This window comes from Manacus candei, unplaced genomic scaffold (genome assembly GCF_025592945.1).
Source record: "Manacus candei isolate 608988 ecotype Guabito, Panama unplaced genomic scaffold, ASM2559294v1 h1tg000008l, whole genome shotgun sequence".
Lineage (NCBI taxonomy): Eukaryota > Metazoa > Chordata > Aves > Passeriformes > Pipridae > Manacus > Manacus candei.
In genome coordinates this window covers 2,729,017-2,985,860 of record NW_026138056.1, presented here as the reverse complement: position 1 = coordinate 2,985,860, position 256,844 = coordinate 2,729,017, and the positions used below count along the sequence as shown (strand labels likewise).

General features: G+C 35.0%; 1 protein-coding gene across 5 annotated transcripts; it reads right to left on the bottom strand.

The window, feature by feature from the left end:
• Positions 1 to 49,459: 49,459 nt before the first annotated feature.
• Positions 49,460 to 163,055, bottom strand: CDH19 (cadherin 19). Of its 5 annotated transcripts, none has more exons than XM_051773420.1 (12): positions 162,943 to 163,055; positions 88,913 to 89,139; positions 85,406 to 85,700; positions 79,463 to 79,582; positions 78,660 to 78,824; positions 77,505 to 77,689; positions 76,172 to 76,425; positions 73,623 to 73,759; positions 65,186 to 65,307; positions 56,974 to 57,091; positions 54,694 to 54,945; positions 49,460 to 50,855 (listed from the first exon to the last, which is right to left on the bottom strand). In XM_051773420.1, exons 2-12 carry the CDS (start codon positions 89,108 to 89,110, stop codon positions 50,365 to 50,367), a joined length of 2,337 nt encoding a protein of 778 aa, XP_051629380.1. In that variant the 5' UTR covers positions 89,111 to 89,139; positions 162,943 to 163,055; the 3' UTR covers positions 49,460 to 50,364. The 5 variants fall into 5 exon arrangements, 4 of the variants coding, with proteins under 4 accessions (XP_051629380.1, XP_051629371.1, XP_051629404.1 ...); XM_051773411.1 differs by lacking the exon at positions 162,943 to 163,055 and adding an exon at positions 114,637 to 114,812; XR_007900911.1 differs by lacking the exons at positions 49,460 to 50,855; positions 162,943 to 163,055 and adding exons at positions 55,814 to 55,978; positions 114,637 to 114,812 and having other exon boundaries at positions 54,834 to 54,945.
• Between the last annotated feature and the right edge of the window lie 93,789 nt (positions 163,056 to 256,844).

The window sequence follows — 256,844 nt, the reverse complement described above, 5'->3', positions numbered from 1 at the left end:
AGACTCCTCCTGAGTAGCCCATTGATTTTCTCATTGCAGATAAATTTCTCATTTATATATTTAATTCATTGTAGTTAAAAAAAAAAAAAAAAAAAAAAAAAGACCTGAATAGAAAGGGAAAGAGTTTAGTAAATCAATGCAGAAGCTTTTATTCCTTACATCTCTCTCTGTATTGCAGATTTATTAATTTTGGACTTGATTGTCTCGAATACCTTTTATTCTTATGACAATAAATCTGATCCTCAAAATAAAAAGCATACAACAGTCCCTAGTTTTAAAACCGTTCAATCCTGTAAAAATTACATTTTCTTTTTTTCTTTGGATCATATGATCTAAATTATTATTTATTTCCTTCCTAAATAATTCTTGGATTTGGAGGATTTTTTTTCTTTTAAAATACGAAAAAGTAGAGAATATTTAAAGCTACATTTGTGATAAAGTACTCATTGTAACAAGGAATTAGAAAAAAATTTAGAAAACTTTTTTGTATTTTTTAGGAAATAGACTCTAGTATTTTTTTACCATATGCTAGTTGATAACGTGAAATGACTCTGTGTTTATAAAATTAAGATGGCTAGTACCTTCCTTTATAGAGATTCTGCACCTGCCCAGGACATGGTACCCTTTTAATACAAACTGAATATCTGATGTCTTCTTGAAATGTCTCATTGCATTAATCTATTTCTGCTTCCTCATTGCATGTGGATTGTTCTTTTCTGCTTTGTGTTGTTATTATTTTTTTATTTTGTGCTTTTTTTTTTGACTCAGACTAGCAGAGAAGTAAAAAAACAATACACATCCTGAAATGAGCCTGAAAAAAACAGATTTTAACTACAGCTACATATATCTCTATCTATCTATACTTCTCTCTTTCCATATCTCTGTCTATCTCTATTCTCTAATCCATAATATGGCTGTAAGGCAACATCTTATACTCTGTCAAAATATAATGCTATTTCTTGATGATGAGATTATTCCAAGAGAAAGAGGAAGTCTGGAAATGGCCATGCAAATCTCTTAGTTTATTTTGTCACCAATTATGTTCTGCTTCTCACTATTTATTTCAGCAGCATGATTTTGACCACCATTTCACATCTGACCTCCACAATAAAGGTGTCTGGGAACACAAAACCACAAGTACTCAGTCACAGTGGAATGACTACTTGATACAGGATGCATGGTATAGACAGATATTCTGTTTAAATTATGTAATCTATTTTAGATATCAATGAACATGTTTTTTCAAGTTATTCAGTTTATTCTTATACCTTTTAAAAATAAATCTGTAATCACAGAATTACAAAATATGCTGAGTTGAAAGGGACTCATGAGGATCATCAAGTCCAGCTACTGGCCTTGCACAGGACCATCCCCAAGAGTCACACCATATATGCCTGAGAACATTGTCCAAACACTTCTTGAACTCTATCAGGCTTGGTGTTGTGACCACTTCCCTCGGGAGTTTGTTCCAGTATCCAATCACATTCTAGGTGAAGAACCTTTTTCTAATATCCAACCTAAACCTTTCAACAGAACTTCAGGTCATTCCCTCACAGTCTGTCACTGGTCAACACAGAGAAGTGCCTGACCCTCCTCTTCCTCTCACAAAGAAGTTACAGACTGCCATGAGGTCTCCCTTCAGTCTCCTCTTCTTCAGACTAAACAGACCAAGAACCTTCAGCTGCTCCTTGTATGGCTTCTGCTCAACACCCTTCACCATCCTCATTGCCCTCCTTTGGATACTTTCAAATAGCTTTATATCCTTCTTATATTGTGGTGCCCAAAACTTCACGTAATATTCAAGGTGAGGCTGCACCAGTGCAGAGGAAAGCAGGATAATCACCTCCCTCAACCAGCTGCTGATGCTTTGCCTGATGCCCCCAGGACACAGCTGGCCCTCCTGACTGCAGGACACTGCTGACTCATATTTAACTTGCCATCGACCAGGACCCCCAAGTCCCTTTCGATGGTACTGCTTTCCAACATCTCATTCCCTAGTCTGTAGGTACATCAAGGGTTGCTCCATCCCAGGTGCAGAATGCAGCACTTCCCCTTGCTGAACTTCACATGGTTGGTGAGTGCCCAGTCCTCTGATTTGTTGAGGTCTCTCTGCAGGGCCTCCCTGCCTTCGAGGGAGTCAACAGCTCCTCCCAGTTTTGTGTCATCTGCAAACTTGCTTAGTATCCCTTCCAGTCCTATGTCCAAGTCATTTATGAAGATGTTGAAGAGCTCAGGGCCTAAGATGGAGCAATGTGGAACCCCACTAGTGACAGGTCACCAGTCAAATGTTACCTGATTCATTATTACCCTCTGTGCTCAACCCATGAGCCAATTGCTCACCCACCCCGTGATGTGTTTATCAAGCTGTGTACTGGACATTTTGTCCAGAAGGATCTTGTGAGAGATAGTACTGAAAGCTTTACTGAAATTCAAAAAGATTACATCAACTGGCTTTCCTTGACCAACTAGGTGGATTACCTTGTCATAAAAGAAAATCAGATTTGATAAGCAGGACTTTCCCCTCATGATGCCATGCTGGCTGTGACCAATGACTGAGTTGTCTTTCAGGTATTTTTCAATGCCTTCCAGAATAATCTTCTCCATAACTTTACCATGCACTGCAGTGAGACTGACAGAGCTGTAGTTTCCACGGTCCTCTTTCTTTCCCTTCTTGAAAATCAGGACAAGGTTTGCCAGCTTCCAGTCAGCTGGGACCTCCCCAGATTCCCAAGACTGCTTAAAATAATCGAGAGAGATTTTGTGATGACATCAAGCAGCTCTTTGAGGATTCTCAGATGAATCCCATCAGGCCCCATAGATTTGTAGGGATCCAGCTGGAGCAGCTGGTCTTGCACAACGTCAGGATTAACTGGGAGTTGATCATTCTCACAGTCATGGTTCTCCAGCTCAGGACACTGCAACTCCTTTGGTCTGTCATCTGTGTTGAAAACTGAGGCAAAGAAAGCATTAAACACCTCTACCTTGTCTCTGTCCCTGTTTGTGAGGTGACCATCCTCATCCTGTAACAGGCCAATGATGTTTCTATACTGTCTATTGCACTGATGAACCCCAGCACCTGCAAAAACATTTTCCCAAAGGACCTTACTTACTGCTTCCCTGAGCAACCTGAGTTCTGCTCTTCTAGTGTCCAGAGTTGAGATTTTGCTGACACTTTTCCTCTTGTCGACAGAGATTTTAAACTCTATTGTTTCATGGTCACTGTGGTCAAGACGGCTGCCAATCTCAAGACAAGAGTATTTTGATATCTATCAAAAGATAACTATTTACTGGAGCTGCTATTATACAGTCCTCTCTTAGTACACCACACATGATAATGTACCTTGTACCAATAGTATCACACCCAACCTTTCCTGGCACTTTTACAGTTGTTTGTTGTTCTACCTGATCTCTCCCAGGACTGTTATCAGTAATGGTCTTGTCCAGAGTTGCAGCCTTGTACAAAGACGGGCTTTGCTGGCTTTTAGAGAGAGCAGGCTGAATTTGTTGTTTTGCAAACGAGACAAAGGATCTACTGGCACATACATTATCCGGAAAAAGGATAATACAGGAGATATATAGCCAAAAAACTGCGCAAAAGTGTGGTTTGTGATTTTTAGGATCCAAGTTGACCATGTGTGCTAAGATTTTGCAGAACACAAATGTGTTCAAACTCACTCTGTTTTTCAACAATATCCTCTATCACATTTCACTTTTGTCAGAATGGAGAAAAAATTCTATAATGGTAATATCTATTCTCACATTTTCCATAGGATATCTCACTTTATCCTATCTGTACTGTCTTTAAATAGTCATAAGACACTCATGACTGTCTAGTAAGACTTCTGTGTCCATTTTACTGTAACATTAAAGACTTTATGAAATTAGAATGGATCTGAGTAGAGCTGGAACCACAATTATCATTCAGTTTAGTTCAGTTTATAAATCATTAAGAAATATAAACAAAACCATAATTCAATAGTAATATATGTTGATATCAAAGATTTACAAATATTGATACAAAACTGTTGCTTAGATGATATTTTCATAACAGGTTGTTAAATAGCGGCTCTCATGAATAACTAACTTTATTTTTCAGCCAAAGGGTTTTTTTCCCTTCAGATTATTACTGAAAAGGCAAAATATTTTTAAATTAAATCCTTCACTTTAAAACTTTATATTTTACTTACAATTTTTGTGACAAAATTTGCATGGTAATCCAACTTGCTCATACTGATTACCAAAGGCTGGATTCAAACTCTGTTCGAATGTTGCTAGTAGCTTTTCAAGAATATTAAATTCTCCCTAATAGTTTGTGTTGTCAGAGGGTAGGAAATCTCAGTTACACAAAGGACAAAAATTTTTAGGGTATTATCTTCTAGGACCTCTTAGATCTTTCACTCTTTTTTGGGTAAAACCAACTACTTTTTTATCTTCACACATACAGTTTCAATAGGTATTCTTAAACTTCTAGCAAATTGTATAGCAAAACACTTAGCAGTTATAAAGTAGAACTCAACCAATCTTTAAAGACAATTCTCTGTATGTGCAGATCCCCAGATACGTATATCCCAGATTTCACCTTCTCACTGCTTAGTTCTTCCAGCATGCTGAGGCAAGGTGAGCGACAAGAACTAAAACAAGTCAGCGTAATCTGTGATTGAGAAAAAGAATACGAAAATTCAGTGTCAGTGATTCTTTTAGTTGTAATCTTAATAGAGTAAGTAATATGTTTAGCACATCCATTTGTCCCAATATCTTCACAAAAAAACTGGTTCATAAACAGAATGATAATATTTCTATTAATTCTCCTAATTAATGGAAATCAATAGTACGATTATAACAGCTTTTTCGACGAGACTTTGATGTGGAACTTGATGTGTTATATATCATAAGTCATATTATATTTTGAAGTGGAGCTTTAAGTGCTAAACTTTTCTGTGATGATAAAGCTAAATTCTTCAATGGAAAAAACAGTGAGTTAATGATCTCTGATTACAGAAAGTAGGGCTTGCCTCTCTAAGTCTATGAGTACTTGCCCAAGGGTAGCAATTCTCTGTCCCTGCTTCTTGCCTTTCCTAAAGCCCAACCAAAAGTGACCATTCCTATTGATCACAAAGGCGGAGTCTTCTGGGCAGGTCTTATAGGTATTCCCAAACAAGAAGGTCAAATTGTCCTGTTGTTTTGGCCTGCTTATACCGACTATTGATGGTTTTCATCATTGCTCTGAGTGTCCAAGCTTGCTGGGATTCACGAGTCAGAAATTCAGACCATCACATTGCCTGAGAAGGGCACAATCCCTTGTGGCTTCTGATAATTTTCACTGCTCATATTTGGAGTCTCTATGAGCTGAAATAGTTTGTTAGATTGTGAAGGTCATCCTGTCAGAAATTGCTTCTGATTTCAGAATTTCTGTGTTTCATTTCAAGTCTTTTCTCTTGTGCCTAAACTAACTTGCAATCATAGAGCTCTGGAAAATATTTTTTTTGGTGTTTCCTAAAAGGATCTTGATAACAAGAGAAAGGATGTTGTAAGAAATTGTTAGATTGTTCTAATCTCATTCCTTGTTAATGCCTTGTGAGAACAGATTCATTTTATGCTAGCTTTTACCCTCATTAGACTTTGCCAGCTGGGAAAGAGAACTGGGAAACAAGTACACTTTAGCCCTTAAGTTACATGAAAAAGGTTACAGCAAAGAGGTTTCATACTGTATGTCAAACAGCTGAAGATAAATGTATACCAAGATTCTTAGAAATCATATTCATAGTGTTTAAATCACTATGGGTACTATTTTCAGATGTTGACCTTTTCTAGCAAGAAAACATAACTCAGTACATCTGAGACATGCAAAAGTCCAAATGGAAAACCAAAAGAGAAAAATAAAATATTAAAAGTAAGAGTGGGTGAGAGATACGCAGACTCAAAAATATACATATAACTGCAAAAATATTTGTTTACAATTTCTATTTGACATTTTTAAGTGCATAATTTGCCTTACAAGTATGACAAAAAAACAGGACTCCATTTTTTTAATTAGAGATGCCAAGAACTAGTGACGTATTAAAATTATGAAATAATAATAATAATAAAAAAAGTTAATTATACTCCAGTATGGCCATTATAAGTTCATTTTATTTGAAAGTTAGAAAATATTAAGAAAAATCATATTTTGAAAATAAATAGCTTTTCTCTACTGATCAAGACTTCTAAGGTTGGATTCTGTGATAGACCTAGACTATTGAGTATACTTATTTGTAAGTGATTCGGTGTGAGTTGTAAAAAAAGTATCCAAAAATTATGCAACAAAGCTACTGCAAATAGCAAAAAAGAGCTTAACTAAAGCGCTTAATGTTTAACTAAAGCCTCCTCCATTACATATTCAAGCTTTCTATTTCCAGAGAAAGATTGTGTAAATTTTGGGTGAATATTTGATGCCAGAACAAGCAGTGGCAATAGACTTTTTATGGAGTTTCAAGAAGAGCAAGAATGGGGGCAATACTGGTGGTTGGAAAAGTAAAACAGTAGAGAAAGCTCCAGAAAGGGAAGAAGAGCAACAAGTCTGAGGGTTGATGCCATGAGGACAATGATACATAACAGGATGGCTGAAAAAAAGAAAGGAAAAAAATACAGTGAAGCAATAAAAAACCCTGATCATTGACTGATTTCATGAGTCAGCTCAGAGTACAGTTTCTAACTTAAATAATAAGGCAGACATAAGCAATCTTTTTAAAGATCTGAAGGAATGTTAGAAATAGACACATATCATTTAACTGCCTCTTTCCCTTTCCCAAGTATATGCATTTATACTGACACAACATAGCTGTGAGCTGGAAAAGCCTTGAATGCACAGAGTACATACACTCTCCTGCTTTGATATGTATTTGGTATTCCATATGAGTTCTGACTAAGGATCACACTGATGTAAAAGATGCTATGAAATTTCCGGGCTTGGTAATTCTGTAGCAAAGTTAAACATTCAATGTGTTCGTTTTGGATTGTTTTCCAGCTCAGAAATATTCTGTTAGCTAAGCTCAAGGAAAGAAAACTAATTTAAGAAAATCCTTAAAGTTCTACTCCAGAAAGCAGTGTTAAGCAGTTTTCAGAGGCAAACACAGTATTACAGAATCACAGAATGGCTGAGATTCGAAAAGACCTCTGGAGTTTATCTGATCCAACCTCCCTGCACAAATAGACATCTTGAGTTGATTACCTTGGACCATGTTCAATGGCCTTTGAATGTCTCCAAGGAAGGACACTCCACAAATTATTTGAGCAACGTTTGTCAGTGTTCAGTCACTCCCACAGGAAAAAAAAAATGTTTCCTGATGTTCAGGGGGAACCTCCTGTGTTTCAGTTTGTGTCTTTTGACTCTGGTCCTGTCACTGAAATCAATTTCACTTTGACTTCTTTGCAACTTTCTACATTATATGTTTAGATAAAGAAGTGAATTATGAAAGAGGGAGGATGAAAGTAGCTATCAAAACATGAAACTCTCCTCTTTAAGGGCATATGGTGAGACAATAGAATGAGTATCCCACTATAGTGTGAGTTTTTGCAGGGTGAGAAAACACTATGAACAAACATCTGCTCCAAAGGCAACAAAAGCATATTTACACTACAAGAAATGTTTATGTGCAAAGGATGGCAATTTATTCAAGTATGAACTGAAAATGCTGATGATTCACATTTCTTTTAGGAATCTTTCTATGACTTCAGATTTCCCTTTACTGAATTTTTATTTGAGCACATACAGAAAAGTTAGTTTAAAAAATTATATGTTTAAATATGCAAACAATTATTATTAAACTGTGCAACTGATATCATTATGAACATGTTATTATAAAATGAAACTCATATTCTAAAACAAATTGTCTACACTTATACAAAAAGATACTTAATCTGCCCAAGAGAACACAAAGTGAAAAGCTTTTCCAGAAAACTATCACTCTATTTTAACTCAGACCCTCTAGACTAAAATCTCCCAATGAAGTCAATCAGTCAGAACTGTTTTCATGAGAACTAAACGAACACTGAATATGACCCTCAGTTTTAGGTGCAATATACCTTTCAATTGTTACATCCCTTCTCGCATCCTGCTGTTGTCAGCATAAAACACAGGCACTGTAATGAAAACCACTGACCAAACCAATTTGTCTTTCATTTCTTGCACAGAAATTTGCATAAGTGATGGAAGTCCCTGAAACCAGCTGTTCTACCAGACTGCATCAAGGTTGTTTCCTACTGTAATACAAATGACAAATTAATGTAGCTGCTCAGATAAGAGCACTGAAATATACTTCTTTATCTAACCTCCCAGGGTGAAACTCTGAAACTAATGAAAAAAAAAATGACAGGGAGAACAAAAACTCTTTGCCTTTTCTTGGTATCTTTACTCACCTCCAATGAAGATGGGAACTCACTGCTTAAAAGTGGACTGGTTATCTCATGAATACCCTCCTTTGCTGCTTCTGATACACTGTAGTTTCACACCACAAGGTTGTGCCTCAGTTGTATGATTGAGCTCTATAATACCTTTCTGACAGAGCTTCAAAGTGATTGCATTTCTTTCCTGGGATTTAGCATTATCAATTTTCTATACATTTTCTGAGAGGTGTAATTTCCTGCCTGAGTATGTCTAGGGATTGTGTCCTAATTGAAGAACTTCCCAGATGGACAAAGCAAAAATTCAGACCTTAATAATCATATAAATTTCAGCTGCAGAACTGTATAGCAGTAAAGAGATACAAGGGTGTTATTTATGCAGACTTTGTCTAAACAAAAAATAGGTTGCTGTTGGTTGCTTGGTTGGTTGGTAAGATTGTCTTTTTCTAGACAGGCCCACCATCTCTTCATTGACCTCCTCACAGATTTGGGTGCTACATACAGTAGGAGTTATCCTCAATGGGAGCATACAGATGCAAAAGGATTCATCATTTTACAGAGCATGGCTCATATGTAATGGTTGATTTAAGTTGTCCTATTTTCCATGGAATACCAGAATTTCAAAAGCCAGATTTCTGTTGTTGAAACATAAACCAGAAATTGTGACCACAGAAGCAGGAATACATGGCAGAAGGTGACAGCTCTAATCCCGCTTTTTTCTGGAATTTTGAAATCTTGGTACTAACATACTATAAATAACTCACTGTAGTGTAAAGTTATTATTTATGCCTTGTGCTTAGAAAATGGCATATAGCCAATGGCCTTAACAACAAAATGTGAAAGGATGCCTTAAAAAAAACCCAAACCAACAGAAATGGGTGTGTTAATTATGTATGATATGTCTTATTTATATTCTCCATTTAATCCTTTTGATTCCCTACACCCCACCCTTGCCTTTCCAGTGCATACTGAAGAGACTGGCATGTGTTGTATACTGCAGATGGACATGCTGTGGCATACACAGATTCTCAGTGCTGTTTTGGCACACACATTTTCTGTTGAATTTGCTAGCTAGTAAGGACTCCAGCAGCAGCTGTTTCACAGAAAACATTGTTCACTGTCTCTGTGTTAAAAATAATTAGGCCAGGATGACTCAATGAAACCAAACAAATAAGCCAACTTTAAATTAAACTGGATGAATATTTTTTATATATATTTTCACACTTTCTTCCTTTAGTTTTAACTGGAAAATATGTTACTAAAAGGAAGAAATTCAGTTCTTATTCGGAATCCTCTACTAAGGCACTTATCCAAAAACTTATTTGCTTTGAAAGCTGGTATTGAAGACACGGTAGGTTTTGCCCATTTTAGGAGGGCAGCCTCAAGAAAACATTATCAGCAAACTCCACTGGTAGATGCAAAGAAGTTTTCTCATTGCTGCATCTTGTCCCTCCTGAGGAGTTTTTGATTTGTGGTTTTGTTTTTCAGGTGTTTACTTATTTGTTTTGTTTGCTTGGGTTTTTTTCTGTTGTAGGGTTGTTGTGGTTTTTTTCTTTAGTGTAGCTAGCTAGTCCTAAGGGATTCAGAGTGGTAGACCTTATATTCCTTTCTTGGACATAGCAGAAGTGCCAGTTTTAAATCTCAGACTATACTTTTTTCAGCATTGTTAATACTATCAAACAGATAACCATACACATACCTATAAAAAAATAAGTAGATATTCAAAGGGACTTTTGATTTATCCTATCATTTCTGGCCACCTAGCTGGCCAGTGTGACACAGAATAAAAAAGTTCCTTTTCTAAAGAGTGCTAAAACCTTTTGTTACTCCTAATGTTATTTGAAGGGTGGTGATATGGTTTGAAGCTGGCTCCCTGCCAAGTCTCCAAACCTTACCACCAGATTTCCCCCCCCCTCAAACCTCAGGGAGAAGAGGGAGAAAAAAAACCTAAGAAAACCCGAAACAAGAGAGAGACAACCAAAGTGAGATATATAAATATATTTACACTTATATACAATTAAAATAAGGGAAAGGGAAGGTGGAAGGGAAAAGGAACAAAACCAAAATATTATATATATATAAATATCCCAATTAGCAACCCAATATCTATCCACTAAAAGAGTTAGCAAAGAAATAGCTCACTACTCTCCTGGGACAACCGAGGGTTGCTCCGGAACGATCGCCGGCAACCTCTGTCTCCCAAGGTCGACAAGGCCTAACCAGGCCTCGCTCCCCAACACGGCAGACTCAACAGCAGGGAACCTGCACCTACCAAGCCGCCGGAAGGAAAGAGAACGAAGGCCTCTCCTCCTTTCTTCTTATAATCTGGTTTACACAAAAATCGTAGGGAATACTGGGTAAATCTGGACCCTTCCTTGGTTACAAACTGTTCACCAAGGAAGGCCTAGCCCAAACCACCACAGGTGGAAAGAACGAAATGTGGAGGGAACAGGAAGGAATTATCACAGAATCACAATCATTTAGGTAGGAAAAGACCTCCATGGTCAGTGAGTCCAACTTTTGACTGATCACCACCTTGACAACTAGACCATAGCACTATGAGCCATGTTCATTTGTTTCTTGAACACCTCTAGGGATGGTGACTCCACCACCTCCCTCCGTAAAGAAATTTTTCCTGTTGTCCAGCCTGAACCTCCCCTGGTGCAACTTCAGACGATGTCCTCTCATCCTGTCACTTGTTGCCTGTGAGTAGAGACCGACACCCACCTTGCTACAACCTCCTTTCAGGTAATTGTAGTGAGCAACTACATGATCTCTTCGCCTCATATTCCCTCCTTACATGTTCTAACAGCCATCTAGTTTTCTTTCAATAGATTGTAACATTGTTTTGGTGATAGACAAAAATGATATCTGTTGTTAAAATTCTCATCATTAAATGAAACATACCCTTGTGTGTTTAAACTTGTAATTCTTTCACATTTTAATTCTTCACTTGCAACATGTCAGGTTTTGACCCTCAGTTTGAGACTACTGTATTGACAATTGTCCTGAAGATTGGCAGTAATGCGGAGTCTTCCTGACAATAACTGATAATAAGAGATCATGTTCATGGCTCTTCCTTTAAACCTTGACTTTTTGTGATTTCCTAAAAAATGTACAAAATGAGATTGCTCTGGTCCTTGCTGAATAATGTTTCCTCATTATCCAAATGTATTTCAGTTTTAATTTCATACCTAATACCAATAGTTCAATAGCAAACAAAGAAAATGATAGTACAATTATCTTGAATTTATGGCTAAAGATAAGAATTCCAGCATTTCAGCATTTAAATAATTGCTATTAGTAGTTGTTATTTCTGTAGGTGCTCAGGGGTCTTTCTTTGACTTCTGCAGTTAACACTATTAAAGTTTATTGTCTGGAAAACTTACAGGGGAACAAGTATTTAGTGACAACTGATATTCTTTTTTGATCTCCCCAGAAAGGCTTATAGTTGCAGTTCTTTTTGAAAATTGACCTCCTGACCTCATCCTTATTTATGCACAGCATGTGCTGTTACCTCTGTAGAGATCTGCCAGGAGTCTTGTTCTTTATCACGTAAAATAGCAAATGAAAAATCCCACTGCATAGATTTGTCTTTGTGGAGTCTATTTGTACTTTAATTCTGTGGTACAGGTATCTCAGGATTTGACTTGATGTTTTTTTACTATGTTGAGGGTGCGTCGCTTCACATATATTTTACCCTGACGGAATATATATATATTCAATATGTTCCTTTTTTTTTACAGAAGTGAATAGGTAAGAATCAGATTATTGATTTGCATTAGAACTCTAATTTCTGAGCCATGTAAAGTGCCTGATGTATTTTAGTTCTCTACTTCACTTAGGAACACAAATTTATTCCTTTTTAGATGACTCTCCACTTAAATGATTTGCCAATATTTTGCCTTCTTGTTCATCCCTACCTTGTGTGAAATTCTAAACTGACATTAATATTAGCTAAATTTTTCTAATATTAGTGTCTGTTCATTTGCCACTGGTAATTGGGCTGCCTGTACATCAAATTACACAAAAGAAATTACATTGATCTGTGCTAACAAAATTACTTAATTCTCACCTAAATTAACACAGTCATTGAAAACACATTAGCACGAAGACTAAAAGGTGAAAATCGCTAGTTCAGTAGGACTTACTAAAGCAATAATTTGATCTGTAGGCCTAAACTTGACCTGACTGAATGACTGTAGATTTTGAAGAGGCAAGAGGAAGACACTTCATGCAGGCTGGGAAATGAGAGAAATAAAAATTAATTATCACTTGCAAAAATCAAACTAAACTCTGTAGTTAATAGCACATCTTTTCATTATACAGATCACTTTGTTTTATACTGTCATTATATACCAAAGCTTTGCCTTTTTTTCATTTTCCTTTCTTTTTGACAAAATGAAGAACAGCACCACAAATGTGGTAACTCACTCACACTTTGTCAATTTTCTCCCTAAAAATCTTTTTCTGGGTCTGGGTTGCACAGCAACATTTAAGGCACTACTGCAATTGTACTAGTCATCACAATTCCTACAGCCTATAGCTTTAACTATGTTACCTGGTGTATGACTAAACTACTAATGCAATTCCCTTCCTTAAGTATGTATTCAGAGTTTTAAGAAGGCTTTGTGAAGAAGATTTATACCCTATGACAAAGTACACCATCTTTTCCTAGGAGTTCTGTGAGTATAACTAAGCACAGAAGCACAAAAGACAAAGAAAAATACAGCTAGATGACCCCAAGTGTAGTATCGGCCACATCTCTCAAGACATAAATTACCCACATAACATAGCAGACTAGGGGAAATGAATAGGAGAAAAAATATATCAATAAATCAACAGAAGTTCAAATGACATTATGCTGCATGTCTGGCTGAAAGGAAATTCAGAGTGGTAGCTGACACACTATCTTTTATTCACTTTCATTTCCAGCTGGTGCCAAAGTGATCCTTAGTCGTTTTTATGTTTTTTAACAGGAAAGTAGTTCATCTTGTGGCAGAAGAATGATATAGTGAAAAGGTAAACAATATTAAGGATGGGAAGGTGGAGCATTTTTATTCTTACCTTTGCAAGAGACTTCCCATGTGACCTTGGACAAATGCCTTAAGTGTTCCATGTCACAGTGTGTCCATGAAAATTCTAATCTGTGATCTATGGATCTAGACTATGATAAATTAATATTGTCAAGTCTGACAATGTCATTCACAGGTATATTCACTTTCAATAAGAATACATTTACAGCTTTTCTAAGATTTATTTTTTTTTGTGCTTTTTAATTTGATAATCTCTAATCATAAATTTGTAATTTGTTAATTTGGGCTTAAAAATATATTTTTCTCAAAAATATGTTTTGATCAACCTGGGGAATATCTATCAAAATACAATTTTAATTTGTAAGGTTTTGGTAGTTGCTTGTCATGATGACCTGAGTAATCCTTGCTTGATTAATCTTTTGGGAAGTCGTATATACTTGTTCTGGTTTTAGACCGTATACAACCATTTTCTTATCTCTAATTTTGAAAAGAACACCTCAGATTTTGTATTTCTTGCTTTGGTAGAATTCCATGTTTCCAAACAGATATATTTTTAAGCTGTGAGAATATTATCACCCTTTTCCACTTGAAATTAAAGCGTTTGCTGCAACTTCTCAACTAAAAGCACAGACAATAGGTCTATATGTTATTTTATGTAACTCAAAGTGATACTATTAATTTTAATATAACTATGGCAATATTGCATTTCTGGAGATCTAGAAAAAAAAATCTAGTAATGTAATTCAAAATCCAGTAACATAATTCAAAATAGGTGCTCAAAATAGTCCAGAAAAAATCCTCAACATTTTCAATTGAAATAGTTTATTTCAGATGGAAAACAAACCAAAATGAAACAAAGAAAAGAAATCCTTGCTTTCAAGAATCAGACTTTTAAGTCATCTCTGCAGAAACGATTTTAAAGTGTCAGTGAATTACCCCCATAGACTATAGAAATTTTTCTCTAGCTTCCTAATGCCTACTGCTTAATAAAGAACTTCTGAGAACTTTGTTACATCTCTTGATGGATCTATCATACCTGTAGGGACATAAAAAGAGAATACAATGGTAACATCTAGTCAGGAAGCAGCTTAAAGTTACCAGTGTTCTGAACTTTGACTTCTAGGTTAGACACTTATCCTATTTATTCAATGATCTTTCTGAGAAACACTGCAGATACTCCAACTCTGGCAAAATGATATAGTCAAAATTTCCCTCTCACTAAGTGGCCTCGACATGTCAGTGTATCCTGAAGGGAATACACTGGCTCCCTGTCAAACATCAAATTGATTTTCAAATTGCTTTGATGGCTTATAAGGCAGTGCAGTTTGAGAAGTATGTATTTATCAGAATTGCTTTCTCTGCATGAGCCCAGTCTCTCTTTGAGATCATAAAAAGCAAGTAAATCGGCAATTCTGGGATGTGAAGAAGGGTAAAAACTCAGGAACATATATTTAGCTGTTTTGCAACTCAAATATGTAATTGATTCTCTGACCAGGGTCTATGATGTGTCTTGATCGTGTCATATTTATGTAGCATTTCAGACACCTGTAAATAAGAAGCAGTATTTCTTTGTCTCTACATCCATTTAATGATCTAGGCCAGGACACAGGAACTGACCTTGCAACACACTTTCAGGGGAAGGAATCTGGTATCAAGGGCGTCTCATAGATGAAAAAGAAAGGACAGGCTACTGTGTGTGTTGGAATGTCTGCTCTTAAAGTTGACCTACAAATATCCAGAGGACTTCATATAATGTCAGGAGGAAAGTTATGACCAGTGTACAAGACATACAGAATTCTTTACATATATGCTTAATGCTTTGTGTTTGCAGGTGCTGAGCCCAGAGTGAGAGATGACTCTGTTTTAAATAATCTCCTTTAGCACCTTTCAACTCAAAGGCTTAATGTCAAAGTCAATACATTTAAATCTTAAGCACATTTGAGTTAGGGATTGAGCAAATAAAAAGCCTTTCCTTCTTCAAAAAATACTCAGCAAAAGTCTCCTTTATCATAATATTGCAGTATCAGTGGAAAACGCCTTTGCCTTGACTCTACTGTGCTAGAATGTGTTGGTCATATAATAAATAATAACTGAATTTCTTAGTTTCTGAAAGAATTTACAGGATCTAAAGGCATTTTCCAAGTGTATTTCTCCCTTTTAATGGGAAAACAGTGTAAGCAGGAGAACTGCCAAACCTTCTATCAAATCATCCATTTGCTTTATGTTTTAAATACCAGGATGACCCCAACTTCTTTCTAAGGTGGCAATGAAATTCTGTAGCCAGCATTATCTTTCAGTCATCTCTATCTATTACTGGTCACTGATATTTAATATATTTTTAACAACAAAGTTTATGTCCATAAATTAAATAGATTTAGGAAATAAAATAATGAGACACTAATTATCCCTACTTTCCAACAGATATTTGTGAAATTGAAAGAGTGAGTTTTGATATGAAGAGCTGATGATGCCTGTTGCCTAAAGTAGTATGGAATGAGTTGGAGAAATGTGAAAAACAAAACCAGAAATTAAGTTTGGATATTTGTTTGAATTTTTTTCTCATATTAGTGACTATCTCTAGTCTTATTTCATTTGGTGCTGTTATTCAGGTTATTCAGAATGTACAAAATGAGGTATATTTATTCTGTCATTATTATACCTTGTCTTTTGTGTTTCTATAGAAAATATACCATCCTGTTTTATAATATGCAAAGACAAATTCATGAAATCAAAGTGCATTGACGGTAAAAATGATCTGGTTTGTATACCAGTGAAAGCTAAATAGTAAGAGCTGCATAAAATAGTTTTCATATGGGGAAAAATCAAGGCATTATAAAATTTAATCTAATTTAATCTAGTCTTTTTACCAGGTTACGTTCTGTCATATCCTCTGAATGTGACCCTCCCAAATTATCCAAAAAGTTTTCAGGCATACAATTTACCTGACTTTTGTTTCATAAAAATAAATGTTAAGGTCTCATTATGTATTTTTGTAATAGTCAACACAATAAATTGTTGGTCTCAGATGAAGGAGCTTAATTATTATAACAATATTTTTCAGCCTTTCAAAACAAAAACCTAGCTGGTAATGTAAAATTACTTTTAAATTGTAATATTTATTTTTAATAACAAATACAAATGCTTATACTGACATTTTCAATGTGACTATCAATTTCCTCTGAAATTATTTAAATGCTTTAAACTTTATAATGAGAGAGAGTGACTGCAATTTCAATTCAATTAGTCTGTATGCTTTCTCAAGAAGCTTCTTCGAGTTTAGTTAAAAAAAAATATTGAAGTATTTTCTTTCTGGTAAAGAACACAATTAAAAGTCAGAAAAGCGTTTCAAATTTATATAAATGGAAATAGGTATTTTTGACAAATATTCTAAAAGTTTAAATTTTTGTTTTCTTCTCTTAACTGAATTTGCTTACATGTAAAATTTTTAAAGTCGTGATTCATGTTCTTTGAGTATAACAAATATTTTGTCTTTCCCTTCAAAAAGACAAGGATTTGGCTTGTAGTAGGATCTTATACCTGTAGCATACACCAGCTTTACTTGATAAATACAGAATTCCCCATTTCTATATATGAATTTCACCCTGAATATGGCAGATATAGCCCATACATTTGTAACTAGAACTTCTTTATTTGGTCAAGACAATTTCAATCAGTTCCATCTGACACATATGGGATGTTATCATATAAGCACGTTAACTCAGACAACTTATTATGTAATGACGTGCACATTGATCGGGTGGGTACCCAGGTCAAGTATATGACAAAGTGTAAAAATAGTTATGTTCACTTCTAATGCTACAGAGCAATTAGTAATCATTATTAACAGACCGAGCCCAGAACTTCAAGTTCATTGTTTGATTTTGACAAGTCATGTAACTATAGTCTTGGAAAGGGCTTCAGTATTCTTTTAAAGAAGGTTTTCATGCTGAGTATTCATTAATTCAATTTCTTTAAATTATTATTTTTCTTCTTTTAAAAATATTCAATTAAATTTTCTGTTAATTAGGAACAAGCACTTTTTGTAACACACTAGAAAAGAACAACAAAGTGTTCTGAAGATGCTATTGCTGTACCTATGCAATTAGTTCCACTTAAAATAATTATGCTGTAACATTTCTATTTTATAAAAGCTTAAAGAGCTCTCAGCTGAGATTAGTCTCTTCTTTTGATAGAGAATGTACAAACATACAGATGGAGGAAATTATTCATACCCCATGGACATGAACCAGCCTTATAGACAGAAAAATAAATGCACAAAATAACAAAAGGACTTTCCTAAGTTCATAGAAAATATGTATTTAAGTGAGACCTGTAGCAATATTCGAAACTCCATCACACATTTTATGCCACACTGAGGGGAGACTTTGGGTAATAACAAGTAACTCCTCCTGGATTTTGGAGAAGCTAAAATGGACCTGTTCCTTGCTGGAGGATATGATCTGGGCTTTGATAAGGTTGTTAAGATTTATCTTGTGCGCTAGAAAAGCCATAAATCAATGGTTCAGCCAGGAATGGGAACCGGATTTATAGGCTCACTGTCCTTTCCTTCTAAACTACAGTGTGACATCCATGTAAGAAAGTGAAAAATAATATTTTTATTAGCATGGATTATATCCTGTGGGTTCAAAAGTTCATTTCTGCAATCTACTGAGCTATCCAATGATATCCTTTTCCCCCTTAATTAACGCTGATTTCTGGGTGGAAGGTACTTATTATTTTGCAAGAGTAACTAGGAAGTTAAATCCATAAACTATATGTGGCATTGTTCCAGTAGGACTATCCTGATTTCTATCTACCAAAATACAGTCTCATAAAAGTTCCTAACAATTAGTAAGTATTTCTTAAAATTAATAAAAACTTATCCAGTCTGAATATCTTAAAAAAAAATCTTAGCTAGATTTAATGTTCTTCTTAAAATATATTTTCCAAGCTGTTCCCTCACACATATCAAACAAAATTGAACCTTTTTAGATGAGGGAATTTTCTTCAAATGCAAAACTTTAATGAAGAATTAATTCTATTTTATCATATCTGATGACATATCTGTATTCAGTAGTACTGTAACCCATTTATATATTTGACTAGCAGATAGGGAACGTCTTAAAAGTGGGTCTTAGTCAGTGTAACATATACATCTACAGAAGGCCTGAAGAGAACAGGCTGCAAAGGCTCTGATTTCCAAAACACATGTAATTAATTCTAGAGATTTATATCTGCTTTTTCAGTGTTTGTATTGGTTTGTAGTTTTTTTAGTTGTTGGGTTATTGTTACAAAAAACTCTTTAATGAGTATCATAAAAATAGGTAATGAATAATATGTTATGGAAATGACACAAATGGATTCCCTGGAGAAAAACTAGGCAACTGGTAAACACAGGAAATTAACAGCAATCAGTCCCTAGCTGAAGAGTTGCTCTTTATGGGAAAGATTAACCCTCAGTCCCTTTGCTTGATTTCAGAATCACAGCACTGAAGATCTGCAGAGGGGTGAGGATGAGACAAAGAGAGTCCTACTCTTTAAGCATCTTATCCCCAGACTGTGGTGAAGAGGAAATACAACCAGTGAAATCTAGAGAGCTCTGGATGATGAAAACATTTCTCCAGCACAGGTAAAGGTGGAAGAACTGCCAGTGCCTCCTCATTCCTGTTGTCCATTCAACAGAATGGACAGAGGGCTAGTCCAACACAGATGTTTTACTGAACAGGTCAGTGAAAGCAGAAGATGGAGGATTGGAGTTAAGTCTTGTTTTAGCTGTTCTGATTATTCTTGAGTATTAAAAGATTATTTTTTTCTCTTATTGATTTTTAAAAGTTTTCTCAAAAACTTCCTTGTCTATCGAGTTAATTTTCTTAAAGCTCCGATAGAAAGTGCTTTTGAAAGAAACAAAAAGTTAGGAAGTATATATTTTTGCAATACATTTTGGTTAAAACACCTCACATTTTGCTTTATTTATTTATATTGTTTTACTTTCCTTTCTTGACCAGCTCTACATAACACACAATCTCACTTTTTTCCATTTTCTCAACTCTCTGACAAGTGTCAAAACACTTCTGTCCATCATTTCTTAATGACACAAAACAGCACAACTTATAGGTTTCATGTTATAATAGAAACACAAAATATGCCAATATAAAGATTGTCAGAAAAATATTATGCAGCTAGCACTGCAATTACAAGCAAGTTTGTTTTCATAAGCATGTTTTCCTAGCTTCAGAAGGGTTAAAATACTGGTGTGGTTGAGTTCATAAACTAAAGGTAGGAAATCGTTTCCAAGGAGCTGGTGGTAAATAAAACTTTCAAAATACCCAGGTTGTTAATAAATATGCCTTATTATTATTATTATCTCTTTGAGACACCATCTTTCCCAGTCTGAGACACAAAGTGATAAAAAATATAGCAAGAAGAATCACTGGCTTCCCTTTTGCATTCTGGTACATTTTGAGGGTTTTTTTATCATGACAAATGTGTTCCAAGGCTCAAGAATAGATACTCAGTGTGTGAGATGTGGTCCAGAAAAAGCTACAAATGGGACAACCAGAAAGACATTATAGAGACAGTGAAAAGACTTAATTTTACTGCACTCTATGTTCCATGAGCTTCTGAACCAATCCAGAACTAGGGAGTGTGGGGTGTTGTTTAATGCTCCAGAATCCCTCTTGCTTAACGGTTGTGTACTTTGTTCTGTTAGTCTGAAAGAGAGTAGACTCAATGAGCTATTCTACCATTTGAAAATGAATGTATACTACTGAGGGAGTGTTCCCATTATACTTACAAAATATGCAGCAAAAGATACAGGATGTAGCAATATAATTTTAATAATCATACGTATAACAATTTTAGATTGCAAAAACCCACTACACTGAAACTCAGAAAATGTTCCAAAAATAGTACTATATATTTATCTTCAGAGATATAATTATCTGTGCTCTTTGCTTTTTTACAATAGCTATTTAGTTAAATATTTCAATCAATTTTTATTTTACAAAGTAGAAGAAAATTAATTACACTATAATTTAACAAAAAATGTCTCCAGGCACTGTTTCTGTGCCTTTTCTCTTGAGAGAAATCTTTAAAGTCCGAAGAAATATTCATTGCCACAACTGTCCATAATTAAAATATAAAAATACCTTAAAATACCCCATTAGTAGAAAAAACAAGGAAACATTTAATTTCAGACATGGAACAGCATGGTTGAATAAGAGAAAATATGGTATAGGTTTTTAATTTATTCTCAGTAAATTTTACATGCTTTACAAAAGTGCTAAAATAGATTAGTAGTACATTAAATTATTCCTTGAAAATATTGAAAAATAAATATTCAAATTCTGTCTACTCTTTTAAAAACAAACCCACAAACTTATCACAAAACATTTTGTTCCTGGTGCTGACAATTATACTGAAAAAAAATCCAGAAAAATAATGTAGTTGCTGTTTCTCTGTTTAGTCAAAATTTTGTCATTAAAAAGTTTTCCCTTAAAAAACATTAGGGATGCTTACATAAGAAGGAGGAACATAGACAATTTTTGTGATAAAGGATTTATTCCTCAGAAAATACGTATTTGTATATGAATCATCCCTAACAATATAAGATTATTATTTTTTCCAGCCTTAACTGGACATCATCTGCTCATTAATTCAGATTAACAAATGGGAGTTCATGGCATTATGTTTGAGGGTGACATATCTAGGACATATTTGAAAATCATAGTATTACCAACAATGTAGGTATCTGTTGAGTGCTAAGAAGGTTAAACTTCCCTGTTTCAGGGATAGGTCATAAATCTGTCCAGACAAATAATGAAAAATAAGATTTTTTCTGGATATGTACACTTATTTTAGTTGTCTTTCTCCCATCACAAAATATGAAAATATTAATGACAAAAGGCAAAACATAGCTCTCTAGTTTCAAGTAATCTGGTAACAAAACTTCTTTTTATTTTATTTGGGCTGCTTTCTGTGACAAACATAATAGATGAAATTTATTGCATGATATATTTTATTACAAAGATTATATTAAAGCCACCTCAAGTACATCAAAATATAGCAAAAATACACTTTGTGTTTCCTGGCCTTAGTTTAGGTTTTAGGTGTATTCTGAAATCTTAAAACGTAGTTGCAATTTTCCTCACTGTAGCAACAGATATCTTTGTAGCCTACTACATCCACAGTCCTGGATAAACAGCCTTGGTTTCTGCTGCAATTTCTTGGGAAGTTCAATTGCCTTGAAATAGACGAAATAAAGGCCAGTCTCTTTATTCAAAGCATAATTTGCCGTGGACCAATATCTGTAAACAGAGAAAAATCCTAAAGTTGAAAACCAGGTTAGCTCAGGTTAAAAAGTAGATACCTGAGCAAAGCGGACATCCATAGGTCCGTGGGCCTGGCAGGATGTTCCCACAAAGGCTGATGGAGCTGGCTGATGTAATATCATGGTCCCTTTCAGTAAGATTTGACTGATCATGGTGAATGGGAGAGGTTCCTAATAAGTCAAGGCTCAAGGATATTATTTGAGTTTTAAGATGCCTAAAAAAAGCCTTATAAAATTGGCTTATTCAGTGTGCTTAATTTATACAGTTAACAGTATGTGAGTTCTTATTTATATTATTAGCGTTGGTGGGGTTTTTTACGCAAGTTTGTAGTTTAGATAGGTTGGAATGGGATATCTAATTTTAACTTGTTACTGAAGATCCTTAGATGCTGAAAGTCAGTATGGATTTCCTAAAGCCATGCAAATTTATACCAACTAAGACAATAGCCCAATGGCACTAAATCCCTGCTTTCTTGTGTTTTCACATCCTGCTGAGTGAAGAAGGTTAACTTGTCATTGCCTGGATCATTAACTTTTTGGAGAGAGATTTTTGAATGCTCTATACATAAATTTACATGGCAATATGAACTTCTTAACTCCGTAAGTAGACATTTCAGAATCTCCCAAGGATAGCATTTGGAAATCAGCATTTTGATTAGCAGATTTTTTTTCAGAATGTGCTTTCTAAATGGCACTGAAATACTAATCCTGAGGTACAGGGATGATGGATGCATGAGGTAAATAGAGAAGAAAAAGTCCTCTTTCTTTTCTTCATGAAAAGGTTCACATTCCCTGAAGACAAATTTGTTTAACATATGTGGAGCGACAATTTGAGAAGATGGCTAACAGGCTACAAATAGTTGCTATTTTTTAAGTCTTTTTTGAAAGACAAGTGTAATGAAGAAAAGAAGAAAGTCTTGCCATGTCTATTTTGTTTGTATTCAAATAATGTCATAGAAGCTCAACGTAACTGCATACAGTCATAAATTTTCCACAGGTATCTAGCATTTCACCTACTTAATCCTACTGTTATCTGCTGCCCTGTAAACTGTAACAGCATTATGCATCTGCAGCTACATGCACCAGCTTTTTGACAGCAATTAAAATTGGCGTGTAGAAGCATTCTGAGATGAAATCTTATAATTGACAGACTGAGACACTAGCCAAAGGGGTATTCATTTGGGTAATCCCTGGGCTGAAACACTGCTGGTCTGTCAGCCTCTGAAATTATTGGCAATCTCATAGACTGTATCTAGCAGCTGAGAGGAAGCTGTGCCAACTGGTGGCAGGCTTCAATAGGTTTAGAAAAGCCATCAGTGTAATTGTCATCTTTAACACTGAAAAGTGCTTAGATGCCATTGTGATAAGTGTGATAGAAACTGTGTAAATAAAAAAGAGCCAGCAGAATCTTGGAAAAGGCATTCTGCATTTACTATCCCCTGCTGGTTTGAACTGCCTGCAAACAGAAACTTTAAAACAACAGACAAATAATTCATCCCATCAAGTACAAACCATTATGAGAATGACCTCGGTGAATTGCTTTGATTCGGTGTGCTACACCACAACACAGGGAGGAGTTCAAGAGCTGGCAGTTCAGTGGATCAGACAGCTGCAGGATGGGACTCTCTCTCTGTTCCTGACACTGCAAGAGCCGAAAAGCACTGGGGGCAGATAAACACCTATTGAAGTGTTTTGTGCTATTGGTAGTTTGCTTTATTTGGGGGAGGACAAAAAAAATCTATCATATTCTCAAAGCTTTAGGTACCTCAGTACAAAGTCCTTTAAACTAGCACAGAAGTATTAAAGCTATTTAAGTCATACTGCATAGTATAAGGCTGATAAAGCTTTTATGTTTTTTTTACAACAACCAAACAATGAACCAGCCAGGCACCTCTGTGGTTTTTTCATTGTACCAGGATGGTTGCATGTTGATGGATGAAAAACAATTGCTTAACCATCACCAAAAACTCCATAAGTGCTAAGGTACAATGTTAGAAAAAGTATGGATAATATGAACTCATTTTATTGTTCAGTGTCATAGGACTAAATAGAATAAATACAAAAGAGAAATAGATGAAAGTTTTTCTATAGCAAAATATCTGGAAGAAGTTGTCCTTGTGTATAAACTATTTATTTAAAAACAGTCAAATTGGAAACAGAGGAAAGAGGATTAGTTCTGAGTTGTTGACAAAGTAATTGCTTTCCTGCTTTTTCTAAATGATATAACACATGCACACACACTTGTACGCACACAGAGGAACACTAGTATCTGTCATACAGAATTATGCATAATGCTTGTCAGCCTCTCTTGCCCTAGTGCTTTACATGCAGAGAGACAAACACAGTTGGGTTGCATGAGATGGCATTTTAGGAAAAATATTGTTACTTGTTGCTTGGTTTATAAAGTGGGGATTTTTTCAAGCTAAGAGATGATAAGATTTCATTTGCTGCATATAACATAATGATCAGCACAAATATGCCAAATGCAATCAAACTCAGATTTTTTTTTTTTATTACGCTAAAAATAAAACTTCAGGGGAATTTTAAAGGTATTCTCCTTAGTGCACATTTTAACCAAGGATTATGGACCCATATCAATAAAGATAATTAGGCACCTGCTATGTCACTCTTGGTCTGTAGGTACATAGTCCCCATTCACGAGCTGAATGTCTGTCGCAAAGCTAGTTTTGAAAAGCGTTTGAGTCTTCTGTATGATATTTCCTGAAGTACCTGTGGCTCTGCTTCCAGGCAAGCTTGACATTTGTATCTCAGGCTCAAGAAGGGATTTGTTCTTACAAGTGGGTTCACTTACACCTGCTGAATCTGGCTCTATCCAAACTGCAGAAGGAGCTAACACTTCCTTTCACAGACAGCTGTTCAAAGAGACATGGATTAATGGAAGAGGCCAGTGTTTAAGCTTCCTTCCACCCAACTGGAGAGAGAGCTACGCTAAATTTGCTACTCTGGCACCTCAAATAGCCTCTATCAAAGTGTGATTAACATCAAGGCAAAGGGACCCAACCAGGAGGAAGAAGAGTCCTCAGACTGAAATTTGGTTTTTCCATTAAGTAATAATAGAGATTCCTTGGAGTAGAATGAGAATGAGGCAAGGGTGATCCCCTTGCCTAGAGATGAGACTCCTCTGTCTCAGGAACTATGGAGTTGTGTTTGTTTGGACCTTACTCTGCCATACCAGTGTGCCTAGGTGATTCAGTCGGTGGCACAGCCTGACTACCTGGCTATGAGATGAGGCTGGCAAGTATAATCTTCACATGGAGTCAGGGAAGTCCAACCAGGATTTGAATCTAGAGTAGGTCCCCCCCAGGTGTTAAATCTGCACACGATCTTCACACCTCCATGTCTTTAAGTAGGCGAATATGCTGAAATCCTCTTCAGACCAGAAGATGGGATTTCCTGTCCTGATCGGCAAATTAGGAGAGCAAACAGGGACAGTGTGTGTTATTATTTAAGAAAAATACCCAAGAAAACCATGTTTTCTTATTCACTTCCCATACAGGAGAATGTCTTCATAAAAATATCTAATAAATTACTTAAAAATTGTCATTATTAAATTAAAAAAATAAAAATATACCTTTGAAAATATGCCTTTGAAAACATGAATTTCCTACTCTGTTAAAAGAAGGATGAATAATGAGCATTTGAAGCACAGGCATGATGACTTCAGCACAGGACATACACTGAACTGCTAGTAAGATTGTAGACAGCAACAGAGTCTTTTTAGATCTGTTTGACAAGTAAAGCAAAGCTTTTCTTTTGTACATAGTGTTCCGCCATGTATTTACACAATAAATGGAGATGAATCAAATTATTCTAATGCAACCTGAAGTAACTGTACTCTTTTGTTAGTTTCTCTAAGATTATAGTTACTTTATGCTTCATGCAAATAAGGCTAATGAGGTTCACTAGTTTAGTAACATCTTTTTCTAATTTCAGAGGTAATTGCCATCAACCACTCAGCATAGATTGGTCATTTGGTGTGTATTTGATGAAAATAAAATGTAGATGCTATTGAATATGCAAATGATTTTTGTTTGTATTCACTTCTGGGAGACACCTGAAATATTTAGGTTTTATTTGTACTGAACAAAGAAAATAGCTGGAGATTAAATTATCCACAGGAAAAGGATTTTATAGAAATAAACTGACAAATTGCACTGCACTACTCCTGGCCAGTTTTGGCTGCTTTAGTTCACTGCTGTTGGTCAAGTTAAACACCACTGTTTCGTCATGTAATGCATTCAGTGGAAAGCCAGAGAGCAAACATAATGTTGGAAATTTCTATTCAGCACTAGCAGGACAAGAATAATCAGCTATATGCTCAGGGGAAGACTAAAATGTGCTGTACGTAGTCTAGCCTGCACATACAAAACTTGAATGTTTTTGTGGCAAATAAAGATTCACTAATAAAAAATATAAAAGCTCCATTCATTTAAAAATATTCTGACCTTGCTATACTGTTTTTTATCTTCAAAGCCAGTTGCTATTAATTTAGATATTTCTCAACAGTGCAGACAAACGCCCATCTTCTCATGAAAATTCTGTAGAATTATTTGGACAATATTTTCTGCTAAAGTTCTGAAAAGCTCAAAAAGTGCCATAGAATATAACTTTTGGATGCATTTTATTATAATTATCTACCCTATTTTTTCCCCCTCTGTTAACTTTTACTAGACATTTTTCAATGGAGGATTGAGTGCTTTCTCTCATGTGATTTCTTAAGGAAGAAAATACTCAAATATAATTTAGTTAGCACAATGAAGTATGTGTCCTTTTGTGTTCTGAGCAATGGAATCATAGAATCATCATAAAGTTGCTTGGGTTGGAAGGGACCTTAAAAATCATCTAGTTCCAACCCCCCTGTTGTGGCCAAGAACACCTTCCACTACACCAGGTTGCTCAAAGTCCCATCTAACCTGGCCCTGAACACTACTAGGGATGGAGCATCCACAACTTCCCTGGGCAGCCTGTTTCAATGTCTCATTGCCCTCACAGTAAAGAATTTCATGTTACTACTTAGTTTAAACCAACCCTCTTTCAGTTTGAAGCTATTTCCTCTTGTCCTATTGCTGCATGCCCTTGTAAAAAGTCCCTCTCTTTTATAGGCCCATTTAAGTACTAGAAGGCTGCTATAAGCTTTTTCTTCTCCAGGTTGAACAACCCCAAGTCTCTGAGCCAGTCTTCATAGGAGAGGTATTCCAGCCTTCTGATCATTGTGGCCCTCCTCTGGACCCACTCCAAAAGGTGGAGTTTCACATCCTTATATGAGAAGCTCCAGAGCTGGATGCAGTATTCCAGACAGGGTCTCACCAGAGCATAGTAGAGCAGCAGAATCACCTCTCTTGTCCTGCTAGCCACACTGATTTTGATGCAGCCCAGTTGCACTTGGCTTTCTGGGTTGCAAGTCCAAGCTGTCTGATGTTGAGCTTCTCATCAACCAAGACCCACAAATGCTTCTCCTCAGGGCTGTTCTTGATCCATTCTTTCTCCAGCCTGTATTTGTACTTGAGAGTGTCCCAAATCAGGTGCAGGGCCTTGAACTTTCTTATACTTTGCTGAGCCTCATGGGGTTTGCACATGCCCACCTCTCAAGCTTATCAGGGTCCCTTTGGATGGCATCCTTTCACACACAACTCAGTATTGTCAGCAAACTTAGTGAAGGTGCACTCCACCCCACTGTCCATGTTGCTGACAAAGATGTTAAACAGCACAAATACCAATACCAACCCCTGGGGAATCATTCATCACTGGTCCCCACTTGGACACCAAACTGATTATTGCAACTCTTTGAATGCAACCATCTAGCCAATTCTTTATCCACCAAGTAGTCCATCCATCAAATCCATGTATCTCCAGTTTAGAAACAAAGAAGTTGTGCCAGACAGTGTCAAATGCTTTACACAAGTCCAGGTAGATGACACTTGTTGCTCTTTTTTCATCCACCAACACTATAACCCCATCACAGAAGACCTCTAAATTTGACAGCCATGATTTTCCCTAGGTGAAACTATGTTGGCTGTCACTTAATCACATTCTCATTTTTCATGAGTCCTATAGTTTTCAAGATGATCTTCTCCACAATCTTGCTGGACACTGAGGTGAGACTGACCAGTTTTTATTTTCCCAGGTCTTCTTTATTACCCTTTCTGAAATTGCAGCTTATGTTTCTCCTTTTCCTGTCACTGGGAACTTCACCATATTGCCGTGATTTCTCAAATATGGATAGAGGCTTAGTCACTTCATCCATCGGTTCTCTCAGAGCAAATCTGTCAGTCCCATGGATGCATCTTATCAGGTACCATAGTCCTGTGCACCTTCAGGTTCTTTCAGTGATCTCAAATCTGGTCTTCTTCCATTGTGGACAGTGATTCTTCATTCTCTTAATCCCCGCCTTTGCATTCTGTAATTTGCATTCTGAAGAACGCCTTTGCATTCTTCCCTTAGTAAACTCGCTTTCTTCACCAGCAAAAGAAAGGTATATCATAAACGGAGGAAATACCCTGGATTACAAAGGTCAATGATCTACTTTGAATTCTTAATAACCAAAACCTGTTTGTATCTATTTTCTCATATGCTGCAGCACAAATAGTATAAAGACAGTCTTAAAAAAGTTTATCAAACTGTGTCCAAGGAATGAAGAGGAGGAATGGTTTTGTACATTTTTTTCAGTTAGATACTTTTAAGCATTGACTATTAAGGATTTCTCTTTGTAAAATATACTTTTGAGTCAGTAAATGGTTGAATCAAATATGTGTTGAAGACCCAGACTTTTCTCAGGTGTACTTTTAGAGTGATTCTAAATCAAATTTTCTCCTTGCAAATCAAAAGCAAATCCTAAGGAAGAAAATTGTAATAATTATATAATCAGAAAATATGCAAAACAGTATAAGCAAGAAAAATAATGAGGCCTCTTACTGGAATTCAGTTTACTTCGTAAACCCTGTTGAGTTTCATGTTGGGTAGAAAGAGATGAGTAAAATATCCTAGAAGAATCAGATGACTTAACATGGTTTAGTATTTAATGAAGACAAAAATAAAACAAATAAACATGAAAAGAAAGTTGGAAGATCAGTTTTATGTGAGCATTAAACAACAACTTAAACTCAGAAAAGAAAGTATCATAAACAAGACCATCTGCATTAATAAGAACAGTGATAAGTCAAGATGACTATAGTATTTTGTAATTTGCTTTCAGGTCCTTTATTCCCTTTATATGTAAGAATCAAACCCTATAATCTTTGGTCAATAGACAAGAAAACAACAATTTTAAGGTATTTGACATGAAAGTGCTTCCTATGAAAACCAACACTGTTCTGAATGATAAGAAGTTACATGACCACATTTTATAATGTTGAGGCCATTCAGTGACTTATGTATGTTCCATGAAAAAAAAATTCTGTGCAGACAGAGAATACACTTATTATTGTTATTATTTTCCAAAGAAACTTATGAAAAGTTAATAAATTATATAAAATGCTTTGAATAAATCTCTGTTGAATGTTGATCCACGCTGGATCTGGTTGGTTTTTAAAATTTTTTTCAATACAGTGAGATTAGACATTTCTGATATTAATGGACCTTATTATGAGCATTTTTTTTTCTAAACTTTGTGGTAATTAGGGGCTATGGCAGTCACTTCAGGAAAACTGAAAATAAGTAATTGAAAGTAATTGATTTTGTTAAAATGCAAACTCAGGATGAAGTAAAGTAAATGAATATTATTTTTGTTAATCATAAAAGATTGTTGAATCTCTTGTGTTAGGCTTCATATGCACTGTAAAATTTTGTAGTTATTAAATCTGATTTCATCCATATCTCATGACTCCATATCAGCTGAGGGAATGCTTCTCTGTCATAGCTACATTTCTTTGCTATTAATTTGATTCTCACACACATGAAACATAGTTTGGACAACTTGTCCAACTATCAGTTTTCTGATGAATGAATGAGGAATTTGGAGTTTCATGGTGTGTGTCAAATAGGTTAGTGTAGTTACTGCTGTAGAAATTCAAGCAGGCAAATCATATGGAAAAAACTGTCTGCCTGATCTTTTTTAAGGGTAATGAACTATTGCACACACAGCCTAATTTTAACTGTTTTTTTGCTATCTGGTGTTTCAGGAAGACGGTATAATTCATCTTGTAGTTCTGATCACCTCCATTAACGTTGCTTTGCTTTGTGCATCTGCTTCGTTATTCTATGACCATTACCTTAATCACATAGGTTAGAATATGTCTTTCTTAAAATCAGTTACCTCAGATTTTATAGTGATGAAGACAGTAGTGACTTGTTGAGTTGAGTAAATACATTGTCCCGTATTTCAATCATTCAGGATGAAAGAGACTTCCATAAAAAGTTAAAAGATAGACCTGTTGAATTTCTAGAGTACTTTAAAGAAAAATGGTCAAAATACTTACTTTAGAGCTTTTCTAAATTTTGGAGTGCTCCTTTTTGACAGAAATAAATCATTTATTTGCTCAATTGGTATACTTATAATGAACATCTAATGGTCCTGAGAAAATCACAGAGTGTTTGTTGAGACTTTGGTAAGAACACTCTCTTTGGGAAGGGAGGCTGGGAGGGAAGGTGAGCGGAACAGACTGCTGAGCTGACTCCTACATTTCACAGGTACAGTACCAGTGTCTGAGATGTCTGCAGGAGAGTGCAGAGGGTTCTCAAGCAGCTTGTACCATAGGAGAAAGATACGTGCAGCTACTGTATCGAAAGACATTTTAAAACTTTAGAGAAAGTCTAGTTAACTTGTAAATTTTCATAGGATAGACATTTTATTGCAGCCAGCCTTGGGGATCTCTCATATGTTAGGGTTTCTTTTTGTCAGAGCTGTTCTGCTCTGAGGTACATATGAAAGGATAGTCATATTGCAAGATGAATATTTATGGGGAAGGTTGGCTTTGTTTCGAGTTCAGCTGGAAAGTTAATAACTTAAAATTAACAAACATTGCCTAAACTTTTTAGCACCAATGTCTTTTAGCTACAAGATATTGCCTCAGCATATCTGAACTGGATGGAAGATATATAGTCAAGGACCTTTAATTCATTAAAAGAGTACATGTTATTGTCTTAGATTTTTGCCATCACAATGTAGATTTTAATAAAGGCGTGCAATGCACCTAAGAGCTTAATTTGCATATATAGATATAGCATAAAAATGCAGAAACTTCAGCACAAGCACTTTAAATAATTTTTCAAAGGTTACCTTACAAGCCAGGAAGATCCAGAACCAAAGACCAAATCTGCTTAAAAACCTGTTTGTTTTGCAAGGGAAAATATTTTACTTCTAATGTTCTTTCCTGGTGAAGTAATATACTCCTCATTAATTTTAAATAAAATGTAAAAGTGTTATGTCCCTTCACACTGTGTTACAAAAGAAAACATTAATAAAATACAATCTACAAAGGAAACACAACATTAGAAGCAATACTTACGCTAAAGGGCCTTCCTTGAGCTTTAGTAAAATATTGAACAATATTAGATTAGTGCTCCTTTTTATCTGTTAGTTTCCTGTTCTTTTCTTCCCCCCCCCAGATTTTTTAAAACTCTGGATTCAAAGAGGTTGGAGACTTGGTCTCTTGAGTCTAACAAAGAGGTACAATTACATTAATGACACTAAATCTCTAGCCTTCTATTCAAAAACAATTTTAGTTTAGATTTTAAGTGTTCCTACCAATAAATCACATCTACGTGATTTTTCGGGTTTTATTCATTCATGCTGCAGGAAAAGAGTTTGAAATTAATTCCGTGTTTGCTTACTTATCTGATTGGCTTTTTGAGTCCTTTTTTTTGCTTACTTTTGCACCTTACTGCTTTCAGGGTGCTTTGTTGGAATACAATCATAATTGAATTGCTGTAAAGGACTTCACAGATATTTCAGAGTTCACAGAATATTTTGAGTTGGAAGGGACCCACAAGGATTATCAAGTCCAACTCCTACCAAAAAACCAAAAAGTTTAAATAATTAACTTCTGCCTAGCTTCATTCAGACCAAAAAAAAAAAAAAAAGAAGGAAGCTCAATGAAAATTAAATATAATGGAAAACTAGAAAAGATTGTGCAACTATGACCTGATACCTCATCTATGTTCTCCTTCTTCTTCTATAGATTTTTGAAATATTCTCATAGAGATCAATATTTTATTTCTGAAGTCCAGATCTAGTTTACCTTCAAAACTGTGCTGAAGGCTGAGTTTACATGTACCTATATTGGTTGGACAGAAATAAGAGACATTTTGTCTTGCTTTCCTGAAGACCATGTATGTAGATAAGTCAACATTTTGTTTTTTTTTTTTTAGCACTGTTAACATGTAAAGTCATTGAAGCAGATATGGTTGTTTGGATCACAATTTCTTTACTCCTAAATGGAAAAGGAACTCAGTCATGAGTGGCTCACTAGGAGTTATGATAGTGCATCTAAAAGCATATTTATAAAATGAAAATGTATCTCTGCAAATGTATCATAAAATTGGTTCTACAGAGAACACTCTTTAGTGTACGTTAATTGCGAGCAGAATGTTGAAAGTAATGCCAAATGCAGATTAAACCCCACAGCTCTGTAAATGTAATACATCTGTTTTTTCTCGGAAAAAAAATTGTGTGCTCAGGTTTAACATGGTAGATGCCAATTAGTTGATTCTGAAAATAAGAAGAAAAAGTTTTCTTAACTATTTTTTTTAAACTTCAAATATTACATAATCAGAATAAACATAATTATAAAATAGAGAGTAAAAAGGTAAAAATAAACTACTTGGAAGAGGAACATCAAAAAGAATCAGCTTACAATGTGTGTTATGAAAATATTTCTTACTGTCTCATGTAGTCTAGGAAATATGCTTGAGGTAAATATGAGCAATCAGAGAATTACAACATGAGGACTGGAGCAGAAGTAAAGTTGGGAAAAAAAGAGAAAAAATCAATTAAACTGTATTAGAAAAATATGAGAATATGAAAAAAAAAAGCACAATAATTTTAACACAAAAATGCTGAACATTCTGAAGAGAAAACCGGAAATTAAAGTTTAGTTTCATCAAGAGCTAACCTCACCTTTTAAAAGTCTCACCCAGAGGAGAAAATAAGTAGCAACTCAGAAAATATAAACAGGTGAAAGAAAATTATATAAAATATTCTCTTTGACTTTACTAGATTGTTTGCAATAGTGATTATTATGGTTTTATTGGGGAGCTGTGTTTCATTCCTTCTCAAATCTCAATTCCTTATAATGAATAAAAGAAGCAAAAGCAGCAGGCAGAAATCCTCCAGTCAAAGAGGTAAACATACTACTGAAAATGAACTAATGAAAGAAAACAAGAAGGCTTTTCACATTTTGTATAATTTATTCTTGTATAGCACAATGATGGTATAGAGAGCCAATTTTGAGTGGCACAGCCTCTGTCATTGATATTTGAAGCCATTTCAGACATTCACGAAGATCTGAGCAATAAGAACACTAAGCACTGACAACAAATCTGGCATTACTGAGTTCCTTGTTCATTTTTTATCTGTGATTTCTGTATTAGATTTCATCAGTCTCCGACTCAAAAGGTTTTTCTTATTGTTTTTCCCCACTAGCCACCAGATACATATATTCCACCACACACAAGAAATTCAAACTCTGATACATATATTCCACCAGACAAAAGAAATTCAAACTGTTTTTTCTAACTTTAAAAAAATTACAAGACCATGCAGTAAACATATGACTAGCAGTTTTGCCAACTATTATTCAAGCAGAACTCATAAATATGTTATTTTTAAAGTTGACTGATAACTTTGTTTAAGAAAATAACATATATACCTAAAAATCAATTAAAGTTACAAAAAAAAAATTAAGGGAAAAAGAGGAAACAATACTGGCAGTTTATTCCTCAAACAGTTAAAGTATTAGCCATTACAGGGTAATTTTAGTGATGTCAATCAAGATATCTTTAGAGTAAAAGCTGCTACTGCTTACAAGTGTCAGATGTTTTATTGTGAACCAGAAAAGCAAAAAACAAACAACAAACCAACAAATAACACCCACCACCCACTCACTCCCTGAAATAAAAACCCTCTCTCTGCCCTCATCATTTATGATTGTGGATAGACAGATAATGAAGCAGTCTGAAATAGACAATTTTAATAGAAGCCAGTATTTTATATGAAAAATAAACACTGACAAGCCTTCCATCAAATTAATTATCTGAAATTTGTAAATAAATTTCTGGAAATTTCCCAATTTCTCTGTAGATTAGTGATGTCACTACTTAGTTCTCATGTTTACAATTTGGTGCTAAGAATTTATTGCCAACCTGAATTTGGAAGCTAATCTATGAAATCAATGCCTTTTTAAGTGACTGGAAAGGAATTTCAATAAATAAGTTCAAGCTGATTGCTTCCTGTCTTTGAAATACCAAATAATTTTCCAAGATTTTGTTAAACTTGGAACATGATGCTTGTCCAATCTAGAAGCTACAGAAAAGCGTATTGTAAATGTACTGATTTCTTTTACATATTTTGCATTATTTTAACCTATTTTTGGATCAAATTGTACAATTATACAAAATTGATATAAGATTGATAAAGATGTTTCTTTTACCTAGATGTTTCAGAAAAAAAAAAAGGAGAAAAAACCTGTATTTTACAGAAAACTTTGAATTCGGGATCCAATTTAAAATAAACTTATTGTGTTACATACAAAGCAGTAAAATATTACTTAGCCTATTTTACAGGTTGCAAAATCAATCAGAATTGTCTCAAATTCACTAATACTCTAGAGGTTTGAATGTTGACTTGATTGAGCTTTTACTGTGAGACTGGGGTTCAAATACAGTAGAACATGGCACATAAACAAAAGGTAAAATCTTAGAACAACTAATTCTGAAACCATTTCCAGGCACAAAGGACAAGAAGGTGATTAAGAGTGGTCAGCAAGGATTCACAAAGGGGAAGCTGTGCTTGACCAGTCTGATAGCTTTCTACAACAAAATGACTGGGTAGATGAAGGGAGAGCAGTGGATATTGTGTGCCTTGTCTTATGGAAAGCTTTTGGCTGTGTTTCCTGTGAGATCCTCACAGAAAAACTGATGAAGTAGGGGCTGGATAAGCACAGACATGGATTGAAAACTGTCTGAGCACCTGAGCCCAGAGCATGGTGGTCAGTGGCCTAAAGTCTAGTTGGAGGCTCAGTAATTGGCAGTGTATCCCAGAGATCTATGCTGGGTCCAGTCCTCTTCAACAACTTCATTGATAATCTGGTTGATGGGACACAGTGTGCCCTCAGCAAGTTTGTGGACGCCACAAACCTGGGAGGAGTGGCTGATATGCCAAAGGGTTGTGCTGACATCCAGAGAGACCTCAACAGTCTAGAGAAAAAAGCTGACAAGGATCTCTTGGATTTCAGCACAGGAAAGTATAGGGAAATATGAAGGTCTGTGCCTGGATGGAACAACCTCCACAGTATATGCTCGGGAGTGGTGCTAGCAGCACCAGTATGTTTTGGGGACTAACCAGCTGGAAAGGTGATATTTCAGAAAAGGACCTTGTGAGTTACTGATAAACACTGACTTGAACATGGTGACGAAAAGACATAGTGGTATCCTGAGCTGTATTAGGCAAAGTATTGTCAGCAGGTCAAGGAAGGTGATCCTTCTCCTCTGCTCAGCACTGATGAGGCTGCACCTGGAGTGATCAGTGAAGTTCTGGGCTCCGTGGTTCAGGACAGACATGAACGTATTGAAAGGGTCCAGAAAAGGGCTACAAAAATAATGAAGAACTGGAACATCTCACGTATGAAGAGAGGCGAGAGAGATAGGACCGGTTAGTCTGGAGAAGTGAGGGCTTCAGGGGGTAATCCCATCAGTGTCAAAAAATAGCTGATGGGAGGATCCAAAAAAGATGGAACCAGGCTCTTTCCAGTAGTACCCAGTGACAGGACCAGAGACAATGGACACAAAGTGAAACACAGGAAACAATTTTTTAAATTGTGGAGATGACTGAGCACTGGCACAGATTGTCCATAGAGGTTGGGACATTGAAAAGCCCTCTAGACACAGCCCTGGGTAACCAGCCTCAGCTGTCCCTACTTGAGATGAGGGTTGTTGGACCAGATGACCTCCAGTAATCTCTTCTGACTGCAACAATTCTGTTATGCTGTGGAAGTATAACACTGAAAATCAGTTTTAAATATCTGTTTTGTGAAAGAGAATGCAAATGTTTTCAGCATTTCATGAAGATCATTAAAGGTGGCTTGTGGAGACCTGAGGGAGGGAATTTAGAATCCCCTACCTACACTAGATACAACAGTGCAGGTCAATGATAAATTATTTAAATCGCATAAGGAGTGGTCTACATAGTAAAAATTCTTCTGAAAAAAAGTCATTCAAAGAAATAGTAAAGTGAAAATTTATGAGTGAAATGTAAAAACAAGTGCTACAAAATCTTAAAGTCAGAGAAACTATTACTGAACTGAAAAAAACCAAGTTTCATTGCTTTGACAGTTGCTACAGAGAGATGGAGGTTAATATATAACAGAACAAAAATACTAATGAATTTTTAAAACAATACCAATTGAAATGATAAGCCAACAATTAAGCTTAGAATGTTTGGAAGACAAACACACCAAAACAGCTGTTATTAACGACTAAGACTGCCTTGTTTTTCTCTAGGTTCATGCTGGAGTACCGTCATACCTGACAAAGTCAAATCAATCATGCCATGTCATTGCTTCAAATGTTCATTAGGAAGACATATATATGCACATATATGAAGCTGATAAAATAGTTGTAAAATATCTCAGCCCAGAAACCTCTATTAAGAGGAACAGGAAAAAAAAGTCATATCAATGAACTGCATGAGTGAGTGTCATCAGCTGTGATAGCTAGTGATAAAAATCCTGCCATGTACTGAACAACCAGAATTTGTCATTCCTACTTGGTGCCAACTATCTGCCCTGGGATACCGGCCAAGCAACCTGATGGACTTAATAGACCCTTCATGTAAAATTTTGTAAAACAGGTTAAGGGGAAAGATGCCAACCACATGGGAGTTGCTTTCCTTCTGGCTGTCAATTTAACTTTTTGAGCACTAGGTTTGGGTATTTCAAATAAATCATCAAGCCTAACTTATTGTCAGTCATGCTAACCATTATGTAGGCAGTGAGGCTATTCTGAAAACCATACAGTCTTCAGACACCCTGAATTCAATAGGCTAAATTATCTCTGCTTTAATTCTTTGGCATTTCTTAGTGGACAAAACATTGTATGCAAAAAGGACAATTCTTACTCCCTTTGAGAAATACCTCTAAACGTGGTCCTGTAGCCCTAGAAAACACAATCAAGGCTTTTCTTATAGAACACAGATGTAGAAAATTATCCCTATCATGCAGAAAGTGGATTTCTTCTCAGCCACCCTCCCCACAAACAAGTATTACTAATATATGAAGCCTGTCTGGTTACAAGCTACTGCCACATGCCCCCTAGTGCTGTAGGAAATGAGCATTTGTGTTCCCTAGGGACCACACTGCTCAGACTGAGATGTTTTATATATACTCTGACCTCTTTACCAACGAGGAGGATGAGATGGGTGCTCCTTGCCTCTCCTAAGCTCTAGCTTCTTTAAGGGAAAGCTGACTGTTTCATCTACAGTATCTACAGTACCCTTTCTCTGGCCTCTGTCTCCTACAGAAACCACCTCAGTCCCTGAACAGCAGGACATGTATCGTGGTGGAGAAACAAAGGAAGCTCAGACCATAACGCTTTTTATTGTTTCCTTTTTTATTCCTTTATTCTTTTTCTTAGACATCTTTTTAAGAGATGATCTCTTTCTGTCTGATTTCTCAATTTGTGCAGTATTTCAAAGTTCTTCATTTATAGCAATAACATTTCTCCACTGGCTGGGATTGCTTATTCTTCATTCTTTTTATTTATAACAATAATAATGTCAAAAAACCCCAAACATCTGCTGAACTGCAGTAAATTATCTGGCTTTCCATGCTCTGTGCAGAGTAGAAATAGATGAAGTTTATTTCATAAAGCGAATGTTTGGAGGCTGTAGTATGCCCTACATGAATACTGCTCAAAGGCAGAATTTAACCTTTCTTGTCTCAACTACTCTCCCATAGTTTCCAGTAATCTTTGGCCCTGAATTTCTAGCAGTCTTATATAAGCAATTAATTAGAAAACATCACACCACTTGAAAAGACAAGTGATTTATAATGGAAGGTTACTTCTGCAATTTGCAGTGTTATTGGATGCTGTTAAAATAGTTAACCCTAAAAATACTGGTCTGTTGCCCTGAGAAGCTTCTCTTTTGACTTTGACCTCTAATAGTATAATAATTCTTAGAGAATAACTCAGGGCTAGACTAATATTGGAGCACCTCTCTGCAGAGAATTTCAGGCAGGTGTAGATATGTCAAGGCAACCACATGTAAGCCTGTTATGATTCCAGACCTGACTAGTAGAGCTGCATTTAGACCAAGTTAGCATAGTTTCTTTCTAATGAGGGTTTATTTGTGTACTTGAACAATAATATAGTTTCTATATCTACAGCTGGTTAGCATTTGGACAGCTCAGGGGATAGTGGGAATATTCACATGACACCCTCCAGGTACCTGTTTAATTAATATATGTAGACACATGAACAAGGGCGACAGGAGCAGTCCTGCTTCCGCCACACTTCTTTTGCTACTTTCCCAGTGGTGTCTTCTACAGCAGAACATATTACTTGACTCGCTGTGCTGCATTGGGTACCACTTTTCCTAGCATTTTTGGTGAACTCATCAAGCATTCCTGATCTCTTGCACAGAAGCCCTTATTGTCTATGTATGCAGTAAAGTAAATAATTTCCAGCTGTTGAAGTATGGGAATCAATATCCAGACCAACAATTTGTTTTTACAATTAGATTTACTATGGCTACTCTTTTAGAAATTGGAAATAAAAGCAATTTATGAGGAAGAGAGGTGTTGTACTTACAGTGGGACAAATGGGGAAAAAAAAAAGAGGATGGGACTTTAGATATCCTGTAATCAAATTGAATTGATGGTAATTTCTGAGACAAAATAACATAGCTACATGGAATTACACTGAAGTATATGTGCCTTAAATGCTCTACAATAAAATCACACCTATCTCTAGAAAAACATAACTGCAAAATATCAAATACTTTAACATATCATACACAGAGGAACAACAAAAAAAAAAAATAAAATCACAATCTGGTAACTAAAGAGCAGTCATCTTTTGCTCACACAGTGCCCCAGGCTGCTTTTGGGTGATGGCTAGTCAGCTTGGGATTCAAAGGTCAACCCTTAGAACACTCGAGGTGGATATGATTGTTCTTATTCCTCATACGACCCAGGTTCAAAAAAAGCCTTCAAGCCAATAATTTTCAAAAACCATTACAAGATTTCAGTTACTTTTAAGTCCCTGTTATTTACCATTTTTATCCTCTCCTCCAGCAGCTGAATTCATATAGGTAAGCCACAAACAATCCTGATTTGTTTAACAGTGAATGCTGCACTAACAGTTATGTGTCATTTGACAGAAGAATCACTTGGGAAGGAAAATAACTGAAATATTAAAGTTTGAAAGCCTTGTGTGAGTCTATTTTGAAATGAATCCTTTAAGAAAGAATAAGAATTATTTACAAAATTGGTTTATGAGAAGCTGAAAAAGAGAATGTAGAATAAAAACACTCCATGGGAGAATAGTGTATTTCTAACCAAAGTGTTCAACTGATAAATGACATAAACTTATTAAAACCTAGAATTAGAAATCCCATCCTGTTGCCACTGAAAAGTTAATCACAGTGTGAAGTTAATCCTGGATATCAGGATTTTCCCACCAATAAGCTCTGTAGTATATAAAGTAGACCCTACAGTAGCACATCTATGCTTTACGCGCTAAGACTTGAACCCATTTGAACCATCCTAAGTTAAAAAAAAAAAAGAAAAAGAAAAAGAAAGAAAATGAAAAAGAACCACAATAATCAGCATTTAAGTTAATATAGGAGCATGAAAGGATGTATATAATCATCTACTTAGTGGAAGCTGCTTGTGCAGTAATTCTCAGTAAGCACTAGCTCTTTAGGTCTCCTGTAAAGCAATAAAAATTCACTGCTTAAATAGATGAAAAACTATTTTCTGTAATCATCAGAAAAATAAATAAATAAATAAATATATAAAGCCAGCAGGCCTAACTATATTTCATTAGGATTGTTTCAATAACTTTGTAAAATAAATTCAGTTGATGGAAGCTTTCAACACCACAAATATAATACTGCAACAGTGAAGATGTATTAAAGTAGTGGTTCAAAAACCATGAGCTTAGTCCTGTCGCTTTACTCTGAATAACGTTAATATACAACTGTTGGGAAAACACTTTCAGAATTGTTTCAACAGTATAACACTGTATAAAACTACTCAGTGTTCAAGCATATGAATATAGTCTTAATGAGCCCATGTGTTTCTACAGACACTCAGCATTTCCAGTAGTGCAACTGTTTAGTGATTTTTTTCCCATCCACTAGCATAAGCAAACCTGCATGAAACATTACCACCAGTAAACATCTCCATATTAAAAAAAAAAAAAACAAACCATAAATTTCCCCACATTGACATTATTTTAAGGACTTTTTAAATATGATTTCTCACAGTATGGATGATTAATTGCTCCAGCTGAGAATCCTGCCTCAGTAAAAAGAAAAAAACACCTTCTAAGAAAATCAGTAGGCACCTGTTTATTTTCCACTTGTTTTGCATAAGATGGGGTTAAGTGTGCACTGGGACTTCAGCGTATTGGTTTCAGATGGTAGGAATTTAGAACATGTGTTGTAAATTGGATAATTAGCTTTTTTGATGAGGAAGCATGGACACTCAAAAAAGACATCTGAGACCAGAAGAAGGAAGTTTTTGAAAGAGATAATGTCAGATTGAGATGGACTGTTGCCTGGAATGCATTCAAAGATTAACCTAAAAACTGGAAGTGCAAATAACATTGAAGAAAATATTTGTTCTGTCAGAAAATTATATTTTTCTCTATTTATGCTGTTGCCACGTATGTACTTTTGAGAGCTCAAAGGATGAATCAGGGTATAGTGTCATTTTAAAGCAATCACAAAGGAAGGAAAGTTGATGTTTGTATCTCAGATTCATCTCTAGAGCTTACCTTTTAATGGTTTTTCAAGCTCTGAGTTTTTTCTGGTTTCTTTGTTTTTATGTTTTATTATCAAAAATGAATTATGACAATTTTCATACTTTGGTTTTGAGATGAATGACATTGGTTTTATTTCTTGTCCTCCCTCATCCTTCTCTAAGGTATAGGTTGTAGAGCTTCCCTTCAGCAACTGCTATGAGAGATGGTAGTAAGTGAGTAGGAATACAAAAACTCTTTTGGGTATGCCTAGGTTAAACCTAACTTATTTAAGGGTATGCCAACTTCTGAAAAATGACAGGGAATATTAAATTCCCAGGAAGTCAGAAGCAATAAAACATATGTGAATTTCCTAACTTTGATCAAACAAAGAAATAAATAGGAATTCTTGGTTTTAGGATGATGTTATTTATCTAAAAAAGCAGAATTTGTATGCTTTCTCTAGCTACATGTGCATAATATAGTTGTTTGCACCTCTTAAATCATCAAACAAACCAAACAGCCTAGACTTTGAGCTCATCTGTGAGCTAACAGCTTTCTAGATAAGCAGATGGTTATGCTACTTATTGTGTACCTTTCCTTTATCCCAGCCGTAATATTTCTGGATGTAACTATTACACTTGGCAAGAATTATTCCTAAAGTTAAACTGGCAAAATGTTGCTTTTTATTCTGAGTTATCTCAGCAAAAGAGATGACAGAAAGTATCCTACTAACACGTGAAAAACCACACTCAAACGACATATCTTTCAGTTTATGGTTGATGTTTGGACATCTGTTATTATGGCAGTTTTGGGAGGTTTTATGTCACTTGTACCTCTAGCTTCACTGTGTTCCTCTTGAGGGCATCCCTGCCCTTCAGCACATTGAATATTCTTCTCAATTTGGTGTTGTCCATGAACTTAATGAAGGTGCACTCCCTACTAGTGACCAGGAAACTGTTACTGAGCTTAATATTTTCTTCAACAACCTCCAAGGAACACCACTAGACTGAACAATGGTGAACTAACCAATTTCTCACCCATATTGTAGTCTACCCATACAACCATATTGATATTTTTCTACTTTAATTAGAGTACCTCCTAGATGGCCTGTGGGATCAGTCCTGTAACTGGCCCATCTGATTCCTATATCAAACAGCTGTCACCTGATGTGCCAGAAAATTTTGGGTTGCTGGCACCATACTGTGCTGTTCTCCAAGCAGATTTTAGGGTTGTTGAGATCCACTGTGAGATCCTTTTTTTCTTTCCCTTTTTTTGTGCAAACTGACATAAAGATTTCCTTCTTTCCTGAAATATTTCCTGTAGAGAAGTAACACCCATTCTGAGACATTGCTAAACTCTCAGACTTCAAATGTCAAATAATTATTTAAAATATAAAAAGATAATAATAATAAAATCCAAAAGAATATGAGATCAGAAAATTGCCACCCCACCATCACAAACTTAAGAGCTACAGTGAAATATCTCTAAGATGCCATTCTAAGAGAATAAGATAATGAAAAGCAGCTCTGATGTCCCATGTCTCTGCAATAGTAGGACTGCTGTTAGGTGTTTTTAAGGGTATTTTGTTTCCTACAAAGGAAAAATAAAGGTCTAAATTCTTCTTTTCTTACAGCTTAAGTTGTGGAACTCCTGGTATGTTTTATTCCTGATTGTCTTTCGAATTGCATTTTATAGTGACAGTTCTACCTTCTTGCATTTGGTTCCTTCCTGCTCTTTTCTCTTGTCTGTTTGTTTGTTTCTTTCTTTCTTTCTTTTAAAGGAGTACATAAAAGAAACAGCAAGAAAATGCTTAGAGCAATAAATGCACACTCGTAAGAATCCTACAAACCAATAAATCAATAAGGAAGAGAAACTTGGAAAGCTAAAATTGTTCTATATGATTTCTGGAGAAAACCAAAAAAATGTGTATTTTACAAAGAATGTTAGGGACAGTTAATTTATGTCCTGGACAGTGCAAGGGAAAATTAGAAAGGACGTACAGACTGGATTTAATTTTCAGTGTCTAGAAATATTTATTTCCATCTATGCTGGTAAATGGTAGTTCTAACTACCATTAGTTCTAACTCATTATATCAACTTTAATAACAGTCTGCAGATCTCTGCTTTATCCCTAAGAAATGAAGTCTCCAGAGACCTCTGCTACAACAGATATGTGGTGCATTAGATTGTTCCCACAATTACTTGCATTAAAAGTTCTTTCATGGGTAGCAGAAAAAGCAAACAGAAAAGCATCCACCAAGTAGATTCTTCTTTGGATTTATGATGCTCCAAAATTTTCCAGGTTTTTAGCAGAAGCAATCTCTTTGTGGATCTTTTTTAGATTTGTTCTCTAATCATCAGGTTCTCATTGTCTCTACCACTCTCCAGCAACAATGGAAAATAACTACTGACATCCTGTTGCAATATCTTGCAGACTGCTTGTGGGTTGTTAGTTGGTTGGGGTTTTTTTAGTGAATCTGAACCATCTGTCACATAGGACCAGTTAGTCAGCAGAAGACCAAAACACTTTTCTGGTGGACAAATCATCTGCAAATCAAAACATGTGGTGGACAATCAGGAATTTCATATTGCAAATATACACTGAAGAAATAGCAAGGATGAAAACATATTTTTGACAAATGATTACAAATTACACTTGTTCTAATATTGTTTACTTTTTCTCTGGTAATGCAGATCAAGAGAAGGGTAAGAGTTATTCTCTCCTCCTTTCAGAGGTAATTCCTCTTCTGGAAACACTTGAAATTTAAGGAAACAGTTATTTCTTAGTTTCTGATTGTGATTTCCCCTTGAAAATCCTGCAGAGATTGTAGACTTGTAGGTAGCAACTATGGAGATGTTACTGTTTGTAAGTGGTTTAGTGTCAGCATAATACCGGCCCCAGGACCTCTCAGCTATTCTCTGGATTTCTCTTGGCCCGAGTGGATACATTTTATGGCTTTTTTTGCCATAAAGGAAATTACATAGTTGTCAGGTAACTATTATCTAACTTGTTTTAGCTTTGCTTAGCTTTATATAAACATGTGGTGTAACTACATATATAGATGTATTTTTGTTTTTAATTATTTGGAAGAGTTATTGGCTGTAGAATGAATCTATGGTCTTAGAAAAAAATCCAACTTAGTATAAAAGCACAAAATGAGAAGAGACCTTGAAAATATTGGCCCAGGATGCTGCCACTGGAACAGGATGCTACAGCGTGCAAACAACTTACTAGTGCTTAACTTCTGATCACCAAAGGGATGCAGTATCAGGAGCTGGTTAAAACGAACTTTAGAAGAAAGAAGTATTCAGCCTATGTAGAACAAACCATTTAAATTATATTCAGACTTGTAGGCCAGAGAAGAAAGATTAAGGAATAAAGAATGTCAGCAAACATACAAAAAAGTCCCCAAGCAAATTTTTTTGTCACATGCAAAAAAGTTGTTCAAAGTGCCACACAAAACCAGAACTGACTAACTCAGGTGGATATAGAATTTTTATTTTTACTAACTTTATTAATCACCAAGAAAACACAAGAAGGCCTGCAAAAAATTGACTGTAGTCCAGGAGCTGGGTAGTGGGCTGAATATTTCAGGACCCACAACTTGTTTCTAGCTCAGGAGTTAACCAGCAACATGAACCATTTGACCTCTTTTGGCCTTGATTTCATGTCTTTTTCCTGTATTTTCTGAAATTCATGATATAAAAATAGCTATCTCCACAAGGAGCTGACTTGGAAACCTTTAGCTGTTAGTGGAATACTATAAAGCAATAATAATCATTCAAGACTGACAGGAGCTATTGCCAAAGAAAAATATTGACTTTTTAAAAAATAAATCCAAATGTATGTGAAGGTGGAAAGACAAAGTAGAATCCTTATAGCCCTATAAGATTGGTGAAAGCAGGTGAAGCTTTGGGGGTGATTAATCAGGAAGTTAGTGCCCTCAGTGACATGAAGGAAATTAGTATTAGTAGGAGGTCTTTGCTGTGGAAGATCTACCATGTCTAAGTCAGTCCCAAAAGGAAGGATGACTCTCATTTTGAAGCCCTGGAGAGTCCAGCCTGCCCTGAATTTCTGTGGTGTCTTAAGTAGCTGCAACACAGGATGGCAAGGAAGTTGAATAATTTACTCCAGTTTTTAGGTGGCTATAGTTGGGTGAGATGTACCACAGTGGATGCAAGGGCCTGTAGAAACTGATTAGGATGTTTTTGTTTTCAGTGATGGAAAAGCAGGGTAAGACTTTTGTGGCAATAAGATGCTTTGACAGGAAAAATCTGGATAATGTATTCCTATAGCCACTGTGATTGATCTTTAGGAATGCTCATAAAATATTTGTAAAGTAATTGTAATAATATTTTGAATTCATAAGTAAAATAAGTAGATAGGCATTTGCAACCATGAAATGAAGTTCACTGAATATAAATGAAATGTAGGCATGTTGGATTAGACCTCTGAAAGTATAGAATAAGATATTTAAAGATAAACTTCTTTTATCATCTGTTTTACATCTGTTGAACACCTTGTCTGACCTTGTCAAAGTATTCATACATATGAAATAAATAATGAATTAGTAACAAGATTTTTTCCTGTGAAAATGCTTTAATAATAATTAATATTGGAAGTACCTTTGGCTTACTTTGCTTTAAGTGAATGCGTAAATTTCAGAAACAATACTTGTGTGGGTGGTCAGAGTGATGAAAGAGAATGGGCTGTCAAATAATTAAACAGTTAGGTAGTCTAATACTAATTTAATTTCATGGTCAACATTTTATTTTTTCTATTGCATTGTACAACTTCGGTTCATATTTGATTTTTTTTTTTGTCTGGATTGAAGGTTGTTGTCATTTTATAGTTATTTTAGAAGCTAGAACATCCTTGTCCTGTTTAATTACTCTTCTGAATAAGTACCCAGTATAATAACGGATTTTTTTTAAGTACTGTTTCCAGAGTGGGTGATCTTTATTTCTGTCATTACATTTTATCCATTTTCTATTCTTTCTTCCAGGACATCCAGGTTCTTGCACATATCTCAGGTGTCCTCACTATTAAAAATGGGGAATATTTTTGACATTTGTAAGTCCAATTTACAGAATCAGTATATAAAAAATTCTTTTTTCACCTCTTAAGCTACTAAAATATTTGTCCAAGATACCCTTTGTAAACTCCCTTTTCATTGGAATTTCTGATGACAGAACCTAATTTACCCATAACAATGTCAGAAGGAATGCTTCATGTATCTGTGGGGAGGTTTGCATCCCTTTAAGATTTAATCCAACAACTTCTGTTGTATTGTTTTGCTCATATATATGTATGCAGATTTTATTGTCTCTCTACAAACAAAATCTACTTGAACCTCCATATGTGGAGTATTACCTAAATTGTAAACTTTAATATTATGAAAGGATTAGCTAAATCACAATTAAAATGTATGGGGAATCAAGAACTTTTGATATCCTCTTCCAGTTTCTGCTATTTGAGAGTTTTGTGAAAATTAATTTATTTATTAATATTTGTTCTTAATGCCATATATCTAACTGCCTTTACTGGCAGATATCCTGTTGAGTCTTATGTGTGTTTCTGACTAATGCTATTATCTATTTGCTGTGAGTAAAATGTTTCATACTGATCTAAGTAGTCTCTCTCTATGCATGTTTTATCCTTCTGTGCATTGCACTTATATGTCACTGTTCCTTGAAGTCTGTATATAAGGCTGGTATAGACCCTTAAATGAAGAATTTCTCTTTTTCCAAACAAATATGAAACCATTCAAATTACTGTTGTAAAATGTGTCTTTTTTTAATAAATATCCGTTTACTCTGTTTTTCTTTATAAAATAGAGGTTTACCAATTTTCTGGTGGAGAAATGCTACAGATCTTACTAATAAATACTGACTTGTTATACATATAACTTCTATTTGTTCATAGCCTGGATCAAGGATAAAATGTATTCTTTGCCAGAACATAAAATCACATAATCTTCTTCAACTTCTGCTCCTTAGAGAGCATATATTAGATCTGACTTTGAAACATAGAATGCGCACTGTCTTTTGAACAAATTTTGCTCTCATCTGATAGGGTTACCCCATACAACTAAGAATGAGTGTTACAGTAACCAGACTTCCAATGTAAATTTTGAAAGCAAAGCTATGAGTGTAATGAGAATACCTGTGAGAAAATGCAGTAGGAAAATTATGCGAATTAAAGACTAAGACTATCCTCAGTGGTATGGAGGATTTCTTCTCAGTGTTATGACAGTAAAACACCTGCATCAGGATATATATAATGAAAACCAAGTTGAAACTTTTTATTTTTGTCGAATTGATAAACAAAATATATTTTCCTCAGCAGAAAAATGAGTCTGAAGCTGCAATACGTTATCAAATGATTTTTGCTTTTTTTTAACTTCAAACATCTCAATGTTGAGTATTTATTAGTATATGCATAGTTTTAATTTCCTTGGGTTTTAAATATATAAAACCAATAAAACAACACTGATTCCGTTGGAGTGAGGCTGAAACAGAAAGCCAGAAAAATCTCTTCAAAGCATTAACACAGAAAAGCAGTGTGTATTATCATACTTCCTTTGACCAGTCAATAAGTCTTCCTTGTATTCCCTTGGGCGGATCATGAACAGCTGAATATTTATTTACCATCTGGTACCATACTTGCACTCTTCATGTCAGCCGTTGACATAGTGAATTCCAGCTACTAATTTTTTTAAAGATAAAGGTAGTGGAGGATTCTATTGGGAAAACCATTGCACAGTTTAATAGATTTCATCATCAAGAACTCTGACTTATAACTTATCTTTTATTAATTTCATGTTATTCATTATTGTGATGTCTTTATGTGATTAATTTTTGCTTCCTCAGAATGTTTACTTCCTTCAAAAAAAGAAGAAAATTCTACAAAACCTTTTTGTAGACATTGTTCAACTAAATGAAAAGAAGTATGAAATTACTAGGTCAATTCAGTGGTTCTTTTCTCACATGTGGAAATAAATTGACAGGTTTGACTTAGATTGAATACCATGAATCTAATATTATGTGGTCCAGTAACAGCTAGGAAAAATTTGTTTCAGAGCAAAACATGCCCTTTCTCTGTTATGCAAACACAATTTTAAGCTTTTATGGTTAAAGGTCATGTAAGATCCATTGTAGGCCATTATTCTCTTTCATATATAAATTACTGACAATGCCATGCATTGGTTGCAAAAATTGCGTGGTCGTGGTAAGCACCTGTTACAAAAATTATTTGTTGTTAAAGTACCTTATGGGAAAAAGGGAAAATTTTAAAGGCAAATATGGTTGAGTCTTCAAGGCTATTTCCCCACACAAATGGACAAAATCTCTGGATTGAGAAAGGATCAGACACTGTTATCCTTTTTATACTAAATACAACCTGAAAGCATGAGGAATTCTCTTAATTCCACTGGGACCATCTGTGGAATGAGGATTTGTTTAGAGTATAACACACATAAATCTATAGACCTAATCCTAAAACTGTAGTTTTCACTATTTCCAACAACCAGTGCATGTATAGTTGTTCTCTCTCTCTCTATTCCTCCTCATGGAGCAAATTACTAATATGTACAATCTTAAATAAAAGTTATTTTGCCACATCTGTTTGAGGGCCATTGGAGTAAAAGGTTAGAGTCATTAATACAGTATTTTTACTTGTGAAGCTTTTAAAGCTGTTTTGTAGCTGTTTATCCATATTGGCATCCCAGCATGAGACTGGAAAGAACCATTTTTTTTTATGAAGCAGGTGCTGCTTCATCCGCACCTGGTTGGATGGCCACTCTACCCCCCACTCCCCATTCCATATTTTTCTAGCTGTGAATATAATGAATAATGTTTCTGTCCTTACCAGACCTCACACTGGAAATCTCTCCTGATTTTCAAACTCCTCCACATGTTTTATTTTTATCTACCAGGAATTTAAACTGCAGTGGCACCTTTCCATTTAGCCTACATGCCTTGGTTTTCTTCAGTGATGAGCAACTGTAGGAAACATTGCAGAGCTTGTATGTTGCACGCCTTTGTTTGTTTGTTTGTTTGAGGTTTGTTCATTTGTTTTTTCCTTGTATAAACTTTCATGGCTCTCTGTAATTCGGTTGAACTTACCTAAAATCTTACTTAAAAACAACAAAAAACGGAAAGCAGAAAGAAATATGTTGCATAATTTTCTTTATCCTGATGCCAGCCTTTAGCTGATTGAATCAGTTGATTACATGATGTAATTTCTGTAAAATGAGTACCTGATGAATGAGAGGTAAATAAAAAACAGATGGGTTGCTTTCTCTAGACAGACCATTTTGAAAACTTTTGATGACCTCAGTTCCAAAATTGCTGCTGGGTAGTGGTAAAAATAAGAGTAAAGATATATTCTGTGACAGCTTTATATTCATTATGGAATGTTTGGAAAAAACACAGTGGGAATTTAATTTTGAAATCTTACTTGAGACTCGCAGAATAATTCAGGATCATTTTCAAAGTGGATTAACATTAAAGCACTTTTATTATCTTATTATCTAATGTCATACATAAAATTTTATAACCATCAGTTTAGCATTTTAAAGATTCTTAATATTGTTATAATAAAACTGACTACTGCAGCTAATTTTATATTCCATAATAAAAAAATAAATCTGTGCTGGTAAATCAGTTCATCCTTTAAACTCTTAATAAAAGGAAAAATGCCTCTATTTGGACAGCATTTTGTTCTAAGTACAGTAATATATAATATGTGGTCGATCGCAGTATTTAAGTTAAATATTGATTCTTTTTTCTATCTTATTTACTGAATTAAGTATTGGTTTACACATCTTCCAACAGTTTCATTAAAATCTAAAATGGCAGCAAATACTTGCTGATGTTGTAATAGGTCTTTATTTTTACACTGATAGGAAAAGACGTTTGTTTTAGTTTTATCATCTTAAGAACAATAAATAGATGACTCTGTGAACACTTCTGAAAACTGTATTAGAATATCTAGGGTCTACCTTTTCACACAAGTATATTTCTATAATGAAGCATTATACAAATATGCATGTTTAACTTTGGTTAATGAATGTATTCAACTGCAACAGCAAAAGTCTGTCTTAACTTTGGAAACAGTTTAAAGCTTATGGATGATAGAATGTTTGCAGCATCCATTTATGGCTTCTATTCCTCCTTTTGTACATGCAAGACCCAAGTTTTCAATATGCAGAAGAAGACCTAGATATCCAAAGCAGCACAGTTTGCATTCAAGCACTTAAATAACCACAAGGTTTTCAAACAGCAGGCTCCATCTCCTCACGTCATGACACACCTGGTGTGTTTTTTCAAGAGATTTCTACATCCAAGACTTTCTGTACTAAAACCCTTTGGCTCTTATTTGTCATGCTTAAATGGGCGGTGATCTCCTTTTTAAAAATCCACAGCAGTTTTTTGTTGCTGAGATTTGGGAAAATAAAAGAACCAACCAAAGGGTACCTAATCCCCCACACTTCTATGGGAGGTGTACATGCCTGCGAGCTGTTTAAAGTGAGGTCCCCAGTCTGCAAGGTAGTCATAACTCTGATCTGCATCTGACATGTTTGAACCTAACGAGCTGAGGGATCCTGCCAAGGACCCAGTCCCCTCAAATGCATAGGTCTGAAGTGAGTCATATGGAGGAACAGTAGGATCTGTATTTGCTTCTTCAAGCTTTTCTGAAATGAATTGCCTGAAGATTGCGCTGTCAGGGCCAACCTGCAGAGACTGTCTGTAGAGGCTGTGGATTTCGGATGTGACCTTCCTCCGAGGTTTGTGTGTTCGCATGACAGTCCGTGTCCTCAATGCTGAAATATCAAAGGCTTCTGTGTCCTCCTCACCACCTCCTTCATCATCATAGCTGACAATGTTCTCTCTGAATTCTTCCATCTTCTCTGAAAAGGGAGACTTCTTTTTCTGCTGCCTTATGGTTACAATTGCCAAAAAGAACACTGACCAAAAATAAAAAAGAAGAGAAGAGCAAAAGGAAAAATTAAATAGATAAAGAGAACCAGAGAATTTGAATATGCTTGTAAAGACTTAAATGGTAACTTTTCTTAATATCAGTTCTGTTGTAAAGCGAAGCTCCCTTAGTAAATTTATAGAGCTGTAATTTTTATGGATTTTATGGTTTTGAGATGAGCAATGGGTGTGTTGGGAAAATGGTTACAAAGGGACTTCTAAAATAGTTGAATGAAATGGAGCAGTTCTTTTCATAGATGCAAGTTTGGAACTGATGGAAACACTGGTTATGTTTTTTGAAAATGCTTTTTTATTACGTAATATATCCATTTCATATTCAGAATTTAAATTCTTAATCTCTCACTGTCTCTCTGATCAAAGCCCTGGGAAGATCAAATGAAAAATGAAACAGTGAGTAAGATATCCTCCTCATCTAGTTGAATCATTCAGTTTCACAGACTATGTAGAATGCAGTCTAACTATTTCTGTTATGCTGATTTGCAGACTCTCACTAAATTGTATCATTTTATTGTCAAGGTCTATGAATGAGATGATCTCATTTCTTTCATATGTGAAAGTTTCTTAAATTTTATTTTAAAGTATTATTTTTTAATCCTATCTAATTTGATTTTTAAATGAATGATCCCTTTGAATTAGTCTATGACTTTCAAGAGATTAATGATTTTAGTTTTTAACTGAAAGCAGTTGAAGTTCTATTTAATAAGTAAGTAGTTTGTGGACTGTATTTTTTCCTCAGGACATGAAATGATACAACTGCCAACAATTACAGGATTTTACTTAAGAATAGGATGAAACTGAAGTAGTACTTTATTTCTACCTATTTCCAGTAAACTATTTCATTTGGTTGGGAGATATCAACACCAAATTTGAAAGCACTGCAAACATGATTGTTGTGATATAATTACAAAACCTAGATGGCTTTAACTTTCCAAACCATTTGCATGGTGAACTCTTCTAATGGTACACATCATAAGGGAAAATTGTTTTTCAGAGATAAGTGGCAAACCTATAATGAATAGAACATTTTATTATTTCATTTTAATTAATCACAAACATAAATTCAAATATTTAATTAATTTAAAATATTTGTGTCTGTAAAGAGGGTGGTAATTTGTTCTTCTTTTGGCCTAATATATTTATCTATATCCCTGCTTTGATTTTGTGATATACATAGGCACCATGTGCTTATTCCACTTGAATAGAAGACCTCTCTCAAGCAATCAAGAAACCTCTGATGAACAATTCCACTGATGGCCTGGATAATGCAATGATACAGTTTGCCTGATCCTTAGTCCCTTAAGTGGATAACACAAAGTTCAGATATCCTGCAACAACCAAATAAAACTTGAAATGAACACTGACCTGCTTGTAAACTTAAACTGACTGAAAGGCCTAAGGCAGATCTAACCTGAGATTTAAATAAGGTAACTCTGGAAGAGCAAGCAAGCCTGTTCCTGTGTTCTCTGTTGGAAACTAGGAGATGGATGTAGGGGAACTAGTGCATCCCTGGACTTTGTTACAGAGTCAAGAAATGGCTGGTGTCTAGTTGAGAGTACTCCCATTTAGACATAAAAGTTATGAGGTTCCCTTCCATTGTTTTCACCCTTCCCCTATCTATTCAATGCCTAAATATGGATAAATAAAACCAAATGTATTTTTTGGTAGGCTGTTTTGCTTCTGTGGTTTCCTGTGTGTCACCAGATCTTGAGAGTTCAAAGCCATACGAAGGTGCTGAGTTATAGCTAACAAGTACATGTGTTGCTTCTTGACAACTCATTTTAGTGTGTGGACTAAATTATGGGCTTCTATTTCAGGAGAAATTTCAATGATTTTTCCCCAAGATATTCAGTCAGGAGGTGAAAGGTACAACAGGAAATTATTAGAGTTGGTTTCTATTCCATATGTTAAGGAAAATAAGCAATAACCTTGTTGACAGAATGCAGAATTAATTCCATTAACTTTATTTAACTTGTCTTTTCTGTCTTCTGTTGCTACTATAGCAGATCAAAACACATCAGTATAGAGCTGCAAGCCTTCATTTTCAGGCCTCAGCTTTGTTGCAGTTAATGATGATAAATATATTGCATGCTGTTATTTATAGACTAGTAGAGGTCAGATTACTTAATGAACATAGAAAAAACCTTCTTTACTTAGACATACTTTATATGTAAAAAAAAGTTTTTACTGTATAGTTGTGTGTATTTCTTTCAGTGATATAAAAAAATAAAATATTGATATTATTATATTTACTCTCATTAACAAACACAATGAGAGAATAATTTTTACTGAATGTTTTTGTTTCTTAAGGCAATGTTATTTCTGTTATTATTGCTTCTTTCTTTCTGGACATTACATTTGTGCAGCTAGATATTTTGCTGCAGTTTTCTTTTTTGATTCTAATTAATTTTTTTTTTAGAATATTATTGAAAATCAATTTATGCTTGGTTTGCACAGTTTATAAGCTTGTAACCCATCGATTGTTTTGTGGTATTTTTTGATATGGTCTTTTATGAAACATACTGTTATATGGCATATGCATATGCATATTACACAGGTAACAGAGACTTAAAGTCTTCCTGTGTTGGTTTATTCACATTAGCTTGAATTTGGTATTGATGTCCATGACCATTACTGACCAAGATCTAAGGTTAATCGTTTTGCCTTGGAAAAAAAACCTACCTGTCTCTACCTCTTATTTCCTAGTCTCAAAATCTACTACACCTTACCCTCAGTTACTCAAACAGGTTCAGAGTTTCAGGACGGATATTTAACCTTTAGCGAAAGATTAGTGCACCGTGCTTGCTGTTATAACGTGTCAGTGTCATCAAATCACTCACGGAACGCTGCAGGAATATCCTTTTGCTCAAAAAGACAAATGCACTGTTGAAGTGACAGGTGTGAGCTTCATCAGGTGAAGCGGGTCTTTGCCTGAGTGCTGTCACTCTGATATGTCTTGCAGCAGCCATAGCCTCATTCAGTGCAGGAACAGGTTGTCGGTCTGGTTTTGAGCATCATTTACCAGCTGTGAGGACCTTTTGCAGAGGTTCTAGCACAACTCTATATAACTATTGACGTCAGACTTTTTTGTCATGGTAGAACGAATTACTGCGTATGTGCATACCTATGCATAGGAAACCAAACCAAACCAAACCAAAAAACAACCATGTTTCTGCCATTACCTGTCCAATACATCTATCCAAACTTATTCACAAGCTCCCAAATGTAATGGAGGTTAAGTCAATGTCTCCTGATAGGAAAAAGAGATGTCCAGCATCTGGAGAAAATGTTGTCTGGAGATGTAACCTTATTAATTGACAGAGAAGCTCCCTGTTTGTGCCTGGATTTGCTTTCTGAGAATGTCATGCTCTTTTTCTTTTATTCTTTATTATTGATCTCAGCTCTTCATTTATCATTCCTAAGGCAGAATGAGTGCAGTGCTGCACCTCTTAATATATCCTTACACTAGCCAATTTTTTTGTGTAATGCTGTCTTCAGCTTTATTGGGGCTCCGTACAGACTTTAGGCTCTGAAATCTTTACTATTGGAATGCTTCAGGGGTAAGAATGTCCATGACACAACTACACCTAAATTTTAGGAAATAGTGTTAGAATTCAAATTTTACTGAAAAATGGAGAGGGGAAGGGAGAAATTATAGTTAAGAAAACAGAAAAGAAATTAAGCGTTTGCCTTATTTCAATTTTTCCCAACAGCCCAGTACTTACAGTCTTTCAGTCAACGGTCTGCTTTTGTCACTTAACTAACCCCTCTGTAAAAGGAAACAAAGTAATTTCTCTTATTTGTACTTACCTAGGAGTATTAGTATACAAGCCAAAACAGCAACTAAAGCTTCTGTGCTGAGACCCAAGGAATGCAAGAAAGCTCCGTATCGACAATAGAAGGTGTTTACTTCAGTGTCACAGTTGCAGACAGTGACAGTGAGAGTATTTGTGCTTGTCAGCCGTGGCGTCCCATTATCCTGAATTAAGATTGGCAAGTAGAAAAAAAACTGCTCTTGCCTCCTGAAGCCACTTTTGCTTGTGAAAATTCCGGCTGTGTTATCTAGAAGATAAATTATGATGATGACATGCATTTATGTTTTCTAACAACAACAATAATTATTCCAGTGGAATCTGACCTATTTAAAACCAATAGTACTGTGCAAAGATACATATTAAGAAACTTAAAAATGTAAAACTGGGCACTGATATTTGGTGAGCATTTTGTCAATCACGAATAAATTGCATTTATTTTTGACATGTACATTCCATGGGCAATAATAAAATTTGTCCTAGGAGCTCTGTTTTTAATGTTGGGAGCTAAAGAAATTTGCACTATTTTCAGTATCTGATGCCTGCTCAGATTAATTAATTGGTTCTGAAAATGGTTTCATGTAACCAGCTGATGCTAAGTCAGCAGTTAACAGATAAAATATAGACAGTTTACCAATCAAAGGGGTTAAACAAGCATGTCTAGCAGCACATTGTGAAAACAGGTGGCAAGTAAAAGAGACAAAAGTGAGAAAAAAGTCCACTAAAGTAGTCTTTTAATTCTTTTCCTAGCTCAAAAACTGGAGCTAGCTGGATCCATATTATCTAAAATAGCAAAAAAGTTTTAGAGGCTTTGACTTTGCTTTGTATTTAACTATTAGTATTTAGAAATATGTTCTGTACAAAACACAGTAAGCAGCTTAATTTCAGCTCCTACTGCATATCAATTAATTCAAATATGAAACATAGCTTGTACCAGAACAAAATACCCCTGTCTACATCTATATGTAACGAAAATAAAATAAAAAAAAAATTAAATATTTCCATGTCAGACTTTTTGTCCTGGCAGAGTGAATTACTGTGTGTTCATACGCATACACAGAAACCCCCCCCACAAACCAAAACAAAAAAACCCCCAAACACCATGTTTCCACCATTACCTGTCTAATACATCTATCCAAACAGTCTACTGAAGTTAGAGTCCCTCACATTTAAGTTGTTCTAGGTTTCTGTCATAGTTCAGAAAGCAACTCTGAGATAAAATGCTGCAGACATGTAGTCACTTTTGCTCTTCCTTAGGATTATCACAATTCACTCAGCTATTTCTGTGGAATGCAACAGAAAGGGACAGATTGAGAGCTGATTGCATCTTTTTTTTTTTTTTTCCCCATTAGTAGCTACCAAAAGCAACTGAATATGTTGCCTGGTGTGAGGGTCTGCTTGGGTTTTGAGTAGTGACCGAAGGTGGGAAAGGCTGAGTAAGAGGTTAATAGAGATGGGAAGTGAAAGACTTGTTGATACATTGACTAACTTTGAAGAAGATTGAGAGAAGTAGTTTGCTGTTTAACAGCCAGAACTTTCCAAAACTTATTTCCATTGATTTATTCCCTTAGCCAGAACATTCAAATAATTAACAAAGTCAATAAGAACAATGTGTACTTTAGCTGAGCCTGAAGAAGTCTTTTTTATAGTCTTAGCAGACTGACTCTAAATAGTCATCTTCTCTAAAATTCCATCAGATATTTCACCTATACTTTCACTGCAGACTGTTTTTGCTTGCTGTTTCTCAATATCACTCTTTTAATATGAGTCTCAACCAAATTAGTTCTGAATAACAATAAAATACATAAAGACATCATGTGGTGTCATCATGTGGTAAAAGCAACTTAAAGTATATTATAAAAAATAAGAATGTATTCCTTGTTATCTGTTTTTATAATTTTGTTGAAGTGATGAAGTAACACTTATTAATATCATTCTTTTCTTTCTGGTGATATTATTTCTCAGACAAATAATTTTAACAAGAAATCTGGAATTGCCCACCATATTCTACATTAAGAAAAAAGTTTCGAAGAGTACCACTGTATTTTTTCATCTCAATAGTTTTTCTTTCCTAGAAATAAAACTGTCTTTTGCTGTTTATGTTATCCATTTGAGAAGGAAAATAAACTCTTTGATAGTATCAAATTATTATTGTTGTCAAGACAAGTTCATATAATAACAATTTCTATTTAAGTGCAAAGTTTTACAAAATTGAGGACCACTAGAAGCATGCAGCTTCCATTAGGAAGGTCTTAAAGAGCTACATGAATGACACTACCTTGATTGTCTTTGACAGTAAAATGTGAATTGTTTGTGGCCTCTGGAGCCAACGAAAAGGAAAAATGGTGGCCTTCTGCTGAATCATCTTGATCCACTGCACTTACGGTTTTAATTAGCTGGAAAGACAGAAGAACAGAGTTGTTTAAGAATAGAAGAATTTTCTTGTCCTTTAAAACAATAAAAGGATATACCAGGCATGCGAAACTATTGATGCTGAAGATGTGATCTGTGAATCCGTATTGAGTGCCTGTTATGCAAGTATTCACCACATACCCAAATAGGCTTATTGAGACTTATATTCTGCAAATACTCTACTTTAATTTTTCATCTACTTGAGACAGGCAGGCATTAAAATATTGAGAAAATGTAAGAGATTTTCTAGATCAAATGATCAGGAGAAAGTGAAGTCTCTATAAATGAAACAAATAATCATATATGTAGTGGGTTGGGGTTTTTTCCCTCAAGGTAAAGAGTGTATCATTCTACATTTGAAGAAATCCTGCTATACAAAACCCATTTTCTTCCAATCCACAAACATATTGACACTATTCAATTGATGTACTGAAGCTTCAGTAAGTGAGACTTGTTGACAAGTTCATGTGCTGAATTGTTGATTCTGCATAATATAACTGATTATGGCAATTTTTGACTGCTTTTTCTCAAGAAAGCAAAATACTCTACATTTAGAAATATGTCAAACCAGATAATCATTGCAAGATAAAACTAAAAATAACAGCATTCAAAAGAATATCTTTCATGTCCGTAAATTAGCAACCACACAGTTAACATAATTAGCAATATTTCTTTTTAAAAAGAACTTATATTTATTACTTTTATCAGCAAATATTTAATGTTCAGCATATAATAGCAAGCACCCCTACTGATCAGGAGGAAAGCAAACTGATACAAGCCCACCAATTTTCAGAAAAAATTTGAAATTTTACTCTCTTTTATCAGTCGTATCAAGCCTTGTAGATATTTGTACACAAGAGACTTGAGACCTCGACTTTCCTCAAGCCAGAAAGCACCTGCAGGTTCTAAAAGCAAAGCAGTAAGTCAATGGGAATGACTACTGCATCTTTCCATCTGTGCCTTTGAAAACTCTCCTGATTAAACCTTTTTTTTAGTAAAAAATCTAAGACTTCAGCACACATTCTTTTTCTTTTCAAGCAAGCTAAGTTTGATGTAACCATCAAAGCAGAGAGCAAAAGGTGGCTTACACCCCAGAAGATCTGTATTCTTAACACTGTTCCCTTTTTATATGGGAAATTTATTTTAAATCTATATTTTCACACTATGGACAAGCGAGGATGGTTGAGATTTGTTTTTTTTATTTCCATTAATGAGAAGAGTAACTCTTCAGTGATATCATAGCGTACAAAGGATGAAGACTATTAAGGTATTTTTTTTTCTTTCTTCAGAACTAACAAAATCACTTAGGTGATGCAAATACAGATATAGACATGCAGGTCAAGAAATCACTGAGGAACAGTAACTGACCACTAACATTACCTTGGTTACCACAAGCATCATTTTTACAAGGAAATACAGTTCCCAGAATGTCCTCAATATGAACAGCAATGGAGTGCAAAAGTATATATATAGTCTAAACCATGAAGACTGAAACATTTTCATTATAATATTCTGCCATATGCCTCAAAAAACTAAAAAAAGACCATGCTGACCTTTCTTGACAATTTGCTGGTAACACGTTTATGGTCGCAGGTGAGAAAAATCTTGGTATGGTTTTACATCTGTCCTTATAATTCAGGGTCTATCAAGGTATACTAAATATGCAGAGTAATAGAGTAATCTGCAAAGACATCCTAGCCTCATCTAATTTGTTTTATTTTGGTTTGGTTTGATTTTAGTTTAGTTAATTGGTAGACTAGAATTACCTAACTACATAACAAAAAAGCCAAATTAGTGTGTGTGACGTTTATACTTCCAATATTCATTCTATTCAGCCAGGTATTAGCAATGTTTTTAGAAAGTACATTTTTAGGAACATATCATGTTTGAAAATCATAAAATTATTGCAGTTGTAAATTAGATACTGTTTTGTTATTTCATTATTGACTTCCAAATTTTACATACAGAATGTATATGGCCCTATAAATTTATAGGGCCTATATCTGATTTAATCCATTACATTCTGAGGAGTATGTGGCTAGCTTAAAAAAAAAAACAAGGCACCTTCCCTTGCTTTGATCTGTGCTGACTTGTTCTACACAAACCTGAGATTCTTATGGTTATTCTAGCCGTATTCATATGCCTTTAAGGGTTCACCTTAGCAGCAGGGGAAAATCTGGAACATAAGGACAGGGTAAATCCTTTTTGTTTACTTCTTGTTGTATCACTTCCATTAAGATTCAGCAAAACCCAGATTAGTCTATAAAATATTTAGAAAGCAATAGGTAACTCTGATTTTGCTGACTCCAAAGAAAAAAACACTCAGTGAGAAGGAAACTGCTCCTTTTTTTCCCTAGTTTTCTAGATCTTTGTACACCTAACAGAGGAAATTGTAGCCTTTTACTGGGGAAACTGGCATCATGAACTCAAAAACTGCAGCTATTGCTTGTGTGTCTAGGCTTACAAACCTCTTACATTTTAATGTGTAAACAAAGAAAATATAGTGAATAATATGTTGCTTCTGCAAGGTTATATCAGTTGTATTGACTAGGCTGAAATTTAATTGCTTTAAAATTTCTAATTTCAAGTCTCATTAATCTAGAAGCTTTAATAATCCAGTGGTCAATTTAAAATGGATATTTCTTTAAAGCAGGGATTAATTGATTCTTGTTGAAAAACTGATTTAAGTTCATGGTGAGTGTGCCTCATTTACAATTTCTTTGCAAACACACTAAGATCACATCTGGGAACAGCAGAGTCTCCTTCAATCTAAGGTCACAAAAAGATGTGGCCTACTGTACTCAACTTCCTCATCCAATCGAGTAGTGGGCACATTCATCAAATAATTATTATCATGAGAGAGTCTGAGATATAAGTAAGAGCTCTGATCTCCCATTGATCATTATTTTGTACAGAATAATTTTTCAGAAAACCGTTTTAGAAGATTGTTTGTCTTATAAAGAAAAAATTGTGGATTATGGAGTAGTTCACTGACAAATAATCTTGATGAAAATTCATTGAAAATTTATTTCCTCAACACCAAGGGGTCTCACTGAATTGAATTTACGGAGACTTCCTGAAGGAATGACAAATCTTCTCTGTTACAGCCCTTACTGCTTCTACAGGTTTTCTCTCAACCAAGTTCAACTTAAGGCATAGATTGTCCATCTGAACAACAATCAGTACTGTTAATTTTGATGCTAGGTACTCTGAATGTAGAATTTTGAGTCCTTTGTGTATTCTTCTACACTTAGCTCTAGTCTTACCAATCCCATTGAGGCACTGAAGTAAGCAGGAACATATTTGCCACCTCCCTCTACTTCATTTTTTTTTGTTTTATTTTCCAACAGCATCCTTCAATAGGAGCTCTGCTGTGGTTTACACTATGTAACAGATCTAACCACCTCTTTTTTGGGAGTCACGACCTGATTTTGTTCAAATTGGAAGAGATCTTAAAAGTAGTAACATTTTTATTATTGCTTAACAATGTTTGGTGACCATCAGATTTTAGTGCAGGTAAAAGATTAAAATGTTCATTACTATGGTCAACACTGCATGTTCCAGGTAGGCCTTCTACCTCAAGACCAATGTTCTCCTGTTGACTGTTTCTGTTTTGAAAAGCAAATTGGCACAGTATTGATCTGATTTCTCTGTCTCTACTGTAATGGTTTCTGCTCAGCTATAAATAAAATGTTATACTTACCCTCATAGAATTAACAATTACAAAGCTCATGCCATAACACTGAGGTGCTTTTTTATGTTTGCTTGCATATGCTGATAAACTTGTCCCAGTTGTTCCATTTGCTAAGAGGTAGTGTTGTTGAATCATGATCCATATAAAAGAGAAAAAGGAATTTTCCATGTGCCACTTTGCCTACTGTTTCAAAATGTCACAAGTTACATTTGGTGCATCTGCAGGTGCAGCTTAGAGTAAGAGTCTGCTACAATAGATGTTGCTTTCACAGCTTCTTCATGTTTTTACACTCTGAGGGATGCATTCATTGCTATTTTTTTAAACTTTTTATTTTCCTATCTTCACTGCTCAGATGCTTTTTGTAAATGATGAAGAGAGCATGCAGTCTGAAATAGTAAACATTGTCTTACTAACCTATCACTTTTATTTCTCTACTATCAAAAATAATTTTGCCTCACGATTTATTGGATTGGATCTGTTTTAGCAAACTGCATTTTTAACATTAATCATTTACTCCTAGAAGTTGTTTAAAGATTTCCTCTTTTTTCTTATGTCATTTCATTATGTAGAGAAGTAATATCAAATGAGTACTTTTCACTTTCACTGTAGCTGATTATTATTTTATTATGTGCTAAGTACTGAGTAAATAAATTTGGTTCTTTTCTCATCTCTAGCTCAAAGTGCTCTGCATACTTAGTCATTTCTCTGGATCTAATAAAAATTGCTAAGCAAGCTGCAATATCAAAGTCACTTCATACATGATCCCCAAATTACAGGAACTCAGAATTGCCAGAATAAATACGCATTAGAGATGACAGCATTAATTCAGAATGTAGGTATCCTGCATGATATGAAGAAAGACCAACATTCACAAAAGGGCTGAAATTACCATGCATATAAATAGGTACATTCTGGAAGGTCAGGTTTCTTACATTTAAGTTTTTTGCTATAGTCTACATCAAACTTTCAAACTGCATCTTCCAGCTGAGTTAATTTATTAATGCCTTGGGAATTAAGCTTTTAGGGTCAGATTCATTCTTGCTGAGATGTCTCCAGTGTTACCTTTGGGACAGATTTGGTCCATTGACTATTTGTATAGAATATTTCCTCTGAAGTTCAAAGGTTTATAGCTACTCTACACAGTCATAAATAGTAAATATAAAAAAATATTGATGAGCATATTGTGGTCATCATTTACCATGTTTACATACAGTTATGAATTTGTAAGGTCCAATAAAAAAGAAATCATAGGTTTGAATGCCTTATTAATGTTGTTCAATTTGATCTGATAATAGTTATAGTTGTAATAGGATAGAAGGCTGTTTTATCCTATAGATGTTCAATTTATGTTCAATAAATTGTTGTTCAATTTATTTGAACATGTTCAATTCCTGTTGAAATGTTCAATTCATTTTGAAATGTTCAATTCATTTTGAAATGTTCAATTTTAATCTTCAATTCATTTTGAAAATAATGTATTTAATATTGGGAGTGTAATGAAAGTGGTTTTTCAATGTGCAAAAGAAAACTTCAGTTGTGGTTAGTATACAGCTGACTTTTGTATTATGGAACAGTACGGAACTACAACATTAAACAGATAGTGGAAAATCCATTCAAAATGTCTAATAAACATGATAAATGGATTTAGTATGATGCCAAAAACCACCTATCTGTCTTCTTTACATCCATTTTTATTGTCAAGTTTAGATTATAGTCCCACAGACTGAAATATAATCTTTTTGTTTGAATCATTTTTGGAGGTTAAGCCAAACGTCTGTAACTCTTACAAAAACACCATACAGGGACTTGAAGATCAGCACTCAGTCAGTAAAGGCAGACAAAGAATTTTTATAGTTTTTCAGAAAATCCAAAATGTCAAAACAACCCCTCTTCTCTAGACTGAAGCTACTATTAACTGTGCCTGAGTTTGGATGATTAGGACAACAATTAGTTTTATTCATTATGTATTTCATACTCTTTATCACAAGCCAGCATACCCTTAGGCTATATAAAAATAACTTAATTGCCACATGACTCTACATATCTTTTACAGTAAATCAGACAGGCACCAAGATAAAGTCTAGATTGAATAAGACATTTCATTTTTTTGGCAGTGTCTTTCCCTTTGCCATGTCTTTCCTTCCTTTCCCCGAAACACTATAAACCTGGAGATGCAAATATGTTTGAAAGTAGACACAACTCAGCTCAGATCAGGGAAATAAATGAAATCCAAAACATCTCTGAGAACATCTCTCAGCATATTATTTCCAGCTAAATGGATAGACATGGCTGGTTTAGAAACTGAAATGTGATAGTGTAGCTATACAAGCTTTGATCTCAACTCAACGTGTAAGCAGATTCCTGAGCTATTTAGAATTGATTGCAGAAATATGGCTAAGATAAAAAGATATTTAATGTCCTGATTAAGTCCTTCGACTGCTTAAAATGATTCTTCTGAAATGTAAATTTTGTTGTTCAATGGACAACCAGGTCATCTATAAAATCAGTTTTGAACCTTTTGCCTTCTTGCAGGTGAAAATAAAGGATCTTTATTTTGTGAGTAAAAATTAAAAAAAAAAAAGATTAATAGCACTGAAGAAGTTACATGAGCTAACAATGTTGTATAAGCCATAAACACTGACTAAAATATCATAAACTCTGACTGTGATAATTATGCACTTCAGTAGCAATTTCCTGTTGTTCTTCCTAAGATCATTTGTTGATGAGAAAATTATTTAACATTACTGTCACAGTCTCCACAGGCTAAGCTAAAGATGCCTGTTCTTCTCAAAAGCCTATAGCAATGAAAAAAGAACCCCAAAATAAAAGTAACATTTTTCCTGTATGTAAAATGAGAAAAATAACATGTTCATCCCTCATTTATGTATTACAATGTCAAAGATGAATTATTCTATGCCCAAAGAGTTTATTATTATTGTTACCACTGCTATTTTTTACAGTGCCATTTTATCCAGTGATTCCCAAAACACTTAACGTATATAGTTAATTGATATTGAAAAGTAACTATTGATAGGTTAGCATACAGATACTATTTATCAATGAGCAAGTACAGAATATTAAAAACCTTGAGAAATAAAGCACCAGGGTTTTTATATTGTAGGCAAGTCCAAAACATGAATTACAAATATCCATATTTAATTCATGGTGTCTTGAAGTCAAAGAACATAAAGTGCAGTTGATTTAATGCCTGCACTTTGATCTGTCAATAAATTACCTAAAGAGCAAAAGAAATGGCTTGCTTCAAATACCTCTGAACCAGAGGTAGTCTTAGCAGACTGGGAAATTACGAAATGCAGAACAAACAAAGTAAATGTAAAAGGCTATAAAGAAATAACTTGAGCAACAGAAAAAGGTTTATTTAATTGCAGACTAATAGAGGTCAAAGTAAACCAAACTGTCGTGAAAAGAGAGGCTCTGTGATTCAGAAACCAAAATACAGCAAAATATTTGAATGGAATCATCAAAGATATCCCACGGGTCTTTTTTTTGTGTCCAAATAATGCTTTAGAGTCGTGGGAAAACATATAGATTTTTCTGTCTATAACTTTTATTGTTCCTTTTTTGTTGTCGTTGTTGCTTATTTTGTACCTTTTCTTAAAAAAAAAACAAACACAGAAACAAGAAAACCCAAACCAAAATAAAAAACCCACCAATCCCTCTCCCTCAGCTTTTTACATCCTTGTTTTTTTTTTTTTTACAGGAGGAAAATGGAAAGACAGCAAAATAGTTGTCTTTTGTGTGCCTGGGGATTACAGCAGCTGACTGATGTTACCACATTTACCTGTGGAAGAGTAGGAAATGCAAAAAAACCTCCAGGGAAGGATGCTTAATGCTACTTAATAGCTTAAGCTGCCAGCTGGGGAAGGTGTTGCAAAGGCCATGTTTTAAACATTTTCAAACTTTCACAGAACTAGACAGGATGTGAATTCAGTTCATAATAAATGATTTCTAATTGAAGGATGCAATGAATCTGATTTGAATCTGGTCTAAGCCTGGTTCTTCCAGACTATGTTGTGCTTTTGTTGAAATTACTATACCTAGGTTTTGCATCTAGGACATTAACATGAAACAAATCTGTGCCATATGTTTCTTTGCAGAAATTTGTGTCTGTGCTTCTCTTATTACATGTTTTTGGAGACAAACAAGGTATCCTGATTTTGTTTTAAAGGGGAAAAAATACACGTCAGTGTTCTAAAATTTAAATTTCAAACTATAGATATATCAACAGAACTAATTTTGGAAATAGACAAAATGCAGCCTGTACTCACAGAACTGAAATAATCAATATTAAACAGAATAATAACATCTCAGACCAAATCTTCATTGTAATGAGAAAACTGATGTCTAATTTCTACATGCTTACCTGTCCAGAAATGGTATTTTCACAAACAAATATTTCATAATATTTAGGGAATTCTGGTGCATTTTCATTAACATCAAGAACTTGGACATACACATTTGCTTCTGAAATTTTTTCAGGATTTCCTAGTGGATAAAAAAAAAATAAATCAAAAGTTATAAATAATCTACCACATATTTTAAGGTAATGTAAACATTAGAAAATTTTACCTGTATTCTGCAGAGAAGAAAATAATCACAAAGACCTACAGACACATTTTTATACTATTATAATAGTATACCATTATAAGACTCTTGAAATAAGACATTTCATGTAAAATTTTGGATTTGTTAATATTTTATTTACCATATCAGAAACTAATTTAAATGTAAAAAAATAAAACCTGATCTGGAAAAATTAAATGAGTTTTTTTTTCACACAGAACAATTTATTATACTAGCCATAAGTAAGGTCATGTATAAGAAGAATGTCAGGTCCTCTAAGGGTATCTGCTTAAGGACCGTTTTTCAGTGCAAAAGGAGTTAATAAGAAAAAGAGGAATCCATAAACAAGAACATGCAGGAATACAAATTTGAGGGACAAATGATAAAGGGGGGGGATGATGAGGTCCAAACCTGGTCAGATACACTAATTTTTGGCGGCACCTGAGAGTATGAGAATGTTTATTCCTGTGAAATTATCAGATCAATGACCTTGACAACTGATAAACCAATGGAGAAAAAGGGGAAAACAGAAACAAAACACACAAAGACACAGACCTGACAAAGTAAACATGAAGACAAAGACAAGAAACAAACCTTATGATAATTGATGGGCTACCGAGAAACCACAGGGCAACAATTCCAGGTAGATCAATTTGGACTTTGTAACTTACAAGACTGTACATCAGAAGGACCCCAGACTTGGGAGGATGGAGAAATCAGTGGAGCTGTAAGGACCCATGGGGAACATGCAGGGAGGAACAAAGAGGAGTCAGACAGAAAGGGGTATAAAAGGGGCTGGTCGTGTACAAAACAGGTCCAATCAGTGCATTTGTCTGGCTGAGTCCTGCACCTGATCACCAGTCTGTCCTATCATTTTACATTTTATCAAATCTTTTCTCACTCTCTCTCATTGCATATGTATGTGTGCTGCAGGGACTAAGTGCCAGCTACTGGTGAGACCTACATGTGTGTGAGTGAAAACTGGTGCCAGATACTGGAGTCAGATGGGGCCTTATGAAACCAGCTACTGGGGTGACTGTGGAGACAGGGGCAAAATATCTGTATCTTCCCCAGGCTTGGTGTGCATGGAGTGTATGTATGTTTTTGCTAGCAAACTTTAAGTTGGACTGAACAGTGAGTAGAGGTCCTTGGGTCCAGGACAGGTGCTCGAAGGTTCCATGCAGATATGCTCAGGGGGAAATTGCAAATGTGAGGTGCATGAGGGACAAGTGTGTGAGGTCTGTGGGTTTGCCAGCAAGTATCAACTGTGCACTAACTGGTGAGCTGGGGACCCATGAAGCAGATAAGAGGACTTAGGATACAGGAAGGGATGTTGGGCAAACAGAATTAGGTACAGAAGGGATCCATGAGTGTGTGTGTGCTTGTGAATCTGGAGAGGGTTGTGCGTGTGTGTGTGTCTGCACTAGCTGTGTTGTCAGTGTCAATCTGCATGACTGACCATGTCAGTGTCCTCATTGTGAGTTTCTGAGATGTGCTCAGCTGTGCTACTGGCTGAGCCCACAAAGAGGAAAGTGTCAGCCACAACCCTGAGCCTGGGCAGAGGCTTTGGGTCCCCAGGCACCGGGCTGGGCTCCAGTGGCCCAGTGGCAGGAGAGCCTTGAGCTGGAGTGACTGGAAGAGCTGGCTGCACTTTCTTACATCACTTAACAGCATGGCTACCACAATGATTGGCCTTTTAAGAAATTCTGTTACTCTTCCTCTTAAGTATTTTCAAATTTTGAAGCTTTGGGAGAAAAATTCATCAATATTTACATGTTTTAAAAATATTTTTGCCACTTCTAGACAGTGAAATTTCAGTGAGCACTGACACCAAACCCTAGCCAACACAGAAAACCCAAGACTTAATTTGGAATGACAGAGCTCTTCTATCCACTAGTGTCCAAACACATATTTGCAAAGTCTAATTTTGCTCAGACAATGATATCTAGATAGATATCTAAGGCATGGCTGCCAATATGTTTCTTAGGCTTAGCTTTTCATATTGGTCCAGGTATTACTGTTTTTCTGAGTGTTATTTACACCACAGGTTTAATTCCTAGGCATTTTGTACTCCCAGGAGACATACTGCTTCTGTTATACAAGTATACTTTATTACTGTGGCTTTATATATAAAAGAAATGTCAGTACAGCTTATTCCTGTATGAAAAGGAAAATAAACTCTGATAATATAAGGTACTTTTCCCCTGCCTTTACTGCATTTACACAAGATTATATTGCTATTACTACCTGAGAAAAGGAAAAGCCAGATGTAATATACTAGTATCATGGTACAAAAGTTGTGTGCAGACTAAGCTGAAAAAACTAATTTTTTATGTAATGAAGATATTTATAAATATGTCAGCTGAAAACAAGGGAAGGAATATTTGCAGGTAGAGCATTCTCATGGAGAAATCATCTGGCTCAAGGGTTGGACAAATGCACTGTTTTCTGGGGTAAAATGCTGGATGGCTGGGCGCAGAGAATGGTGGTGAATGAAGTTAAATCCAACTGATGGCTAGTCACAAGCGGTGTTCCCAGCAGTCCGTATTGGGGGCAGTCATGTTTGATACCTTTACCTATGATCTGAATGAGGGGAACATGTGCACCTTCCCTCACTTTACAGTTCACATCAAGTTGAGTGAGAGTGTTGTTCTCTTAAGGGTAGGAAGGCTCTGCAGAGAGACGTGGACAGGTTGTATTGATGGGTCAAGGCCAATTGTATGAGGTTCAACAGGGCCACGTGCCAGGTCCTGCACTTTGATCACAACAACCCCACAAAGCGCTACAGGTTGGGGGAAGAGTGGCTGGATAGCTGCCCAGAGGAAAAGAACCTGGGGGTGTTGGTACACAGCTGGCTGAACAGGAGCCAGCAGTGTGCCCACGTGGCCAAGAAGGTCAGTGGCATCCTGGCCAGTATCAGAAAGAGTGTGGCCAGCAGAACTAGGGCAGGGATTGCCCCCATGTGCTCGGCACTGGTGAGGCTGCACCTCAAGTACTGTGTTCAGTTCTGGGCCCCTCACTTCAAAAAGGTCATTGGGCTGCTGGAGTGTGTCCAGAGAAAGGCAATGGAGCCAGTAAGGGGGTTGGAGCACAAGTGTTATGAGAAGCGGCTGAGGGAGCTGGAGTTCTTTAGACTGGAAAAGTGGAGGCTCAGGAGAGACCTTATCACTCTCTACAGCTCCCTGAAAGGAGGTTGCAGGGATGTGTAGGTCCATCTCTTCTGACAGGTAACAAGTGATGAGAGAAAACAGCCTCTAGGTGTGCCAGGGGAAGTTTAGATTGGATATAAGGAAAATTTTATTAATGGAAAAGGTTGTCTAGCATTGGAACGGGATGTGCAGGGAAGCGGTTGGGTCACCATCCTTGGAGGTATTGAAAAGACATGTAGATCTGGCAGTATGGTTTAATCGTGGATTTAGCAGTGCTAGGTTTACGGTTGGACTCGATGACTTAAAGGTTCCTTCAACCCAAACTACTCTTTTTTCCTTGATTCTATATTGAGTATCTCTTAGAAGTCTTTTGCTTGTCAGCACATTGAATCATCACTTACATGGTGTAGCTCTAAGAAATGTCTGCCTTCCCCACAATGTAACTTATTATTCTAGTAGGCAAGAAATTTCTCTGCAATGGCAACATTCACATTAATATGGACATATTGTTGGTTAAGAACCATAATGAAAACATTTTTTCCAGTGAATAAAATAATCTTAAGATATTCCAGGAATACTGAATATCTATCAACCTAAATATGTCAATATCTCAATCTGCTCTATCTAAACCAGAAGCATGTCAATTGTGAGAATATTCATTATAGTTAAAATGTGTCTCAGGATTGGTCCTAGTGTCACTGTATCTGACCTGTTTGGGGGTCCTTAAGGCATTTTCTTAAATTAGTTAAATAAACCTTTAAGAGAAAAGCAAAACATACTCTTCTCTGCCTCTTTTCCAACTGACTCACTTCGGTTGATTCTTACATTACTTTTTTAATGTATAATTCACTAGTAGCTTGGAGCAAACATTTGTTTTCTTGGATCTTATGGAACCTATGCTGATAGCTCTGAGTCTCTTGCCAAAGGAAATGGCAACAAAAGCAACTACCACAGAGATAAAGGAGTAGATAGTCAGCAGTTTCACATTTCTATTTCTCCTGTGAAGTCATTAAAGCTGTGATAATTTCCCAAACATTATGATCTGTCAGAGTCATCTCAGAAATAATTCTTTGTGAGATGACATTTCTCTTATTGAATCGAACATCCATAATAATGCAATAGGAAATGAAATAATGCTCAGCTTGTCTTTTAGATAAACATAAAGAGTAGCCCACACCCCTTTCAGAAATCATACCAAACGTATGGGGTTACTTAAACTCTTTTACTGAAGTCAGAATTGGATGCGTAGGGCAGAGATATGACTGCATTGTCGTTCAAAGGAAAACTTTGTAACCTTTAATAGAAAGTAGGGAATACCTTTGATGGTTTCATTTGTATAGAAAGTCGAACAGGAAGGATCTAGCTAGCTTTGCCCATTCTTACCTTGCTTTTTTTGTAAGATTCATGGGTACTATATTGGCTTTAAAGCCTATATTTTGTATGTTCTGCTGGCACAAACATTTAGACCTGTTTTTGGAATCTCATCTGTTTTCTTTAAGCAAAAAATTTTTTTTCTTTTTTTTTCAATAGTCTTTTTTCTAATTCTTTAATATATTTGGTTTGTTGTGTCATGGTTGTTTTGGTGTTTGTTTTTTCGCCAGCATATGATTAAATAACAAAAAAAAAAGAATTTCTGTATGTATGGAGGTTTTTAACAGTGTGGAAGTTTTTAATATTTCTGAAATCACAGCTATTATGTTTTGGGAGGGAGCAACATATTACAAAGCCACTCTTGGAATCAGTATCTGGTGGATATTTAATGATGGTTTTGGTGAAGCAGATGTACTGCTTTGGTTACCACTAGGGAAGAAGGTAGGCAACACTTACTTTGCCTTTTATCCTTTGCATGGGAAAATAGTCAAAATTTGAATTCAGCAATTGTACTCATATTCTACATTAAGCTAAATATCTTTCAACAAGTAGAAAAATTCTTTGTCACAACCTCTATGAGAGAGACCAGAATTTGAAAGACAAGGTATAAGAGAACAGCATGTCAAGTGCAATAAGGTGAATCAGTGTGAAAATGAAGATAATGCTTTAATTGCTAGGGACCAAAATGACTAAGTTGAAAAGAAAAGCGGTGACCGTCCCTAGAGACAAAATAGGACTCAATGCTTGCAGAGGATTAAAGAAAGCTTAACACTGTCATCAGCCAGAAAAAATAAACTTGAAATAATAACAATAATACTAGCACTGTATAATGTTGGGGCCTGAAGGATTGGCCCTGAGCCAAAGCTGAACTATAAGATAAACTCTCCAACAAAACATTCTATTTAGCCTAGTACTGTATTTAGCGATATATCTGCTTATTAACCAAGATGCTATTTAATACTTAGTAATGCCTGAAGAATACACACTTATGCTTGTTAGCACAGTATATTATGAATAATTAGTAAGGCCTGTATGTGTTATAAATATACCTTTTCTTTGCTGCCAAGGTTGCGAAGAACAATAGGCCTCACATAGTAACATCTGGTTCATATTTGAGATATCAATATAGCTGTAAGTTCTATATTCAGTGACTAGTCAAGGCCATGGGGTACCTGATAGTACATGGGACAAATCGACTTCCTGGGTCTCCCTCTGGGCCTTAGCCAAGCTTCAGGGGAATACCAATGGAGGAAGAAAGCCAGATTGTTTTTCCACACCAATCGAGCAACGTAAGCTGATTTGTTCAACACTATATAAGCTGGACCCTCTCACAGCAAAGATGGAGGCTTCACTCTACCAGTGGACACACTGCATAGGATTTCCCAGTTACCAGCAGGGAGTTCTCCAGGCCTTCACTAGGATAAGGGACCTCCCCAGCTGAAGTGTGGTCTGGATGGTAGTAATGTATTATTTAGGGTAACTGATGGTGTATCTCTCTCTTAATCACCATAAGAATTTCTTCGTAGTAATGATTAGATGCCTTGCTAAGTGTATTGTTTCATAAGCCACTCATTTCTTTTGTAATTCTTTATTGTTTTGCTCTATGGTAAACTTATACACTTATTCTTTAAAGTTGGTGTCTATATTACTTGAATCCATCCTCAGTACTGGGGCGGGGGGGGAGGAGGAAAAACAGGTTGACAAAAAAAACACTGCTACTAACAATAAATGTTGTTATTATAATTGTATATTAAACAGGACTGACCTCAGTACTGAGCCTAGAGGAACAGCACTACTGGCCAATTGCCAACTGGATAATGGTGACTTAAGGATTTCTTGCTCTCAGATATGGTTAGAATACTATTGTTTATGCTTCAGCTTTGTACTAGGTGAAAGCTGATTACAACCAAGTAAAAACTGATCAAAGGAAACTTGATTTCTCTTGAAAATCAAGAAATATTTTAGGCATGAAGTGGAATAAGACTCAACAGGTTACAAGCTTTGACTGCTTGCATTTAAGTTCCAGTGATTTAGACCTACTTCTGGATACTGTTAAAACATGCTCTTTTAAAGGCACAAAGATAGGATGATCCACACCACAGGTCTGTAGTAACAGAGGAAAGCTTCTTTTACTAATCTCTGATCTCTGTCCATTCAATGGAGGCAAAAGTCTCATGTCCCGTATGAGTTTCAGGGCATTAACAGGCTCCTAGGGAGGTTGCTGTTGTAATCCAGTTTCAAAATGTGTTTCAGGTGCAATGAATAACTTGTTTGAGTGAACTCTAATGGCATTTTGATTTGGCTTCAGTGGAGCCACAATGTCATCCACCAAATGTCTCATGCCCAGAGTATGTGTTATGATTATATTACAAGGAATAAAATGCTGCTAGTTGATGGTATAAATCATTCCAGGTATGCCAGACCAAGGTGACCTAACTTCAGTGCTTTTGAACAGAGTGTTATAGACAGTGACCGTATCATCATTAAAGAAATAAAGAATGAGAATATGAACATAATGAGGTCTCCATTTCTCTACAACAACTTTCATTACTGTGAAAGACTCACTTTCTTTTGCTGCAGGAGACAGTTATTCATTTGAAACATTTAGTTCATTCCTGTTTTATTGTTTAACTAAACAGAAAAGTCCAGACCAAAGTCATCCTGCTGTGTTTCCATAGTGCTATTCAAGACAAGATAAAACTACACCAGAGACCAATTTTGACAACACCTGCCAGCTGCCTAACAACATGAGAAGAAAAATACATTTATGCTTAAAAACTCATGGAAAAGCTAAAAAGGCAGATAATACTATCAATTCCTAAATACAAATTAAAGACTTCAATTAAAATGGGCACTGACTATCCTATAGTACAGTTCCAACAGTAATGTTCTACATATATACAGAGAAGGCTGCCTTTTGGGAATAGTGCTGTTTATAAGTATGTGTTTAAAGTGGTCTTAGCAATAAATAGCATTTAACTGAGATTCAGGATTAAAAAAGGTGTTGAGTATTTGGCAAAACCTCTCTGATTTATTGATTGGACTCTAGTTCCATATAGTTTTTCTCCTTCCTGAGGATGGATGGGATTAATTTTTAAATAATATAGCATAATGTTTTGTTAAACTGTCTTATAACTAAATTTCTAGTGTTGCCCCAGATTCAGGACAACTAGGTCACCAAAAGCACAAACAGAGGTAATTTGTATTTGACTTTCAAACAAAATTGGCAGGTGAAATATATGTAAAAGTTGCTCCATAGATTTAATTGTTACTGAATAGAAGTCTAGCTGATTTAGGCATTACATTCACAATTAATTTGAGCCACAGGTTTCTGACTGGTGTTAAATTAGACCCTGGCTAATTTCACACTAGTCAAAAATGTGGTGTGAAATTAACCAGGGTCTAATTTAACCTAAGATCTTGCACTGCAGGAACAATTCATATGCTTCAGTGTAACTTGAAAGTGTTACACTCTCGATCCTATTACAATTTCTTTTTTTGGTAAGGTCATCTTTTATGAAAAAGCACAGGACCTTGGAGCTCAAATACATTCTGCTTCTATTTAACAAATCATTTTAATAATGCTCTTTAATGTAGCAAGCAACAGTAATATAATGAGAAAGAAGCATGTATTCTCTGCTTAAAAGAAGGCATATTCAGAGGATAATTACAGTTCACAGTATATAAAACACAGTGTTCCTTAAATTTCTTACTCACTTGTTTCTGTGGCTGTAACAGTTATGTTGTGCCAAGAAGCTATCTCTCGGTCCAGAGGTTTAGTTGTAATGATTGTTCCATTGTGTTCATTGATGCTGAACAGTCTCTTTAAAGGTACGCTTTGGACAATAGAGTACCTGCACCAAAAAAAAAAAATAGATTTCCTAATACCAAAATGTTTCATCAGAGGAAAGGACATAGAAAGCTATAGTGAGTTGAGAAAACAGAGCTGTGCATATATGCATATAAATGTGTGCTGCAACAACTCAGAAATCATGAAAAATGTACACTTATAAACATTTAAAACTCACTGCTGCCAAGATCAAAGCTCTTCTTTTTATAAAACTAAATATGTCTCAGATCTATATGAATGTGAACTGAATCTGAAATGCATTATTCATTCATACTTCTAAGTCAGGCTCACAGCAGGTGAATGACTTCGTTGAAAAGAAACAGCAAACGTGCCACTTGTGAAATGAATAACACAACAGCTAAGTGGAGGTATAATGGCAAATCTATTTTATCATTGCTGACAAGCTCTGATGTCAAGGGAACGGGAATTATAAAGACAGAAAACTATCTGTAATGATGTGTCTAGGCAGGGAACAAAATCCAAATGCAGGAGATGATTGCAAATGAGTCCTGTGTTCCTGAATGTTCCCTGAAAAGGCTCCAGATGCTATGACCATATGCGGACATGCACATGTGAATGTATATACATATATAGCACTCAAATGGTTAAAGTTTAACCACTGATCACAGACCAGAGATGGACAGAAAAAACACCAAAGATATTGGTGCAAAATAGGATATTTACTAATATTTTAAATGACCTACAAAGAAAAATACCATATGATGCAATTCCTAGTAGAGTCTATTCCATGGAAATAAAACCTGTTTGAATAGTTGCAAGGTTCTTTCCACTCTAATTTTGAATTCCCACGTGAAACTACTCCCTTTCATTGTACCTTCAACTGTGCTTGACAAAGTCTTTCTGTTTCCTGTTAACACTTGGGACTCCAGCTCAACTAATGTACCAGAAGTTGAATGAAACTCTAACTTGTTATTTATAGTTGTGTTTTCTGTTTTGAAAATCAGTAAAGGACAAATCAAGGAACCATCGCAACACTGTAAGTGAAAGTTCTTACAATTTGAGCTGCAGTTTTAGCATTTATAAACCTCTATTTTAGGTATTTGTAATTTTGATTGTTTTTTCTCTGGTTGGTTTTTTTTATTATTTGTTTTATTTGTTTTGGTTTTTTTATTTAAGTGAGTATTCCTCATACTCTACATCAAAGCTTGTTTAGGGTTTTCTAATATTTTTATTTTGTTTTGTTTGGGTTTTTTTTGGTAATCTGATTCCTGATAAACAATTGCCAAAAAATCTATGTTGGATATTTTTTATGTTTTATTACTGACATAGTAAGGTTTTGTTGCATAACTTTTTTAATTTGTTTGTTTGAAACCAGGGCTTCATCTTGTTTTCTATATTACAAGTAACTGCTGTCATTTATGGTAGCAATGGTTTTAAAATTATACTCTTATTTGCATGGCACTTAGCCCAGTAAACATACCTTTATATTAGGAGTGACATACTCCAAAGAAACTGAGTGAGGCAATATATGTATCACTGTTTTGGGACTATGCAGACATATTCACTTTGAGGCAAATTTCTTTAAAATATTTCTAAGAAGTTATAGATATGCATGAACATTTAATTGTTCCACAGGAGATGCTGCAGTCATCTAAATAAACTACCAAATGATCCCTTTTTAGGGGAGAATGAAAAATTGCATGTATATTTTTATTCTTTCTTATTTGATGTAACATATTACTAGCTTAATAAATAACAGTAAATGAATGTAAAATCATAAGAAATCATTACCTAAATCTCTGAAGCCATAACATAATATATATATATTCCTGCTATTAGAAATCTACATACCATAAATTATTTTATGTCTCAACCATTTTTCACTGTATCCTAACTTGTCTAAATTGCATAGTACATAGTGATGTCAGGCAATTCAGGAAGCTATTTTAATTGTAAACCGTATGTTAAAGCTTAATTACCTGTTTTCTCTTTTAGAGACAGAAAAAATTATTTATTATTAAAATTATTAAAAACAGGATCTGCTGTTGCTGGGTTGAGTGGCTAGGTATCAGCTGGCTGGCAGTGAGTAATTGGTTTGGGTCTTTTTTGCATTACTTGTTTTCTTGCGGTTTTGTTGTACGTTGTTTTTTTTCCCCTTTGTTACTTTCTTTTCCTTTTTTTTTTTAATTATTTTTAAACTATCTTCATCTGAACCCATGAGTTCTCACAATTTTACCCTTTCAGTTCTCCCTTGCATCCCAACAGGTGAGGGAGTGAGTGAGCAGCTGTATGGTCCTTAGTTGCTTAAGGGGGTTAAACCATAACATCTTGAGTAACATAGGCTGCCACAGTGAGAGCACAATTAACTGTGATTATGAACCAAGGTAAGGAGCAGAAATACACTTAGGAAATCCCAACTACATTTATATTTGAGACCTGTTCACATTTTAAGTACCTGACTGGACTGTCATCATCATCTGGATCTCTAGCGGTTACGACCCCCACCAATGAGCCCTTCATAGCCCCTTCATCAATCTCCATCACATAGTTCTCTGAGGTGAAAACTGGAGGTTCATCAGCATCTTCCACATTGATTTTGATAATGGTTTTGTCTTCAAATGGTCCTTCTTTCAAAAAACGCTCATCAATGTACTTGTTTACAACTTTTGCTTGAATACTATATCTCCTTTTGCTCTCATAATCCACTGTCTGTTAAGAATAAAAGAGAGATTTGAAATACTTCTTTCTTCATATTTGAATTAAATATAGTTCCATAAATGGTGTGAGATTAAAGACAAAATAGTGCTATCCTTCAACTGGGAATTTATGAAAAAAAAATAGTTATTTCTAAAAGTAGTTAATTCTAAGATTTCTTTTTTTATGTTAGAAACACTTTAAAATTAAACTGTTCTTGTTTGCTTTCGCATTTGGACTTTAATGCTACAGTCAGACAACACTGTAAAAAAAGTCATAGTTACATTACTATTTTAGAAAGTCTTTATCTATTGAAATTAAAAAAAAAAAAAGACTTACTAAATAAATAGCTTTCCGAACTGTAACAAATCCATATAGAAAAAGAAAGAAAGAAACAAACAAAAAAACCCCAAACTCTTAAACCAAAATGAAAGAAAACAAATCAACAAACAAACAAACAAACAAAACCACCACACTTATAGCTTTCAGTTCATCCAAGCCCTTGATTTCACTATATTATCGAACTCTATCTTCATTTCAGGTGATGTCCTAGATGCCCCAGAAATACTTCTGTGTGATTCCAAAAAAGATTACACAGTATCAAAGACTATTAAATATCTTAATTCATAAGCTGGTAATTTTTTGAGTGTGTTTAGTGTCTTTTTAAAGTTATGCCATAAGAAAACCTCCACTGTCTATCTAATATTGTAATAAATTCTGCCTTCACATAACAGAAGGTGTTGGAAACAAGTAATATTGTTTGCACTGATAAAAATTGATAAAAATTTTACAGATGATGCACAGAAGAGATAGAACATTTTCTCACAATGGGATACACTGTTGCACAGCTAGAGATGACATTAAGATACTCTGTCACGTTTGTATTCAGCAGTAATAGGAATGAGTCAAAAAGGTAAACAGAAGGAAAAGCATTTTTCTTTTTATCCCCCTAATATTCCAATCAAATAGCAAAGCCTAAAGAAAGAAAGAAAATAGTAGAATCCAAAGCAATAGCCCTTTTTTAAACATCCAGCTTGCTTGTGGAAATTTTCTCTAGTATTTAAATATTTTTTGGAAGGTTTCTGAGATCTCACCTTTTTTAATAAGATAATTCCTTCTTGAGTCTCATTGTTAGTAATGATGTCAAAAACATGTGAGCTCTCTCCTTCAATGGAGTAGTTCATGGCTGCATTCTCCCCAATGTCGCTGTCTTCTGCAAAGACTTTGCCTACAGTGGTGCCCACAGGAGCTTCTTCAGAGACACTCATATGGTAAAGTCCTAAAGAAATAAATACTGGCACAGTTTAGTGATCTACCATAGTTAATAGCTGCTGTAGCTATGATGGTGGGAGGCTCTCAGAAAGCTGGGGAGAGTTCCCAACTTTTGGTAGAATAAAGGATAAAATCTAACATTGTATAGATCATGGGTACAGGACATGGGTATATGGGTACAGTCTTTCCACTTATGGATCCTCCCCTCTCAGCCCTACTTTAGCAATAAATAGAGCAAAGGGCAAGAGGCAATTGTTTTAAAATGAAGGAGGGAAGATTTGAATTAGAGATAAGGAAGAGGTTTTTTACAATGAGAGTGGTGAAACACTGGCACAGGTTGTCCAGAGAGGTGGTGGATACCCTGTTCCTGGAAAAATTCCAGATCAGGTTGGATGAGGCTCTGAACATCTTTGACCATTGAAGGGAAGTTGGACTAGATGACCTTTAAAGATCCATTCCAATACAAACTATTCTATGATTCTATGAACCAACAGGGTGAAAATACAATGGAGGACAGCACTTCCCTGCTGCATTTCACTAGTTTTTCCTGACAGCCCAGTGAGCAGCTCTCACATCTGCTAGAAGCTCCCTGGACAGATAGGTTCACATCATTTACCAAAAAGTTTACAGTATCTGCCAAAAAAGAATGAAGAGAGGAGAAGAAGAGAGAAGGTGAGTGAAAATGGTGCTTAGGTAGGGCAAACTAAAGGGAAAGCAATTTAGTAAGTGATTTATCTCCAAAGTCTAGTGGTAAGTAAAAACAGCAGGCCTGAAATCTTTTGCGATGATAGATTTTTTTCCTCATGATTTTTGAGCTTTTGTGTGGGCTTTTTTTTTTTTATTTTACTTTTATTTAATCTATATGTTGAAGTCAAAGCACAGTTCTGTTCTAAAAAGATCTCCCAGCGAACCTAACAGAGCCACAGTGGATCGAAATTTCTTCACGACTTCAATTAGTGTAAGCAGCCTATACTCACGTTGCTGAAATTTAGGTGGATTGTCATTGACATCAGAGAGGTTGATGGTAACAGTGGCTGTCGCTGAAAATGCCCCTGGTTGCCCAACCATATCTTTGGCTTGGATGACGACCAAATACTGATCGTTTGTTTCTCTATCCATTTGGGAAGCCATTCTGATGACCCCTAAAAATGAAAAGTATAATGTAATAGCATATAACAGTCTCATATTTTTCTGAACATCTGACAGTATAATATGGATATAAAATGTATCACTGGACCTAGTTATCAATTTACATTCTAGACCATGCACAGTAAAACTACCCTAATACTGTGAATTAGTACTCATGGTTTCAAATACACTGTATGAGAGATCCATTGTGCATATTTAGACTTCTGGGGAGCAGAATACTCCATTTATTTCCTCTACCATACATAACCATGTCAGAAAGTAGGTTTTTGGGGGGATGTCCCATATCTGTGGTTCCTCCAACATAGAGATAGAAATGTCACATAACGACTCACAGAGCTGTTATGTGAGAAGTGTTCCTAGATTAATTGGTTGAATGAGGTACTCGTAATGCAGCTCTTTTCTTTAACAAGATATTTTGCTAACTAAAGTTTGGATTTCTTAGAGAGAAAGAATTTCAAATTCCTATGGGAAAGAAAAAAATTATTTTCTTTAGATCTAGGAACTATGCAAAAATGTAAGAGTGAAGGGTGGTATCATTTCAGTATCTTTGTACTGAAATGAAGAACATTTTTGCTTGCATCTATTTAATTAGTTCTTGAATGTTTTCAAGTTACAAGTTCATTTGTAGTACCTGTTTTTGGCTCCACAGAGAAATATGGCTGTCCCTGAATGAGACTGTAAAGCAGACGGGCACTATTCCCATAAGAAGGATCATCACCATCTGTAGCTGTTACCTGTATAACCGAAGTACCTCAAGGAAAAATAAAATAGATTATATTTATTCTCTCCTTGTATAAATTATCTCATAATTATAGAACATAAACTCTTTAAAACCTTTTAACATACCAGATGTATTAGCAAACAGTCCTAAAAATTTACAAAAGCAAATGTCACTTTCTAAAATTTATCTTTAAAAAGGGAAAATATGTCCCCAGCAACTATTCTTGTTGCATTTGAATTTAAAGATAAAAATAAATAACGTACGATTTTTTAGTACTACGTTATGTTGCTTAAAATACTACACATATCATGCCTTTTTCCCTAATTTCTGATATGTGAATGAATATGGTAAATTGTTTCTCCTCCTCTTCTATGTTCTTCAAAGTATTTTATGGAAGTTCCTCAAAGGAAAAGGAAAACACAGTTACTTTATCACCAGTAGGCCCACTGGTGATAAAGAAATTAATTGTTAGCAAGCAAAGCAGCCAAGAAGTATAACAAGGCTCAGATAAATTTTTTTATCGTTGACTCTTTAATGAGCCTGTCGCGGAGCAAAAAACGATGACAGAATTACCGGTACAAAAAACACAGCACAATTAAACTTCAGAGATTGATTTCATCTCTGATGGGAAGTTGTTTAAATCCTTGATAGAAGATTGACTGGCACTACCATTAATGACTGTCCTTTAAAAGAAAATATTCACAGTAACATAATTTTGTAAGGTAATAATTATTTTTGTCTTTTTTCCTCACCTAGGTTCTGCATTAGAATACAAATATCACTTCTCATGAGGAATAGTGGGAAATCAAGATACTTTCTAAAAATTTCTGGCATATGTTCACATGGTTGCACCTGCTTACCAATACAGCTTGCATAGTTTTGCTGGAGGAGAAAAGAAGAAGAAACAATGGAGTGCAAGGGAGCTAGACCAGAACCACATTTTTTACGACTAAGGCAAAGTTGATACTTGTCTCCTTTAGAGTGATCCTGTGTGCTTTCTCAAAGGAAGCAACAGCGTTATAGATGGTGTGTCTCCAGGCCTCCTGATTTGAGACCAGAGTACACCAGTTATGTTGATCAAGTTTGGACTTATATGTCCTTCAAAACATACCTACAGTATCGAATATCTGACATTCATGTGTGCTTTAGATGTGTGTATAGATGTCTAAATATATATACAGATCCTATTGCTCTGGAGAAATGTTAAATATAAAATTACAGATTCATATTTAGTCAGGACACATATATGCCTCAGAAATAACAGAATTCCATAATAAGACTGAAGGGTAAATCAAATCTTCAGCTACACAACTGTTAACTTTGTATCAGCTGTGATCTGTGGAAATTGCTGTCACTATTAGAGAAAACTCATCCTCTAAGACAATTTAACATAACTAGAATGCAATTGCTTTGAAAAAGAAATGGAGTGCTAGTTAGGAAGGGATCAAGAACTATGAGTAATCCAATGGATGTGGTCTGTCATGCATGCTATTTCCTACTAAATAAACTCAACTGGCCACAACTCTGTTTAGTAATGGACTTATTTACAGCACCATATTTAGTAAATCAGGAATAAAATCCAACATATATAGGAATGCAAAGTTATTATTACAACATTTGCGGATCTCACACATTTAGATTTATTTTCTGCACAGTTTCTAACTATCATTGAGAAAGCTTGAATCTAAATCAACATTTCCTGCTTCTCTAAGACCCAAGCATACTTTTCTGCTTGCCTGTTGACTTTTCCAGAGTATAGCAGAAGGCAGAAGCACGGAATTTATATAGTTGGGCTTAGTGAGATGAAAGGTGAACAGGCAAGAGACATCTAGTAAAGAGGGAGTTGACCTGGAGGAAAGAAATAACATATCCTGCACTCTCAGGAGGAAGATTGTTTCTAAAATGGGGTGACAGGAGACCATGTAAAGACCAGGCTATATTTTCTCACATTTTTTTAGAAAGGAGATTTTATGATCACTACATGAACCTCTAGGTTAACTACAGACTATATATAGTAAGCAGAAGAAAAATATTATGCCATGAAACTTGTATTTTTTTATACATTTAACAGTCAGGAAAAGAAAAACAACCACCAAAATGAACCAACCAACCAAAAAAGAAAAAAACCCCTAAACAAAATGCCCAACAAAACAAAACAAACAAACAAAAAAACAAAACCCAAAAAAAGCCCCACAGACAAAGAAACAACCAGAAACCAACCCAAACCATTTATTGAATGGAATAATGTTTACCATTATTATTTGAGAAACAGAAATTGCAACGTTAATATTCTGTACTCAAAAACTCTCAGAAGCCATTATTTGTAAGTACGCGGTTATGAGAAAATACAGTTACAAATCATATCTTAAACCAATCAATTAACATATAAATACACACACACAAAAAAAAACCCAAAAAAGAAACCCCCTAAACCCTTACTCCTAACATTGTAAGCATGACAAGACATAATTCACAATTGAACTTTTTTATTAGCTTTATTTAAGGCAAACTACTAATTTTTATCTCTTCAGGCTTGATTTTACCCTTCTTGGGCAAAACAGAGTAGTGCCATTTATATGCTGCAGCCAGGTATGCTATGGGGCCCTCACATGGCAAATAGTTATTCATTTTTCTAACTAGAGCTTGAAATCGGTAAGGACATTAAGTACTGATAGATTATTGCATCTGACTCTTAACCACTCCATCAGATATACTGCATTTGTACAAGTTTAACAGCTATATGGAAGACACTTTAAGTAAAATCGTACTGAGTGCCTGAGGGAAGAGCACAAACCTGTGTTCTCAGAAGAGAGTCCATTTGCTGACATGCATTTCATTTACTGTGACACTTGCCTTTAAAAATCTAATAAAATTTAGTACTGAAGATAAAAGAGAGCTAATAAAGGATTAAAATATATTCTAATTTGCTGGCACATTAGTATATATAGTGATATTTGTAACTAACTGCAGGCAAAATTATCTGTCTCTATCTTCTAATTTTGCTGTGGTTCTCTGAGGCAAGTGGCCAGCTTTGAATTATTCTCTCCTCTCTTTCTTAGTTCCAGACAAAATTTTCACTAGCAATGACCTGCTTTCCAAAATATTGACCACACTTCCTTAGAGTGTTTTCTGTGAGGAAATTACTAGATCTAGCATCAGTGAGTAGAGCCAATGCTAGAGTACTCTGAAACGGAGGAAAGGGTAAGGCTCTCTGTTGCACTGTATCACTTAAACTAATTCTGTTCTTCATCCCTTATTTTGCAAGAGTATGTTCTAGTTTACTGGGAGAACAGCACTGATAACAATGAACTGTTATGGTACCAGTGCTGCAAATTTTGGTTGATTACTCTTTCTGTCTGCTGGGAGGTTATAAATTTCCTTGTAAGGTTGGTTTAGGATGTGCACTGAAACAGGTTTTACCTCAGTAGTGCAGTCCCTACCTTTTGAGAAGCAGGGCAAGCGAGTCTATAGAAGTACTCATGTTGCGCAGCTCAGCTGTTTCACGTGTTGGAGCTGACCACTGTCAAGGTATATACTCCACTTACATTGTATATTCCAGATATATATATTTGTATTCCAGTAGTGTCTACATGGAAGAAACAGGTGAAAGAGTGATCTCTGAAATAGCTATGGTATTAGGGCTAAAGAGGTCAGGTATGGAAGAAGCAATGTAGAAAACATTTCAAAATCCATAGGATGACCTGGATTCGCATATCATACTCCGGATGGTTGCATATCTGTGAGTGCACTATTTCAGGCAGTCTGTGTCTGAGAGAGGAGGCACTCTGGGTTCTTCATTTTTCACCCATTCTGATAAATGGGAGACAGTGTTACTTCTGATTTTTTAACTTTTTTTTTTCATTTCATATATTTCTACATTTCACTAGAATATTTTTTATTTATAATATTACAAGAATATCACAAAGTAGATTAAGTTTTCTGCAGCTTAATTAATCTTATTCTGAAGTGATATAGTATTTTAGGAATTTAAATATATAATAGATGACACAGGAGAGTGGATAAAGACAGCTGAGCCTTTCACTTTTACATTATCTGTTTATAGCAAATTCAAGGGAGTAGAGAGTAAAACTTCTCATTTGTCAACTGCTTATTAATGGTTTCTGGAGAGAAACAGTCATATGGGAAAAGGTTACATTGTTGTTTTGTCCTTACGCACTGCCCTACCTGACTACTTTTCTTTTCTTTTTTTTTTCCCCATATAGCTCTCATTAAGACAGAAAGATAAAATAGAAGAAATTTATAAGTCAGTTGTTCATACACTTATGTGAATGGTTACAAGTCTCTGTGAGTATAAATGAAACCATACTAAATCACCAACTATTTAAAAAAAAAAAAAAAAAAACTACAACATTTTATAAGAGACTCTGTGACCTATAAACAATGCTTTCCCACAGGGGGAAAAAAAAAGGAGTCATCAAAGTCCTACAACCGTGCAATCCCAAATAATTCTAGACAATGAACTATAAGTATTTTTACTATGAGCACATAAAAATAAAAAGGTCGTTTACAAGACATCTGTCTTCTCATCTCCAAACTTGAGTAAATGAACAAGATACAAAGCCTAGAAGAACCCTCTGAACAAGAAACTGATTAGAAAAAGTTATTTGACCAAGAGCTCAGATGCAAACTAAGTCTGTAAGTCTGTCTGCACAGAAAAAAGTGGCAGTGAAAAAACAATCACAAGTGATTTCCCTGGCAGAAGTTGGTATAAGCAGTGTGACTAGCAAGTAAATTGATTAAATGGAGGTGTTTGCAGCTACTGGTAGTGATGCTGAGCTGCTGCTTCCTGGCAGAAATTAGGATACTAACCCTACTTTTGATTAAACACCAGGCATGAATATCTCTTTCTTGCAACTGCTATTCTGGCTGGTAAAAGAACATTAAGTTTACGGTTCACTGTGAAAGATTCACTGATTCTGCCCTAAAAGTCGAACAGGTAATACTTAATGAAACATAGTTTTTATTACCTTTTATGATCACTGATGCTATTACATTAATGACCTCATTAATTCATACTATTTAAAGTAGCACAATAATTTCTCTTCAATATCAATTGCAAATAAAAATAATCAAAAGAGGTAGGAGTATGAATTAAAGAGATTATTGGGATTCTTTCTGTAAGAATTAAAGAATCTAGTTTTCCTTTGATTTTGAAGAGAGTTGCTTGGAGATAGCATCTATAACATACTTGTTTATGTCTGCTGTATTTACATTTTGGGGGGCCTAAAGGCTTTAAATGTATGTGTACATATATTATGTATCCATATGTGTATGTACACAGATGTATATATACACTTATATTTGTCAGATGTTGACTTTGCTTTGTATTTGCTGAAATAAGTTTCCAGATACATGACAGATCCTAGTACCGGTCCATTTGATTATTTGGAAGGGGGAAAGAAGAGGTGTAGGGATTAAGTTGTTCCTCTTGACAGGAAAATTCATGTGCTTGGGAAAACGGAAGGTTGGTCCTTCATTGCACACAATCTAATCCAAACAAGAAGAAGTTGACTGATAGGAAAGATGCTTGGCAGTGTAAATAAGTAGGCAACATACAGAGAGTGAGGGTGGTCATCACATCTCCTTTGCAACTGGCTTCAGTACTCTACCTATTTTTACTTGTAATGTTATATTTTTAAACAAGTACAAAACAAATATTTAAAAACAAGGATGTTAAGTAGAAATATTTATAACCTTTTCCAAACCTGTAAAAGAGTTTGCTTTCATCTCACTGAGAAGTAGTCTGTAACATATGTTATTAAGATTTTGTATCCACACAACTATCTAGAAAAAAATCAAGAAATAAAGATTTTGGTTCACACCATATAATACCTTCAGGTGACATCTCTGGAACAGTAGCCACATAAGGCCCATCCAAGAACTGTGGTTCATGGTCATTGACATCTCTAACCTTGATAATAAATTCTGATTCAGGTTCAACGGGAAGTCGAGTACTCCTGTTTATTGCTTTTGCTTTTAGGCTGTAGAAAGGTTTTTTTTCTCGATCCAGCTTTTGTGTCACATAAATTTTGCCATTATATTCATCGATGACAAAAATGCTTCCAGCTCCCTCCCCAGTCAAAATGTATTCTAGGTTGCCATCCTGCTTGTCTAAATCTGATTTCAGCTGAAAGTACAAAACAGAAAAATAAGTCACACTTTAGGAGGAATAAGTTTTTGAACTATTCATTTGAGCCTTTGTTTTCATTCCACAGTGAACCCTGTCACTAATGAGCCTTCTTAGATACTAATATTTAAAAGAAGATATTGTCACATTTTCAGCCAGTCATTTTAATTTTAAAGTATATTAAAGTATTTAATTTTAAAGTATTTATATAACACACTTGAGTGCATGACAAACCTGAAAAGAGATGCTTCAGCTACTTTGAAATGAAGGAAATGAATGTAAGTACCCACTTTAGTTCATTGCTTTATCAGCTCCCATACAACTCTGCTGAAAACAAGGCAAAGACTGTTAAATATTATCTAAAATTTTTATTATTGCAAATGGCAAGTGTTCTTTGTAAGTTTTATGTATTTTTTTTCCTCTGTACTCAGCAATACTAAGTGCAAATGTGAGCAACAATGATGTTCTATTTCTGTTGAAATATTAGAGGTGAAAAGCCATTCTGCGGTGTAAGCCTATATTATTTATTCTGAAATAAATTGATAGACATTTTCCATTTCCATCCAGGATGATCTACATCCTCTGTTGTCTTGCTAAGCTGAACTTTATGATGATAATTCCTTTGATGAAGCTGAACCTTGGAGACAATTGTGGTCCAGCTACATTTGTTCATGTCCTGTTAATGTTAGTAATATATAATAGAAACTTTTAAATAGCAGTAACTTAATTTCTTAACATGTCAAGCATCCACAGTTGAATTTTATGGAACCAGTAATTTCTGTTATAACATTAATTCTCTATTTTTCTCTATTTATTTTGGTTTTAAAATAAAAAATGTCAAATTCTCTAAGAGACTGGATAATAATTGAAAAATGCAAAGCTAAAAAAAAATAAAATTATTCAACTTGCTTCTCTTACGAAGCAACAGGTTTAAAATGCAAATAATATGCCTAACCATTGACTTCAATTATCTCACTGTTTTGTTTCATGCTTATTGACACTACAGGTCAATGTAGGATATGAGGACACAGAATGGGAAAGAAGTAACTACAGGGTATAAAGGGTCTGTTCCGCTATTGGATCTACTCAAATATTTTCTAATGACTTCTGAAGTTGCAAAAATAATTTTAACCTTTCTTTGGAACAAAACAATGTGATGGGGACACTGCTCTGGGATATGAGGAACAGTTTTGAGTTCCTGCTCTGAGTTCTCTCAAAGTATTTAAGACATAAAATATGCAGAGTTAATTACCCTTGACAGTACAAAAGAGAATTTTCAAGTCTAGGGAGTTTAGAATAATTTAAAATATGAACAACTTGAAGTCAAATATTTTCAACATAAGTAGTTGTGTGCAAAATGTGATCTAGTCAAACTCATTTTAACACCATCGAAATTGTCATCTGGCTAAGGGACAACACACATTCTTTGTTGTCGATAAAACTTGGTTTCCTTGTAATGAACTGCAGGGCACAGGACAGGTGATGTATTTCTAGATCTTTACACTAACAGATTTCAGATGTGACCACAGAGTGCATAAAACTGGAAGCATACCTTGGACTGGCTGCTTAGACATAACCTGTGTTAAGCAACTTCACTCAGAATCATTTATCCACAAAAGATTTCATGACCTTGAACAAGTAAAATGAGACTCTCTTACAGATGACATTTGCTGAGAAAGCATACTAAAGTTTCTCAGTTTACTTGGCTTTTTTAGGCTAAGCACAACAAAATAAATGGTCCTCTTATTGTAAATTAGAACTGAGAACAAGAATTTTCGTACTTGCTCTCAAATATCTGTCATTGCAGTGCCAATGGAAACATTTATTTTTCTTAAGCTTGATAATAGAAAAGGAGTCATGAGTCTATGTTAAATAAAATTTGAATATTTAGCTCTGACTGTGAAAGGAATTTTATATGGAATAGCGACTTGAAAGCGAAGATTCTCTACCTGTGTATTTTCATTGATGTAGTTTCCTTCAGGGCCTTAATTACTAAAACTTCATGTGTTGATCATAGACTACCACTTAATTTGCTGAAAGCAGAGTATATTATACTCAATAAAAAGACACAAGTAAATATGTCTCACTAGACAATGGTAACACTGCAACAAACTAATGATAATCTTCAATAAAATTCCCAGTTTACCTGTGAGAAATAGAAAGGTGAGATCATGAAAATGCATGATATTTATGAAGTTTCTTTGCAGGAAACTATTTTTGAAGTATTGTAAGAATAATAACGGTCAAAAAAAATATACAGCCTATCTGAACTTGTTCTTTCAGAAGTGAGACATCACATTTCCATAGTAGTTACTTCGAAGGGGCTGGGAAAAAGTAATTAATGAATTTTGAACACTTCACCCTTTGGGCCCAATTAAATTTTAGTGCTAGTTAATTAGCAGTTAAACTTTTTTTGGTTCATTCATCTAGAAAGGACCTTAAAGAAAAGAAAACTAGATCTCAAGATTACAGTTATTTCTATCACACAAAAATAAATAATAATAATAAATATAATAATGATAAGCAGAAAGAGAAGAAAAGGGGCAGATAAAGCCTCATTAAGACAATTATCTTAAAGCACATTTTTAAAGGAGGGTGAAAAATAATTGCTTGTTGTGCTAAACCTGCGTTAATCTAATGAACCATGCAGATTCCTGTAGTTTCTCAGTGGTAAAAGGACTTAGTATTAATCTGCTTCATTAAAAATTAATGACGGGTAAATCAGCTGCTACTTAGTGTAATAGAAAATCATGCTAAATACTGTTTGTAAACTACACTGCGCTCAGTATGGCTGCTCTGATGCAATGCCAAAAATAGCACAAGCAAATTGCCAGATGTTGATAAATGAGTCCTTAACTTTCATTCAGAAGTAAAAAAAAAAGGAACTTTTCAGCTTTATACCTTCGTCTGCTGTGTATAGAACTAGTTTCAGTAACAGCTTGAATGTGAAATTTCCTTGACTGCAACTTAGGTGGAGGAAGGTCCTTGGTACTACCATGACTTCCAACTCTTGGAGTTCTCTGACCCTCAGTAGGGTCACAGGAAAGGAGAGATGTAGTAATGCCTAATTACAGCTTCCTGATCTCCAGTTTCTACCTTTCTTGCTATTTCCAGGTCACTGGAGATGTTTGATCTTCCAAGTCAAGGCAGAAGCTGCTAATCAGCATGCTAAAGCTAACCTTGTATTGTCCTTGAATCGTTACTTATCATACCTGTCCAATATAAAGAGGACCCAGTGAAACCTGTTCCTCAGTTGCAAAAAGTGGCTCCCATAGCCAGCCACGTTTCACTCTTCGAACTCCCGTGAAAGACAGATCTGGGTTTTGAGCACTGTGGTTCCGCATGCTGAGGGAGTAAGGCCAAAGTTGAACCAGCATCGCCATGAGAGGTATCAATGCAGAGAAATTCATGCTGAAACCTTCTTTCAATCAATTTTAATCTGTGAAAGAGGAAAAAAATTAAAAATAATTGACAAAGCATCACTTTTGTCTTTCCACTTTTATATATTTATTCTGTGCTAATATAAGAGCTGATTTGCGGTGTTAAAACCTCCTCCTCTCCCTAAAAGGAAAGAGTTGAAACAGAGTCTGTTTCTGTTTAAAATAGATATTCTGGCATGAAAGTCAAGTGCTCAACTTTCCCTTATGAATATCCTATACAGGGAGTTTGTATGCAAAAAAAAAAAGGAAAATCATCCTTCAATTAAATCATCTTTCAAATTAAGCTGGGTAATTGTATTGTGTAGCCCAGGAATAATTTGATTGGAATAATTGTATGCTTCTTGTTAGGCAGGGCTCGTTTTGAGCTGCAGTCACAGAACTGCCTGAAGGGTGAACATCTAGCCTTAGTGGTCTTGATGTCTGGCAGCTGAAACAGAGTGGTGCATATATTTGTTTAACCTCTTCTTACCCACTTTCCCAGCTCAACAAAATGCCTGCAAAAATACCAAAATTGGTAGGGCATCATGAAGAAGTAGCAAAAATCTACACCTCTCCTTCCTGGCTGATAGAAATTGTCTTAACTGATTTTACCACCTCTGACATTATTGGCTATAATTAAGCAGTCAAAGGGTAAATGGATCTTGAAAGATGTAGATTTCTGCAGCTAGTTTCATAGGCACAAAACATACTTTCAGAAAATGAAGACTTTTCACAAATTATAAGCTGTTACTGACTTTTCAGTGATTTTTGGCAGAATAAAGGAAACTCTGAATTTTAAGTATAATGCAGTACTCGGTTAAAAATAGCCATCTTACATGAGGAAAAAAGGAAAATTTTAAAAATACTTAACCATACACATTTCAAGTCTTAAAACCCTATTTGGCAATGGTATTAGACATTCTTTTAAAGGCGTTAGCCTTAAAGAATAATATTTTCTATGCAGGAACAGTCTGGTTTATGAATCGATCATACCTCAGTCACTGGAAAGAAATATTTGGATGTATTTTCCTTAGGGCTGAAAAATCCAGAAGTCTAGTTGTCCAGGATAAAATACAATGCATGTATTTTAAGCTAATGATTTAAATAATAATGTTATAAATACCAATCCTTATCCAAAGGGAAACATCATAATTGTTTAAAAAGACAGATAATACAGAAAACAATTTCATATGATGTTGGACAACAGCTTGTTAAAATATAATCTGCATATATATATCTCTATGTGGAGAGAGAGAGAGAGAAAAGATAAGGAAGTTCTAATAATAAAGTCATATAGAACCATAGATGCTAAAGTGTACCTTCCAATTTATTAATGTTTTTTGGTTTTGGACTGTAAAGCTGTAACAGTGCAAAATGAGACTTAAATAGAAGGAATGTGACTTGGGTATTCTCTAGTTTCAGTTTCCTGTGGAAAACTGCCTATTTTCCTATAGCTGAAAGAATAATATTTGTTACATGGAAAACAAGGCCAACAAGGTTCAACTTGGCTCTGAAATAAAGCTTGAGTGAGGCTTAAAAGGCCTAAAGACCTTGGAGAGGCTCTATGCAACGAGGGTACTTAGAGCTAAGCAGTAATCTTCACAGAAACTAACCTTGAAAATGAACATTCATTTTATTGCAGCACATACCAAAGGACAGACAAATCAAACAATGAAAACTGAACAGTCAAAGAGACCTTTCTGAGGAATCATAAAAAAAGTTACTTCAATATTCAGTATGAAGAGGCAGGTGTTCAGTCTGAGCCATAGAAAATACTTCTGGCTACCCCTTTGTTGTTGTTTTAGATGCTTCTTGTGACATTGCCCACATTGTTCAACAAGGTATTTCAGACTTGTGGGGCAGTATTTCACGCAGAGTGAATGTCAAACAGTCGTTATCAAATTCATCTGAAGACACCATGTATACACAGCAACATAGCAAGAGCACAAAATATGGTTACACAGGTCTGTTGTTGGCCACCTTTTTGCAATGTGCTCAGCAGTTAGAGATGAACAACATAAAGAATACAATTAGTATTTTGGTCTATTTTTGTGTCTCCTTTTTATTAATTTATATTAATAGCCCATGTTATATGAATTCAAGCATCATATCTTAGACAAAATGAGCATGAATAAACATTTTTAGATTTGGACATGTTGTACACTGTTAGTGTATAAAAAGACTTTGACTTGAAAGTAGAGACAGTAGGCAAATTTCTGTAAAAAATATAAAGCTATGTAATGGAAATGAGAGCTGTATGTATTTCTGTTATATCAAACATACTCAATTTGCCTTTACTTTCAGGACCTTTCAAAGCATGTTTACTTCCAACATCTTCCTACTCATTTGGCATTGAGACACTGCCTCCGGCCTCTGGCCAGCACATGTTGCCATTCTTTATAAATCCAATTGCTCCCTTGTGAAATAATCATCTTCTTTCTGTTCCACTGATTGTAGCTAACTCTCAAAATGGCTCTCATAAAATATCCAGCAATTAATTTCTTATTTCCTCCTCTATTTCTAGTCTTTTCTTAAAAATCTAAATTTCATTGTTACGCACTTAAAAAAAAAAAATGTTCACAGTGTTTAAGAAGATTCTATACTGAGACTACTGAGACTACTGCCAATCACTATGACTAGTGTTGTCTCATTATTCCCTTGTTCTTCCTTGTCTTTCCCTATCCATCAGTTGTCTCTTATTTTACACTCATTTGGTAAGGGCTTTGTAAATGAAATGTCCTTTTACTTTCTGTTTCAATTATAATATTCAATCAAAGGGAGGATTCGGAAAAGCACTGAGATTTTGGTTGTTATAGTGGTATGCACAAATAGACAGATTTTTTAGTAGAATAATCTCTAATTGAAAAAAAAAAGGAAAAATATATTTTCAGAGATGAGCAAATGATTTGTTAATAATGATTTCCCAAGGGAGAGAAATGGAAACCACTTTTCTGTTCCTAGTCTTCAGGGAGTATGTCTCCACTCCACACATGCAGTGGATTGCAATAATAAAGACTGATACTTAGAACACAGTAATGAGAGTATCAATTTCAGTTGTAACAACTTTTAAAGCAGTATCTTCTTTTCATACCCAATGAAAATAATGAGTTTCTTGTAGAGTTAAGATTTACTTTCTTGGCACAAAGTTGAAGAGTCCTTTGTTAGGTTTGTTCTGGAATCACCACCAAGTGACGTCCTTTCTCCGTTGGAAATATTACCTGTTACTGCCTAGCATTACAAGAAAAGTAGTAGGAAGAGATCTAAAAAATACTGCTGCTTGGATACAGGGATGTTAAATATTTTTTGATGGAGAAAACAAAAGACTAAAGGTGAAGACAAACAACAACTTTCTAAAGCACTAAAAACACCCCAAACAGCAGATTACAGTGAAGACGATGAAAAATTCTGTTCCAATTCTGTTAGCTGAAGAATAGGAAAACCAAACTTAATTTTGTACCAAACCCCTCATAATTTGATACAAGTAAAGCCTTTTAATTAGGAGGTGGCAAAACACTGAAATATGGTAACAAGGGATGTGGTAACATATTCCTTAACTAGAGACCATTAGGACTAACTTGTATATGTACTTGATCCTATTTACATCTGAATTTTGAAACAGTGACTCCTGAGAAAACAAGTCCCTCTGTCCTTGAAAGCATTCAGCAGAACTAAAAATGCCAGACTGAAAGATATTCCTTTTGTGGAATTTGTTGTTGTCTTTGCTTGTTTTAATAACATCAAGCAAACAACAAGTGGAAAAATTCATGTAAGCGAATCTAATTCATTAACATGCAGCTTTTGAAACATTTCTTATCTCAAGATGATGACGTTGTTTCAGTTACATGTTCTGTCTCATGCATCCATGTTATTATGATTGTAGTTAAACTTGTCTCCCTTGTATATTGCTATCTTTAATTTTCACTTAATAGGATAAAGAAGAAAGGGTATTTGTAACTAACCCCTACAAATTATCATGTTATAAAAAGCTTGAATGGTTAGAAACCTTCCAATTTCTCCACTACAGATTTGCTCATTTGTACTGCTACCAGTTATTTGTCCTGGTTGCATTTTATATGGCTGATTACTGATGATCCTAGAGTATTATGGTGCTATTGCTCTATTTTCTTTCCAGAAAACACTATATGTAGACTCATTTTCTTTGACAAGTTTAGGTTTTGCACAATATGGTAGACACCCAGGCTATATTACGCCTGGAATTCTCAAAAACTTAGTAATATATAGTAATATGTATATCAACTAATGTAATTAATACATATGTTTTGTGGGGAGGTTTGTTTGTTTATATTTGTTTTATAATCTGTACAGAACAATAATAAAATCTTCCAGAGTGTGCACTGTAATGGACCTAATCCTATTCTTGCTGCTTCTTACTGTTGCTGAATTTCACATAGATTAGGGTAATAATTTTTGCAGTGTTAAAACTCTGCATTTTTTTTTGTTGATTTTGTCTGTGATTTGAGTTTTTGCAATCAGTGTCAAGTTTTTTTTTTTAAGCAAGTTTTCCATTCTTTATGTATTTTAAGTATTTTATTTGGAAACACTAGAAAAAGGCATGCTAAACTCCTATGGAATAAATATGACATATCTAGCTCCAGCTGGAAGATACTATTGTAACAGTAATATTTGACCAACTTGATAAAAAGCAACAATTAGAAAAAGGAAAAAAATTAGCAAGAATTTATTTTGCTATTTGAACTTAATTTTTACTAAATGTAATCACAGTTGCTTATGCCATAGATAAGTATTTTGTGATCAACTGATTGATTAATTTTTTTTTTTAATGGAAAAATTGATACCAGTCCTGCTGTCATTCAGATCATCTTTACCACAAACCTGTCAGCTTATGCTTATCTGCCTGATTTCTTCTCTTTATGGTTTTTCTAGTGTTTAACATTATTTTAGGTTTAGCTATTATTTTTATTGAATCTAAATATTTTAATTTTGTCTATTTTGACTTTCTGGTCTTTCACACATTTTTCTTTCTTAAATTTTGACTGCTGCATCTAACAAGTATTCTGAATTTAATTATACTATGGTCATCAGAACTAACACCTAAATGTAATAATGTCTTCAATCGATTAATTACAGGTAACTCAAAAATTGTCTTGCTAGTCTTTTGCAGAACTAGCTATTTTAAAAGCTTCTACTTAACCTTGAGAAGTGTCTTCTGTAATGCACATCTTGATGTGACATTTGACCAAATTATGTTGACTGGTAGTGCATATTAACACAGTATGGCTGCATGTGTCTCCACTAGTCACCCAGAACTTCACTTACATGGAGATCAATTACTTAGATGTTATAAACGTGGATAAATTTCACTTCACTGTAAATGGTATATTATTTTCTTCATTTTGCAAATATACCATTGTGTCATTAGGAAGGTTTTCCAACTATTATACAAAATTACCAGAGTAATTATCTGTCAGTTACAAGTGGATAAAATAGCTTAGAGAAATGAATTTTTTAGTTGATTAGTGCCTTTAAGTCTATGGATTTTAATCAGTGTAGAGCAGATCAACTAGAAATCCTGTCACTCCTATTGTTTTATAGTGTTTTACTGATGTTATTTCTAGGTAGCATATTAACATGTTGTCTTGATCCCCGTATTTTACTACAATATCTGTGTCCCTGTAGAAGAAGCCCAGGTGCCATTTTGGATGACAAAACCCTGACTCTTCAAAGCGTGACAAGCGGTAGACAGAACACTGTCCAGACTAGAGATTCAAAACATGTTTTGCACTATCAAATAGTAATATTTATTTTTTGAAATCCTATGTCTCCAAATAAAAACATACAGCAATTCTTGGGAAAGGTAGGAGATTTTTTTAAAATAAAGAGAAAAGGATCTAAGGTGAAGGATAAGATTTCCTGCAGTTAGTAAAGAAAACAAGTAGTACATCTGTTCCCTGTTCAGCCTACAACCCAAAGGAGGTAGTATAGAAGATATGGTAGCATATTGTGTGTTCTACAACCTCATTCCACAATCATTGGTAGTTCTGATTTCCTTAGTGGAACTATATTAATCACCAATACACATGAGTAAACCAATACTGAGAAATAAACCTTTTTATGAATTGAAGTTAGTGACTGTTGATGCTATTGTATTACATTTGAACTTTAGCATATAACACTGGCTGCACAATGTCTGTGTCCTGATGGCTGTGAGGATACAAGATGAAGTAACCAGTCTCCTACCTTTTGCAACCCTACTCCACCAGTATTTTTAGAACTGAGGGATTGGTTGCTGATCTTCAAGTTTGTTGGAGATACATGTAACAAGGACCAGCTCAATATTTCTGTATATGGTTCAGCATTCTTATGTTTGATTTCCCTTAGGGGACTGCTGCCATTGATGTAACTCTGTAAACAAAGACTCTTATGATTATGGAAACATGAAATCATTATTTCACTCACTGTTATCAATCATATTACATAGACATGAAAGTGCAGCCTCAAAAATTTCAGTCATGCCCAAGGCAGAAGGAGACCTAAGTCTTCTCATTGTAATTTCTTTGCTACTTCAGACAGAACCTGAAAAAGACATCCGAACTCGCCTAAACAGTCTCTGGGTACAAAGAGAAAGTCATACCATTCCCAGCATCAACACAGAGTGTGTGTAAGGATAAACTTCTGGTGGGTAGGACTCTGTCAGAGAGCTTTTGCTTTGCAGAGGTGACCTTTGGAAATGCTGGCTAAGGTAAATACTGTGTAGGGATTGAGCCAAAGGCAAGCCGGTATTTTGTAAACTTCCTCTATGAGTATTTGTGTTACTGTTTTTCAGATAATATTAAAATTAAATCTGAAACATCAGAAATTAATAAAGAAAAATTGAGGTGTTTTTTGTGGGTTTTTTTTGAGTCTACTGAAATCCCTCAAAGGGACCAGCAGGTATCACCAAGAATGTCACACAGATGCAGTAGATTTCCCCAGGGACAATTAAACCTTGGAATTGTTCCCTGATTGGTGTGGTGTCTTCTCTTCTTCTGGAAGCATATCTTTTCCACATGTTATTAGCTAAAGTATGAAGTTATTTGGTGAATAGTTTCATAGACTAGACACAGATATTCCTACTTTACTTTCTTGTAGGGAAGAAAAATGAAGGAGAAATATCTATGTCTCTTATCTAAACACTGGTAAATTAATGATTATATTTCATCCTTTTATACAGGCTTTTGGCCATACAGCTGTTTCCTATGTCAGTCCAGATGCTTCCTAGCTAATGAAAAATTGAAATGCTTACCTTAGGACTTAACTTTATGAAAAATTATGTTCATTTTTTGCAGACATTTAATAGCTTCAGGAATTATGTTCTGATGTAAAAATTGATTTGGTAAACAGATGCTGAGATGCTAAAAGATTCAGCTATGCCAGTAGGTGTGGTAAACTGCACTCTCTACACTAAAAATAAGCAAACATTTAGTTTTAATTGTAGGTTTCCTCAACTGAGACTATTATTTATTTTTAAGATAGTTTGCACTACAGAAAATTATGACTAAACCCTTGTATTTTAGGTTAAATATTTTGATGATTAAAAGACTAACACATGTACACAGTAAAAACAGAAATTCTTGCCTTCTGGCATTTGCTTTTTATTATAGGAAAGTAGCAAATCCAATTACAAGGTGTTTGATTCACTGGGCAAATCCTACTGGAACATTTTCGGCTCTGCAGGATACCACTCAGTACTGAAGAACCACTTGTCAGCATAACGATGTAGAGGACCACATTCTGTGCTTCACACTCGAATCTGTTTGCCAAATGATTTTCAGGATGACACTTCATGAAATGCTACAAAACTCTTTTCAAGATTTAGGTCCCTTTTATTGCATTCATTCTTAATTATTCTTTGCATACATTCAAACTAATAGTGCAACAAATTTACCTTTGCCATGGTTTTGGGGGAGATTTAATTCCTCCAAACATGAGATAAAAGGAAGCTTCAACATTTCATTTAAGAGGATGCTCTTTGCTAGAATTTGACCTATTGTTAAACTACTGGGTTTGGTTTTAGAATTAATTTTCCACATAAGATCAGATAAATCAGAAAACACCTTAAATGAAAGCATGCAATCTATGTCAATGGGAAACATTAACATTAAATCAAGTGTTAATGTTTATCTTTGATGAATCTTATATTTGTAAAGTAAATAAATATTCAAGAAAGCAGTACCTTAAAAGCAGTTAAAGAAATCCTATCTTCACTTAAAAAAAAAAAAAAAAGGAAGGAAAGTTTTTTTCTTTTTTTTTTTTTAATTTTCATTAACTCCATTCGTTCTCTGTTTAGTCATAAAGCACAATAAGGTAAATAAAGCAGGGAACAATTAATTTTAACAGTAATAACAGTTTTCATTATAAACTAGAAAATCTGTTCTGATAAATAATCCAGTTATCCAGTTTAAAGGTATAATTTAAATTCACAGACAGAAAAAGTCTCTTGCATACATGCATGCACTATGGGCATCACCATAGTGGAAGTTAGTTGGAAAAGTGCAATGGAATAACCTCAGTTTCAGTTCTCCTTAGGTCTCAGTTATCAGACGCTTGTTTCTCCCTTACTCCTGATTTTAATATTTCACTGTTCTTCTATGCTACCAGGAACATATCTTTTCTTCACTCATTCTATCAATTTTGTTAAAGGTTGATATCCTTTTTCAATCTCTCATATATAAAAAATTTATCAATAAAATATGGTTCTTATTTGATTCCATTAAACTTTGTAAGCACTTCTCAGGCACTAAGGTGTCCAGAACAGCATAGGAACAGAGCATTAGGTCATCCAGGAAACATAAAGGGTGTTGTATAATCAATTTCATGTCAAAGATTTTCAAAAAGGGTTTCTTTTCTTTTTTGTTGAGTTTTGAGGTGTGGAGTAAAATTTTCCATGCATAGTCCAACAAATCCCATCAGGTTTGCAAATTCTGCATTTTTTAATAGAATCATTTTTTAAAAGAGTCATAAATGAAGCAAATTCTAAAATAGGATGCTTTTTCTAGCTATTGGTACTGCATTCTCTAAACCTTCTTGACTTAAAACTATTTTTAAAGGATAGGTGTTACTTTAGACCTTTCTGATATTTCTGTATTATAACATAACATAAAATAATATTATCAGGCTAAAAAAATTAAGACAAAATTACATAGTATCTGGGACTTAGGTCTTGACACTCTTCATGATCAAGTTGTCTTTTGATGTTTCAGAGTATAATTTTTGTCAATTACTTGCATACTTATCCATTAAAAAAAATTTGCTTTCTCTTATCTTGCTACTTGGTACATGCAATATATTTCATCCTATAATAGGGGGAAAATACTGTTTCTACTTTCATTATCATTCAATGTAGTCCTTACCTTGAATCAAATTAAGATATCTTTGGAAATTCTTATTAATTATTAATTCACTTTGACTAAAAATCCATTAATAAGAACGTCAGGAACAGCACTTAGAATCTGTGTTGAAACTTGCTTTTTTAAAAGTCAAGTTCAGGTTGCACTGTGTTGTTGGGTAGTTTTTGTAAAATATTATGTCAATGTAGGAAATACCCTTTGAAAAGTTCCTAGCTATTATTTAGTACCTTGAATACCATGCAACCTTGAATACCCTTTCAACACACTTTTATCTTGGGTCCTTACATTCTGGTAATTCTTCAAGTATATTAAATTTTTTAGAGGGGAAAAGAAAAAACAAAAAGGTGTGAGAGCAGTGGAAAAATTGGATTAAAAATTCAACATAGCTAAAGACTTCAGAGTACCCCCCAAATTCAGATGATGTTAATTCAGTTAATTCTTATAGTTATCAAGATTACTTATCTCCTGGACTAATGCCCTTACTAGAAGAAAGCCAGATGCTCAGGTATCTTTGAAGCTGACAAAATATTTTTTTTTATTTCTCCATATTTTCTGTTCGGATTTTTTAAACTTTTCATTAATTTCTTTCCTTTTCCAACCATTTTTTTCTCTTACTACAATATGATTCTTCCTCTTTCTAGCCTACATTGAAACCTTCTTTCTCACTGAGAAGCTGAGGCACTGAATGTCCCGCCCCACTTTTTTTCCCTTTCTTCAATTAAAAACTTTTCCTATTTGCACAAAGCATTAATGAATTACCTATTCACCTGTCAGCTCTGTCCCCACTGCTATAGGTCACCTGCAATAACAGTTTATTGCATCTTTAGACAAGATTTTTCCCTCTTTTTGTGTCATTCTCATTACCTGTGTGAGTCTCTTTTGCTTCTCTGCTCAATGTTATCTCTCAAACAGACCTCTCTGTGCAGATTTCTTTTGATATTTTACTTCTTAGAAGCCTATTGTAAAAAATAAATTGTGCTATATTATATTGTTGAGCCAGAGTCTCTGTCAGTCGTTCAGAGGGTAATTTTGCCTATTTCAAGAACTCGTATGTACTTTGTAGCCTTAGATTTTGTATCTCCAACTGAGCAGGTATCCTCAATGCTTTTATGTGTTACTAAATTATTAAAATGCACAATCAGACTCAACATTTTTAAGCTTCATCACCTACTTTTTCTTTCAATCGAAGAAGCTTCTTAAGCCAAGAAGCAAGTAGAGGAGAGAGGCAGAAACATGAGGAGTTAACACAAAAAGTAAATGCTGTCTAGGATGACTTAAATAGGGTAATAATCATGGTGAGTAGTAAGTTACAAGAAGTGAGAGACTAGAAGAGTCTGATGTTTCAAATGCAAGACTTGATTTTCACACAGTGACTAGGAAAGAAAGGAAGAATCTGTACATGGAGTCAGACCTGTATCAGAAAGTGGCACAAATTGTGCTGAGCCAGGCACCTTTCAGTCCACAGGAGGCATTCAGAGGATAACTTGCCTTCTGGTTAGTGCACACTGATGTTGAGCAGGGCTTTGGAAACCAGCAGACAGGTCCTCTGCATGTTTCAATTTTCTCCCCAGCTTTAATATCTTACTTAACTAAAATCTATAGATGTATCCAGTATAGCTCAGTTAAAGTTGTTATTCAGAAATATTACTTCTGCTTGGTTTTGTGTCCTTTCATCTGAAATATGTAGGAATTGCCAAAATTCAATGCAAGAGCCCCATGTTTGGTAGAAAGTAGCTGAGCACTCTGTTAAGTATGAAGTACTCTCCCAGTTATTTCAAAATAATATTAAAAACACCAAAGGCTGGTGTTGATACTGTGACATTAGTGTGGTGTGTTGAATGGTCAAAGTAGTTCCTCCAGAGGTAAGAGAAAAGATTAAGACAACTATAGAAGTTATTATTATCAGACCTTGATGATAATGTGGCCCAACATGTAATACCAAAAGAATTTTTGCAGTCAAGAAAGTAGCAAAGTTCATGGAAGGCAGAAGCAATCTGAGAAGATTTCAAAGATCCATGAATAACTCTCTTGACAAGCAGGAAACAGAAGTTTCCTTGGGAGTTGATCTAAGAAACATGAGGTCTTTGTAAATAGCCAATTTATCCACAGATGATACATGTTTAAAGAGCTGACCTCTCCAGAATGTTTGTGTTTATTTTAAGTAAGAATATGTAACGGTGAAATATTAATTTCCTGGAAAAAATTTCTGAATAAAGATACAAAATAACAAGGCAAACTTTAAAAAAACACAAAACAAAAACACAGTCCAGAAACTAAGTAACACCAAACAAAATGATACATGAAAATATGAAAATATTTGAAATATGGGTAAAATTGAATGTATACAACTAGTTTCATATCATTATCCATATTGATTTTCTTAAATAGAAACCACCAATTTGTGATCTTGGAAACTTGCCTATAAAAATTAGAGATTTATGGTGTTTAGTTGGCAAAATATGACCACGACTGTTTCTGCTATGACCATAACCAATTTATATTTGTAACTTCTATATATCTCTGTAAATTCAGCCAGCAACTCATGAAGAAGAGCAGGAAAAAAAGTACAGATTTTAATTCCCATCCTTCACTGCGTTAATTACTATGTTTGTGAGAGACAGGGGCGAATTTCCTCCAGAAAGCAATGTTTTAATAAAATCTCAGGGTAGGGTATAAGAGACCTCTTCATATTTTCTAAAAGTGATGTGCAGAACTTTGGGTACTTTTTTCAAAGTTAATCCCTTCACAGCGGCACATGAAAATGTGCAGTGAAGAAATTGTTCTTCAGAGTTCATTGAAAAGAGTGGATACTTTTCAAACCACGTCTTGACCTGGGACCTGACCATTGACATGCCTGCTTCATAGACATTTCCTTTCCTTCATCAGGCTCTAGAGCATTCTTTCCTTCCTGTGCAACCGAGTGGATAACTTCAGTGCATATGCATGAACTTTTGGAGATACCATGATTCACTAAATCAGAATGTTTAAATTTCCCCCTCAAATAAGTTTTTACAAAAGAAATTACTGTAATAGGTTTCTATGGATATCTCACTTCTTTAAAGCCAGTTTCGTCCACATAATTCCCCTTCTTTCAGGAGTCTGTCTGAGTTTCTGACTTTAATTCATTGCAAGCCAACTGAAACTGGAAAGTCCATGAAGTTGCCATAGTAACTCAATGGACAAAGACTTAATTCACCAGTTTATATAAGCCAGAACTCATATCCTGCAGACAGTAATGATCTTAAATTATTTAGGCCTATAAAGTCGATGGATTATATATATTTAATAAATAAGTGTCAGTTCCTTAGTTAGTGAAAAATGGGCTTTGATTGCCCCAAGCTTTCTCAAAAGTATTTGCATGTTAGATAGTAAGCCCCCCAAAAAGCCAAGGAGAATGAAAAGGAACAGGAAACCAGGGTATGGTAACAGTAGTGTTAATAAAGGTTATGAGTTATGTTATTAATTTATTAAGAATTTTTTTGAAAAAAATGCCCAAATTAACTGTTAACCTCCATAAAGGCCATGTGGATTTAACAGAAAGAGAGGATGGCGTACTTAGACTTTCACAATCTAGTGAAAACAATGGGACTGGAGTAAATTGTTATTGTTCCCATTACATAGATATAATTTGCAGTAGCAGTGCTGAGGTAAGCATATGTGGAACAACAAGACTGAAGGAGAAGTCTTTGGAACAACGTGTTATGAACCACATCATTTTGTCATGGGCATCATGATTTACTTAGGGTCGCTGCATACTTTTGGATTAAGAGTATGGCCTAGTCAACAGTTTTGTTGGGTGGCGTCAAGATGGATGTAAAAATTAAGTAATAAAAAATAAGTATATATTTGCTTAGTTCAGACAATTCCCTGCTTCTCAGCTTCTTGATCACAAACTGAAAATCTTAAAATTGATTTAAGACCACCCACTAACTCTGAGAACAGTAACAGGTTTTTTTCTCTCTGTTTAATTTTTCCCTCCTTCCCCACACCTTCTGTTTTACGCCACATTTAGGAATTGGACAGATTGAAATTGTAAACCAGGCTGCAGTGCAGCTTCTCTAAATAGCATTGGTAAATATTATAGATATAATAAACATTCTTTGGGAAGATTGCACTAGTAAATAGATAGGGACATTTTAATCATCAAATCTACCTATAACTTCAAATGTCTTAGAGAACAAATTCTACTTCATTTAATTCCCTCAAATAATGAATTCTGTATTACTTTTTTATGAGATTCCTGAGTACATCAGTTATTTATTTTAACCCTGCAAGTGTGAAAAGACCAGCTCAAATGGGAATTGCCACTACAGCTTTATTCTATGATGCCTTACTTCATTCTTTTCCTGTATTTTAATTCTAATTCCAGCTTTCAATAGGATATTGAACCTGTAAGTTTCCCCTGCACATTTAATTCAAGGAGTAGATTGACATCTATATTTCTCCATGTATGGGAGCTCATCATGCCATTAGATTTTATCCTTGGATTTCTGTTTTGACTCATTCCAGTTATGTACGATCATTCCAGGCAGTTCAGGTACTTTTATAGTTTCCTGTCCAGGACTTGTAAACAGTAGATAAATGGCATGAGAGGCAACAGGACATGGTAAACTATTCAGGTAAATAAAAAAAAGATTGTTAACAAAAGTGAAAGAAAACAAGAAACAGATATGCCACAGTCATAAATTTCTATGTTGTCTCATAAAATGATAGAAGGGTTGGGGTTTTTTTGGGGGTTTTTTTGTGGTTTTAAATAAGTTTTGCTTTGTGTGAGAAGTTCCCATGAGTTTTGAGATAACATAGGCAGTTGCCTTGATGATAGGTTTCCTCTCATCTTCCTTCTCCAACCTCCACTGCTATTCAGCACACTATGAGTTTTTAGAGATTTCTTATGGAAAATATTTTTTTATTAGAAGATTGTCCTGCAATTCTGAATTCATATATGTATATATATATGGGTTTGGGTTTTCTTTTGGTTATGTGTTTTTGGTTTTTTTCTCTCAAAGGCTAGTATAGAGCATATGAACTTTGTGTGTGCTACAGTCTATTTAGTCTCCAACCATAAGCATTAATTTTAATGAAAATATCTGTCCTCTGGACACTCAGAATTAAAAGGCCACTCTTAAAGTTAGTGTCTAAATTACAGAAATATATTTAACTGCTTTCACAAAGCCTTTTTCTGTGCAAGGTATTGGCAAAATACAGACATGTTCTTATTAACTTGGATTGAAACTTCATTCAATAATGCATCATAATTTCATTAGTGCTTTGTTTTAAAAAAAAATAAATCAAAGTACTTAGACAACTGGTTGAAAATTCAAGAAGGGAGAAACTGGGATTACTCCCTGGTTTCATGGTTTTGCTACAGAAAAGCATGTACAAAAGAGCAATAAAAATATTTTAGTCCTGAGTTCTTGCTGTTATTGCCAGCGCCTGTCAGCCAGGAAAGTAAATTCTGTACATTTTCACTCTCATTTTCCTTCAAATTACTTTTGTGACCTTCTTGCCTGTAACTGAAATATGACTCAAAATAGAAGTCACTAATGCTGATTATGTTATTGTACTATTTCACCCTCTCTGTGTAGTACCAAAGGAGTAGAAACAGGGATAGGGTATTGGCATGGTGCTATGGAATCTTAAACACAGCACAGAAATCCCCTTCTCTGGGAAGGGGCCAGGGCCATTATCCATTCTAAGAACACTAGCACAGCAATGTGAAAACAAAACAAAAAAATCCCCACTGGATAGAGAGCATCATTTTCCAAATAAAGAAATACAAGTGTTTAAAGTTTTTTTTAGTAGAATGTTAAAAATAAGCTCTACTCTGAAGAGTAACAAATAAATCTAATGTGTTGATTCTACTCATTGCTGAAATAGTGTCAAGAAGGATTAGGTAAAACTAAAAGAAACAATTGCACGAAACATTCACACACAGCCTCCAAGAAAAAAGGATTATATTTCTCTGTGAAAGAGAATGAAATGGGAAAGAAATTATCTCACACAAATCCAGTTGGTTCATAGTAAACAGGAAAAGATGGCAGGCAATTTTATCTGTGGATCAAAGCACTTGATTTTTTTTCAAATATTAATATCAAACTGGATGTTGAACTACTTGCAGCTAGGATCAAATAGAAACCAAGCAAGGTTTTTGAAAAGGCAACCTTAAACCAAAGTATGATCTGTTATCAGGATTCTTGCAGTTCAGTCTTACAACGCCATCTTTGTGGAAACAGCAACTGATTTAATATCCAGCGCACATAATTCCTCTGTAATGAAAGCACTTCACCTTGAAGAGCACTTCCACCGGCTTTCAGTAGAACACTGTTCAGCATTGAAAATTCAGGGGAGTTTTGTGATTAATGGCAAATGAATTGTAAGAGTCCCCTTTTTACCCCCTTAGAGGACTACCTTGCTCTTCTGCAATCCTCTTAAAGGATAGTTTACAATTTATCGCTTAGAATTTAACAACTTTTTTCAATAGCACCGTGACTTTAGCCTGCCTTTTCCCTCTCTTCTATCTAACACCAGACACTTTTGCTGCCCCGGACAGCCCTTCTTGTTCTTTGAATGGAGACATTGTATGCTATGAGTTGAACAAACTAAAACAAACAAACAAACAAACAAAACACTCAGAAATAAACTCCAAAACTAAAAAAACTGTTTGTTTGTTTGTTTGTTTGTTTGCTTTTTGCCAGGTTATTTACTACTTGTGCAATAGAGGAGAAGGTTTGAAAGGGGGAAAATGTCTGATAAGGTAGGACAGTGACTGGGATGCTTGCAGCATGTTTATGGTTTCAACTCCTTAGTAAAGGTAGTCTCTTTTGAAGCCTACGGTTAATCTCTTCATGTCACAGGGCTTTTTCTTTTATAGTGTTGAGTATGTTGAGCAACTTAATACAATATCTAAGAACTACTTCCAACCCCACTACATCTAAATCCAAATGCTCATTTCTCTTTAGAATGCTTCTACAATATCTCCAAAGCTACAGGATTTATTTCTGTGAGAGAAGCAGAGGGATGAAAACAACTGAAAGAAAAATATAATTTTAAGATAATATAATTTTATTATATTTTAGCACAATATCCTAACTGATCTATAAATATCACAATGCAAAATAGAAAATACTCAGAGTTTAATCCCTTTATCCATCTGATAACTAAGATCCTTCTTAACTTTCTTTATAGAAAGAGGTCTTTGACTGGGTTGAGTTCAATGGAATAAATTGAACTCTACAGGTTTTACATAATGCTATCAGCAAATGGCAGATTAATTGCGAAACTCGGTAAAAAAATTCCCCTGCTATAATCGCAACCTGCAAGAAAATTACAAGTGAAAGAAATTATAATAATTTTTGTTGTCGTTATCACAGATGCAGAAATGGAAGAGTTAGAGTGTATTATGATTACTGAAAAACAAAACAGGAACTAAATATATGCATACTTTTAGAATTAGTTCACAAGTTCATAGTATAAAATAGCTTTCAACAATAAAAGGGATTTTTTTTTAACATATTATTAACATCACTGGTAGACTATTCCTGTGCAGCCAGGTTGTGCCTTTGTAAAGGATCAAAAAAAGAACACCAACTTATGTTTGCAAACTGAAGAGCTTATATGCAATTTAACAAACATGCTATGAAATTGTTTATCTTTTATATATTTGTATATGTAATTTATTTTTTAAAAAATTATAAATAGTTTAAAACCTACAGACCTGTATGCAAACTTGCCCTTACATGTCTGTAGCTACCTAACTTATGTCCTGAAGATATAAAGCAATTACTGTTGAGGTATGGCCTCTAAAAATCTTTAAGTCAGTGTCTCCAGTGTTAGGTACTTGAATGAAACTTTTTTTAGAAAAACAGAAAATTATTTCTGTGGTATTTTATGATCATTGTTTATAAATATGTTGGTGTTTAAGAATTGAAGCAGTGGGGTTTGTATGTGAAAACTATAAAGATTAAGATTTTAATTTTTCAAAACTTGTTTTCTTTAAATTCATTTCCTCTCTAGAGGGGGATGTGGGAATATAGATCTTTACATTTGATTTTTTTTTTTAACTGAGTTATAACTAATTGTGAAGGAATTTTAAACCAATCTTTAACTACCTGTTAACTTCATGAAGCAATATCAGGCAAGACAGACCAGGTTGTGACTAATAAACCTCGTGATTTGTCAGCAGCGTAGCTGTATCCTGCATGCCTGAGCTCGGTGATGTGACTGGCAGCAGGGCTGGGCTGGCTCAGAATCCCAGTTATCTCCTTCCCCCAGCTGTGGGAGGCAGTAAGCCATCAGCAGCTGCTCAGGCTGTCACCCATGGTTCTGCCTCACATCAAGCAATCTATGAGTCTGATGGGCAAATATCTTATAGTGTCTTTTACACAGATAAACTTGCTGCCACTTGACAGAGTTCCAACCTTTTACACCTATTAAGGAAGGAAACAATAATGTTGCTCTCCTTCCTCCAGGGTTTTCTATGTGCTACCTCTGACTGCGTCCTAAATGAATCAAGAAATCAATTTGCAGCCTCTCACCTCAGTTAAATCAAACTTATTCACAGTTTCTGCTGAGTAAAAAACATCCAGTGCTTTTCCTCAGTACCCACTGCCACTTTAACAAGATATATCAGTGTCCAAAATGTTTATTTCGCTTTTAGGGGTTTATTTTGCTTTTTAGCTTTTTACTTGTTACCTTTTTACTATTTTATTGCGTCGCCCTTATTAATACTATTTTTATCAATTAATTCTACTCCTAGAATCATTGTCAGCTAAATACAACTGCAAAATGAGGTATAAAATTAATTTTATCACTAGAAGAACAAACCATAGTATTGGAATAAAGTTCTTTTATTGAAAAATAGTGACTACAAAATGAAATATTACAGTGTCTATTGTGAACTCATAGGTACTGTAGGTCTGGTAATAACCTAAGAGTTTGTCTAACTTTTTTCATGCCTGTGAATGTTTATTTTATAGCACTGATAGCATTTTTGCACTTAATAATATAAACCTGAGACTCCCATTTTTTCTTGAGACCATATTTATTATTTTAAACACCTGAAAAGTAGACATCTAGTGTAATGTTCCTACACAGGCTCCCTCAATAGTCAGTGGAAAGAGCTGTTTTACAAGAGTGTAAGAAAGGTAACTAGCACGTGGAGTCTAAATCAGTCTCTTTCTGTCCAGAGCTAACAAATTAATTAAAGACATCTACAAACAAGTCACAGTTCCTCTGTTCAGAATGTTTTACATTTTAGATAGAGAAAGATGATTCCAGTAAAGGATATTAGACCAGAACAAAAAAGGTTTCATAGATTAATTAATTTAAAATAATGTTTGAAATTCTTAAAAAACATGCTATTTATCTTCTTGGTACTGATTACTTTGAATTATAATATAAGAACCTTTTTAAATTTATTTGTCTCTAGACTGGACTAGAGGAATAACATTGTCCAAAGGAATTGTCTTTTCTTCCTATTTTCCAGTAGATTTAAAAAAAAAAAACAAAACCCAAAACTTCAGTTAACTTTTTGCCTACACATTTTGAATCCCTGCTTAACACAGCTGATTGCCAGAATACTTTTCCTCCATGTGATTACTAAGATTTATGATCAATATGATTGTAATGTCATAATATTATGGTGTCATACTATCATGTGTAAATCCTAAATGCTATGTCACGCAGAAAGAAAAGAAGCATCCAACTTTTGGATAGTAGAAAACATTGAAGCAGAACTAAGTTTTCTTTATTATCTCACTTCAGAGTTTCCTTTGATTTTGTTACATATACATTAAAACTCTCACATTTTTCATGCATTACAGATAAATATGATTTCAGTCTTTTACTGACATCAATTAATTCTCCAAAGCTTCTGCCACATCAGCCTGTAGGTTCATTCCCCTGGTTTAGTTATAGTGAGCATTGCTCCAACATATCCAGTCAAAAAAAACCAGAAAGCCTACATGCAACAATTGTGAATTCCTAGAAATCTAAAGTTGTTGGCTGTGAAAGGCCACTGAAATTGTTTCAAAAGAGTGTATCTTCAGATATCCTACTGAAATACTTTTTACTCTCTCTGACATTTATGATTAGTAATGCTCAGGAATACAGTTTATCATTTTTATGCTGCAACAGTTTTTGCTGTGCTGTCTTGTTTTCATTTGAATCAAAATGGACTGAATCAAATTGTAGTAGCTCAGACTTAAGCAGTATTTCTCCACTTAGAAGTCAGCTATTATTCTGGAGAGGCTATTTATCAGGGAAAAAAAAAGAATAAACAAGCAAGAACCCAATGGAGAGAAAGCAAAAAATCCATGATTTACTACAGTTTGCCAGTTATTCACATCTTTAAATTATTTACTTTTGCAGTTTGTATAATATATCTGGAAAATGTGAATACAAATTTATATTTCAGAGTGTCTTTAAATGCTTCATACATGCAACAAACCCATGCTTGTAGACACTACATTTGGGACTAAGCTCTTGCTCTTTATTTTCTTCTCTTCTGAAAGAATAGTTCCATTTGGAGAAATAAACAGTATTATCTACTGAGAAATACCTTCTTTTTAAAATTCAATTATTAGGGGTTTTTTTAGGTTAATTCTTAGGTTTGGTCTTTAAGGACTCAATATAATAAAATTTTTTTTCTTTTTTGTTAGTGCTGAGTTGCTAAGAGCAAACAGTTTCATGCCTGGGTTGTTCAGAAAGTGATGGTGGAACTAATCAGCTCTGCCCACCAAATGAGGATACTTCAGGATCCAGTCTTTTGACACTTGAGGGGGGCTTGGCTTCCATTTCATGCAACTTGTAGTGCTGCTCTGTCTTAGTTACTCCTGGTTACAGGAGCCACCAGTAGATGAGAAAAGCTCAGAAGGGCCCAATGACAGCCACAGGTATGGGCTGTGGGTATTTGAATGAGGAATCCCAGTCAGATATTGCCTGTGGAACCAGTAGCTGATGGGACTGAGGTCGCTCAGAGAGGTACATAGAGGAGGGACCCCCAAAGCACGTGAGGAGAGAAACTATTTGTGTACACGTGGAAGAACTCTAAGAGGGAACCAGAGAGACCCCTCCAAGACTGAACACCGCAGGGTGGTGACTGCTCTGCTGACCTGCACCATCTCTGCCCCTGCTACAGGCTGCAGGCCAGAGGAATAGTGTCACCTGTAAAATAGCTCTGATTAAAATATTCAGGTAACTGAACCCATTTAGTCTCCACACTGCCAAATCGGTCTTAAACTGTGACAGCCTTTGAGTCTAGGCTCTGCTTTCCTGTAATCTTTAAGTGGGAAAAAATCTTTTTATAATATGATCACTTAACAAAATAGCTGAGATAAAGGAATGAGTAGAAGAAAATTGCATGTAAGGCATCAGAAAATGGGTCTAATTTTATAACATTTGCACACTCCTGAAAGCATGCATATGAAAAGCTGAGCAATCATCACAGTTTGTCTCTATGCGTCATTTCCAAATGCTATTTATATGTTTTCTGGGTCAGTCTTTTATGAAAATAGCCATGTGTGCCAGCTATCTAATGACCGGGCATTTGAAACCAATTCAATTTATATGTTAAATTTGATGTTAGGGGAAAACCAATGCAGGTACCACATTTTTGTGCTGTAAGCCTAGTTGTCATCTTCATTTATCTGGAAATATCTTTTTTATTTTCCAGAGGATATAAAGTAGCATAAATCATTCTATCTCATCTATGATTGGGAATTACTGTTGAGGGTAAATTTTGGCCTATTCAATATATATCACAGAGATACACAAAGAGAGTACCAGCAATGTCCTTAATCTTCTCCAACAACTAGCTGCATCACATGGAGAAAGAAGTCAGCTGTTTGTGGTTGACCAGAGTAGTAATCAAAACTAGTACTGGTTTCTAACTTCTTAGCAAAGATGGGGGCTTTGTAGTTTGCACTGTATTAGCACAAGTCCTCCTTTCTATTCTCTCCCTGAAGTTTTCTGCAGGCTTCATGGGAAGCTGAAGCACCTGGGAAGGGTATTATGAGTGTGACAAAATGCCGTGGCTCGTGGACCCGTGGACAATGATCTCTTTTTGTTTTCTTCATCTGAAGTATGAAAGAGAGAAGAAATTCTCTCCATTTAGCAAAAAAAAAAAAAAAAAAAAAAATCCCAATTGATATTGCTTCAAATTTCATGGATAAGTCAAAAAGTAAGCAAAATTAGGACTGATCCTAATTTGTTTCCACCTCCTCAAAAATACACAACAATGCATCAGGGCACTAGGGAGCTTCTGTAGCAGTTTGCATAAGCATGCTTATACCAACATGTAACACAGAGTATGTTTTTGTGTTATTAGCATATGTGCTTGTATGACGATTTTCAGTAAATTTCTAAAAAAATGCAGAAAAAATGTAGAGTATTTTGGATTGTATAAATTTTTACATGTTGCTGTGTTATGATTTCATTTATGAAGTTTCTTGCTTTATTTATGAAGTTTGTAGTCAGATTTCTTGAATTTTTCAGAATTTGTCCAATCATGCAGAAATCAGAGATTAATGATTTAACAAAGATCCATGCCTTTTCGGCTTTTGGTTCCCATGTTTAATCACTCTGCGTGAAACTTCTAGAGAGTGAACTCCATTCACTTGTGACTATATCCAGTGAACCACAATCTATTTGCAAAGCAAGATAAGACACAGATCCTTGTTCCATCTCCCAATAAATTATGTTCGGGATGCCTAGATCTCATTTGACAATTTAAAATTAATGAAGAGATATTAAATGAACAAAGCTTTCTTTGCAAATTTTTTGATCCTCTTTTTTTTTCTGACCAGTTTTGACAGATTGCATTATCCCACTTCTGCTTATGAACTGCAGAAGGTTGATATTCCCCACGTTCTCTAGATGTCTTATTCACCATTCTTAGATGGCTCTCTACAGGGAAAGGAGTGTGTAACTACAGTGTCTTCATGATTTGACAAGGCTCCTCTCTTTAAATCCTTTTTAACTTTTGTTACCTTTGTATTTAAAAAGAACTCGTCAGTTTGACTACACCATCAGAATGCTAACAATGAAAAGCCACAAACCTTTATGTTGCATGACAATGAGGGTAAAGCATTTGAAATATTTGTTAATATGATAGAAATACATAATATTGCCTAATATACTTGTAAAAACAGTCTTAAACAGAAAATTTTCAAGCCAAATAAAACTTCAAGAACTTTAGTTTTCTATTTTATTTAACATTGTCTAAATCATCTCTAAAATACGGAAAAGTGTTTATTCCACAGATATATTGTATCCTGGTTAGGTTTTAATCACAATCAATACTTAAAGACTGTGCTGAGTCACTTAATTTAGTTATTCTTTTGTTATTTACTTTTTATAATTTACTCTAGTAGGATGTGTTTTGGCTTCTAGTGTGTCATAATTCCATGTAAAAAGTAAAAAAAAAAAAAGAGGACAATATTAAGTGACATCTTACACTTCCTCTACTGTTTAGGTGACAACTTTAAGGTTGCAACAATGGTCTCTTAAAAATTATAAAAATATATACAGGGCCAATGCAAAAAAGAGTTTACCCTCCACAGATTTAACATTGCATCAGAATATATAAGATAGTCTTGGTAATCTTATTTCAGGTGTTATCATATTTTTAGTTCCATATTTAGTACTATATTTGCAGATACAAAGTCCGAGGTTTTACTTTCTTTTTTCCTGCCTTTTTCCTAATCAAATATCCTTTTTCCTTAATTTTGTTGTCTCAAAAGTAGTTTGCTATAACAGTTAGATCAGGTGGCTTGGGAATAAGGGATTCTAATTTAATTCCACCTTCCATTGACAAGGTCTTCACTATGTTTGTGACCCTGATAGAAAGCCTAGGAGTAATGTTCTTTTGGAAACATTGTTAACAGTTACATCTTGTCAGCAGGAGAAGCTGCAATTTCTTTTATGCTACAGGCAATGAACATGTGGAGGAGACCTTGATATGGGTATCCAAAGCACAATTATGTTCCCAGGTCTGTCCCGTGTGGTCTAGTTGAGATTGCTCCATCCGCATCAACTTCCTCTGTAATGGATGCGTACCTTGTCAACATTGTTAGTAGGGTCTGGAATGAATCCAGGATAACCAGGATAGCGGAGGCTACCATGCACACTCTCTGGCCCTTTGAATCATTCATTTTCAGAAGCAAATATTTTGTTAGGTAAAGAAAATTGGAAGCAGAGATAAGAAAGACATGTTACATCTCTCTCCCTTTAGCATCAAAGGGGCTGGAACATAGTCGAAATATAAAAAAAATTTAGGGGCTATGGTGGTACCTATTCTGTGACTTACAAAGTAAAAGAATAATAATGGTTTTCACCTAAAAAGGAACTAACATTTTAATTCAATATTATCTATTTTATCGTTAGATCTATTGGCAAAATTATTTCTTTTAAATTAAAGTGATATAAGAAATAGCAAAATCTTTCTGATTAAGCTAAACAGGAAGTTTCCAAATATATTTATAGTGAATGTGATGCAAAGATTACATAATGGAAATTTCACTCAAAAGAATTATAAAGTATAAACTAAATAAACCAAAGGCTAATGATGAGAAACAACAGGTAGCTTAAACTACGGGCACCATTAAAATCTACCTGTATAACGTATCAAATATTGCTTTCTTATTTTAATATCTAATTGTATTGATATTGTCTGAAATTTACTTCATGTTGGTAATTATAAAACATTCTGATGCAGAGAAGTATGTTGAGTTCATTTTTTGAGACATTATACATTTTTGCAGTTTTGAATATAAAGTGCACATTATCACTTCATAAATTACCTTAGACCAGGTAAAAATAGTTACATTTTGGTTCTAAAAGTGCATGGCTTTCCATAATATATTTGTGATTTTGTTCTTTAATTTTAAGCTACTTTTCTTGGAGTATTTTGTGAGCAAGTCTCTCTTTCATCCTCTCTCCATTACCTAAAAAATAATTCCAAGAATGGATTTTCATTTTCTACCTGCTCTTAACCAATGCATTTTTTTATTCTGTAAAAATGCAGAAAGTCTGAACTCCAGACACAGCCCTATATTCATTTTATGTATGCTTTAACACTTCTAATGGAAAAATGCTGAACATTGAACTTTATCATTATAACTCCTAAAATTGAGTCTGTAGATCAATTTTTGCACCTTAGTACAAATTTATCCATGTATAAAAAAAAAAGCAGTTTGTTTGGACTGCTTTTGCAGCCCCAACTGATTCTAAATAACAATCTATTAAAAAATAATGATATACTCCTAAAGCCATGTAATTCCCAACAGTTTTGTACAAAAATAATTTGTAGAAATGAACAAGGTGACAGATATTCAGCATTTTAATAATAAATCAACAGCTATTAAATATCTCTGGGCTATGTTCTAGTGTCTGTTTCTTGGCTACAGTCTATTTGAAGAGTTTGAACACGAAAAATAAATTCCAGCTATATCTCCTCATAGAAGGGTTATGAAAGAAACGCGCAATGCAAACAGTTTGCTAGTATATATACTGCACTGCTGTTTGAAAATCTTATTTGTTAACAAATTACCATTTTACACTCCAGATCTGACAAAAGTAGAGGCACACATTTTCTTGTGGTCTGAAAGACTGTAGTTGCTATGTGTAGGATTATAAAGAAAAAAGTGAAAAGAAATGTCAATGGAAACAAGACAAAAGAAGATATTATTACTGTTACATTAAGAAGAAGAGTATCAAGGCAGGGAGTATTTCCTTTAAAACACAAGAGCTTTCCCTCCATTGATGTCACCCTCAGAAATTGTAAACACATTTTAGTGACAATCACTTGCATGAGTGTAGCTGAAGCAATCACAAGCACTTTTGTCAGAGGTGGTGGGCTTGGAAAAACAGGCTGATAATCAACATGAAAATTTTAATGTGTAAGTTAACACAAAACAGGCTTAGTAAGTATTTCCTCTGGCAAATCCAACTTAGGAAGTTGGAATTCTACAGATATAGAAGTTAGACTGTGGACTCTGAGGAAACAACAAAAGCAGATTTCTCTTTCTAGAGGTTTTGAGTGTTCCTGGGTTTGTCTTTGCCTTTTGTGGTTTTTGCACTGGAGACACCCAGATAAATGTTTTAAATTTGATTTTAGAAGATAATAAAGAAAAAAATATATAGATATCTTACCTGTGTAACTTCAGGGCCTTCTAGTTATAAAGAAGTGGGTATTGCAAAAGTTGAATGAAAGGTGATGCAGAGAAGTAAGAAGTTCTGTTTTACTTCACAGATCCTCAGGAAGCTTTAAGAGTTACAGCTTTCTGCCAGTATAAGTCAATTCTGCTTTTACTTTTGAAAACTCACAGTATGACACTGCTTACTGCATGCTATTTTGGGTGCCCTGAGTAAAACTATGAACACAGGCACTTTTGTGCAAAACATCATAAGGCCTCTCTGATGTTCATTCAGAGTTCAGAATTAAAATGCAGAAGGCTTTAGCAAGAAAAATACAAGCTGATTTTCTTTTTCCTAGTGGAAAAATAAAGTACTCCTTGGCAAGTAACCAGGGTGGTGGGAAGGTAATTCATTTTGTGTGAGAGCATTTTGCAAGTGAAAGGGATATACCCACTGTTTGGAGATTAGTCAGGGAAACAAGTGGTCAATTTAGAGTAGTCACAAAAGTTAGTCAAAGAAGAAGGTTTCTGCAGTCTGGTTTTTGCCCTCCAGCCATTTCCCCCCCCAAAATAATTTAGTTTCAAGAATCATAAAATCTTCACGCTAAGAAAAAAAAACATGCCAAAAATTCTAGTTTATCTCCTTACGTATTTTTAGGGACATTAAATAAATCCTTCTCTTTTCTTACAACTGTCTACAAAAGTTATCTTTTGTCTACTAGATAGTTTTGGGGTTTTATAGTCATATGAAAAATATAATAAAAACAATATAATATTCAAAAAAGAGTTATAATTTTTCATAGAAATTAAGTTTTATCTTAAGTCAATTAAGGAAATTTTGAGCAATAATTCAAGCATTCATTGTCATTTTATAAAAATGTGAGGGTGTTTGGGGAAAAACAAGAACTGTGTATTACAGTAACACTTCAGTAATTATTATAGAACACATATTTATGGTGAGATAATTTAGAGCTTAGTGCTACATCAGTTATAGCTCCAGGCCAAGAAGATTTCTGAGGAGTCCTAAATGGAAAAAAACACACATGACATTTTATCAGACATAATGTATCTTGTTAATGATAAAACTAAAACAAGCTGCAAGCAACCCCTCTCAAGAAAAGTTATTTCTCCCTCTTTCCTGTTCCTCATCCAGTCTTGGAAAATTTAGCAACTGTTTCTATGTGGAAATAAAAAAATCTTGTCCATACTTTTGTCATATATTTTTAACTTTTTTTTTTTTTTTAATTTTTTTTTTCTGGAAAGGAAGGAAAATAAATTCTGACCGGCCCTGCAAATCTTACTCAGATGTTCAGGAATTCAATGGACAGAGCACAAGAGCTGGCAAATGAGGAAATGTGATTCTTTAACATACACAATACCATGAGACAACACGACTAGACCATGTTGCCAAGTCAGAGAACAAGAGTAGAGCAGAACATATTCTGCAAAGAGAACAGTTCTGATTGATGCAGATGTGAGCTCTGGTACCTTGGTTAACACTGAATCACCGTTAACTGTATTTATGCCCAGATGTCAAGGTCAAATCAGCTGGTTTTAAATAAATACAACCCCCCCCTAATATTACAGAGTTTAAAACTTGAATTGAGTGGGCTTGAAGTAACACAGGAAAACTGTTCAGCTATCCTGTCCACCTTGACAGAGTCAGAAAGCTTTATACTCTATAGAAAATACTGCATATACCATGTGAGCAGCTGGATTTTTGTAAGATTATTCAGAATCATTTGCCAGTCTTTTGAGGATGATCTCCTGATAACTTCTTGAGGAAGTAACTCATCCTTACCACTTCAGTATAAGTAATATAGTTTCTGTATCAGGATGGAAATGAATACACAATTTATCAAATTATGCACAGCTAATAGTTTTTTCTCAAATCAAAGCAAGCATGATAATATTATACAGCTTCAGGTTCTTTGATAAGCCTGTGTTCTTACTAAATGTTATTTAATTATTTTTGAGATTAATTATCAAAAACAAACTGCCAAAGATTTATTTCTGCTGCTCTTACCTGAAGCATTTTTTGTCTGTGTTAGGCTGAACATGATTTCTTTTTCTAAAACTTGATATTAGATTTGAGTAAGGAATTAACATGAACTAAGATCACATTTTCATATCTTCTTTTTATATCTAACTTTTTATCATGCTTGGGGTTTTTTTTGTTTGTTTGCTTGTTTTTAGAAACGAGAATGTTTGGTGAGAGCTGTTATTTAGTACTTTTGGTTCATGGTCTGATGAGCTCTGCACAGGGTGAGGTATAACTGATGCAAAACAGAAAAATGTGAAGGGGAGAAGGGGACCTAAGATTGTGGAAACTGAAGAAGTGTAATTGGAATTCTGTGATATGTTACTATTTATCACCTGGAAAAACTTTTTTAGCAACTCTGCTTGTCACTGATTTTCTACTAACACAGAATAGGTGATGTTTCATTCACCAAGGAAGATTAAATAGACATAGGCCTAAGAAAAGGGAAAAAGTCATTGCTGACAGTTGGAAAAGAGGATACGTTCCTTTTCTGGGAATGCTGAGTATTGTCACAGGATGTAATCTAAGATGTGCCATGTGAAGCGAACATTAATGAACAATAGGAAGCAAAGAAAAATGGAAGTTTCTCAGAATTCTTGTTAAAGAACTGATGAGGGGAACTGGCCAGAATAATGGCCAGATTTTTTAATGAGGCGAGGATAGTATGCAGCTATAAGGAAATAAAAAACAAACTAGCTGTATAGTCTGCACCTTAAAAAAAGAAATCAAATAAGAAGGCTAATTTATGAAATTAAGAGAAAACATTTCTCAACTCAGAAGAAAACACATACTTATTCCCAGTACAGTGTTCTAATGTGATAAACAGTCTCTGCTTCTCTTTGTCTAGGTTTCTGCTAATGACAAGAAGGCTTTGGATATTAACATTGAAAGGAAAATAGTTAAGATTATCACATATCAAGGAAAATGTTTACCCTTCCAGCTCTTTCCTGATCTCACAGACTGTGGTGTTTCCCTCAGAGAGGGACCTCAGGGATATGGGAGCATGCAGCAGCTACAGGCACCTTGACTGCTGTCCCAGCTTCCCTCCAAGGTGTGTTAAGAGCTTAACACCATCTCGCTTCATAAGGGAGACCCACTGCTTGCTGACAGCAGAATTAGTGGCACAATCAACATTACTAGGCAACTCATTTCTGAGTGAACAGGTGAGAAGCTCTACTCATCCTCTGAGCAAAACCTTACTGTAGGTTTGGAAGAGTTGAGTGAACATTTTTTTAAGTAAAAAAATAAGCCAGTTTTTATTATAGACACTGGGGACTGAGAGAGAAAATTCGTAACCCCAGTTAAACTGTTTGGAGTATTTTCTTTCACTGTCTCTATTGTGATTAAAAATAGGAATTCTATCCATTCAAAAGCTATAACTTAAATTAGGTGTTTGCTTGGAAGTAAGAGCATGATAATAAATTTGAAATTAAAATGTCTATATAATTTAAAACTTGGTTACTGATGAGCCAATTATAACATGATATTTATTAACATCTCTTAAAGTTAAATTTCTGTTCAGAGATAGTGACCTCTCATATTTTATGGATATACAATACTTGCTATAATGACTTGAAGAAATTCCTAAGAATTCAGTAGACTTAGTTATCTTTTTTTTCCTTTTCTTTTAAGAAAAATCTATTCCATTTTCCAGAAATGGAATAAAAAATAAAGATGTGAAGCCCCAGGAGAACTGTTTGGTTTTTTTGGTTTGGGTTTTTTTTTTTTTTTATAAAAAATACTGTAACTCCCCCCCTCCCCAAAACTCCAAATATTTAAAGGGATCAGTTTGCTTCCATAGGATTTCACTCTCCTGAGCTCATTCAATGGGACTACAGGTAAACAGTTTTCCCCTTAATCACTTTCAATCATGAGAGGAATTCAAAATACAGACAGATTCTTTAGGAAGAGCAATATATTTTCTTGGAAACCCAAAAGGGGAGACAAAAAGACCCCAGAAAAACAGAAAAAAAAATTACAAAACCCCCAAAATTAATGTTTTGTTTCTTCTTATTTCATTTGTTTGTTGTTAGTTATTCTTCTATTCTGTTCGTGGGCTGTATTTACCCAAAGCAGGGATTTAAAAGAAAGTTCAGTGATGGAATTTCAGTGGAAGGATTTCCCTCATAAAACACAGGGAATAAATTAAAAAAACCTTGATCATTTTTTTCTTTGAAGATATTTGTCTCTGAAATGGAGAAACAAATTGATAAATTGCATGTATATTAGTTTGCAGAGAGTAAGAAGCTGTGGTTTTATCAACATATAAAGGTGATTATTTTAAAAAGAAAGTTCTAAAAAGTTTCATATTTTGGAAAAAGTTAAGTTAGTCAAATATCTGTGAGTTTTATGGCAAGCTGCTATATAAAATTAACATATATAAAGACTTATCGATTAAGTCCTTTCCTCTGTTTTGCACAGGAGTACATTGCTCTGGTAGACTAGAACTGGAAGGAAAAGGAAGTATTCATCCCTGTATCTGGTCTCTGAATACAATAAAGGTTAAGATTTTTTACATTTTTATAAATGACATGAAATATGGGAAAAGTAAAGTTTTATTATTTGTTTATTTTTGTTTTATATATGGTACCAACTTAGCTTATAACCTTTGCTAATATATCATGGAGAAAATAAGGTAGGTTATTCAAATACTGATCTGATATCAGAGTAAGCTGAATTTACTCAGTGAAGTACAGGAAGTGGGGGAGAGAGGGATAGAATCTGCGGTTTCAAGAGCGATGATTCTCCCATATCAACTATCCCCAAATCATGGCTCTTTGTTTGGAATTTGCATCTGGAATTTGCATCAAGCTAAGCACAATTACTTCAGGCTAGGTAAGAAGCCAGTACATCACTGCTAGAAGGTGAAGGTGTCATGAAAGTAGAAGCAGTGGAGCATCAACAATAATAATGAGACCATTCTTAAAATCTTTATCTCTGGAGACCCAATACTGAATTTGGGGGATTTGTTCTGCTTGTTTTGTATAGGTTTTTTATTGTTGGGATCTTTGCCATTTCTAAACAGACTTTTTAATGGCAGCTTTTCCCAGAGCTAGTCTTACCTCTAACCACTTAAAGGAGGCACAGCTCCAGGAGGAACCAAGTGGAACCAAGAGAGTAAAGAGAAGTGGGGCTTGGAGGGCTGCAGAAACTGAAAAAGAATAACCTTTGGAAGACAAAGTAGAACTATACGAGTCACTATAAATACAAAAATGCATAGATATACATGGAATGAAATTGGGGATGTCATCTCATCTCTGTCTTTAGCCTAAGGGTTCCTGCTGATGATTAAATCCTGAGATCCTGAATTGGGCTGATATCTGTAAGTAAGTAACTAGTTCATATTCTCCCACCTGGTTCCTGCAGAGAGACAGTAGCTGCTATGAGATACAGATCATATGTAGTGTGAGATAGAGATCATATGTAGTGCAAGTCAGAGTTCCATCATGAATTACAAAATACATTGAAGAATTCAAGAAAAATATTTTTTTCCATTTGTCTACATAGCCCTCATACACATTTTCACATACATGATCAGTTGGCCACAAATATTAGAGACCAATTCTACTTCTATGGTAAGTAGCAATGTAAGTCTTAGCATATCCATTTACATGTAGAAAAAAAGTATAGAGGTAGAAGAAATACTAGAAATATTAAATGTAAGTTTATAAAGACAAAATCTATAGCTGTGCCCGATCAGCCCAGTATTCTGCTGCATTAAAATCTCCCAGTTTAAAAAGAAGTGTAGAAATTAGTGCAAGAGCTGGTACAGGGATTATTTTGCCCGGTCAGCCTTTTATGCAGAAATTTCAGTGGCGGAAAAATATCCCTGTTGGATTAGTTCAACAAAACTAAATGAAATATTCCAATTTCAGAAATGTCAATGTGTTTTGGTTTGGGTTTTGGTTTTGCTTTTTAACTAATCCTTATGACATTTCCATTCCAAAAAAATGAATTAAATCAAATAAAACAAAATAAAATTAAGGATTCCCATTTAGAGAATTTCATAATGTCAACATTTCATCCTATGTCCCACCAGCAAAGCCTAAGTGTTAGCTTGGAAGACAATTGTGAAAAGTTAAAAACCATTTTTTTTTTTAATAAATAGGTAATAAAAAGATTGCATACAACAAGGTACCCTCACTCTATGCTCCATGGACCAACCTATATACCTACATCGGTTTGATTTCTATGTAGGGAATAGAGAAAATCAGTAAGGTAATTTTTTGAGCTCTCATTTTTTAGAATGAAAAAACTGGGCTTTTGTGTTACAACCTGAGAAAAAGCTTTTAAGCCAGCAAAAATTAAATGAGAAGAACCTTGCTTTGGCACCAATACCACACTCTTTTTTTTTTTTTTAAGAATTTCCCTCCTTTTTTTTTTTTTTTTTTTTTCTATTTCAGAGGCAAAAGTGGTTTGGGGTTTTTTTTACACTGAAGTTCAGAGGTAGACTCTTGACACAACTGAATTTAATACAGAGTTTACAGATGCATTCTGGACACAACAATTTAACCTCAATTGTGATTATAAAGACATTTGTACTAACTTGTTTTCTTTTGCTTTTACTTACATCAGTGTGTGATTGGAGTGCCTGCATCATCTACCCTGGTGGTGGGCTGATGCCTCCATCCAAATGGAGCTGTTGAAGGGGAGTCTGAAGTGCAGATGTCAGACTGCAGCAAGAGCCGAGACCTTTCTCCTGAGGCAGGGACAGGCAGCAAGGAGGAGTAGTGGCTTTAAGGAGGGGTAATGGCTTTAAACTGAAAGAGGGTAGACTTAGATTAAATATTAGGATTTAATTCTTAACTGTGAATGTGGTGAAACACTGCAACAAATTGCCCAGAGCAACTGTGGATGACCTATCCCTGGAAATGTTCAAGACAAGGTTAAACAGGGCTCTGAGCAACCTGGTTTAGTGAAACGTTTCCCTGCCTGTGTCCGGGGAGTTGGAAATAGATGATCCTTAAGGTCCCTGCCAACCCAACACATTCTATAGAGTCATATTTTATTCTATGATTCGATTCTGTGATTCTATGATCTTTAAACATCAAAGACAGTGCAGGCAGTACTGATTAACTACTGCTTATAAAATACTTCTATCTGATCTATGAGCAGGATGGGCAAATGCAAACTTTTATAACTTCACTGCTGTATAGAATATGCCAATTAGACCAGCTGAAGCCTCTGACATGAATGCTACAGCATGACTAACAGCATGGGAATGCATTGACCTCTAAGAGTCAGAGTCAGTGGCAACCAACAAACAAGACCTTGTGTGATAAAAATCTGAGGAGAAAATTCAGCCTATCTATTCAGACATTTTACAGCAAGCTGAAAATATTCACAGAGGCTCTTGCTTGTAAAATCATCATCACTTTATATGTTTTACTCCTTGGTACCAAAAATATAAGAACTTAATATGGAATTAATTTTTATGAATTTGTGTTGTTAGTCTTCACCCACGGGAGAGAGAAAAATGGATATATGTATGTAGTTGATAGTGGTATGCCAAAAGGACAATTAAAATATAGCCAAACTATAAAATAGAGATGTTAAGCTTTTTATTTTTTGGAATGGCATTATTTTTGCAAAACAGGATAGAATAAACAGAAAAGGTGTGAAATGATGTGGAAGTGATCTTGTGAGTGACAATTTCACGCTATTTAGGAAACCTTCTGCCAGCTATTGGAGAATAGAAAAGAGTCAAAGGAAAAAAATATTGAAAGAGAGAGAGAGGGAAACAGTCAGATCTCCCCTCCACTGTTATATGGAAATATGGCTGAAATTAAATACGTGTAGATACCGAAAGTAGGCTGGGGAAAGAGGGTAGGAAAAGAATGGCTAATCTAAATTAAAATATCTATATATCTTTCCAAGAATAAAGCAGATGGAGAAACTGTGACTGGATTGGGTTGGACACTAGCCAGACAGAGGCCCAGTTATTCTAGCAGCCAGAAGAAAGGGGAGATCAACCTATGAGAAGCACAGCAAGGTCCCAGACAGATGAAGATGTGAGTAGCCCAGGAGCAAGGTCAGCCCTGCCTTGGGTACTGGCCAGCTCACCCGCAGCAAGATGGAGAACAGCTTGTGCAGCAGTCAGGCCACTGCCTTCAGGAGCCAACCCACCTCCTGCCTAAATGGCAAGGCTGTGGGGTTTCACAGAGGGAAGAATATTGACAGGAGAAGGATCTATCGTTGTCACTGGATGACTCTACCCTTTAGAGTGTTTAGGGATTCAGGAAGCTAAATATAGCAAAGATGCAACAGGGCACTTGAATTCTGTTATTTGGTACAAAACACTGAGGATCTACTTTCTATTTCTTACCTTGTTCAGATAACTTGCCTTCTAAAGTGCGAAAGAAGTACAATATTATTTACACAAATTTCCCTGAGTTTTCAAGGTCACTAGTAATACTTATTTTAGGCCCAGTCTCCAATATGACTTTTCCTTAAAAAACTTACAAGTAGCATTCATGTTATTATTGCTATTAAACGAATAAAGATGTTTGATCTTTATTTCATGTAGAAAAAAAATGAAACATTTTTCAGCATTCACCTAAGAAAATAACTCTGGCATAACTTTTCTTAGTATAGTGTTGTAATTTATTGCTGTTATTGTTCCTTTAATTTCAACAATACAAATTAAAATAATACTTAAATCACAGTCCTAAAATAGTAGATTTGACCATTAGGAAAAAGTTTTCTCTGTGTCATGTTTTTTTTATACCATGCCTCTATCCAGATGCAGATTGGAAATCTGAAAGTTTGCACCAAAAAACTGTGCAAAAATGCATGTGATAGAGGAAAACTGAGTTAGAAGTCTAGAAACTATATTATCCACGGATAATATATATGCAGTTTCTTTTATAGGTACAAGTATACTAGAAGTACCAAAAGACAGTGTTTATCTGCCTGGTTGCACTTCTGATCTTATGTCATTGTATGTAATCTCATAAAATTGATCTACTTTACAATAAAATGACACACACTGGAGTAGTGAGTAGTATAGCTCTTTATCTTATCTCTCATCTTAATTTCAGTGATGACTGTTATATGTACTGGAAAGCTAATTATTCCCTGTTATCCAGGGACCCTATATGCTGTGGAGGATTCTCTAGTGATGGAAGTTACCTGGTCAGAGTATGGAAGGTCACTGAAACCTGTATGAAGAAGAATATCAGTGCTAAATTTAAGAAACAGTGTACTCATAGATATGCAGTTCTGTACTACATTATAAAGACTTGCCAATTTGATTTCTTCCACCATTGGTATCTCCATTTTACCATCTCTATAGAACTGTAGTTTCTTAATGAAGTAAATTCTTAAATCCAAATAATACTTCAAGTCTTTACTACCATCAGTCTGGACTGTACTAGTGATGAAGAAAATAGCAATTTCAAGATTTACAGCTTGTTAGTTTAAACTATGTTACAGAAAACAAAATGAAGTGGCATATGCCATTGGGAATTCTATATTACAACAATGCTCCAGGCCTGACCTGCAGAGAATAATTTCTGCAAAGTCTCTCACATGGTTCTATATTAAGAAAACCAAACCAAAACCAAAACCAAACAAAAAAAAACACAACAAAAAAACTACGATGCTGGAGTCTACAAAGACAATCAGATTGTCAGATTTCCATTGTCAATGACCTATTGTCTGACTTTAGAATAATTAGTCAGTCAGTGATTCTATAAATGAGCTGCATCTGCTCAGGACCACCTCTTTCAAGAAAGCAGGGTCAGCCTTCCAGCATGGTAGAATGATGACATTGCTTGTAATGGGCTACCGTCTTTGTGTTGAGGAAAAAAAAAATACTCTAGGACCTACCATGCTTTGTCTGGATTAATCTCATAAGATCTTTTTTAGGTTGTTTAATCATAAAAGAAGTTAACCAATGATCACTTTAATAATGATCTGGTTTTTTTTTCCTTTGTTTAGCTTTTTAAAATTGTGTAACTATGTATACACATGCATTTGTGTTTATAGTTATATGTATTTTGGTAGCTGCTTGATATTCATATGATGCAGCTGTGTTTCATGTAGAATGATCTGCCTATGACCCTGGAGTGAAATGCTGCAGAGAGGAGAGGAGGCACAGGATAAGTGCAGAGGCCTTAAAATTATGGGCATGGTGTGATACCAGAGATGACATACCACTGTTTATGAGAAGAATGTAACCTGTTAACCCAGGTAAACATGTAAAACATGTCATACATGCTGCATTTAGATGTGACATGATCCTGAAGACCAGTGAAGAAAGACCAAGGTACTACAAATGAAAAGAAAATGGCCTCAGGCAGTGAGGGGGAAGATGTCTAAAGTTAGCTACTTCTAGTGAAGGTCTACAGACGGTGAAGATCCAATGTACAATGTCCCTCAAACCACACTGAAGGTACTGACTTCAGAACACAACAGGACACTATAGAGGGGGAACACTTCACCAAAAAAAAAGAGGATCATACTAGGAAATTTGAGTTTATTAATGTTAATTATCTATATTTTGAACTACAACTTATTAATGTGGTAATTGTGGCAATATTAGTTATTATCTCATTTGACTCTTAAGACTTTAACTGGAATAAAAATGTCTTGATTTTTAAGATAATATCTTGGTTGCTTATAACAATATTTCTGACCAATTAATTCAGAGCAATATAAGCAAACTATTCTGCAAATTAGATACATCAAACTGGTAGCACAAGTGTGCATGTACAGCAGTGTTTTGGAATTTGAGATTCTTTGTTCATTTAATGAGTTAATGTTTGCTCTATAGCATGAAGTTTTGGGGATTTTCAAGCAAAAAAAGTAAATTTTTATGAGTAATTATTTATATGACATTGTTCAGCATTCAGAACAAAGAGAAGAATGAATTAGTTCATGCGCAGACATACACAATATACATAATAAATGAAAAAGACAGGATTGTCTTCTCATTTCAATTAAGAGATTCAAGAGGAAAATTTAAGAGGATATTAATAACTTCAGTTTTATGATCTTTTCCTAGGTCAAAGCATATACTCTGCATGTTCAATTATCGGAATTAAAAAAGTAAATTTCATTAATTTAATAACTTCAATTTGATTATTATAAGCAATAAACTAAGTTCTCAAAAAATAGTATGAAAACAATGTGTCACATCAATTGATCGAAGTATAAATTGACAATTTGTCCTGGATCATAAAACTTTCTGGAACCTACATATCCTAGTTAGAGCATCTGGGAGCGGTTCATCACTGTGTGGGTGTAACCCAAACTGTGTATTCTATACCCTCTATGTCATTTCCCAGGAACTGTTAACAATAGACCATTTGAGGCAGCTGCCCAGAGCACACCTGACCCCTCAGGCCATAGTTATGGGTGGTGTTAACTCCCCTCCAGGGAGTCATTAGCACCTCCACACCCAGCCTGAGGGGTCATGTCTGCTAATGGGCCACCAAGGATTCCAAAAATACCTCATGACTCTCAACCACCCATCCTGGAACTCCCTGCCCTGGAGTGTATATGATCTTGGGGTTTTGGGACTTCTGGTACCACTCGTCAGACCCAGAGGAGGACCAGAACCTCAACCAGACTGCAAACACCACTCTTGACCACTCTCATCAACAGGTTTTCCCCCCCGCTTTTACTTTGGACTCAGGGGGACCATGTGGGGTTCAGCACGAGGGTCAGCAAACACCATTCTGTTCGTGCCCCAGGGTGCTGGGTTATACGTCTGGGTTTTGTGGGTTAAAACCAATAGTTTGTCCATGTAATTGTATTATTGTATTACTTTTTTATTAAATTGTAACTCTGACTTGTGGTCTTTTTTGAGTTGGGTTTATTTCTCCTGCTGGTTTACCTTTAAATGAGTACACTACATTTGTAGAAACATTAGCATTCAAATATTTCCTTTTTAACACAGTAAATAAATTAAATTTCTAGTCTAGTAATGATATTTCCAGAGGAAGTTAGTTGATTTTTTCCTTAAGTGCCCAAAGAACCTCTGATCCAAATATCACATATTATTTTTTCTCAATTTATCTGACTAACCAGCTACGATGGGCATATAGAATATTATATGTCATTACAACTTTTAAAAAGACCATCTTCAACAAAAGAAAAAACAGACTTCAGAATAAAACCCTAAGATTAATCCAACAAGGTGGTAAGGCCTTCTCATCTTGAGATTTTAATGTCACATAACATAATATTTACAAATTATAGCTTAGTAGTTGTTTAGATATAAACTTTTACATAATTTTTTTGACATAATCATTCTTAAAATAAAAGATACTGAAAGGGAACATAGAGCTGTTCAAAACATAATTTGTAATTAATACAATTAACACCGGAATATTACAAGCAATAATATTCATTTTCTCGAGTTCAATGAGAAGACATTTCATTTTTAGTTATATTTGACTTTCTACCCTTTTTGCTTCTAAGGCAAATGCATTGTTATAAACCAATTCACTCTTTCATATTACATCTTTACCACTTGATTTTATTTCATAAAACCTTCAAACTACTAGAAATGTAATTATGTAAAAAAATAAGGGCATTGCTCAAGAAATAAATTTATTCTGAAGTGCTGCCCCACTAGGTTAATGATATTATTACTTTTTCATATTATGCACAGTAATATCTAGGAGACTCTAAGAAAGAGTATTTTCATTGTGTTACATACAGCACATACAGAGAATACAGTTCCTTCATCCAAAAATATAAGTACCCTAAATATTTCAGTTAAAAATCAGAGGTTCTGATGATTCCTTTAAATGTTGTCTGATATTCATACATTGAAAACAATAATTCATTACCTGTATATGATCTGTTCATTTTAAACATAATCAGAAAAATATCAGAACATGGATTTTCTTTCAATAGTAAAAATAAAACTTGTGAAATTTTGTATGTTTATACCAGAGCACTTCCAAGGCAAAAAAAATTTCATCTCTGAATTGACCAGTGCCTGTGAGTCTGAAAAGCTGGAGATTTTTCCAAGTCTATATATATTTCCAAAAGAATTTGAATATTCTTTTCAGTGACCCTAGGAGATCAGAAACAGGCAAAAAAAGTTCTGAGACCTCAGCTTTCGTGTATTACCATTTAAGAAATATAGCTACAAGTACAAATGAAAACTAGAAGTTTAGATTTTCATGGTTATTTTTAAAAACTTTTGTATCCGAGCCTGCTTTGTATTCAAGTCTTGATTAATGCAAATTACTTTCCTCAGCTTAAAGAAAAAAGAAGTTTTCCAGGTGCTTTATACACATAAAATGCATTTTGACTTTATTTAACTGCATTTCTACTATATTGGTCACTTGTGCCAATTTTCAACCAATATTTTGCATCAGCTGATTGCAACAATACCTACGAGATACGATATTCATATTCATATGATATTCATATCCACTTAATGCAAGTGTAGGCCTTCTTTATCTAAACTGCAATAAATGTAACAGGAATAACCAATAATCCTTAAGGATATTTTTGCATTACTCTGGTTTCTTCTGAGAATGTTTATGACCATGGCTTTCAAGGGTACTTAAGTTACATTCAGCAGAAAGTTGGAATAGATGCAGTATCAGTGCAGACGGCATTGCAGGAACCCTGGAATAGCCACATGGGATGAGACCAAGGTCTAGATAGAATAGAGGCCAGTTTTCAACAGTTATTAATGTTAGCCTGGTCCAGAAAGTTACCAAAATGAAGTAGTAAGGGATTCTGAGGTAGTATGATTCTCACTTCCTTTTCTCAACTATTCTAACCAAGAGTTTGATCAAATCCTTCAGTGGTTTCAGATTTCTCCAATGTTAACTTGAAGACAAAGAAAAGTAAAAATTCTTTCCTACAGAGCAGGGTAGATCTAGAAGAGAGAGAGATCATTTTTTTCGAAAGGTGGTAATACTTCACTTTGGCCTGAATAACTAAAGCGTTTCCACAGAGTAAGTTGAAAGTATGTGTCGTAATTCCCTCCACTACAGTGGGAGAAGGATTCTGAACAAGGCAGAAGGACTGGTTATGCTGCATTTCTTAAAGAAATTAAGAGGAATAAAGGATCTGAGAAATAACTCCAGTAAAATTCTAATATTTAAAAAAATGATAACTGAAAATTTACTATCTGACCCATAATATTGAAGATTTGCGTTCAGAATAGTTCTATTTCTTGCTTTTGGAGAAGGTGCATTAGTAGTCCAGGGCCTGGAGTGGTTTCCAAAAAAAGTATCATAAAAGTCTCTGGCCTAAAACACATAGTCTTCTGAAGTATACCAAAAATAAATAAAAAAATAAAAGAATACTCAGACCTTGTGAGAAGTAGTTACTAGAAAAGAGCAATACTGCTAGATATTACATATCAATACAGTTATCTCTAAATTCTAGTCCATCCAAAATCTTGCTCAAGACAAGATAATATGTTGTGATTGTTTTGGGTTTTTTTCCCAGGCTTAAAAGAAAGTAGTCAATGGAAGAAGATAACAAGGAGTGCTCACTCTATCAAATTTAGCCAAGGTGAGAGAAATAGTAATCTATTATAAGCTAAGAATCAACTATATAAAAAAGGAAACAAAATCAGTTATGAAGTAAAATACATTGATATGAAATATGACTTGACATTAAATTGGAAGGCTGAAAGCAAGTAATTATCTTTAAATATGGCACCAAATTAAGGAACAGTTGGTATTTGCTAAGAACAGATGTTAAAGATCATTATTATAACCACTGGCAATATTGTATCTTACAATAAGCAATATATTATCACAAAAATAGTGTGGAAGGAAAAGTAAGCCTCTATTGCAAATACTCACAATTTTAAGGGGAAAAAACTGTCTTGATTAATATTGAGATCCTAAAAATATAGCACATGCCTTAAGTAATCTAAAAAAGTCATGCTTTACTCATAAAAAAAGTAGAATAAAAGTTCACCAAACTCTCTGAATAAAGAAAGAAGCATAAAAAACTGTGAGAGTGACACCTTATTATGTAGTGCTAAGTGAGAAAGAGCTTCTCACATCTGCAATGGAGCAGATGACAAACATCATTACTGTGAACATCAATATCAGCATCTAAGTTATCCGCACATTTGAACAGTACAAAGGTACTACTCCCAATGGGAGATGTCACTGCCTGCTGCTAGCCAACCAAGGAAAAGAACAATGTTTCATGTACCTTGTTGTAAATATAGTGTTTTGGAATCAATGGGGTATTAAAGGAAAGATATATAAATTTAAACCTATAAATTATATAGGCTACAGCTTAGGCAGCTATTATAAGAAACAGGAAGAAATTACTTGCCAGAAAACACATACACATAAAAACCTCCAGAAGAGTTTCGAGGAAAAAAAACCCAACCCTGTTAAACATAAAATGTGTCCTGGCCTCAGTAACATTGGGGTAGATCAAAGAGTGAGGATGGTTGCTTTTGTTTTGGTCTTTTTTCCCTACAGTTTTTCCTAGAGACTGTCAAAAGCTGGAAGCCTAGATGAGCTTTGATAAAGGCGTTCTGAAAATAGTCCATCTTGATCCTCCCTTCTACATTTCTTTCTTTTTTTGTTCCCCTAACATTGATTTATAAAGAAGATATTGAGAGAGTAAGCACACCTTTTTGTTAAAGATAGCAGCAATAGTTTAGGTACACAGATTAGGAAAACAGATAAATGAAAACCCTAGGATTACAAGTTTCAAAACTGGAAAAAAATCGCAACACAGAAAACATATCCATGTAAAATATTAAAGCACTGGACTTTACCTGGTTATGATGGGAGAACCTCATTTGCACCTTTGTGGAAGGTTTTAGACCATTTTTTTTCAGGCACTTAAACTATCTTCTACAGCTTGAACTTGACCTGTTAACCCCAGGTTTGTGTTGTAATATTGCTGCTTATTATACTTATATTTTATTTGCTCTCTTCCTACCTTCCAATAAAGAAACTGAAACTGCAAGGATAAAAAAGACAGAAAGGGAAAGACATACATAATGTAATTCATACAAAAGTGCTCTAAGTGGCTCAGTTAGATATAGTTTTGACATATGGGCTAAATTAAGACTTTAAATAGTGCAATACATCTTTTAATGCAAAAGAAATAGTATAAATGGGACTCAATTAACGAGCGGAAAATGTAAAAGACATTCTGGAAAAGCTATAAATTGCTTACTAAAATAAACCAGCAAAATTAATAGATAATGACTCTTGCAGCTCACTGTCATGTCCTCTTAACCACAACATTCATCAGAAAAAAAAACATTCTTAGACCCAGTTATTTTACTTATTGAAGCTGCATGGGTGAACACTCTGATGAGGATAATTGAAAGTCTCTTAAATTGCCAACACAGAGGTAAAGCAGGACTTCAGATAAAAGAAAAAAAAAGTTAACTCTTCCAAGACCCATGTGTTCACACATAGATCCCTACTTCTGAAGTAAAACAGAAGCATCTATCAGTAAAACATGAATCATCAGGGTGAGGGAATGGCTTCTGGTCCCTGCTTCTACCCCAAGCAGGGCCTTCCTGCCTCCTGGTTTGTTCCTACTGCAAAAGGAGCTGGCCTGCAGATGGATGGCAGAACAACGGCACAGCAGGCAGCCCTGCGGGAAGGGGAAAAACGTGGAGAGAGGTGGGGAAGGGGTGGTCTCTGCTGTATTCACTGCCATTGGTTTTTCTTCCCCAGGGCCAGGGAGGAGGGGCACAAGGCAGCAGGAGATCACGCTGTGTTTAACCACAAAATGATTAAAACAACAGAAGTTTTTATATCCTTTCCTGTAACTGTTGATGTTACCGCTATTGCCATCTTCTAAGATAAATAATTCATTTCAAGCTTCAGCAATTTTATTTCATGCTCACAGAAGAAAAACTGATAAGGTGGTGTGATTATTTATGTTACTGCTGGGGATGGTGACTTTAACACTGACATTCCAAACTGATGTATAGTTCTGCTTTACAAAAGCTACATGTGATAGTTACGATGTTTTCTTTCATTAGTGAGCTACCATTTAGTTCCTCAAAGAACAGCAATTTTTTCTTTTTTTTTCTATTAGACAGATATAAATAATGCAAGATATTAAGATGATTTCTGTTCTTTTATCTACTTGTATGAAGATTTTTTCTTGTTGCAGTATTTTTAATTACTTCTAAGACAACCTAGCCAAGAATGCAACTAATATTCTACCACTCTTAACAGTGCCTTAGAGTTCAATGAACCTTTTTGTATTATTACTTAATTTATCTGGTGTCTACAATAACTACAGTTTTAGGGTCTTTTTTCTCTTATTTTTCCTCTTGATGTTTATCGTACACATGGTACTTTCTGATTATCATTTTATATGTCCTTTACTATGACACTCTTTCTGAGGTTGCTAGAATGCTCTCATTTATTGTCTACACAGTAGCTTGTTTGTGTCTTCAAACATTTATAATTTCTTTACCTCATTAATTCTTTTTCTGGTTCTGTTTTGCACACTGCTGGAATTGGTCATGTTCTGATATTTCAGAGAGCAGCAAGAGAAGACAGAAATTACATCAGTAGAAGTAAACCAGGCACAGTATGTTCCATTTACAGACTACAATTTATGATCCAAATGATCCTTAGTCTGCAACTCACCAAATGATAGAGGAAGTCTCTTTGAAGAGGAAAGGTGGGCCCTAATCCTCAGTGAGTTTCCAATGACAATATACATTGAAATATATATCTCTTCAAAGCATTTCAGGTTTGACAAACTCATCTGTTCACTAAAATTTCTCAAGCGAAAATTTTCACATAATTTCTAGTCATTTTGTAAGCCATTTGTCTTACAGTGGGAATTGCAGGTGTTTTAAAATGATGTTGTCTTTGTTAGGAAATGCAAGGGATGTTGAGGAGAAGGAGGGGCAAGGGGCAATATTGTCACAGTAATACTGGAGTAAGTTTACAAATTTAGCGAGAAACACATCAAATGATAAGTCTGTGATGACATTCTTGGGTATATTATTATCTGGAGACAGAACTATTAGAAATTAAACACTCATGATAAGGAAATACATATGGAAGTCTTCATGTGTACATCCTGTTTCTATGAGCTATAGATGTCTTTCACCAGAGGAAAGACATGGTCACTTAGGTATATTTGCCTTCTTATAACTGCACGTATTCATGTCTGAACCTTTTTATCTCTAGTTTATCATAACCGGTTTAGTTGCATCATTTTGCCTTAGTTACAGTGTAATAATTTTACATATAAAGCAAAATGTATTTTTCTGTTTGTTATGGGGCCTTCACCAAACTAACTAACATCAACATTAAGTTTTGTCATTCATACAATCTCAGGGATAAACAATACAATGATTTAGATATAAGCTGGCAGTGAGGCAAAACGTGATTGAGAACAACTATTGGGGTCAGACTCTTGAATGGAGAGAAAAAGCAAGTTTTTTAAAAGAAATTGAAAGACCAAAATAAGGGTAACATTTCAAGAAAACAGATAGAGATAGATATAAATCATTACATCTAAATGTTGTTTAACCACCAAAGCAAAAAAATTATGCTATGGATAAGGCTACACTTTCACAGAACTGAGGAAAAGCTCAGCATGCAGAATATTTTGAAAGGCCTACCCATTTATTGTGCTGTTTAATAGAGAAAAACTCAATCATGAAATGGCAGTCTACGACCTTTTGAAATACTGAAATCTGCTAAGAACATGGGAAAAAAGGAAAAGAAAGGTATGAAGGAATGGGACAAAGCATTCACTGTGATACCATAGGTAGGATAAAAAATAATGAATGTCATTCTACATGAGACAGCATGAGGATAGATATCAGGTGGAAAATGTAGCAGAATAGACATCAGAGGGAAGATGTAGCAGGGAGAATAGGTAAGTTTTATTTATTTGTTATAAACTGGTAAGCGTTAAGTTAAGGGTGATATATACAAGAGTTTACAATGTGATGTAGGAAAAAAAAATTGAGGGTGATGGAGGTCTAGATGCAGGAGGGAAGATGGGTAATAAAGTTTTGCTTTTAGGCCAGACTATTGAAACATCTGTCAGCAATGTTTTAAGTTCAGCTGATTCTGCCTTTCAGTAAAGAAATGATCTAATGATGCCTTAAGGTGTATCCCAGTTTTATTTTCTATGATTCCAGGGTTCTAGGATACAAGGTTATCTTAACATCATGTTTTTTTAATATCAAAAGGCTGTCAGAACAATTTGTTCTAAAAGTCAGTTTTCAATAATGTAATAATTGTCCTTAACCATTGTTCTATCTCTTATCCAACAGTTAGAGATTGATTTATACTGCATGGATAAGCATATTTTCAGTCTTCACTAGATTTTAAGCCCATTGAACCAAATGTCTAAGTTAGTATCCTTTCTTTTAAAATTTATTTCTCTATACTTCTCTGAAATCTTTTAAATCTTCATATGTCATGTGCCTCAAAATGTGGGGGTTTTGTCCTTTCTTATGCTTTTGTAAGCTCTCGTCAACATCAGATAGCCTGGCACCAAAACTGGTATAAAGACAGTGGTTTTGATTTGTACTAGTGACAACAGCAGCTGGACCTCATTTGAAACTCAGTTCACATTGTGACTTGATTATAAAACCAGTAATGCTCTCTATTTTTGATAGATCATGAAGACAGTCTAGCAAGGGCAAACTTCAAGTTGTATCTTTATATCTGATCTTTGTTTCTGAAAATCAGTAAAATAGAACAATCAATAATTTGTCTTCCTTAGTAAAAATTATTTCACTTTTGGATTAGGATTAATATAAAAACATTCCTGAGGTTTCAGGCCATCAGATAGAAATTACAGTTTTAGGAACCTGTCAATGAATGTGCCATTCACTCCTACACAGAATTAAGTAACTATGTCAAGTCAACCAAACAAAAGAAAAAACTGGGAAGTTTGCTTCATATATTCACAAAAATACATCTATTTTACATTAAACATTTGAGGGTGGAATACTGATGCCAGAGAATGAGGCTTATTTTTAATATGCAAGTTTATCCATTTTAAACAAAAGACCTTGCAATACTCCCAAATGCATTTTTGCTCGAAGATAAACAGCCTGATGGCACTTACGGAATCTCCTAGCGTGCTTTACATCAAAAAAAGTTACTATCATAGGTATTTGAGTGAATTTTTACTTCACATTGAGTTATTATTTATGTCACCCTGCAGATATATGACTCCTCTACAATGTATTTTCATTAAGAATTGGTTTCTTTCCTTCTTTGCAGTTTTTCCTCATAATAACATTTGTTACTCAAAAAAACCTGAACACTGTATTTTTAAAATAGTGTATGTCAGTGACATTTTTTTGATTGGAGAGTGTGTTTCCTATCTGTTATCAGAGAAATACTTAAGAGATGATATCTCATAAAAGTTAGAATACTCTCTATTTTTCATGTGGCAGTATAATAAGAAACAACATGACAGGCTGGGAGGAAGAACCTTGAAGTCATAGCTACCTGCATAGAAATGAAAAATGGAGGGAAAGAAGTTGAGCAACCTTGCTCTGTCATATGTGTGTCATACTCCCAGATCAATGACCAGTTCTAGCAGGATGTAGGGACTTGTTTTAGTGACCTCAACTTGCTAGTGATTGTGAGAGTCAGTTACTGCTGCAAAGAACAAAAAGAAGAGGTGGACTGATGATAAATAAAAAAGAATGGAGGGAGAAAAAAAGAAAACAGTTGGATAGAAATCTCCAGACAGCATGAATCCTTGGGGAAGGATTGTTGGCCCAGCAAGTATCCTATTTGCTAAGGTTTTTTGCTTTCTTTTTTTTTCTTATTTTTTTGTGCAATCTCATGGAGCTTTGTTTTTCTGACAATAAATATATTTCACATTTATATAGAGCCTACCATGCTTTCTGAATTGTAAAAATATGAATTATTCTGATGAAAGAATAATTGAATTCAACACATATGTTTCTAACTGAAGTCAAACAAAGAAATACTTACCAATGCACAGCAATACTCTGCAAAGAAAAGGAAACTCGCTATGCTAATTGACTAAAGATCATATCAGATACAAGATGAAATAACCAAACTCTTATTTCGGGTTTCAGTAGGCTGTGGGTCTTTTTGAACTCCAGCATAGTCAGGGAGATGAGTGAATAACTAAGTTTGTCTCAGTTTTCTACATTGTCTAATCTGTCCATTGTGGGTTTGATCCAAAGTAGAAACCTTAAAATTGACACACTTTTTATATGAATTCCATTTTAAAACAAGAACAGAAACCAAAGAACAACTCCATATGTGAATATTTAATTGCTTCTTCTGTGTAAATTGAAAACAACCGCAAAAGGAGCGATCTAGCCTAATGAAGATAAAATTTATTTAAAATATGCAGTGATATAGATATAAAGAATAAAGACATGAAGATAGATGTAAAGTTGCAAAGATAAATATAAAATAAACTCCACATTTCTTCCATGGTAGAGAGTTTTCTCCTCCCATGTGTGTTCTATGGGAAATCTCAGGAGGAAGATCAAAAGACTTCAACAGTTGTTTCTAAGCTCGGTTTTAATGTCCAAGACAGGTTCTGATGTCAATATTCTAAAATCCTTTATATTTTTAGCCTGCTTTAACTTTAGTCTCTAATTCTGTCTTGCTTTTTATTTCAACATAAAGAAAGGCTTTCCACTTGAATACTTTATACTGAGCAAAATACCTGTCCATGTAATTCTGCTCGCTGAATATAGTCATAAAGTACTGTACATGCTTGTTGGGTTTCTCTAATTGAGGAAATATGAATTAACATGAGCAAGGGCTATAGTCTGCTTCTAAAGTGTTCTTATGGGTGATTTGCACGTTATATCTTTGACTGTCACTTGGTCTCCTGTCTGACGATTATTCCTTTTTTTTCTGCACTCACTAAATACAGACAGCCTCATGTAGCACTGGGAGATCACGCCCTCTGCCAAGCAGCATGTCTCTGCCCTGGAGGATGCTGAATAGTACATCTGAGACAGTTAGGAGGACAAATCAAAATCTATGCTCTGGTTGGGTTGCCAAGGGTACTTACACCCTCACCAAGCAGACAAAGGTTTTGAATTTTTCTCTTATTTTTCTTTTAATGACCCTTTCTCTGCTTGTGAAAACTGCAACTGCATTCTGTTCTGTACTTGGTTTTGTGGTAGAGCCATGTTTGGGCTTATATAAATAAGAGATATGGAGGTAAAGTAAGTGTCAAGACCTTAAAAATCTATAGACACACATAAATGCATACCCATGTACATAGACGTGCACACCTATTTGCATCCAAAATCAATATTGCTAAGATTTGTTGCTTCTTCCTGCAAACAGGAAAACAGAATTTCACACAGATTGTCTTGAACATGGTAAGGATCAATTAAGCAAAAATATGGTTTAAAAGGCTAAGATGCATGAATCATGTGGAAGTTGACTGCCTGTATCATGTAAGCGGACTGTAATCAATGCAAGGAGACATCTGTCTGTATTAATTATGATTTACTTTGCTGGCCTTTTTTACCAAGACAAATAGAGTGGTAAATATAATAAACTAAATGTTTATTGTATGAGAAAATAAATAGTATCAGGATCTTGCTGAAGAGGTAAAAACCCTCTAAGATACAGCTCTCATCTCTCCTAAAAGATTGACTCTAAAAGCTGAAGGAAAAATAAAAATGCTTCTGAAAAAAAAGAAGCAGCAACAAAGGTGTAGGGGTGCGGGGGGAGGGACAGTCAACCCTGCTGTAGTGAAGATTCATTTTCCCCCCAAAAAAGAAGCTCAGCAAACGGTGGCAGATGTCACCCTGACAGGGAAAGTGGCAAGCGGCCATCTCAGCTCTGCTTGTAACTTCTTTCACAAGAGTCAAGCTGCTTTTTCCACTCCATTCAGCATGTTTGTGAGTGCAGGGTTTGTTCAGAAGACATAAAAGGGCAAGAGCTCTAGAATTCAATAGAAGGTCAGAATGGCAATCTTTTTTGCTGGGTTGGGCTTCCTTTTATACTGTGACATCTGGAGCCATTACCAGAACAAATTAGAGCAATTCAAACCACCAGCAGGGAAAAGTGAGTTTTCTGTTTTTCATATAGCAGAGCTACAAATTTGAGAAAAGGAACTGGGGCTCCCGACAACTCAGCATAGCAATAGATTTGCTACACTTCTTTTACAGATTCATAAGGCAACAAATGTAATCAGTGATTAAGCTAAAGATGTCCATCCTTCAGCACAGTCTCCACAAAGGAAGAGAAGAAATAATTACACTGATGAGTTTGCACTTCATTTTCAGCTTGTTACAGCATGAAGTACTAACAGTTCCAAGGTGGCGTGCTGCAGAATACAGAGCACACCTCCTCTTCCCCCGTCTGGCATTTTAATATCAGTGGCTAATGCAATTCCTTTTTATTCGAGTAAATAATAACACCTATTTTACTTGTAGTTAAGGATGTATCCTCCTTATACTATTTGGAACATTAAGTCAGTTACTGGTGTTAAACATTTTGAATATTTGTCTGTCTTTAAGATTTAGAGTTCATATTCTTTTCCATTTTCCCCTCTACTTAAATAGAACAAAATTCTTTCTACTGCCTGCAAGCAGGAGAGCTGCACAGTTAATACATCTTCTAGGTACATTAGCTGCAGGCAAAACTGGGTCTTACACATGTAATCTATACTTGTTAGTGGGACTCTGTTCAACAGTAAAACAATTTATTGTGTCAGATTGGACTGAATCTCACTTTCAGGAGACTTTTACAGCTTTTATTTTTAAAATATTTCCCCTGTAAGAATTCAATTTTCATTTTGACTGTATAAGCTTTTCTTTATAAAACTTATCTTGCTGTGATCTTCCATTCAAGCAGAAAGAATAAATCTTGATGAGGTTGAGCAGAATCGTATGCCCAATACCAAAGTCCCTGTTCCATTTACAGGAAATATCTGAATATCAAATATATTATGCTGCCCTCTGTCGACTCAACATTTGCTAAAAATATCCCCTTCAGGTGCCAGTCTCACCTTCAGACTGAGAGCCTGTTCTGACATGCCTCTGACACCCTGATATTGGGCTGATGGCCAGCTAATGATGCCTTTTACTTGTAGTGTTGAGAGGACTTAAGGGACTTAGACTATGGACTCATAGAATGGCTTGGTTTGGAAGGGACCTTAAAGATCACCTAGTTCCAACCCTCCTGACGTGGGCAGAGATACCTTCCACTAGACCAGGTTGCTCAAAGCCTCATCCAACATGGCCTTGAATACTTCCAGGGATGAGGCATCCACAACTCCTCTGGTCATCCTGTTTCAGTCCCTCACCACTTACAGTAAAGAATTTCCTCCTAATATCCAATCTCAGCTTACCCTCTCCCATTTAGAAGCCATTCCCCCTTGTCCTATCACAACATACTTTTGTAAAAAGTCTCTCTCCAGTTTTCTTATGGGATCTCTTTAGGTACCAGAAGGCCACAATCAGGTCTTCCTGGTAGCTTCTCTTCTCCAAGCTGAACAGTCTCAATTCTGTCAGCCTGTCTTCATAGGAGAGACACTACAGCCTCCTGATCATCTTCATGGCCCTCCTTTTTCTTTCATTGCTTCTTTCAAAATGCTGATTATTTGACTGATTACTATGTTTAGATCTATAACATAAAAAGTAAGCTACTGAAAATACATCTTTTAGAATACCACAGGTACACTATAAATAGAGAGGATCCATCTGTTCATGCTTTGATATTAGAAAGAACTGCACTCAGTGAATATTGAGCAGGATTGAAGGATCTAAAAGGTGAGTTCCAGTGACACTAAAATTAATCATGGAGTAACTCTGCCAATAACAGTAACTTTTCCCCTTTCTTTTATATCCTCAATCAAAATTTTTAATTTTAAAGAATAGTGATCTCATGAAAATAACATGTATTGGTGTCTTACTTCAGAGGGACATGGTGCAAAGTTTTCACCCTGCTGTGTATTACTTTTTATGTGTCAATTTTTCTCATTACATTATCTTCCACCAAACGTTGTTTTCTCAGCAGAATCCTTGATACCGAAGGATATTAGTCATCAAACAAATCAAAAACATTTTGAAAAACTGTTGAGAGACTGGCAAATGTTTCCTCGTTATCTAGTTTGATAGAATAAAAAATATAATAATAATTAAAATATCTTAAAAAGCCACCAAGTTTTTCATTACTGATTATCCAGAGGACTTCAGACACCTTTTAAGATGAAGACCTCTTTATATAGAGATGATCCGCAGTTATCAACTACCAGAATGGAATATTTTTCCTGTTTATGAAGTGTCTTCTGTTCAGTAGGACCCCTAAGTAGGAGAATAGCACTACATAAAAAGGTAAGCTACTTTCCTGAGGAGCAAGAAGTTTTACTCAATGTTCCTTATGGGTCCCTTCCAACTCGAGATACTCTATGATTCTATGGAGAGTTTATGGTTTGTGTAACCTGCAAGTTGTATCACTATAACCAGATTTTTTTTTTAATACAACTAGACACAATTTCTAAAAAAATGAATTCAAGACTGTTCTGATAGAATTTTACTGTAAATTCACTATTTTATGTGCTAATCCATAAAAAAACTACCAGAGCTGATATTAGAGACCTAGACAAAAAAACATGCATCACTTCTTTTCTCATGAAAACAATAACAGTAAAGACAAATCATGACTTTCACTGTTAAGTATAATCTAATATTTACTTTCCAGAATAAGTCAGACTGAACATACTCTTGCAAATACAGAGACCAAAACTGAATTTACCCAGATAAGATCTATTTATCTATTCACTTGATACAAAGAATCATGTTATTAATTGTAATTTTCAAGCCAATATATGGTTACATTTGGACCTTACCAAAACATGGGATTGCTATGATAAGCCACCCAAATTATGTGTCTGTGAATATTGTTTATTCAGAATTTGGCAAGCGCTTAATGGATTTTAAAAGGATGCTATGACTTTAGCTAAGTAAAACAGTTACCAAGTTGAGGAGTTTACATTTTATTAAGTACAAGCTGCAGCATATCTTGCTTATAGCAATAAAAAGTTTTAGTTTCAGGTGACATCTAAAAGAAAACCCTATGTCCTTAATCTTCGTCAGCTTAATCTAACTAAAAAAAATCTTAACATAGTAGATATGCTGTATTTATCTGCTCACCTATACCTTACCTCTTTGAAAGTACTCACATAATCACACTTTAGGATCTGTGGCAGCACAAGCATATATAGGACTTTAAGAGAGTTGTATTTCACAGATTGTATTTTTACCTAGAGGCATTTACTTAATGAAACTGTTTATTTCAGAGTCAATATTCCTTGTCTTTATTGTTTCATAGAAATATACAGATTCCTGCAGGTAATTAATATCAGTGAGCTCCGAGGAAAAGAGAAAAACTATTTGGAGTTTCCTTTATACTAAATCACTTCATGACTTTTGACAGTGACAACTTCCTTAGAGAAATTATGTTTTAGGATACTTGTTTTATGTATTTATTTCAGATTCAAAGTAGCATTCATTTTACTTTCACTGCAAAAGAACCTACCACTTCCTGAGCCTGCTGACAGAGTGTGAATCATATTCAAGGTTGATAACACACTTTGCTGTTCAAAATACATGTCAACCCAGACAGCACTTTATTAACTTCTTTCATCTAGCCTTCCTCCCAGCTATTCCTCTTTAAACAGATGACTTTTAAATGCTCTGTAATTAATGTTAAACTGGTCTGGTTAGAGCAGAGGAAGAGATCTTGACATGATCGATATCACAACACTCTTTTCTCCAAAGTTGAATCAAATGACCTGTGAAAAGTACTTTCTATTTTAATAGCTTTACACCTTCATATCCGAAGACAGTAAGAAGAAAGTGTAACTTGGATCTAAAATGAAATGGTCTGTCCATCAATATCCAAAACTAAGATTCCCAACCCGAGTAGTTATTACAACTAGTAAAGCAGAAATACAACTCAACTGATGAATCACACTCAGATGATAATGCTAAAATGCAGTGATTGAAGGAAATGCATTGGATGTATTAAAATAAAATTATTTTAAATTAACTTTTACATAATTTCTTATTCTTACTAGAACACTGTAGTGCAGAGCTTACTGACACATGGGATCATAAGATGTTTACAGGCATATAATGATATCATTGTTTATTACTAGACACATTTCTAAAAGTGTTTTCCTTTTGTATTCCCCCTCCCCCCCACTATGTACTCAGAGTGCATTGGTTCTCTCAGAACAAATCCAAGCTATATGCTTTCATGTGCAGGAATATTTTTATTTATTCACCAGGGTGGATAACCAGGATTCATGGCTGGGCTTCGCGAACGAAGATTTGGGAAGGCTCTATCCCCATTTGTTACAGAATAACCAGGATTATTGTGCATGCAAAGGTAAAGGCTTGTACCAAGCCAGGGCAGCAAATCTCAGCTGAGATATTCTGGGGCAGGTCACCTTTCCAAGGGTAGAAATAACTCTCCTTTCACCCCCAGTACACAGAGAGTCAAGGTTTCCCTTCTCTAATGCATGAGAAACACATCCGTCTGAACACAAGGCTTTTCTACTGATTTGTTGTAGAAAACCACAATAACGGTTATTAAGCTGACTCTCACAGAGAAGAAAAAATAAATCTGCAGTTCTTTGTTCTCTATGTGCAGTGCAGCAGTCATACACTGTTCTCATAACAGTAGTCTGGCACAAAACCAGCCTACTTCCCCTCTGGTCTTACAGTCAAACATTTTGTACAGGCTAACAATAGAAAATGATTTCATAGGCACAGGGTCTGCCCTGAGCTCACCCAGAGGCTTGAAGTCATTCACACAAGCTTCCTGTTCCACTCAGTCCTTTCCCCCTTGTGCCCTTCATTGACATCCAGAACACAAACTATCCTGACTAAAGTTGTAATTTATATGAAATTCTCTCTTGCCTGCAAATGACAGATTTCCAGTGCCTTTAAGTACCTAGCTAAAACCTCACTATGAAAATTTGGAATTCTGAGACACAACATAACACAACATTCATTTTCATAGTAGAATAAAAATATGGTAGCTTCTTCAAAATAGACAAAGTAATTTTCTGTGTACAAAGGCTTACTACTTTTAAACGAGGTTTAGTCTTTGGATTTTAGGTTAATATAGTGAAGGTGTTGGGTGACATGAAGAACCCCCCCTAAAACTTCAGTTCTCACTGACAACACACCTACATGAATGCAGTTGTGAATTGCACAGGACCCACTTCTCAGACCTGAATAGGAGGTGTTACTGAAAGAGACTTTCCTCACTTCGAGAAAAGTAAAATGAAAAGTGGGATTTTCCAGCTACTAAAGCACTAGCCAAGGACTTAGGTACTTGGTCTTATAACGTGATGCCTGACAGAAACTGCCTCTTTTATTTGTCACAGAGGCCTTCTTCACTGCTCTCTAAATCCAGGAGCTGTGCACTGCCTGGCGGGAGTCATGAGTCTGGGGGAAATTTGTCAGGGATATCTTTGGGTTCCAGACAGCCATTCATTATATATAGTGGATTCATACATCTATAGAAAAATGAGAATCCTTTTTCATCACGGTCCTTTGCAATTCATTTTTCTCTTTTAATTTCATGTGTCAGGAGTGGGAAGGTAGTGCACAATGTATGTTTTATACAGTCAATGATGAAGTGAAAATTTCAAATGGTTAAAAAGATGACAATGCAAACTTTTTTGAGATTGGTTGTCAGATCCAAGGGGAACGTAATAAGACTTTTTATCAAGGTTTTGTGCTGTTGGGAGGTTTTTTCCTTCCTTTGGGTGAGTTTAGTGTAGTTTTTTTAAATCTGTCTGTTCCAAGGAACCTGGAAAATCCAAAAGTATAACTGGATGGTTTCCCCTTTAAGGGACAACTTTAGCCTACCAAAATAGTTCTGGTTTTAGCAAATAAGGGTATCATTTTTGTAATAATATTTCATAGGCAGTATTTTCTTCCCAATTTCTTTGGCTAAAACTTTATAAAGAAAGGAACATTTAGAAATAAACTATGTCCCACTGTGTGACAGCTAAATTGTTTCCTACCTGATTTGAAGACAAAGAAAGACTGAAACCATGACTAGATACCTTTAATGGATTCCTAACACAGATATTAGATTAGTCTTAATAAGTGGATATGTTTTATCTCTCCAGGTTTGTAGAAGTAACCTGTAATGCTTAACTGAAGAGCTTTGTGTACTCTCCCTTCCCTTTTTCATTCTCTTTCAGTTAAAGAAATAGAAAAAGTAAACTTTCATAGCACGTTATCTTTTCCTTTGTAAGTTTTCGTTTTAGCATGCTACTTGTTTTCCTCGTTTTTCCTTCTCTGGTATTTATTTATCTTCACATCACCGAGGAGCTCTTTACCTCAAGAGGCGGAAATGGATGGGTGAACTGGTGATTACAGCTTGTTTTGCATCCCACAACTTTTCCTCTGTTTTTAATTATCTAGCATGGTTTTTGCATAGTCATATGGTCTTTTACACAGCACTGGTACAGTAATTCAAGCACATTTGTAATATACTCCACAGCATTTTCAGTAACTGCTGCTATTTATAGTAACAGTTCATGCTAAGTCTTTGGAATTACTGTGAAACAAAAAGGTGGTTGTTTGGGGTTTTTTCCAAGCATTATTTGTAATGATGGCTATTTTCCAACCAAACTGGAATATCTAAATGTGTTTTCAGATATGATGTCCCAATTTCCTTCACTCACACTGAATACTATGAAGTGATGAATATATAGAGTGGAAGTCAAAAACTGCTAATTTCTTTTGTGGTCTGAGAAACAATCATACTTGCGGTATATTTCAGGGGTAAGAAGATTCCAAAGAAAGTAAAAAGAAGAGATACAAGTAGGTGTTCTTTATGGCCCTATAATACACATGGTGAAAAAAATAAAGAATGCATATGTTTTAATTATATCTACAAACAGAATATAAATTTGATTAGAATGCATTTTATCTGTAAGTTTTATTCAAATTAGACTAAATTATCAGCTGTGAATGTGACAAACTCAGCACAGGAAGGAAAACAAAATATGCCATAGATTTAATTGAACACCCTTGCTTGAACACTGCAGGACTGCTGTGAGAGCTTTTACAGACTTTGAATCCCATAAGTCATTCTCTGGACATTCTCTGCCTGAGGCACATAAAATATGAGCTTCCCCTAGTGACTTTGATAATCCTTTGGCACCAAAACGCCCAGAAAGACTAGGTCTTGGAAATAAGATTTGCCTTCCCTAGGCACCTCCAACAGCTCTGGCTGAAGATGAAATTCTTTCAGCTTTACAATAAATGTTTTGTAAAGAATTTGTGATAGGTATGAGTATTACACATATAGGCACTTTGCTCATACTTGAAAGCAAATTGCTGTCAGACTGTGTGTCAGACTACATGAGAAGTATCAGACAAAACCAATAAACAACAAAACACCTTTCCCTGTCTTAGTGGTTTCATTGCTCTGAAGTGTCCTGGTATACTTCTGTGACCATACTCTTATGTATCCTCTGCATTTCAAGGATACTCTAAAATCAAGTGCCTTTTGTACCTCATAGAATGTTAAAGGGTTGGAACGGACCTTAAAGATCATCGAGTCCCAACCCCTCTGCCATGGGCTGGAACACCTCTAACTAGACTGGGCTGCTCAAGGCCTTATTCAATCTGGCTTTGAACACTGCCAGGGCTGGGGCACTCACAACCTCCCTGGGCAACTTGTTTCAGTGTCTCACCACCCTCACAATGGAAAATTTCTTCCCAATATCTAACCTAAATTTCCCCTTTTACAGTTTGTACCCATTACTCCTTGTCCTATCACAATAATTCTTGATGAAGAGTCCCTCTGGGGCTTCCCTGTAGGCCCCAATCCGATATTAGAAGGTTGCTATGAGATCTCCACACTACCTTCTCTTCTCCAGGATGAACAGTCTCAACTTTTTCAGTCTTTCTTCTTAGGGGAGGTACTCCAGTCCTCTTATCAACTTCATGGCCCTCCTCTGGACTTGCTCCAACCATTCCATGTCTGTCTTATGTTGGAGACACCAGAACACAATGCAGTGCTCTAGGTGGGGTTTCACAAGAGCAGAGTAAAAGGGGAGAATCGCCTCCTTCTACCTTCTGGCCATGTTCCTTTTGATGCAGCCCAGGATTTGTTTGGCTTTCTGGGTTGTGAGCATGCACCACTGGCTCATGTTGAGTTTTTCATCAACTATCATCTCCATGTCTTTCTCTGCAGAGCTGCTCTCAATCACCTCTCCATCGTTTTTTTAACTTGTTGTGTTTGGTCTTATAATTAAACCAGACAATCATTCTACCTCCTCTCTATCTTAAGAGGATAAATTCCCAAATGCAAGAAATCAAAGCGTTCTCTGTAAATTTGTAGATTTTACCCATTTTGTCTCATTTTCCCAGTAATGTGTTTCTTCCATTCTCTGTTCTACAAATATTCACTGCTCAAGCTCTAGTTTCACAAAAGTTATATTCCCACTGAGATGGATATTGCAATAGTCCCTTGGAGAGCCCACTGACTCCCAAGGGCATCACCATTGCCTGATGAGAACACAGGCATGATGATCTCTTTGTTCCTGGCCCAAGAGAGATTTGTTTCAGCTTCTCTTTGCCAACAACTTCCACATTTGCTGAAACATTCAGTGATGCAACAGGTAAAACTAGTAACGTTTTTAGTTGTATAAATTTATTTAATCCTCCCTGACTTCTATAAGTATCAATTTTTAAGTTCCTGAACAGTTATTTCTTTCTTCAGAAAAGCATAAGCATCACAGCCTTCTTTGTGTATGTGTGTATGTATTCTGTATGTATGCGCGAGTGTGTGTGTTCACGTGTGCTTAACAGAGGTCTCATGCAAGAGACCTTTCTATGAAATTCCTTTCTAAAGTAGAAATTGAGTGTAAAAGAAAATGCATTTGCAATGGAAGAAAAAATCAAAATTGTCTTTAGTTCCTCTATCACTGTTCTTTTTTTCTACGAGAAAAGCTTTGTTTTCTCTACATGGAGGATAGAGGAACTCAGAAGGATTCCAAGGAACCATTTAACTGCATCAGACCTTTTAGGAACTCAGACATCCTAACCTTGAGGAAAGCAATTGTTAAGGTGAATGTTGCCCTTCAGGAGAGCCAAAGAAAAAAAATTGTAGCATAGAATAGAATCATAGATTTGTTTAGCACTAGTGCCCAGTTGCCAGCTGGTTGTAACACCACTCTCCGGGCCTGGCTCTCCATCCAGCTTTTTACCTTGTGAACAGTGTACCCACCCAAGCCATGAGCAGCCAGTTTCTCCAGGAGAATGCTTTGGGAGATGGTGTCAAAGGCTTTGCTGAAGTCCAGGTAGGCAAGATTCGCGGCCCTTCCCTCATCCACTATGCAGGTCACCTGGTCATAGGAGGAGATCAGGTTGGTCAAGCAGGGCCTGCCTTTCCTAAACCCATACTGGATTGGCCTGATCCCCTGGTTTTCCTGCATATGCAGTGTGATGTCACTTAAAATGATCTGCTCCATGACCTTCCGCAGCCCCGGGGTCAAGATGACAGGCCAGTAGTTTCCCGGATCCCCCTTCTAGCCTTCTTCACATGGGTGTCACATTTGTTAATTTGCTTTTCACTATTTGAGACAGCTCAGCTGTACCCCACCTGTTGCCAGCAGACCTATTGTGTAAACTGACTCATGAACAAAACCCTCAAAATTCTACCAGTGACACCAGGCTCAAAGCCAGATATTGATCTGCTGGCTCTTCCTGTTTCTTCCCTCATCATTCCTTGCGATGTCATGATAGAGAAGAATACTACTTGTTCTCCTGATCCCTTAACCAGTCTTCCCAAGGCCCTGAAGTTTCTCGTGATTGCCCCTGGACTTGTTGCCACTTCATCACTGGGCACACATGATTCGTATGTTATGAATGGTTAGTCTTTAAGAACCACATGGTACTTGGAAAACCAGTATCATGATGTTTGATAAATACTGTTTAGAGAGTGGAATGTGGTTGGTTTGAAATCCAATCCTTGGTTCCGAGATAGTTGTCTGTCATTCAGCTGCTGCTGCTTCAATACAAAAATACAAACGCTGCAGCTCAAATAATGACACAAAGTATAGCAGGACAATACTGCATGCTGATGTACTCAAAACAAAATACAAGATATCCCTATGGTGAGTTAGTATTACTATCAAGATTAAACAAATAAAAGGGAAAAACGAGAGTATCAGATGCAGTTGCAACAATGTCAAAGGAGAATGCAAATCTGCTTCTTATATTACTAATTTAATTTGTATTCAGGATTTAGAATTTACTGATGAATCTTTTTGTCACATCATCCATCATAGCCTGGCACTAGAGAGAAAGAAGATAGAAAAATTAAAAGCCTGCTTATTACTGTAAGCTAAAGAGCATGAACAACATCCATCAAAGACAGACAGAAAATAAAAGTGATAACCAAAGCCAAGTGATCTATGCTGATTTTCTTTTAAACATTTATTAAAATTCTCTAAATGCAGATTCACTTTCCTTTGGTAAATACTTATTGTTATTTCTTTTGCCATGGACTGGAAACTGCAAACAGTGATAAATTAGCTGTAAAGGTGTATAATTTTAATCTTGCTTTTATAAATGCATTTACATCTTTTACTGAAGTGCTGTTTTTTAGCACTGATTAGCAAGGATGGATCCTATATCAGCTGTTTATTAAGATTCTCTTTCCTTTTTTTTGCTGAGTCAAAGGACAAGGCATAGGTTATTAGCGGAGGACAGATACTGCACAAGGGACCTGCTACAAAAGTAGCTGCTGCCAGAGGAAGTGTTCTCACTGATTCGGTAGGCTTTAGATTAAGCTAGAGATCAACTCCTTTGTACCCTCAAATCACAAATATGTGAACTTTTACTTACAAAGAAATACACACATTTATTTCTTAAAAGGTTGTCTGAATTCCAGTCTATTTCCAAACTGGAGCTAGTGTAATTGTACCCTCAGATTGTGCAGTGTCCAAATATATTCTACAATGACTTGTCTTTCAGATAAAATTGCAAGATGTAACATTTATGATAACAGTGTTATTGGGCCTTAGACAGCAAATGCAAGGATGGTGTAACAGTGTAAAGACTGTACTCTGATACACAATGAACAGTGGTTTCCTACATTTTCCTGCAGCAAAGGAAACTCAAATGTGAACAAAACAAAATTCAAAGGGTCTTGCTGTGAGGTAACTCAAGTAGCTCTGCCCAGCTATCATACCAACAAAACTAAGGGGAATGGAGAAGACCTCTTTTGGCTACAGAGGAAAGAAGAAAGAAATATTTTCGTGGAACTACACAATTATAGCAGAGATAAAAAACAGAAGATTTGAAGAGGGTGAGTTGAAGTCAAAGAAAGCATCATGAGCTTGTTTATGAAAGCTCATGTGCATGTTTATGAAAGCCAGGGGGACTATATGAAAACAAAAATGAAAACACATGACAGGAAATTATATTCTTTGTGATCTAGAACAATACTATACACCTGGCAAGGAGGAAAACAAATCCATGTGAATTAATTGATGTAGAATTAATTTTAACCTAATGGGAATAAGATCTATGTATCAACACAGGTAACATGCTGAAGTTGGTTACTCAGTGCAAATAAGTACTCAAAAAGCTAATAATTTTTCTTCCATTATGAGAGGGTAAAGAATGATATGATAAAGTGACACTCATATGATATGATAAGTTGACACATTTTCAGTACAGGACTGATTTGTACTATGTTATTCCTGTTTTGTGTCAGCAAAGACCCATTAAAATCCTGTACTATCACAGAGTACAGATAGACAGCCCGCTGCATCACATTTCGTTTGTAGCAAAAGTGTTCATATCTCAGCAAAAGCATATTCGTTCCTGGCATAGTATTCTCTGTAAGAGACTCCTACCTCTGCAGTTGTTCATTCTACAAGGTCAAAAATAATCTCTTCAGCTTATTCATAGACTGCAAAACATGGGCTCTGGGAGAAACTTCAAGATCCCTGAACCGGGCACTCACAGATGTGCTATAATAAATATTCATGTATCAATCTCATTTAATTTTGGGCATTTGATTTAGAAGTTGGCAGTCTTACATTCTTTGCTGAGTGTTGAATCATTCTTAAAAAAAAATTGTTAATATATTTGGAGGCAAAACTAAATTATCCAACTTTGAAGGTATATCTATAAAGTCAGATCATAAATTAGGCTTTTATGTGGCAATACCACATCAGATTTCCCTGTTACCCCTTCCAAACTGTCATATTCTAGTGGTGCAGTTATGTAGAAACCTTAGATGACTTAAGAGCTTTCTACCTTCAAAAAGGAGACGGTACACTCCCCTCCCTCTGCTGCTTCAACATTTCTCGCTGTACAACCCATCCCAACCTTGAGCCATCAAGACACTGTCTGTGCAGTAAATAAATTCAATAAACTAAACCTGGATGGAAAAACAAACAAACAAACAAACAAACAAAACAAAAACAAAAAGCAAGGCACAAAACCAAACCAACAAAACAAGAGAAACAAGTATTTTTGTGTTGTCACGAGGAGTTGAATAGTTTTATCGACCCCTTTCTTTCACAATCTCATATGTGCATTTACCTTCAGGAGTAGATGTGTCAGAATGGACACAAGAGAAGTGGGATTGCTGCACAGAGATTCAGGCAAATATGAAGTGAGAAAGAAGCAGTTGGAAGTGAGGGAAATGATTTTAGAGGAGGAAGAAGAGGGAGATACCTCAACCCTCTTGAAACACCAATGTTGTCTCATTGAACTACATCCAAAGAAGGGATTAAATCTGATGACTGTGTTTTCTCCCACTTTCAGTTTTTAATATGGGGTAATTTTTATTCAAATACTATGTCGGGAATACATCACATTTACTATGTAAATTTCCATTTCCCGGTTTTTAAAGGGTTTATCTACCAACAGATGGAAGTCTAAATGGTGCTTATGCTTAGTAACTAATTCAAAACAGAAGTTAAATATTAATATCTCCACTGCCTCCCAGAATGGATGGTATTTGTTAGTTTTCTTGAGAACGGAGTTTTATTTTAATTTTGTTACTGAGGTTAGAGGAACTACAGTGTAGTAACAGATTCACCCAATGAGACTGACACACAGAAAGTCTGTGTCAAACATATACATATACCAGTGAAATAAAGGAAATATTCTACTTTTCTCTGCCTAAACATGCCTCCATTCTCTGTGTGACATTTGTTCTGTTCATTTTCTTTATGAATCTAAAAGATAAACCATAAAAATTCTGAGTTCCTCTTTTCCTACTGAAGTGTAAACTCAGGCTTTACCTTCCATTTTGATCTTAACTTCATTCATATTCACAGCTGGAGACTTCTCTCTAGAGTTAATGAGCACCTTCAGTTTGAGTAAGCCTGCCAATGTGATATTCTGTGTTCAAAATCAAGAGCTCAGTTGTTGTGTGTTGCTATTGTGAACACTGAGCAATGACTTTGCAAAGGAGTTTTCTGAAGTGCTGAAAACCTGAATTAGCATCAGTGTGATGCTAACAAACAAACTTGATCAAACAAACCAAGAGCTTGGATAAAAGACTGATCTTGAGATCATCCTAAACTGTACCAGCTGCTGGGGGCCTCAGCAGGGCATTACAATAGTCAAAAACCAGTAGAGTACTTCACCAAAATGCCTTAGTCTAGAACTAAGTCTAACCCCAGAAAAATATTATCTTTCCGAATGCCTTTAATTCTCAGTCTCTTTGATTAAGTTCCTGAAGAATTCTAGTTCTGCTGATGAATTTCCTGAAGGACACTTGCCTCCCAGGAAAAGACTTGCTACGGTCACTGCAGTGATTTTTACAGGTGATAGGGAAGAGATACTGGACTTCGAAAGTGTAAATATTTCTTGATTTGAGTTAGACAGGGATCAATGAACTGCAGATTAAAATATTTTCACATAATGGAGCCAAGTGGAAATTTCAGTCAAACAAAATGAAGCTTTTGTAAAAAATTGCAAAGGCATTTAAGAAGACTAGGCAATGAATTTATATACTGCATGCAACTAGTTATGTCTTATCTATTTTCTTCATAAATTGAAAGATAAATTTTATGTATGATGGAAACCAGATATCAGGCTGTTCATGTTTATGATTTTATCTGACCTGATTAGGTAGTTAAAAAGGTAGATCTATGGGAATATAGCTAAGAAAATGTATCCTAAAACATTACGCATATTCGGTGAAGACATAAAATGCATCTGCATAACCAGAGAGCATTCTTCAAATTTCAAGAGGTGAATAAAAAGCTTTCCAGTTTATGAAAGAACCTGATAGGTGTTGGTGACAGATTCTGGTTGTGAAGAACATCCTTTTTTATTAAGGATCCAGGAGTAATTAGAAAATTAGAGCATGGCTTCTATAAAAATAATAAAGTGGTAGAACAAGGTTCAAGGTTCAAGAAGAAAAGGGTATAAATGAGTTCAAGAGATTCCTAGGACACAATTGTTTCTCAACAAGGAAGAAATTGATGGATATGATGAAAAGGTGAGAAGTTGAATTGTGGGAATAAGATACACCTAGGGGGGAAAAAAAGTACACATGCTGAGTTGCTTGGGCACTTTGTAGTTCAAAAGTGTTTCATGTTCAGTAACCTCTGATAGAATTCTTTATCAGTTTGATTTGATTGTACTTCAGGGTGCACTGTGGCAGACTTTTGCCAAAGCTGGCCATTGCTACAATGAGAGCTGTTAGCTAGAAAGTGTGATGCTGTCTTTAATTATTTCCCTTGAAATATGGAGTCCTATTGTGTGTATTGCATATTATTTTAAAATATGATTCAAGCCTTCGAGAAAGCCACATGTGGCCAAGTTTGCTGAAGCAGTCCTAGGTTTTTGTATGCTATTTTAGGGGACATGTTCTCTTTTTCTTTTTTACAGAAATCTTAACGTGACTTGGCTGTCATTTTGGCAGTCAGGCTGTCCAGGATGCTGCAGTTACCCCATGTTTGTTCAAGTTACATAATTACCCTGGTGAAACAGTGTTGCACAACCCATTTCACCATCTGAATGTAGTTGTTGTGACAGCTACTGTTTGAAGACAAATTTTCAGGTTTGCCCAATCAGTTGACAGCTGGGCCTGAAAATAATTAACAAGCAAAGAAAAAACGGGGACAAACCTTTCTTGCTGCACATCAATAGGTGAATGGTGGAAGTGTATATATGATAGGTTCTTTTCAATTCCTTCACTTTTTGAAAGACAAGTATGGTTCCTGTGTCTTCCTTCAGCAGGCTCTGGTGGTCTAACCAGGTCTCCTTTACACTGACTGGAAACGAGGAAAGTTCAAAACTTGCATACCAGATGACAAATTTAGTAATCTTAATATATGATGCTGAAAAGCACAGGCTTGCTTTTGCTTTTTGAAATATTCTTTGTTTCCTAAACTTACTTTCCTGTTGTTTTAAGATGGAACAACATCAATCCCACAGGAATGTAATTTATGTCTAATTAGATAGACTCTATTGTCTGATATCAATTGACGTGTATTCTGTGAGGGTATTCATATACGTTTAAACATAGAGACTTTTTGTTCTTTTCAATTATGGAAGTAATGGAAGCCACAGCTAAAATCAGGAAAGAAATTTGACAAAGGAAAATAGGGAACATTGTTTGCCTCTATCTCCACCCTTTCGCTTGGTTTCTTCTGCTTTATCTGTATCCCTGTCCATACTCAGACATTATGTTATATGAAAACACCTGAATATCTGAACCTTGGAAAGTCAAAGTATGTTTTTTGTTGGCTGGTTTGTTTGTTTGTTTGAGCACAAGCATCCCAAGATTTATTAATCATCCCACCCTTCTGAACCTATTCAGTCTGGTTATCATATGAACTCTCTATTCTGAAAAGAACTTTGTGTATTTTGTGAGCCTTCACTGGAAACACAGAAAGGAAAACTCTCATCTCAGATTGGATTTGCATTCACCCAATACTGAACACTGTGGCTGTGATCCAGCAAAGCATTTAAGGTTAGTTTATCTTTAAGGATAATCCCATTGAAGTTAGTGGCATGATCCGTGTCCTTAAATTTAAAAACATAGTTGAGTGCTTTGCTGGATCACAGCCAGAGTGCTCAGTACCTTACAGGATTGAACAACCTCTCTTCTTTGACACTGGCCTAAGGCAATATATACAGACACGTGTGAATATATGTTCCTTATAGTATAGAGGTTAAACACAGTATTATTTTCAGGATTTTTTCATACTCTGTTCAATAAAAGATATGTTCCAGTTTCTTAAAACTCTTACCAGCTGTATTGAAAGTGAAAACATTACAATTCCAAAAGAGTCTAACCTAGACTGTCACACTCCTTTCTTTTTTTGATCATGCTGAATTTTATAACGCAGGAGATTGAGGTCAAGTTGGTACTCTGAGTGAAGGTAATTTGTTAACATACATTTAAATCCCTGCAACGTTCTGCTGACAAAGACTAACTTAATACTCAATGGATTCAACACATCTCCAGTGCTGGTATACATTTTAAATGAAAGTGCGTTTTAGAGTTTGGACTAACTGGAGCCATTTAGGGCTGACTGAATGTCAAGTGCTTCAGGTAGCCAAAGTTAAATATTTCTATACAAGTTTGTTTAAGGCTGGTTTGGAGAGTTCCTCTTGAAATGTGGGCACATTTTATTGGCTACTTCACAGAATATTTAAAGGTGATCAAATCAGTCTAACGTGAATAAGTTTGGCTGCAAACATGGATTCACTTGAAAGGTGTTTTTCTCCTCCTCCTTCTTAGTGTTTGTTTTTTATCCCCCTCTTAAGCATCCTTTTCAAATTCAAAGTCCATATTCCTTGTCTGAATATCAGCCAATCAGACTTTGTATCTGTAAAGACTAATGATACATTCCAAGTATTATTTGCTTGATTATAAAGCCTAATTTGATGGGATACAATCAGTTTTCTGTTCTCAGTGACCCGCGGAATGATATTACTCAGAATTCCATTTAGATGATGCAAATGACCTAATCAGTTCGTCTTCTGCCATGGCAATAACTGAACTCAAATGTCAAAGACCATTTAGTAAATAAAATGTCCCTTTTATGTAACTGAAATTATGCTATGGGAAGCTTATGAATTATTAGCTATGGAAATTGTTTTGTTTCTTTCAGTTAGACAACATAGGTAATACACATCCACACTCATTTTATACACTGGCATTTCAGGATTTTGCATTCTAAGCAAAGAAAAAATGCAGAACAAATATGTAAAATTACATTAAATTAAAAGTGCAGCACAGTTATTTATTTCTGTTTCCATTTCTATAGTAAGCTATGTTTTAATTCAAAATTTGGGCAAAGTTTTCAATGAAGAAAGTATTTGTCCTCCGCTTTTTCAAGTGTTGATCACAGATGCTCTGTTTCGTCTATTTCTTTTTCTACCATTATAAAAGGCCTGGGTTAAGCAAGCTATGAAATAGCATCAATACTGTACTGGCAGAAATAACGGCAGTAGCTCAAGGGTATTTGTATCAAATATTGTGATATGGTCACACAGAGGCATCAAAATTGTCTTTAAACTCTATGGTTTGCTAGCAGTCTATTTCAACAGCACTGAGATTTCTGGGAAACAATTTCTGCTTCGGAGACCTACGTAGTTAACACTGAGTTTGCTGTTTTAGCTACTTTATCCAATGTTCAAGGCATCTGGTAAAACATAGATGAATAATGTTTACACTACCTGCTCTCGTATCTTGGCTGCACAGTCTTCCTCAAAATTACCTCCTGAAAAGATGAACATAGTCTTCTAGATTGTGTCAGATACACATAGGAGATTTTCCGAGAGCAAAGGTTTGAAAGGTTTGCAGTCTTTGCTTGCACAATAATTTGCTGATATCATGGCAAAAAGTCTCGCTAGGTAATGGTAAAATGCTGTCAACTTTCATTTCTTCCTCAATATCATTCTTAGCTAACTGTAAAATGAAATTTGATTTTTTTTAAGGAGTTCTTATGCTGAAGCAATGTTAACTACAGTATTTCTGCGAGAGTGAGAAGTGAAAGTAGCTATCAATGTTAACAGTGGCTCATTAAAAGTGATCTCACTTTCCAGGTTGTCTGTACTTTCGACTTTAGTCAGATTTACATGGGCCATAGGACATAATGATCTTTCTATAATAGGATTATGTTCCTGACATGTTACATGTTTTCCTTGAAACTGAAGATCAAGAGTGAATTGATATCTGCAATAGAAATCATACTTGAGATTCCTTGAGAAAAATCAACAGTATTTGGTCCATTACATTTATAATATTGGTATGATAAAAAATTTCTTTTTTTTTTGTTTTGGATACTAAACATACGCATATGAGCATCTGTAAGAAAGGTTATAGATTTTTGATGAAAACATTCACCGTTGGAGAGTCTGTGGCTCAATGATGCAGTGCTGTCTCCACATTAGTGAAACTAAAGCAATTTTTATGTAACCAATGCCTACCAACAGAGAGATTCTTATAGACATCTCATTATTGATTACACTCAAGCACACGAATCTAGCATGGAGATAGAAGTTTCAAATTTGAATTTTTATCCTTTCTTAAATCAGTTCAATGAGCCAGTAAGGGATTAGTGTGAAGGTCTGATTTCTAAATTCACTGCAGTTTGAGATTTTCTCAAGAATTAAGATCACAGATATTAAAGAGGAAATAATAGTGAATATAAGGAACATAAATAAAATTTAAAGTAGAACTATATTGACTTTTGCTTATTTTAGATCTCAGCAGTGATGTCGAAATTCCATTTTTCACACATTTATAAAAATCAAATAATAAATACTAAAGACTGATGCATTTTTTTGTTCTAAAACCTATCTCCAAGAAAATATTTTCTATGCTTTGGAATTAATCCATAATTTTAGAAGTTGTATAGTAACTGGAAGAACTGTATTTGTACCTTTGATCTGACCATATCTTCCATTTGCAGTCAGTCCACTTTATTAACTTCTACTTACGGTCAGCAACCCAAATTCATAAAGTATATTTTATTGTTATATACATGTATGTTTATACACACACACACACACACATGAAATAATATTTGTTATCTTTAGTATAGAAAACAGAAACATCCTGATCAGCTTACAATGCATTGTATAATTTAAAGATTATTGTTGTCCTCACAATTGTTTATAGCATCTGTGGTCTTCTAAGATATTTTTATTATTTCCTGCTCTTTTTTTTCTCTCAATTTTACCTGAAATACAAGTAATTAAATTTAAGATCCCAGTGAGTCTACCATGGCATTCTTGGGAATCAGACAATAAATGTCCTACAACAGCCAAGCCGTGTCATCAACATCGTTTTACTGCATCGTTTATCCTCTTTAATGATTTTTGCCATAAAGATCACACACATAAAACTGTATGGACTATCAATCTTACATTTCAAATTTTTTCCTCCACCTGGGTATTCTATGATTCCTCGATGTTTTCAAAAGAACCAGTACAGTTTTCAAAGCCTTAAACAGAAAAAGAACAAATCAGTTAGCCTTTTTATATTCACAGGAGATTATTGTTGAATTTTCAACAACTTTATTAATCATGAATGTTTGAACTTCATCTACCACTACTTCTGGTTATTCATTTTATATCTGATACTTAAAAGGAGAGGACATGAGTGTATAAAGAACCTCTTTTCCTTAATGAAACAGTCATATGTAACTATCCTCAAGACTACAGTTTTCCCTAGATTTAGTAAGTTAAATCACAATGAGACAATTTGTCTATCCAATGTAACAGAGACTACACAATCCAAGAGCACCTTTGAAACCCAAAATTTAAGAAAGGTTACAATCAGCAGTCTGGTCAAACTGGATAAATCAAAAAGGAACGGTTTTCATGGCAAATTTCTTTGCTTATTGTCATCTTGTCTGTGCTGAGCATTCCACTTTTTTTGTTTAACTGAGAGATTTTGCTTTTGTGTTTTCTGACAGAAACTTCACGAATTTTATGAAAAAAACAACCCAAACCAAGCAACCAATCAAAGAAAAAAAATCCAGTATTGATTATATCTGTTTTGCTTGTAGCTTACTGAGGCAGATGCTTAGATAAAATTGTTGGCTCAAAAATTAAAACTTGAAAGAATAAAGAAATTGGGAGAGGTAGATGTACCTTTCTTTCCCCTACAGCATTACAAGTCAAAATAGTACTGTTTTCTATGAGTAGGACTGATAAAGTTAAAAAATATATGCATACACTCCCACATATACACACATATTTACACTCATTATTTAAAAAAATCCAACAAAACCTGTTTTCTAAACATTATTTCATAGAACACAATGAAAGTGCTGTTTGTTGCCCAAGCAATATGCGTTTCAATAAAGGTGCTTGTTTTTATTACAACAAAATCTTTTGGGTCTTCTGTGTTGTTTTTGTTGGATGTCACATTCCTTCCACAGAGTCTATGTGAATTAAGAATGAATCAGCAAGGTCTGAATAAGTTACATATCAGCAAAAGGAACATGAAAACTTTCTTTTCAAGAAGAAAGGTACTTCTAATACAGAAATGCGATTTTTCACTAAGCTTAAAATAATGACTGAAAGTCAAGGGAGTTAATATAAAAAATGTTTCATTTAAGATTTGTTGTTATTGTCTAAATGGAAAGTTATCATTTGATATTTTGTTTAAATGTGTAAAGATGTAATCACACAAGACCTATAGGCTGTGGGGTTTTTTTAAACAGTTTTGTCATATCTGTTGCAGCACACAGGTAGGGTTATAGCTGTGGAAGAATGAAAGAAGGGCAATATTGCATTGGAAATGTTTTGGTGGACTTCAAGAAAAGGCCTGTAAAGTTTTGTTTCATTTTTCTGCTTAAGTGGGTTTTTTTATATAATTCTACTTCTCAGAGAGTTGTCATTAATGCTTTAATCACATTCTACAACAAGAACTTCTGTATGTTCCTTGTTATTCTCCTCTGATATGGATGCACTCATGAACTTTTGTAAATGTAGCAAATTATACTAAAAAAACACTAGACTTCACTTTACTGACTTCTATTCAGAAGTGATCTTCAGTGTCCTGGATCTGTTACTTCACAGCAGAATAACAACCACAGTTGAACTTATTAAAAGACAGTCTTACCTGAGTTTTCCTCTTCTCTCATCTCACTTGGTTAACCTCAGTTATATTCAAATAAATATGTTGTGCAAGTATAAGATCTGATTTGTAGTAAATCATTGAAATAATTGTACATAAAACTGCACCTATAAAGATGGTAAAATGCATTTCATATTTAAAATATTGTGTACATTTCACACACTTTGATATCTCCTTTATAACTGCAGTGGTATATTAATTCTGTGCTTGCATCTTGAAATAAAGTCTTGAAAGTCTTGAAAAAATGGATTTATACCAGAAAAAAAGCAAAATGCAACAAGAAAACCAATGCATACACAAATCTCCATAATGGGCTCTATTTTTCAAGTACACTGAAGACAAAAGAAACAGATCTCCAATCTATTCTAATTCTTGGCATGAATGCTTCCTTATTCATGGATCGTTGATCTGACGGACTGAAAAGGCAATGACTTCTATTTCTTTTGGTGACTTACATCAGTCTATTTCTAGGGAAATAGAAAAAGGATTCAATTTGTGTACACTGGCATTAGACTGAACTCTGCTGATGGATGTATTTGGCTTCTGTAGGAAGAGTGGGATTATATCCTATCCACTGTGGGCACTGTTTCTGAATGTGTTGTTCGTAAATGTACTGCAGTATCAGTTGTACAATTTCTGTGTACTGCAATATACTAAAGCTTCTAGACAAATAAGCTTTACCGTGGGGCAACTGAACCATCCTGTTCTTTAACAAATTAATAGAGGAGAATGTGGGTATTTCCTTTCATTCCTGAAGAGGCATAGAGAATGAATATTTTTGGCTAGTATGTATCTCATAAACGAGTAAATTGAGTTATACAACTGAAAACTAAGCATAGCCAGGCAGGCAGCATGAAGAAAAGCAGTTTTGCAGAGGAAAATGCAACTCAGTTTTCTTCCATGGGAGGGATAACTCTGGGCTCAGACTATGGAAAACAACTATGACCATGAAACATAAATTTTTGTTGCTTATTCTATTAGATTTGCAATTTCAAATCATAGTCCATAGGAAAATATGCAAACAACCTTCCCCATCCCATTCTGTCTGCATAGAAATATTTCATCCTTCACAGCAGCCATAAAGCTTCCACTCATTGTTTGATTTCCTTTAAGGTATCGTAAACATAATACTGTGGTGAGGTGGACTTTGTACCACCGTTGTGGAATGAAAGAATAAGATGCATCCCAGACTTAAAAAAAATCTTCAAACCTCTATCCTCTTTCAGATACAAGGATAAAAATGTGATTCTACTGTAAGAAAAAGAGCAGACACGAATACTGATTACTCTTCCCATCTCCCTTCCTGATCTTTTCCTGGGGAAAAGAGGAGTTTTCACTCCTGTCCATTACAGTTCAAAACATGACTCTTATTTCAGCCAGAGTAGGAGGGGTAATTGGATTTGTCTGCCTACCATGTCATGACCCAAAACCAGAATGCTGAAACATCTTTGCTTAGTCAGTCTTACTACTACTGATTGGAAAGAAGAGGATAAGTAAATCCTTGAGCCTCTTCTCAATCTCAGCAAGCATTAGAAGAACAAAAAGTGTCACTTATTAGAAAGCTAGTGTGACATTTTGCATAGAGACCTGTAATTATTTGTAGAAATTGAACAGAAAAATCATACTTTTATTTGTGGTTTCTCAGGACTGAAAGAAAATTCATTAACCGTAGTTTACTGTTATATCACACCTTCCACTGATCAAATGGATTGATGATTAATCGAGTTAATTTATTTTGTTACTTAAAGCTGGGCTACCTCGGCCATGGAATAATTCTGAGCTCTAGGACTAATTCTGAGAGAATGAATAGGGGTAAAAGAATATACTCTCTTCTGATGATTAAATTGTTCTTCCAGTGACCAGTCAAATTATTTTCTGATCAGTTTATACCTATCTAATATTTTACACTGAACATAGTGACAATGATCATGGGAGGCATGGCATGACTTGTAATATTTTCTGTGTTTATATTATAAAGCTGAACTGAGAAATAAAGTCTATGAAATCAAATGTGAAAATGTGGATTAGCTTATTCATATTTCTATTCTTAGCTATAAACCACTTATATATATAAAAATATATATTGTTTCTCTGGCATGTAAGGGTCCTGAATTCAATAAAAATTAAAACTTAGCATAAAAACATATAACTTGATAATCTCTATATTTTTTATCTTATAATTAATAATTAATTTTAAATTTTGTATATATTGTCTTCCTAAAATTAAATAAATTCCTAAATAGATCATTTCAATCAAATAACTAAAACTTGAAAAGCAAGTAAAACTTAAAATTGTTAAAGAATAACAATATATATATATTAAAACACATTTCATGCAAAACTTATATATAGTATGTTTACTGTCTGCCTAGTATTTATTCAAAATCCTTTCCCACTGCAGTCGGAAATGCTGTTTCTAACCACCAAAGACAAGTACAAATCACTGGGGATGTAGAATAGTTGACATTGTTAAAGGTAATTATGTATTATATACATAATATAAAAGTATTTTTCCTTCCTGTGTAAAACAAAGCAATTTGTGAATAGTTACATTTCTCCACCTATTCATAGTGCTTTCAACAGAACGTTTTTAAAAAAATAATAAAAAAGCTTGCATTAGAATATTCACACATATCTGTTAGCAATTGCGTAAAAAGAAACACTTTTCAAAAAAAATCCCACTATAACATCAGCAGCAAAACTGTTAAAACAAACAATTTTTGAAAGTATTCAAGTCTGTATGTTCTCATGGTTGCTGAATGATAGCACTTAAAATGGATCTACTGTCATCTACACCGTGGTGAGTTTAAAACATCCTCAGTAACTCCAGGATCAGTGTCAGTGAGTCACACTGACTCTGTCAGTAGTTCAGAACCTAAGAGAAAAGTGGATAAAGGACTATGATTTCTTTTAAAGACTCTCCTATTATTGCTGGAACTAGATCAGAGCCTGGTATAATATATTGCAAATTCTTTGATTTCTGCTTTCAAACTCTGGTGTTTCTGATAAAATTATACCTATTCTATTAAATATGTGCTGTACTGTAGTCCCTATAGACTATAATTTTTATGTTTCCCCATAAATAGGATCTGACATAATACGGAGCCAAAAGTGTTCTTTATCTTCCAGATCTTACACAAGCTACTGAGCTTACAGGTCAGGATTTGAAGGTGGTTTCAAAATCAGATATTGAAGAATAGAGCGAGCCAAGATTCATAATTGAAAGATAATGACTGAGGCATTCATCTGTGAAGTGTATACGTGTTTTCAATTAGTTGCAAATGCTCTTTACACAGTTCAATATATGAGGTAGCTTAGTCTGATGTCATGGTTTAACTCCAGCCATCAACCAAACCCCATGCACCCACTTACTCATTCCTCCACCAGTGGGACTGGGGAGAGAATTGGAAGGATAAAAGCTAGAAAACATTAAGGTTGAAACAAAGAAAAGTTAATAGGGAAAGCAAAAGCCATACACACAGGCAAAGCAAAACAAGGAATTAATTCATTGCTTCCTATGGTCAACCATCACTCCAAATGTGCCCCCCTTTTCTCTTTCTTCCCCGCACTTTATATACTAAGCATGATGTCATATGGTGTGGAATATCCCTTGGGTCAGTTAGGGTCAGCAGTCCTGGCTGCATCTCCTCCCTACCTCCTGTACACTCCCAACTTCCTTGTCAGCGTGGCAAAAAGCAGAAAAGGCCTTGGCTCTGTGTAAGCCCTGTGCAGCACCAACAAAAACATCTCTATATTATCAAATCTGTGTTCAGCACAGATCCAAAACATAGCCCCATACTAGCAAATGTGAAGAAGATTAACTCCACCTCAGCCAAAACCAGCAATCTAGGAAACCTGTACTACCTTTCAAAACAACAGAGATGCTCTTTAGGACAACTCAGACATTTTGAAACTGAGAAAAACACAGGAGCAGATAAAGTGAAAGGAAGAAAACTAGGATGATGGGGTAACAGAGAGGCATATTGAATCACAGAACCCATTTTGAGTACACACTGCTTTCTCAAAGAGTGGAACACCTTTACAAGACCAACTTTATATGCTCTGGATCAACACCTATACCTGTGTAAACCCATCCTGGCCACCAAGAAACAAGGGGTTTGCTGTTGTCATGTCTCGAAACAGAGAACCCTGAGAGAGTCAAAAACAAGTCCCCAGTTTTAGAAAATAAGACAGATGTGCTAAGGAAAAATAAATGCCATACCTGCTCTCTTCATAAAATGAGTTGTTTCTTGCTGTCAAGGAATTCCACTTAGGTTCCCTTTTCTCTGTGTAGCTGTGTCTCAGCATTCACTCGTGCTGTACATCATTTATCAGTTCCAGCACTGGGAGATAACCAGCATCTGTGGGATACATAGTATGCTTTCAATGAAAGCTCTCCCTGTTACCTTTAACAATGTCAATTGTTCTACGTCCCCAGTGTTTTGCACTTGTCTTTGGTGGTTAGAAACAGCTTTCCCATCTGCAGTGGGAAAGGGTTTTAAATAAATACTAAGCAGACAGTAAACATACTATATATAAGTTTTGCATGAAATTTATTTTAAACTGTAAGATGGTAGGTTTTAGCATTCTTTATGGGTTTCTTAATTAGGAGACTACTTTATTCATTGTCAGAAGGTGCCTAAGGAAAGACCATTATTGTCCTATACTTTTCAGTCAATAAAAAGAGTCAGGCATTTCTGATTCAAGATATTGAATTCGAACTTGAAATCTCAGACCCAGGAGGCTCTCACATTGTAGATAAATTGCTGGCAGCAATTCCATCCACACTGCACTTTGGTAGAAGCAATTTTTTCCTTCAAAAATATCTACATAGTTTTGTGCCACAACATGATAGCTCCTCTGGTACAAACTACCCTATCTGCATGATTTAGTCCAATCTTCAGAAGTGCTGGGTATGAGGAAACTTCCTGATGCATAGAGAAGTCTGACTCATCTCTCACTATGATGTCCAAGCAAACTTTCTGTGGCTGCTGTGACAGTGAGAAAAACACCTGAGGCCTGTAAGAAGCAGACTGCCTCAGGATCTCTGTGGTCCCTTCTTGGAAGTTACTTGCATTCAGAGCTGAGAAGATGGAATAATTTCTCAATTTCTGTTCTGTCCTTGACAGTGGGAGTTTCTGGAGGTATCCTTCACATGGGAAATTACAAATCTACATTTTGGCAAACAAGGTCACAGAGGTGTTGTGCTCACCTTTTACCTTTTCAGTTACAATTGTGGAAGAGAGAGACCAACACTCAGTGGTAGGATCCCAAGACTCCTCAAATATACATGCTTAAGTGAATGATTTGGATAATAAGACTAAAGCGTTATGATGAAATTCAAGCTAGGATGGTATCATAAAATTTGTGTTGAAGTGCCTAATTTAAGGGCTTATACTCTGACTTTTTTTTTTTGAGTAACTTGCCTTTTCTCATTGACACTGTGGAGCTTATTATTTGCTTCATAAATGAAATTACTGGGACCTGACATAGTGGTTGGGTTCACAGTTGCTCAAAGACACTTCTGCTGGAGAAGAAAACAGGGCTTTACTCTTTCTGTTAATTTGACAGTTTGGAAGTTGATGAGAAAGCAATACCAATGTTTTCAAGTCCAAGGAAGTTAGCTCTTTTTCTTTTATTTCGCTTCCAGTTTTAATATGTAAACAAAATACTTGATACAAATTTGTTCTTATGAGTTGATTTTGTTATTGCCTTGGACTTCAATAGTTTCTCTGCAATCACGAAAAGGCAGGTTGCCAAGGAGAACTGTTCTTCTGCTTAACTACAGGCTATTTATCATTCTTGCATTGTATCTGTGTATATTTGCTGAAACATAGGTCCATCAGTCATCTGTCATGTTTGCTGCTAGATCTGGATTGTCCCCCCTTTCTTTTCTTTCCATGCACAAGGATGAAAAGTCATGGCAGTAGTCACTTTAGTCTTGCCTTGAGGTGTTGCCAGGGCACAACTGGGAAGAGATAGCAAGTTCTGCAATCCAGTGCATTTTCCATGTCCTCCACTTTTGAGCTACATGCTTTTTCTAAAGTCTTGGCAGGTTAGTTAAGGTTTCAAGTCCATTTGAAATTTGATTTATTTCAGACACTGTCAAGTGTTTTATTAATACTAAGTGCAGTGGGAAGCCATGTGATTATCACTTATATGATAAGATGAGATAGATAATAAAATAGACAAATAGATAGAGATTTATGCAGGGATAGGAGGACATACGCCTTAGATGAGATGCTTACAATCACACCATTGTCATAGACATTAAGTGATTCTCATCTGCAGCATTACAAACCAATTGCGCCCCAGCAGATTTTTGAGATCAGTGGTACAATTAAGATGTGGAATGTAAATCTAATTGTGAAAATATCTATATGCTTTCACCTGTCTGTCATATTTCTAAGTTTTATTGACGTTCATCAGCTTCAATTAATCCTGTGTGGCCCTAACACTGCTTCATAAGACACTGATTTTTTTGCATATTAAAATAACTTCTCTGACTTGATGGGTATTGATAGTAAAGAAGAGAACAGATGGGTATTAAGTTCCTAGTGTATTCTCAGACACTGATATTATTCATGAAGACAGAAACATGTTTTTTGGGGTGGGTGTGTTTTCTTACAAAACACTCTTCGGTGTTCCGACATCTAACAATTACCGTGACCAGATTTTTTTACAATTCATTGTTTCTAAATGAAATACACATTGAATGCTTACTGAGTTTTAGTTTATGAGTGTGCTTGATATTCCACAAGACTCATCTGTGAAAAAAGAGAAAGAAAGAATAAAAAAAAGTTTTAATTAAGTTGAAAATTCTGGGTTTATTGTCAATGAAGAACAGTCATCTAATTCCAGCATTTCTTGCATGGTTTTACAGACTTTTAGAATCACTACAATGGTAGGAGAGATTGAGAACATATGGTGGTGACATTTTGTATTATGTACATGCAGAGAATACAAAAAACTTCTTATGGTTCTGATCAGATTTTGTTTGGTCATGTGGGCATTTGCCATGCAATACCAATCTTTAGACTGGTATAAGAATTTTTAATGTTAATAAGAACAAGGGGAAAGCCTTTGGAGACACAATAATTACAATGCATGCTTATTTACACTTGTCTTCCTTGATAATAAAATGGTTTAGAGATTACTCTGGTTTATTGCAGATTCAGAGTTCAGTTTGCTTCAAAAAATAACTGCCTTTGGATATGACTCATAAAGAATCTGAAACCTTGATTTACTCCCTTAGAAAATTTTCTTGGATACTTTGCCTGGAAAAATGATTTAGAAGTTATTCTTTTTTTCTGAAGACTGGCAGGCATTACTTTTATCCTTTACTGGTTGTAACCTGCAAGTTTTTTTTCTAAACTTAGACTTTGTGTGTGATGAATATATACTTCACATTTATATTATTGAGTAGGAATAATTTATTTTGTCCTTTAATATTATTCACCTGTATCCAAAATATGTTTATATAATAGTAAATAAGACAACAGAACAGCACTCCTATACAGAATGAAGGATACTCATACACATGGAAAGGCCTTTGGAAGTTCACAGAAAAGGTGGACAAGATAGATATTAGGAGATGGGCAGTGAAGGACTTTCTGCAGATGCCAAGCCATGAAGATTGAAGTAGACACAGGTCCTTTAAATGCTAGTGTCCTGTTTTGATTTTTCCAAAAACTTTTAATAAATAGTCATAGGGATACTCAAGAAGTCAAAACTACCAGGTCACAGTATTTTAAATTTAGTTTGGAAATAACATTCCTCAGCCATAAAGCACTACAATTTCTGAAGCAATTTTGATTGGAGTCCTTGAATATAGAGAGGAAACCTGGCTTTTATTGCTATACCCAGGTTGACTCATGAGTAAAGCAAAAAGGTTGAGAGACACTTGCATGAATACACAGCATCCCGTAAGCTTTCTAACAGATACGAGATAATCAATTCACATGCCCTATAATTATTCGTTTTTAAACTTAGACGATTAAGAAATAAGATTGAACATTGTCTGCTTGTCTGACCTTATCAGCATTAGTCTTAAGTTCTGAATAAGTTCAAAAGAGCGTCATGACTATATATAGCATATCCAAACTATGTGGGCTCAGCAAAGCAGTCTCATCAGACCAATAATTTTACATATTTCTCCAATTGTAGACTGAGTGCACTGCAGCTTTGCTCCCTTACATTGACCTTCAGTCTCTGAGGCTCTTGCAGACAAGGGGGTAGAGGTACTACACTGACAGTAATGGATGAATGCTTACTTGCAGGTTATTTTTGCTTCCCTTCTTATGACTCATCCCCAGTCTTGTTTTAATTTAGAAAATTGTAATAAGGTTTATTTTCTGTTAGGAGTCTTTTTCTTTTTTTCCTCTTTTTTTTTTTTTTTGATGTCTTTGCAGAGTCTTTTGATAGAGTCATTTCTGATTCAGAATCTGTTAAAGTCTTTTGCTTTAAAAGAGTTTAAGTGGTAAAAGGTAAATGTTAAAAGAGTTTCACTGGAGAATTTTTCTCCATGTTTTTGCAAGTGAATGTCAGTTTCAATGATTTCATTTGAGTCACTATTGTAAAACTGAAACACTGGTAAAAAGTGGAAAGTATCTGTAACCAACCATCTAAACTGCATCATTGATGTTTCCTTATGTCTTTATCAGTAGTTTTAAAGAAAATTTTGATACCTAGAATCTTCCCTGTTGTTCATTATGACAGGTGATGCATCTTTCTGTGTGGCAATTGCTGTAAGATAATGGTTTGTTGGTCTTCTTCACTGAAAAAAAAAAAGTAAACAAAAAATAAAACAACCCCATAAGCCTTTTTTACCCTCTACAATGCCTCAATTGTTTCAAAGATGTTGTCAGGTAACCATGCGGAAAGGTTCTGATCATTGAAGCTACAGTCTGTTTGGAATCTGGGTGTTGACACGAATACTTTAATATTTTCATTTTTATCATGAAAGTTACATTATTATTTGGCTGCTTATGGCCTTAAATTTTGATTTCTAGATGAAGGAGTTAATTCTTTTTTCCTTGGTTTTTTTGTTCAAACCCAAAATTGTACTCTGAAGCATTGAGAAAGAGAAAGTGAGTACAGCCTTAGCAAAACTAAGATATGATTTCCCTCACTTATTTCTTTATTAGAGACATCAATCTCTCTTGTCATGATTTTGTTACTATACATATAGAGCAAAAACTCTTTTTTATTCTGACTGATTTACTTTTTTTCTAGATTGAGGAAGCAGCAAAAGATAAATTGTAACATGCTGCTTCCCAATTGAAACACTAAATGGGAGCTGTTTCAGCAGGGAACATGCCATGCTTAAAGGCACAGTGAACACTCAACACTTGTTTTCTTGTGCTATTTATAAATGTCTCACTGTTTGGTTTTTTTTTTCAATCTCATTTAGTTTATTATACAGTATATAAAGAATTATCACAATCTTCCATTTTGCATAACATATTGCATGTGAGACCTTCAGCTACAGTCAGTATAAACACAGTGATAAACTAAGGAGCAGCCAACAGTTATCATAGATAATGCTGCCTTGGACATAGATATGATGTCTTGAGAATAATTATGGTTTTATTCTGAGCAGTCTGGCTCTAGTCTTTCTGTCTTTTCTCTGGATTTAGGAGCTCACAGATCTTTGTTCTGTCACCTTCAGACATCCCAGGGTACTCAGGTGCTGCTGCTACATCATGCTGATGCAAAATAAGGGCTTCTTGGAAAGTCCCACCTTATGGCCCGTTGATTCCAGCTTGCTCTTTTCCACCTTTCTCACCAAGGGACCACTACGATGGCTCTTAAAATTTTAGAAATTAACTGTAATTATGTATGAATCCATGCATGCAGTAGCAAATATGATAAAATAGTTAATCCTTCTCAACATCTGAATCTGTCCATTAAATACTTGCATATGAAAAGACTATTTTAAAGGTTTTTCTAGCTCCTTTTATAGTGATTAATGGATTATGCTTTTTGACTGCTATAGGTAAGTTTACTCATATACTTAAAATTCAAAGGTAGTATTAGCACAGTGCATCTTACACAGTAAGTACTTGCACCAAATTCTTCATATTTTTCCTTCTTCCTAGTTTATCCCAAGTATAAAAAGCTACTTTAAACTCTAACTATACTTCAGCCAATACTGCAGTAAAAAAAGGGGGGGGATTAATGAGCAATTTCATTTTAGTCTGATTTAAAAAATGCATAATCTCTAAATTTCTGAGGGTTTTTACTTTGCAGAGTTATTTTTCAGAGTAGCATGTTCAGACTAAACATAGAAATTTTCTCCTAGAAAAAAATTAAAGAAATTTCAATGTGAGAGCTAACAATTCTGGTTTGTCCAGATTAAAATAGGCAAATGATATTTATTTTTTAATACAGAAAATTTTACCTTATTTCATAGTAATGATAATAGAATTAGTGATCAGGACAGTGTGGATTGTCTCTGAGAATTCATCACTCCAGCACTTTCAGTTGTGATTTTTCCATGCTAAATAACTAACACTTCAACACTCAGTTAAATTTCCAGATATACTGAGCAAAACACACAGAGGCACACACATAACCACACAAATCTGTAGCCTGTTTATTACTTAGAAAAAGGAATATGTATTGCTCCTCTCAGCCAGCATCTCAGGATATGTCAAGGTGAATGTATTACTCTGGCATAGACAAATACAACAATTTTAGTCAAAAAATATTTCAAGACTGGTCTTCCAAAACAATTAAAGATGCTAGCTTTCAGAAAGGAGTATATAACTTTCAATTACCTTAAAATCTACAGCTTAAGATACTTTACTACCTAAGGAAAGTGTTAAATTTAGAACAAAATTGTGAAAATCTTCTTGTCCTAATTCTATAAAATGCCATGCTTCCAGTTAGCAGTTAAACTTAAAAAAAAAGTTTTTTACATGCTTGTTCTTTACATGCTTTAAACTTCTACTTTTTTTTACTACCTTTTTAACTTTTCCTCATCATACAGATCACTGTTTGATGTCCGAAGTTCTCAGAAGACATCAGTTTTTCATAATATCTCCCCCATACTGTGAACATTCAGTGTTTCAAACTCTGTGTAAATAATTGCAAAAGTCCCTGGATTGAGATCTGGAGAGGACCAGGTTCCCCTACTGCTGTCGGCATGAGGATCTCAGTTCATTACCAAACATCCAAGAGGGATATGAAGAGAACTAACAAAATGCCAAGTTGCTTCCTGTGATATTTAATGTCATATTCAAAGGGCAGCAGATTTCTTGTCTGCATATGAACCATGGTGAAGCTGCTAGAGAAAGCAGATATTAACATTCAAACTTCATATTGATCCAGACACCTGTCAGTCACCCTGCACATTCTTTGTTTTTTGCTGTGTCTTTGCTAGGTTTGCTCATGTTAATCCTTTAGACTAATAATAAATAGAAAAAATCTCTAACCCTTCCTAATCCACTATACTACATGTATTAAGGTATTCTTTACAAAATAACAATATCTTACTAATTTGAAAGTCTTCTGAAAGACCTAAAAACATGACCACTGTAAAGTTTTCATTTCAACCTGAAGTTTTCATTATAGTTATTTTTCTCATTGATTTCTGGTTTAGGGGATTTTTTTTGATTGAAGTTTATTTTTGTATTAGATTATCTTATTCCCTGTAAATTCAAATGGTGGAAACCATTGCTAAACCATTATCAGAGTTAAGCAATATTTTTTATACTGCTTTGGAATTTCACCACTTTTTATTTTTAGGTTTCCTCATTTTGTAACACAAATTTGATCACGGACATCTTTTCAAGAATTGATACAACGCTGCTATGATCAAAATCCAAGAAAGGACCTTTGTTGCTATAAACTGAAAAAAAAAAATACTCATGTACACTAAAACTTTGCAGAGTCCCCTAACGAAGGTGAAGGTAGCCTGATTCTGAGGTTGTAAATACTTTGCATGGAATAGGAATGTTCAGAGAGAGTAGCTACAACATATTGTGCAGTACTCTGGTTTTCCTACAGAACACATTTTTTTCATTTAACTTTGTTTTGCAGTATACCTTTCCCTTTCCTTTGTCTTTTCCTTTGATTAATGTCAATGCATTTGCAACCTCATTTATCCTGGTTATTAGTCATCACTTGGAGCAGTGGAAGACAGAGACATATCAAGCAAGGTAGCTTGGTGCCCAGCTGCTGGTATAGTCTATAAATAATGCTGTTAGACTACCTAGACACCCCAGTCATTTGTATTGATTTCACAGAACTGAATAAATGTGCTTAAAAAGATGGTCATAAACCAAAAGTGTAGTATAACACACTGTGGTTATTTTATACAGTTAATGCAAAATTCTTCGAGTCTACATGAAGAAGTACAGTTTATCTCCAAGCTATGACACTGTCTAGTCCTCTTCTAATCTATGTCCCTGTTGGAGAACATTCATGAGTAACGTAAGTATTAGTCCCTCATTTTAGAGGTTTAGAGGAATTGAATGACTTCCCTAAATCATAAAAGGCTAAGACAGAGCACAAAATAGAACTTATCCTTTCTATTTTAATTTACTACATATTTTTTTTTAACTAAAATGTTGTTAACTGGGGGGAGGAGTGGGAAGTTCTTGCAAATTAGACAATATCCCTTCATGAAGATAAATTTTCTTCAACTTTTTTTCAGATTCTATTATAAATTATAGAAAATGAGGCTGGGTGCATAGTTGAAGATATTTGCACTTTTTGAGAATAAGGGTTTTGACCTCAATTCTAAAACTCTTAGAGCATAAATTATCTTGCAAAAATAGTATTCTATTTGATCTAATTTTATTTCCTTGCAGTTTACAAGTGTTGTCACTTCATGTATCCACACACCCCTACACCAGTTCCATGTGTTAGAAGTCACTAAGAAGTGACTTGTACAATAGTACAAGTAGCTTGTACTATTAATATTTTCCCATATTTCCAGAAAGATTTCCACATCACTGTTTTTTTGGTTTGGTTGGTTTTTTTTGGTTTTTGGGTTTGTTTTTTTATTGCTTTAGGAGCATGCAAGGTCATCCATAGCTGTTTTGCAACTTACTGTGCCACATATTCTAAAGTTCCTTCCTTTCTCTCAGCTTCTTAAACTTGGGATCTTTGCTTGCTAAATGAAAAATGCCTCATTTTTCTAGCATTGCTTACACATTGGTTCTGCACCTAAGACTCAAAAATGAAGTAGAGAAGAAAACAAACTTGTTTTCAGTTCTGGATGATGTTATTTTCTGGTCATTCTGTTTTGTGACAGCAAATGAGGCTGACATCACTTCCAGTAAAAGAACTTATAATTCTGATTTTCTGTACAAGTAATTGTGGTTGCATAGACAGAGTCTGGTTCTGGAAATTAAAGGCTTGAAAGAAAGCATTGTTTTTTGATGTTTATGAATCTTTTGTCTAACAGTACTTTTTCATCTTCACTAACTTTTTAAAAAATATTCTAAAACATCTTCAAGTAAAAAGAGATGCTTTAAAATATTTTTCATATCGTTTCTGCTAATTCTCTTTGTGAAAGAAAAACAAGTTGGTTATTTCTTTGATTGTATTTGATTTCTGCTGTTAGGAGGAAGAAGTGGAGTATATATGTGTTTTCTGCGCTGCAAAGCAGATTTTGTGGCCTCCTGTGGATTTCCCTGCTTAGAAAAATAGGTTGTGTTTTGGTTTTGATTTTTATTATTATTATTCCTGAGTCCGTTCTTATTTTCTAGTATTGCTATTTTTCATCTGCAATTCTGAAGCAGTGGCAGATTGCTTTTCTGGGTTAGATAATATAATCAAATAGATCAGTGTCTTAAGGAATACTATCATCTCAAAAATTATTTCTGTTTGAAAACATTGTGCTTGCTCTTGTTATAACTTACAAGAAACGGACCATATTTCTATAAAGAAAGGTGATGGGAGGATAATCTAATTTCTTTCAGTGTGTTTACTATATGCATTTCATAACATTTTATCTGCAGTCAGTTTTAGTTTCTTGTGTAATGTCTGCTAGATAGACTCTCCTGTTTCTTTGTTATAGGCAGGAATACTTTCTTAGTTGAAAATCATCACCCTAAAATCACAAGAGGTGCAGGAGAGATTAACTACCATACACAGTACCTGAAATTAATTTTATATATATTTTTCAATAACTATGTTTTAGATTGAGAGTGGCTTGTCAAATAAAATAGTATTTTCAGAATTTTCAGTAAGAATAAATTATTCTGTATTTCTTCCATACATTAACAAATCATGCATTTTTTCAGGCTTTAATTACTTAGATTATTTTATTTTTTTCTTCATTTGAAGCAACATCATTCTATATATATTTGAATGTGTATTATTTAGTTATGTATAATTGCACATACACTTTCTTAATCAATCTTGAGATGGAATTTCTATAGACATATGCAATGTTTATATTGCATATTTTAATATGCAATGTTCAAGTTTATACTTACTTAATGTGTGGTTCAAAATCAAGGGATATTTGCACACATAAAATTCTGTTACTAAAACCTATTACTCCTTCACAGTGAATCTAAATCCAAATAATTTTAATAAAAATTTCTAAATGGTTGTGTCACAATGACCAAAGAAAATACTTCTGTTGCTTCCTCTTTTTTTGGTCAAAAATTTTTCCAGTTCTCAATTTTTCTGATTACTTACTGTATTTCAGCTGGAATGACATTTTAAAATAAAAGTACTGGAAAATATACAATGAAAATAAAGTGAAACAAAAACTTGTATTGTTTCTTCTATCAAGATACTTATAGTTTTTGGTTAAAACTTCCGATTTTGTTTATATGGAATCGAAATTAGGAGTTTGGCAGTATTAAACATTTAAAGAAAGTCACTGAATTTAAATATACAAGTTCAAGAAAATGTATATTTAGTTCATAATTTTTGCACAAACAGTGGAAAACTGAAATACTAGGGAAATGAGGAGAACTGTGGTTTCATTATTATTCACTTTAAATGAATTATAAAACATAGGATACACTTTCAATCTCAAGCCCGATACAATATAGCTTGTCAATGTCTATGACACCAATAAAACTGCAGAACAGAAAAGCCTCTAACTTTGCTTGCCTTATACATTTATAAGGAAAAATAGGTTTTCTCTTAGAAAACCATGACACATAAGATTATACAGTAAGCAGTACAAGCATAGAAATTCCAACATTTCTGAAATAAAATTTCTATTGAGACATAAGTGTTCTACACATATCGTATCTATATAATTTATCATTAGTACAATATATTTATATTATATTGTATATTAAAGATCATAAATATGGTCTGAAGACCACACAGTTGGAAGGAAATAAAATAGGTTGAGTGGTGCAAGGATAAAAACAGGGTCATTCATGTGTATATGAAACTGTGGCAGACTAAGTTTTGCATCTATTTCATTCTTCAGCCATAAGAACAGTTCATATGCCACTCATTAAGAAGTTGTTTCATCCAAAACACAATTCAAAAGTTTATTTTTTTAACTTGATCTTCTTAAACTTAGACAATTCTGTGGTTTTTAAGTTTGCTGTTTGTTTTACTTTTTTTTTAATTGGTTTGGTTTATTATTTTTAATTTCTTGAATTTAAGGCTGTAGAGCAGAAGGACAGCCTTTGAAATAAACTATGAGAGTCATCATTCAGACCGTATATCTAATCATACTTGTGGTTCAACTTCCCTTCTTAGCCAGGGTTAGGTGTGATTTCACTAGAATTATTTTAAAAAGGTTTCTTGGAAAATACTGTAATAAGTTCTGCTTGGATTCCCACTTTCATATCCTAGTTTCATATCGGGAATATAATTAAACTATAAACATATATATTCAACAATCATTAGTTTTTAATTTAAAGTTCAATTCTTAATCCAATAGGATGAAGTTTAATCTTAAATAGCCTCAAGTTAGGTTTAACACTATAACCCTATTATAATCAAGGGGGTTTTTATGTTCTATAGTAGCTATTAAATTACTAATGCAATGTCCCTTTTAAAAATGACTATTTTTTCCTAAATTCTGTAAGGAAGTTTTAAAATACCACAAAATATTTTCTAGTTTGAATTTTACATTTGTATTTGGTTCCAAGAGTTTCTGTCTTCTATTGATATACCAGTTATATTATTAAACTACACTGCATCTATATTTCTTCTACCTAGAACAGACTGAATTCAATCAACATTACAATTATAAAGGAAGTATTTTGAAGATTTTCATAGCATTTGGTTTTAAAAAGGGAAACCTGGATTTTTTTTGTTGGTGGTGGTGTTCTAAACCTTTATTTTTTTTGTTGAAACTAGAAATTATATTATAAAAGTATGTAATCAACTTATTCTTGCTTAAAAATGAAACAACTCTCTTCTTAACTTTCCCTTTTTGTTTAGAAAATATTGTAAGCAATCCTGACTCTGCAAATATTCTTAAGATTCATGAGAAGGGAAGATGAAGAAAATACTTATTCATGTGCCCTGTAGAAGTAAATTATATCATCTGGGTAAATTCTTTCAATAACTTAAAATATATGTCTTAAGTGAACAGATTTCCATAGCTGCTCATGGATTGTAAATGATGTGAGCATCAAATTCTGCTATGAGTTAACAGAGAAATATGTGAAGTTTGGCAGATGAAGGTGGACAATGAAACAAGTACTTAAATGGAGGCAATTATCATAATTTTTTATTTGACGGTATAAGGAAAGTCATATATCATGCCTTCCTTTTATACTACTCTACTCCCCCACACTTTTCCCGTGATCTTTGAGTTATAAAGGAATTTTTGGTTAGTGCTCAGTTGATTCTTGAATCACGGCACTACTGACATTTTGTGAAACAATGATTTGTCAGCTCGGATTTCTAATCATGTAAAACAGAAATAAGTTTCATGGGATACAAGTGCTTTATGGATTTTGATCTTCAATCTTCAATATTTTAAAAGGGTGATTTCTTGGAATTTCAACTGAAAAAAAAAGAAAGGAACCAGTGGAGATGTAAATATTCTTTTTTCTCTTTCCTCTGCTGCATTGTCTCAGATGTAGCAGGTTTTCCTTAGTTTTCAAAAATGCTGCTTTTCAAGTAACTCTGCAGTAAAAACCCCAAACCAAACCAATACAACCACTCCCCACCTCCCTAAAAAAACATTGACATAACAAATACGAGCATTTATAAATACATATGAAAGTCCTAAATTAATGAAAGAATTTTTTTGGCATTAGAGGGGAAGTCACAGTCTAAGAAATACAAGTCTTTTATTTTTGAAAGAAAAACTATATAGAAAGACTAGATCTTCAGTAGCTAACTACATGTAAGCTACCTCCTTACCTGGCCTATGTTAGGAATATACATTATACTCAAGTGATATTTTGAGCATCTAAGAATGTTGAGACATATTTAAGCTAGTTCAAACTAGAAACATTGGCCCCATTCAAAGTTATCTCCCCCTGTATTGTACACAAACAGGAGCAAACTTGCAATTCTGGACAACATTCCAAAAGAAAGTCCTGCTGTCTTGTTTACAAACTTACAAACAGTTTGCACAGTTTTTTATTCAGAATAATCATTCTCTCACTCATGACAGTAATGTATAGATGTAATTAAATACATTTTTAGTAGCACATACATTTCCAAACACTGAAAAGTTCCCTAGAATGAACAATCCTGGTTTTATCTGTTTTAAGTTTAATCACACTGATTAAGAAATATAATTCACTGCTGTAATTACAGCACAACAAATTCTCTGTGGGCTTTTCATTGGTTTTAATTTGGTTATAAACACCCATTGATTTTTTACGCAACCCCTGTGGAATTTGAGAGGTGCAGTAGGGGTAGGAGAGTATTCAGAGCAGTGCAGAAGAGGTATGATTCTTGTATGTTTTATAGTAGAATAAGGAACCCTGTTGAAGAGGGTTACCTATCTGCAGATATGCTCAAATACCTGGTCAAAGGGTTCTGCAGATTTTTAAAGATAAAAAATACCAACAAACATAGAGCAAGGTGAACCGTAAATGAATCCAAGATGATCTAAATTCAACCATTTTGGTAGTTTTCTGAAGTCTGAGGTTCCAGCTAGTCAAAAGCAATAACATCACCTATGATTTTCTCCTTTAAACACAGACAACAAAAAGGTCAAATGTCATGCAAAAGTATTTACTGTGAATGAACTTCAGAAAATGTAAGCTTATGATTGCAAATACAGCTCCAACTCTTTCTTATTTAAATGAATTTTACTCCTGACACTTTTAGAATACAGCTAATGGGAGTGGAGCTGTCAAACAGTTTTTAGTGATCAGAACTTTTTCAGAGGTTTTCCTGAAAAAGTCATTCACTTACTGCTGCTAGAAAACAGTCTGGCATCTAAGCAACATTTCTGCTTATTTGAACATCTCAGCTATCTAAACATACAGAATGATCACAGTCAGTAGTCTCTCATAAGTCAAAGCATTTTTTCCCCGTGATCTTTAATTTACTCATACAGCATCTTGCAATGCTTTTTTGTGGAACAGAAGACAGAATGCAACCAAAAACTTATATTTCAGTGCTTTCTAATGTATGAGAGGATAAAGATATGTGAAAATAAGATTATTTATTTCATGAGAATGATAAGAAGGTCCCACCAGAAACAATCAAATAAGGAAATGCAGATGCATGTCTTGAATCCCACAGTTCTTCAGAGTGCAAACACCACATTGGAAGACTAGATGTTTAGATGTTTTTCTTCTCTTCTCTTCTCTTCTCTTCTCTTCTCTTCTCTTCTCTTCTCTTCTCTTCTCTTCTCTTCTCTTCTCTTCTCTTCTCTTCTCTTCTCTTCTCTTCTCTTCTCTTCTCTTCTCTTCTCTTCTCTTCTCTTCTCTTCTCTTCTCTTCTCTTCTCTTCTCTTCTCTTCTCTTCTCTTCTCTTCTCTTCTCTTCTCTTCTCTTCTCTTCTCTTCTCTTCTCTTCTCTTCTCTTCTCTTCTCTTCTCTTCCTCCTTTTATTTTTTTTTAAGTTATTCACATTTTTCTCTTTTTTTTTCCAATTGCAGCAGCAGAACATATATTACATAAATGATCCTAATGTTTAAAAATAATTGTCTAGGTGATTAACAGCATTAGTTTTGTTTATTATCTTGCTTAAAGGAAACCAAATCCATGATTTATAGATGTTTGAACTGTAGTGCTACTTTTTCAAGTTTGAAAGGAATGATACCTGTTATTAAACTATTTGATAATAGTGAGTATAGAAGTTAATCAACTGTTCAGGCTGTTAGGCTCTGTTTTTCAGACAGCAGGAATATAAAGCTTAGTCTTCTTGTAACTGCCCAACATTTCCACCAAAGCTGTGACAGGACATATGTAGGTCATCTTATTATGGAACAGGACAAAAAGGACCTAGCATTGTCAGGGACCTACTTTTTTAAAGGATACAACCACTCACTGTAGTAGAGATGCCAATTTCTCTGTACTATTTTATGAGGAAATAATTTTTATCCTTTTATTATGTGGGCCTAGTTATCCCTTGGTCTTATGGTTTATCCATTCTGGAACAAAATTACAGTCTCATGAAAGAGTACAGTAGTATTCTGGTTGCATAATTAGAATTCGATGTGAAATACTGTAGACTGTTATTAAGAATTGATTGTTTTGTTTAATTGCTGATTATAAAATAATATTAAACACATCTATTGGTAAAACACTTAGAGGTAAACCGTTGTAAAGATATGGGTAAATAATACACATTAAGCATATTCAGAGGATTTTTAAAATTTCACAACTCTTGCTAAATACTTGGTATTCTTTTCCTGACTATATAATAGACTATTTTAACTTCATTAGGAAAACTGGTTTCTGTAAATTCTTGAGGTAATTGTACTCTTTGCATCCCTCCTTAAAAACTATCATGCTGCAATTTTTATACCAGACTATCCTCTTGCATAGTGTAAAAACTTCTTTAATTAAGGCTGAATGAATCAGTGTTGAGACTGAAGTTGAACTAGTCAAGACTGGAGTTCATTGAGATTGAATAATTTCTCCAAATGTTAATGGTTATCTGCATTTAAGAGAGAATACTCCAACAGTGAACATAGAGACTAGAGACCCTACCTTCCTAATGTATTTCAGTCCTAGTTAGGAACCTAATTACAAATCTTGATTTCTTTGTTAATCCAGGAAATACAGATATTGAGAGAAAATCAAAGTAAAAATCACCTCAGAAATTGAGACTGGAGTTTTCACAGAGATTGGGTCTGCATCCTAATCACTTTATATTGCTCTCCTCCCATTTAATAAATGCTCTCATTTAATAAATGCTATAATTTAGAACGGAAAATACTATACTCCCCTTCTATATCAAAGTTAGAAATGTTAGGGTTTCTAAACTAGCAGTTAATGAGAAAACCTGATAATACTTTACTGCCTTTTCAGTAAACTGTGAATTGCTGTTAGCTTAAATTTGGTTATACAGGATTGTATCAGTAATCTTGCCAAATTTTAGCTTGGGTCCCAAATTCATGAACCATAATATTTAATGCAGATATGGCAGGTCCTCTCTTGGCTGACATAGTAGGAATTGAGCCAATGAACTTCAAAACTAAAAGCATAAGTTGTTACAGCAGTAGCAAAATAGTCAAAATGTTGTTACCAGGGACTATAAGAAGTTATATCCTTAGCATAATGGCTCTAAAGGATATTTAAAGTGTAGTCTCAACAGTAAAATCCTCAGATCACCGTGCTAGAAAAAAGAAAATGGACACAGATAGTAAAAAACAAAGCATCAAGAGGGCAAGAATTTATCCTTTACAATAATCAAAAACTGTGGGCAAGAAATTTTCAATTATAAAATTAAATATAGAGCTGTTGAAACATCAAATAAGGCCTTGGAGTTTACGGTAGTGACCCTATTTCTTTTATAATAACATTCTGAAGCTACTCTGTGCTTAAATCTGATAAATGATTCTTTGTACATTACAAAATTTGAGTCCTCATGCAAAAGCCCAAAGGGACAATAGCAGAGGCAGAGATACAATTTTTATAGTGTGTGCTAATCTCATGCACCATATGAAGTACGCATTTAAATCCTTCTAAAAGCTATCAAAAGACCAGAGTTTCTTTCTCCTTTGTCACACATTACAGAAAGTGAGAACTTTGAAGAATTAAGCAAGTATGGAGCAAAATGTCAAGTAATATAATCACCTGGATTTCAAAAAGAAGCCTTGCGTTTTTTCCTAGTAAAATTAAAAAAAAAAAGAAAAAGAAAAACAGTCAACAGAAGAAAATACAAAAGCTTAAAGTAATAAATACAACTGTAGGTTTGGAGACTATAACAAGAGGATATAGTTGTCAAAGTAATTGTGACAAAGTGATTTTCAAAATCTGTTTATTTTCAAAAGTATTGTTCCATCTCTGTTGACTTGTTCTGTTCAGAAATGTTCTCCCCTTGAAGAAAGTGAAATGAGTTTAAATTGTGTTATCTATATAAATGCATGTATGCACATATACATATGTACACACACATATCTATACAAATACATTAAAAATGTTACATTATACTGTAATAATTTAGCACTTACAAGTAATATATGTAAATATTAGCCATTGTTCCTATGTGTATACTAAATTTTTCATTTTAATACATACTTATGAGACTGAATTTTGGTCTACTATGCAAAACACAGTTTGAGATCTTTTACAGTACGTCAGGATGGGGTTTTATTATATTTCATTGTAAATTCCATACTATCAAGGAAAGGTCATCTTTCCTGATACTAAAATAAAACTATATTCCCTATGTCACATTCAATAGGACGTAAGGTACACCAAAATGCCACTCTGGCTTTAATACCACCATTTCTCATCCCCAAGTAAAAAGAAAAAAAGGAAAAATCAAAACAAAAAAAAAACAAAAGTAAAGAAATAAGACAGACAAGAGAATAAAGGAAAAGGTAAAGATAGATAAAAGAAAAAGGGAAATTAAAAAAAAAGAAGGAAAAAACACAAACAAAAATAGTATATCTGAGTCAAAATCAGAAAAGACTTGTTTTCAACTGGCTCAAGTTGATGCTGCCTCAATGTGGAAATGTAGAGGGTTTTTCTGGGGAAGGGGTAACTTTTTTTTTTTATTTATTTTTTTTCTTTCTTTAGATACATTTGTTTCACTAAGTCATTACTTCTGAAAATCTTGTCTTGCCTTAAAAACTCAACATCTCTATACTGGCTTTATTTGAGTATTTTCAAGGGGCTAGATATTGCCACTAATCCACCTGTGGCTATGGAAAATAATAATATTTTATTGATTAATTAACAAAGTCTATATAAAATGTTACTGGTTGGCCTCTAACCGTGCCAGTATTCCCTTTGTGGGTAACTCAGTAATGACTCTTTTCAGTTGTATTATTGAGTACATCAATCAGTTGTAATGACTTTGTTGCATTCCAGATTTTGTTCAAATGCAAGTCATTATAGTTCTATATTCAATTCTGGACATTAAGTGCTATGCCACCTAACTCACCTTTCAGATTGTGATCAGATCACATACAGACAATGAATAAAGAATTCTTGAAATGAGAAAAGCTGAGAGGATTCCTACCTTTATGATCCTGGCCATCCTGATCATTTGAACCACTCAAACTAAAAGTATTCACAAAGATCATTCAAGAATTGAGATAATCTAAAAATAAAGACACATTTACAAAGTTTTGAATGAATAATGACAGAATGTACTCTGTGAAAATCTATGGTTTATGCTATCATTATAGATCAAGGTGCTGGGACTTCTGAAATAAGTTCTTCTCACTGTGCAGACATAGGAGACCAGAAATGATGATGACCTCAGACCAATTAAAACAACATATTGTTCCAGCCAGTCATCTCCCTAAAGTTTCCTGCCAGAGTCAGAGATCTGACTGCAGCACAGACCTGAGGGTATGTGACCACAGATTTGTGCCCCACTTTGAAATCTAATGCAGTCCTCCAGCTGTCTTCTCTCACTCCTGGCAGGCTGCATCACCTGGAAACTGGGAGGAAACAATCATGGCAGTCAAATAAAACTGCCAATAAAAAGCAAGACACAAGTCAGGGTGAATGGTCCAGTTGCCATCATGTGTTCAGTGCTGCAATATTTCTGTGGGGCAAGGTAGGTATTTGTAACACAATGAGACATGCTAAAACACTGACAGTAAGGTGCTCAGAAGAGTAAATTAATGAATATTTTAATACTGCTGTGTTATTATTTATTCCAAAGAAGGAAGCTATAGAAAAGTACCTTTAAGAAGTTCTTGACAGAAACTTGAAATTGGCTGCTTATTCATCCCTGATATCATGCAGTTGTCTGGTGGATTAGATTTGAATCCTATGCAGTTCATCTGAATGCCATTTTTGCTTTTAGTCTGTGATACTACTTGGAAACTGCTTTCATATGTCACAGATATCAGAAACCAGAAAGGCATTAAGATTATGGGGGGTTTTTTTAACCAAAAATCAAACAAAGTGTTTTGTTTTTTCATCAAGTCAAAAACTGCTGCAGGTTTTCTTCCTTGCTGTGTTATCTGTTTCCATATTTACAGCCCTGTACAGTCTGCTGAACAAGAGAATATGCTGCAACAAATCTCAGCTGTAAACGTGTCTTTTTCTCAGAGCTGGTTGGGACATTTTGGTTGCTGTCACAATTTTATCTGTCTTTCCCTGCTCTCTTCCTCCTTCATTTAACTATTATGATAAATGAATATAAATAAAAATGGAAATCTCCTCTTATACCTTATTATGTTTTTAGCAGTGACAAACATCAATTTTCTTAGAGCATTCACCATGTTGTCTTTTAACACCACACCTAGAAGATTTTCTGAAACGGAATGGCTTCCTTTACTCTCATGGAAACTTTGGAGTTTTATATCATGTTATACCTGTTTAACTGATTTCTTTTCTGAGCGTTTGGTTGCTAAAATAGCTTTATATATATATATATTTCTAGAAATTCTACATTAATAACATTTACACAAGCACCTTACTTTGTATGTAGCTTATTATAATGTCTGGTATCAGAATAAGTGCTAGTGCCTTTCTGCTCAGCAGTAACTGAATGATGCCAAGATCTATCAGATTCCTTAGCTCTGAGAAATTCCTGTATAATCCACCACACAGTATATCTTTTTTGGGTAAGTGCTCACTGCAACCAAGCATCCATTCCCAGGGACTAAACAGTGGCACTAGTTACACAGCAAGAAATTTTCAGGTGGTGAATATTTCTGGCAAAAAATAGTGTTTATGGTGGAGCAGAATAACAAAGCATGTAAAACAGAAAAAGGCTCAGTTGTCACGTCTTCATTCTTGATGTCTTGTGTGAAGTCAAAACCAGAACTACTGGCATGGACAAATGAGTAATCATGATATACAGCAACCCTGATGCCAGGGATAAAAAAAAAACAAAAAAAATCAAAAAAAGCCCAACCAACAAAAAAACCCCAAACCAACACAAACAAAAACAAACAAAACAACTGAAGGGGCAGGAAACTGGAAGCTTTGAATTTTCTCTTGGAAATTCTAGGTTTTTTTCTCTTACACTACCTGAGCTACAGATACAACCAGACAGTTTCTGAGCCTTAAGTGTCACTGTTAGATAGAATTTGTCTGGAAAATAAACTGGGGAAACAAAAAACAAAACCAAAAATCTAAACAGTAAGCAAATTCACTGTGAATCTTCTATCCCTGTTTATCTTCTAACTAGCAAACAGAAGACTAATTCTGTAAGTTAAGTGCAAACAACAGGTTACTTTGAATTCAGCATACTCTTATCCCACGCTGAAATCAGAGTCATCAATTTTCTGTGCATCTTTATATGAAGCAATTTCAAGCATTCTCCCTATTTTATACAGCCAATGTTAATGACAACGATTTTAAGTCACCTCCAGAAACCCAAAACTGATTACATAAAGTCTCTGAGTAGCTATGTGCCAAACTCTAGACAAAGCTCTTTTACCTAGGATGTGTGCAAGCAAGCCTTGAAAATTGCCCATTTTTCACTTCTGTGTTTTGATTTTGCCTATTATGCAAGAAACAAATTTGAAACCTAAACTTTTAAATTAGTATGTTCTTATATGTACAGGAAATTGTGAATCAAACAGTCCCAAGATGAGAATAAACTACCTGTCTGGATCAAAATTCTTCAAATTTTCAGTCAATTTCCAGTGAAGAACTAAATGTAGAAGACTTCAGTTCTTTTGTCACACTGTTTGTCCCCCTGTTTTTGCAACACTAGCAAGAGAAATCTTGCTAAGTCTATAAAATAAATTTATAGATAAACATTAATATATAGCTTGAGTATTAAAACAGAAGTCTGCTTCTATATTGTATTATTCTTCTCCAGTGTTTTTTTTTTAGTGCACTGCATAGAGAGCTACTGGTATGATTTGTATTTATTCTGGGTATGTAGTCCCACTTGAAAGAGAGCCTATGAGGAATGCTTAAGCCATGTAGAGGGCACAGATTAAATGTCATAAGAACATGACAGAGTTCAAAAGCAAGGATCCTCTAGTTCCTTTTGGTGCCTAGTTTCACGCTGATTCAGAAATATTTTCATAATTTTACATTCTGTTCTGGTCTCATGTTACTCTCCTTGATTTTTCAGGACAGATTACTGATTAGGAAGACTCAGTCTCAGAAGATAGAATATTGATATATAAATGTTTTATTGAAATTATTTATTGTATGGGCTTTAAAAAAAAAGGCAAATTACATAACATGTAAGGTATTTTAATGAAGCACTTTAAATTGTAGGAGGATCTGCAATTCTTTCTCCTTCATTAAAAGAATTTTAATGAAGCTTAGAGTAGGTTATTATTCAACATTTTGAGAATATTGACTATGCTCGATTATTCAGTTTATTTCTACCATGTAATTACCATCCTTTTAATTCTGGAATGAAAAAAAAATCTAGGAAAAATCTACCTTAAAACTCTTCATAGTTACCTTTATATTGACACTTCTTTATATAACAATTCCTTTACATTGATGTTGATCCTTATACTGCTTATAATAACTATAATGTTCAAGACTTCTACATCTACATTTATAATTAACGGAAGCAAAACTCTTTTTTTCTTTTTTTCCTAATATTTCTGTATTGTGTGTTTGGTTTAATCATGCTGAGCCATCTGAGGGCTATCATTCTCCTTACAAATCTCTGAATAAGATAACTGAAGCGTTACAAGAAACAGCTCTGTAATTTCAGTATGTGCAACATCTCTCATCTTAAGAGTTTTATTACAAAGGTCACTACTGAATAAATAACTTGTAGAAATAAGGTGTTTAATAGAAGTGCACATCACTGTAGCAGTTCAGTCAAATCTAAGACTATGGAAAATCTGAGAGACAGCAGTGATATTTTGAAGGACAGACAAGGGAGCTGTGTTTAATGTTACACTTGTAAGTCTGATATCATTCCTTTTTCTCAAATGTCAGTGTCTAACCCATGCTAATAAGTAAGATCTTTTATAATGATAAATCTGAATATTAACAGAAAATAAATGGATACTGCCATATACAAACACTGCAAATTGCTAGATATATGGTTTCACAGAGCAAAGATAAGTATTTTTTGAATTTCATATTGAGAGAAAGCTGACATTTGTGTTTCCCAGTTAAAAACCTCAGGAAATTGTGGCCTGTTTTGATGATTTGTGGGTGGTTCAGAGATACAGTTCAGAAGCAAAATATTTGCCTGTGTCTATATCTCATTTTCCATAGACACTACCTTTTGATATTTTTGAACACTACGACTGAGACATAATTAATATTTTGAAATGCCATAAGTAAATATTAATTTTTTTATTACTAAAAATCCTTAGTAAAGAATGAGGGTGCTTTGGTGGCTCCCAAGATTTCTAATCCATTTTTATGAATTTATGAGAGTGATTGTAAGATGACTCAACTTCTGTGATAATCACTTGGCACAGCTGGTTGCGAGGCATAACTCTGCCGGGGTTGACAGTGCTCATATAGATAATGAAGAAATTTGAATAGCAAGTCACCTGTTTACTGACTGGAAGCAGGTTTCCAGTACCTAAAAGGGCCAACAGAAGATGAAGAGGGACTTTTAACAAGTGGTAGGACAAGGGGGAATGGCTAAACTGAGAGAGGGTAGGTTTAGGTTAGATATTATATTTACTGCAAGGATGATGAGGCAGTGGAATGGGTTGTCCAGAGAAGTTGTGAATGCCTCATCCCTATAAGTCTTCAAGGCCAGGTTGGATGGGGCCCTGAGCAAGTGGATGTAGGAAGGTGTCCCTGTCCATGGCAGGGTGAATGGAACTGGATAACCTTTAAGGTCCCTTCCAACCCAAACCATTCTGAGGTTCTGCAATTCTGGGAGTATTCTAGATTGAAAATGCTGTGGTATGTTAAAATGAAGGGTTGTAAACATGTGATTAAAAGATAGTGGGGGGGAAAAACGGCACTGTAATTAAAAAATAACCAGTGTTATAATTGAAGTGTTATTCTGCAATACTAGCAGGAACCATTTAAACAAGGAAATTTTTTAAGCATATAATTTACAAGAAAATTAGAGTACTTAAAACCTTCTCAAGGAACAAAAATCTTCAGAATATCTACTAATTTATTCTGTTACATAATAAATGTCTAGAAAATATGTATGCAAATATATTTATCAGAGGTACCTTGAGAAGAATATGTATTGCGCAAAGTATTTAGAACAGAATGCCTTAAATTACAGCCACTCAATCTATTCACAAAGAAATCATTATATTTTCCAGAATCCTGGTATAGTATCAAGACATATTCTTGTGTGTTCAGTAGGATACTAGCTGTTAACACTTTACTTGTAACTGATGATGACGGTCATGAGATACTGCTATATTTGATTTATATTATTCATTACACTTGAAGATTTAACTTGAATCTCCTGTCCAGTTCTTATAATCTTCTTTCAAGTGTAGAGCTCCTGGATACTGAACCCCTTAAAACTATGACAACTGTATGACTTTAAAAACCTTAAAGATTAACATGTTAGATGATTAAAGAAAGGATGTCAGAGACTAAAATTTCAAAGAGAAGGAATACAAAAATTGGTATGTTAGCTTAGCAATGGGCAGGGGTCAAAATAGAGTTTTTTCAGCCCTTAGTGTACTTAAGCAATTTTTGTTCTGTTTTTTTAGAATATAAATGAATAATTAATTGGGACCTTACATTAGTCTTTGAGAAATGTCATGACAAAAAGCACTCTCTTTTAGAGGATCAGGTAGAGCACCTGACTTAACTTTAACTGAAAGCAGTGTATTTCATCTCTTCTAGTAATATTTTGTAATAACACACTCAGTGATTATCATAGTTTGAAAAAAAAGATGCAAGCCCTTTGAATATATGATTCATCAGAAACTTCATATTCATTTTCAACCAAAATATTGAACAGATAGAGGGCACCTTGATATCTTGGTATAAATTTCACAGAAATATCTATAATATCCAACTAATATGCAGATAAGAAAGACTGGAATTATTCCATATCTAATGACTTAGTCATAAAAATATGGCTTTTAAAAATCTTCCAAAGTTCTCTTGCTGAAAAGTCTTCAAGAATTTATAATACCATCAATTAACAATAAAGATCCTTATGAATTAATAACTGTCCATATACAAGAAACAAAGACCAGAAAAAAAAGCTGAGTATACAAATAGTAAGTGTTTATGAATAAAATACATCAGCACCAGAATATCAAAATGTTCTGTAGTGAAAACTGAGCTTTGTCATAAACTCCTACATGATCCAGAATAAGTTGGGAATGCTAACATCTAAATATTTCAAGGGATGAAAAAATAATTGGAGTAATATAATTTTTAGTATACTTAAAAAAAAAACCATGCAAAACCAAGAATGTTATCAAAAACTATCTCATGGGACTGCTGGCACCTAAAAATCAGCAGCGGCAAATGAAAAGAAACACACATGAAAACTCTTTGGAAATTTTGGCTATATACACAGTTGGATTACATAGGCTTAATTTACCTATTTAAACCCCGAAAATATGTTTTGGAGTTATTCTCCATAGGTCAATGAAAAAAAATACTGCTGAGAGCTAAACAATAATAATAAAGAATGTTAGGACTGGTTATGAAGGAACTTGTAAACAAAGTGCCACTATATTATTTACAAATTTATACTGTGCTCGTACTTGAAAACCATTTACCTGGGCTAATCACCTACAAAAGAGGGATTATTAAACGTATAGTGTACCTACTACAAGAGAAGTCTCCCTAACCTGGAACATAATGACCTAGGAGGTGTTCTGAAAGGTACATAAAACCATACCAAATCTGGAAAAGGTGGATAAAGAATGATTACTTTCTATTTCTCATAACAGAGAAACTAGAGGAAAAGAGATAATTTTATCAGTGTTTTTAAAACAAAGAAGAGATTTTTTTTTTTTTTACATAACAAAAAGAAAATTTAAAAACTTCTTGGGGAATAGATTCCAAGATAAAAAATATTATTGTCCAGAGAGAACTGACAAAGTTCCTTCATGCTGAGTCAAAGAAAGTTAGATGAGTGACCTCTGCAGAGTTTCTCTCAGCTTTGTTCTTATGATGAGTCATTATGGGAGATAAGGTCTTAGACTACACGGTTGTCTCTGTGTGCCTCTTCCTACAGTCTTTACCTTGAAAATTATTTTAGATGATAAAGATCATCTTGAGAGTAATCGTAAGTCTTCTTCAAACACTTCTTAACACTTTTTATACTCTTTTTCTTATCTCAATCTGAATGTTAAGGGGTTTTTTTACCTAGGAATATTAATGTTACACATGGTTTCAGAGAAATTTTCTTAGTTAAAAATTGAAAATTAAATAAGAAAGGGAAGACTGAGAGCCCACCATTTCTAGTACATCCTTTAGTTGTTTCCTAGACCTGGGCAACAGGAAACTAAGGTCTCAGTAAAAATTATTAGAACCGGTTTAAAACACAATATCACACAGAATGGATAGTTTGGAAGGGTACCACTGAAGGTCATCTAGTCCCACTCCCTGATCAAGAAGAGATTATGTTTAAGAGCCTTATGCATACAATAAGAAATTTAGACCCACAAGTCTTGCTCAGTAGAAGAATCTAGACTTCCTATTCTCTATTATTTCCAATAATTTTATGAGAAGTAACTATGAAGTACAATACCACTTTGCATTTTCAAGTGGTGTTAAATTGTTACAAGCACATTTATTTCAAAAAAATTATATAATATCCTACCAGCAAATGAATGACCATCATCATCTTTTATGTAACAAATTAAATTTCAATTAGTAAATTGAGTCAAGAAGAGCTGCATTCAGTGTGGTATCTTTTCTTATCCATATAATAAGTTACATCATAGTTAGGATTTCTCTGAATCCTAAACTGAATAAAAGGTGAGGTAATTGCTTTGTTATCAGAATAGTGAGCATGTAAAATTGGAAATTTTTAAAATTTCTCCCCCATTACAAAGGTGAGGTTATCTTTTCATGATGATAGCAGAGATAAGCTTTGTATTACAGCTTTGCAGAATTTGTGGCAAATTACAGGAAATAATCTAAATTTCTATATGATGACACTAGCATACACAGAGGAGAAAAATATTAATGTCCTTTTCATGGTCCATCTTTAGATATGATAAAAGGTGAGATAAAAGCAAGAATTAGATATGTACATATTGAAAAATCGTCATTACCATCTCACATTTTTCATGCAGAAGAAGCACTTTGGACTCTGCTTTGCCACCTTTATTCCTTCTTGCAGGCATATATCCTCAAAGCCACCATTTGCACATTAACTCATTATCATTTTTACCTGTGCTACTCTTTTCCTCTCGTCATTTTTTAAATTTCAGTAAGTTATAGACCAAACATACATTGATAATATTCAGCCCCAAAAAGTACAAAGGTGCATTGAAAAATGAGCATTCTCTCCTGACAAACATCGGAAGACCACAGTGACTTGAAGACTGATAAAGATCAAAACATATGGAATTAAAAAGGAAGCTGAAAAATGTAAAAATTGGCGTCAGATATTGCTTTGTTGTAGAACAATCTGAGTGGGGTATTTTTAATCTCTATTTTGCCACTTACTGAGGAATTACATTACTTTTGTATTGAGAAGAGAGAGAGTCAGAGGCAGTGGCCAGGTCATAGGACAAAGGTGTGTTTCAAAATGGCTTTCTGTGTAGTGACAACAGTTACACTTGATGTAATATTCTTTCTTTGATAAAACAGAACTGTTCCTATGAAGAAGATTCTCTGTTAGAAACTGATGACAAAGATGAATCAGGTTTTTTTCTGTACAACATTAAAGTTCCTAGACTACTGCAACATAGTCTTTTGACTTTAATTATAGCTATCCCAAGAAATATGTCCCTAAATCCAAAGCTTACTTTAAACAGCAGTGGAAAAGCAAAGGAATGGTAAAATAAAAATAATTCCCTTCAATAAATCAAAACCTGAGATAGAATAGAAAATGGATGGGCTTTGGGAAAATAATGTCCTTGTATAACATTGAGACCAAAATTAGCAAGAATTTTATTATTTAAAAAGAAGAATATTAGGGTGAAAGTCACAGTCCTGAAATAATATGTTGGAGTAACACAGGTGATGAAGTGAAGAGAAAGCAGAAAAGCAAGGATGGGCCATTTAGTCACATTCTGCTTTTTCTTCTTTAGCAGAAGCACTGAACTGCTGAACTGATGACTGTTCATAAATATCTGCAATACAGTTGGTCCCAGCACCGAGTATGACAGCTTTCAATAAAACATTCATTGTGATGCTTTGAGGTCTTCAGAGGTACATAAAATAGTTCCCAAACTGCACATTACATGCAGTTTTCCATTATACACTGCACAAAATGTCCTTGACATTCAAGAGTTTGCCATACATATTTTAACATGCATCACTCCAGGGTGTATTTGAAAATACCCTCCACTTGCCTTTAATAATAATGACTTGTCAAGTAGAATCCAGATCTTGGTTAATCTAACATAATGTGGACTTGATGGTTTTTATTAACTGTCAAATGGAGCCCAATAGCCGTCTGAAACATTTTTCCCTTCTGTCATGCATTTGTTCCCAACGTGTTTCATTTCTGACCACTAATGTAAAAGGTTAATAAACTGCAGTATTAAATGTCATTAATATTCAATATGCATGGCAAGTGAATAATTTTGCAGATCTTTTATTTTAAAGATGTTGGGATGTTAATGTGGCTATTCTGCAGTCTTTCAGAAGTGTACCATGCATACATTGGCTAATTTGTCTGCAAAGAGTCTATGAAGCATCTTTGCTACATTAGACTCTCTGAACCTTCATTAAAATTCACGTGACTGCTTCAGAAATCTGGAGGATTTATCTGATTTCCAGTTCTATCTCCTTCCCTCCTACTTTTCTCTTCCCGCTATCACAAAGTACAATTAATCTAATATTCTCTCACAAGCATTTTATCCTATGTCAATAATAAAATGACCATAGGAAAAAAAGAGAAGGTCTGATTTTCAAATATCTATTTGGGTCACTGCCAGTAAGAGGCTGGTTATCAGTGTTTGTTTTTCTTCACACTGCTGTTTCTCAATGAGAAACCAAGTCGAACCTTGTTATGATGATAAATAAATTGCCTGAGTAACAGTCAAGCTTGTTAAAAATTCAAGAAATTAGAAGAGCATAGATATAGATGATGTAACTATCCTAGATTTGTTGTGATAATAGCACAAAAATATTTTACTGAAAACTGTTCTGGCTTTATACTAATAACACTGGCAAATAATTTTTTTGATAAAAAAATCTTAGAATGAGATATGAAATAGATTAGTAGGCTGAAGTAGAATATGTTCTTCAAACATAGTTATTGCAAATTATTTCTTCAGATTTTTTCTATAATTCTTGTTTCTAGAATCTAAATACCTCCCCGAACCAGGATGAAATGGATGTTCTGTTAAATATATTTAGCTATAACTTGTGTGTCTGCTTATATGCTCTCTCTACAAATCAATTTTAATTTTAGCTCAAACAAAAATAAATTTACCTTTAAATATAAACAATTTCATTTGAAATTCTTAAACTGACACAAATATTCCTATCAGTCTAATTGGTAATAAAATTCATTCCTTGTAAGGTTCATGTCAGCCATGAGCCTTATTGTATGTCAATGTTGCTACATGCCATTTTCAGTTTTCTCTTCTAACATTGACCACCATTAGGGAAAATTTTTGTAAACTAAGATACATGCAGATATTTCCCCAACAATGCCAAGGCAGTGGAAAGAATCCAAAAAAGTTTTTTTCAGAGGCAAGGACACTAAAAACCCTGCCCTCTCTGGGCCCAGAAGGTCCTGTACATGTCTGTGAACATTATCTCTCCTGCATACCAGAGAGAGAGAGGGTTTACTCACCGTCTTCTCTGCAGAAGGGAAAGGACAAAAAAAACATCTAACCCTCTTGAGAGAGGCACTTTGCAGACAGAAAAAGGCTTCCTAAGTGAAAACGAGTTCTAGCTTCCTGATACAAATACTTCTGAAAGTGTACCTATCCTTATATTATTTTCCAGTTACCCAATGTCCAACCTACACTATTAGTCAGTGTTCTTTCTTCTTCTGTAGGTAGAATACAGAATACTTGTACCTTTCTACTTTCAGAAATGTGAAAATGAGGGTTTCAAATACTAATTTTAAGGTTGACCTAGAAAGGTAGTTGTTGTATTCTGCTTATGACTAGAAGCAATTATCAACATTAGTGTGTTGACCATGTGATAATCAGCCAGATGAGATGCACTGGTTCCTGTGACTGTACTGCATGTTTATTCAGCATATTCATTAAACACTAAAGGGAAAATAGGCCTTGTTTATGCATGTAACTGTTTCTCAGTCAAATAGCAAATAAACCTATTATTGATGTGTCATTTGTTGTTACTATGTGAGTATCAAAGTTGTTTAAACAGGAAAAGGAAAAACAATAATTTTACTGGGTTTTTTTAAGTCTCAATTAAGATGAGGAGAAATTAATGATGACTACGTTGTTAAGGACTATGTTATGTGAAACCAGTTTAATTTTAGACCACCTCTGAGCTACATAGAAATTTTGTTGGCTCATGGGAAAGTTTTTTTTAGAACAAAAACATCAGTGTCCTTCCTCTTCCTTGAAAGGACATTTAATCATTTAAAAGTCCAGTGTATTTGTGGCTAAGTTACAATTCAGTGTTTATATAAAACGGAGTCAACAAATCAAACTTGTGCTATGAACCCCAGCTCTAGTAGGAGTGACACTTCCAGCCCAGGTGATCATGAGCAAGCTCTTACTTTAATGAAGTTCTTGCTTCTACTTGCTACTGTCTTCTTTGAAGATAAAATGGATTATTTAACCCCTGAGAGTGCACAACATGATGTGCAGATTTCAGGCCATACGAAATCTTGATACCACTAGTAGACATTGCTGCACTTCTATACTGTTTTCTAAATTTTGGTACTATGAATAAAAACTAGACCTATCTTTCTTCACTATCTCAAAGATAGCTTTTTATAGAAAACTAGTAGCAATAATATATTCACAGACATGAATTATTCATAAATAATAAAATTTACCTATTTCATATGGTCATTCAATCAGCTAATTATATAGGAAAACTTATTTGCTCCTTGAATTACTGCTTGCCAAAGAGTACTTTTGGCAGACACAGCATCTCAACACTGCCAATTACTTTCTTTCATATACCATATGGAAAAGAAAATCCTGAAATAATGTTTGGAAAAGATGCAATAATTACTTTGTTACAAGATGGGGTGGTTGCATTGTATCATACCCTATTGTGTTGTTAATTGGTTTTCACCAGCATAAAGAAATCTAATCATGCAATGTGCTCCAAATGCAGGACAGTCCATACATTTGGTCACATGTTATGACAGAAATTGACTTTTGATGATAATATACACAGAACGTGTTGCCAGCTTGTAATTATTAGGACCTATCTCAGTGCTAACATGCACTCTTCCAAATGAAGAATAAGAGAGAAATTCTTTCATTGGATACTAACTATGTTAAAAATGACACAAAGAAAAGAAGAACAATAATGAAAGGAACAATAATTATTATAGAACTTGTAAAAATGGATGGAACATATTTAAAGTTTTACTAAATATTTCTGTTTGTCCTATTAGTATGCTTTTGTCTGTCCATCTACATAACTAATATACATTAAATTTCTGGTTTTAGTAAAGCATGTCTGTATTTTAAAATAAAATAAAAGGGTTTTGTTGAAAGAATACTAAGGGCATTATGCCTTTTACTATATTATTAAATGTCAATGTTCATTTTTCTCCCAGTACTGTTGGACCAAAGTTGGGTGAGATCTAACTCAGAGTGGGTATGGTCGGAGCCTGTGCATGATATGCCTTGTGGGAGCTTGTTTGTGGTTCCACTATGCAACACACATGAAATCTCCAAGAGGTGAAGAGACAAGGAGTAGGAAAATGCTGTGCAAAATTAATTATATTCTAGTAACAGTCATTAGCACAGAATATTTTGTAACTTGAATACAGAGCAGTTCCTTGAAGTAAAGGAACTTATTCTGTTGAACTGTGAGAGATTTATTCAGTTTCTACAGCAGCAAAACAGGAAAAAGAATATGATCCCTGCTCAGAACTAGTAATTTTCAACTTCCAAGATTAATCTAAACTTTTTTTTAATCACTACACTTTTTTTTTTTGTATTTGTGATAATTCTTCATACCAACACTTCAGAAAAGAGACGAAGTTCCTGGAATAGTCAAACAGAAAAAAACCCCAATTACTCCCTTCTGCTACTGCCACTAATTTCATTGTAAATAGGCATTGTGCAGGGTGAGGTGAAATCCTCCCTTCATAAATAAATGTATAGACTTTAAAAAATAGAATAAACAGGAAACAGTTTAAACCAGTTTAAAACTGTATTTGTGCACACCTTTTGTTAACAATAAAAACATTTTAAAAACAGTAACATTTTTACAGTGGCCATAAGACCCTCCAAAATGAACACTCAGTGGAGGTAATTCATGCCTAGTTGCACTGATGGTGACTTACCCTTCAGCTTCATGCCTAGCAGTAGCACACTAACTATGAATTAATGCAGTACAGTTTATGCCCTATCATACCTTATTGCTTAATTAAAATGAACCAGTTATTAAACTGAAGAGATGAAGCTTCACCCCCTACATCCCTGAATGAGTCTTTGAGCAGCACAAAAGTAGCTTTCAACTTTCCTCATTTCAAGCCTCTCACAGTGACTATTCACACTGAGATTTGTTGACTGTTCTTGAATGCAGTCACTGCTTTCATGCTGTGGCAATCCGTGTATTTGCAGGATAATGAGGTGTGGGAATGCCTAGATTCTACACCCCTACCTTTCCTTTTAGCTGTCATCCTGCCATAATAAAACAACTTTTTGGACATATACCCTAAATAACTATTTCTGAAACAGCAATATAGTTTACTTTCAGTACTTTGAATGTAATAACACTGCCAAAGACAGAGCTCACAGAGGCAAGATTTTCAAAAGTAACATTTTCCTCACAGAGCTGTTTTGGGTAACATTCATTTGAAGCTGGAAGACAAAATCTACATGTGGCAATAATGTTCATGCACTTGTTACACAATTATTCCAAATCTCACATAAGGTGAGTTGCTAACAGAAAATGGTAGACTTGAAGTAAAATTAATTTCTAATGGGATCCAAAGATAAGTTTATATAATTAACAAAGATATAACTTAGTGCTAGTGACACAGCTTTCTCATGTTTTAATAATGTTAGAAGCTTATATGGATGATAATTACATTATCCCAAGTTTGATTCATTGATCATTTCAATTTTGTTCCACTTACATTTAAAAAAAATATTTTTCCTAAATTATGGGATTTTTTCCACGTATCTTTGTTTTAAGCTATTACTTTATACAAGTTATGTTTCCAATCCTATCCTATCCTATCCTATCCTATCCTATCCTATCCTATCCTATCCTATCCTATCCTATCCTATCCTATCCTCTTTCTTTACTGTTCCTTCACTCAGCCTCTTAAAAACCACAAAGAAAAAGTTGCTAGAGTGCTGTCTACAATTTGTGAAACTGGCCACAGTATTCAATAATAGCTGTTCCTTTCTATTCTTCACAAGTTACTCAATTATTTGAATGAGATTTTTTTTATTTATTTGCAGCTAGTTAGCTGCAGGTAACTAGTTAGCAACTGAAATACAGATAGCAGGACCGGAGAAAGATGTTGATCCCAATGAGGTTGTTATCAAAGTGGAAAAGTGGTTTTCATTTTAATCTTTTAAACTTATATCTTCTTCAGTGTAAATATAATTTTCCACTTACATCTTCCTTCAATGAAAGGGTTATTCACTTCAATAAGATCTCAAGATGGCAGATTTATTTCCATTATTTTTTCTTCAGTAGGAAACATCACAACTTTTATAAAATTATGAGCTCTGTTTGGTCTTCTATGTTTATACTTCTAAATGTCCATTTCTGTCACTAAATAATGCTTTGAGCACATTATGAAACCTTTTTGTAATGATTCATGCAGAGTAGAGATATGTTTTTTCATTTGCCTAGTCAGTATCACACTTTTCAATTTTCCTAGATTATTACCTTTTTCATGTGTCAGAATACCTCTGGGGCCCATGAATTAAGCTAACAACTCTTAAAAATGCAAAATGTTTGTTGCAGGCAAATGATTCCTTTCTGTCTAAAATGTTCACTGAAATGTGTAGACAGACATTTAATATTATGAATGACTTTTCTTAATACACATTGCCCTGGCTGATATAGAAGTGCTCAGAATAGAACACTTAATCATATTTGTGGGTATATGAAGGACACAGTATGGAAATAATTGAATTTGAAAAAAGGTGTCTAGAAGATCATGTGGCTCCTGATGGTGCTTCATATAAAGTTTACATGCTACAAATTGTAATTATAGTTTGGGCAGATACTAACATGTAAAGTGCAGGCTACCACTGGCTAATGCTTCCAGTTCTAAAGTTGTTTTTAACTGTTGATAATTTTGCCAAACTTTCGGCATTTGAAGTGAATTGTGCATGTTGCACCACCTTGATTACAAATTTTGACATAAAGCAGATTCACAAGCTGCAAAAATATGTGTAGAGAGAAAAAAATTAAGAAAAAATGAAAAAAAATTGTGTAAAAAAGAGGGGTTATGAATGCCTCTTCTTAAAAGACAGTAGCATGTCTATAATTTGAAAGAGATCTTTGAAGAAGTCCTTGCTTTCAGATCTGTATTTGTATAAGAGTGTCAATAAACAACTTTTCAACATCCTGCCACTTCTGTTTATTAAAAAAAAGATGGCACTCCACACTTCCATCATGTGCTTCAAATTCAAGGACATTATTGCCACACGTTCAGGAGAGACCTGGTAAATTTGCTGCTGAACTCTGAAGCTGAGTTGCACATCATCCGGAGAGGATACAGCTTCTGTTTTCTGAATAACTCCAAGCCCTCAAAGGAGTAATCAGCCATAGCCAAAAACGGCCTGAACTTATGCAGCTTCACGTGATGGACTAATGAGCACAGGCCTGAAAAATCAGACATATGCTTCTTCTTGATTTATTCTCTTTCCTGAAAGCTTCAGGAGAGCAAGGAATGAATGAAGACATAGACAATAGAGAATATGTTGGACAAATGAGAGTGGGGTGAATAAGAGGTAGGTGTAAAGAGAACTGTGTTATCTGAAAGAGAAGCAGAATGGCTGAATCAGTAGGGAGAAAAGCTATTCGCTGATAGGGAATTCAGAGAAGCATTAGTGTTGGACAAGAGAAGAATTATTATCCAAGGGGTTCAAGAGAATGACAGAAGAAAGGAATGAGGGAAAATAAGATTATATGAAGATAAAACAGGAAAAGTAATGACAGAATTTTATTTTTTTTTCATTTGTCATATTTTCAACTACAGCTGCAATTGATTGCAAAGTCGTGAGATGCTACATTAATTTTCTGCCAGATAAGGTTTTCTAACAAAATATGTTCCTCAGAGTACCATTTTCAAATAAGTATCATTCTCTGCTATGATTTTTTCATTTACTTTAAAGGTTTTTACATTTTAAAGAAAATTACATTCAAGAATGATGTAAATAATTTTAAAGTCGACCTTGAATTGTATAATACTATCAATGACATTTTCAGCACTGCATTATTACTGGAAACTTCCTTCAATTATGTGTTATTAGCATATTTAGAAAGACAGAGTAACTCTCTTCTCAAAGGTCACAGCTTCTCAACTCAAAAGAAACTGGGGGAAAAAAACAAAACAAAAGAATGATGATAAAAAAAAGAAAGATGAAAAGGCAGAGACTTAAGCAGCAGAAGCTAATCTTTGGGTAAGAAAAAGGGAATTAAATTCTTACTGAAATCTTGAGCTCTTTTTGGAGTGGTTTAAGTGGCATTTGATCTACTGACAATGTTATAGGATAAGAACAGTTTCATTTCCACTTGGTGTAAGCAAGACATTTCAACAAAATGGTTGGACATGCTTTTGACTTTCAATGATTACACTCGTTCAGGGGCAACCTTTGCTTTTAAAAAGTCTGTTGCACATTAATAACTAATATTTTACATAGTGAAGCGGTTTAGGTTTGAAACATATAGTGTAACTTAATTAGTGAGTGTGGTTCACTTTGTTTCATGGTTCATTCTTTTTCAAGTGATTGAGTCTGTGGCAATTTGAAGAAGTACTTCTGTTTCTTTTTCAGCTGTTCATCAAAATACGGAATGGTTAGACTCCAGATACTTAACTATTTTTTAGTCTTCTTTATACCATAGGTTTGCAAAAATGTAAGACCCGTGGTGTTCCCCTGAAAAAGTCAAAAAACATTGCCTTTTGGCGACATTTAAACATTCCTCCAACAGTGAAAGTAAGTATGTTACAGTTAACAGTCCTAGAAGATATTTTAAGTTTGTCATCACCATTCAGGCACTCAGCCAATCACTTTGTAACCTGAAGGTATAAACAGACAAAATATAGAGGGGATTTACAGGAGTACTTGAACTTGATACAGTAGGTGACAATAGAGAACACAGACATATGGGACAAAGGGAAAGCTGCTGATGATTATCTGTCTCAAAGAAAGAATATTATAGATCACTGGTTCCTTTCACTTTTCCTTTTTTTTCTGTAATCATTATGCATAATTTGGGAAAAAAGAAATAGTGCATTCTTAGGTATTACTTTATCACACAGTTCATAGAAAGAATTTCTTATAACATTTGGAAGAACATTTCCTTCCTACAATGTAAAAGATGAATGATAAACTATGATTAGAATGAAAGTAATGTTCTCTAATGATTTGGAAATAAAGTAGCTAGTAAGAAAAGTGACTGGTAATTCATTATGATTTTCATGTCAATCAATAAAATACCCAAAGCAGAATCTCATAATGTTGTGTAACCACCTTTGTTTCACCAACTGAATTTACTTTGTGGATAATTATGTAAAAGACAATGAGTCTTTTGCCACACTGATTTGCCTGGTAGATTATAAAAAAAGACGTACAATTTTGTTTTCAGATGAAAAACATCCTGTTGAGGTTTTGTCCTCCTTGAATATTGTTAACTGTGCTGTGAGTCTCAGACACGCAGAAGGGAGAATTCAATTATTCTACTGAAAACATTCTAAATCTGAATTTCTAGCAATGTGTTATATTAGTTCATGGGAATAAGACTTGCTGAGGGTATCCTATAGCTGGTGCTCCTATTATTGAGGGTTTTCATGCAGATGCCTTATTTTACTGGAAGACATTTTTGATTAATCTGAAGATTCATTATCCATGTTCATACATGTTCATACATGTTCATATTGTTGTGGGTTGACCTTGTCTGACTGTCACAGATCCCCATCCATCCATTCTCTTACTTTCCCCTGCCAACTGAGCACATGAGCTGAGATAAAGATGGGGAAATCACTTACCATTTACCATCAGGGGATTTTTTTACTCTATCAGATGTGCACTTTCTGAGAGGCCACCACCCATAGTTGTGGGGCTCAACCATGCCCTGCAGTGGGTGGGTTGGATCAAGCTGGAACTGGCAGTGGAAGGTTAAGGGCAGCCTCAGTCTCTCCTCACAAAGGCCACCCTGCAGTCCCACCACTGCCAGTGCCTGGGCACCTGCAAACCCACAGAGATATTTTCTGTACCATTGTGAAAATAATAAATAAAATCTTATATCTTTGCTTAATTTACACTAATAAATATTTATTTTAATAAATTACAAATAGCCAAAAATAGCATATGTGAGAAAGGATATCTTGTTATAGCTTTGTGTAGAATCAGTAAAGAAAGATGAAAAAAGTCTATTACACTCAAAGTTGGTAAGGATTTTAAATATTTAAGTCAGGTAATTTAAGGTTATAATTTATCCTTAGCAGGAAATAGCTTGATACATTAATTTAAAACCAAGAAAGAGGATACAGACTACCAGAGCAGAATTTTATTTGGAAAACCTCTTTTTGCTCGTTTCACATCTTAGCACAGTAGTTGTAGAGAAAATGATCCTTGCCATGAAAGGTTTGCTAACAACCAAATCCACCACATCCTGGTGGATGGGAAAAACACAAAGAAATGATGAGTAAGAAATGAGAAACTGTATGAGGTACCATGGGATGAACAAGGGCCAATAGGTTGTCAGTAGCATCAGAAGAAAATTAACATGAGCTCTCTTATTATGAACTAAACTTAGGAGCACTACCTAATCTGCAAGTGGAGGTCTGCAAAACTATATAGGGCATGCAGAGTTCAGAAGTAGGTGAATACTAACTGTACTAAAACACTAGCAATACTAGTGTTAGCAATACTAGTAATACTTTAAAATACTTTATCATTTAAATATTGGTTTTATTCTATTATTTTGAACAGTCAGAGGTTCCAAGGAAGAAAATTAATCTTATAATTAACCTATACTTAGCATCTTAGAAAAACTTCCTTTTGTTAGAATAATATCCTGTTCCTTTCTGTATACTTATTTTTCTCTCATGAACAAAATGATGATCATAAATTACAATTTCTACTTGAAGTTGTCAGCATGCTTGTTATTTTTTTTCTCGGAGGATATTCCCAGGACACTAACACTGAGCAATGTGTATGCTTTCCCCAAAAGAAGTACTATCTTCTCTTATCTTTGAATAGTTATTAATTTAAAAGTCACTAATTTTGGTCATCTAAAGGTACCTGTCCTTCCTCTTCAGAGTCTAGATGGGTAGTATTTTCAGTTCAAGATACAATTTTTATTCAGTCTCTTGTTGCTTTCCACGTCTATGAAATTTATTTCAATTTGATTTAGCAACCTGCATTAATTGAGTTTTATTCAGATATGATGAAGTTTTCCCTTATTTCACTTTACCTTTAATTCTGGAAAACATTCCTGATTGTGGAGCACTTTAACATATACTTAATATTAAGCTGATGTTAAAGTTCCACAGAGTTCATAAGCAAATGCAAAGACTGTCCTGATTACAGAGACTTAACACTTGTATTTTTAAAATATTACCCAGTAACCAATGAAAGTTTTTATAAGAATTGAAGAAGAATAGAGAGAAGGAAAGAAAATATTCCTGTTCAAGACTTCTTTGGGGGGGGGAAGTTAAGTATTCTCTAAGTAAATCTAAGATTATTTTTACATCAACACAATGATCAACACCGTTAATTCCTGTAGCATTAGAATCCATTGGGATGTTTGGAAGGGTACTTTGTTGAACTTTGTACCAACAAATCAGGAGGGGTCAGTTGAAGACATAAAATTTGGGGACAGCCTTGACTGTAACAGCCATGAGATGGTGGAACTCAGGATCCTGCATGGGAGAAGCAAGACAGTAACTAACAAAACAAACTAGAGCCATAAACTTCCAGAGAGCTAACTTTGGTCTCTTCAGGGAGAGAGCAGATTCTCTGCTAGAGGAATCCTGTGGGATAGGACTCTAGAAGACAAGGGAGTCCAAGACATCTGGTCATTCTTTAAACATCACTTACTCCAAGCTTAAGACCACTCTATCCCCATAATGAAGAAATCAGGCAAAGGGAACAGGAGACCTGCATGGATGAGGAAGGAGATCCTAGTAAATCACAAGTAGAAAGAAATTAATGGGAAAAAGGGGTAGGTCACATGGGGCAACTATAGGACATCATCAGAGTATGCAGGTACGAAATGAGAAAGGCTAAGGACCACTTGGAATTGAGTTTAGTAAAGGACATCAGTGACAACAAGAAAGGCTTCTAGAAATATATTAGCAGTAAAAGGAACTCTGGGAAAATGTGGGGCTGCTGCTGAATCAGATTGGTGTCCTGGTAATGGAAAACACTGAAAAGGTGGAATAACTGAATGCCTTCTTTGCCTCTGTCTTCACTGCAGAGGATGGTTCTCAGGGATCTCAGACCTTGGAGGTAAGAGAATAAGGCTAAAAAAAGGAAGAATTCCCCCAGCTTTAGAGGGTTGGGTTACAGATTATCTAGGACTCATAAATCCATGGGCCCTTATGGGATGCACTGAAAAACATTGAGGGAGCTGACGAGGTTGCTGCTCTGCTGCCCTTCATCATCTTTGAAAAATCACGGAGAATAGGAGAGGTGCCTGATATTTGGAGGAAGGTCAGTGTTATTCCCATATTCACAAAGGGCAGGAAAGAGGACCTGGGGAACTACCGGCCAGTCAGCCTCACCTCCATCCCTGTTGATGGAACGGGCTGTTCTGGAGGTCATCAATAGGCATGCAGAAGAAAAGAAGGTCATCAGGAATAGTCAGCATGAATTCACCAAGGGAAAATCATGCTTAACCAGTCTGACAGCCTCTATGATGACATAGCAGGATGGGTCAATAAGTATGGATCGGGAGAGCAGCAGATGTTGCCTACCTCAACTTCAGCAAAGCTTTTGACACTGTCTGCCGTAACATCCTCATAGGTAAGCTCAGGAAATTTGTATTAGATGAATGGAAAGTGAGGTGGATCAAGAACTGTCTGAATGGGAGAGCTCAGAGGGTCACGATGAATGGAGTAGAATACAGCTAGAATAGTAGTGTCATAGGTTTACTTGTTCTAGAAAACCAAACAGGAATTTTCTTTCACCTGCCCCACTGTAAAAGAAAGATGTTGAATGGGGGAGGACAGTTTTTACCTTGGGTGATTGACCTACACAAAAGAGCTAGCTGGCAGAACTGTGTGACAGGCTGATGGCCCTCTTTAAGGCTGGGGTGTGAGGGGGGGCAGTGATGAGTTTTTTCTCTCCTCTCCTTGGAAATGGGGCACACTTCACTTTTTGCCTTAACTGAGGCAAGGTGTGTGTGTTGGAAAAGCTCCGAGGTTGTTTTCCTCTCAATCTGGTCGTCTGGCTGTTTTCTGGCCTCGGTTTGCCTATGCTCTGCTCTGTCGCCAGCCTGGACCTGCTCAGATTTCATCAGAGAGTGGTTTGTGCTCATTGACGAAAAGGAGGGAGTCCCTGCCGTAGCCAGCCGCAGACAGCGTGAGTTTTGTGGGAAGAAACTGCCCTTCTTTCCCTTTTTTTTTTTCCATTTCCCTTCCTCCGTGTGGGGGCAGAAATCTCCATTGCTGGCTTTTGCTGCAACCACCAGAGCCCAACAGCACCCCCTGATGACCAACACCAAGCACTGCAGGCTCTGCTCCTCCAGTGATCCAACAGCGCCCCTGCCAACCGTGATTGAAGTTGCGTCAAAGGACAGGAAGTATCAAACTGTTTCTTTTTTTTTTTTTTTGAAGGGGACTTTTGGGTACAGGATTATTGTTTAGTTGTTTTTTGTGTTCTTTGGTTGTTCTGCCAATACACATATGTCCTTTAATAAAGGGTTGTTATTTTTCTGTTTCCATACTTCCTCAGTTGGAGCCTCTTAATTTCGGATTTACAATTGATGAGAGAGAGGAGTTTGGTCTACCTCACAACTCATCCTCCTTAGTAAAACTTCAGTCTCATTAAACTGAGACAAATAGTCAGCAGCATACCCCAGGGATACTGGGTCCGGTCTTACTCAGTTTATCAATTACCTGGACAAAGGGATTGAATGCACCCACGAGCATGGAGTCTCCCTCTCTGGAAACATTCAAAACCTACCTAGAAGAGCTCCTGTGTAACCTGCTCTTGGTGACCCTGCCTTGGCATGGAGGTTGGACTAGATGATCTCCAGAGGTCCCTTCCAACCCAAACGATTCTGTCATTCTGTGATTTTTTCAAAGAAAAGACTACAGGTTTTAAATGCTGCTGTTGTGTGGACATGATTTTGTTTTCTCATAAATAGATCCTGTGCCATTGAAGTCTAACAGACTTTAAAAGAAATCCAAATGAGCACTCTATATTTGAACAAATGCAGAACTACTTTATCACATGGACATCAGGGAAAGGTATAGATCCTGGGTGGTTTATCTATAGTAAATGTTCAGAATTATTATCTTTAACTATTCTGCGATGGAACTAAAGAGATTTATGATAGGGCAATTTGGCAGGTACTATAAGGCAAAGCCTTCATGTTGAGACCATTTTTTGGAGTTATCTGTCCCTTCCAGCTTTTAATCCTCATATTCCTATTCTAAAACTTCCCTTTCTTACTCCTGTCTCCTTACTCCTTTGCTCTTTCCCTCAGTGTTACAGTTCTCAAAGTGGCATTGCAAATTTTAGTCTTTATTATAGAAATAGTGTATGGCCATCCCACAAAATATTCATTAAACATTTTACATAGAGAAAGAGCTAGAAGAGCATTTTGAATTCAGCCATATGTAGTTACCTGAAAATGGAGAGAACATTTTATATTCATATGGGGTTAAATTGACTATATTTTAGGTTCCTAACGTGTTACATGTACTGACCATTAGTTTATCTTGTGTCATCCTAATTCTTGCTCCGTTTTTGGGTTAATCTCCACTATTGACTTTTTGTTTTTAACAGTACTAGTATATGATCATACTCCCAGCAATTTTACAGTTCAAAGTTGAAAAAACCGTACTTTTTAAAAATTAGGTATATTTTTTTATTCCTAATTTTTCATGCTCAGCACATCAGTAATAAATTTCAAATTTAAAATGAAAAATATTCTGCTTATGGGATCTATTGTCCATGTATTTCATAGAAGTTGTAGTATTTCTTAACTGAAAACTACATATTTCATTTTACTTCTGATTAGATATAATTCTGTTTTCTTATACTCATGGATAATCATATCTAAAGTAGGTAAAGCTAGATTCTAAATTTAGAATTTCAGGCTTTACCCTTATGTTGATGTCACCATTTTTAGGGTTACTAGTTGAGAGCCAACCTGTGTGTTTTAAAGAAATTTCTGGAATGAAAATTTGTTAGTTGTGGCACTTATGAAGCACCTCGATTAGGTGTCAGAACTTTTTTTGCCCTCCACACAAATAAAAGTAAGCTTTCCTTATAATACCATAAATCGTGTGAATCCAAAAGCCATGAAGATCTGGGGTCACAATCTATTTTGCTGTGCTGGCGGTACTAAATGAAAGTGCTTACATGTAGGACAACACTTCATAGCAATTTATTTTTATTGCAGCTGGTACTTGTGACTGCAAGGTGAGAGACTGTGAACGTGCAGAGCAGTTTTCCCATGAAGCCTTGAGTATCTTATTACCCCAGAATTTTAACTATTAGCATTACAGATGTGCTTGTATGTTTATAGCATGTTATTTTAAGATAAAAGGTGTGTCAAGTTTCATATATGAAGAAAGGCTTTTTGCAAATATATCGAGTTTGTGCATTTTTTTTGTTTTTCAAGTGTTGCATGAGGTGCATGCATACATTTCATGCTGTGTTGTAGAAATAGATAAAATATGACTGTCAAGAATAATAAACTTCTTTCTCATGAAAATACATTTATCTTGCCATGAGTATTTTCAAAATACAATTTCCAGACCATGAGAAGAGGAAAACACTGAATATTAACAGAAGTCAGGACAGTTAAAAAGAAAAATGTAGGGTTTTAATTGTGTAAGAATTACAAACAAACAAGACCACCCCCACACAAAGGAAATTAAAAAAACCCCAAAAACCATATTATGTCACCTGTTATAATAATGCAACATGCAAGAAATATTTAAAGAAATCTGAGCTATTTTAAGGAATATAAACTTACTATCCTAAATATTATCATAATGAGCTGTATTATATTATTTATACGTTCAGAATGCAATTAATTTTTACAAATGTTTTAAATTTCAGGTGTCTGATTTTATGCAGACTATAGGTCATATTTTAGATTTTTGGTCTATTTAACCATGACTTTTAGAAGACTGAGATTAGAAATTCAAGTGAAAACCTATAAATATGCTGAAGGTTTTACTTTTTTGTTCTTGCCATATTGATCATGGGACAAATATTACGTTGCATTATTGTGTTGGTTTCTTTTTCTTCAAAATTCCTTGGTTTTGACCAGTTCATGGAATTACTTTTGGTAAAAGAAGAGTAATTACCTACCCAGATGCCTATGAACACACCTTATTTTCAGACTCAATGTGTCGAGGCTGAAGAATATAGTTTTAACATACATTTCATCTCATCATGCAAATGATACTATTCTTCTGCTATATAATGTCTATGTCTAAAACTAAGTAGATAAAAATTACAGATGTTAGACACTTGTTTTTCCAGTTAAAACATATTTAACAAAAAAAAAAAAGTCTTGCAAAAACAGGATTAGAACTTAGCAGCTATCAAATGTCCAAAGGAAAATAATATAATGGAAGTATAGTTAAAGACAGATATCACCACCTAAGAATCATATAAAATATTCAGAGGTATTCTGGTATTATTGGAATAATCACTAATTAACGGTATTCTGAATTTAAAGTATGGAGTGTAAGGCAAATTCATATTTTCTTTTTTTTGTTTGTTCCTTTAGTGAAGATATGAAACCAACACTTCTGTTATGTTTGTTGTTGGGGTTTCCTGAAAGTGTGCTCTCTGTTAGCTTATTACTGCATAAAGTGCAATAGGAGTAATCAGCTGATATATCTGCAAGACAAAACACATTATATATGAAGTATCAACCAACATAGCTGAATGATATTGAGCTTGTAATACTACAAACTTTGATGAGTTAGTGAACCTGTGCATTATTAATAAAGGAAAAGTTTAGTGGGGAAGTATTGCTTTACATGAAATATGAATGCATTGCTTGAGCATCAGAGCAGCACTTAGATTTACTTGCACGTTTACAGATAATGAAGCTATAATAAAGTTGAGATCAAATTAAAAACATGAGATTAAAATGTTCAGTACTACTTTCTATTTTGCAGATTAGTTTTTCTGCTGTCTTGTACTCAGAAGTCTCAAGGTCTTAATCACCAGTTATAATAAATGTAACAACATTAATTTTTCAGGGTACTGTAATATATTTTATTTACCCTAAACGTCTTTTGAGGTGTTGCAAAACAAAACAACCAAACAAAACCAGAACAAAAACATATCAGATCATCTGAAATGACCTTATGACTATGGAAAAAACAAAGTTTAGTTACATGGACAACCATAAATTAAAAAGTTTCCATTTGATAGTAAACATCAATAAATAAAATGTATTCCTCTACAGGGATTGGTATGACTCTTCTGCATATAAGTACTTTATGATCAATCCATATAATAACTTCACTGACATAAATATTTTATTTTTTCTCTGATGGTAATTTATTTATGGCACTGATTTTCAAGCATAGGTATGTCATGAAATGTCCACTCCACCATTACCACTTTTGGTGAGTTCTTATATTAACTGTATGGTTATAAGTCCATAAGCTTACAACTGACTGCACAAGGAGAAATGAAAACCAACATCTAAGTATAAAAGTTCTTTTACTGTGTAGCTATTTTTTGCAGCCATGAGCTTGTTCAAAAATTAATATTTTGAATTATATGTTTATTTTTAGAAATGCTGTGGTAGGTTGACCCTTGCTGGATGCCAGGTGCCCACCAAGCCTCTCTATCCCATCTTCAGTAGGACAGGGGGAGAAAACAAGATGGAACCCCCCCACAAATTTTAGGTCAAGATAAAGGCATTTTACTAAAACAAAAACAAAGGTCACACGTGTCCAAGCAAAGATTTTCTTCTGTACTTCCCATCAGCAAGTGATGTCTGTCCATTTCCCAGGAAGTCAGGCTTCAGCACACATAGCAGTGGCTCCTGAAAGCAAACACTGTAAATATCAAACACCCCTCTTTCTCCTTCTTTTCTTATCTTTTATATCTGAGCAGATGGCATAAGGCATGAAATACTCCTTGGTCAGTTTAGATCAGCTGTCCTGTCTGTGTTACCTCCCAAGACCTTGCCCACCCCCAGCCCACTGCTGTGTGTGGGGAATGTTGGAGAGACAGCACTGATATGTGACAGCAGTGCTTGGCAGTACCCAAAAAACTGGTGTGTTTTCAACACCTTTCTAGGTACCAGTGCAAAGAATAGCACTATGAGAGCTGCTATGGGGAATAGCATATCAGCTAGACCTAATGCAAATGCATATGTAAAAAGATGTGTGTATATATATATATATATATACACATATATTTTTTTTTTCTGCATGTGTATGAATGTATGCTACCTGAAATTGAAAAAATTGAAGTCTTTGTTCTTTCAGGTTATTAAAAACAACATGCAGAATTAAAAATGGGATTCCAAAAAGGGTTTTCACATGAGTAAAATTATGTCTTTTACATGAGCCTTCTGAAATGCAGTTTTCAGAAGACTGACAAGAACAGGTATTTACAGTGAAACAGAATAGAAGCATATCACTGGATGAATAAATATTAAAAGCAATCATCTTGAACTTAGGAGAATTGGAGAAGGCTAGATAAGTTTGTGTCATTTTGGTACACGAAATAGAAAAACTCAGTTAAACAATATTTTAAGAGTGAAGATATCAGCATTTGAATCTATACTATTTTATCCTTAATCCTTTGAATTTGCCAAAAGCAGCAAATGAATTTTATAACAGCTAGGGTTGGGATCTTTGGTTTGAGTATGATAAGAACAACATTTATTCAGGGGGTGACTTTCAAAATGTTTCTCAGTTGAATAACCTGGAACGGTTTCAGAGTGCACAAGACGCGACTAAAGACAGCCAGATGTTCTTTATAATTCAGAAAACTACCTACATACTTTGTGTTGTTGAGCTGAGTAGCAACACTTATAAAATAATATTCAGATGCAAACCACCTTGAAAAATATTAGTAGACTAACTATAAAAAAGACTGAAGCTACAAAATATTTTTTAGCATCTTTTTCCCTTTTTTTCAGTCCTAGAACCTTTAGAAGTTTAAATATTAGACTTATATTTATAATGAACTGTAATGTTTTGTAATTGAATTCAGTTAAATGAACCCTTGAAAAATAGTCTGGTTTTGAGTAATGCTTAAGTAAAGATTGTATCCATTTACTGAAAACTTTTCCGTATTCTTTATTCAGTATTGTACCTACAGAATTTGATTATAATTCTGCAGTGCTGAGCTATGTAAAATCAGAATTTTAAGATGCATTTGCATCTTTCCTTTTTTTTTTTTTTATTTTCACCACTTACATTCTCAGTGAATCTGTTTCTAAATATTTTCCCTAAATATTATGAGAAGCTAAACCATAGGAAAAATTTATTAAACACATATTTTGAAGTTCAAAACTCTGAAGTAATATACATATTGATTCCTAAGTAATGAAGTATTCAATATCGCTTCAAAATTGCTATCACACTTTTATTTAAAGTGAAGGCATTGAAAGCTTGTAGTGCTTTCCTGCAGACCTGCAAAGTATCCAGGAAACACCTTTCTTCACTTTCAGAAGTTTCACGTTTCCTTGAAAATAGGTGATGAATCTGTTTCTGTCCATTATTTAAGAATCTTGAGGGGAAAATAAATTTATTAGACCACTATATAAAAGACTGTGTGATAGAGAAAATAAATGCCTTTGAGTAACTGAGGTAGTGTCATTCCTGTAATGGAAAGAACTACCCGAAATGTAGTGCTTTGTATACAGAATAGCATATAGCTGTATGATTTATTTCAAAATAAATGTCTTCAAACAAGACTTTTCAAAACAAGTCATAACTTTTAAACACTTCTTGCATATTCCCTGACACAGCATACCATGAATCATGCAAAATCAAAGTACCCTGTTTATACTGGGTTTATTAGGTAAGAGGTAGGATTACTTACCATGGGCTAAGCACTATCAGCATTCCAACATATAATCTTTTATGAAAGCTTGCCTGCATCCGCCAGCTTGGAATTCATGTGTAGAGATATACAGAACACTTTGTAATATACTATTAGAATCGAATGCTTGAGTTGTTGGCTACGCTCTGTATCTGGCTGCTATACAGGCCTCTCTTAAGCACTGGCTTAAAGAGTACTTGACACTCCCTAAGTAAGCATTCAGCATCAATGAAGGCTCCAATCACCCTGAGTTGAGGTCAGCTGATTGAGCTTGTTAGAACATGCTAGAGCTCAGGCTCACATCCTTGTGGGTCCCCCTACCTCATCATTACCTAGAAGCACTAGATTTCTCAGATTTCTCAGAAAGTTTCCAGACATATCCTAGCAATCATAAACCTTGTCCCCAGAGTGCCCAGAAACTCCCAAAGCAGAACTCAGACTGTTGCACAAACTGCTGTGTCTGTTGGCTCCTCTATTAGCTGTCCTCTGGGAGCTGTGATCTAGGACTGTTCAATTATTCTCCATCAGTGTTAAATATTTAAGTTGAAAATTTTCTCACAGTTCTTCAGCATGACAGTTTTCCTTTCCTGTGTTACTTGCAAAGGACTATTATTCTCAGCTTTTCCAGCATTCATAAGACAATTCAAAAGCTATCAAATAACTACTCAAGCACTTAGTGATCAACAGCTTACTAGACTTTTAATTTAATAGAGTTTAAATTAAAATCTAGAGTGGTAATAAGACACTAACAATAGTGTTTCTGCTTTGTTACTGGTCTCTCATGATGAGCGATATAAGTGAGAAATAAAGCAAAGGAACTGGAAGAAACTAGATGTTGGTTCAAAGTCCATGCTTTTGGAAACCACAATCTTAAGTACTCAAATGCCTTGTTAAATTAAATCAACAAAAATTTTCTTCTTTCTTCCAATACATATGTTACCCTGCAGTTTCTGGTGAACTGGTATATCATTAACTGAATATACTTTCTGAATTGCTAGCCTAAATTATTACTACAGTTGCAATAAAATAGTATATCTGGTCAGAAATACAGTTGTTGATTAAACCAAGAATCTTCTTTTCTTCTGTATAGAGGCATCTTTAGTAGATGCTTACAGGAAGGGGAAGATTCCAGATTTCTGTTCCTCAGCTCTATCTATAAGCTAGGGTAAAGTAACAGCACTCCATTGGGATTTAACTGCTGCCACTACAGTGGAACATCATACATTCATCTCATGTGGTAGCATAACACTTTATGTTACAGAATTTATGTACACATGTAAACATCTTCATGTGACAGGCAATGGAAAAATCAACAAGAAGTATATCTTTCATATAATTTTTCACTTAAATTTCGGTTTCTGCCTTTTTGCATGTCCTCAGTGCTTAAAAGTGGTTATTTTCAGTGAGATTTATGTCTTGGTAGAAGTTTTTTGGTATGAAACAATTGCAGGAACCCTTAGCTGTAGTAGGAGGTGTTTCGGTAGAAATGAGGTACATTTCAGTGAAGTGAAGACATTTTAAAAAACTTTGAGATGTTTTGGATGAGTACAATTTTCTCTATATTCAGAGATCACTAATCACACACAATCCTACATGCATTTGCATGTTATTTACAATGCTTATAAATATTTTCAATAAAAACATAGGTTGCTTTATGAAGCCAAATTGCGAGTAAGACATTAGGACTTCTAAAGGTTACAGAAGATAATCTCATTATCTCATTACAGAAGATAACCTCTCAGGAGTCATGGAGCTGCCATTGTAGTAATACCATTCAACAGCACAGTCAGTGACAAAAGAGAGTCACCTCGCCTTGCCTCTCCTCACCCTTGCCTCTCCTTTCTTTTCTGTGATTTTATTTCAAAAATTATTTTTTTCTGATGAGCAGTTGCTTTGAGTATCCCAAATATATTTCAAGGATTGTAGTGCATTGTGCTGCTGCACAGACTATTTCAATATGGTTGCTTATGAGAAAAATATTTACTGAAATAATAGAAATTGTGTTAAGAAATACTCTAAACGTTCTTAAAACCCAGATTAGAGTGTACATTGAGTACTTAAGCGTATCTCATTAGTACCTTGTGAGCCTTTCAGTTCTTTTGCTATTAATATCTTTAGGGGAAAAAATGAATGACTATGAAACTTGGCTCTGCAGCTGATCAGTTTTGCTGTTAATGCGTACTGATGTCAACCGCTTGCAAGAAAGCAAAGGACAACACAAAGACCAGTTGCCAAACAATTTGCACTCCCTGTAGAGAGGCAATTATTCCCTTGGAGGCTCTTATCATCTTTATAGCATGAATTCTGCTCGAGCTTCAAATGTACTTAGAGCTTTCCACTGCATTACTGGCACTGTAGTTAACACTAGGGATACAAATTACAGAAAAAGAAGACCAAAACAAGTCTGACAGGAAAATGAATAGACCACCCTTCTAATGTCAGATTCTCAGTTCTGAGAAAAGTTGTAACTTTACAAATGCAAATATGTCCATACAGGGAGCAGGTGTGAAGAGGTTATATATAAAAGAGCAAATTATTTCATATTATAATATGAGCATTTGCAAAAAAAAAAAAAAAGACAAAAAACAAAAACCAATCCATACCAACAACAACAACAAAAAAAAACCCAAAACAAAACAAAAAAACCCCACTTTATCAAGAAGCAGAAAGTTATAGTCAAAGATCTTAATTTTAAATGAGGGAACATAATCTCTTAGGAGGAAGTATTGTCATTCTGATCTTGTCAAACTTATTTCAGAAGGCAGAAGATCACTTTAATGTCATTGCTTTTGCTTGCTCAAGTGTAATTGGCATGGCACCTCAGCAATTGCAGTTACATACCCTTATGTTTAAGAGTACAAATACAGGATGTTTTTCATGTCTCTGCTCTGAACATTATATCCACTTAGTCACAACAACATATTCCTAGGAGATGACTATGAATAAATCACATTAAACACAGCAAAATGTGATGAACTGTTGCTGAGCTTACTACTTATCAGGACAGAAAAACACAAGTATTTTGATAAGTGTACTTAGTTTGTGAAATTCACTTATTTTTAATAATTTCTTTTTTCTTTACATTTTGAAGAGTGAAATCTATGTGATTTAATACAATTTGTTTAGTTAATATGTATTTAGTTAATATGTATTCCTGTACTTTTGAGAAGCTGGAGGTTATATGAGATTTTTCTTGCATTTTTGAATCCAGTAGAAATCATATTGTTTATTGGTTCAGAAGATATATAATTTGTGTGTGGCACTTGTACAGGTGTGCTCAGACAAGCAGCTGTCCATATATCTCATTCAAACACAGTCGTATAACTTGATTGTAGTGACTTCAGTGACAGAAATGTAAGTGAAACAAGATTTCACTTACTGTATGATAATGATTCATTCTTGTCAATGAATATTTGCAGACTTGGAAGGCACAATTTTAAACAATACCTTGCTGACTATTAGGCTTTATGTGTTAATTTTTCCTATCTGCCTATAGTGTACTTCAACTTTAACTTAAGCATGGCCTCACTTAAGTGTCTGAAATTTAAGATATAATGTCATGGCTGTTGAATTTTGTCTGAACGGCCCATCCTGGGTTGTAACTCAAGGCAATGGAAATTGCTAAACCATTCTACAGTAAAGAACATATTGTCTGAACAATGACTGAAAGAGCAGTTATTTCAGGATCCAAAAATTTAGTCCCCTGGAAGTAGAAACATTAGCTCCATGAAAAGAAATGCATGACCCCTGTAACATCTAGCTACAGGCCTTTTTTGCCAGAACTGAGACAGCAACAGGGGTAAAAAGTGCTAGAGGGTGACAGTCAGTGTAGAAGTACATACAGGAATATTTAAACCTGAGATAAAAAATTTTGTGCAACTCAAGCTATACAGCTTTTGGACCTTCATTGCTACCTATGTGCTGGATCCAATACTTCTGCTGGGGAACTAGGACTGCCTTTGAGTGGAAAGAACATTTGCTTACAGAAATTTGATTATTCAAAGCAATGTTCAATTCAAAGATGCAATTCAAATAAGCCGTTTAAACTCAAAACAACAAAACGATCCACAGGATAAAAACCAAACAACCAAAACCGAAACAACAACACAATAAACCAAACAATCTAGTCTGTTACTGTTTTTGACTGTAATGCTACTGAATTTCTTCTAAATGCTGTAGTCACATCTGGTGAAAGCCTGTTTTGCAATTTGGAGATATTGGTCAAGTATCAGTTTACATTAAACCAACGTTTAGATTCCCAAAGTTGAGATTTCTCATCAATATCTGCTGTAATGTTACTTAGATTAGCAATTTACAGGTGAAAAATTAAAGCTTGTTTGTAGGCTACCAAATAAAATTGGTTCTTATTGTGTGAGAAAAAACCTCTTCATGCTCATTTTTTTTCTACATCATGTCTGATAAAGTCCCCTGGGTCTTTTTGCTTCTGTGGGAAGCAACATATATTAGATGTGTCCTTAATGTTTGGCTTCTGTGGGACACATAGAATTTGTGCTTGAGCTCTGCAAAAGTATAGGATGCATCAAAAACAGGACCAAGAATTGGACTTGCAATGAACTGATCATCTGCAGTTCTAAACATCTGTCCCTCTGGCTCTGATTTGACAGTTCAGTCAGCTGTTGCACTTAAGTTTACTCTTTCTTTGGTCTGTTGCACCATTCTCCTCGTATCTCACTCACTTCTGGTATCTTGTCTCTACACTCCAGAACCATCAGTCTGGAGACAGTTTATTCCAAAATGAATATGCAAAACATTGAGCAGGTTTGGCTTCCTTCACTGTCTATAATCCTCCAGATTTTTGTAAAGTAGTAAGGAGAAGGTCTGAATGGCATGGACATGTGTCCATATATGTCACTTAACCTCTGTGAAGGGGTCATATGTCAGGTTCTTTTTTATTTGATGTTAGAGATGTATCTATTAAGTTTGATGTTACTGTGCTTTCAATGTCTCCTGGCAGGAGTTAAGACTTTAATTTCCTAGTGGTGTCCATGACAGTTGAGATTATTCTGCAAGTATTGATATTTAGAGTGAAGTAGATTTTTTTCCTTGGTGATAATATCTTTCCTAATAATTAATTAATTATTATTCTTTTCCAATTAAAAATACATAAATTAACAAGTATTTTGTAATCTAGCATAGCTAGTAGTCATCTAATATCTCAGATGTCAATTTTTTGTCTGACTTCCAAGATTACTGGTAAGAAGTATTTGCAAGAAACATGTTCACAATTTCAATTAGTGTTTATACCACAAAGAGCTTGATATACTATTGATCTCTCTTAGCATGGTTGCCAAAAATCTCTCCACCAGTCCAATATCCTGTAATTGTAGATATACAGATGAGAAAAAGAAAAAAGGTTCCCATTTTAGGGTAATTAAATTCATATGACATTTTAGAGTTGTCGAGTATATTGAATAACATTTTCATGTGAAAATAAAATCACACTGAAGTCTCTCTGACAGGTCTGCTTACAAACAATATTGTTATCACCTGCGTACTCAAAGTCTAGACATCATCTATTTTCTTCCTTTTGGTAGTGAAATAAATCTTCCCCAGGCTTCTTTCAACCATACCCAAATATTAAGACTGGGATCTTTCATCAGTGTGGCTGAAGTATTTACTTTTTCAGAAGTACAAAATACTAGTCTCTGATGTAGTCAGAAAACCCACTGTACTGAGTAAAAGTGAATATATGTCTTCATTCCTGACTGGGCTACCCTGACCAAGATACAGGTGCACATAACATGACATTATCCCTGGAACAAAAAAAAAAAAAGGATAATTATGAAAAAAATGGCCAAAAATCTCTAGAACACTGGCTACAAAGGTAGGCTTAATTTGAGTTCAGTATGGACTGCAAGTTTTTTAAGTTTTAGGTGATTTTTGAAGAGGCAGAGGAAACAATTTTTGCCTTGTGACTAGCATAATTTGAGATGACAGATAGCAAGTTGAAGCCACCACTTGCTTTGGGAAAACAACACTTGCGAATAAATTCTTTACGCTATACAGAGTATTGGGAAAATGCAACAAAACACACAAAAGCTATGTTTTCCTTCACCTTTAAAGAAATTATGTAAGATTTGGTAAAAATCGTGAAAAGTTTTATTAAAATAGGAAACTGTGTGACCAAAACACCAAAAGCTCCTTTTTGTATCACCACTGCAGTGCTTTGACATAGTTGTAGTTCATATATCCCATGTTCTCCTACAGGGTCAAGCTTCCCACTCGGCTTGCAATTTCTAGCAAAGTCCCCTTCTATAGTGAGAGCTGAGGTGAGGTTAGAGATTTGCATCACTTTGCTTACCCCAAAGGATAGCAAGCAAAGACTATAGAGAAGAAAAATTTACTTTAGTCAAAAATTCATTTTCCTTTAAAAAACCAGACTAGAATGAAAACTTTAGCCTTATGTTTTACATGCTCCCAAATCTAAGCCTGGTTCCCAATCCAAAATATAATCACAAAACCTTACTTGTAATGTTCTTTTCAATACTGATTTTTTTTTTGTGAATCTATTCACAAAGTAAATTGCTACTCATTTTCTGTGAAGATCATCACTGTCATGGTTTGAATCTTGTTTTCCCCCAGAGGCTAGAAAAGTGGTAGACCCCAAGGGGTGGAAACCCCTGGAAGTTTTGGAGTTCTGTCCAATGGGCGCTCCTGCAAAAATGTCAACATCCCACAAGCTCACCGGAAAAGAAGAGTTGTAGTTTGGGTTGTTGAGGAGAGGTGGCCATGTTGTGAACCACGAGGAAGGGGCTCTGAGCCCCTTGGGTCCTCTGGGCCCTCCCAGTCCCTGGCTGGGGGGGGCTACAGGGACCTGGAACAGCATAAAGCTGGGCTAGGTGCCTGTAGTTATGCCGGGAGATGTTTTCTCCATGGGCACAGAGCAGCAGCCCGCACTGACCAGAGAAACAGTGGCAGAGAGCCAGGAGATAAGACCTGAACTGAAGGAGCAGCAGAAACAACATGCAGCACCGCAGAGAGAAGACTCCTGGAAAGAGAGCCGAGGAGAAAGAGAGCCAGCAGTCTGAGAGACAGAGTTCTGGGGGTAAGACTGTACCAGATCCCCTAAAACTCCCTTGAGACCCCTCTTGGAGAAGAGGGACATGGACTCCTATTTAGGAGAAGAGTTTTAGACATGCAGCACCAGAGAGAGAGAGGAGCTGAGAAGCTCAGAGCGTCCTGGAGTTGGACTGGGACGGCCAGAGGAATGCGGGGGGAGTTGACCTTGGCTCCCCCCCCTTGCACTGCTGCCACGGTGGCAGCCTGAGAGACAGGGCACAGAGGCCCTGCAAGGAGCTGAGTCTCCTGGAGATACCAGACCGTCACGGAGACCCCCCTGTGTCTTCGTGATATGACCGTGGTGATACGACCTTGTCTGGGGTTACGAAGCCCACGGAAGACCCCTCGGTTGGAGGCGATGGGGCCGAGAGAGGCTTGGATACCTCCCTTGTGGATGCTGGCAGAAAGCCAGCTATCAGCTGCTGCATGTGGAGAAGAAGACAGACTGCTGCCTCAGAAGATGCTGCTGTTCAAAGACTGAAAGGGATCTGTCCTTCTTTCCCTCCTGGACTTTTATTTGGAGGAGAGAAGAGATCTGGTCCACTGTAAATACTATATGTCGTGGTAGAGATAGTTGTGATCGTGTGTATAATGTGATGTGGTATTTATTTGTATAGTCATTGTAATATATTCCCTTTCCCCCACTTTGAGTCTGGTGTGTGTTTTGTCTGGAAAAACCCATCTCACATTAGGTTGAGATGTGGGAGGGGGAATGGAGCTAGGGGATTGGATTTTGGGGCTATCTCAAACCATGACATGACCTTGATGTGTTTTTAACATTTATCCCAGAATCACGTGTTGTACATTTTTTAATTTGGTTGAAACAAAAACCCATTGATTAACCTGAAAGTTAGTCTCAGAGTTGGACAAGTTTCTTAATAGGGGTTTTAAGGAATGAGTTACTAAAATCCCGTGAAGGATTGGTAAAATGTGCCTTCAGAAATTAGGAGATCAGCCTTCAGTGACCTTCCATGAAAGCTCAGTAAATTCCATAAGATCACGTGATTTTTTTTTGTATAAATCTTATATTTAAATTTCATCCTGAATATGCAATCTATATCAGTGGGGAATATTTTCCTCCTCAGCTCCAGCCTTATTCATCGTCTTGACATATGTGTTCATAGCAAGTTGATTTATTTGCCTATTCTTGCCATACAGTCTTTGTTATCTTCCTCTATTTCATCTATGCTTTATATCTCTTGCTATAAATAAAATGCTGTTTTCACAGCTTATGCTTCAAGTGTAACACTTCTGGTCCTCTTCTGATGAAGTGTCTGCTGTCAAAAGGAGTCGAGGGCATACAGCTCTTCACAGCATCAGTCTGTATCTTAGCTCTCAACGTTGCATTTCCTAGAAGTCTGTACAACTTCTTTTTGTAAAAGACCCTATACTGGCCAGGCATAATTAACAGTTGCAGATGTTGACATTGACATGTCCAAACCAATCTTTCTGACACTTTAGTGTCAGATAAAGGATGATATTTGCTTTTTCTACATTGTCTTAGCAGCCAACCCCAACCACCAAGTCCTATAGATCATCAAGACAATGCCTTAGTTGTCCATACATCTGTTTTGTGCTCTTTAATTCCTACTTACGGTGCATTTCCTACCATTGTTGATTAAAATTTTGAAACTGGCAGGGTATTCTGACCTTTTTTGTATCAGTCTGCCAGAAACTTATTTTAATTAAGACCTTTCTACCAATTAGTCCCATACATTTTTTATTTTTTACAGTATAGAAGGATCTGGGAGTACTCCAAGGAATTTCATAAACTTTAAAACTCAATTCAGAATGGTAGGGGGAGGAAAAAGTCAGTAACAATAAGACAATTTTTCCCTATTTTTCTGTCCCTTAAAGAACTTAATAACCTCTAATTCAGTAACTCTCATTGCTTGCTTGCTTTGATATTCAGCTAGAGTAGCTGCACTTCTTTAGGACAGCGTTACTATACACAAGCCTTTCTCTATATTTATATCTAGATAGCCGTACTGAATAGGAGGTCATGCAAAGGAATAAAACAATACAGAAGTTGGTGTAATGCCATTATGAGGGAAGATCTGTTTCCATTTAGTCATTGGCAATATTTCACAATAGCTTTACTAAGCTAATGCCTACTGTTTTTCTGTGCATTATGTGTAACAGTACGAGGCATTAACAAAAAGACTCCCATAGACCTAGCTCATGAATTTGAACAGTAGGAAATGATTCCTCCTGCTAGTTTTATACCAGCACTGCAATTTCTGTTGCATGTTTCAATAGGTCCTAAATAATAAAAAGGACTTCAAGACCTGGCTGTGCATTTCATATAAAAATGTCAGCATTAAAAGAAACATGGATTACTAAGGCTCTCATTCAAAGAGCGATCTAATCATAGAGGTATAGGATTACTCTTAAACTCTCTCTTTGACGTAAAAACTTTTTAGACAGAAATAGTTTTTTTGGATAGATTAGAAGAGTTACATTACAATAAGACTCTGTGTCTCAATAGATAGGAGATATATATTCAAATCCTTCACAGATAGGTGGGAGTTTGAATTCTGATGGACTGAATACCAGGTTAATATTCAAGCTGCTTCATAAAAGCCAGAGATTTACACATAAGTTTGGATGTATCTTCTAGCCACAATCTCTTCCTTAAACAGTCCTATAATAAAAGACTAACCTCATCTATATCTTTGTAAACAACCTTTCGCAACTGCTATGCGTTTAGTGTGATCGGAGAATATTCATTAGACTGAGATCCTTAGGGGTCACTGCAAGGGAAGTCTAAGCTCTTGACTAAGTTTAAGGTCTACATAAGTCCTACACTTCTAAGATTGGATAGGGTTCCAACACATGCAGAAAAGCAAGATTACGCAAGGCCAAAACTTTTATCAAGCCTCAATGCACCTTTAGAGTAAGGGAGACAACGTTCAATAAAGAGGTTTTGGATTGCGCTACCTGAACAATGTAATATAAGATCGGGTTTGTATTGACTAAAGTCTAGTTTCAGATAATATTAGTTCTACTCAAATACGGCTTTTTTTACTTAAATTTTTTCTTTTAATTATTTTCTGCAGAAGATATATTTTGTTCTATTCCCACAAAGGGCATAGATTTCATCCAATTTTAATTGCAAGTAGTTTTTTGGTGGTTTTTTTGTCTGAGTATTTTTTTGAGTTTAGTTCAGCTTGTTAGTTACAAGGCAGTAGGAGCATTGAGCAAAGTCAAAGACAAGCTACATTACTGTTCATTGTGTACTGGCAGTACACCAAGGAAGAGTAATTAAATAAATAGTCCTGGAGTCCAGTGACAGCAAGCACCTTAGGCAACAACTTCCAAGGGTGAACTACAGCTCCTAGGGAGGCTAGAATATAGTGTTATATTATATGACTAAATGCAAATATGAAAGTGGATGTCCTTGTGAAGGGAAAATAGAAAGAAGAAGCAGAATAAAAGTCTTGAATTAACCTTCAGTATGTTTATTCCTAGTGATGGATGTTAGAGAAAAAAGTACTCTAACATAAGTTGTGATTAAAAAAATAGAGACACAGCTAAAAATACCTTTCAGGCTACCTTTCTCCTTTCTGTCTCTTGTCTTTGCCTCTTGGTCTTCAATATGGTTTCAGAAAACCATCTTCTTTTCTTTTTTAATTGGAGAATCCAGCTCATGCAAGAAGATTTTAAATTAAGATAATAATTTTATGCTTATAAATAGGAGCAATGCAGCCCAGTGATGAATGAAAGGGTATTTGCTCATCCTGAGATGATGATCTCCTCCCAGTTTGTTCACAGGTTGATACCTCTAATATTAGGTTACTTAACAGGGACGAGACTAAAGGTAAGGGGCAACAATTGTTAATTGTTTCAGTTCATGGTCCACAATTTTCAAGCAATTTTAAAAGAAAATATATGAAAGTTTCAGCACTGCATCAGAAATACATAGTAACAGTAACATGCTCACAGAGTAAAGAGGTTTTTTTTTTCTGCATTTTCAGGTTTCTGTGGTTCATTTTGTGTCCATTGCTGTATATACATCTGTTTTGTCCTCCCTCTCTTCCTAGTATTTATCACATATGCAGCACTTCACCACATAGAGCAAATAAGGAATGTTAGTCAGGATTTAATTTTCAGTAAATAAATTTTCACTTCTTATTTGCCTCCAAAATTCTCGAGTTTGCTTTCTCATGGGCATGTGAGAGTTTAAGCTCAGAATCAGAATACATCATACTATCACTAATTCATCAGTAGTTTCATTTTGATCAGATTCTCACAGGACTCGGGGAAGAGAGACAGAAAAGACAGAGGAGTGAAAGAGAGGGAATTAAAGTGTCTGATGGGCTAAAGCAGTAAGTTGAAGCAGTCTGCAGCACCTGAAGTTAGTAAGGCCAAGAAACTCTAAAAGGGATTTCCTGCAGGGAACATTTGTCTTTTGGCAGCAAATTGGAAGTGTTAGTCTTTTGGAGCAAAACCTTTTTGGGGAAAATTTTGTTTACTTTTGTTTGCTTTTTTTGTTTGTTTGTTTTGTTTGTTTTGTTGGGTTTTTTTGTTTGCATTGGAAGTGTTTTTAAATCCTTGACTGCTGGATATGAGGGAGATAAAGAAGCAAACTCTTGGTTTATAACAGCTTATCTGTATGAGGCTCTAAACATGCATAATCAAAATACTATTTACCTTTTCCTTTAACTAGGGTGTGATTTCTATTCCTCTTCCTTCATTTGAAGGAATGGGATTTTGAATTAATAGAGCAAATTTAAAAAATCATAAAATTAATGTTAAGGTATGTCTCATTTCCCATGATCAAAATTGTGAAGTGGGTTTTGTTGTTTGAGGGGGGGGGTGATTAGTTTGTGGGGTTTTTTCTTTTTTTTTCCAATATTGTAATCTTGATGGAAATGGCATATACAACTAATAGTACACAAAACTAGAGTTCAGGCAAAATACCACACAAATAATGGACCCGAACTCAAGGATATGTGGCAGTGACAGCCATAAAAGAAAAAAATACAAATGTGAAAGAGCTTCGCTTCCCAAATACTTGACTTTAACCTTGTGCAAAGCTTCAACTTAAGAAGAAAAACAAACGTTATTTACAATGTTTCCTTTTTCATGAAAACTAATAGGCCCTATTAATCTGATGCAGAACAAAATGCATATAACTGTAACTTTACTAACAGGGTCAAGAGCTAACATTACTTGGATTTGAGCTGGTTCTTGTTTAACATGAAAACAAAATGTGTTCTAAACTTCTATAATTAACAAAATAGAGAAACGAAAGAGTCATATTTAAAAATCCACAAGAAATAAGCATATGCTGTGGCATTTGGGTAGCAAAGATCTAGATGCAAATTTTGATGACTCCATTTTGTTCAAAATACAGACTGAGATTTCAGTCTGCAGTCTTACTGTGTCCCCTTCTCCTTTCCCCCAGCAGAAAGCAAGACTTGGAGAGTGACACAGGTGGAGACAATTTGGATTACTGGGGAGCTGAGGAGTGCTGCAGTGAGTGCCAAAAGATAAAGTGAGACATGACTATGGCAGTGCAGCCTGGAGAATGAAGAAGTGGGTTCAAACGTGAAGTTCTGTTTCACAATTATGTGAGATCTACTAGTGAGAACTCATAGGTGCCAGTGAGCCAGAGAAGCCAGCTGAGACTCTTTATGTATAACATGCTATCAACTTCTGTTAAGAGGAGGTTTTATCAAGAAAAGTAATAGACATATTTCAGTCTATTATCTTTCTTGGACTAATTAGAATATTCAGTTCTTTGTCTAGAGATGCACTTCGAAGGAATAATTCTGAGGATGCCATTTTGAAAATGTGCTTGAGAAACCATTCTAGCTTTATCCCATGCACAGATGTGATATGGTTTTGCTTCTTATGTTAGGTATATGGGTTATTGAGTTTGACTTAGTATCATCTTTTTTTTAGGATCATTGCTTCTCCTCCAAAATAGGCCACAGAACTGTGAATTTTGATACACATGTAGTCACTGGTATGCATAGCCTTGCTGCTGTGAAAAAAAAAACTGCTGCAGTATATTGCACGCAATATTGGACCCTACCATGTTATTTTTTAGCCAGAAAAACTATAAACTGTCCTGTGTTTATGGTATATAAGTAATTTTATTGGCATATAGTAAATATTCCACATAGGTAATAAAACATCTACAGTTTGTTTGTTACTCCTTAAATAACAGAGGAAGAATAGTCTCTTTCAACAGTAGGAAAAGATTCATTTTTGAAATAACTGAAACCATTCTTTTAGTAAAACTGCCTACTGCCCTTGGTTTACTGCTAAGTTCTTTGCTATAGGACAGCAGAAACCATCTTGTAGTAGAAGCCCATTTTCACCTCCTAGGGGTTAATTTAACAAAAATTGGTTATTAGAAAAAAGATTTTTAAATAAAACAATCTCAATTTCTTAGAAAAAATAATTAAGCATATGAACTGATTTCCATTTTATTTTTCTTTTACTTTCAGAAGGACAATGTTTTTTAAATTATTAGTACGATTTAAAAGTCTTAATAACTTAACAACATTCTCAGATTCTGAGTAACCATATTAAATACTATTAGTATGATTTAAATGAATTTAGTTGGATGATGACTTAAAATTTTTAGATAAAATAAACTTATACTCCTTTTATTATCTTATCAAAATATTGAGATTAAAGATTGCATTCATAGACTTCCTGCAGACGCTACTGTGAGAAAATACTGTCTCAAGTTCAAAAATGAATAATATTCTTTGCATAAATATTTTTACAGAAATTAACAAGAAAGCAGAATTAGTCCTGAAAATAATGACAGAATTTAAATTTTATAGCAGTTGGATCAATAGTAGATCCACAAACAACAAAATGATTGTATTTTCATAATTTTAAAATAGTGATCTGATATTTATTTCGTTTTTTATATATAATTTTCTTATGATTTATTTTTATAGATCTGAATTTGTATTTATTCATGAGTATTCTTCTTAGTGCAACCTTTAGCTTTCCTTTGGATATTCACTTACACACTCTAAATAGGTATAGTTGAATTTATGTTTTTAGATAAATGACTAATCACAAGGATGTCTTGCTCAAGAAACAAGTTGTACTTTTATACTTTTCTACCACTCTACAGAACTTGAAGAGAGCAAGGGAAAAAGAAATACAACTATTAGGAAGCTTCTTCATTGTAAAAGAAGTTGTCCTAGGGGGAAAAAAACGATCTGGATATGTAGCTATTTTTGTAGAATACTGAAGTTGTATTAAATAAGTTAGGAATTTCAAGGAGAATGAAGTATGTGAGCACTTTGTTTAAAATTCTTCATCCTTTAAATGAGTGCTTTGAAGCTATTAGCTTACATCTTTATGATTTATCAAAAGTGAAGGCTACTCCTTAATCTCTACAAGTCAAAATAATAATGATAAATAGTAATGAAAAGAAGATAATAATATCACACAGTTGAATTTTCTTTTTTTTTAAATAACCTTCCATTCCCTACTGCTTTTCACTCACAGTAGCTGAAAAATCATCTTCAGTATAATTTATTTGCAAAATTAGTGATCACGAAAAAGTTGATCACTCTATGCTTCCAGTGAATGAAAGAGTGTTAACAATGTCTTCTATCCTTTCAAGGATGGGTGACCTAGCTAAGAGTTAAAGATGTTCCTGTAAGAATTTACTAAGAGAACAGTTTCTACACCACACTTAAAGCAAATTGTACTATCTCTTTAAATGATATCTCTAATATGTTTTTTTTTGTCTGTTTCAAATGTACTAATTAAGTCCTATGACTTTTTTTCTACCTTAAAGCTTTATGAATTCTGTTAAGTGCTTAACTAAAATTTGGAGATAAACCTTCTCTATGTATTTTTAAAGTTAAATATAATGCATAAGATTTATGCATTATTTGGTGTCCATTCTAACTGTACTATCAACACTGATCAATGTTACTTTGAAGAAAGACACTCCTTCTTCATCCAGGCTATGAATTCATACAAATGATATAGAGTTTTCTGTCAAAAAGATTTGGAGATTTGTACTGGGTTTCTGTGGTTGGGTTTTGGTAGCAGGGAGGCCTGCAGGGGTGACTTCAGTTAGAAGCTGTTAGAAGCTTCCCCTGTCCCGTGGAACCAATGCCAGCCGGCTCCAGGACAGACTTCCTGCTGCTGGCCAAGGCCAAGCCGATCAGGAGTAATAGTAACGCCTCTGTGATAACATATTTAAGAACAGAAGGTTGTGGTGCAGGAAGAATTCCAGTCAGGGAAGAATGGAGTGAGAACGTGGGAACAACAAAATGGACACCAAGGTCAGTGCAGAAGGAGGGGCAGGAGGTGCTCCAGGCATCGGAGCTGAGGCCCTGCAGCCCGTGGTGCAGCCCATGGTGGAGCAGCTGTGCCCCTGTAGCCCATGGAGGACCATCGGTGTGTAGAGACCCATCTGCAGCCCGTGGAGAAACCCATGCTGGAGCAGATGGACACATGAAGGGGGTTGTGACCCCATGGGAGGCCCAGGAGGGAGCAGGGTCCTGCTGGGGACCTGCGGCCCTTGGAGAGGGAAGCCCACGCTGGAGCAGGTTTTTCCCGGGTAGAATTTGTGGCCCCTGTGGGGAATCCACGTCGGTGCAGCTCATTCATGATGGACTGCACCCCATGGAGAAGTTACCCACGGGACAGCAGTTTGGGAAGAACTGCTGCCCGAGGGAGGGACTCACGCTGGAGAGGTCCATCAAGGACTGTCTCCCGTGGGAGGGACCCCACAGGAGCAGGGAAAGGACTCCTCTCTCTGAGCAGCTGCAGGAACAACAACTGACCATAACCCCCATTCCCCATCCCCCTGTACTGGAGGAGAACATGGGAGGAAGGAGTGGGGGGGAAGGTGTTTTTAAGATTGTGTTCTTTCTCACTCTTTGGCTCTTATCTTGTTAGTAATAAATTTAAGTATTATCCCCACTTTGAGTCTTATTTTGCCCCTGAAGCTAATCAGTCTCTGATCTCTCCCAACTCTTATCTCTACTCATGAATTCTTAGCTTTTCTGTTTTTTTCTCTCCTCTGTCCAAATGCAGAGGGGGAGTGAGAGAGCGGTTTTAGTGGGTACCTGGTATCTGGCCAGGGTCAACACACTACAAAATTGAAATGATTTAAGAAGGAAAATTCTTGTTTATGTTTGTAAAGCCTTGTTATTTCCCGTAATTAATACTCTGATCTGGCTGAGGAGTTACTGTCCAAGTATTGATCTATGCATACATTCACATGCTTTCAGTAAATGTTTTAGGAAAATACTAAGCAATTAATTTGGCTTCTTCTCTACCTTATTCTATCTCTTTCAACTCCACATTGTTAGACCCCCAGAACTGTGTGAAATCCCCAGCAATTATGTATTATTTAATTCAAAGAGATATGGCAAATCTGCCTTTTCTTCTACTAAAAAATAAACTCACAAGAATGGTAGAATTCTTCTGTAATTTAGCTGCTGCACTTAAATTTGCTGACTACCTGACATTGCCTGAAATTCTCCAAGTTCTTCAGCTGAAGGGCAGTCACACTAAGTTGTCTGCAGTAATCTCCCACCTTTCTGCAATCATATAATTTTCTTCTGAATACTTTCAGTGTTCAAAATTGACTATGATTCATGCTAAGGTGAACAGCACAGATACTTTTCATCTTTTCTGAATACTGGAACCAGCATTCGTTATCACCACTTGGAAGGGGAGCAGAACCACTGTGCCTTCAACAAAATGTACTTCTTGATTGCACTCTATGTGTTTTCATGCCTGACATAGTTCTCAGGTCAAGTCATGCTGGTTAAAGTTATACAATCCTTTATATCCTTAGCTGTGGAACTTTTCTCTGTGTATTCTGCATCAGCAAGTGCAGAATTTCTACAACTGGAGTTCTCCAAGGCACTTTAGATTTACAAAATCTGACTTCTGTTGAATTCCAATAAGGTCTCAACACTTAACTCTCTTTTTTCTTGAAAAATCTCATCATAAATACCCTCCTTTTCAAAAAAAAACAGTGCATCAATTATACTTTCAAGTCCTATATGATATCTGGGTGGGGAAAAAAAAGGCATTTACTTTGATGGATTCTGTTGGGAATGATACTCTGGTTGTAATAGTGAATATTAGATATCAGATAGTTCACAGGAAGATGCACTAGAGCCTGGAGAGAGCAGTTATGGAATAACGTACCCAGAGGAAACACTCCTACCTTTTCTCCACCAGCTAGCAGTTGTCTTGTCTGAAATGAAAAATTGTTCTCAAAATCTGAAAGAAAAGCAATATTTTTCTGATAAAATTCTTGGCTTGCCTTTTTTTTTTTTTTTTTTTTTTTTTAATCTATGTATATCCCTACCTTCTGAGCAATTTCCCACTCCTGGTCTCAGTGGTGCTATGTGGCAATTAGTGAATTAAATCACTTTGTCCTAGGCAGAACCATCACCACCAGAGCAACAAAGTACATTAATGAACACATTTTGACAAGATACACAGAAGACCTCTGTGACATACAGAAGTAGAATGTCTTTTTTTGACATAGGACTGGGGTACACAGATCCTCACTGGTCTGGCAGAAATTAATGGAAATTATATACCTAAGCACCTTTGAGGATCTGCAACAAAGAGAGTAAATGACTTGCTCAAGGTCATTGCTCAAGGAGTTTTCCAGTGAAAAAGGATTTCCTGAAATCCACAAGTCTTTTGACTTTATCACTAGGCTATGTAGTCCTTTAGTTTTTGGAGTAAGGCAGGTGGAATTAACAGAATTCTTTGGGTAATATCCTACTGAAAACTACTGAAAAAATATCATGGTTCTTTATGCCATTCCTTTATTTAAGGACAATGAAGATAGAATTCAAAAAAATATGCAGCTGTTACACCAAATTCTTTATCCTAACATTGCCCTTTTTGTCTGTATGTCAGTCAGGATCTGCAAAGGAAAGATAAGGAAAAAGCCATGTCAAATCAAGCTGAGCATTCAAGGTGGAGAAATGGTTCAGAACTAAGATCTAGAGCCCTTAAAACAACATCTCATAAAAGTGAATACAACACAAACATGCATCAGCTGTAATATGTACTATATCTGTATGGAATTTAGATATTGTAAGAAATTCACTAGAGTTTTTCTTTCAAGCAGTCAGGGGACACAGGAGGACAAACCATTCACTCTTGAAAAAGTGAAGCATTTGAGATGTCATTTTTCAAGGAGTCTAAAGTTAGGCACTGATAGTATACTGAAATTCAGTGGAAACTGAATTTCTCCTTTTTTAAGAAGGTGTCTTCTTAAAAGCTCAATTGCAAAAGGCTTCTCTGGAGGCTTGAACAAGGCCTGCATGACAGGTGAAGAGTATGGAAGTGGAGCCTGTGCAGAGGTATTCCTTACAACAAATAAATTGTTCCTCCCTTTTTATTCACCCCTTCCTATTTCCCTATTTCCTTTATCACTCTACCCCATAGCTACTATCAACATTCATGGATTTGATCTCCCCAAGCCTCAGTAAAATCTGCTGTTATTTTTATCCTTGTAATGCTTAGCTGGAAACTGAGATCCTGAGGGACTGTGTACCACATTAGTCTTGGATTGTGAGCTGAACCATAAATAACACCTGCATCCACATCCTGACTCCCCATTTTTGTGCCTTAACATCAGCAACATCTTTGCTTTCTAGAGTTACTTCTAAATTATTTGATTTCTTGTGCTCAAAGGGAGTCTTGATTTATAGATGTGCTTTCTGGCATTCTGTAGCAAGAAAAGGAAAATCATCCAAATAATAGAGGATTGTTGACAGACTGGGTGTCTAAACTATCCAATTTAAACAGAAAAATCAGATATTAAACAGAGTAAGAGCAAACATACCCCCTATCAATCCCCAGGGACACCAGGTGAGTGCTAGAAGAATCTTACTTTTAGTAACATTTTTAAGAAATATTGCATCTGTGTTCAGCCATAACATCTTTTACATAGTTTGTTCTTTGAAGTTACTTTGCAATTATTTTAATAACTACCTTTTTTTTCCTGCCTGACTTGCTTCTTTATGAAGTATTAACCATTTTGATGGCCTGAATTCAAAAACAAAACAAGGAAAAACACAACCTTCTACAAGAGAGCTAAATATGATTGCATCATAGTACTTTTATGGAGCTTTGTACCCTGAGTCAAATATTGAATTTTTCTTAAATGCCTTTATCAACCCTTACAAAAGATTTTATTTTGTCATGATAGGATTTTTAACAGTTTAGGTAAAAAAATAATAAATCCATATAATACCACACTCTTACAGAACTTTAGAAGATTGCAGAGCACTTTACAGAGGAGCTTAGTACTTATTTTAGAGCAAGGAAGCTAAGGTGGTGAGCAGCAAAAAGACACCAGAGCTAGGTATATAAAAAATAAATTATCTGGGAGTATTTGTGGGTTTTTAAATATTGCTATTATCATGAGAGGTATGGTTATGTAAATAACTTGTAAAGTAATTTTTCAGGGTCATTACATATGCAAAAGGACTGTCACAACTGAAACATAAATTAACTTTGTATTTAACTGAGTAGTATTATACTGTAATTACAGCTCAAATAGTGGTTCTCAGAATCACCGTTTTGGCTGGACAGATGTTGGCAAATAAATGTTCAACTCTAAGTCAAAAACTGACAATATAATTTTATACAATATGAGCTTATGCATACTTTCTTATTTAAGAAAAAAATACTTTATAATTGCTAAAACTATGTTTCAAATTATATTGAAGCATGGAGAAGTAAATCAAGTGAAAGAATAACAAAAATCCTTCTCTTGTAGTAAATCACAGCTCTCTACACAGAATTTAGAGTTCACGTGTCTCTTTATGTGCTTACATGTCACCCAGTCCATTGAATAAACAGTGCTACAGCAATTTCTCAGAAACTTTAGAAGTTGTTCCATCAGTCTAGCCCAAACAGTGAAAGTAACTTACTGAAAGGGTACTGGACTTCCTCAGCTGTATCCCTAATCTTCATATCTATCATCATTCCTCATACAGTTCAACTATGACATCCCTGAGAACAGTTCTTTGTTAGATACAGACTTTCTAGAATCTCTTGATGTGATAGTATTTCTTTTTCCATGGTGGTGCTATGACAATCTACCACAGAGCTGTTCCTAATTAAGAAATGTTCCTCACCATTAAAAAACAAACAGGAAAAGAATTGTTCAACATTTTTTTGGGGGGATTAAACCACCTACCTGAGAAGACAATCAGTAAATGCCACTATATTCATAGATCACCTGAACCCTATGTTTTGTTCTCATGCTGGTGAAATCCATGGGATTTTCTCAGCTGGCATTTCTGAGCATTGGGTTTCCAAATTCTTTTTTGTTTTTATAGGGCAGAGCCTTGTTATAACAAAAAACAAAATTCTGACATGAATAGATGTATAAGATATAGCAAAAGAGATAGCAAAAGTTATTATTTGAATATTTTTTTTCTTGTGAAACAGAGTCTTTAGAGTGTTCTGCGTGAGATGTATGTTATGTAGAAATAATAGTAATAAAAAAATAGCAAAAAAGAAAATATAAGGGAAATCATTGTAAATGATTACATATTCTTAAGCATATTATTATAAAAAACCTGCTGAGGAATGTCCGTTGTTAACATACTAACTGATGTCCTTTAAATAACCTTCTAGATAATGTAATTATGCAGATAATTTATCAAGAACTAAATTTCCTTTTGAAAGAACAGATTCATATTTTAACCTCAGTAATTGCTAAAAGAATCTACTTCTCTTGCTAGACAAAAACATCTGAATTGTATAAGTGATAGCATATTATATTACTGATATTATTACTGAATAATTTCAGTGTAAATATTGCTATTCAATAATACCAGCCATGGTTTATCATGGTTTTTCACATTGACTAAAAATAATTATTTGTAGTTTTCATACTCTCTGATTTTGAAGTCAGCAAACAGTTGCACTTTATCTCCTTTTCCAATTACAACTCTATGTTTTTCCGGGTTTAGTAGTAATCCAATGTTAATGTGCAAGGTTCACACAGAAGTATTGTTAAGTTATAAATGCTTGCTTCGTTGGCCCGTTCTCAGGTCTTTGTCTCAAAATCTAACCCTGAGCACCAGCTGTAGCTTCAGAGATTGAGGGAAGGAGTTGAGGTGGTTTGCCTACTCCCCAGCCAGGCACTTGTGTTAATTTGGAAATAATCAGATCAAAATTGACTGCCTTCCTGAGGAAATCCTGCTGGGTTTTCATCTTTGTGGGCCTATAATTGAAAACAAACCTACTCCATGAAAGATTTATTTCTCATCTGGAAGATAAAAAAATATGTGCATTACCTGAATTATTTCTGATCTGTGTTTCCTACTGACCACTACTGGAAATTTTCAAGACCTTGATCCACTACTGTTCAGACCAGTCTGTATGCTGGATGTTCCTAGTACCAACCACAGCAAAGTCTTCCTCTGGTTAACAGTGAATTTTTCTCATAAATCGGCATATTCTGTGATTAGTCACCAGTCTTAGGACAACATTGGTTTACTACTAAGATTCCATTATTCTAACAGCAGGGCATGAATCCTGGGCCCAGAGATATCAGAGAAAGGAGGACTGGATAGAAATTATATGAAATAATACCCATATTTGCATGGATAGTAATTGACAGATCATTAATCCCCCTCTTTAATGCTCTCATTCAGTATTTTTGGTAGAATAGAAAAAAGTCCTTTCCCTGAAGTCATAGAGAAACAGTTATCTATAACCAGCTTTATTTCTGAAGGTCAAGGTTGCTCTTTCCGAACCAGGGGATTTGAACACTTCTCAGGACTGATAGTTTCCTTCCATCTACCCTTCAGAAGATGGATATGGGATAAATTCAGTCTTGAAAAGCTTAATGAAAAAGGCAGTGGAATTAGGAGTACAGGCACAAGTCCTGTAGAAAATGATGATGTTTGACAGATGTTATTCAGTGAGTGATTTGACAACTCTTAAATGCAAAGTCAGAATACTTAAATTCTTTAAAAATCACATGCTTATTTATGGCTCTTGTCATTACCATAATAGAAGCATTTACCAGTTGGAAAGAGTGTAAAAATTTAAGAACAAAAAATTACTCTAACATAAAGGAAAACAAACCTACAGAGCCTTTCGGAAGAAACAAGGAGGAATAAATACCTTGAAACTGGTTATTTATTTTATTTAAAATTGTTTTGTTGTCTGTTGTTGAGACTTTTTTTAAGAGTGACACCTAAAGTGATAACCAAAACTAAAATAGATAAAATCATTATTTTATATTATTATTTTAAATCTCAAATATTATGAATAAATTACTTCACGATGATTAATTAATAACATAAAGTGGGGGTCTGGTAAAGAAAAGACATGAAGTATTAAAAAAAATACAGGGGGATATACTGAAAGTTGAACTGAATATGGAGTTGAAACAAAGAACTCAGTTAAGCTGTATGCACAGAAATCTAGGAATCACTCATATCTCTATATATAAGTAAAATTATTTATATATACATATAAATGTACATATTAAATATATTTTTTACACTGAGAAGAATCAAATTGCAGGAATCCTTCTTAAACAGTTTTTAATAAATTTGTATTAATCCATGTAGCAGGAATATCAAACAATATTGAAAGTGGAGAAACAAATTTCTTCAACCTCAGAAAAAAAACAAATTGGCAATATATTTTCATCATGCTTTCTTTGATTTTATATGGTTTTAAATGTATGTTTACAGAGCTTTCTGAGGTTTTGCAGTAGATTTCAATGAGAGAGTGGAATTACTAATTCTGATCTGGCCACTATTTTGTTACTGCACTTCACAGAGTATGCAAAAAGGAACATAAATATTTTGACTATATATAGGAAAAAAATAGTTATTCTCTGACCAATACAAAGAACATCTGTAAAGGGTAGTCAAGCTCAGAAATGGTTATTTTTCATGAAATTTAAAAAAATGCAAAAATATATAGTTTTCAATCCATTTAAAGAATGCGGATAACACCAAACTAAAAAAAAACATTTAAAAACTCTTTTATCAATATTCATGCTAAGAGAAAAGTAGAAAAATTGTTTCATAACATGACTAGCTTAATATAAAATTAAAAACTAATTTAAATGATATGAGCAAAACATTGTGACATATCCAAATGATTTACTTTTCTTTAAATATTTGAAAACTCTATACGGAATCAGTCTCTTAAGCTATTTTTGACTGACACAATTACATTAAAATCTCAAGTGCGATAGCTTTCAAATTTTCATTACAAATTGAACTTTACAGATCAAGACAACCCTGACAGTAAGATAGGATGGGAGGATACCACCTGGCTCAGTGCGTGGAACTGATATACCGTAAAACGCAAATTTGTGAAAAGGAAGATCTGATGTACTCGTAAACAAGTTTACAGAGAGCACCATAGCCCTGGAGAAAATAGAGGTTTTGTGGCCATCGAATAGCATAAAAGCTACATGAGACAGTTTTTGTGATCAACATAGAAGTTTTCTAAGCTGTCAGTGCACTGAAGAAATGCTCCAGTGACTCTCCCTTGAGGAATATGTTCCCAGCAGAGCCCAGCATCTCCGATTTCTCCTTCACATCCTTGATGCATACTAAGAAGCTATGGCTGACATCTGCTCTCACTGTGATCTGGCTAACTTCTTCTTCTAACTAACAATAGGCATTCTCAACTTCCAGAATGCTCCTTCCAGTGGAGCAAAGAAGAATTTAAATGCCTTTTGGGAGACTCTCAGGATAGACACATATGGGGCACTGCCATGCATGTATCTGACATAATTTAGGAAACACTTAAGCTACATATTTTTGTAATAGAAGGCACAGTTTAAGAAATAAGATACTGAATAAAGATAGAGAAATAGTGCAAAAAGCACCTTATGAGTTGGTCTGTCTCTAGTACAACTTCAAGTTAAAAACTTGAGGTGAAGGTTCAAGGCAACGCCCAAAGACAATTCAAACTGTTTTTTAAAGCTAGTGTCAATCCTTCAATGTACAAAGTTTTACCATCCCAAGTGGATGTTGGCTTTCATCATCACCGTTCTGTGGAGTATTAGTTTGTATGTAGGCTTTCCTGTTCCTGTCAGGTTTAATGATTCAGATAATTGATTCCTGTATCTTATGTACATAATTTCTCATGTGAGAGAGTTTCAGACGTTGTTGAGTAGAGCTCTACGTATGTGCAATGCCACTCCTATGGATAATGGAAAGGAGCAAAGGGATTCAGTAACATACTTAGCTTGTTCAAAGCACACAGATTTACACAATGCAAATACATTGTTTTGTGACAAACGGATGAGCAAGAGTAGTACCTCCTCTTATACATGAACATGGACACAAACATCTCTTTTTTGATATAGAGGTTCATTACACGTATTTTCCCAATCAAGAATAAAACAACAAGGTTCAGCGACAGCTCTTAACAGAGAATAGACAGGCTACAAACTTGCTAACTGGAGACAGAAGTGTGTTTGTATCATAAACGTAATTTCCCGGATTAGGGAAGGGTGACCTTCAGAAAGATTTAAAGGGACATACAGCACATTTATCTAGTCTGACACCTGAAAGTATTGGCTTCAACAGATGATGACAGGTTCACATCTAAATAAATTTAAAACAAACAAACAAACAGAAAAAAAAAAACCTATATCAAAGTTCAGATTCTGTAGAAATTGGCTTTTTGAAGACATTAGAAAATTGTATGTTGATTTTGAAATTAATGAAAATGCAAAGAAAAGTATCATAATCATGAAAATGTTCAATCAGCCAAGTTTTGGATGATCCCTGTGATAGTCACTGAAGAAAATTAATTGCTTCTGGAGGACGACCTATGCTCCATGAGGAGTGCTTCATGTTCATCAAGTCTTATAATAAATGTGTCTATCACTGAAGTTTGATAGAGTTGAAGGAATGAGTGATTATTCCCTCTAATCACTTGGGAGCTTCCACAAGGTCAATAGTTAAAGTGGAGGGAGATATGTCACTGGGTAGCTATGGTGTTAGGTTTATTTACTGTTGATTGATCTTGCATTAAGTAATGGGACTTTGCTGAAAGTAATTAATCCTTATGGTTTAATTAGTCTAAGTTTTATTTATTTATGTATTTATGAGTAAAAAAGTGTGTAGAACCTGCTAAGCCCATCCCTGAGTATCTATTTTGGAGTTCCTGCTTGAATAACTGAGGACGCTTCACTGTTCTCAAGGGCACAATCAAATTGCCAACATTTGTGGGAGTATTGCATTATGTTCTTTGTGAATTGATCCTTCCTGTAGTCTGGTTATGTTATATCTCTGAGTTTCCCAATATCTGATTTATTTGTGTGCCACAGTAGTGAATCAAGAATGTGAACCATAACACATTTGTTTAAACAAGCATATATATAAATGTCATTTCCATTGGCTTGTAGAGATTTATCAACATATGTGTTCATACATGTGTGTTGAGCTGAAAATAAATGTCAAATAAAACTTTTTTCATAATTCTATATTTATTCACTGAATGCTACAGAAATTGGCTAATACTTTCTTTCCTTGTTTCCTACAGTGTGCATCCTCATTTGTATGTAGATGCTGCTGCTTAATTAGTTTACAGATTAGTGATCCGAGTATCTGTGATGTGCAGGTAATATTTATAATTAGTGGCTAATTTGAAATTAATATTTATTTTGCTGTCCACATATCATCGAATTAAGTCAGAATTAACTGACCTATTTCTAATTTATTCTAGAGATTTTTATTGTCATTTTTTACCTTTTAAAGAGATAGTCTTAGATTGTTTGTGGGAATATTCTGTTGTGTATTCCAGTTGTTTGACAGCTAGTACAGACACACTTGTTAGAGAGATGGTGTGAAAGACTGAATCCTTTAGATTCAGAACAGTGTTCAGGAACTCAATGTTATCTTTTGACATGCTTTCATATAAATAAAGAAATGTATAATATCTACATGGATATTTCTACATTTTAAACTTGGGGAAGGGGGAATTAATGAGTAGTTACTATTTACAGAAAGTCTGTAGTGTTCTAGATTTTTTTTTAATTCAAATTGTAGATATAAACTACAATAAAGAGGTTATTTTCCTTGTTAATGTCATAAAACTAAAGGTCTTTCACATGCAGAGATCTCAAATATGACATTAAAAAATAAATAGATGAATACTTATAGAGATGCTTTATAACTTTGGACTAGATCTTGATTTATTTTCTCATTAAAGCAGATTACTTTACTCTTAGTTTTATTTCCAAGAATGAATAATATTTATCCTTACTTTTTACAGGAATAGTTGATAGATAACTCTTACTAGATTACCATTATATGGTTTTATTCTAGTCAATTACAGCACCATTAAAGAATAACACTGCTGTGCATGACTAAAGTACTTCATTCTGCACCAAGAACTGGCTCAATTCTGTGCACAGAATGAACAGGTTTTTGAATAGGTGAATTAAATTTCTGAAGGAATTGACAGTACTCAGCAATTATGATTTTTTTCTTTATTTTTTCACCTCTTTTGTCTTGCACCTCTTGGGTTTTATAACAGGTAGTTATCAAACCCTTAATTCTTGTTTCTTTCTGAAATTGTAAGCAACAGAAAGTACAAACTTAGTTTCCCTATGGCTTGGTAACTTGTAGCAGCAGTAGAACTTCTGCATTCTGTATGTTGAACACAAATTGAACTTTAGAATCTTTTCATACTATGAATAGTGAAATTTGCTGTGAAATTTAGTGTAAAAAATGCAATTTGAATGATAACATACTGGACCTAGAAGATGTGAGAAATCACTGAGTGACATCTGAGCACTCCCCTCAAATTCACCTTCTAATCCAGTCTCTGATTCATTATGATCTAACTTTACTTAATATGTGGACAACTCTAATAAAGCCAACTTTCTACTTCAAAATATATTTTTATCTCACATATTCTGTACAGCTAAGCTCATACAAGCTTTCTGAAATACTTAATCATAGTTATAGTCTTTTCCTAAATAGTCCTCAGTTTAAATCTGTATAGTAAATTTACTTAATGTTAATGGGTAGGTTATATGTAAATGTCTAGAAAAAAAAGGTTTATAACTTATTAACAGAAAAAAAAATACATGTACAGATAGATCCTCCCCCCTCACACAGAATGACATTTTAAAAATATATTTTAAAAGAAGAAATAACAAATACAAATGTAGCAAATTTTCCAAGATTTGTCAAAACATCTGTGAAATAAGAGTATAAGTCATTGAATCATTTCCAAGCACACTGCGACTGACAGGCACTTAAAATTATTCTGATGTCATTTCACATATTTCTATGCTCAATTTGCTTAATTTTATGCTATATATAGCTTTATTAAAGATATTGACTTCAAATTGCTAGAAGTTTAAGAAGTAGACACAGGAGATACTCTAAATAATTTATCAAAAATCTAACACTCAGATGAAATTAAAGGTCTACCACACTTTTACCAAACTGCTTACAAGTTACAGAAGATTGGCTTCACTTTCATGCTTTGACATACTTCCTCAACCTTATTTTCCTTTCTCAAAACTAACAACCAACTAAAACACACCAGTCTGGCTGATAAATACTGTCAAGATCATAGGCACTAGCAGAATTTTCTTTATGGAAATACCCCCAACACAATAGCAATGGTAATAATTTTATGAAGAATGAAGAGATCGTATTCAAAACATGCCTTTAAATTCCCTTCTCTGTGTTGACCAGCAACAGGACACAAGGGAATGGCCTGAAGTTGTGTCAGGGGAGGATTAGGTTGGAAATTAGAAAGAGGTTCTTAACCCAGAGGGTGGCTGGGTGCTGGAACAGGCTCCCCAGGGAAGTGGTCACAGCACCAAGCCTGACAGAGTTCAAGTATTTGGATGATACTTTTGGGCACATGGTGTGACTCTTGGGGATGGTCCTGTAGAGTGCTAAGAGTTGTATTGGATGATCCTTGTGAGTCTCCCCCAACCCTGCCTATTCTGTGATTCTATGATTCTGTGAAATACTGTAGTGCAAAAATGAGCCCCTGAAGTCAAGATATTTGTTGTTCATCTTCATGTTTCCTGGCAGAAAGACAGGAAAATCAAGAACACAGCTGATGTTGAAAGACAATCATACCTGGAAATAAATTTCCCAACTAACCCCCAGTATTTAGTAATCTCAGGTTTTGGATGCTGCAGGTTTGGGGTTTTTTTCCTTGGGTCAGCACACAGCAAATGGAGCTTACACTTCTAAAGCAGCAAACATAAACTTCTTACACTTTTTTTCATTACTACCCCAGTAATGTACCTCCACAAGAGAATCATCAAAATATATGGATTTTATACATTGGTATCCCTTTTGGAAAATGAGTAAAAACCCCAAAAGATGTGATACACTAGAGTGTCTCACACAGGTAAACAGTAAAAGATAAAAGTGCCTGTTTGCCCAGGTTAGAGTACTTTTTTTAGCAAACAACCATTCATCTTCCCTCCTTCCAGTTCTATCCTCTGTGGAAAACTGCACAGTATGCTCAAAAGAAAAGCTTGAGGACTAGCATTCAGGCAGTGGGTAATAGAGGAGTAAGTAATTAGCTCTTTCTCCTATTCTTAGGCCCCAAGAGATTCTTTGACTAAGCAATATCGCAGGGTAAGCAACATATTTATTGCTTTAAACAATCTCAGCACAATTCAATGCAGAATATATACCTTAAGGTAAGATGTTTTTTCAGCCTTAGGCAGACAACTTACCATGTATTTTCAATGAATTGATTTCAAGATGCAAAATGCATACCAGGAAAAGCGATCTTGCTAATTTTTATTGAGTAAAACCTTACTGAAGACAGAAAGCACTGCAATAAATAACCACAACCTTTGCTTGGCATAGCTATTGGTTATGTGAAGGCCAACACCTTCTCAATGGACTAAAGGCTACCTTTGTTCTAATTATCATTTCCTAGAAGAAATGTTAAATGTCTAAGGACTAAAGAAACAAATAGTTTCTGATAATCTAACATTTCAGAAATTATATAATCCTCCAACATCTTAAGTTTAATAACTGCTGAATTCAGAGAGATTTTTAAGACAATCTGTCTCTGTTCCTTTTCCTCCACAGAGAATGTTTAAGTAATAATGAATGGATGTTGAGAGCTCTATATACATCTGTTTAGCTTTCATTTGAGTGGAGACACTCAGCAAGGGCACATCCGCAGCTCAGGATAGAGCTAAAGTTTGAGAATTGGCTGACACAGCACTGTGAAACAGTTTGATCTTTGCGCTCTTTCTCAAAGCCATCAATCCTGACACAAATGGACACTGAGATGAGGCATTCAGGCAAGCATGGAAAATGGCACCTTTTCCCTGTCATAGCTGCTGAGAGTGCATAACTTTTGCTAGGTCTGAAGTCATATGTCATTCCACTGGGCACAGTCAAACTGCCCAGTGGAAGTAGGAGTAGAGAGGGGTTGGATATGTTCATCGATCACAGGAGACTCTACCTCCAAACATTATACTGCTTCGAAGTAATATGCCTACCTGGGTCTCTTCCAACTTTTGAGCTAGAGGCTGCAAACTGCTACTTTATAGACATAATTAGATAAAGTTTAGTGCCACAGCCTGACATCCTTTGAAAAAATATAAAACTTATCTGAGGAAAGCAGTAGACACTGTACTCTAGGGAGCATTCCTGCACTGCTGGGAAATCCAGCAACGACTCCTATTTCCATAGCTCTCTGAAATCTTTCTGGTAGTGGTTCACCACAGCTATTAAATACATGCATAACTCCACATAATCCCCCATACCCTCACCCCCACCCTCCTGTTTTTTCATGGGTATTGTCAGAGGAACAGATTTTCAAAGTAAGCTGTTATCAAAAGCATGCTTGGTTTTGATACCTATGTTATGATTTTTGTGTTATTTTTCCATGAAAAACTATGTATTTCTTTAACATTATTTGTCAACTAAAGTAATTTTGGAAATCGATCTATCTGAAATCATACTGAACACATATTTATAAGGGAGGACACATGACAGCATGGAAGAAAGAGCTCACAAACAATCATGTCTAGAAAGAAACCCCCTGTTTTCACAGATTAAAGCAACAAAGCAAACAAAATTTCTGTTAACAGAACTGTTAAGCGTGCACTGTCTGTGAGGTTATGTCTATGTTTAAAAACAGCCACTTGTGTAGCTCTGAAACAGATAATACAATGCTGAGCATGACTTGCCAAGTGACCTCAAATATCTGAAACAAGAAGACAGTAAAGAAACAGTGTCAGGGTGCTACAGTGCAAGATGAACACTGAGAGGTAGAGAAAAGAATGAGTAACTGGAAAATGTCAGGTTGAAAGTCAACTCTCTTGCAATCGATGTGATTCTCTGGAACCATAAATCAAAACTTCTTCCTAATAGAAGCATCAGAGAAAAAAAAGGAGGAAAGCACTCAAATGAAAATTTCTGTGAGAAAGCAAGCAAGCAAACAAACAAACCCAACACCAGCAAAATCTCTTAGATTCGGGAGACATAATTTAGCAAAATTATCTCCTGTTTATGAAAACTAGATCACATATCAAACAATTAATGAAAGTGGCAAAAATAATCCATTATTGTACTTATATTTTTCCCATTTTGAGTGTAAATTATCGTTTTGTTATCTTTTTAAAAACCCCATCAAATTTGATTACACATGAACTTATCTGTTACAGTTTCACTGGCTGTTTTTGTCTCAGCAGCACTTGAGAAAGCTGAGAAATGAGTAGATCAACCGCTCCATTAGAATGGCCTAGATCTTTTCTGTGTCCAAAATCTCAGTAACTTGTGAGAAGACTAGTTACTGTAAGACATAGATTGCCTGTACTATGAGAGACACTATTTGCAGTTGCAATAGAAACCTTTAACTGAACTGAATTTGTAAATATATGCATTTTTTGGTGTTGGACATCTCAAGAACTGGACAAAGGGTTAGCATAATTGTACTATTTTCTGCAATATTTACCAGAATTTTATTATGGTGAAGAAGGATGTTGTCCTGGTTTTCAGCTGGGCTTAAAACCATGACAGATGTGCATAAATTCCTGGAAGATTGTGGTACTTTCCCTGGACCAAAGTATTTAGTTTTACCTCATAACTGTAGTCACATCAAATATCTCTGCATGTCTCTATACGGTCAATGATTATTCCATACTGCAGTTCTTTAGCATTACTACTTACAATTTGCTTGAGGTTAGTGATGAAATGCTTTCCTCCTTGTGGTATGTGTGACTGTAAATTTGGTGAACTAACAAGAGCTAAAAAATTATTCTGAGGGCAAAGAGGAATAAGAAAAAAAAGAAAGCATGGTAACCTCACAGGGAAAGAAAAGGTTAATGCTTCTGTTTACTCATTTTGTCTTTATTTCCTATTGAGATTTTGACTGGAATTGGTTAAATGAAGAAACACAGGAAAGATTAACAGGAAATATTATTAGCAGAAAACTGAGAAGAGAGTAGAGGATTGTAGAAATCATCAGGCTACACAGGCAGAAAAAGCTTGTGCATAGGATTTTCAATCAGACCAGCAGTAGGAGGAAATAAGTACTCAAGTGACAGCTGCACTGTCAGACTGCAGGTCCACCAAAAAATCCCCTGGCCTGCTTGCATACCTGCCTACCCCTGCTGGCCCCCAGAAGCCTTTCACCTTGCATATGGAAGAAGATACCTTCTTAGGTCTGATGTCCTGTCCTGAAAGTGGACCAGAGAGCAATGAATCTTCTGTCTGCTCCTTCTTGTTCTCACAAATGTGAAGGGAGGAAACTTTTACACACCTTTGCACCAAGGACTAGATAGGAAATAAGGGTGGAAGTGGTCTTTTCCCTTTCTCTATCTTGCATGCTAGTTTGGGACACTTCTTTTTAGATTGCTCATTTCACTGCCGGTCACATTTGCAGGACAAAAATTGTCACGTTTCTTAACTCCAATACTAAATTACTGAAAGCTTGACTATAGAAATATTTGCATTCTTATTTGTATATGAATATGCAGTAAATGAAGAATCATAAAGACTTTTCCACCAAAAAGAATTCCTCAAATAAACAAGTAAGGTGAGTGTCATTAAATACTTATAGAGTAAGAGGATTAATAAGTACACTGAGAAAGGAAAATAAGGTTGAGGAAGTATGTCAAAGCATGAAGGTGAAGCTAACCTTCTATAACTTGCAAGCAGTTTGGTAAAAGTGTGGTAGACCTTTAATTTCATCTGAGTGTTAGATTTTTGATAAATTATTTAGAGTATCTCCTGTGTCTACTTCTTAAAATCTATACTTGAGATGATTTTGATGCTTTTTATAACAGGAAAAAATTTAAATTGTTATTTAAGTTCCCACTGCCTGAGGTTAACCAGTTATTCTGTGGATATTTCTCATTTGAAAGTATCTTTCAAACCAATGAAAATTTTCAGCCAACCACTGCGTTGTGAACAAAATCCAGGAAATGTGAAAATTAAATTAGACTTTAAGAAAATACTTCAAAAACCAAGGTCAATTAGAGAGTGACATAATTTGCCAAGGGAAATTGTTGAAGCAGAGTCACTAAAGATATTCAAGGCTATCCTAGTAATATATAGGACTAATTATATAGCACTGAGTGCTTTCAAAGTGCTGTACAGACATGAACTAATTAATCTGCTCGACACCCCTCAGAGACGGGGAGGAAGTATTGCAAATTTCAGCATCACCTGCCGCAGTTTCTGGTAAAAGGCAGAAAAAAAACCCCTTTTCAACAATCACCCCACATTGGGTTCTCTCCCTTTGTTAATAAAACACACGTGCATGTGCATGTATGTAAACTGAAATTAATGAAAATGTGTAAAAACAAACGGAAAAAAATTAAAAATCTAGAAGTCTGTTTTTGAAAGATGTTAAACGTATTTGGATTACTGAACAATGCTATTCTTCCTATTTTCATGTTCCATCGGGGTCATCAGTGTTCATAGTTAAAACATTAAAGCCTTATTTAAATTGTTTCTTTACCCTGCATCTCTTCATGTGAAGCAGTGGAGCTCTAGAAGCTAGGAGCTAACTTTTTATCCTGAACTGGTTTTTGTATCAATTATGTTCTTATGCAGTCATTAAGATCTCTCTTTGCTATATGTTGTACAAACAACTCAGTGATTTTTTAGGGAGGAGACAACAGTTCAAGAAAAGACAGCAGATGTATATACTCAGAAATAAAATGTTGTTCTTATGTTTGGCTGTGACATAAGTATAACCTAAATTCTCGGCATTTACACAGAATAAAATTATTTACATATTGCCTTAGTAACTACTGAACAACAGTGGCTTTGGTACTAGGCATGTAGTCAGCAATTTGTTCAGCAGCAGCGTTTGATTGACATTTTTGTTCTTTGAAATATCAAATAGCAAAGAGCTCAAAATGTTCAAAAGTTATGTACTTGTCATAGAGTCAAAGACAGTGATAATGTTGTCTAGGAAAGGTGATGAGAAGTAGAACTTAGCACTGAACTTGACTGGGGAAGTTAGCTATTATTTTTATTCTTTGTTTACACGGAAGGAGTATATTACTCGGTTTTTTTTTATTAAATCGGTTGCAAAAAACATGCTCCCATCTTTCTTTAAAAGAAAGAATTGACAACCTTGTCTGACAACTTAAGCCAGAAAGTGATGTAAACACATATATTATTCATGAAAGGGTAAGTAGTGGAGTGTCCAAATAGTGAAGTGAACCCAACTCTTCTTTAGTCAATGTTTGAGATTCCTAGATTTCTTATACTGAAATTTAAAGGACCTGTAAAATATTTAGAATTATTAGAGAGAAATTATATACCTGGACTTGTATATGACGGCATTTCAAACTGCCAGTAGATATTAATTTAAGAACTATGTGCACAGATTTTCTTTGCTGGTTTAGGAAGCATAATGTTTTTGATGTCAGAGTTCTTGTCTTTAGCTAGTCTTAATGACAGAATAACTAGTAAGCCTGAAGTTAGACCTGAGAATGATATTAATTATAGAGTCATTAAATTGTCCTTTTTAGTCTCTGAAGTTTTGAACCAGGTAGCAGGGAGTATTCCCAGTTTTAGATCCAAGTTTTGAACTCTACAGAGGAAAGATGGTATCATACCTCTTTTTATAGTGATACCATCTGTTATTTTTTTAGTATTGAAGTCCCTTAAATGTAATGAAAGAAGATTATAGGAAAATAATATTTCATTATTCATTAGAGAGATTTGTGAAACTTCTGAAATTTATATTTTTGGACAAAAAATATGCTACTGTACAATTCACTAGTGAGCAGATTAGTGTCAATCTGAGGAAGTTTGAGAGTAGAAGAAACAAAGATTCATAACAACACTTTCATTTTCTATTTAAAAATATCTAAAAATAATAAAAGAAAAAAAATTACCTAGTGCATAATAAACCCATTGAACTTACTGCTTCAAGGCATAAGCAAGGACAAGAGTTAAGTAGGAGTCAAGTTACATTAGTTTGGACTAAAAAGTGATGGCTATAAATCTTCATGCATTCGGATAAATCTGGGAACTATCTAATAAAAATTCAGAAGAAATTTTCACTGTAGGCAGATTTTTCACTGGCGATTTTAGCATCTTTTTCTGATATATTCAATCCTGACTATTGAAGATGAAATAAATGGAGAGAGCCCTGATTCATTATAGCAATTTCTACATATTTGCATGTTCTTAAAGACCATTTTGGCCTTGGCAGTTCAGTTAGACTGGAGGCATTTCAAAATTCATACTGGTGACTACATCTCAACTTTACAAAATGTAAAAAAAAAAAATAAAAAGCCTTAGACTCACATTAAAAGTAGGCTAAAGTTTGAAATACATGAGCACACTGACTGCATTCCATCCTTATTTTGTTAGCATATCTTGTTGTATTGCTGCCTGAGTGCTCTAGAAATAGTATAGGCAGAGGTATATGATGTCTATCATTTGGTCTACTGTAGCCTATAAAACATCTGATCTTACAAAAGCTTTAACATATAGTGGCAGACCATAGACCTGTCAAAGCAGATCTGCAATACATGTGAAAATCTGTGGAAGATGCCTTATTCAAAATATTTTCATTGTCATAGTGCTAAAATTTTACCAGATAAGTCATATTTTATTTGCTTCAAATATGAAGCTAACAGTTTTCTGGAAGAATATAGAGGTTCAAATAAGCATTATATCAGCTATTCATTCTGTTCTGCTTTCTATGAGAGCTACTTTTGAAATAAGAAAACCCTAATTCAATGAAGAATAAAAGCAAAACCTGCAGGTAATATTCAGAATTCTCTGGAGATCGAGAATGCCTTTTTATTGTGAAATCCTATGTTTACAAAAGTTTCCCTAGAGGAAGAATAGGACTATTCCATCCACTAAACCAAGTAAAAGGTTCTCTCTCCAAAAACAGTAACAATCATTCAAATATGACTTTTGGAGAGGATCCGAGGCTCAAATGTAAAATCCCTGCAATGTCAGATTTTCAGGGAGATTCAAGGACTTTTTTTTCCCTATACCTGAAGGCTTATGTTAATCTAGTCAGTAAAGCCAGTAATTTATTGAGCACACAAGGATGGCAGTCATTTGAGTCGTCTGTGTTTACTTTGCTTTTGTAAACTGCATTTAATGGAGAGTCATCTCCTGTGACAGCAATTGTATCTTACCATAGGGAGTGTGCCATGAAAATCCTCCAGTTTCTGCTGCACAGGATGTCCGTGTCTAATTACAGATTTATGTACGTTTATGATCCTGCAAATGCCATCAAAGATCACAGCACCTGGATAAGACAAAGCTATGGAAGGAGGATATTGCACTTTAGAAAAAATACCACAGTAACACCAATGACTGCAGGACAGAGGAGGAGAAGAAGGAGAAAGCTAGTTTTGGGGACGTTTGAACCTTCAGTTTAGTAATCAAAAATTACCAGTGCTCTAGTAGTCATAGCTCAGCATTTATATTTATTATTTCACTCAGTCCTAGATAAGCAACCAAGAAAAGTGCTGATATTCTTCTACAAACAAGGAAGATAGTCTTCTACTTCAAGGACAAATTCCCAGTTTCCCATATGATAAGTTGAATTTTCTTTTACAATTATTCTAATTGTACAAGCTAAACTAACAAACCAAAGAGTAGTGTTAAATATTGAGTTTCTCTGGAAACCCATGTATATTTTCAATATGTGATGATAATAACAAGATTTTATATTTAAAGGAGGTCACACAATAATAAGTAAATACCAAAGTCATTATTGCCTACAATGAGCTCTTATTGCCACAAAATGCTCGCACATTCACTGCCTAAAGGATGCTTAGGATACGTGGCTGCAACTTAAACCCTGAATTGTCATTAAACAGTTTTTCCAAAATTGATATGGGTTTTCCTAGAAAGATGTGTATCACACAGAAAGGTTGACAATTCATGGAAATTTTAGAAATAGCTTAGAAGAAATGAAGGCTTGCAAAAGGTTTTGGAGGACAAATAAGGGAAACCTCATTTTTTTGGCAAAATGGAGTCCTGCAGAAAAGAGACTAAGATTAATCAAGAGCCTCATTTTTACCTTTCCTGTTTGATGAATCTATTGGCACTTGTCTAACATGTAATACTACTACAAAAAAATATTAATTAATAAAGTAAGTTTCCTAAATAAGCTTGTATCATATGCTCCAAACCCTATAGATTATTTCTTTTTTTTTTAGTGATCAGTTCAATTCAAGGTGTATATTCATTTATTTCTCTTAGACTAGGCTCTCTGGAAGACTTTTCTGTAGCAACAGAAGATCATAAATGCAAAATCCCTGCTTTGTTAGAATAATTTTTTTTACAGTGTTTATGGGATTCTGCCCTCCCTAAACCACAAACACTAAAATAAAATAGAGGGATGAATTTCTAGTCCCAGAGTAACCTTTTTTAATAAAGCCTTTCTTGTCCAAAAAAATCCTATAACACGTACATCTGCTTAGCTTTCACCACACAGAATACATAGAAGTGACTTGGTGGTGATGGATGAGTCACTTAGGTTCTGCTCTCAGAAATGAATGGTTCCATTCCCCTCCCTAGAATATGATGGAAGAAGGTATTTTCACCAATATTGTTGTTTTCGTGGTTGTGGTGAGGGTGTATCCGGTAGGATCCAAAGGTCGTGCATCAATTTGGTGATAGGCAACAAAGAAAGATGGTCTTCTCTTAGGCTACTGAAAGTATTCCCTTAAGGAAACCATATGTGTTGAGGGTTGGGTATAAAATTCAACAAGTACTTTCTTGTGGCAATATTTTTGACATCAGAAAGGAATGATGTGTAGGATGAAGGTGGAAAAGGTGATTAAAAGGATGATGACAGCACAGTTTATGTTTTCTAATCTGTGGTAGAACAAGGACCTTTTTTCTCAGAAGAGATGACATAAACATACAGTGCGCTTACTTGTGTTTAAACCCTAAATAATTCAATACTTAAAAGCTTCAAGACTTTATCTTATGCATATTTGCTTCTGTGAAACTCAGAACCATATATTGTTACAGTATGTGAATATAACCTAACAAAAGTTTGATGTTATATTCAAAGAAAGAAAATTTTAACTAAAATAATAAAAAGTGGCACATTCTTTGGAGTAAATTTCTAAGACAATTAGAGATCATACAGTACAAAAAATAGGCCCAAACTCTCCTACCGGGATTTCATTTTGAGCTTTATTTTTTTATAGTTAGCATGATATCCAGAATTTCTTCATACCTTCAGCCTCTAAGAAAGATGGATTTTATCTGCATTCTGGAGATACGAAGGTTCTGAAATATCTTCTATGAGATTTTGTGTTTCTTGAATAGGATTGAAGGTGAAAAATTTTCTTCCCTCTTCTACAGTTAGTATTCCATAATAGAATTCAGACAGGTGACTAAATTTTAGGTGACTAAAAATAATGATTGTAAAACTGCTATAAAAGCCTGAATCAGTTTTAGTCTGCAGTCCTAAATACAATTCTCTCTGTTGATTTAATGGGCAGCAACATGAAAGCCACTAAACCTTTAGTTTAACCTTACTTGAATTAGGTGTCACTGCTAAAGATTTCTTTGGTATATGTCCAATAAGTAATTTTAAAGTGCCCTCTTAGGAAGGTCTTAAACACAAATTTTTGTGGTTTTTTTTTCCCTCTCTGTCCATTACAAATATAGGTGTTTACAAAATATGACTATTACAGGTATTCAACCATTACAGCATCACAGCAAGGAATCCACTCTGTGAGTGGGTAGTTAGGCTGAACCCAGAGAAGAGAGCTGTATACAGTTTTCCAGTGTCAAAGCAAGGGAAGGCAAAGAACTCGTTCTTTTTTTACAGTGCATTCATACTGTGTGCATGGACCCAGTGACTTTAAAAGAACTGGAATACAGTTCTATTAATTTCAGAGATTTAATACAATTCAATTTGGTAATTAATAGCAAAAAAATCTGGTGCAGATTGCTTTTCTCCTCCTCCTTTCTTAGATCTTTTCATGAAGATGAATCATATTTTTGGCACACTAGTAGAACACTTGCCTTTATATATTACTTTTACAGATCACTGATCTGCTGTTTTGGCAGATTTTAGCAAGACATATGAAGTCAGTTTTTCCTGGTATTCCAAATTACTTAAAGCTTCCCATTACTCTGCCCTCTCTAATGCTATTTTTGTTCAGCTACTGGATTTGATTTTATATATTTTGTAGTGATTCTACATGATATTCCATATCCTGCTTCTAGCTAACCTTTGAAGGCAAGCTGTCTTACAGTGATAGCCTTTCTCCTGCCTCAGAGTTCTCTGTAAATTTATCGACTTCAGACAAAATGTTCAGAGTTGCGCTTTTACTGCCATCTAGTGCCAGAGTGAGGAAAAAAAAATCCTTTGGGTTTAGAAGGGAGTCAATATTGGCTATAAGTGAGACTTCTAGTTTCTGGGTAAATAAAATACTATAGAGAATATATAGATTACAGAGAATATAGAGACTAATAAAGGAAATTCTAAAGATATTTGAGATTTTATCAGATGCTAAAAAGGCAGGACAGCATGTACTAAATTGATATATAGTCAACCTAACGTCATGCACTATGCTTGCCCACACATGACTTCCACACTTATTTTGATATCTATTGTTATTCTGATAGTAAAAGGAGAACACAATGTATTCTTTTACATTTCATTTTAAATATGACTGCTCTTGCCTACAGGTTCTGACTGGGATAATTTTTTTCATAGCAACTCTTATGCTGCTATACTTTGTCTTTGTAATGAAAATAATGTTGATAAATTAGGGCTGCTTTAGTCATTACTGAGTAGTGTTTACTCAGTAAGTAAACTGAGTCAAGGTCTTTACTGCTTCTTACATTGGTGCACCAGCAAGGAGGCTCAGGGTGCACAAGGAGGGAACACAGCCTGGACAGCTGACTGCAACCAAAGAGACATTCTGTACCATATGGCATCATGCCCAGCAATAAAAGCTGTGGAGGAAAAAGAGAAAGGGAGGACATTTTGGAGTGATGGCATTCCCCTTCCCAAGTCACCATGGCATATGATGGAGCCCCACTTTCCTGGGGATGGCTGAACACCTGCCTGTTGATGGGAAGAGGTGAATGAATTCCTTGTGTTCGCTTTCACACACAGCTTTTACTTTACCTATTAAATTGTCTTTGTCTCAATCCATTAGTTTTCTCACTTTTACCCTTACAATTCTCTTCTCCATTCCACCAGAAGTGAGTGAGCCTCTGCATGGGGCTGAACTGCCTACTCCATTTAAACCACAGCAATTTGTGAACACAGAACAAAAAATAAGATGGAGTTGTAAGTTAAGAAATGTAAGAAATCTCACAGTAGCACACTGCATGTTATTTCAGATGAGAAAGGAAAAAAGACTGAGAAGAAATGGCAATTCAAACACTAAAAATATAAAAACTGTCTTGGCGTAAGGCCTGGGCCCCAAGGTTGTTTAAGCAAAATCCTACATTGATGAATACACTGCAAAAATTGAAGCTGTACAAGTTTTTCTTCTTATGACCCTGAAATATCAAGAAAATTCACAGAAATTTGATAATGAGGTTAAGAAATCTCCTTTTGATGTCTCTCAAAATATACATAGTAGTCTGTTTCATGTGGTTTTAAATAACATTCTGAGAGTAGGCCACTGTGGCCAACCAACAGCAGTCATGCTAATATTAGAAAATATCGTGCTATAAAGAGACAATGTTCTCCCAAATATTTATCAGTCCTGTTGTTAGAAACATAATTTAACCTCATTAATGCATTAAGTTTATAGTAGTCATAGTTCAGGCAATTTTGATGTCAGCAGGCATGGTATTGACAGTAGTGGTTCTGCTTTGGCTATAAAATTTGCTTTGAAATTGCACACAGTCAGCTTATGGAAACTGTAAAGACTGTCCACCTAGAAATCTAGAGAAAGCTCATGGTCATGTAATGGTTAATTTGGGGAAATATTGCATAAAATGCTCCTGAGTATACCGAGAATATTAGTCCTGGTATGAATAGATAAGGTGACAAAATGAAAGAACATAGGCTTATTTTGTGTTCTCTAGTCCTACACGATATATACTTTATTAAGTATTTTCAAAAGGTAGTTGAGAAATAGAAAAAATATGTGGAAACCTAAAAATACTACGACAAAGTTTTTGGTTTTCAACGCGCAATAGTTTTGCTGAAATGTTATGTCTTCTTGCTGTATAATATATCATCTTTACATTATATTATATTGCTAAAAAAAATGCAGAATAACCCATGCGTGATGAAGTACTTCTCAACTGAAATTTGATTTCTTAGTTTATCAAAAAATAGAACAAAATACAAAAAAAACAAAAACGGTAGAGAAAAGTATTGCTAGCAAAAGCTAGATGGATTTACATTTGCTTCACTTTTTATGATGTTAGTTCAGAACAGCTTGGTCCTGTAGAACATTTTGTTTTCAAGCTTATACTTGTAATAAAACTCACCAAGTAAACGATTAAATATGTCTATTAATGTGTACACATTAACATCATATTTCCCTAGTGATTTGGTTCTGGAGTTAGCTCACAGATCAAACTGAAAATAATTAATTCATATGAATATAAAGTGTGGAAAAAAGGATAATGTTTACAATTCAGTCTTGGATGACTTTTTCCTACACTTAAATTTCTTTAACAGAGCAGTAATACTTTTAGTCAAGTTTAACATGCAAAATGAATGCACAGCTTTCCCTCATCCCCCAAGATGTCTTTGCGTTTTCTTCCAAATTTTCTCTGGAGGAGGTTATTCCTTGACACAATAAGGACAACCAGTCCTTTTAGGCAAATTATGGTAATCACTGTTGTAACTGGAATGTATCCCATGGGATTTGAGGAAAAGAACAGTGGGATACAAAAACCCTGAGAAATGTAAATAGGGAAGTGCTGACTTTTGAGAAGGGTTCTCCCTTTGCTGGAAGCTCCATCACAAAATCATTTCATCAGGTCTACAGAAATGGACATAGCTGAGTGAAATGTGCGTGTTTTGCAGCATAAGCCTGGGCCCTGACACTGGAAGAGGGGAATCAGAAAAGGAAGTGAAAATCTCCATTGCTGTGTCTTTCCTGGATTGCTGTGTTTCTCCTATATTGCTTTAAAGGTAATAGAAAAAGAAGATATTATGCAGTCAAGAGAGATCAGATATGGAAAAGAACAGACTTTTAGGGGAAAAAAAAAAATTATTTTTTCAATTAGGCTCTTAGTTTAGAAGCTGTGCTCTTCTCCATTTCTGCAGCTGTATTCCCACTTATTTCCTCAAAAAGGTTGAAAAACGTGATATCCCTTGACTGGCTGGTCCTCCTATGAATGGTTTAGCAAGAGAGTAGGTGGCCCTTGATTGATTTTTTTGGGTGGGTATTCAAAACACAGCTACTGCTCAAGGATTTCAATTTTCACGACACAAACAATTTAAGTCAAATTGTCAACACATGCATTAGACTGTCAGCATGAGTAAATTTTGACTCATGGCAAGGAGTTTCTCTGTACCTGTGTTTTGGTTTTAACCTAGACTTGCTGAATAACATCAGTTTAACAAATTTTGTCAGTCAAATCCTGGTTTTGTGGCACTTTATTGGAGATTAAGCTGGGAAACAATAACTTTCTATGACGATAGAAGTAAACACTTGTTTTTTTTTCTGATTTGAACTCTACATATTGATTTAGTAAGAAGTTATCACAGCTGTATCCATTACAACTCAAACTTCTCACATACTCTGAGAAAGTTTTAATGCTGAGAAGCTAAGGGTGGTCTTTGGACCAGAAGCATGACTGATCTTTGGACACAGCCAATATTATCAAAGACTAAAATAAAAAAAGGGTAACTTTTCTGGCCTAAACTCCTGATTTCTTGTTACAGTGTCTTAAAAATACTACAGATAATGCTGACATCATCTAATTGTATTTACCTTTTAATTACTGGGAAATAACAAAAACCAACTTGTGCATGATTGTATATGAAACTTCATTGCAGAAGGCAATATATTTAATTTTGTTCAACTGAAAAAGAAAAAAATAAATAGTAATAAATAAATCACAGAATATTAACTTTGAAAACTGAGTGAATTTTCCTCTTGTTTGATCTACAGGAAAAGAGAAAGCTTAGAGAACATTCTTGGGTTATGTGCTTTCTTTGTCGTTTTTATTGTAATATTAACTAATACTTTTAGTACTATTTTTGTTTTAAATTAAAAGTAATCTGTACTGAAATATCTGGATACACTGATATATGTCATATCCTGCTATACTGTGGTTTTGTCCTTTGTTGATTCTTTTAGGTCATATTGAAGCCTATGCATGCTAAGCTGAAATCAATAAACTTAAAATGGACAAATCTGCCTTTAAGCAAATGCCAATATTAATTTCTAGTTAAAGCTAAAATATTAGCAAATATGATCTTCCAACTAGGAACCCAAATTTCACCTTTTAAAACCATGTTTGAGTTCTAATTTAATTCAATATAGACATTGAAGACTCTAGAAACATGAATTTACATTTTAATTAAGGAATAATTTCTAAATGTTTTGGATGTCAGCAATATCAAGGTAAAATTCTTTTTTAGGTGAGTTAAAAATATGGGTCTCTCTCCTGTTTTTTACGTTTTCATCCCCAAAATTTAAGATTTGTCAGTTTTCCATTCTGTGCTGTATGTTGTTTTTGAGGTTGTTATTCTGTCTGTCTGTTTTCAGTAGGAAGATAAGGGAGGAGTCAGAGGGAGGAGAACAGCAAATTATCTGGTAATAGCTCTCCAAGGCTAACTAAGAGGGGCTTTGTGTGAATATTGAAGGGCTTTGTAATGAATGTTCCAATACATTAAGATAATGTATATGTGAATTGTAGTATTTTACTGGTGCTCATCTGTAATGAAGTTAGTATTTGATTTTTAGCATTTTCACTCTTGCAATATAATTTTACAATATGTGGTAGATGCATAGCATGACATAGCTTTCACTGAACACAAGGTTAGGTACACCAATTAATCTTCAAGGAATTGAGGGCACAAAGTTGAGGAAGGTTAGAAATTGAAGGTTTCCAAAGCAGTTATATTACAAGGTGTTCAAATGCTTATGGAAATTCCTTAATTTTTCCACAATGTACTTGCATACTTGCTATCATTGTATACAAATGATATTGCTATTTTGTTTTCAAGCTCTAAGTAGCCTCTTTTTATTCCAGTGGCACGTCTTTCCAGCAATTAGAGCATTTCCATTTCCTTTCCATGACTCCACGGTAGCCTGCAGGACAGGACAGAAACCAAATCCTTGTTGTTTTCTCTACTCGGCAGCCAGCAGCAAATTCGTGTAAGAGTGCTACCACAACAGCAGGTATCAAAACTGAGTCTACTCATAATTGCATTTTCTCTCCAAATTGGTACTGTAACTTCATCTTCTGGAATAGTTTATCTAGTACTGACGGAGTTATTGGTTTTCTTCTTTCTCACATATAAAGAAAGTTCATATAAGGGCATTTATATCTCCATTACAATTTTATACCGATATCACTAATGTGTTTTTCACTTGAACGGATATAGGCTTCAAAATTTAGGTCTAACTGGTAATGTTAAGTTTTGCAATGAATCAGGACTGGAATTCCTCCTACTAGGCTGTCTTATTTATACATCAAGTCATAGTTAGAGGAATAATTCTGCAGTCTTGGCTGTTCTATGGAAGCATTTCCAACTAAACAGGCTACTAGGTAAAAATTAACATCAGAAAGATATTAAAAGCTTTCACACATGATATTCAATACTGAATTTCTGAAAGAAGAGGGATTTCAAGGTGAGCTGTATCCAGTAAAATGGTGGAAGACTTACATACAAGAAATTTCCTAATGAATGCACTAAAGGAACACTACTACTCTTTAAACATACACCAGTTAGTTACCCACGCAGTTTTTCACAGTGCTGAGACTTATGGGAGTATAAAGTAGACAAGGATCAATTCAAGTTTAGAACATAAATAACTGACTTAGAAGCAGCACACCTTTTCTCGCACAAAAAAAAAAAGAAAGAGAAATAGCAAGTTAATGGGACACATTCATTTTTCTTTCTGCACTGAATAAAATGTAATAACAATGAAATAGTGCATAATGAAAAAAGGAGAACAAATAAAACTTATCCCCTGGTGCTAAGCATTCTTTTCCCTATTGGTAGGAAATAAAAAGTTGAATGCTTCTGACTGCAATTATGACTAGCTCCACGAACAGTATACCTGCGTAAAGTTAATGTCCACAATGTCCTTATGGCATATCTCGCACGAACAGGCATTGTACAGAATTCCTAAGGAAATGTTTGAACAGGTTTTTTTGTCATCTTATTGACCACAGAAAGAGTAAAGTTCCTAGTACAGAATATTTTCAGGATCTTCTGAAAAACTACACCAAAAACTCATTGTCCTGGACATGATTTTAAAACATTATCTATAAGGATCTACTGACTCCCTTCTTGCTTTATGCTGTCGATCAAAATGTTCCCAATAAGGACATGGCGACCACACATGAGAACTGAATATTGTATTCCTTCCTATCCAGAAAATGATTGACTCTTCACAAATACACTGAAAGTTCAAAGTGAAGTCAAAGTCAAGGGAGCTGTGCCATCTTATATTAGCGGTGGTTTTAAATAATTACTCTCTTGGCTGTTTTTTGCTGGGGTGCCGAAAATTGCCTTGAGACAGCCCAGCTTACAAGGCTCTGGTGAGATCTATGTTATCAGTAAATGACTATATGCATATATAATCTAGGGCGTATTGCCAATTTTTCTTGTTATTTCCAACTGTTACTTAAATACACAAATCGTTCCTAAAATCATTGCTGCCGCCTACTTAAAACCCAATTGTGTTCCATTTTAAAAAATATATTTTTTTTTCAGAATATTTTTCAAATAATTCTCTTCTTATAAACCACATACACTGTTGACAAGCCATGAATTATTATTTTGGGTTTAACTGAGATTTGTAAATAATTCACTTCAAAAGAGCTATTCTACTTTGTTGACAACAGAGTTAATTGTCAACAAAGATGGAAATGTGCAAACAGGGACAGCATATTGAAAAACAGACTGCAAACACAGAGGGAAAGACAGACTTAGATCACAGGAAACAAAATGTGTTTGCAGAATAAATTGCTTGTAAACAAACATGATTTTAAAGAAAGAACAAAACAAACAAAAAAACTCAAATGACACAAACTTGTTTATAGTTCTATACACATAGCATATGACAAAATAATCCTCAGTATTAAAATGGCATTAGGGTGACCAGAAAATCTTTGGGAGATTAAGAATTAGTTCAAGTAGACTACCTGAATAAATCTAATAGGCTCTGATTGTTAATAAGATGCTGCAGAGAGCTGACTTGACCTAAGGAAATACACAACAGAAACAAATAAATTCAAATGTAAAGAAAAGTTGGAATCTTAATAGGATCCCATGGCTGTATTTTACTGATGTGCACATTCTTATGGCTCTGCTTTGTTACCATTAAGTTTCATACCTCTAACACAGTTTGTCAGACAAATATTCCTCCTCTGAGAGCTGTAAACACCAGCCTGCCTGAGTGATAGCAACTATGAAAAGTATTTGAACTGAAGCGGTCACAGCAGTTAATACAGAATGGGCAAGTCATTTCATCCATGGTGTGTTGAAATGCAGAAGATAATTCATTAGGGTGATTCCCTCTGCTTATTCAGACATGCACCGTTCTCATCCATCATTTGTATAGGATTCAATAACAGTACAATAGAAACAAAAGCCCTTGTCAAGGTGGCATGGAATTCTTGTCTAATACCCAACTAACAGGAATGAACAAGGTCAAACCAGAAACTAATTTGGCATGCCTATTTGAAAAGTGGCAGCGTGCTCCCATGTTTGAAAGTCTTTGTGCCTGTATATGGATGTATGCACCCACGTGAAACCCCTTGAATAATGTGTGTTCTTTATGCTCGTATTAAAAAGGCATGCTGTCAATTCAACTTTAAGGCTGGAAAGCGGTGCTCTGTTCCACTTTGTCAGTCTAAGGATGGGTTGTTCCTGTCAGCAGTTCTAGTCAGGAGGAATGAAGTATGTATCTGTGCTATATACAGTAACTGCATCCAAATGAAACTCCCTCACCTGAATACCTGACAATTGCTTTGGCTGTTGTCATCTACTGCTGCTACATCCAAATCTATCACACTTTGTGTAAAAGTGAAGAGGTCACCATAGCAACTTAGTGTTCCTAAACTTAATAAGAAGGAGCAAAACGTACATCACTTTGTCTTTATAGTATTTTATTTGCTTTTTCATTTCTTGACTTGCTAAGGGAAACACTGTCCATTAGACACGAGTATAAATAGAAAACATTTGGTATCAAATTTCTTTCTTTTTTTTTCCTTTGTTAAACTAGGAAACTTTTCTTTTTCATCTTTCTACTATCCTAGAATTTAACAT

Excerpts from the sequence above, each read along its gene's own strand:
- CDH19 (XM_051773420.1), bottom strand. The coding sequence starts at position 89,110 with ATGAATTTCTCTGCATTGATACCTCTCATGGCGATGCTGGTTCAACTT. Across the intron at positions 77,690-78,659 it reads TCCACCTAAATTTCAGCAAC|GACTTTACCATATGAGTGTC; the intron begins GTGAGTATAGGC and ends TTATTTCTTTAG. Across the intron at positions 54,946-56,973 it reads TACTGTCAAAGACAATCAAG|ATAACACAGCCGGAATTTTC; the intron begins GTAGTGTCATTC and ends TTTATCTTCTAG.